General features: G+C 34.8%; 24 protein-coding genes and 1 pseudogene across 36 annotated transcripts in view; 12 read left to right on the top strand and 13 right to left on the bottom strand.

Annotated features, from left to right (window-relative positions):
• LOC140863602 (transcription factor BIM1) overlaps nt 1–1433 on the bottom strand; it is a 5053-nt gene extending 3620 nt beyond the window's left edge. The window contains exons 1-4 of one of the 2 annotated variants that reach the window (XM_073267137.1): nt 1196–1433; nt 1001–1052; nt 753–918; nt 536–619 (exon numbers count right to left, since the gene is read on the bottom strand). In XM_073267137.1, the coding sequence (XP_073123238.1) occupies nt 536–619; nt 753–789 (121 nt within the window). In that variant the 5' untranslated portion in view covers nt 790–918; nt 1001–1052; nt 1196–1433. The remainder of the gene's footprint in view (nt 1–535; nt 620–752; nt 919–1000; nt 1053–1195) is intronic. The other variant, XM_073267138.1, reaches the window with a different exon arrangement.
• Nucleotides 1434–63196: 61763 nt separating this feature from the next.
• On the bottom strand, nt 63197–64279 carry LOC140862141 (uncharacterized). Its single transcript, XM_073265142.1, has one exon. The coding sequence runs from the start codon at nt 64277–64279 to the stop codon at nt 63197–63199; it is 1083 nt and encodes a 360-aa protein (XP_073121243.1).
• Nucleotides 64280–80761: 16482 nt separating this feature from the next.
• LOC140862140 (protein ENHANCER OF LHP1 1-like) lies at nt 80762–112951 on the top strand (annotated as a pseudogene).
• A 2239-nt stretch (nt 112952–115190) lies between these two features.
• On the top strand, nt 115191–120791 carry LOC140865269 (protein ENHANCER OF LHP1 1-like). Its single transcript, XM_073269853.1, has 12 exons — nt 115191–115508; nt 116244–117349; nt 117502–117678; nt 117830–117943; nt 118046–118150; nt 118566–118700; nt 118787–118842; nt 118919–119021; nt 119108–119224; nt 119471–119597; nt 119837–119967; nt 120059–120791. Exons 1-12 carry the CDS (start codon nt 115229–115231, stop codon nt 120626–120628), a joined length of 3021 nt encoding a protein of 1006 aa, XP_073125954.1. The 5' UTR covers nt 115191–115228; the 3' UTR covers nt 120629–120791.
• Nucleotides 120792–120993: 202 nt separating this feature from the next.
• On the top strand, nt 120994–123667 carry LOC140865474 (calcium sensing receptor, chloroplastic). Its single transcript, XM_073270134.1, has 6 exons — nt 120994–121295; nt 121521–121766; nt 122041–122233; nt 122761–122902; nt 123013–123144; nt 123252–123667. The coding sequence occupies exons 1-6, from the start codon at nt 121059–121061 to the stop codon at nt 123487–123489; spliced, it is 1188 nt and encodes a 395-aa protein (XP_073126235.1). The 5' UTR covers nt 120994–121058; the 3' UTR covers nt 123490–123667.
• A 9428-nt stretch (nt 123668–133095) lies between these two features.
• LOC140864209 (probable acyl-activating enzyme 17, peroxisomal) lies at nt 133096–141540 on the top strand. Its single transcript, XM_073268215.1, has 14 exons — nt 133096–133392; nt 133827–133956; nt 134044–134294; nt 134945–135149; nt 135878–135918; nt 136628–136753; nt 137386–137459; nt 138356–138576; nt 138884–138978; nt 139793–140009; nt 140275–140400; nt 140517–140615; nt 141007–141225; nt 141299–141540. Exons 1-14 carry the CDS (start codon nt 133130–133132, stop codon nt 141407–141409), a joined length of 2178 nt encoding a protein of 725 aa, XP_073124316.1. The 5' UTR covers nt 133096–133129; the 3' UTR covers nt 141410–141540.
• An 865-nt stretch (nt 141541–142405) lies between these two features.
• Nucleotides 142406–145697, top strand: LOC140865816 (protein CHAPERONE-LIKE PROTEIN OF POR1, chloroplastic). The gene is made up of 5 exons (XM_073270589.1): nt 142406–142642; nt 142738–142823; nt 143734–144116; nt 145261–145337; nt 145425–145697. Exons 1-5 carry the CDS (start codon nt 142581–142583, stop codon nt 145573–145575), a joined length of 759 nt encoding a protein of 252 aa, XP_073126690.1. The 5' UTR covers nt 142406–142580; the 3' UTR covers nt 145576–145697.
• Nucleotides 145698–145991: 294 nt separating this feature from the next.
• LOC140867214 (tetraspanin-8) lies at nt 145992–147279 on the bottom strand. Its single transcript, XM_073272291.1, has 2 exons — nt 146621–147279; nt 145992–146471 (listed from the first exon to the last, which is right to left on the bottom strand). Exons 1-2 carry the CDS (start codon nt 147113–147115, stop codon nt 146160–146162), a joined length of 807 nt encoding a protein of 268 aa, XP_073128392.1. The 5' UTR covers nt 147116–147279; the 3' UTR covers nt 145992–146159.
• Nucleotides 147280–151098: 3819 nt separating this feature from the next.
• Nucleotides 151099–154087, top strand: LOC140860019 (enolase 1, chloroplastic). The gene is made up of 7 exons (XM_073262749.1): nt 151099–151779; nt 152253–152560; nt 152747–152901; nt 152981–153298; nt 153370–153516; nt 153616–153666; nt 153841–154087. The coding sequence occupies exons 1-7, from the start codon at nt 151361–151363 to the stop codon at nt 153904–153906; spliced, it is 1464 nt and encodes a 487-aa protein (XP_073118850.1). The 5' UTR covers nt 151099–151360; the 3' UTR covers nt 153907–154087.
• On the bottom strand, nt 153799–157071 carry LOC140860020 (plant cysteine oxidase 3). Of its 2 annotated transcripts, XM_073262751.1 has the most exons (6): nt 156886–157071; nt 155926–156077; nt 155155–155317; nt 154712–154912; nt 154429–154583; nt 153799–153927 (listed from the first exon to the last, which is right to left on the bottom strand). In XM_073262751.1, the coding sequence occupies exons 1-5, from the start codon at nt 157034–157036 to the stop codon at nt 154459–154461; spliced, it is 792 nt and encodes a 263-aa protein (XP_073118852.1). In that variant the 5' UTR covers nt 157037–157071; the 3' UTR covers nt 153799–153927; nt 154429–154458. The 2 variants fall into 2 exon arrangements, with proteins under 2 accessions (XP_073118852.1, XP_073118851.1); XM_073262750.1 differs by lacking the exon at nt 153799–153927 and having other exon boundaries at nt 154264–154583.
• A 1232-nt stretch (nt 157072–158303) lies between these two features.
• LOC140867402 (protein MIS12 homolog) lies at nt 158304–160644 on the bottom strand. Its single transcript, XM_073272467.1, has 7 exons — nt 160497–160644; nt 160344–160401; nt 160072–160191; nt 159258–159353; nt 159031–159169; nt 158582–158689; nt 158304–158482 (listed from the first exon to the last, which is right to left on the bottom strand). Exons 1-7 carry the CDS (start codon nt 160616–160618, stop codon nt 158424–158426), a joined length of 702 nt encoding a protein of 233 aa, XP_073128568.1. The 5' UTR covers nt 160619–160644; the 3' UTR covers nt 158304–158423.
• Nucleotides 160645–168999: 8355 nt separating this feature from the next.
• Nucleotides 169000–175702, bottom strand: LOC140859786 (inorganic pyrophosphatase TTM1). 5 transcript variants are annotated; one of them, XM_073262346.1, is made up of 13 exons: nt 174865–175403; nt 174621–174746; nt 174125–174517; nt 172281–172395; nt 171905–172100; nt 171679–171792; nt 171417–171590; nt 171132–171326; nt 170643–170765; nt 170449–170561; nt 170123–170246; nt 169566–169838; nt 169000–169426 (listed from the first exon to the last, which is right to left on the bottom strand). In XM_073262346.1, the coding sequence occupies exons 3-13, from the start codon at nt 174462–174464 to the stop codon at nt 169205–169207; spliced, it is 1989 nt and encodes a 662-aa protein (XP_073118447.1). In that variant the 5' UTR covers nt 174465–174517; nt 174621–174746; nt 174865–175403; the 3' UTR covers nt 169000–169204. The 5 variants fall into 5 exon arrangements, with proteins under 5 accessions (XP_073118447.1, XP_073118446.1, XP_073118444.1 ...); XM_073262345.1 differs by lacking the exons at nt 174621–174746; nt 174865–175403 and adding an exon at nt 175427–175702; XM_073262343.1 differs by lacking the exons at nt 174621–174746; nt 174865–175403 and adding an exon at nt 175533–175702.
• Nucleotides 175703–182114: 6412 nt separating this feature from the next.
• Nucleotides 182115–185310, top strand: LOC140864933 (uncharacterized). Of its 3 annotated transcripts, none has more exons than XM_073269357.1 (8): nt 182115–182203; nt 182551–182667; nt 182865–182938; nt 183501–183594; nt 183811–183950; nt 184187–184549; nt 184823–184885; nt 185025–185310. In XM_073269357.1, the coding sequence occupies exons 2-8, from the start codon at nt 182613–182615 to the stop codon at nt 185259–185261; spliced, it is 1026 nt and encodes a 341-aa protein (XP_073125458.1). In that variant the 5' UTR covers nt 182115–182203; nt 182551–182612; the 3' UTR covers nt 185262–185310. The 3 variants fall into 3 exon arrangements, with proteins under 3 accessions (XP_073125458.1, XP_073125459.1, XP_073125457.1); XM_073269356.1 differs by lacking the exon at nt 182115–182203 and adding an exon at nt 182243–182418; XM_073269358.1 differs by lacking the exon at nt 182115–182203 and having other exon boundaries at nt 182242–182667; nt 183510–183594.
• A 1254-nt stretch (nt 185311–186564) lies between these two features.
• On the top strand, nt 186565–188627 carry LOC140864096 (small ribosomal subunit protein uS8z/uS8w). Its single transcript, XM_073268020.1, has 4 exons — nt 186565–186660; nt 187107–187257; nt 187360–187520; nt 188269–188627. The coding sequence occupies exons 2-4, from the start codon at nt 187125–187127 to the stop codon at nt 188365–188367; spliced, it is 393 nt and encodes a 130-aa protein (XP_073124121.1). The 5' UTR covers nt 186565–186660; nt 187107–187124; the 3' UTR covers nt 188368–188627.
• A 130-nt stretch (nt 188628–188757) lies between these two features.
• LOC140862139 (NAC domain-containing protein 87-like) lies at nt 188758–191397 on the bottom strand. Its single transcript, XM_073265141.1, has 3 exons — nt 191241–191397; nt 190184–190455; nt 188758–189493 (listed from the first exon to the last, which is right to left on the bottom strand). Exons 1-3 carry the CDS (start codon nt 191395–191397, stop codon nt 188972–188974), a joined length of 951 nt encoding a protein of 316 aa, XP_073121242.1. The 3' UTR covers nt 188758–188971.
• Nucleotides 191398–196307: 4910 nt separating this feature from the next.
• On the bottom strand, nt 196308–198937 carry LOC140866958 (uncharacterized). The gene is made up of 6 exons (XM_073272023.1): nt 198753–198937; nt 198295–198647; nt 197865–198215; nt 197295–197669; nt 196974–197197; nt 196308–196879 (listed from the first exon to the last, which is right to left on the bottom strand). Exons 1-6 carry the CDS (start codon nt 198896–198898, stop codon nt 196631–196633), a joined length of 1698 nt encoding a protein of 565 aa, XP_073128124.1. The 5' UTR covers nt 198899–198937; the 3' UTR covers nt 196308–196630.
• Nucleotides 198938–205088: 6151 nt separating this feature from the next.
• On the top strand, nt 205089–206958 carry LOC140866959 (uncharacterized). Of its 2 annotated transcripts, none has more exons than XM_073272026.1 (4): nt 205089–205199; nt 205302–205492; nt 205592–205658; nt 206416–206958. In XM_073272026.1, the coding sequence occupies exons 2-4, from the start codon at nt 205347–205349 to the stop codon at nt 206632–206634; spliced, it is 432 nt and encodes a 143-aa protein (XP_073128127.1). In that variant the 5' UTR covers nt 205089–205199; nt 205302–205346; the 3' UTR covers nt 206635–206958. The 2 variants fall into 2 exon arrangements, with proteins under 2 accessions (XP_073128127.1, XP_073128126.1); XM_073272025.1 differs by having other exon boundaries at nt 206383–206958.
• A 275-nt stretch (nt 206959–207233) lies between these two features.
• LOC140866956 (kinesin-like protein KIN-14C) lies at nt 207234–213124 on the bottom strand. Of its 4 annotated transcripts, none has more exons than XM_073272019.1 (20): nt 213039–213124; nt 212468–212581; nt 212259–212372; nt 211993–212150; nt 211784–211894; nt 211530–211704; nt 211275–211402; nt 211104–211187; nt 210941–211018; nt 210765–210857; nt 209882–210568; nt 209702–209783; nt 209529–209624; nt 209269–209448; nt 209071–209177; nt 208816–208994; nt 208503–208667; nt 208181–208434; nt 207916–208079; nt 207234–207750 (listed from the first exon to the last, which is right to left on the bottom strand). In XM_073272019.1, exons 3-20 carry the CDS (start codon nt 212347–212349, stop codon nt 207658–207660), a joined length of 2925 nt encoding a protein of 974 aa, XP_073128120.1. In that variant the 5' UTR covers nt 212350–212372; nt 212468–212581; nt 213039–213124; the 3' UTR covers nt 207234–207657. The 4 variants fall into 4 exon arrangements, with proteins under 4 accessions (XP_073128120.1, XP_073128121.1, XP_073128122.1 ...); XM_073272020.1 differs by having other exon boundaries at nt 212468–212509; nt 213039–213077; XM_073272021.1 differs by lacking the exon at nt 213039–213124 and adding an exon at nt 212582–212630 and having other exon boundaries at nt 212468–212509.
• Nucleotides 213125–220041: 6917 nt separating this feature from the next.
• LOC140865056 (NADH dehydrogenase [ubiquinone] 1 beta subcomplex subunit 10-A-like) lies at nt 220042–222682 on the top strand. The gene is made up of 3 exons (XM_073269555.1): nt 220042–220386; nt 220466–220503; nt 222401–222682. Exons 1-2 carry the CDS (start codon nt 220098–220100, stop codon nt 220492–220494), a joined length of 318 nt encoding a protein of 105 aa, XP_073125656.1. The 5' UTR covers nt 220042–220097; the 3' UTR covers nt 220495–220503; nt 222401–222682.
• A 1049-nt stretch (nt 222683–223731) lies between these two features.
• Nucleotides 223732–225442, bottom strand: LOC140866263 (zinc finger protein CONSTANS-LIKE 16). The gene is made up of 2 exons (XM_073271215.1): nt 224396–225442; nt 223732–224093 (listed from the first exon to the last, which is right to left on the bottom strand). The coding sequence occupies exons 1-2, from the start codon at nt 225317–225319 to the stop codon at nt 223842–223844; spliced, it is 1176 nt and encodes a 391-aa protein (XP_073127316.1). The 5' UTR covers nt 225320–225442; the 3' UTR covers nt 223732–223841.
• Nucleotides 225443–227003: 1561 nt separating this feature from the next.
• On the bottom strand, nt 227004–230828 carry LOC140863160 (chaperonin 60 subunit alpha 2, chloroplastic-like). The gene is made up of 8 exons (XM_073266369.1): nt 230711–230828; nt 230444–230621; nt 230036–230157; nt 229735–229942; nt 229502–229647; nt 228747–229053; nt 228001–228452; nt 227004–227671 (listed from the first exon to the last, which is right to left on the bottom strand). The coding sequence occupies exons 1-8, from the start codon at nt 230762–230764 to the stop codon at nt 227384–227386; spliced, it is 1755 nt and encodes a 584-aa protein (XP_073122470.1). The 5' UTR covers nt 230765–230828; the 3' UTR covers nt 227004–227383.
• A 32328-nt stretch (nt 230829–263156) lies between these two features.
• On the top strand, nt 263157–263839 carry LOC140867090 (uncharacterized). The gene has a single exon (XM_073272168.1). The coding sequence runs from the start codon at nt 263254–263256 to the stop codon at nt 263560–263562; it is 309 nt and encodes a 102-aa protein (XP_073128269.1). The 5' UTR covers nt 263157–263253; the 3' UTR covers nt 263563–263839.
• A 2615-nt stretch (nt 263840–266454) lies between these two features.
• LOC140866756 (uncharacterized) lies at nt 266455–268798 on the top strand. Its single transcript, XM_073271793.1, has 2 exons — nt 266455–266931; nt 268301–268798. Exons 1-2 carry the CDS (start codon nt 266527–266529, stop codon nt 268472–268474), a joined length of 579 nt encoding a protein of 192 aa, XP_073127894.1. The 5' UTR covers nt 266455–266526; the 3' UTR covers nt 268475–268798.
• A 265-nt stretch (nt 268799–269063) lies between these two features.
• LOC140862137 (non-specific lipid transfer protein GPI-anchored 10) lies at nt 269064–270137 on the bottom strand. Its single transcript, XM_073265140.1, has 3 exons — nt 269804–270137; nt 269348–269419; nt 269064–269233 (listed from the first exon to the last, which is right to left on the bottom strand). Exons 1-3 carry the CDS (start codon nt 270135–270137, stop codon nt 269064–269066), a joined length of 576 nt encoding a protein of 191 aa, XP_073121241.1.
• Nucleotides 270138–277821: 7684 nt separating this feature from the next.
• On the bottom strand, nt 277822–281982 carry LOC140862136 (uncharacterized). Its single transcript, XM_073265139.1, has one exon. It carries the CDS (start codon nt 281980–281982, stop codon nt 277822–277824), a length of 4161 nt encoding a protein of 1386 aa, XP_073121240.1.
• Between the last annotated feature and the right edge of the window lie 6376 nt (nt 281983–288358).

Here is a 288358-nt window from a genome sequence, read left to right as displayed (position 1 = left end):
GAAGAAGAGACTAAAAAGAAATTGTCTAAAATGCCCAAAGGGAGTGGAGCAGCTCTAAGTCCTCCTAACCTCACCCTTTTTAGATTTGAAATGAAATGTACTCCAAGCCTATCAATGCAATGGCCCACCCACGTACACAAAGGGAGCCCAGATCTAACGTACGCCAATGGGGTCACGGGTACATTAACTGCGGCACTCGTGGGTTGCCATCAGACAATTTCCCCTTCCCCACCCACAATCATGCAAATTTCTACCAGTCCCCAATCTAGCAAATTGTTATCTGCGACTCAGGTTTTCTTTGTTCTTTCTTTCTTTATATTATTTCTCCTCGCACACCTCCAAATATATATATATATATATATATATATATATATATATAAATTAAAATGAATGGAAAAATAAAGATAATTTGCCTGGTCTAAAGATCAACGATTAATCTTCACAACTTCCAAGAAAAACAGTGATTTTTCTGGTGGAATAATATTTAAACAGATAAAATTCTGATGGGATTTCTGCATGAGTGGAGATCAAATACTTTTACCCTGTTGAGGTGTTGGATCTTGCTGGAGCGGTGGAGACGATGAGTACAGTGAAAGAAAATCATGGGTTGCCTTTCTACCTGTTCATAAAACACAAATCATGTTTCAATCAGCTACACAAATCCATAATAAGAATACATGAACAAAATGAAAAATACATGTACTGATTCAGATTAGAACCAGAAGTTTCTGTCGAGAGATTTATTTGTTTACCTTCGGTTTCAAGACCTCTGGGTCGAGGCAATTCCATGTGAAGTGAACCAAAATTCAGCTAAATTGCGGAGATTATCTCAACCAGATGAACGGAAATGAATTCGAAATCCTTACGAACTGGTAATTCAGAATCCAAACTCAACGATGTGAACTAAATCAGATCCGTCTGCACAGTGGAGATCGTATTAGCATTCACAGAGAAAATTTTTTGTGAACATATCGCCATGAGAATTCAGCTCAAATCTCACATCGGACAATTCAGTTTCATCACTCCATTCCTTCTCCACTTCTTCACCAAATCTGCAGGCAATAACTCAACTGATATCATCATAATTCAACTGAAAACACGTCACGCAGCCATTGAACCACGAACAAAAGATCCGAGAAAGCAGAAGTAAGATCGAGAAAAAAAAGGAAAAGCTGGAAACAAAAAAGACGCATACCCAGAATCACAATTAAGGCGAATAACGCATAATTAAGCTCCAGATTCTCCGAAATACCAGAAATGTAAGATGGAAGCGATCCCGAGCAATAACTTTCTCAGATTGCCGATAGGCCCAGTTCGAAACAACACAATTCCCGAACACCCAGAGAGGAGGAGGAAATCTTCCGCCGAAGGAGAGAGAAACAGCGAGCGAACTCTCTCACTGAAACTTCTTCCTTCCGAAGATGGCGAGAAAATTTTTCTCCATTATATATACACACACATATATACAGAGCGAACAGAGTTTTTGTTCTCCGTTTTGGAGAGGTGAGGTGGGGGGTCGCCGTTAGGAATTTAACGGCGTTAGTTAACGGCGTCACGAATATTTTATTGATATTTTGGTGATCCCGATTAATACTCCTTATTTACTGAAGCTAAATCTTGTGGGAATCCGAGCCATTTAATTTGGTTTCGGGGTTATTATTAAAATAGTTATTTACAAATTTGAACCAACCATGAAATAAACTCACGATTCTTTTTTACCGTCTCATTAAACGGGTTAAATTCATTCATATTCACAATAAAAAATTATATTTTTAATATAAAAAACAATACAATATGATGTGTGACTCAATTAATTCATCTCACAAAATTTACTTAAGAAACTCACAAGAATTTTTGTGAATTATAAAAGGGAGTAAAGCCGCATCGTCACGATTATTTGTAGAAATTTTTTTCTGTTGTCTCGGATATATGTATTGTATTTTTTTTATATTTAGAAGTAATTTCATGTTTTTTTTACTAATATGTATTTGTTATTAACTAACTAATTTTAGAACGAATTAATTAAGCATAAGATAAAATAGAGGCGACAAAATTGGGAAGATATTATAGTTTTATTGTTTGGTTTGAAATAGAGCCATAGTTTATGTTCATTAAATTTAATGTAAGGAAATTTTGAGATTATAAAATACATATTGTACAATAAAATACTGCAGATAAAAATTTTCTAACATATTTTAGATTTATTTTGTGTTTGGATGAATATTTTGGACTATAAAAATTGTGAAACTCATTATATAATTGGCCACATGCAAGCTCACAATTGTATTTAATATGATTGATAAATATTTTTTTTTTGAAAGAGATTTATAAATATATTTGACAAGGAAATAAATGATTAATAGATTGTAATTACATATTAGTAAATGGATTGGGTTAGATTAGCATATCACGTGGGGCAAGAGAAGGTACACATATGAAAGCTTACTTAACAACAGTCGAACCCGTTGACATTAACAACAAAATTTTAATACAAATACCATCATTGGATCACACATCCGCATCACGTAATTTTGCTCACTCTCCCTGTTTATTTATTTTTGTCACCATATTATTAATATTTTCATGTGAGATAGTTAAATATTTTTGTGTTTGCTTTCATGTATCAATTATCATGTCCACGTTAAACGTTAAGTAACCACTTTCGGAAGCCAAGGTTTTCAGCATAGTCGAGATGAGATATTCACGGGTTCTCTGCGACGGAATCGACTGAATTCATAGGATCGAGAGTTTATCGATTTATCAGATGTTATAACTGATAGTAACCGTGCAACTACAATAATTTAAGCAACACAATATAAGAGTTACGTGTCAATCGTTCTCTAAAAAAAATATAATTTTAAATGTATTGAAATTTGTGGTGTCAAATTTTTTATATTGAAAAGTATAATATCTTTAATCATACGTGATAATAAAATTTATTAGTGTAGTTAAAAAATTTTTGATGTTGGTAGTAAAGGAAGTGGAGTCACGTGGTGCAAGCCTTTTTTTTTTTTTTTTTTTTTAATTATTATTAGTGTGAGTTGCATTGGCCATTCAGCAAAACGCGGGACCTTCCTCACCCACGTGATCTCACTTTTATCCTCTCTCTTCTATTTGATTTATTTTTTAAAAAATAAAAAATAAAACGAGATAAATCATATTTAAATTTATATTTTTTGGATTATTATACTTTTTTTAGATCAGGGCTAACTCCAGAGTGCAGAACACATATTGTCGAGTTCATACCAGATAAACCGTCGAATTCAATAAAAAAAATAGTATGCAAACTACATCAGTCCGATAAAACATTACGTTTTATATATCTGATTAGTTTTGAAGGAGGTGATGTTGCAACTTACAACCATATAATTATTTTTAAATAGAATAAATAAATTGGAAAGGGGTGGAGGAAGGCGATGAAGATTATGATAATAGAGAATTGACACTTTTGGTTGAAAATTTGCATATTTTTTTGTGAGGAGCCGATTAATTAATTATTGATGTTTAATTAATAAAGGAAAGCATGCTTATTAAATAAATAGTTGTTTGTTTATCCGACAATTAAGGTAAGCTTTCACATTAATGTCTATACCGTAGGTTAGCTCAAACAGGCTGGCTAACTAATTGCTACGATATGCATGGTTCACAACCTATTACACTAAATTAATATTAGCCCTACACTTTAAATCTCAATAGAATTAAACATGGATTTCAGATAGATTAGATTTCTAATTAGGCCCCCGTAAACGCTAAGATGCTCGAATCGAAACAAAGATTAAAGTATTCATCAAAAGTTTATTAGGTAATACATATATATTCAATATTTTTATCGGTATGAATTAGTTTTTCAGTATATAGTCTCACAAAACAATAATGTTGTATATATAATATATGTAGTGATAAGAATCGTCTTCACTTCTCTCCATGCATTTCCTTGCGTGGAAAATAAATCTATAAGTTCGTTAGTAAATCACGAGTAAAAATATATCTAATATAACATTACTAATACCGTCATTGTTTATGAAAAACCGTCGTTAAATATGTGGTTTAAAATAATAATAATAAAATAAAGTAAAATAATGTAATATTAACCATGGTTAAAGCAAAAAAGCGTCACTATGCCACGTAAAAGCGCATTAGCATCTTTAATTAATCACTCAATTATACACAAACACAGCACATGGCAGGCTTCAATGATTTGTTATGCTGCGACTTTTAATTAAATGACAAAGGTGATTAATATAAAATTAATTGTGGTGATTAGTTAATGAAATTGCAAGATACTTCCCCTCTAACATTAACATTCTTTTCTTAAGGTATCAGCTTTGGGATCAGTTAACAATTATTGTTTGCTGTGTTCTCTGTCCTTCATGGATTAGGATAATATATATAACATTAATCTCACTAATCCAGCTTTAACACTCCCCGTTAATATGCATTCAAATATTCTCCTAATATAATCGAGATCTCGAATTGTTTTTCGCCCATTAAATATAATTTTTAATCAAGAAAATTATGTTTTTAGTTCGATATATATGTTCATCGTCTGTAAGTAATTTCAACATACTCTTAAATGAAATGACGTCTAAATAGGAAAATACATCATTCAACCAACAAATTGCAAGTATATCATATTACTCAATAAGTAATGATTTTTTTTAACAACAACAACAACAATAAGAATAATAATAATAATAATAATAATAATAATAATAATAATAATAAACCTTAAAAATGTGTGTGTGCATATACTAATTTTTGTTGCTTCTATTTTCTATTCCAAATTTGTCATTTCACGCTATTCCAAAACCGAAAATATAATTATTATTATTTTCGAAAGGATTATTTTTATTTTTTCATTTCATTACAATTTGTTTGAAAAAATAATTAAAATAATAATTAGAAAGATAATAGCTCCTGAAAAAAAAAACAAGAAATTATTTTATAACATAGACAAATTCATAAAACTACCAAAGACCACTAATTTCTTTTTAAAAATTACCACAAAAATTTATATGATATAGTCTTATTAGTCAATTTTATGAGACGAATCTTAGACCTAATCCGATCGACCAATGAAAATTTATTATTATTTATGTTAATAATATTACTTTTCACTTCATGTGTGACCGTATCGATCCATCCATAAAATAGATTTGTGATATCTTCTCACGAGATAACTACTTATAAAACGTACATATATATAAATCTATAATTTTTTGAAAGACAAAATGTTTTTATACGCAACGCATGTGACCAGTGACCCAACTTTTAGTTTAAATGATATAGAGTATGTAATTATTATATATACTAGCAATTGAGGCACATCCGATGTGTGTGCGATGTAATACATGAATATTATTTATGTATATATAGGTATGAGAGCGGTCATGTCCATATAATTGAGAAGAAAAGAAAGTGAATTGAAAATGGGGAAAATTAAAAAAAAAAAGTGTAAATTAAAATAATAAAAAGAACATGGGTGAGTTGACGGGTATTTTTGGATTTAAAAAATATAGACCAAGACACAAAAACAGTTTTTCCAAGGCTCTCAGCTAGGAATGGCAACGGTCGGGTATGAATAGGATATCGTGCCTCCATCCCCATACCCATTTATTAAATCCATCCCCATACGCATACCCATACCCATCGGATATTTAATTTCATCTTCATCCCCATACCCGTCGGATGATCGGATATCCATACCCTACCCTTATACCCATTTATTGTATATACTCCATAAAAATATTTTTTTTAAAATTTTAATTATTTGATAAAATTATACTTATTTACTAGATTTTTATATCAAAATTTTTAAGATAATAAAAAAATAAAACAGCGAAGAAAATTTACAACCAAAGACTTATATAAAAAATAAAACTTCTAAAAAATAGCATTATTTTTATATTAATAATTTTCATTATTTCATCCAACTAACATAATTCAACAAAAAAAAATTAAACTAGCATTTATATAATATAAATTAATATGTGTATGTATATATATATATATATATATATAAAAAATCGGGTATCGGGTCGGATATGGGTAGGATACCACTACATCCTCCTCCATCCCCATTTACGAGATCCCCATACCCATTTACCCATTTATTTAATCAGGTCTAAAAAATGTCTCCATACCCTCCTTCGTTCAGGTCGGATATCAGGTTCCCCATTGGATTCGGAGAAAATTGTCATCCCTACTCTCAGCCTTAATAAAATAGTAAATAGTAAATATATATATATATATATATATAAAGTTACACGTGGCCAATAGTCCGTGTAACCCGGGAGAGTCACGTGATTGAAAAAAGTATGCCTACCACATCCGCCTCCCGAATCACGTGGCCAACTAATGCATTGGGACGAATGGGCCCACCACTTAGGACACGATCCACTCTTTTTTTACATTCAATTCTTTTCAATTATAAATAAATTCTTTATTTCGTCAAACAATTACGTATAATAATTAATATAGTACAACCCGATTATATATATATTTAATCAAAAATTAGTTGTATTATAATTATATTTAAAAAAATATTGGTTTTTTTTAAATCATTCCACTAGTTATAGAAGTTGCTTTTTTAAAATTAAATTATTTTTACTAACAAAAATTAAAGAGCTTTTACTAATTAAGATGCAAGCGAGCCAATTTGTAGATATGAAGGAAATAAAATAATTTTTTGTTGACATTAATAATTTTTAGATGTATATATTATAATTTTTTTACCATATATACTTATATTGTATGATAATAATTTGCTCTTTTAAAATAAATGTCTTGACCATTTTGCGGGGAAAAATACCTCTTCGCTCATTCAATATAAATATATTTTACTAAATTTTAAAATGACTAAATAATTTATCAATCACATTTAATAACTTAAAATTCTTAAAATGAATAATTATATTAAAAATTTATGTACGTGAATTTTCGGAAATAAAAGGTGTGAGCTAGTTTGAACATGACAATGGTGGAGATTGGCCCCCCACCGGCTTAGCCACTTAAAATAGGACAAATGTTTTTTAGTAAAAACAACTACAATCATCAAAATATAAACTTATGTTGACGTATTATGTGCATATATAAATAATCATTGTTGTTTTCCTTAAAAAAATAAATAAATAAATAAATAAATAAATAATCATTGTTGAAGTATGATAATTTTTTATTATTAAATTTATGATGGTTTGTGATGATCATCTCTTTTATTTCATAGATATGGTTTATTGTTTTGTGATAGTACAATAACACCACATTGATTATCGTATTACGTATACCATTATTTTATTGGTAAGTTTTTTTTTGTGATAAAATTTAATATTTTTTTCATTAACGAGGTCATAGTGGATGTCCGTCTCACATGATTAATGTTCCATGATATAGTTTTATAAGTGTTTAATTTTGTGTTAGTTTAAATACCTGAAAATTAGGTTTTGTATTCGTTTCGAACTCGATGTTTCGAGAGGTTTTGGTTAATTTGATTCCTTGTATAACGATTTGCAATTATATATGAAATAATATTCATTCACCTTAATTAAGTGTGAACTTGCTTCAACCATCTACATTTTATGTTTTGATCATTTATTGGGTGTCCTTTAAACTTTGGGAAAGTTTAGGATATATATGTAAACCCCTATGACACCCCATTAATAGTCATTGATCATTTATTAAAAAAAAAAACTCATTTAATCCATTTCACTAAATTTTTATTTGATACGAATAATAAGATATCAAGTTATTACGACATATTTGTTTTATCTAACAATTATGTCGTTCACATATTGATTTATAATCTTGTATCATATATCTTTCATCTCATCTCACGAACAAACGTTTCAGTGTCTTATGGTAGGTTATGAATGGATGATGCATGCCATTAATGTAAAAGCCTAAATATCATTGTCTGGTGTCGAGAAGATTGAAAATGACGAGTGTTTTTTTTGTCAAAAAATGAAAATGAGTGTGAGGCGAAAAATAAGGCACGTGAAGGTGGTGAATGCGTCCCTCCTCCACTTAAAGCTGCAAATAAACAAATGAACATATACAAAAGTCAAATCAAATATTTATAATTTGATTTTACATCACATATATATATAAATAATATATTAGACTTGTTTCGTCTCAAATATATAAACTTATTATTTTGTTTTTTTCATATAAATTTAAAAAAAAATATCGGGAAAATAGTATCTACAAATAAATAAATAAATAAATAAATATATGTTTTCAATGTTCAGTTATATTGGTAAAAAGCAATAAAAATATGTTATTTAACGTAAAACTGAGCTATTTATTTGGATTGATTGAAAAGTAAAAATATGCCTGACAGAAGTATCATATGAGATATAGAAGTTGTATATATTGGTGAAATTAAGGTTTATATATGTTAGTGTACTTTCTTTTTATAAAATGAAATAAAATTTTGTGTTTGACATCATTTTTGTCAATAGGAGTAGGAATTAAAGGGATATGGACAAAAAATGGTATATCTAAAAGTAGTTCTTATCTAGGTTTTATAATTATCAATAATAAAGTATAAATCTACTCTACATTATTAATATTTTTTTAGTACCAAAGTAAAAACACAAATTAAAAATTAAATAGGAAGATATGTAGTCTAAATTCTAATATATGTTTGGATAAAAACTTATAAAATATTTTTATAACAGTGTTTTTTTTAAAAAAAATTATAAAATATTTTAAACGTTGTTTTTACAATAAAGCATGTGTTTGGATAATTATTTATAAAAACGTTTTTAGAGTTAAAAGATAATAAGCTTTGATTTTCATCATCGTAATAAATTTTAAAAAAAATAAAAAACAAAACATAAACACATCTCAATTGCTCTTTAAGTATTAAACTTGGATTACACTTTTTAAAAAACTTTTTTTCAAAAATATTGTCTTAAACACATATTTTAAAATTTGAATTTTTCACTTGTAAAATTATAAATAAATTTTTTAAATAATTATCCAAATGGAACAGTAGTGTTAAATGTTCTGTGTTTTTCTAAAATAACTTCCACTCTTTATTAACTTCACTCTATTATATAAGGAAAAATAAATAATACTCTTTATTTTATTAATTTCTTTAAAATAGTTCACCAGTTCTAATTAATTTTAACTTTTTCAATAAATATAAATATTTTATTATCAATAAATTTTCTTCTTTTTAGTCGAGGGTGTTGTAAAATATTAAAATGTTAAATTATCGGGTATAAATTTAGCATTTACATATAATTCTATGCTGCCGAGGGAAGAGTCGATGCTACCCCACCAGGGTAGTGCCCGGGTGGGGTAGCAACGGCCCAGATCTTGTTGCAGGTCAAATGATTTGACCTGCAAACAAGATCCGAGCCATTGATCTGGAATCAGGGCTACTACCCTGATGCCAACATCGACTCTTCCGCTGCCGAGGGTCTTTCTTCACATATCTCGATACTAGACTATCGTACTTATTTTTACTATCTTTACTATACAGAAAAATCATATTTGATCATTTTAATGTATTTTCAAATTTATCCTTTATCATTCTTCTAATATGTTTAATAATGGAAGTCCAAAAAAGTAAATTTTTTATTCAAAAACTTTCCACATTTTGTTCCACTATCCCCATTATCCTAACCACTATCACATTATAATTAAATTCAAGTTTATAAAATAATATTTAATTTCAAATAATATATATTTTATACACATGCAATATATGTGCTCCGTATATACTCGTATAAAATATGTGTCCATCAATGATACTTGATCCGTGGATTACTTTGAAAAACGATCGGTCTGAATTTGGTTTCATTAAGAAGGATTGTCGATTGTTATTATTGCAGGAATCTTCATTTTCCATTATTTTTGTTAGTTGATTAGCAAATAGGGTTAATGATGCTTTGGCACAAAAATCCAGTTCATACGCTAATATTTGTACTTGGTCGAGTCCAACAAATCATATTAAAGATAAATTAGCGTATATTTCGCAATTCAAATCGAAGATAAAAATAAATTCATTTACATGACTGATTTTATCAAGAAAATTTTATAATAGATAGGAATTTAATATCATATGGGAAACAAGATGAGGAGGATAGAATGAGCTATTAAAATAGATTTTTTTTAAAAAAAAAATTCTATGACATGTAGCAGATGAATTATTACACAAAAATTAATCTTATACTGAGATTGACGACATAGCGAGAACACCGAGATCATTCCGTAAGAGGGTATTTCCCATTTATGAAATTAAAGCATGCCCCGGGAATACTTAGTGCTTGGAATATGATATGAGGCTTGGGCGCGAAGGCTCATTTCATATTATCTTATATGACCATAGAGCACTTGGTTGAAACCTTATACTTACAATGGATAGACCGGAGACCGATCACAGATCGCCCAAGAGTAAAAGCAGGAGTGCGCTCCCCATTCCAAAGGACGGAGAGGCTTTGTTTGCTAGAATAGACTCTTATATGGACAGAAATGCACCTTAGCCCCATATTCTATTCCATCATAGGATGCTGGAATAGTTGGGGTCTACCGAAAAAAAGCAGGACTCCCTTCATACTTAAGTATTATCGTTTCATGAATCAATTTTGTGGGACTGTAATCCTATTCAGATCACCCATAGAAAATGTTACTTTCATGTCTGTAAGGGAATGGGGGTTGCACATAAACTGTTTGAGGTGTTGTCACAAGGTGTTGACAACACCTTCAATAACACCTTGAGTAATTTGCAGCGGAATATAATTAAAGCGTAAATAAAATAAACAAGCAACCAAATAAATAGACTCAAATAAATAAGCAAGAGTATAAAATACTCTTGCAGCGTCTCAGGGCAAAACTTCACTAGAAAATAATTCAAAGAGTTTTACAAACCCTAAAATAATTATTGTAAAATTTAATTTTTCAAAACAAGTGAGAAAATAAATAGTAAACGTTCTCCTAAAAACATTCTATATGAAATAGAATAATGAAAACACAGTAAGGAGAAAAACTATGTTGAAGCCAAAATCACACGAGCAGCACACTTCTTGATCTCCAATCTTCAAGTGTTCTACACGGCTTCAAGTTGTCACAACTTCAACTAAGCTTCAGAGAGATTTTCAGCTTTTCACAATGTACGTACGAAGGTTCTCACGTTTTTCTCTCTATCAATCTCTCTCTCTTGTGTACGCCTATCTCAAAATAAATAGGCCAAGAATCTTTCTTCAATATGTTTTCTTGTAGACGTAGGATTCCTTTTATTTGATCATATCAAATCTACATAAATAAAGAAAGATAAATATTAGATATGATATGATAAAATATACTAATCAGCTTATCAATATCGCAAATAAAGATTACTTCTTGTCCAAGAAAGATAAAATATATTAAATAAAATCTTTTTTAAAATATGATGATTTTAAGGAATAAAATATTCCTTTCAATCTTCCCTTTTTTGCCTTTCTGGACAAAATACATTTAACTCACATACATATCAACTAAAACTCTCCCTTAATCAAAACTCCCCCTGAATAGATTCTTCCCCTAAGTATATCCAGAGGTGTTGTCGCGAGATGTTGGCAACATCTAGCTATGACACCTTAAATCAAAAACCATAAGAGCAAGGAGAAACACAATCAAGAAATCATATCAGAGTTAACACCACATAAAAGACAGTTTTGATTAGGATCAGAGAAAAAAAACAATACTAAACTAGTAAACAAAAAAAAATCTAAACTAGCAAAATCAACAAAAACTAAAAACGAAGATTAAAATTGATTGCTCTCAGATTCAGCTTCTTCTGCTTCACTTTCTTCTCCCCCTTTTTGTTCAGAAGGGCCAGCTCTGCTTAGTAGTGATTCATAGTGAGCCTTTAACCCTTCATAATAGGCTAGGTCAGCCTTTGCTTGAGCAATCTTCTGCTCAGCATGCACCAATTGAGCTTGTATGAATGCAGGATCAACATCATGAGCAGTAGAGGGGGTACAAAAATAGCAGTGGCAGAGAAGGTATTGGCAGCACCTGCCACAACACCTGCGGCATCAGCAAACTCAGACCAAGGAAGGTCTATCTTCCGATTTCCTTTGAGCAAAGCAGGTGCGATCTTTAGCAGCTCTCCTGGAGCAATAAGTGCTTCATCAACATCCTTCTCAATCTCTTGAGATAGCAGCATAGAATAGATGAGTGATAGATAAGGCAGCTTCAATATTGGTTGTGCACAGTCTGCAAAGGCCATGACTGTGTCAAACACAAGTCGACCATAGTTGAAATTGCTTCCTGTGCCAATGGCGTACAAGACTGAAGCCTGATGCTTGGTAACAACAGTGGAATTCCCAGATGGAGTCCATGTCTTGACAACGTTCTTGTGTAAAATAGAGTAGAAGGAGGTGAGTTTGGCAACCTGCAACTTCTTAGGGTGTGAGGGAAAAACAGTGACTTGACCACCTGTAATGATAGAGGTCATCTCATCCATAGAAGGTAGTGCAGCATCATCACTGGTAAGAGTATGGAGGAATCCATTTATCATCGCAGGACTGAAGGCAAAAATTTGTCCACGCACATATGAAAGAGTAGGTGCCCGGTGAGCCAACTTGTGGCTAAGGGCTTTGATGACTCTTTGTATAAACAATCTTTTGTTTAATATAATTTACACTTTTATTAATGACAATGACTTTATCTTTCTTCATATTGTTATATTGTGATATACTATTGTTGTTTTGATAAAGACCTTGAATATACTATAGTGTATGTAAGATGTGGTAGAACATGGAGATGTCTATCATGAAACACATCTTATAGTCACTGTGTATTCTAAACTGTTCCTAGTCGATTGAGCCGTCCGATAATAAGGATAAGGATCGCTCGAGTTTGAGACTAGCATTTGCGATGCAGAGTACCACGTTTCATTGGTAAGGAACATAGAGATGTTCGAAGCATGCAAATGGATATTCATATGATGAATGATCGAACTACCCTATCCGGACTTTCCAAGTGGTTATCACTTATCGAGTGGATAAAGTCCGCGGTTTTGGTTGTACACCATTAGTCCTTACTACTTGAAACATCATTGAGACTCTATATGCTAGTACTGTGCTTTGACTCGTTTACCGACTCGACTCTATTGGGGTCATCAGGTGTCGGGAATGGGTACAGTTACAACACATATAGGAGTCGATTCTTTGTTGTCAAGGATTCACCACATACTTGCGAGTGTGGATATCCTATGCGATCTGAGGAGATATTAGTGTGACGAATCTCTGGCCAGAGTACATGATGTGTTTTAAGAAATGGTTTCTTAGTAGCACATGCGATGTCACTATTTGATCTTCAAGATGCATTGCATAGTTATCGAATCTCGAACGACTCTCGATATACCAATGGTTGTTGATTCGATCGGGATATATGGATGAAGGGACCGTACTGTACGCTAACCAAAATCTATTGGTTCTTGCAGGCACTATCAGTGATACCTAGGAAATCATGGGGCGATGTTGCTAGGCGCTCTTACCATGATTCGATGGGCAAGTCGGAAATTGTTGTTCCGAGTCACAAGGAGTTGTGAGCCCACGGCTAGCTGTATCCCTGAACCATTGAGGGTCACACAGAGTAATGGATTTTTAATCCCCGTTGAGATAGTTAAATTTAAAGAGTTAAATTTAATGAACAAAGAAGTTGGACTTCTTATTTAAGAGTAGAGGAGTAAGATTTCCTAAAATGACATAGGGATGGGCATTTTTGGAAATCACTGAATTCGAATTCAGAAAAATTTATCTTGACTTTAAAAGGTGCAGAAATGGTTTCTGTGCACATTGGTGAAATCGGTTTATCAATCGGAGTCATGATGAATTTTATATTAATTTCTGAACATGCGGGCTTTGCTTGTCGGGCTTGAACTTATGACTAATGGGCCCTAAGCTGTTAGCGGCCTACATTATAAATAAGTTATTGCAGTACAGAAATTACAGACAACAGGTCACAAATTTTCGAAAACCCTAAGTATTTTCTCTAAAAGTGGCCGCCCCCTTCCCTCTCTACTCGGGAAAATCCAGTCTGTGAATTTTGAATTACAGTCTGGTTTAACGGATCAAATTCGTTAATTCTCTTCGTAGAAACTTCTGATAGATTTTCTAGTGCAATCTATCAGAGGGATTAATTATCCGTTCGTGGACCTGATTGAAGAACAGTTCGTCCATCAGTTCCAGGGATATACAACAAGAGCAGAGCAATCTGTTGGTGTCCATAATCTCGCTTCGAGATTGAAGGTAAAAATTTATAATTGTTATTTAATTTTTACACACACAATTTAATCGTTAAGTTTTGATACCCATTATGGAATCGTTCCATATAAAATTTTTAAACTTCCGCTGCACCGGGTATCAATTCTGATTGATCTGATCGCCGCGTTATCCAACAGTGGTATCAGAGCCAGGTTGCTCAGATCAAGCGATTAAATTAATCGATTGTACAAAAATTTTTAAGCCTCGGTTTTTGAAACAAAATAAATATTTTAAAAATAATTTTTTTTTTTCGGGCAAAACCCGGGCAGCGATTGGATCGCTGCCCGGGGGGGCAGCGATGGTCGCTGCCCGGGAGTGTCCCGGGCGGCCCGCGAAAAATTATTTTTAATTTTTAAATTAAAATTTTAATATGTTAAAATTCTATTTTTGGTCCGATCGAAAATTATTTTTGATTGGTCCACGAGGCATCGGATCGAATTGTTCGAGTTCGAAAATTTTAAAATTGATTTTTGGATAAATTTGAATTTTTGGAAAATTTAAATATTTTATCCGTTAAATCAGATTTTATGAAATTAATTATTTTTGGTACAATTGATGATAAGATATGATCTTATGGATATATTGAGTAAAATATGATTTTATGTATAAAATTGGATTTTATAGATAAAATATGATTTTATTTGATAAAAAGATAAAATATGATTTTGTATGTAAAATAAGATTTTATATATGGAATATGATTTTATCCTTTTAAATTTAAATTGTCATTGCATGTTATCCAATAAATTAATTTTGAATTAAATGTTATTGGATAAGGATGATCGATTGCCATGACCAATTTTATAGGTGTATGTTAGGAATTTACATTTGTTTTTATTGTTGTTGGATTTATTAATGGGCCTGGTTTATGGCCCAATATGAATTGTCATATGTAATAAAAGTGGGCTTGGTTTATGGCCCGTTCCCACCCCTGAAAAATGTATCCCCTACTTGTCATTGTTATTTATTGTAAATACATTAGATTTAGTGGGAGATGAAGATTTGAAGACGGAGGTGGGCCCAGCAGACAATAAATACAGAAGAAATGTAAATTGGAAGCTCAATGTAATAGGATTGCATTGCATACTGCATATTACCTAGGATTGGACTAAGACTCGTGATTGGCAACCACGGGTCGATTAGAAATGGAATCGATCATCCTATATAATATATGATATTATTGTTTGTATGCATGTTTTAGACAAAATTGTGTGAATCCGGCAAGCATACAAAATTTTAAAATGATGAGACAAATTTTCAAAATTAAAATCCCTCATTTTAAATATGATTTAAAATTAATATCAAGATAAATAAAGGAAATTTAAAATTGTTTAAATGTTCCTACCTTCCATCAACGATCAATGTATGAGATGCTACCCGCGGATACGGTCCGGCTCATATTATTGGGGGGGGCCCGTTCGTCGGAAAGCTGTACATTGGATCGACACATGTTGTAAGTTGGGTGGAACTCCCATGGGATCGGCTCATATTATTGGGGATCCACATGGCGACCGTCCATCACAACTTAATATTTATGGGTCATCTTGACATGTCACAATAAACGGCGTCATATTATTGGGCCCTTATTGGACATGAGGTAAAAACGTGGAGGTTGCTTTGGAAGCAATTGGGCTCTACCTTTTGAAAATTATGGTTGGCTGATATTATTCGGGACCATAGTTTGTCAATTGGACTCCATGTTCTCACTAAGGAAAACAGTTTCCCGTTTTCACTAGAGGGTAGTGAAATCGTTAAAATAGTGGGAGTGAGATTCATAAAATAAATTTCGCCTATTTTATGTCTTAGTAAATTAATTAAACAATCATCGATAATTGTCTGTTTCATCTCAGTATATCATTATGATGAATCTTCGTAATCCACATGTCTCAATTCTCCAACAAAACAAACTTACTGGCGCAAACAATACAGAATGATTCCATAAGTTAAAGATTGTCCTAAGTTCGGAAAAGATTTTCTAAGTGTTAGAAAAGGCTTCTCCGAAAACAGCCCTGACTGATGTAACTGCCGAAAGGTTGGCCGAACTAGAGAAATGGTTGGACCATGATCTCAAGGCCAAATGTTACATGCAAAATTGGACAAGTCTAAACAAGTTTGCCATCACTGCAAGAAACCCGGTCATTGGAAACGTAACTGCAAGGAATACCTCGAGCAGTTGCGAACTGCGAAGGGTATGTTCTATATTGAAATAAATGTTTCAATTAACACTACTTCTTGGGTATTGGATACCGGATGTGGATCTCATATTTGCAATGAGTTGCAAATGATGACAAGAAGTAATAGGCTAAGGATGGGTGAGACCCAGCTGAGGCTCAGAAATGGTTCTAGAGTTGAAGCCAAAGCTGTGGGAGACGTTTATTTAATTTTGCAGAACGGTTTTAAGTTACTTTTGAGAGATGTTTTATTTGTTCCAGATTTGATTAAAAACATTATTTCTGTTTCTATGCTTGATAGAGATAGTTATTCTTGCAATTTTGTGAATGAGATTTGCAATATTTACAAGAATGAATGTTTGATTGGAAATGGACAACTTAAAAATGATCTATATAACTTAAAACTAAAAGACGTTCCAATAAATTATGTTGATAAACCGGCAACAACAAACAAAAGGAAAATCGATAGTCAAAACCCGGCAAACATTTGGCATGCTAGGTTAGGTCATATTTCCTCAAGGAGGATGAACAAGCTAGTGGGAGAGGGCATGTTTGATATGTCTGATATTAACTCTCTACCTACTTGTGAATCCTGCCTGAAAGGAAAAATGACTAAATCTCCTTTTAAGGGAAAACCTGAGCGTAGTCAAAATCTGTTGGATTTGATCCATACAGATGTTTGTGGTCCATTTAGAGTTGGTACTCAATATGACCACACCTACTTCATTACCTTTACTGATGATTATTCTAGGTATGGGTATTTATATTTAATGAAATATAAGTCTGAAGCATTTGAAAAGTTCAAAGAATTCAAGGCTGAAGTAGAAAACAAGCTAGGTAAAAGTATTAAAGCACTTCGATCGGATCGAGGTGGAGAATACTTGAGTACCGAGTTTTTGGACTATCTGAAAGAGAATGAGATTCTCTCTCAGTGGACTCCTCCTATGAAACCTCAGCTGAATGGTGTATCGGAGCGTCGTAATCGAACTTTGTTGGACATGGTTCGATCCATGATGAGCTTCACTGAGCTTCCACCTTCGTTTTGGGGCTATGCGCTTGAAACGGCGGTATTGTTGTTGAACAACGTCCATACTAAAGCAGTGGACAAAACACCATACGAGTTATGGAATGGCAAAGCTCCTAAGTATTCGTACTTGAGGATTTGGGGATGTCCTGCTTACGTGAAGCAGACAGTGAGAGATAAGTTGGATAGTCGATCCACCTTATGTTATTTTGTAGGGTATCCAAAGAATTCAATCGGATATTATTTCTATCATCCTGCTGAAACAAAGGTGTTTGTTTCGAGGAATGCCACCTTCTTGGAGAAGGAGTTCTTATCGGATAAGAAAGGCGAGATGATGGAACTCGAAGAAATTCGAGAAGAACCCGAAATACAAAATAATGATCCTACACCTCATGAACCATTGCTGGACACGCCTATACCTAGAAGATCCGAGAGGACTTCTAGACCTCCTATTCGATATGGTCTTCTTCTTCAAGGGGATCAAGATGAACCCGATGTTGGATGTGATCCAAGAAACTTCAAGGAAGCAATTTCTGATGCGGATTCAAATTTATGGCTTGAAGCTATGCAGTCGGAAATAGATTCGATGCATACAAACCAAGTTTGGTCTTTAGTAGATCCTCCCGATGGAATTGTTCCAATAGGGTGTAAATGGATCTACAAGAGAAAGCTTGGGCCTGATAGTAAGGTATTGACCTACAAGGCGCGATTGGTGGCGAAAGGTTATACTCAAAGACAAGGAGTTGACTGTGATGAAACCTTTTCACCAGTTGCAATGTTCAAGTCCATAAGAATCCTTATTGCCATAGCTGCTTGGTATGACTATGAGATATGGCAAATGGATGTGAAGACTGCTTTTCTTAATGGAGACATTAAGGAAGAAATTTATATGACGCAGCTTGAGGGGTACACATCCATGGGAAGCGAGCATAAGGTATGCAAGCTTCAGAGATCAATTTATGGTCTAAAACAAGCATCAAGAAGTTGGAACCAGAAATTTGATGAAACAATAAAGGATTTTGGTTTCATCAAGAACCCGGAGGAACCATGCGTGTACAAGAAAGTAGTTAAGGATGCTGTGACATTCTTAGTACTTTATGTTGATGACATCCTACTCATTGGGAATGACGTAGGGATGTTGCAGTCAACAAAGATATGGTTATCAGGTAGATTCTCGATGAAGGATTTGGGTGAGGCATCCTATATTCTAGGGATACAGATCTATAGAGATAGATCTAAGAGAATGATAGGACTCACTCAATAAACCTACATCGACACCATATTGAAACGGTTTTCAATGGATGGGTCCAAGAGAGGACATCTACCCATGTGTCATGGAGTTTCTCTATCCAGGTCTATGTGTCCCAAGACTGATGAAGAGATAGAGAAAATGACACATGTACCATATGCGTCAGCCATAGGTAGTATCATGTATGGGATGATATCTACCAGACCGGATGTAGCATTTGCTCTGAGTGTCACGAGCAGATATCAAGCTAATCCCGGTCAAATGCATTGGAAAGCCGTGAAGGACATTCTTAAGTACTTACGAAGGACTAAGAATATGTTCATGGTATATGGAGGAAGAAAACTAAAATTGGAAGGCTATACCGACTCTAGCTTCCAAAGTGACGTGGATGACTCGAAGTCAACCTTTGGATTTGTTTTCATGCTCAATGGCGGTGCTGTCTCTTGGAAGAGTTCCAAGCAGGACACCACAACGGATTCCACCACTGAGGCAGAATACATTGCAGCATCAGCTGCTGCTAAAGAGGCCGTTTGGATGAGGAATTTCGTCCAAGAGTTGGGCGTCATTCCTGAAGTTGTTGGTCCAGTCCCGGTGTACTGTGACAACACGGGTGCCGTTGCTCAGGCAAAGGAACCAAGGTCTCATCAAAGATCCAAACACGTACTGAGAAAATACCACATAATCTGGGAGATTGTGGAAAGAGGAGACATCACTGTCGAAAGAGTGGCCTCTGCAGACAATATCGCTGATCCACTTACTAAGCCCTTGCCAGGACCATTATTTGACAAACATCGCGAAGCAATGGGTCTACGTAGTATGACTAGTTGGCTTTAGGGCAAGTGGGAGATTGAAAGAGTAGGTGCCCGGTGAGCCAACTTGTGGCTAAGGGCTTTGATGACTCTTTGTATAAACAATCTTTTGTTTAATATAATTTACACTTTTATTAATGGCAATGACTTTATCTTTCTTCATATTGTTATATTGTGATATACTATTGTTGTTTTGATAAAGACCTTGAATATACTATAGTGTATGTAAGATGTGGTAGAACATGGAGATGTCTATCATGAAACACATCTTATAGTCACTGTGTATTCTAAACTGTTCCTAGTCGATTGAGCCGTCCGATAATAAGGATAAGGATCGCTCGAGTTTGAGACTAGCATTTGCGATGCAGAGTACCACGTTTCATTGGTAAGGAACATAGAGATGTTCGAAGCATGCAAATGGATATTCATATGATGAATGATCGAACTACCCTATCCGGACTTTCCAAGTGGTTATCACTTATCGAGTGGATAAAGTCCACGGTTTTGGTTGTACACCATTAGTCCTTACTACTTGAAACATCATTGAGACTCTATATGCTAGTACTGTGCTTTGACTCGTTTACCGACTCTATTGGGGTCATCAGGCGTCGGGATTGGGTACAGTTACAACACATATAAGAGTCGATGCTTTGTTGTTAAGGATTCACCACATACTTGCGAGTGTGGATATCCTATGCGATCTGAGGAGATATTAGTGTGACGAATCTCTGGCCAGAGTACATGATGTGTTTTAAAAAATGGTTTCTTAGTAACACATGCGATGTCACTATTTGATCTTCAAGATGTATTGCATAGTTATCGAATCTCGAACGACTCTCGATATACCAATGGTTGTTGATTCGATCGGGATATATGGATGAAGGGACCGTACTGTACGTTAACCAAAATCTATTGGTTCTTGCAGGCACTATCAGTGATACCTAGGGAATCATGGGGCGATGTTGCTAGGCGCTCTTACCATGATTCGATGGGCAAGTCGGAAATTGTTGTTCCGAGTCACAAGGAGTTATGAGCCCACGGCTAGCTGTATCCCTGAACCATTGAGGGTCACACAGAGTAATGGATTTTTAATCCCCGTTGAGATAGTTAAATTTAAAGAGTTAAATTTAATGAACAAAGAAGTTGGACTTCTTATTTAAGAGTAGAGGAGTAAGATTTCCTAAAATGACATAGGGATGGGCATTTTTGGAAATCACTGAATTCGGATTCAGAAAAATTTATCTTGACTTTAAAAGGTGAAGAAATGGTTTCTGTGCACATTGGTGAAATCGGTTTATCAATCGGAGTCATGATGAATTTTATATTAATTTCTGAACATGCGGGCTTTGCTTGTCGGGCTTGAACTTATGACTAATGGGCCCTAAGCTGTTAGCGGCCTACATTATAAATAAGTTATTGCAGTACAGAAATTACAGACAACAGGTCACAAATTTTCGAAAACCCTAAGTATTTTCTCTAAAAGTGGCCGCCCCCTTCCCTCTCTACTCGGGAAAATCCAGTCTGTGAATTTTGAATTACAGTCTGGTTTAACGGATCAAATTCGTTAATTCTCTTCGTAGAAACTTCTGATAGATTTTCTAGTGCAATCTATCAGAGGGATTAATTATCCGTTCGTGGACCTGATTGAAGAACAGTTCGTCCATCAGTTCCAGGGATATACAACAAGAGCAGAGCAATCTGTTGGTATCCATAATCTCGCTTCGAGATTGGAGGTAAAAATTTATAATTGTTATTTAATTTTTACACACACAATTTAATTGTTAAGTTTTGATACCCATCATGGAATCGTTCCATATAAAATTTTTAAACTTCCGCTGCACCGGGTATCAATTCTGATTGATCTGATCGCCGCGTTATCCAACAACATATACCTTCCCATACTTTACATGTCGCGGATCCTTCACAGATTCAGTCAAATTACAGTAGAATTCTCGAATAATTTCCCTGCAATACGGACCAGCAGTAGAGACGGTGGCCAGCAGATTTCTCACCTCAAAGAATCTGACCAAATTTTGAGCTCCATAGCTCTCCACATCAATATTACATTCCTCAAGGAACTCACGATCAGAATACTTATCCCAGCAGTCAGCAATTTCCTTGGAATAAAAAGTAGATGAGTAGGATGAATTTACCCGATATTCTTCACCCAAGGTGTTGTTCAAGGTGTCGGCAACACTTTCCTCAGCACCTTCTTCTCCTTCTTCATCAGAGTCATCGGAAATTGACTCTTCTTCCAATTCTTTCTCAGCATCTGAACCTTCACTTAAATCAGAGCTGGAACTATCAGAGGGTTGTGGGCGGTTATCAGCGTATTCCTGAAGCATCTCTTCATCGGGTTCTTCATCCGATTCATTAGTAGGCATAACTACTTTCTTTCCTTTTGACTTCTTCATCTTTACCATGAACTGGGCTATCGACATCTCCTCATCATCGGACAGAGTAGGAGGAGCAGCAGATGATGGTTTCTCAACAATAGGTACAGATGCAGGTGCATCTGTCTCAACATCAGTAGCAGCAACAAGTGGAGTTCCTGATTCAGAGGACTCACTCTCAGAGGAATCACTTGATGATTTGCTTTCATCGGCAAAAGGAACCGGAATAGCTTCTCCAAACGGTTCCTGGGTACTTGAATTTCCCTTTTTTCGGCGTACAAGCTTGAAGTCTTCATCAGAGCTCTCATCCCCAGATGTGAATTCAGTGTCCACCAGAAATGGTATTGATGGTTGTCCTTTTCCACGGAATCGTTTGGAGGTAGTGTAATCTGGGTTGTATCTAGCTTGTCTCTTGGATCGGCGAGTTAAGGGTTTCGTGGGAAATACTTTATTCACCACGCTCATGTCTGGTAAATTCTTTACATCGATGGCATTGCCAGGCTCTCCTGGAGCGATGGAGTCCAGAGGCACAGGTTCCTTGGCAACAGGAATGATTGCTTGCTCAACCACAGGGTGTGGTGATGTAGGTGCCGTGACACCTTCCGCAGCATCTTCCGTATATCCCATCTCAGAGCGAATATCGTGTGAATCAAAACCTTTTCCTGCCATTAGAATGTGAAAGAGTGAACAGAGAAGAAATTTTAGGCAATGGAAAAACAGAGAGTACAGAGGATACAATGGTGCGAAACAAAGCAAGGAGATAATATCTTTCCTTAAACAGATAAGCATACAAACATATAAGGCACCAAATCTTTTCCTATTCTAACTCGGATTCTGAGTAGGCCCCAACGGTAACAAAATCTCCAATGGTAACTATGAGGAGAACAGTAATAAATCCGATTTAATTTCGCCCCAAATATTTCACCAAATATTTCCAAATTTAACTCCTCATCAGAATATAACACCACTGAAACAAAATCCAATCACATTCAAATTCAAAAATTCAGAGGATAGGAAAAAAATCACAAATTTTGTTCGATCAGAATTTTTAACCTTTCGGCCAAATATATTCACAAATATGCATGCCCTAATTATGTCTAAAAACAGAGTGTGACATAAGAATAAAATGCAATTTTATGCACAAATAAATGTTGACACATGAGGTGTTATCCACGATGTTGGCAACATCTCCCAGCAACACTTCAGGATTCAGAAAAGGTATTATATCCAATTCATTATTTTTGCAGAAGTGGTAGCCTGCACACTAAAGGAACGATCTTCAAATGAACCCCTTTAGGTAGCTTTTTTCATTTGCTTCTGATTATCAATCAAATTTGATGATTGATTCAATTCAAGCTTCATCATTTTTTTTTATTTTGAATTTACAAAGTCACTTTTCACTTGGGACAAGATCATGGAATACACGAACGTCCCTCCACTACTTCGTGACTCAGTCAGAATTCTTCTTCAATTTATCCGAATTAAACTGTAAAATATTTTGCAAAGAATCCTGAGTGAAAGCTAGTCAATGGTTACAAAGTATCAACCACATCACAGAACATAATGAATGCATGAATGCAGTATGCCTAAGATCCTAAAAATGCACATGCATGAAAAGGTGTTGTCACAGGTTGTTGGCAACACTCCTGACAACATCTAAGTTCTGTTTATAATGCACACATACTGAGAGACTTCCTTAGATTGGAAAATCTCTCGAAATCCAAAGCTTTTGTGAATATATCAGCTAATTGGTTATTAGTTCCAACAAACTCAATTAAGATCATGCTTTTCTCGACCAAACCTCGAATGAAATGATGTCTAATGTCAATGTGTTTGGTTCGAGAGTGTTGTACTGGATTTTTGGATATATCAATGGTACTAGAATTATCACAGTACACAATAAGAGTATCACTCTTAATACCATAATCATTTAGCATTTGATTCATCCAAAGGAGTTGTGAGCAACAACTACCAACAACAACATACTCAAACTCGGCAGTAGATAGTGAGACACAATTTTGTTTCTTACTATACCATGATACTAAGTTATTCCCCAATTAGAAACATCCTCCCGAAGTGCTCTTCCTCTTATCTAAATCTCTATCCCAATCAGCATCACTAAACCCTACCAAATTAGAATTGGTTTCTTTAGTGTACCACAAACCCAAATTCAAAGTTTCAGTCACATATTTCAGTATACGTTTTACGGCCTTCAAGTGAGTAATTTTTGGGTTAGACTGGTATCTAGCACATAGAAAAACACTATACATGATATCTGGTCTAGTAGCACTTAAATATAAAAGACTACCAATCATACTTCTGTAGAGGGTGTTGTCAACACCTTCGGCAACATCCTCCCTAAACAGTTTTTCATTAGACCCCATGGGTGTGCGCATGTGTTTAGTGTTGTCATTCAGAAACTTCTTTACAAGATTTTTAGCATACTTGCTTTGACACAAAAATATACCATCATGCATTTTTTTCAATTGCAAGCCCAAGAAATATGTTAACTCACCAACCATGCTCATCTCAAATGTAGACGACATGCACTTCACAAAATCATCAACAAGTTTATCATTTAAAGCACAAAAAATTATATCATCCACATAAATTTGGCAAATTAATATATTACCTTGAGACTTTTGCACAAACAAAGTCTTATCAACTTCACCTCTTTTGAAGCCAATATTGAGCAAGTACTCAGTAAGTCTCTCATACCATGCACGTGGTACTTGCTTCAATCCATACAATGCCTTTTTCAACTTATACACATAGTCAAGATGATTTGGATCCTCAAAACCCTTAGGTTGTTTCACAAAGACTTTTTCATTTAGGATCTCATTCAAAAAGACAGTTTTTACATCCATTTGATAAAGTTTCATTCCCATGTTATATGAAATAGCAAGCAAAAGTCGGACTGACTCAATGCGGGCTACAGGAGCAAATTTCATCAAAATCCACCCCTTCAACATGTGTGTACCCTTGAGCTACCAACCTAGATTTATTTCTAATGATGTTTCCCGACTCATCAGTTTTATTTTTAAAAATCCATTTAGTTCCTATGACATTACCATGAGCAGGACACGGTACCAAGTACCAAACATCATTCCTAACAAATTGTTCTAACTCTTCATGCATAGCATTGACCCAAAATTTATCTTTTAAAGTCTCTTCAACCTTTTTGGGTTCAATGTTTGACACGAAACAAGAGAATCTAACCTGAGAATACGTAGAACTCATGCACAATAAACCTGCCATCTTTCGATAATCTACTTTCTCTTTCCTTCGAGTTTGCAAGTCTCCATGCACATCTCCAATGACCTGTGAGGTTGGGTGATTCTTTTGAATTCTGCTTGGAACGTTCTTTCCAGCTTCATTTACCTCAATGTTCTCATCAATATTCTCATCAGTAGACTTTTCAACTTTTGATTCTGGATTTTCTATAGGAGGTGTTGTCAGAGGTGTTGGCAACACTCCTTTGACAACATCTAAATTTCCAGAATTTTCAAGTAGATCATTAACTTCATCCTTAGCTATTTTCTTCTTTAGATCTGCAAAGTCATCAAAAACAACATTAATTGACTCAAAAATAGTCCTTGTTCTCAAGTTATACATCATATAGGCTCGACTATTTGATAAATATCCCAAGAACATACACTTATCACTTTTTGCATCAAATTTAGCAAGATGGTCTCTATCATTCAAAACGTGACATACACATCCAAAAACATGAAAATATTTAAGTTTTGACCTCTTTCCCATGAGAACTTCATAGGATGTCATAGTAGTACCATTCCTTAAATAAACTCTATTTGAAATATGGCATGCAGTATTCAAGGCTTCAGCCCAAAAACGTTTTGAAATATTTTTCGAACTCAACATCACTCTTGCCATTTCTTGCAAAGTCCTATTTTTCCTTTCAGCAATTCCATTTTGTTGTGGAGTTTTAGGAGCAGAAAATTTATGAGAAATACCTTTCTTATCACACAGACTAGCAGAAAAAGAGTTTTCGAACTCCTTACCATGATCAGTGCGAATACGGATTACCTTCAGATTATGTAGATTCGAAATCTTAGTGAGCAGTTTCTTGAAGGCATCAAATATGTCCGATTTTTCTCTCAGAAAATTTATCCAAGTATATCGTGAGAAGTCATCCACACAAACAAAAGAATATTTCTTACCTCCAAAGCTTTCAACATCCATTGGACCCATCAAGTCCATATGTAAAAGCTCAAGGCAGCGTGTTGTCACAGATGTTGGCAACACCTCGTGTGACACCCTAGTCTGCTTCCCTTTCTGACACGCTTCACACACAAATGGAATACCAGATTTTAAGTTAGGCATACCTCTGACAGCATCTAACTTACTTAAGTTCTTTAAAGTCTTGAAGTTTGCATGACCCAATTTTTGATGCCATAGATCAAACTCATTCAATTTTGTGTGCCTACAATCCATCTCTTCTCCGAGTTGATATCAGTTATCCGATGACCTTGTACCTGTCATGACACACAAATTTGAATCATCAAAAATTTTGCATAATTTCTTATCAAATTGCACATGCAAATTATCATCACAAAGTTGGCTTATGCTTATTAGATTTGCGGTTAATCCTTCAACATGAAGCACATTGCGAAGCTTGGGCAGACCAGCAACATCCAGAGTTCCCTTTCCAACAATGTTTCCCTTTGAACCTCCACCATAGGTTACTTTTCCACTTTTCTGTTCAACATAGTCAGTGAGAAACTTTTTGGAACCTGTCATGTGACGAGAGCTACCGCTATCAAAGTACCATACACCTAAAATATTAGTTCTCAAAGCAGTATAAATCATATGACATTGAATATCAGCTTTTGGTACCAAAATCTTTCTTACATAAGATCTATTTCTAGGGATGTTGTGGGGAGGTTTTGGCAACACCTTAGGCAACACATTCGATGCAGATCTATACCTGTAGTCTTCCTGCAGCTTAAAACAATATGGTTTGATATGACCTGGTATATGACAGTAATGACAGATGTACTTACGTTTCCTTCTAGATTTTGAAGGGGCAGCAGGCTGTGGCTTTGGTTTTGGAGGATCACTTGGTGAGGCCTTTTTACTTGAGCTTTTTGCACTGCTACTTTCCTTGACAAACACAGGGCCTTTCGAACTTTCACCAACCTCAAATATGCTGTTTTCAAAACCTAAACCAGCCGTACCATCTCTTCCCATCATGAGTAACAAATCAAGCTTGAAAGTGCTTGAATTAAACTTGGCCAATGTAGCATTTGCTTTTCCGAGTTCTTTCTTCACTTGGCTTAGTTCCATGTCTTTCTTACTCAGCATGACTTCCAGTCTTGACACATTAGCCTTTAGATCAGAATTTTCCTTCGAAAGAATAGTATTCATCTTATTCCTTTCAACCCAATCAGTATGAAGTTCTTCAAACATCATCCGAGCTTCTTCCATGGACATTGTCTCTTCACCTGTATCATTATCACACATGTTATCAGTAATGGAGGAATTCAAACAAACTGACCTTTGGGAGATGTTGCGGCCAGGTGTGGAAACACCTGCGGCAACACCTAAAGGATTGACTTGAAACTTTTTCTTGCTCTTCAGTAGGGCAGATAAGGCAGTATGACTTTCTTCATCTTCTTGTTCTTCTTCTTCAGACTCTCCATCACTCAAGGACGTGTTCATCCCTTTCCTAAGCGTGTTGGCACACTCATTTGTATAGTGTCCAAAACCTTGACAAGCATGACATTGAACAGTGTCCAACTTCTTTGACACAAACTTCTTCTTCCCTTCCAACATCAGTCGAGGCTTAGGAGTATCAACAGGTTTCCTTGGTGATTGTTCTGGTCCAGTAATTCTTAAAGGCTTGTTAGAGAACATTGGAGCCTTAAGTTTTTGATCCGTCTTTCTTGAATCTTTCATCTTCTTCAGATAATCATTGAATTTCTTAGTCATAAGAGAGATCGAATCATCTTCCAAGTCAGATTGATGAACTTTTTGATGAAATTGAACATACTCCTCGTATGAGGGTTTCGAGGCTTGAAGGGCTATTGATTTTTCTTTATCCTTCTATTGTTCTGAATTGTTCATCTCAAAAACTTGAAGGATCCTAATCAGTTCAGTTTTCTTCATCTTTGAAGTGTCTTTAATTTCTTCAAGCGCCCAAATCTTTCCATTAAATCTTTTAGGCAAGGATCGAAGAACCTTGTTCACCATAGTTTCACTAGCAATAGGTCCTCCAAGAGCATGTGCCTCTGTAGCTATCTCCTTGAGTTTCTTATCATAATCAGCAATAGATTCATTCTCATCCATCCTGATATTCTCAAATATTGCGTTTAACAATCTCAATCTTGTTCTTCTCACGCTATCAGTTCCTTCACAATGTTCTTGAAGAGCATCCCATGCATCCTTAGCAACAGTGCAATCAGCTATGATTCCATACATCCTCATATCAACAGTTGCAAAAATTGCATTGAGTGCTTTAGCATTGTAGCTTGAACTTTGTGTTTCCTTGGCAGTCCAAGTTTCTTCTTGCTTGATGATGTAGTCTCCATCTTCATCTAGCGTCTTTGGAGGAGTCCAACCAGTTAGAATACTTTTCCAAGCACGAACATCCATAGCCTTAATAGTATATCGCATCCTATTCTTCCATAGTGCGTAATTCGTGCCATCAAGGACGGGAGGTTTCAGGAACGAGTTCGCAACAGACGATGAGTCCATCTTATTCCCTGTAATAAAATAAACAAACCAAGATCAGTTCTTAGTGTATCAAAAATATGGCTCTGATACCACTTGTAAGAGAATGGGGGTTGCACATAAACTGTTTGAGGTGTTGTCACAAGGTGTTGACAACACCTTCAATAATACCTTGAGTAATTTGCAGCGGAATATAATTAAAGCGTAAATAAAATAAACAAGCAACCAAATAAATAGATTCAGATAAATAAGCAAGAGTATAAAATACTCTTGCAGCGCCTCAGGGCAAAACTTCACTAGAAAATAATTCAAATAGTTTTACAAACTCTAAAACTAGTGATTATTGTAAAATTCAATTTTTCAAAACAAGTAAGAAAATAAATAGTAAACGTTCTCCTAAAAACATTCTATATGAAATAGAATAATGAAAACACAGTAAGGAGAAAAACTATGTTGAAGCCAAAATCACACGAGCATCACACTTCTTGATCTCCAATCTTCAAGTGTTCTACACGGCTTCAAGTTGTCACACCTTCAACTAAGCTTCAGAGAGATCTTCAGCTTTTCACAATGTACGTACGTAGGTTCTCACGTTTTTCTCTCTATCAATCTCTCTCTCTTGTGTACGCCTATCTCAAAATAAATAGGCCAAAAATCCTTCTTCAATATGTTTCCTTGTAGACGTAGGATTCCTTTTATTTGATCATATCAAATCTACACAAATAAAGAAAGATAAATATTAGATATGATATGATAAAATATACTAATCAGCTTATCAATATCGCAAATAAAGATTACTTCATGTCCAAGAAATACAAAATATATTAAATAAATTTTTTTTCAAAATAGGATGATTTTAAGGAATAAAATATTCCTTTCAATGTCAAAAGTATTAATTTTTACTGTAATTTGAACTTGTAATTGTAGACATAGTTAACTTGTCTTACAGATAAAGATTTGTGTGACCGTTTCGAAAATAACTACTCAAATATTAAGATTCTGAATCTGAAATGAATCTGGAGTTCGAAATTAAAATGTAACAAAATACTTCAATCTTCCCACTGATATTTTAAAAAAATAAAAATTGATGGTTTTTATTATTATTTATTTTATGGGGATAAATATGAAAATAAAGCAAACACAAGAACAGTAACACGTGAGGTGAGAGGAATAAGGGAAACAAGCAACAGGTCACGTGCGCCCATCCCCTGCTCACCGTCTCGCGTGCGGTGGGGTCCACCTCCCAATCCCGTCTAACTTAACGCCGTCAGATTTTTCTTCACACTTCATTCAAAAACCATAATAACCCAATTAAATGAATTTACTCTTCAATAAAAACTTTAGAATATGTTCTTTAATTTTCGAACAGATTGATATAATTTGGTCTTGAATTCAACAACCTTAAGATACAAATCGACTCAATTTTTTTATGAAAATCTTGAACTAACTGAATTGATTCTTACAAAAATTGAAATAACCAAAGCGGAAAAAAAATTCAAATGTATGTATTTATTTATTTAACAAATTCGCATGATAATTTTTCAAGCAAAATGTATTTTTACTTTGTAATATATCGTGCATATATTATAAATTACTTTAATTTCATTGCATGTGTTGCCTCATGCATGTATTTTTTTAAGTAATTAATATATTTCTACCGTCAAAAAAAAATTAATATATTTCTAACGATTAAATCCAGTATTTCATATTAGAAATATATTTTATAAATATAATACATTGCAACGATGTGTGCACCAAATAGTTAGCATAAAAAAATCATTTCATATTTTAAATATTTGTCCTTCTGTCGTTTTTTAATATATATATATATATATATATATATATATATATATTAGTTTTGTTATGCTGCCTACCAATCGTGTCAATTTCTGTACCCACCATCATGAATAATAGTTGAGTGTATTATACATGGTGGGTACAGAGGTTGACACGTTTGGTGGACAACATAACAAAACTTATATATATATATATATATATATATCATACTTCTCCTACTATTTAATAAAGTGAGAGAATGCTATAATAACTATTTTTTGATATTTTTAAGTGAATTTTCAAAATTACCCTCTATCTAATAATGCAATTTTTAAAAATCAAATGTGCAATTCAATAATTTCAAATGATTTTCAAATTTTGAAAAGTAACTTCCATCATATGTTTAACTGTTTGAGGTTGTTGTTTTTAAAATAATAATACTAATAATAATAATAACAATTATTACATATATTTTATCTTCTAAAATGGTAGTTAATAATGCAAGAATTAACTTTCCAATAATAATAATAATAATAATAATAATAAACATGCATTAACAAACACACATATTGCATGTGCAACCAAGAACAAGGTATTTGTATCCTTAAAAAAAGGTATTTGAGGGTAAAAACTATAAATACTGAAGTACCGAAAATAAAATTTTAGGTGCAATTTGAAAAAAAGGATTAAGGGCCTAAATTACATTTAGTTTTTTGAGCTAGACTATAGATTTGTATTAGTTGAGTTTCGAACCCAAATTTTCGTCTCAAATGTAAGACTTGTTATACGATGAACCTGATATATCGACTAATTACATGATTTAAGTTTTCTTTGTTGCGTATTCTTTTTGTATTTTCTAGTTTTGTTTATTTATTTACCAAATGACTCCTTTTGAGTTGCAATTATACATTTCTAAATGTTGTAATTTTATAGATTGATATATCAAAGAAGACATAAATTAAATATACAATGTTGATCAAGTGAGAAGTCTATTTCGGTAAATTGCTTGATGTTTAATACATCCTATATTTATATATAAATAATAAAAATATATCATTTTTTAAATTTAAAAGAAATATATAATTTGGAGGCGAAACCGATGAAAGCACGTGGGGGGTAAGATGGGCAGGCGGTGCGTCGCTTTCATTCTCGTGACAAAGTCACGTGGGAGTCAATGTATACAAGAAACGGACTGTTTTGGCACCTTTGTTTATGCTCCTCCGAATGCTCGAATTGTTGAAGTAGATAAACATTTAATCGATGATTATGAGTATGCTTTCTCTAATCATGACTTTATCGAACGAGTTTGTCATATATTATTTATCTAGCTTACGTAGTTTGCAAATTAGTTCTTTAGTCTAAAAATTTATCTAATCGTGCCAAAATATAGCAACTCTAACATAAAATTTGAACTAATTTAATCAATTTCGTAAATCACAGTCATCTAATTTTCGAGCTGTTTGAGAATAACGATTTCACTTACGAGCGGTTATACACACATTGGATACAAAATCATTCAAAGAGTTCAGCTACATTGTTATCAACAACTATAATTTTTGACAACAAGAGATAGATGACGTCTTACGTTTGACATTACAATTGAAGTGATGTGCTCGATTTATATCAGTTGTATATTCCACTGGTTATTGGAACTTGGAAGGGTTATTGACAAAAACAAATTGACACGGTCTCATAAATTAATTTTGTGATACATATTTTATATCTGGATTATTCATAAAAAAAATATTATTATTTTTATTAAACTAGTCTCACGAATAAATTTATGTGAAATCGTTTTACAAGAAATGTACTATCTCGTCCATATCCAACAAGGTTTACTACAAAACTTAAGTTAAATTTACTTCCGTTCCGGTACAAAAAAACATAACACGGATAGTCAATTACAGTAACTATTGTATTTATTGCTCAATTAACTAGACATACGTACTAAACAAATCGGTCAACTTCGAATTAATTTAGACTTGAATGGAGAACACATGCTTTTACTAAAAGTGATCTATTGTGAGACGATATCATATGCGTGTATCTTAGAGACATATCAACGTAACTCGATCTACATATTTGTAGTATAAAATAATATATTTGACATATAAGAATAATATTTTTTTCATTAATCGGGTCAAGAATTATTCGTCTCATAAAATTAACTCGTATTGAGACTACTTTATATATAGGAGTTTTTGTATGTGTATATGTATATATTATATTTCTTTTTTCCACTTATATATGAATGTAATGTAAACTGCATGCAGCAGCACCTTGTAAAATCTAAAAAAAGTGACGAAACCGTGCGTAAAATACTAAAATTAATTAATTGCATTTACAACATTAAATTTTTGTTTTTTTCAAAAAAAAAAAGAAGACATAAAACCTTACAAATACATTAAATGTGTTGGATTTCTTAACACGGATATTATATATGTTTGAATTACCTTTGCTAATATTGTTTTAAAAAAATTATGTTTCTCAGTTAGCCTTTCGTGTGTATCTCGAATGCTAGTGTATGTTAATTTCGATGAGTTAAATATTTAAATATTAAAATAATGGGGTGATGACGTGGCAAGTGTAGTCACGTGCTGCACGTCCCCGTGCGCTATGGGTGGTGTTAAAAGGGCCACTCCCCCACATAATTATTTCGAAAATGTGTCTCGGCCTTAGTGGGCTTTGTGAATGCGACGTTTTTCACTTGGGCTGGCCCACAATCAGGGGTAAGAGTACAATTGTAACTTGAGGGTGATTTTGTAATTGCCTCTCTTGTTTGTATATATATATATATATATATATATATATATATATATATATAGAGCTGTGAGACCCCTGTCCCACATGAAAAAATTGAAAGGTTTAAAATAAGTTTAAAATGGGATACAATGGACTTCTATAACAACTTGGGTTAATCATTTTCGTAAATCGAGGACTAATACGAAGTAGTTGCTATAGGGGCCCATTGTGCAGTCACGCTATCGCGGACCTGGGCCCGGGGGGTGACAGAATGGTATCAGAGAACGGTCACCAGCTGGCAGACCCCGGGAAATAAGTGCTATGCGGGACAAAGTGCTACGTGCGTGGGAGCCATCTCTGGAACCTGCGGGGCAAAGTGCTACATGACATCGGGAATCGAGAGGTTAGACCGCGACGAGGACGTCGCGTTCTGAAGGAGGGCTGATTGTGAGACCCCTGTCTCACATGGAAAAATTGAAAGGTTTAAAATGAGTTTAAAATGAGCTACAATGGACTTCTATAGCAACTCGGGTTAATCATTTTCGTAAAGCGATGACGAATACGAAGTAGTTGTTATAGGGACCCATTGTGCAGTCGCGCTTGCGCGGGCCTGGGCCTGGGGCGTGACAGAGCACTCTCTTGTTTGTATATTGATGAACTTAAAGACAAACTTTGAAGCATCCGAATTTCTCCTTTAGATTATGATCATGAAGAGTGTATATCAAAGTTTCTGGCTCTTAAGCTTATAGTTTATACACCCGGCGGGTCCGATGGGAGTCGGGGTACTTGAGGGCGATTATTATTCATCTTTTAAAATAAGTTGTAAATATATATATATATATATATATATATATATATATATATTACATTATATATTTGACTTGTTAAAGAGAATGAGTCTCGAAATCGAATCAAATTTGAAATCTCGGTGGTAGATGAACTATAGAGTTCATTTCAACCTACCTTTACAGACATTACCCTCATGATAGATCTAATAGTCCTCATTTATCGATACATGCGAGGTCCACTAAAAAATAATTAAGCCCACATTTATTGGTAAATGTACACCGTTAAATCTATGTCAAAACAGTGTCTGTATAGGTAGGATATAACTTATTTATAGATAATCGACATATGTAAATATATATTGAATCATGACAAGATGTGTAAAGTCTAATGGACGGGCTTTACTACTTTACTAGGATGGTGCGTACGTAGCCTTGGAAAGAGTTGAGAGAAACTGCGTTGGGCCCAATAAACAAAATGCTATTATTCACCCATGGGACCAAGATGTTGCTAAGCAAAATATTTAATATTTTTGGGTAAAAGTTTAAAAATAATGTGATGCTTTGATTGAGGAAATTTAAGTTTTTTGAAACAACATTGAAGTTTAGAGTACTCACAACTCAAAATCTAATATATTATTTCATTTATTTTCAAAAAAAGAAAATGTTCAATGACCGAATTTAATTAATCAGTCACTAAAACCCGATTTTTACTCCGGTCACTAATTTCATTATAAAATCGCGTATTCTTTGCCATCGTTGAATCCGCACTCCATATAGTTGGAACTAATTGGAGGGGTAAAATTGATGAAATTAAACCGATGATGTGTAACTCATTTTGCATTAAAATCTCAAGTATGGGAAACGAAGTCTCGAGTTAATCTTGACAATCCCTATGTCAAAATAAAAAAAATGATGAAATTAATAAATATAACGTATCTATATATACATCTATATATGTGTGTGTGTAGGTACACTGAGAAATAAACTCTGCGAAGGCCGAGGACAGTCAACTAAATTTTAACAATTTCCAACGTTACAAGGTTAGGTTATGTAGGTTGTCTTAGGTCTAGCTGAACTATATATAATTGCATTTAGCTGTTTGCTAATTAATTAAATATGTCTATTTATTTTAAATCTTATTGCAAACATCTATAGATCCACCATGCGAGTCTGTGACATAACTAAAGTCTTAAACATACTATGGTAGTGTTTGAGATAGTTTCTAGGAAGCACTTCTCAACTTTTCGATAATAAAATTTTGCAAAATTTTAAATTTTTGTTAACGAAAAAATTGAGAAGTGTTTTTAAAAAGCTCTCTCAAACATTATTTATATAAGTCGAAAAATGTGATATATTTTTCGAAATATATGAACAATAAAAATATCAAAGAAAATATAATCGAGCCCGTCAGTGTTACCCAAATGTTTGGGAATGGTTGTTTGAGCACATATACTATATTGTCACTATCACAAGTCTGACCTAATTCGAGGTCAACACACGCGATCGCATAATAAGATCATTATTTAGCAATTATTCCAAAATTTGTCAACCCTTTGACCTCATAGTGACCTATTGATCTTGCTAATACCAAGGTATCGTTTGGTACATGAGATAGTAGTGGGATGAAACACAAATTTTTACTCATCTCATGTTTTTCTCATTTTTTTGTTAACCCAATGATATCTCATGGCCCAGTATAACATTAGATATAGGCTTGATGACAAATACCTCTTAACCCATGATATTAGTGGAGGATGAGTGTTATATAAGTGAAATTGTGTGAAATTAACAATGGTGATTAAGAGAATAAACACAATAATCCTACAAAATAAAAAACATACAAAACAACATATTATTCATATCTATATCTTGTTTATCAACATCTTATCATGTTTTTATTCATCTATCGCACATCACATCCATGATACCAAACGATATCCAAGAATATATGTAACATCGAATTTTTTCAATTATGACGGATATGTGTCGATTAATTTTGTATACAAGTTGGGAATACAATTCGTAGCATGTTTTTGACTGTTTAGGCTCTCGCACATGGAGAATTTACCCGAAGATAAAACACAAAATGAACAAAGGTTAAAAAATACTAATAAAATCGACCCAATTACCAAAGGGGGCATGCAACCCATATTATGCCATATTAAAGTCCAAAAACAAGGCCTCGTGCTCTGTAATTTCTGACCGTAAATTTGACAAAAAAAAAAAAATTTAAAGTTGCGAATGTCTGTGTTTGTTATAGTAAGTCATATGATGGGTTAGCAATTCGATGAGACCACGTCCCCATTTTGCCCCCCATGTTCTTCAATTCCCATTAGATTTGGAATGCTTTTCATACTGGCCCTCACATGTCTTAATTTATTATATATTGTGACTTCTCGACCTTCGATCCGATCGAAAGTGCATGTTGTTTTATCAAAAAATATAGTGGACGATAATAATATGTTTGGTATTTCGAGCTGTTTAGATCCAAATATTCTGTTTCACTCCATTAGGATCATAGTGATATGTAATAGATTTTCAATTCAGGAGGGTTTGATTATTTTGAAGTGATTATTTTAGATATAATAAAGAAGGGAAAAAGTGTTTAAAAATAAAAATTTGTTTCCGAACTTAATTTTCAGTAAAATGATAATAATATTCTTAACTTGTATATCAGTGATATATTTTGATTATATAAATCTTAGTATTCACACCATCAACAATATATTTATATAGTTATTAATTTATTATTGCATTTTACTGATTTTGTATCAAAGTTATTTTATCTTTTTATAAAGTGAACGTTCGAAAGTTTATATAAGATTAATTAAAAAAATGGACAAGTTTGTATAAATACATAAAATATGTTTAAAAAATATGAAAATTAATATTGTAAAAAAATGAAATTTTTTTTTAAAAAAAAGGAGGCGTGAAACTGAGAGAAAAGTGGGTAAAAATAATCAAGGGTGAGTGATCGTGGAATATGATAAGCTTTTTTAAGTATATAAATGTCGTCAAATTATAATTTTAAACCATTAACAAAAAAGAAAAATCATACAAAAACATATCAATCTTGCTTCTATTTTTGGGTTAAAAATTATATAAGTTGAAGCAAATTAAAGTTGCATGTTATTCACAACAACCCAAAATATTTCGATTCAACCAAATCTAAGAAGTATTTTTCAGAAACTCTTACAAACAAATCCTTATGTAATATCTCAAATTAACCAATTATTCCCACGATTGTAGTTATGTAAATGTAATATCTCAAAATAAGGCGATAACATTAATGCATTTATCTTAAAATTGTAGTAATTATATCGTATCCTGTTGTAATCAAATCCGGAAAATAATAATTAAAATTAAGGATGATAAAATTTTCTTCGGATTTTTTTTCCCCAAAATTCGGAAATGCACTTGCTATTAATAGTACGTACTACTCGTAGGTTTCTTGTGATCGATCAAAAGTTGGTTTTGTTCATAATTATTAATAAAAATTTTCCCCACAAAACAATAAGCTTTGTGTGATTTTTATATATATTTTTAGGAAGTGTGGTGTTAATTACGTGATTTGCGATGACTACTTCAATGATTTATTCCTTGAATACTATATAAGTAACCTTTTGTTCATAAATTTTTTAATATATCAACTTTTTTCAAATGTATGCATACTACAATATATTTGTTTTTCCATGATTGTGGTAATTTATGTTGTTAAATTCAGTCTTGACATGCTTTCCTCGGCTCCAATGTTGCGCCGATGTGTGTAATATCATATCAGCACTTTCGACAAAAAAAGTAAAATTTTCAAAAATTAAAAGCACATGACCAAAGTTTGAAAAAAAATTAACTTCCCTTCCTATGCATGCATTTTTATGATTTATTTGGTTGAAAATCAGATTCTGAAAACTGAAAAAACGTTTGGATTTGGAAAAGTAATATAATAATTAGCCTCTGAAAATAAAATATTAGGAATAAATAAATAATATAATGTTCCCTATAACATGCATGGCGGCAGACATACCAAAAACAACCATATTTGCCTTTTCCCTAACATTGTGAACTAACCAAGAAAATTCATCTCCTTTCCTTTATCACAAACTAAATATTATTATATTAACACATTGAATATTATTATTTTTTTTGAATTTGATTTCTCCCAAAGTATTGCTTGTACTATAAAACATATATTATGTGTTTGAATTTACCAAGATTTGACTTGATTTTATACTTTCCACACTCTATACAGACACCTATATAATTCCATAATGTATATCTGCACAAGGAAAACTTAACCTAAAAGAAAAAAAAAAAGTGAGCAGAAATGGTTTGCAGAAGGGTTACTAGCTTTCCCCGATTGCTAGCAATTTTGACTCTCATTTTGCTTACATTTGGGATGTCCTTTTCGCATGCTCGTCGAGGTATACGTGGTCGTTCATCGTGTTCTTCTAATGATCTTGATTGATTTTATGTGAATGCTTTCGGACACAAGATTTGCTCAGTGCGTTTAATTTCAACGTGCATTCAAAAATCAAATCGCTATAATATTGATTTCCCCTTTTAATGTTCAGTAGTATTGGAAGTTAGCACTGTGGTTGCCACGGATAAAGAATTTGTAGTCCATGGAGACAGTAGCTTCAGTTCACAGAAGGTAATGTTTGTGTATATTTATAAATTTTTATGAGATAATTATGTTTGAAATAATTTTTCCCTAAAGTTTGAAAATTATATTTTGTGTTTATTCATTCCTAATAAGGGAATTTATCTTCGAAAAGTAACATATATACATCAAATTAATAAAATAATTAGAGTACTCCATATATATATATATATATATATATATATATCATATATGCATGTAATATGTTCGAAGTATATATTTTCTTCAGGGAAAATTGCAACTTTTATCTTGTATGTTCGAGCATTTGTGATTTTTGTCGTTTATACTATTAAATTTCAGTTTCAGTTTTTTTTTTAGTATCACGTGGTGCTGATGTATGTGATGCCACGTTACCATTCATGTGAAAAAAAAGACTAAAACTATCAAAAATTGCAGAGGAATAAAACTGTAACTTGTCTACATGTCTACAATTTTCCTCCTTTTCTCCCTTTGTGGCCATGTTCCATATGTGGTCTTAAAAAGACTAAACCCCCTGTAGTTATTAGCTAAAACATTGATTTCCAACTCGAAGAATCTAAACTGTGAAACAAAATTTGAAGTTCTGTCATAACAAAATGGTACTCGAACCCGAGGACTTAACATCGCTCCGCACGATGAATCTGTGTTTGCAGGAGAATGTTATTGTTGGTGGCGATGTTCCAAGCGCAGCAACAGAAGTTAAAACACATAAAATGGTAGGAAGAAGATCAATGAGTGACAATAGTAGTGCTGATCACAAAGTGCGAAACACCGACGAAGCTTCTTTGTCTGCTGGGGAAGAAAAAGAAGAGCAATGGAAAGAAGTTTCAGTGGTTTTTGCTGTAGATTATACTCCTCCAAGGGCACATCCACCCGTTCATAACTGAAGAAATATTCCACATGTATAATATATATGTTGATTATTAATGAGTGAGATCACAACAATTTTCCCCCATGATCTCTGGCTATATAAATATATATATATGGAGTAACAAATTTAATTTATTCCATTGTATAAGTTTGGAGTCAAATGGATCAGGCTATATATCTACATATTTATATTGTAAGCCTCAGATTCAACGATTGTTCTTAATGTATTAAAACATGTTTTTTTGTTAGCGTGCTTACGTCCTCACTGACATCGGATCGGGAGAGATCGACTCTGACACCAACTATAATAGCCTAGATATATAAGCATTTTTCCATCCATGCATGTTACATATTAGTATTCTATTTTGCGTTTATCGATTTGATACTCCATTTTTTTACAGCAATTTATTTATACAAAACATAATCATAACCATACATATTGTCCCTTTGAAATGCTGCCATAAATATTGTCCAGAACAAAAAAAATCATTCATCACAATCAATTAGAGGATATCAAGATCCCTCATGTGGAGCACTTGAAGATTTGGGAGTGAGCCAATTACAGTCATGTTTTCCCAAGGCAAAGGCACTCCTTTTAGCCTCAACTTAATTCTTAAGACTGATTGGGAAAGCACAGTTCCATATCATCTGCGGATCGCGCACAACGTGCGCATAGACTTGTAGTTCTTCAAGGTTTTGTAGATGGAAAAGATTCTCAATATCAAAATCATCCCCATCATCAACCAGTGTAGCGAAATACGCTTCCAGTTTCCTTAGGTTCACGAGTATTTTAAGTTTTAACCACCTCTCCGGTGAATCTGAAGTCGATAACCGTCTTGAGAGTTTGTATATCACTTTCTTGAATGATTGATCCTATGTTGGAGGGACTGGACATAACGAAAGGGATGTTCATGCTGAAATGCATTAACTTAGGCATCTCCCAGATTTTGTCGGGTACTCGCAATGGAAGGTCCAGTCCAGGGGTTTGCACTTGAGCCATTATAGTCTTGAGATTGGGTAGTTTAAATACCGAGACAGGGAATCCATGGTGGCAACATGTAATATCTAGGCCAAAAGCAATGTACTTTAAATCGACCCACTTTGAGATTACATCTGGGAAATTCGGTCAAGTCGCATGCGGCGCCCCCAAGATACTAAGGCGCCTAAAGTTCAAAGATAACATTGATCCCAATTAACATTCTGAGAGAAACAGAACAGAACAGGACGTACTTCTGAATCTTGTATTTCCCAACCCTCAAAGTTCTTGGTGCAATGAATAGAGATGCGGCGACTTTGGTCCTTCGCGGCCGCTTTCGAGACATTGCTTTTGATGTTATGAAGAAATCCCTTTTCCCCAGCTTTTTTTACACAAACATCCCTCAACAGATCATGGATTCCAACACTTTTGAGTTTGATCTTATTCCCCTTTGGCTCACTATGATCAAACTTCGATTCGCAAGATCCTCCAAGTACCTTTTCTCCCACGTCTTCCAAGCACATAGACCGATCATTCGGTTTGATAAATCCCTCTGCAATCCACAATTTGATTAGCTCAGAAACATGGATCACAGAATCCTCTGGAAACGCCGCGATGTAGAGGTAACACGGCTTTAGTCGAAGAGGCAACCAAGGATAACTCAAATGTAGTATCTTTGAACATTGCAAGGCTATTGTGGGTTCCGTTGAGTTTATCTTTTTCTGAAATACTTTCCCACAGCTCTTCTTTCACCACATTGTCCAAAGAAAGGATTAGTACCTTTGAACATTGCAAGGCAATTTCTCGCGATCTTTCTTCCCAATTTCCAAGAGGTGCCGGAGGGCAAGATTCTTGTCCAAAAATCCTTTCTTGAAGCAGTTTCCATCTTCGATCTTCCTCCAATAACTTCATTTGATGAAGGGAAGCACTAGAAGAGTCGGCATGAACCGCGACATCCGACAGTCGATATCTCATCGATCACAATGAGATATCGACTACCGATGAGATTTCGGTACACTAGTGTCGCCAATTGAGCTTTGCTGATCTCTTCTCTTCATTGCTCAGATAGAATCTGCCTCCTTCAGTCCTTTGATACTCCCACAACCATGTTTTTTGGCAGCATATATATATATATATATCTATCTATCTTATATCTTATATATAAATATGCAGCTTTGATTTGTGAAAAGTCTTATTTGTTCCTATTAAATTTATTGATGTGTCATCACTATTTGCATTCTTCTTGATTGTTTTGTATCTTGCTTGCCCTTAACCGTCTGTTTGTCTTATAACATGTGTTAGTCTCTTGACTTTCTACATGTCTGTTTTAATGAAGTGTTTTGAATGCTACTTCTATGCTCCTCTATATAACTTTCTCCATTTATCTCTCGTTGTCACTAATCATCATCATGAATTGTTTTTCCTTCCATCACAATTGTTCCTGCTCCCCGATTTGTTACATGCGCATCTTCATCGTTTGCATATTTAAGGATGCCTATCGTTTGTGCTATTTTCTGCAGCAATTCCCCTTCAACGGTTTGATTCGAACTTCTATTCGTCCCACGACCAATGGGCTTGGGCATGGCTACTGTGTGTTGTCATGCCGGTTTTTTTGTGCATCCATCTATGTATCTAGCTCTTTCTCCGGCTGAAAACGAAGGGTACCCATTCCAATTCAAACGGAATCAAAAATTTTAAATCTCAAGGTCAGACGATTCCAGTAGTTGGGATTTACTTGCCAAAACCTGTTTTCTCATATGACCAACTATATATATGTTGCTCTTTCCAGAGGATCTCAATGAAGAATACTCGAGTGCTGATCAAACCAGATCTTTCCAATGGTGGCCCGAACGAAAAACGTTGTTTACAAATATCTGTTTGATACTGTTCTAATCTAGCCACAGTTGTCATATACTGTTTTTACTCATTGTTGAATTTGGCTTATATTTTATCATACTTTTTTTGTCTTTCTGTATCTTATTTTTTGGTTTTTATTGGGTCAAGTTGTTATGTCATTTAAGCCTCCATCTATATTCCTATATTGTTGGAAACTTACACGTATACCAATAATTAGAAGTCATCTTATTTAATGGGATACCGAACTTTTCTAGGCTCAGCACTTTTCATGGCTGCCCAAACTGTGGCAAAATCCAATGTATCAGATATAAATCAACGTAACCCGTGTCGAAATTTCTACAAATTTCACTACACCAAGTTGGATGCCTTCGAAGTGATGAATAACTCTTCCCGCGCCTGATCAGACCGCTGTTCACGATTTCAACTACAGCTTCTCCTACTGGTTTCTCTGAATTATACGTGAAGCAGTGGAAAAATGCCTATAACTAAGTTGGATGGTTTCTAAAACAACTCTCTTCGTGGTTTCCGAATCCACGGGAGGATCAGAGGTTTTTCCAAATCCAAGAACATGCATCTTTTCGGTGCCTGAATGCAGATTGATTTCTGGGATAGTGGGATATCTAAGTGGATTCAATTGATGATATCCATTTTTTGGAGACTGTTTGAATGGTGAGCATGTCACTTTAGTTATATAGTTGACAAGTTTTGTTTTACTTTTTCATTTTTAATTCTGCCTTGTGGTTATAAAACACATGCAAATACAATTAACAAGACAAATAATGTTTATACATCGTATCGTAAAAATATAAAAATAATATATTGAGATTTGCTATTCGCAAATAGCAGAGTCAAGATTATTAATTTACTTGAGTTAATATTTTAAATATATCTTTATATATATAATTAACACATAAGTTGTGTTGCTAAATTTCTTAAATAAACTTCACGATATATTATTTTTTCAAAATATATACATTTTTTATGAGATGTAACATCTAACTATTTTTAAGACGGATTGTCCTAAAAAGTTGAAATTTGAATTGTGTTTTTGCCTTCCAAAAAAATATTGTCGTCACGATATTATATTTAAGTACTTCTTTATTAATGATGTGAGAATTCAAATGTTTGTTACAACGTAAAAGAATTATCATCTCTTTGAATTAATATTCACTTTCATGTTTGATGTTATGAGTTATGGCAAAAGGAGAGAGCAAACAAACTCACACAGTTAGGTGCGAGACGTCCAAGACGATGCGGCCGGGCGATACAACGTAACCTTTCGATTGTGATCTTTTCTGCATGCACTCTAACTTATCGATATCCAGGATATTGGATACAAATTGTCTAAACTACCTCAAATACTACTATGAACTCTTCTATCACCTTTTCTAATATTTAACATTTTTTTATTAAACATCAGTGCATTAACTAATATTTACAATTAAGTCTATTTATACAATAATTGCTTTAATTAATTTTGATATTATTTTTAAAAATAAATTATTAAACTTATTACTGACTTTAATAATATAATTTGCTTTTAAATTATATTTCACATATAATGACTAATATCAAAATAAAATAGTCATATATAATTTTCATATGTATTTAATTAACAATATATTATATATTTTTAAAAAAATTAATATATAATTATAAAATAAAATTAATTTAATTATTTATTTAACTAGGGACAATTTCGTGATTTTATTTTTATTTGACTGCTATACAAATTTAGAAACATGGAGGGTTTTTAGGAATGTTCTAAAAAAGGCAAAGCGGGACGAAGCATCACAAAAAACCGTGGATCTTCACAAACTTAGGCAACTTTAAAACAACATGAGTTATTAAAAATATTATAATGAGCTGAGTTGAATGGAACTCATAAATATGAGTATCTCGCTTCGCATAAGTTGTGAACACGTCTTATGTTTTATCGTTGCATAAAATGAATGCTCGTACTATCTTAGGTCACACACAAAATGAAAAGTGATCGTTTTTAATTAAATTATTATTCGATTACCGAAATATTTGCATTGGTGCTAGCTAGGATGCCCTGTCGAACGTTTATAGAAAATGCAAATGGACAACACTTTTAATTGACTATTCAAACTTTCACAAAGAGTTATCAGTAAACCCGATATTTCATAAGAGTGATATATATGAAATTTCTCCAAAAATTTACACACCTCATATACAATTCGACCTTATAAGTGAAATATTTCATACATATATAAAATACACAAAATTTAAGCACAAATACAACAGAGTAATTTTATTTAAAATTATTTTTAATATTCTATATAAATTCTTGTCAAACTCAACGATTATGAATCCATCATCTACTAAATCAGTAAGCTAAATGACATCTCGGTCAAAAAATCAGTTACCACATATTTTAAAATTTCTAGAGTGGTTTTTGTTTTTATAATTTGTTTTGTTTGATATTTTAAATATTAATTGAATACTGTTATTGGAACTAAAAACATATAAAATTTCCAACAAATATCGCATGAGGATTCAAATGGGGTGGCGAAAAATACCTGTACGGTATCATTCTCGGTATCGATCTTGGCATACGATTTACAAAATTTTGGTATTTTAGTATATATCAAAATACCGAAAAATAATTATAATAAAATATATTTTAATTATATATAAGAAAAATTTATAATAAAATATATTTTAATTATAGATTTTTTTAAAAAATTGTCGGTATAGACGGTATCATACCGACATCGTAACGAATTTTGGTATACCGAAATTTTTCGGTAAGAACGGTGTTAGGATCGAAATATGTGTGTAGAGGGGGGGGGGGGTGAATACACACTTAAAAAATATTTTAGAGCTACAATAGCTCGTTCTTGAAATGTTAAAAAAATAAACCGAGCATCGATGAATTATATCGAGTTTGGTTTTCAAACCAAGCGAAATACACTCGAAATAATCCTTCGTAGAAACCGAATAAACATTTTATAAATCATTTGAAAGAATGCAAGTTGAAATAATAAAAACAGTTTGGTTGAAGCATTTTATCAAATACTTTGTGTGCAATATTTTGGTGTATGAAGAACACATAAAATGTTTCAACAATGCATCTTAAAACAGTGGCAATAATAATGTAAATGCGATAAACAAATAGACACGAATTTGTTTATGGATGTTCGGAGCTCAATCTCCTACGTCACCCCTTCTTCCACCTCGGAAGGATCCACTAGAAGACTTTGATTTATACAAACCCATTTGTACAAACCTAATCCAATTTAGGACTTATCCAATGCCTAAACAAGAACTCCTAGCCACTCTCGATCGTAGGCCTCAACCTCACAATCCGCATATTGTTTTACGTCTTTATGCCAAGACTACAAACACAATGTTTAATGTCTTTGTGCTAAGACTTTCACTCAACTAATCTTTCAAAGCATGCCTCTCGTATGTGTGTGAGTGAGCTCTCTTCAACTCATATACAAAGATATTGAACATGGAAGAGTGTTCTATAAAGTGGGTTTGGTGTAGAGGATTTAACGTTGAAAGCTCATCTTTTCATCTTCTTCCTCACACCTTGGGCTTGCTCTCATTCTAGCTTATTTTTCTTCTATAATCTGCCTATGCTTTTAATCCCCATCAAAAGCTTGTGTTTGATCTTCAAAGTGTTGTATTTATAAGCTCCAAGAATGATTTGAACGTTAGATTCAATAATATGACCGTTGGGGAAGTTTCTGGACACTTTCTAAATGTTGAAACGATCATATTTGAGTTGCTGGAATTTTTCTCAACTTGAGCTGAATTTATTGTTCATCGGATTGGTTTGACCGATTCGATCTGGTCAAACTCATCTGGTCTTGTCAAGCTTTGATCTGTTCTGGTCCGACTTTGATCTGGTCGAACTTTGATCTTGTTTTGGTCAAGCTTCATCTAATCTCGTAGTTGATCTGCATCATTCCAATTGATCTGGTTTGTTCCAGATTCGAGCTGATCTGTTCATTTGCTTGTAGCTCTTGATTCACTGATTTCTGGGCAAAGTGATAAACATAAAAGTTGTAGCCCTTTCTCTTGGCTTTCCACGGAATCAATAATCGCTTGATTTCGAGTTCGTATGTGAGAGATATACTCGAAATACTAAGCTATGTGAGAAATTCTGTTCTGCAGAATTTTTGTGCAGATTTCGAAACTTCATCCTGCTTTATCTGCTTCTTACACTCCGATTCAGATTGAGCTTCTTGAAGATGATTTGTAGATCATTGTCGTATATTCGTAACTCATACTGAATCATCCCGTTTGAATAAGCGAGTTGTAAGTTATGGCCAAAATACCAGAGCTGGTCTGTTTGATCTGGTTGCTGTAACTTTGATCTGGTTCGCATCCAGATCGATGTTTCGACCACTTTTTCACCTTGATAACGTCCGAATTAACTCATCTGGCATGAGATATTACTTGTAGATATTTAAGTAAGTTTTACAACCGTTTTGGCCTCAAGTCATTTGGATCACCGAGCTATGAGATATGATTGATTTACTGAACTACGCCAGATTGACTTATTTGATTTCCAGCTCAAACACTTTCATCTTTGATTTACTAACTTCAACACTTGATGAAATATGTTAGAAACACAATAACAAGTTTTGTTACATCAAAATCAAGATTGATTGTGTTTCACAACCCAACAATCTCCCCCTTTTTGATGATCCCAAAACTTGGATAAAAATATGAACGTTATTTTTATCTAACATATTTCTCCCCCTTTTTGTGTGAATCAAATAGGTGTATTTTAAGAAAAACATTTTCTCCCCTTTAAAAATTATAAATAGCTCTCCCCCTATATTTTTGAAACTTTAAAATTGATAAAAGTAGAGGGATAACTAAACGACATTTTTTTTTTGAAAATATGCAATGCACACAAATTTTCAACATAAATAAAACAAGTTGACAATTAGCTAGCTTCATCAAGATTGAAACAAATTATCTCAAACTAGCAAGCATCACAAAATCAAGATTGATATGCCAACTGAAATATTCATGAAGCATTTAAGTGTCCCTTTAGTCACTAAGCACAATCCTATTTGTAAGGGAAATGACTAGACATTCTTAATTCAAGATATGCTAGCACAAGTAGAACAACATATTGGCAATCAACATCAAACGCTCTCTAAAAGCTAATATAAAAACGAGTGTACCGAGTTTTCTTGACAATGTGTAGCTCTGATTCAAGGTAATAAGTCCCTTTAATTGATGAGTGCAACATCCTTGAGCTTTTTGACAAAAACACCAACTCTATGTCCATTTCAAGTTTCTGCCGCAGCGCACATGATCTGTCTTCAACGAATAAACTGCATTCTTTGGCACATGAACAGGCTGCAAATTTTACTCCTCTGAGATCCTCTACGAGTCTAGTTTGCAACGCAAAAAGCGGTTTGTCGTTTGGACACTCGAGCAAAGAGTTATGCCATTTTTCCCAAAGTCGCTGCAAGCTGTCAAAAATTATCAACTATGCATATATGTGTTAGAAAATCTTAAAAACGAAATTTTGAAGATCAAAATCAGTTTCAAATGCTTTTTCAAGAACAACCGCTCTGATACCAATTGTTAGGATCGAAATATGTGTGTAGAGGGGGGGGTGAATACACACTTAAAAAATATTTTAGAGCTACAATAGCTCGTTCTTGAAATGTTAAAAAAATAAACCGAGCATCGATGAATTATATCGAGTTTGGTTTTCAAACCAAGCGAAATACACTCGAAATAATCCTTCGTAGAAACCGAATAAACATTTTATAAATCATTTGAAAGAATGCAAGTTGAAATAATAAAAACAGTTTGGTTGAAGCATTTTATCAAACACTTTGTGTGCAATATTTTGGTGTATGAAGAACACATAAAATGTTTCAACAATGCATCTTAAAACAGTGGCAATAATAATGTAAATGCGATAAACAAATAGACACGAATTTGTTTATGGATGTTCGGAGCTCAATCTCCTACGTCACCCCTTCTTCCACCTCGGAAGGATCCACTAGAAGACTTTGATTTATACAAACCCATTTGTACAAACCTAATCCAATTTAGGACTTATCCAATGCCTAAACAAGAACTCCTAGCCACTCTCGATCGTAGGTCTCAACCTCATAATCCGCATATTGTTTTACGTCTTTATGCCAAGACTACAAACACAATGTTTAATGTCTTTGTGCTAAGACTTTCACTCAACTAATCTTTCAAAGCATGCCTCTCGTATGTGTGTGAGTGAGCTCTTTTCAACTCATATACAAAGATATTGAACATGGAAGAGTGTTCTATAAAGTGGGTTTGGTGTAGAGGATTTAACGTTGAAAGCTCATCTTTTCATCTTCTTCCTCACACCTTGGGCTTGCTCTCATTCTAGCTTATTTTTCTTCTATAATCTGCCCATGCTTTTAATCCCCATCAAAAGCTTGTGTTTGATCTTCAAAGTGTTGTATTTATAAGCTCCAAGAATGATTTAAACGTTAGATTCAATAATATGACCGTTGGGGAAGTTTCTGGACACTTTCTAAATGTTGAAACGATCATATTTGAGTTGCTGGAATTTTTCTCAACTTGAGCTGAATTTACTATTCATCGGACTGGTTTGACCGATTCGATCTGGTCAAACTCATCTGGTCTTGTCAAGCTTTGATCTGTTCTGGTCCGACTTTGATCTGGTCGAACTTTGATCTTGTTTTGGTCAAGCTTCATCTAATCTCGTAGTTGATCTGCATCATTCCAATTGATCTGGTTTGTTCCAGATTCGAGCTGATCTGTTAATTTGCTTCTAGCTCTTGATTCACTGATTTATGGGCAAAGTGATAAACATAAAAGTTGTAGCCCTTTCTCTTGGATTTCCACGGAATCAAGAATCGCTTAATTTCGAGTTCGTATGTGAGAGATATACTCAAAATACTAAGCTGTGTCAGAAATTCTGTTCTGCAGAATTTCTGTGCAGATCTCGAAACTTCATCCTGCTTTATCTGCTTCTTACACTCCGATTCAGATTGAGCTTCTTGAAGATGATTTGTAGATTATCTTCGTAACTCATACTGAATCATCCCATTTGAATAAGCGAGTTGTAAGTTATGGCCAAAATACCAGAGCTGGTCTGTTTGATCTGGTTGCTTTAACTTTGATCTGGTTCGCATCCAGATCGATGTTTCGACCACTTTTTCACCTTGCTAACGTCCGAATTAACTCATCTGGCCTGAGATATGACTTGTAGATATTTGAGTAAGCTTACTAACCGTTTTGGCCTCAAGTCATTTGGATCACCGAGTTGTGAGATATGATTGATTTACTGAACTGCGCCAGATTGACTTATTTGATTTCCAGCTCAAACACTTTCATCTTTGATCTACTAATTTCAACACTTGATGAAATATGTTAGAAACACAATAATAAGTTTTGTTATCATCAAAATCAAGATTGATTGTTTTTCACAACACAACAAACGGTATGGATTTATGTCATACCAAAATTTCGGTACGGTATCGGTATCGATTTTTTCGGTACCAAAATTTTCGATACGGTATGCGGTATGCCGGTATTCGTTGAAAAAATCGGTATACCGTATCGAACCACACCTAGATTCAATCATTAACTCATGCGGGAAAAAAATGATATCAGTTAACATGATACATTGAAAATTTCCTAATTAATTAACAATATTTGTTAAAAATTTTTTCTATTTAATTATATAAATTCTTTTACAATAATAATGTGTACTCTTTTGAACAAAAAACATTTGTTTCTTAATATATTCATCGCATTTGGTGAAAATTATCAAAATTTAATATTTTAAATAGCCACATATGATAACTGCCCCATTGCAAAATTAATAGAGTGAATAAAAAAATGACAAAATAAGTTAATAAAAATATTATAATGGCCTAAGCTAAATACAATTCATATATAGAAGTATCCCACTTCGTATAAGTGATCAACTCGTCCTCTGTTTTGCTTTCAATTCGCCTCTGACCATCAAATGTATGACCATCAAAAGAAATTTGAATAACCCGTCCTCGTCTCTTTGTTTGAAATAAGAGGCGCTTCCGGTTCTGTCGATGCTTGAAACAATTTTGTTTTCTCCATATTACTATATCACTAAAGTCAATAATTTGATATGAGGAACTACTGAACTGATTACTTGTTGTTGTTACTTTTCAGTTTTCTATTGAGATCTATCCTGTAGAAGCACTCAAATTGAATCAGTGATCGATTTCTAAGTTTCATCGTAAATCTAATTGATTATTTTCAATTATGTAAATCAATAGGTCAGATCTACCGCACTCAAGGTAGGGCATTTCCCATTTTAATAGAAACTTATGTACTAGAAACAATGGTATATCCAATTACAGCCCCTCTGAGATGTAAAATATATCTCGTCTCACCATCCTCATAGTGTATGATACAAATGTATGCATTTTGATTAGGATCTTATTCCGTGGTTACGTTCTACCATATATGTATTTTTTATTCCGTCGAAAATCGATTTTACGATATAGACGTTTATGACCTCCCTCTCTATGTCTTACGGTAATGATTCCTCTGGCATTAAGACATTTACCACAATGATGATATCCATAGATCAAATTATTTCGTGAATTGGATTTCACTTGATTGTCTACTATTCCATTGCGTGTGCTCGGAGTAGAAGTTTTGTACAAATGTATCGACATGCTACTGCTATTAAGTATTTTTATTTAAGTTCTTTTCTTTCTAAGAGGTGGAATAAAATATTATTATCCACAGATATCCAATATGACAGTACTAATTAATTAATTTATTCTAATTATGCTTATGAGCTAATATGAGATATTAAAATAGGTGTATTGAGTATTCAGAGAAATATTATTAACTTATTGCCCAAAATTATATTATTCTAAATTACGATTAGATGATAACATTCAATCAAGACTTTTTTAAAATCAACAGGACAATACTTTTATATGCTGGTAGTTTATTATAATAAGATATCATTTTTCAAAAAAACCGTTTATCAACTTGTGTGTGGTTTTATGTGTCTATTTTTAAATATCCTTTTAAAGCCTATATGTACATTTGACTAATTAAAACCATGCGCACGAGCTTTACTTAAATTCAAGTTTTTTCATGCATTGAGCGCTTCAGTCTACTTAGAGGTGTCAAAATGAGTTTAGTCAGTCGAGTTGTCACACGTCATTGACAATTTTGTGATTTTATTTTTTATTTTACGAAAGCATGAGATAGGGTGCAGTGGGCTATACAAATCAAGACTTACAAGGGATTATTAGCAATGTTCAAAAACCGTGGAGCATGACGAAGCATTACAAAAAAACTTCAAGTTTCGCAAGCTTAGGCGAGTTTAGAATAACATGAGTTCACTACAAGAAAAAAAGGCTAAAGACAATGTTTTTTTAACCGTTGTCATAGGGGGTTTAAAAATTGTTGAAGACCCTATTGTTAAAAGTTTCGCTCAAAGACAATGCAGAAAAAAGAAAATTTAATACACAATTTTTTTTTTTGGTGGTGGAACAGGGTTTCTGTAACGTGAATAAGGATGGGGAAAGAGACCAAATTATTATCATGTCAAATCAATTTTAATTTTTTTAAAAAAAAATTGGAAAGACGACGGTTTTTACAAAAATTTTTATCTTTCCACCCTTAAAAAAAATTCACATTTACAACGGTTTACTAAAACCGTTGTAGTAGTCCTAAAAACCTGCTCATAGACAATAGTTTTGAAAAATTATTGTCTTAGACCAATAAAAGACAACGGTTTTCACTAAAACCATAGATAAAAGGAAAAAGTCAACTGTTTTTCGAAAAACCGTTGTCTTTTGAGTGTGGTTGAAACTTAAATCCATATTTTATTGTAGTGGTTGATAAAGGAATTATAATGGGCTGAGATGAATGAAACTCATATTTATAGGTGATCCTACTTTGTACGACTGTTAACCCACCTTATGTTTCATCGCTAAAATGAGAGTTAGAATTGTTTGGGTCACACAAAAAATTGAAATGGGTCTTTATTCACAGGAAAGGATAAACAATGCCAACAATGAATTTATAAAAAAAATTCAAGGGGGGCAGTGTCCCTATGTGGAGCCGCCCCTGAACTGAAGCACGTAACACATCTACAGAAATAGAAGACAAGGAGTTTCTTGCAGACTATACAAAATAATTAAAATTACTGCATCATGCAACAACAAACCCACTGCTACTCGCACAATCACACAACGGAAATGTTAACACATATCTTAATAAAAACTCGTGTCATTTTTTTCCAATTATTTCTCATCTTTTTGGCCTAAATTCAACTCTGGTCTTTTTCATCTACATTCAACATAGAGTTGAAAGCTTTTATTTTCTCTCTCTTTAATGTGTAATCCATTTACTAACATGAAATCACTTTCATTCTTTTGCCATGTGCAACGCACGTGCCTTTTGCTAGTATATATATATATATATATATATATATATATATATATATATATATACTTTTTACTACGGATTAATATTATTCGATCGGAGACGAAGAAGAGATGGTTCGGAGATCTGCTGTTCTTGATTTTGATCATCACCTCGTGTCGTATGAAATTAATGCATTCAGATGCCATGCATGTTCAAGTCTTGATACGAATCCACGAAATCTTGCGCTTCAATGCGCAGCTTTTCTGATTCCGTTTCCCATGAAATGAAGTGTTCCCCGATGCTTGTCTGAATAATCTTCGAGGAAACCGATGATGAAATCGACCTTTTCTCAGCATAAACTCAAGCAAAAAATAAAAATCATTTAAATTATTAATTTCTATTTGCTTTACAGATGGGTGTTTATTATAAACTAGGAAGGCGTACGCATGCGTTGCAAGTGGGTGAGTTAATAAATAGCAGTTCTATCTATCAATATGTATGGTCTTGGACCGTCGATAATGATTTTTTTTAGAATTTGGATACTTTATCGATCCACTTACTTCTATTATGTCAATGTTAATCACTATTGTTGGCATTATGGTTCTTATTTATAGTGACAATTATATAGCTTACGATCAAGGATATTTGAGATTTTTTGCTTATGGGGGGGGGGGGGGGGGGATTTAGATTCTATTGGCAACTTTAGCAATTTAAATCGATTATGCAAATACGCAAGCGGAAGACTTAAGCAATCAAAAATAAATGCGGTAAATAAATGTGTAAAAGAAATAAAGCGATAAATGAGATAGTATATGTTTATGAAAGTTCGACGATAAATTATCTATGTCTCCCCTTCTTGGTTAAGATCGATTAACCAAGGATCCACTAGCACTTCAATGCCTTGGCCTTGATGGCTCCAAGGATAGCCGTAAACCTTGACACGATCACCGCGCCGATACAACTAGATACTCTTGGCCTTAAGGGCTCCAAGGATAGCCTCAACACAAACACTTGGCTTCACACTCAAGTGGTTACAATGATAGAACAACACACTTGGCTTCACACTCAAGTATTTACAACAATAGCACAACTAAATCACAAACTATTTTTACAAACACTCTCAAATATATCACACAAACACTTTGATAGTGAGAAATTGCTTGCAAAGGAGAGAAGAGATGAGTTGGGATGTCTCCAAATGACCTTGGATGGCCTCTATTTATAGTTGGAAAAGATTTGAATCTGATTTGAGTGCATGAGGCGTGTGTTGAGAAGTCAAGGAGTGACAAAAAGTGTTCGGCGCCGCTGCCTACTTTTTCCCAGAACTGAGCGGATTTTGTGGAAAAATCATATCTCACAATCTAACCGTTGGATTGATCTGAAATTTAAACCAAAGTTTTAAAACATCTGTATCTTCATTCTGAACGGTGAATTTGAACGAATAAATCATTCCCAATATTTTTCGAAAGTTGCTTCATCATGTTTTCGAACTTGTTCTGTGCAACAAATTTGAAAAATTCATATCTCCCAATCCATCCGTTGGATTGACCTGAAATTTGGACAGAAGATTTATAACATCATAAGATTGTATCTGATCGGTGAAGATTGGATTTAGATTTCTGAAACATTCCCAGTTATTTTCTGAAGTCGAATCTTCATGGTTTCGTTCCTTGCAGAAGTGGGTACTGTGCAGCATATATGAAAAAATTCATATCTCTCATTCTAGCCGTTGATTGCTCTCAAATTTGGACAGTACATGTAACCTTTTTTATCTAGATTATGAACAGTGGAGATCCGATTTGGAGTCATAAAAAATTTCCAGTAATTTTCGGAAGTTGCTGCTCCATACTTTGGCTTCTTCTTGTCTTTTTCTAAATATCTCTTAACAACCACATAACATTGTGTCCATTATATGAGCAAATTGAGACTTCATAAATACATTAATAGCTTCAAAATAACTTCCAATAATTTATTTTTTAATAAATCTAATCTGCAAAATCTCACTTTAAATGGTTAGTAACAATTAACCGAGTTTTGTAATCATCAAAACATAATATTATGAGACTTGTTAATGCATTAAAAACATTAATCTCATCACACGAGATTTGTATGCGTTTAAGGCGTAACAATCTTCCCCTTTTTGATGATCACAAAACTTGGTTAAATAGGAGAAATAAATGTACAATATTAAATAAACAATTTAAATTTGCACAATATAATTGCATGAATAAAAATCCCCCTAAATTAAACAATTAGCTAAGAAGAGAATGTTTATCTAATAACAAATTTTATTCTCCATGCATTTAATCGAACTAACTCTCTCCCTTAGTTAAAATATTTAACCAAACTAATTCTCCCCCTTTTTGTGATAATCAAAAAGACTGGAAAAGTAAATGGAAAACAAGAGAATTGAAATATAATTTCTAAAAAGCAACACATAAATTTCACATAAAATGTGAGCTTTATAACTTTGAATAAATACAATTAATTTGTATTATCCAACATTAAATTGCTCGAATTTAATATTAAGCTCCCCCTTAGTATGACATTAAATTTAAACTTATGTCTACAAGCGATTACAACTCAATCATGCCAAGTTCACCACGCAAACGAATAAAAGTATTTTCATCTAGTGGTTTTGTAAAAATATCAGCAATTTGATTAGTTGTGTCAACATATTGAAGTTCAACTTCATTTCGTTCGATGTGGTCACGAATAAAATGATGACGAATGTCAATATGTTTGGTGCGCGAATGTTGAATCGGATTCTTTGTAAGACATATGGCGCTTGTGTTGTCACAGAAAATAGGAATTTTTGAAAAAGATACACCATAGTCGAGCAATTGATGCTTCATCCAAAGAATTTGCGCACAACAACTACCGGCAGCCATATATTCGGCTTCGGTCGTTGACAACGCAACACAATTTTGTTTCTTTGAAAACCAAAAAACTAAACAATTTCCTAAAAAGAAACAAGTTTCACTAGTGTTTTTACGGTCCACCTTATATCCACCAAAGTCTGCATCACAGTAAGCTTTTAAATCAAAGAAAGAATTTTTCGAATACCACAAGCCGAGATTTGGAGTATTTGAAAGATATTTGAAAATGCGTTTTAAGGCGAACACATGTGATTCCTTTGGACATGATTGAAATCGTGCACACAAGCAAACACTAAACATAATGTCCGGTCTACTAGCAGTAGCATAAAGTAAGGAGCCAATCATACTACGAAAGGAAGATTGATCTACAGTTTTACCATTTTCATCCTTGTCGAGTCTGATTGCTGTGCTCATTGGTGTGGATGATGATTTTGTGTTTTCCATCCTAAACTTCTTTAGAATTTCCTTGATGTATTTGCTTTGGTTCACAAAGAACCCATCCTTGCACTGTTTGATTTGCAATCCGAGGAAATAGTTAAGTTCCCCCATCATGCTCATCTCAAAGTGTTCCTGCATAAACTTAGAGAATTCTTGACAAAGAGTTTCATTAGTAGAACCAAAAATTATATCATCAACATAGATTTGCACAATTAATAAATCATCTTTGACATTCTTGGTGAATAAAGTAATGTCGATCTTTCCTCTTGAAAAACCATTTGAAAGCAAGAAAGTAGACAATTTATCATACCAAGCTCTAGGAGCTTGTTTCAATCCATACAAGGCTTTGTTAAGTCTAAACACATGATCAGGCAAAGCAGTATCAACAAAGCCATCAGGTTGTTCAATGTAAACTTTCTCTTTTAATTCACCATTAAGAAATGCACTTTTGACATCCATTTGAAATAACTTAAAATTTCTAGAGCAAACAAAATCAAGTAGCATGCGAATAGATTCTAGTCTAGCAACATGCGCATAAGTTTCATCATAATCTATGCCTTCTTCTTGACTATATCCTTTAGCTACAAGTCTAGCTTTATTTCTTGTGATAGTACCATGCTCATCAAGTTTATTCCTAAAGACCCATTTAGTACCAATAATAGATCTATCATGCGGCCTAGGAACAAGATAACAAACATCATTACGCTTGAATTCATTCAATTCATCTTGCATAACAATAATCCAGGAATCATCTAATAAAGCATCATCAATGCACTTAGGTTCAACATGCGAAACAAAAGCAAAATGATTGCAGATATTATTAAGTGAAGAGCGAGTGGTTACTCCCTTCGAAGGACTTCCAATGATAAGATCTATAGGATGATCTTTTTGAAGCGTCCAATCCTTCGGAAGTGGTGTTTCCTCAACAGAAACATCTATTTCTTTTAAGCTTGAGGAGGCCATTTCTTCTTCGAGTAATTCTACATCATCATTAGTATTACGAGGAACTATAGACATAGATTCATCAAATACAACATGCATTAATTCTTCAACAAGTAAGGTGCGTTTATTAAATACTTTAAAAGCCTTACTTGAGGTAGAATACCCAAGAAAAATACCTATGTCGGATTTGGCATCAAATTTGCCAAGGTTGTCCTTACCATTATTGTGAATGAAGCATTTTGATCCAAAAGCCCGAAAGTATGAAATGTTAGGCTTTCTCCCTCTCCATAATTCATATGGAGTTTTCTTGAGAATTGACCTTATTGATACACGATTGATAATGTAGCAGGCAGTGTTCATTGCTTCAGCCCAAAAATATTTTGGTAGATAATGCTCACATATCATGGTACTCGCAATCTCCACAAGTGTCCTATTTTTCCTCTCAACGACCCCGTTTTGTTAAGGAGTCCTAGGACAAGAAAAATTGTGACCGATGCCTTTCTTTTCACAAAAGTTTGAAAAACTCTCATTTTGAAATTCAGTTCCGTGGTCACTACGGATCTGTTTTATAGAAAGATTTTTCTCATTCTCAACTCGTTTGACAAAAGTTTTAAAATAATCAAAGACATCATTTTTGTGGGCTAAAAACAATGTCCACGTGTAACGTGAAAAATCATCCACAATAACAAATGCATAAAGCTTCCCTCCTAGGCTAGCGTTCCTCGAGGGACCACATAGATCTAGGTGGAGAAGTTCAAGGGGCATAGAAATTGATACAAAATTTTTGCTTTTAAAAGATTCTCTTGTATGTTTGCCAAGTTGACATGCATCACAAACAGAATCTAATTTTAAATTGAGTTTTGGCATACCAACAACTAAATCAAGTTTAAAAAGTTTTTCTATGGTACTAGGACCGACATGACCTAGTCGTCTATGCCAAAGAATGTTGTCATCAACATTCAAGGATACAAGGCTTTTAATATTTGATAAAGATAAATTATTTAAAGAAACCTTGTATACATTTTCACTTCTATATCCTTTGAAATTTATGGATTTCTCAGTCATGAGTGATATAGTACAGTGTTGGGGAGTGAATTTGACTTCATAACCTCTATCGCACAATTGACTTGTGACGACCTAAAATTCTTAACTTAAAATGATAAATTAATTAAAATAACTGACTATAATTTTTTTTTTTAAAAAAATAATACATAATAGAAGGGGTAGGGGATATCACACACGAACATAAACATTTAATTAAAAACGACTGGCAGGAAAATAGTAATTTTTTCCAAACTCAAACAATAGAGGTTGCATAAATTAAAATGAAGTTCTCATGACCATTTAACTAAAATCTGGCACACAGGAAAAGTACTGGCAAATAATAAAAATATTTAACCTGTTTCAAAAAACTCAACAATAAAAATAAATAAACTGTTTCATCAAAAACATCATGTTGCGGAAGCTGCATGGTCATGATTTGCGCCGCCAGACAGCACCACCCTACTCCTCATCATTATCTGCATCGATAAAGTCTAGTGAGTCTAATGGCTCAGCAAGAAATATCCGAAAGTAGCAAAAATACATAACTCTATAAACTTTAAACTTGTACTTTCAAACATCAATTTTAATACTTTTAAACCCTTAAAAATTTAAGCATGCACACACACAAGCACACAATCCTCAAACTTTACCTTTAAACTTTCAAACTCGTCGCAAAAAAGACGTCTCAACCTTTACTTTACCTCAACATAAGACAAACACTTCGCAAAGAAAAATAACTCGACACATAACAAACACATCACGATTGAATACACCTCACCTTAACCTCATAAAAATAATTCTTTTCTTTCGACCTGTGGCTCAGAAACTTTTTTCAACTTTCATTATAGTCGCCTGATCAAGCATTATACAAGGAAATCCAGGGTGGAGGTGCATCATGACTCAAAGAGCCTACATCCACACTCCGTCAAACTTCAAGTGGAGGGGCATCATGACTCAATGGCCTACATCCATACTTCGTCTTCCTCTTGGGAGGGACATCATGACTAAGGAGCCTACATCCACACTCCGCTACATCCATACTCCGTCTTCCTCTTGGAAGGGGCATCATGACCAAGGAGCCTACATCCACACTCCGCCAACCTCAATCTCAATCGTAACTTTACCACAAGCCATAAAAAATATTTTTCCTCACCTCTCATCTTTATACCTCAGCCTCAACTCATGATCATACACGACAAAGAAATAAACACACACACAAGAAAAGTCACACACACGAAACACACACACAAATACACACACCACAACTCACGCACACACTAAACCCACACACAACCCCACGCACATGACCCACTTCAACAACAACAAAAAAAAACACAAAATATAATAATATAATAACATGAACCATCCAACCAAACAATAATTATATTATATTATATTACATACTAAATATATATGTACAGTATACACACAGAAAGCAAAAACACACACAAAACACATTCTGCACACACACACTATCATACGCACACACATACACCCCAAATACGTGTACTGTTCACGTATACAGTACGTATACGTGAACAGTAACGTATTTTACTGTTTATAAATATGAATTTTTAAAAAAATTTAATTTAAAACACTCATCCAATCCTTTTATTCTTTTATGCACATGAACATCTATCAAGAATACTTATATTTTTCATCAAAACACATCAAATACTCTTTGAAAAATATATGACAATATCGATGAGTCAAAGAACGGATTAAAACTTACCTCTATTCGTAGAACGGTTTATCTGGAATGCATTTCTGGGATCGAAGATAAGCCGAAACACGATCGAAAGTTGGATATTAGCCCTAGCCGCCCTCTCTTCTCACGACTGGAAGCTCTCGACTTTTTTTTTTACCCTTACGTTATTCTTTCTTTTTGGTTTTAATAATTTGCTAACTCACTAATTAAAACCCTTAATACTAATTAATTCACTTAAATACTATTATATATATATTTATATATATAACTATGCACACACGCACAATATATATATATATTCACGAAAAACCTAAATATACACATTTAAATACGTACTAAAAATACATATATATATATATATCCAAAAATTCATTTAATAAATCTCAATATTTAATAATTAGTAAAATACACTACCCAGTCCAAAAAAAAAAAAAAAATCCTCCTACAACTTAATTCTTAATTTAATTAGTGACCGATCTATTTCTAAATACATTAAAAATAAGTCATACTAATTAAAACCCAAATTACTAAAATACTACCCTTTTACCTTAAATCGTGTCCGGGTATCTCTTCACCTGAAAGCCACCAATCGTCGTCCTTTATAACTTTAAAAATCTCAAAATTTTTCAGACGTTAGAAATGAATATAATTTACTACTAACACATAAAATAACTTAAAAATATCTCAAATAATTTCAAACAACACATTTAATATCATGCATGTGGTCTGGTCGGTCAGTGGATTTTCTGGTCGTTACAATTCTACCCCCCTTAAAAGAATTTCGTCCCCGAAATTCGGCTTACCAAATAATTCTGGATATCTGGCTAGCAAATCACACTCTGTATCCCATGTAGCCTCCTCCACTGAATGGTTCTGCCACTGAACTTTAACCATGGGAATCACTCGGTTCCTCAGCTTCCTCTCTTGCCTCTCGAGGATACGTATCGGTCTCTCCTCGAAAGACAAGTCTCCTGCTAAATGTAAGGGTTCAAGCTCTAGTACATGCGTGGGATTAGCCATGTATTTCTTAAGCATCGAAACATGAAAGACGTTGTGCACTGCAGAAAAATGGGGCGGTAATGCCAATCTATAGGCTAATGTTCCTACTCGCTCCAGAATCTCAAACGGTCCGATGTAACGAGGGCTCAGTTTTCCTTTCTTCCCGAATCTCAGCACTCCTTTCATCGGAGCCACCTTCAAGAACACGTGATCTCCCACTGCAAACTCTAGATCACGCCTACGTCTGTCAGCGTAGCTCTTCTGGCGACTCTGAGCGGTTCTCATGCGTTGACGAATCTGCACAACCATCTCAGCAGTCTGTCTCACGATTTCTGGTCCCATCTCTACCCTCTCACCCACATCATCCCAGTGAATCGGAGTCCTGCACTTCCTCCCATACAATGCTTCGTAGGGAGCCATCTGAATGGAAGCCTGATAGCTGTTATTATATGTAAACTCTATCAATGGCAACTTCACATCCCAACTCCCTCGGAAGTCTAGTACACACGCCCTCAGCAAGTCTTCCAATGTCTGAATCACTCTTTCAGACTGTCCATCTGTCTGTGGGTGAAAAGCTGTGCTGAAGTTCAGCCTAGTCCCCAACGCATGATGCAAACTCCTCCAGAAGCCAGACGTGAACCGCGGATCTCTGTCAGAGACAATCGATACTGGAATACCATGCAACCTGACAATTTCTTTCAAATACAGTTCAGCATACTTACTCATGTTGTAGGTCGTCTTAACTGGCAAGAAGTGGGCTGATTTGGTAAGACGATCCACAATCACCCAAATCGAGTTAAAACCCTGCAAAGTCCTTGGCAAACCCACAACAAAATCCATGCAGATATGCTCCCATTTCCACTCCGGGATAGGAAGCGGTTTCAACATCCCAGCTGGACTCTGGTGCTCTGCCTTCACCTGTTGACATGTGAGACACTCGCTCACAAATCTGAAGATATCTCGCTTCATACCTGGCCACCAGTACAATCACTGTAAATCCTTGTACATCTTCGTACTCCCTGGATGGATAGAGTACGGAGATCGGTGGGCTTCAGTCATAACCTCTTGTCTCAGTGAATCATCAGCTGGAACCCAAAGTCTGCCTCGATATCGCACAATACCGTCCTCTACTGTATATAAACAACTATCCCTCTCAACGTCTCTCTGCCTCCACGTGAGCAACTGTGCATCAGACTATTGTCCCTCACGAATTCTGTCTCTCAAGGTCGACTGTAAAGTTAAGGCTGCTAACTTAACTGATACCTCTCGAGTTACAAACTCCAAGTCGAACCTCTGCATCTCCAACAAAAGTGGTCTCTTGGCTGTCAAGTGTGCCAACCCTGCTGACTTCCTGCTCAGTGCATCAGCAACCACATTGGCCTTCCCTGGATGGTAATTAATCACACAGTCGTAGTCTTTCACTAACTCCAACCAACGACGTTGCCTCATGTTCAGCTCCTTCTGCGTGAAGAAGTACTTGAGGCTTTTATGATCTGTGAAGATATCATATCTCTCACCATAAAGATAGTGCCTCCAGATCTTTAGTGCAAAGACTACTGCTGCTAACTCCAAATCGTGGGTGGGATAGTTTCTCTCATGGGTCTTTAATTGTCTGGATGCATAGGCAATTACTTTCCCATCCTGCATTAACACTGCTCCCAAACCTGACGTAGAAGCATCGGTGTACATCACATAACTTCCCTGCCCAGATGGAATCGCTAACACTGGAGCCTCAATCAAAGCTTGCTTCAGCCCCTCAAATCCCTTGTGACAATCTGAACACCACACATTCGTCAAATATGTCAAAGGTAGAACCATCTTCGAGAATCCCTTAATAAAACGCCTGTAGTAACCTGCCAATCCCAAAAAACTGTGTATCTCACTGACTGTCTTGGGCACTGGCCAAGTCCTCACTGCTTCCACCTTAGCTGGGTCCACCTCGACTCCTTCTTGGGAGATAATATGCCCCAAAAATGCCACCTTCTCTAGCCAGAAGTCACATTTACTGAATTTTGCGAACAGCTGTCTATCTCTCAAAATCTGCAATACTGTCCTCAAATGTATGGCATGCTCCTCTCGACTCTTGGAATAAATCAAGATGTCGTAAATGAAAACAATCACGAACTGATCCAAGTATGGCTTGAAGACTCGGTTCATCATGTCCATGAAAACTGAAGGAGCATTCGTTAGTCCGAAAGGCATAACCAGGAACTCATAGTGGCCATATCGAGTTCTGAAAGCTGTCTTATGGATGTCTGCCTCTCTAATCCTCAACTGGTGGTACCCTGAACGTAGATCTATCTTTGAAAACACTACTGCCCTCTGGAGCTGGTCAAACAAGTCCTCAATTCTCGGCAACGGGTATTTATTTTTCACTGTCAGCTTGTTAAATTCCCTGTAATCAATACACAACCGCATACTGCCATCCTTTTTCTTTACGAACAGCACTGGTGCGCCCCAAGGTGATGAACTAGGGCGTATGAATCCCTTGTCCAGTAACTCCTGAATCTGATCTTTCAACTCCTTCATCTCTGTAGGAGCTAATCTGTAGGGAGCCTTGGATGCTGGTACTGCACTTGGTACAAGATCAATGGAAATTCGATCTCCCTGTCTGGTGGTAGTCCAGAAATATCATCAGGAAACACTTCTGGAAACTCATTAACCACTTCAACATCCGATAAATTATGTGTTTTCAGAGAAGCCACTGATCGAACCTGTCTGTCACTCTGCACTACCTGGAACGACAACTGGCCTCCTTGTGCTAGTCTAACTGTCACCAGTCTGCTCTTGAAATCGACCAATACTCCATATTTACTCAACCAGTCAATCCCCAGAATAATATCAAAGTCTGGCATCGGTAGCACTATCAGATCCGCCGTCAGTGCATTACCCTGCAACTCTAGAATAATCCCTCTGAACACCCGATTAGTAAGTAGCTCTTCCCCTGATGGGACAGATACACTGTAGCCTACCTCTGTCTCCTCAGGAAATACTGACAGCCGCCTCATGCATGACTCAGATACAAAAGAATGGGATGCCCCTGAGTCTAACAATGCAACAGTAGAAATTCCATCTAATGAAATCATACCTGTGATAACTATGGTGTCTGGATCAGCCTGCTCTGCTGTCATCACGAACGCTCTGCCTCTGACTGGCTGCTTCAACTGCGGACAGTCCCTAGCAAAATGTCCGAGAGCTCCACACTTGAAGCATACATTTTGTCCCCACTTGCACTCTCCAAGGTGATTACGTGAGCATTTAGGACACAACGGCTTATCCTTGTTGTTGGCTGGTGCTGGGAGCGCCAACTGCCGCTGCTGTTGTGCTGGTGGTCGAGCTGTGCCAGTATTTCTCTTCTTGGACGGTCCCTGCTGGTCACGTTGCTGAAAAGCTTGATGTTTTCCCTGCCTCTCTGCCTCAATCTCCTTCCAACTACGCTCCGCTTTTAGTGCTTTAGCCACGGCTGCCTTGTAATCCGCTGGCTCAGTAAGCATTACATCCCTCTTAATTATAGGCCTCAAGCCATCCATGAAGTGCCTCAGTCTCTCAGCAGCATTCTCCCCAATCAGAGTAACAAAATGACATCCCCTTTCAAACTTCTTCACATAATCACCAAATTCCATGTCCCCCTTGCTTCAATGACATGAACTCCCTGACTAACACAGAACGAACATCAGCAGTGAAATAATTATCATAGAATACCTGCTTGAAGTTGTTCCATGTCAATGTTCCCATGTTCACTGTCAGCTTAGCTCCTTCCCACCACAAACGAGCATCACCCCTGAGCATAAAAACAGCACACCTTACCCTGTCAGCATCCCCCAGCTGCATATACTCGAAAATGTCCTCCAGATTCTTTACCCACTCCTCTGCCTCCATAGGATCGGTACAGCCAGAAAATTCCTTTGGACCATTGCGTCTGAAACACTCCTGTACATCACTGGTCTGGCCGACCCACTCTCCTGCACCACGTCCCTGGCCCAACTGGTTGGGTAACTGCTGAAACAATTGAGCCATGCCCTGCAAAATATGCTCAGCTGCCGAGCGCTCATCTGTCCCTCCTCCTCTACGCGGACGTCCTCTACCTGCCATCTATCTCATACAGTCCAACAGACCACCATAACCATACATACATGATACCTCAATGCAAAAATGCAACTAACTTTACTAAATCATCACACTCTAACTTTACCTCGATGCATAAATCATTAAAACATCATTATAAATTAAAATAACTTGCAAACTTACAACTATGCGATGAATCTAAACGAGTTTAGCGTGGCGTGAGTGGCGCAAATCCCCTGGACCATGCTCTGATACCAAGTTGTGACGACCTCAAATTCTTAACTTAAAATGATGAATTAATTAAAATAATTGACTATAATTTTTTTTTTAAAAAAATAATACATAATAGAAGGGGTAGGGGATATCACACATGAACATAAACATTTAATTAAAAACGACTGGCAGGAAAATAGTAATTTTTTCCAAACTCGAACAATAGAGGTTGCATAAATTAAAATGAAGTTCTCATGACCATTTAACTAAAATCTGGCACACAGGAAAAGTACTGGCAAATAATAAAAATATTTAAGCTGTTTCAAACAACTCAACAATAAAAATAAATAAACTGTTTCATCAAAAACATCATGTTGCGGAAGCTGCATGGTCATGATTTGCGCCGCCACACGACCATCGCACCCGCCAGACAGCACCACCCTATTCCTCATCATTACCTGCATCGATAAAGTCTAGTGAGTCTAATGGCTCAGCAAGAAATATCCGAAAGTAGCAAAAATACATTACTCTATAAACTTTAAACTTGTACTTTCAAACATCAACTTTAATACTTTTAAACCCTTAAAAATTTAAGCATGCACACACACAAGCACACAATCCTCAAACTTTACCTTTAAACTTTCAAACTCGTCGCAAAAAAGACGCCTCAACCTTTACTTTACCTCAACATAAGACAAACACTTCGCAAAGAAAAATAACTCGACACATAACAAACACATCACGATTGAATACACCTCATCCAATCCTTTTATTCTTTTATGCACATGAACATCTATCAAGAATATTTATACTTTTCATCAAAACACATCAAATACTCTTTGAAAAATATATGACAATATCGATGAGTCAAAGAACGGATTAAAACTTGCCTCTATTCGTAGAACGGTTGATCTGGAATGCATTTCTGGGATCGGAGATAAGCCGGAACACGATCGGAAGTTGGATATTAGCCCTAGCCGCCCTCTCTTCTCACGACTGGAAGCTCTCGACTTTTTTTTTTACCCTTACGTTATTCTTTCTTTTTGGTTTTAATAATTTGCTAACTCACTAATTAAAACCCTTAATACTAATTAATTCACTTAAATACTATTATATATATATTTATATATATAACTAAGCACACACGCACAATATATATATATTCACGAAAAACCTAAATATACACATTTAAATACGTACTAAAAATACATATATATATATATATATATCCAAAAATTCATTTAATAAATCTCAATATTTAATAATTAGTAAAATACACTACCCAGTCCAAAAAAAAAAATAATAAAAATCCTCCTACAACTTAATTCTTAATTTAATTAGTGACCGATCTATTTCTAAATACATTAAAAATAAGTCATACTAATTAAAACCCAAATTACTAAAATACTACCCTTTTACCTTAAATCGTGTCCGGGTATCTCTTCACCTGAAAGCCTCCAATCGTCGTCCTTTATAACTTTAAAAATCTCAAAATTTTTTAGACGTTAGAAATGAATATAATTTACTACTAACACATAAAATAACTTAAAAATATCTCAAATAATTTCAAACAACACATTTAATATCATGCATGTGGTCTTGTTGGTCAGTGGATTTCCTGATCGTTACATGACTTATGCTTAGTAGATTATGTTTAAGCCCTTTCACTAGGAGTACATCATCAATCAAACAGGATTTAGAAATACCTATTGAGCCGATTCCTTCGATAACTCCTTTGCTGTTGTCTCCAAAGGTGACAGATCCCTTCTCCTTTGGTTTGACCGATTGGAGTAGCTCCTTGTTCCCAGTTATATGTCTAGAGCATCCATTGTCTAGATACCATATGCTAGGGAGAACAGTTTTCCTATTTTCCTGCAAGAATTGATTTTGGTACCCTTTAGTTCTTTTGGGTCCACAGTGTTAGAAAAGAGAAATACAAAATAGATTTCTAAGAGTTCAGTCTCTCATAGCGACATCATCGCCACTTTCCAAGAGTGCTCCCAGTAGTAGGTAGGGCTATGGCCTCTTTAAAAACCTATTTCCTTGGACAGAGCAGCGTTCATCAAGAAGACCAGTCGCAAGTCAAGGCAGTTTAAACCGGTCTATGATGAACTTCCTTAGATCATGATCTCATAATGCTGACTGATGAGTTGTTAAGTACTCTTAGGCCTCCATTTCATATAGCTCTTTTGATCATATTGATATCTTAAAGATCTACATTTATATCTAACATGACCTATTTTACAACAATAAGAGCATGTAGGGGATAATCTCATTTTTGCCTTAGCAATTAGGCTAGTAAAGTCAATTGATTTCTTACCATACCCTATTCCACCCTTATCAAAACTGCATTTTTGCATGCTAAGTAAATTATTCAACTTGTTACTACTAACATTGAATTTATAAAATAATTTTTCTAAAGTAGCTATGTCATCCTTTAATCTTAGGTTTTCATGCTCCTTAGATTCTAATTCATTTTTGAGGTTTCTATTTTCTTTTCTAAGTGATTCAGCCATGTCAAACATAAACTTATAAGCTTGTAGTAATTCATCGTAAGATGGTACCTCATCATCATCGTCGGAGGCGATGTCATCATCCTTGGCCATGAGACATATGTTGGCTTCCTCTTCATCGCTATCTTCATAGGCTTCCATCTCAAATGTCTCATGTTTGAGCTCTAGGAGGTCAATCTTTGTTTCCTTGACCTGGTTGGTTCCCTCGTGGCATATCTCCAATTTATCCCATATTTCTTTAGCGGAGGAGCACATTGATATTTGGTTGTACTCGTTCATATCTAAAGAACAATGCAAAATATTAATAGCTTTAGCATTTTGAGAAATTAATCGCATGTCCTCCTTGGTAAAGTCATCCATTCCCTTAAGAATTTTAATCCCTTCAACCTCTTTCATTGGTTTGTAGGGACCTTTTACCGTAACTTTCCAAAGATCATAATCTACGGATTGAATATATAGGGACATTCGATTTTTCCAATATCCGTAGTTTATGCCGTTGAAAAGAGAAGGATGATTGATTGATTGCCCTTGAGCATAATCGCTCGCTAGATTTGCCATAGAGCCTTTTTAAAATATTTTTCAAAAGTATGGCTCTGATACCACTTGTTAGAACCTAATGGGGGGGATTTAGGTTCTATTGGAAACTTTAGAAATATAAAGCGATTATGCAAATACGCAAGCGGAAGACTTAAGCAATCAAAAATAAATGCGGTAAATAAATGCGTAAAAAAAAATAAAACGATAAATGAGATAGTATATGTTTATGGAAGTTCGACGATAAATCGTCTACGTCTTGAAAGAGTAGGTGCCCGGTGAGCCAACTTGTGGCTAAGGGCTTTGATGACTCTTTGTATAAACAATCTTTTGTTTAATATAATTTACACTTTTATTAATGGCAATGACTTTATCTTTCTTCATATTGTTATATTGTGATATACTATTGTTGTTTTGATAAAGACCTTGAATATACTATAGTGTATGTAAGATGTGGTAGAACATGGAGATGTCTATCATGAAACACATCTTATAGTCACTGTATATTCTAAACTGTTCCTAGTCGATTGAGCCGTCCGATAATAAGGATAAGGATCGCTCGAGTTTGAGACTAGCATTTGCGATGCAGAGTACCACGTTTCATTGGTAAGGAACATAGAGATGTTCGAAGCATGCAAATGGATATTCATACGATGAATGATCGAACTACTCTATCCGGACTTTCCAAGTGGTTATCACTTATCGAGTGGATAAAGTCCGCGGTTTTGGTTGTACACCATTAGTCCTTACTACTTGAAACATCATTGAGACTCTATATGCTAGTACTGTGCTTTGACTCGTTTACCGACTCTATTGGGGTCATCAGGTGTCGGGATTGGGTACAGTTACAACACATATAGGAGTCGATGCTTTGTTGTCAAGGATTCACCACATACTTGCGAGTGTGGATATCCTATGCGATCTGAGGAGATATTAGTGTGACGAATCTCTGGCCAGAGTACATGATGTGTTTTAAGAAATGGTTTCTTAGTAGCACATGCGATGTCACTATTTGATCTTCAAGATGTATTGCATAGTTATCGAATCTCGAACGACTCTCGATTTACCAATGGTTGTTGATTCGATCGGGATATATGGATGAAGGGACCGTACTGTACGCTAACCAAAATCTATTGGTTCTTGCAGGCACTATCAGTGATACCTAGAGAATCATGGGGCGATGTTGCTAGGCGCTCTTACCATGATTCGATGGGCAAGTCGGAAATTGTTGTTCCGAGTCACAAGGATTTGTGAGCCCACGGCTAGCTGTATCCCTGAACCATTGAGGGTCACACAGAGTAATGGATTTTTAATCCCCGTTGAGATAGTTAAATTTAAAGAGTTAAATTTAATGAACAAAGAAGTTGGACTTCTTATTTAAGAGTAGAGGAGTAAGATTTCCTAAAATGACATAGGGATGGACATTTTTGGAAACCACTGAATTCGGATTCAGAAAAATTTATCTTGACTTTAAAAGGTGCAGAAATGGTTTCTGTGCACATTGGTGAAATCGGTTTATCAATCGGAGTCATGATGAATTTTATATTAATTTCTGAAAATGCGGGCTTTGCTTGTCGGGCTTGAACTTATGACTAATGGGCCCTAAGCTGTTAGCGGCCTACATTATAAATAAGTTATTGCAGTACAGAAATTAGATATAACAGGTCACAAATTTTCGAAAACCCTAAGTATTTTCTCTAATAGTGGCCGCCCCCCTCCCCTCTGCTCAAGAAAATCCAGCCTGTGAATTTTGAATTACAGTCTGGTTTAACGGATCAAATTCGTTAATTCTCTTCGTAGAAACTTCTGATAGATTTTCTAGTGCAATCTATCAGAGGGATTAAATATCCGTTCGTGGACCTGATTGAAGAACAGTTCGTCCATCAGTTCCAGGGATATACAACAAGAGCAGAGCAATCTGTTGGTGTCCATAATCTCGATTCGAGATTGGAGGTAAAAATTTATAATTGTTATTTAATTTTTACACACACAATTTAATCGTAAGGTTTTGATACCCATTATGGAATCGTTCCATATAAAATTTTTAAACTTCCGCTGCACCGGGTATCAATCCTGATTGATCTGATCGCCGGGTTCTCCAACACGTCTCCCCTTCTTGGTTAAGATCGATTAACCAAGGATTCACTAGCACTTCAACGTCTTGGCCTTGATGGCTCCAAGGATAGCCGTAAAACTTGACACGATCACCGCGCCGATACAACTAGATACTGTTGGCCTTAAGGGCTCCAAGGATAGCCTCAACACAAACACTTGGCTTCACACTCAAGTGCTTACAATGATAGCACAACACACTTGGCTTCACACTCAAGCGTTTACAACAATAGCACAACCAAATCACAAACTATTTTTACAAATACTCTCAAATATATCACACAAACACTTTGATAGTGAGAAATTGCTTGCAAAGGAGAGAAGAGATGAGTTGGGATGTCTTCAAATGACCTTGGATGGCCTCTATTTATAGTTGGCAAAGATTTGAATCTGATTTGAGTGCATGAGGCGTGTGTTGAGAAGTCAAGGAGTGACAAAAAGTGTTCGGCGCCGCTGCCTACTTTTTCCCAGCACTGAGCGGATTTTGTGGAAAAATCATATCTCGCAATCTAACCGTGGGATTAATCTGAAATTTAAACCAAAGCTTTAAAACATCTGGATCTTTATTCTGAACGGTGAAGATTTGATTTTAATGAATACATCATTCCCAGTATTTTTTGGAATTCGCTTCATCATGTTTTCAAACTTGTTCTGTGCAACAAATTTGAAAAATTCATATCTCCCAATCCATCCGTTGGATTGACCTGAAATTTGGACAGAAGCTTTATAACATCATAAGATTGTATCTGATCGGTGAATATTGGACTTAGATTTCTGAAACATTCCCAGTTATTTTCTGAATTCGAATCTTCATGGTATCGTTCCTTGCAGAAGTGGGTACTGTGCAGCATATATGAAAAAATTCATATATCTCATTCTAGCCGTTGGATTTCTCTCAAATTTGGACAATACATGTAACACTTTTTTATCTAGATTATGAACGGTAGAGATCCGATTTGGTGTCATAGAAAATTTCCAGTAATTTTCGAAAGTTGCTGCTCCATACTTTGGCTTCTTCTTGTCTTTTTTTAAATATCTCTTAACAATGTTCCATGACATCCACATAACATTGTGTCCATTATATGAGCAAATTGAGACTTCATAAATACATTGATAGCTTCAAAATAACTTCCAATAATTTATTTGTTAATAAATCTAATCTGCAAAATCTCACTTTAAATGGTTAGTAACAATTAACCTAGTTTTGTAATCATCAAAACATAATATTATGAGACTTGTTAATGCATTAAAAATATTAATCTCATCACACTAGATTTGTATGCGTTTAAGGCATAACATTTATATTTTTTTGGGAATTGGTTGGAATGTGTTCCTATCTATTAATAGGATTTTGGTTTACACGACCTCTTGCGGCAAATGCTTGTCAAAAAGCGCATGATTATGAATATGTTAAAATAAAAGCACTAAAAATGTTATTGAATTCAATATCAATTATGTTTGTGCTAAATTTATAACCTTATATGGATTTTGTTTATCTTTATTTATTTGTGTTTTAGAATTATATATATTCTATATAGTTAATTTTGTATAAAAATATTTTTTTTGTAAATTAATATTGACGAATATTAATTTCCATATATTGAACATGGTATGAATCGAATAAATAAGTGTACTAAAACACATATTTATAAAAGACTAGGAAGGTGCACGTGATAAACCTAGAATTATATATATGGTTATGAATTAACATCCAATAAATTTTGATGTTGGTCATAGACATTATTTTCAAACTAAACAAATAACTTCTAATTTTTTGTCCTTTTTTGCCTGAAACATCTAAATATATAGAATATGATTTATATGAAATCGGTGGTTTTTTTACATAGCACGTGTGCTAAAATAAATTTTATATTACACATTAAAATTCATCGAAATTAAAAAATAAAAAGAAAATAAAGCAATATTATCCTCAAAACATCAAAATAAGAGGGAAAAGTTTGTTGCTTTCCCTATTTTTGTTTGGGAAAATTGCATGCTAGCATATACAATGTAACACCATTTCAACGACAATGAACTAAAATAGCTAAAAATCTTAGCATACTAAAATAAACTGAAATATGATAATATGAAGGAGTACCAAAATCACAAAGTAAATAAATTAATTAACTTTAGGTAAATTTTTGGAAAAAATACATTTTTAGTCCTTATACTTTCATATCAAAACACTTTTGATCCCTAAACATTTCAACACAACACTTTTAGTTCTTAAACTTTAAAAATGGTAACAAAATTAGTCCTTGCCATTTATTTTATAGTTAAATATATTTGTGAGGACTAATTTATGATATTATTAAATTTTAGGGTCTAAAAATGAATAAAATTAATAATAAAATATTATGAAAAGAAAAAAAACATAAAAATAGTAAATGAAACTATATATATTTTTTAAAATGTTATATCTTTATTTTAAAATTTTAAAAAAATTAAAAACTAAAATTAATATCATAATTATATATATTACATATTTATATTTGATATTTTAAGAAAATTAAAATTTATCTAGTTTGTATCTTATTATTAAATAAAAGTAAATACTTAATTAAATTTTATATCAAATCAGTTAGTTAGTATCAAAGATATTAAATATTTTTTATTTTAAAAAATTATTATAAAATACATTAAGAAATGTGCTTATTAAAATATTTATAAGATATTTAATTTTAAAAACATATTCGATTATTTTTATGAAAAAAATCTATATTCTAAAGTAGATATTTTATGTTTAATAAAAAAATCGTAATAAATTTTATTTACATATAATAACATCATAAAAAAGAATAAATATGTTACTCAAAAAAAATGTTTGTGTTGTAGATATTATGATCTTTATTTTTCATGTATTTTTATTTATTTAGGTCTCTATAATTTAAAAATATAATAAATTAGTCCCCAAAAATATATTTAACCATAAAAAACTATAAGGACTAATTGTGTTGCAATTTGTAAAGTTTAAGGACTAAAAGTGTTGCTTTGAAATGTTTAAGGACCAAAAATATTTTGATGTGAAAGTATAAGGACTAAAACTGTACTTTTCCCTAAATTTTTTAATGTAAAACATAAGCTTCATTTTTATCACATTAAAAATGTAAGATAACATCGGTGTCAAATAAACATTCTCTAATGTATTTAATGATTTCAAGTAACAAAAAAGCAAAAAAAAAAAAAACAATTTATAGGATGAAATTCAAACTTTAACAAGTTATATAAAAAAATCAAAACAATCCAACTGATAGGAAAATAACACTTTTCCCTAAAATATATTATGTTAATATAATAAATATGTAGGATAATAAAAAAAATTTAAAAAAATGTACTCTCTAGTCTAAAGTTCTTAATCCATTTTAATTATATAACGTAGATAATGCCAAAAAATTTTATTTTAATTAAAACACTTGAAAAAATAATGTAATTAAAATAAATGTACATAATAATTTCAAAATTATGTATATAAGTGTTTAACACAAAAATTAAGTGAATCTAAATAACAATTCAAAATCGATTAATTAATATATTAGAAAAACTATTGTGATAAAATGAAGTAGATAGGCATTAATTGAGAGTAGACAATAATATTCAAAGAATTTATAATTGAGAAAGTTCAATAAAATAAGTGTAATTTCTCCTTTAAAAAAATTACTCTGACACATAATAATCATTTGATTCACGCTGTTAGGAACTCAAATATATGAGTTTCGGCGTTTGACAAACAACTTTGCACATCAACAAATTGGAAAGCAGAACAAGAGCAGAGTAGGAGAAGCAGAAGAGAGAGGAGATTAGAAGTTGCTCACCAAGTAACCAGTCGAAGTCTTTAACCTTTGGAAAAAGACTTCCGTACCATGCTACACTCAGACTGAGAAACTGCATTACAATGTACTTTCATTTTAGAGACAAGACAACGACTACAATCCAACGGATACATATTTGAATCAACATAACTATTGTCTTACTCCTATAAATAGAGACCATTGGCTGCAAAAAAAGAAGAATCTGGCAAAATCAAGAACTTGCAAACACTTACAGTATACAATTTCTATGACGCCCGGGGCTGAGGAGGCAGGGAGTGATCGCCGGTGCCAAGAGGTTACACGGACAATGAGCGGCTCCTGGTAGGCTTCTAGGCGGAGGGAGACATGAATGAACCGATCCCGTTCCGGAATGAGAGGGGATTCTGAGACTGTGTAGGTATGAGACTCTACATAGTTGAGGAGGGATTAAAAGATTTCATATGTACTGCTCATATCAAAAAGGTGCATCTTTTTTTCGGGAGCTCATCATATAAGAACTCCAAAGTTAAGCGTGCTTGACTTGGCCCAATTTTAGGATGGGCGACCTCCTGGGAAGTTTCTCAGGATGCGTGTGAGTGAGTAAATAAGCACGCTGAAAAAGATCCGTCTTGATATAGTGGGTCGTTACAAATGGTATCAGAGCCATGGTCCTTGGAGGGTGACCAGCCTGCTTCACGGAGCTCAAAAGCCCTACTGCAAGTCTGTAAGTTTTAAATAATTTAAATTATGTTTTGCGCATGGAACACATGACTTATGTTTTAATGATTTATGAAATGAGAATTTCAAGTTATAACAGTCTTAAAGTTAAAAACACTTAGTTATGCAATGCGATTACGTGGGGGAATTTATGGAAATTACATTATGCTTCTGAGACGTGTTACACACGAGGATGAATAGAATGATATACGTTTAGAAAACTAAGTTTGATAATTATGAGATGTAAGTTTGACATTTAGATTTGTAGATTAAGTTATGATTTTCATATTTAAGTTTGAAAAGTTAGAATTTTTTAGATTTAAGTTGAATTTAGATATGTAAATTAATTTATGTTTTGATTTTTAAGTTTGAAAATTAGTTTTGAAAAATTTTAGTCATGTGTTATTAGACGACTAGGTTAAATCAAATTTCGAGGACGAAATTTCATTTAAGGGGGAGAGAATTGTAATGCCCAGAAATTCGTCACGTAAATTCGCATGCATAACTAGAGGATTTTATAATTTTATAATAATGTGAAAATGTGTTAAATTGTTTTTATGAGTGATTATTTATATTAATTAATTTATTTGCATGTTTTAAATATTGTTTCGGCATTTAAATCTGTATGATGTGATTTATGAATTTATTTGAGAAAGTTTATTTTATGATCGCGTAGGCAGGACCGTGGACGGACGAGATGTTGTTTTCACCCAAAATGTTTTATGAGATTTTTAAGAGCCTTAAAATATTATTTTAAGGTTAGATTTTAAGAAAATTATGATATTTATATATATGTATATTTATGTGTCCATTTTTATCCAAAATAAATCATTTTAATGACTTTTAATAACTTTTAAAATTACATTTAATTATTATTACGGGATTTTCATTATGTTACCTAATCTATATTTTTATTTATGAGTTTTAAATATATTTTATGGTATAATTATCTACTTAGCTTAATTAGTGTAATTTAATTTATTCTAACCTAAAAACCCACCCTATCTCACGCCAAAACTCTCTTAGCCACCTCCATAAATCTTTCGAAAATTTTCCATCATCAAGAACGCATCACACACAATTTTCTTGAGGTTTTTGGGCAAGGATTTTCAAGCCGTTCGTCCCGGCGAGCCCGATACGCGTTGATTTCTTTGTTTTGGTCTAAATCTTCAACAAGGCACGTTTAGATTCCCTTCTTGAACACCATTTGAATCATATACATTGATTTTTACATGAAAGATTTGTTAATGCATGAGTTTTATGGATTTGCAAGGAATTTCTTCAAAGGTCACGCATAACTCACGTTTTTATTGCTTCATGGCATGGTTTGGCTCGATTTTTCTTGCATGGCTCTTCGAGGGGCTGACCAAGGGCTAGAGGGTCGATTTAGGGTCCCTTAGGGTCAGTTTGAGTTGGAGGTTTGGCCTCGGGAGAGGCTGGATCAAGGGCTGGATCAGGGTGTGCCCAGGGGGGGTGCTCCGCGAGGTTGCAAGGAAATTTCAGGGCTGTGGCCGAGCCATGCAAGGCATGGCTCGAGCCAGGCCTTGTCCATGAGTTGAACCTAGACCCTGGGGTGGTCCAGGTGTCAGAGCTCCGGCCGGTAGTGGCCGGAGCTGGTCAGAAAGTCCACGGATTATGGACTGCACAGGCTGCGCGGCAGTTTCGGGATTCCCGGAAACGTGGTTCGCTAGGGCTGTATAGGTATCGGTTCAAAGCGAGGCATGGCTCTTTGGAACCGCCCAGACGTGGGCTACGTCTGGGCGGTGGAGATCTGGCCGGTTGGTGGCCGGAGCTGGTCGGCAGCAGGCCATAAAGCCTGCTGCTACATGGCCGAGAGTAAAGAATTCATGGGGGGAGTCTGTACGTGTGATGGGTTTTGGAAATTGGGTTCTTTTTTTATTTTGGGTTATGGGTTTTTTTGGTGGGCCGGCATGGGTCTTGGGTCCGGGTCCGGTCACGTCTTGATGAGTCAAATTAATTTTAGTATGGGTCTAGATTTTTAATAATTAAACTTGGGTATTTTATTTTAATTAATTAAGAGTTTAAGCAGTTAATTAATCGGTTGGGCTTGTTGAATTAATTAATTAGACTAATTTAATGGGCTTTAATAATTATGGAAGTGAACCCATTAATTTGTCATGGGTCGTGTGATCCATGAGAATTATTGGGCCGAGTTGTGTTGGGTTTAGTAATTTTATCAGTCTAAATTATAAGTTACCGGTTAGTTAATAACTTTATTAATTTAATTTTAATTTAATTAGTTAATTGACCTACATTATGTTTTAAGCGAGCCCATTAGTTTCCATGGGCCTGGGGATCATGAAACTTAATGGGTCAGGTCAGGTTTGGGCTTTTGAGTTTTTGAGTCAGTCTAAGAATTTTTGGGTTTAAGTGAAGTGGTCATCAGCTCGAACAAGTCCTTGGAAAAATAAATGTCCGTAAATATATATTTAATTCATGCATGCATTTTTATTAGATATATAAGTATGATTTTTTTAAGAAAATAAATTAAATATATATTTACGGGCGAATTTTCATGAAAATAAAAAAATATGTGAGAATTATCAAGTTCATGCATCATGTAAGAATTTTTATGATAAGTTTAAATGTATGTTAAGAAAAATATATTTTTTATGGAAGTTGAAGTGAAGGTGGAAAGTGATGTGGTTGGAGGCCGGGATACCTGGGCTCGGTGACCTTCCTAATGATGTATAAGTATGATGAGCTTATGGATCCAGCTGAGAAGGCTGGTGAAGTGGCAGCACAGAGGTGGAAACCCCACCGCCGCGTACGTTGGTTTATAGATTGATCAATCGCTTAGTATGATGTCACCGACATGGATACGACCTATTGAGAACTAAGAAATCATGATAAGTTATTTTATGAGATTTATTAAGTATGATTATATATGTTTAGGATTATGATAAATCAGTGTAATTATTTTATTTCATGTTTATATGCATATAATTTTAAGATCATGCACGTATAATTATTATTCACGTATTTTATATGATGTGTGCTTGTGTGTGGTTTCATTTTGTTATGTAAGGATATAACGTGCTGAGCCTCTAGGCTCACTAGATTTAAATGGTATCAAAGCCGACCTCTCTTAGTACGGTATGGTTCGGGTACGAACCAAGCGGAAGCTGGTGGGAATGTGGCGCCCGGGGCTGAGGAGGCAGGGAGTGATCGCCGGTGCCAAGAGGTTGCATGGACAATGAGCGGCTCCTGGTAGGATTCTAGGCGGAGGGAGACATGAATGAACCGATCCCGTGCCGAATAAGAGGGGACTCTGAGACTGTGTCGGTATGGGACTCTACATAGTTGAGGAGGGCTTAAAAGATTTCATATGTACTGCTCATATCAAGAAGATGCATCTTCTTTTCGGGAGCTCATCATATAAGAACTCCAAAGTTAAGCGTGCTTGACTTGGAGCAATTTTAGGATGGGTGACCTCTTGAAAAGTTTCTCAGGATGCGTGTGAGTGAAGACATAAGCACGCTGAAAAAGACCCGTCTCGATATAGTGAGTCGTTACAATTTCAGTATAAGAGTTCAAAGCTCACATTGAAGATTATATCAGGAGCCGAAAAACACCAGCACATGCATCAAGCATATCAGATCAAGTGAGAATTATGTGGTGCGAAGTGTTGAGTTGTACAAATATTGTAAACATATCAGTTGAGTGTGCTGACCAAAATACTATTGTAGAATCAATTGAGGGCTGATTTGTTCTGAGTTGAGTCTAGGAGTCTCAGTTGTAGGAGTGAGGTAAGTACTAACTGACGTGGGGGTGTTGAAAAGGATTGTAATACTCAAAGACTTTTAGAGTGATATCTTCTGGTAGAACCGGAAGAAGGGATGACGTAAGAGACTTTAGTTTAGAACACCTAGAAACAAATTGTTGTGTTGATTACTTTTTGTTGAACACACATACAAAAACTAGTAGCCATTTGATGACCGTACTCACTCTGTTAGTTGACTTACTTCCGCACAAGTACATTTGTTGGTCAATTAGCAAAGAGACGCGAGAAAAACCCGATCTCAGTAGCTAACACTACTGAACTCACCATTGAAGATTCCAGCAATAGTCTACACCAGTAAACATATGCAATCAATCAAAAATAAGCAATCTTGAAAAGTGGGTTTATTTCTCGCCTCTGTATATGATTCAAATGGTTGTATTCAGTGAAATTTCAAAGAGCTTTTGGTACAACACATTGGACAACTGTATTGCCGAAACCATCGAGACATGTTCTACTGAAAAGAACATTTGGCAGCAGTTGATCAAGCTAGGCGACGATGAGGAGACTGAGCAGATCAAGAGTTCACTGAGTGAAGATATTGAAAAACTCTGCTGCTAATACATTTACAGGCTAGAAGATGAGGAGAGCACGAGTCAACAAATCTTGCCTCTTGACTCACTCAAAGATTGTTGAACTGAATTGATTGATTTCGTTGAAGAATCTTGTTGTTCAGTTAGCTCATCCAGATCTTCTGTTGAAGATGAAGATAGTTGTCTCATGGCCAATGATGATCAAACATCTACCAATGAAAAAACATCTGAACAATTTTCTTCAAGTGGACAGGTATATGACTACACAAAATGACCAATGAGTACCAAAGATTGTGCTTAACATTTGAGAAAGCAAAGCAAAGCAAAATGATCTGCCACACACCATGACTTAAAATTCAGTAGATATACTAAAATCTTAAGGCATAGGTTGTTAAGATCAAAACTGAAAATGTTGAGATACAAGTGGAAAGTTAATAGTTAAAATTAGAAAATCTGAAGCTGACTAAACTGATAAACACTTGGAATAAGTCCTCAGCCATGCTAACTGAGATGCAGTGTAGTAGACTGTACCCGAAATTGGTGATTAAGTGTTAATCACTCTAATTTTATCATGTTAGTTGAGTTAAACATGATTAAGGAAACTTCAAATGGATAAACGGAGTCCGGAAATAGACCCAGAATGATCAGAAATGGTTCGGAGGGTCAGGAGGAACGGACGAAACGTCAGAGGATCGGACGCAACGTTCGTGCCATCAGAATGCGTCATTGCTTACGCACTTGATGGGACATCGGAAGCAACGAAGGAGAATGGAAGCAACGTTCGTCGGACAAACGAACGCAACGATGAGGAACAGACGTTCCATTCTGTGTCTATAAATAGAGGTGCCGAGCCTCAGTTTCAGATGCACCTTTCACCTCTCTTCTCTCAATTCCTTAGTCTTCTAGATTAGATCTAGGGAATTCTAGGCGTCCCATTGGGAATCCAGAAGTGGCATAGCAATCCAGATGTCGTAGCAGAACTGTGGTCTAGTTTTGAGGCAAGCAACATCAACGGGCTGACGACAGACGCAAGTATAGCTTTTGCTTCCTAAAAATATTTAGGAGTATGCAATAGCCTAGTTAAGGATTTTAGAGCACTATAATGATATTAGTATCATTTGTCAGTGTAGTGCGGATTGTAGGCGTGAACCTAGAGCTGGTAGAGCTTGCCTAGTATTTGAGGTACGAAAGTAATGTTCGAGATATCATGACTGAGTATGCATGTATTATGTGACTGAATGATTTATATGACATGATTTTATGCTGCATAAATTTGCATATTGAGCTATCTCTTTTGAGATGTCTGTTAGTAGGGTTCTACCCTATCCTGTTAGTGGATGGACTTCCATCGATTTGGGTCTAGGCGTATCCACTAGTATTTCGGTATGTAAGCCACCTCCTGAAGCGATGGCACAACGTGCTACATACCAGGGCCCAATTTGTCTTCGTTATCTGATTCTTGACCTCTAGTCAGTAGATGGTACACTTGCATGCATGTATGCTCATACTCTCGTGCTGAGAGTTTTATGCTCACATCTCGTACTTTGTGTATCTGGACACCCTATTCCATGGGGAAGGTTTGCGTTTGGATGAGACGGGTGGATCCAAGAGGAGCTAGGCAGTGGTTGGCCAGCTGGAACTTCGCCTAGGGCTTTATTTTATTGTATTGGGTTGATACAGTATTCGATTTGGTTGTATAATTAATTGGGTATTTGAAGATTCCTTTTCTTGGGGTTGTATAATAATTATGGTTTCCGCAGCTTAGTTCTGATTACTATTTACTTAAGTTAATTTCATGCCTAAGTTTTGTTTAGTAGGTGATCTCGGTATGGGTCACAACATGCAGGAGTCCCAACAGCCTTCTGGAGACAGAACTGGTATCGAATTTGGTGACAAGGACTGCAAACCAGTTGAGACAAGTACTCAATCATGTCTGGATCGACAAGAACACTTCAAAATAAGTGAAATTTTTCAGTTCCAACATGATATATGAAAATTTAGAACTCAAGATTCATGTAAGTTCGAAAATATCTCAATCAAATAATCTTTACCATCGTAGATTGGGATATGAAGAACATGAGAGTTCTAAGTCTAGTTGGATCAAGAACAGACCCGCTTGGTCTAGATTTGGTCAAATCAGATAAGGCTCTGTGAAGGTATATCATTGACATCTTGTTTCAATAATACATCAGTTCAGAAGAGATATTGGAAGCCTAACTTGCAAATTTAGTCTAGACAGACACCTCAAATGCACACACAATCATATACATGCATATCATACACATCACCCACATATTTGTTTATGCACAACCACAGTGGAAACAAATTGTTGTGTCGATTACTTTCTATTGAACACAAATACAAAAAACCAGTATCCATTTGATAAGTACTCACTTTGTTAGTTGACCTATTTTTGCACAAGTGCATTTCTTGGTCAATTAACAGAGATACGCAAGAAAGACCATAGCTCAGTTGCTAACCTTATTGAACTCACCACTGAAGATTCCAACAGAAGTCTACACCAGTAGAAATAGAGCAGCAATCAACGATAAATGGATCCTGACATACGCATTAGTATTTCTAAAGTTAGTAAATCTTACCGTTTATATCTAAGTTGTAACATAGTAAATACATGACATAAAAGATGCATATACATTTACATAATTCAATAACTAATTACACACAGAATATATATATATATATATATATATATATATATATATATATATTAGAACATGTATAGTTTAAAAATCAAAATTACATTTTTTCATCCATGAGAAAACAATAAAAGAAATTCACATAAAAATAAAATTTTGACAAATAAATTACATTTTTCCATCCATGAGAAAACAATAAAAGAAATTCACATAAAAATAAAAATTTTGACAAATACGCTAACCACCACAATAGATAGAAATAAAATATAAACAATGACAAATGATTATCAACTAAAATTATCTAATGTAACAAAATTATCTTAGTAATTCAAAATAAAACCACGAAAATTATTCATTAAATTTGATATTTAATTATGTTTTCGTCAAATTATAACTTCTTCTGGATTTTGGGTACCTTTCCTGGTTTGCCATAGAATTACATATTATGAATAGTTAATTTTATATTGGAATGAATATTTTGTGAATTAATATTCAATTTCATGTGAGCATTAAATTTCAATTTTTAGTCTGATATCTTTGTTATTATGGTAATTTTATTCATTTTTTCGACATGCTACTTAAATGAAACAAATATACTGCTGATGAAGTGTTGGCTTGTAAAATGTTACATTATTACTACCAATGAAATAGGACGAAAGTTGCAAAATATAAAAGTTTTAGGGCTAAAACTGAAATGTGATAACATAAATGACCAAATTTACAAAAATAACATAATTATAGGATAAAAAATGCAGTTTCCTCAAAAATAATAAGTATTTAAAATTTACTGTTAAGAGAAAAATAACGCTCTTCAATTTTGTATGTGAAAATTTTAAGTTAATATAATTACTCAATATAAAAGAAGTTAATAGATTAACACAAATGCTTTGTAATTAGGGATGACATTTTTAGATAAGAGAAAAATATATTTGAAACAATCTTCATCTGAGAAAAAATATTTGTATTTTATGCAAATCACGTTTTTTCGTAATAATATTAATTATAAATATTAAAATATTTTAAAAAGACAATTTAACAAATTTTAATAATAACATGTTAACCAATAGTAATAGGTATTATTAATATAGTGTAGATCGATAATATGGTTTAAAATGTGTATTTTTTTAAGGAGTTATTTGCACCAACCACCCCTGTGAAATATTAAAAATGCACATTTCTCCCCTGTGAAATTTTAATAGGCATCTTCAACTCTAACCTTTTAAAAAATTAGCACACTCGCCCCTTCAGATTAGTGATTGTTGCGCACGCGCCCCTCATGCGACTGAGCAATTATTTTGATATTTTTTTTGCACCAAATACCCCTGTGAAATATTAAAAATGCATATTTGACCTCTTTGAAAATAATTTTAAATCTATTCAACCCATAATACACAATTTTAATAAAATCCAAGTATAAATATTTAGAAAACATTTTTTGTTTTATTAAATTTTTATTTTTTATTTTAAATGTATTATCATTAATTAATTATTTTCTAAAAAATATTATTAATTTATCAAGTTATCATTATTTTATTAAATTCATTTCATATTTCCAACTTTTTCATTAAACATGCATTCATAAACAAGTATTTAAATAATTTCAAGTTCCAAAATATTGAACTAAACTGATAAGTTCAAACATATTGTTTTTTCGATTTACGACTATATATTATTGAACCAAAATTTAAATTTTTCGAGAATATGCATTGCACAATTTGTAATAAATAATAAAAAACAACATGCTTATATAATTTTAAATCGAAAAAGTAACATTCATAAACTTATCATTTGATTCAATATTTTGGTATTTTTAGATATTTAAATCCTTATTTATGAATCATGTTTAATGAAGAAGTTGAAAATACGAAGTGATTTGATAAAATAATGATAACGAGATAAAGTAATAATTTTTTTAAAAATAAATTAATTAAAAATTAAAAATTAAAAATAAAAATAAATAAAATTAAAATTTTTTGATACTTGTCATTCACTTATCATTTTGATTTAATATTTTTGTACTTTTAGGTATTTAAATCTCGTTTATGAATGCATTTTTAATGAAAAAGTTGGAAACAAGAAGAAAATTTAATAAAATAATGATAACAAGATAAAATAATAATATTTTTTTAGAAAACAATTATATAATCATAATAAATTAAAAATTAAAAATAAAATTAATAAAACAAAAAATGTTTGCTAAATATTTTATAATTAGATTTTAATAAAAATTGTGTATTATGGGTTGAATAGATTTAAAAATTATTTTTACGGGGGTCAAATATGTATTTTTAATATTTCACAGGGGTATTTAGTAAAAAAAATATCAAAATCTTTGCCCAGTCGAATGAGGGGCGCGTGCGCAACAATCACTCATCTGAAGGGGCGAGTGTGCTAATTTTTTAAAAGTTCAGGGTTGAAAATGCCTATTAAAATTTCACAGGAGAGAAGTATGCATTTTTAATATTTCACAGGGGCGGTTGGTGCAAATAACTCTTTTTTGAAGTAATAATAGTAATAGTAAGAATATAATCAATGCAACAATGAACAATTAAATTAGCTTTATTAAATTGTGGAAAATGACTTAAAATAACCCTTTGGCTTTTCATATTACAAATGAAGCAATAATTTAAACAAGGGCAATTAAGACTATTCACAAATCAAACTCACATATTTATAGATAGTATAGACAAATTAAAAATTAAAAATAAAATTAATAAAACAAAAAATGTTTGCTAAATATTTTATAATTAGATTTTAATAAAAATTGTGTATTATGGGTTGAATAGATTTAAAAATTATTTTCACAAGGGTCAAATATCCATTTTTAATATTTGACAGGGGTATTTAGTGACAAAAAAATATCAAAATCTTTGCCCAGTCGCATGAGGGGCGCGTGCGCAACAATCACTCATCTGAAGGGGCGAGTGTGCTAATTTTTTAAAAGTTCAGGGTTGAAGATGCCTATTAAAATTTCACAGTGGAGAAGTATGCATTTTTAATATTTCACATGGGCGGTTGGTGCAAATAACTCTTTTTTAAGTAAAAATAGTAATAGTAAGAATATAATCAATGCAACAATGAACAATTAAATTAGCTTTATTAAATTTTGAAAAATGACTTAAAATACCCCCTTGGCTTTTCATATTACAAATGAAGCAATAATTTAAACAAGGGCAATTAAGACTATTCACAAATCAAACTCACATATTTATAGATAGTATAGAGGGACGGTTGGTGCAAATAACTCTTTTTTGAAGTAATAATAGTAATAGTAAGAATATAATCAATGCAACAATGAACAATTAAATTAGCTTTATTAAATTGTGGAAAATGACTTAAAATAACCCCTTGGCTTTTCATATTACAAATGAAGCAATAATTTAAACAAGGGCAATTAAGACTATTCACAAATCAAACTCACATGTTTATAGATAGCATAGATAAATTAAAAATAAAATTAATAAAACAAAAAATGTTTGCTAAATATTTTATAATTAGATTTTAATAAAAATTGTGTATTATGGGTTGAATAGATTTAAAAATTATTTTTACAGGGGTCAAATATGCATTTTTAATATTTCACAGGGGTATTTAGTGACAAAAAAAATATCAAAATCTTTGCCCAATCGCATGAGGGGCGCGTGCGCAACAATCACTCATCTGAAGGGGCGAGTGTGCTAATTTTTTAAAAGTTCAGGGTTGAAGATGCCTATTAAAATTTCACAATGGAGAAGTATGCATTTTTAATATTTCACATGGGCGGTTGGTGCAAATAACTCTTTTTTTAAGTAATAATAGTAATAGTAAGAATATAATCAATGCAACAATGAACAATTAAATTAGCTTTATTAAATTTTGGAAAATGACTTAAAATACCCCCTTGGCTTTTCCTATTACAAATGAAGCAATAATTTAAACAAGGGCAATTAAGACTATTTACAAATCAAACTCACATATTTATAGATAGTATAGATAATACACTAAATAATCTATATGTGTTTTTTAAAGATGAAATTATCATAAGTAAAAAAAATTAATCTCTAATAATGCTAATAAATTGTCTCTATAATTCATATTTATTATAAAAATTATCTCATACATTAAGTTCTAGATAGTAATATTTCATCTATTTTTAAAATGTCTCGTTAATTTCTTTTTTATGAATAAGATTGAAAGTAAATAAAAGTAATCAAATTATATAATGTAAATAAAAATTAGAAAAATTTACAAAGAGTACTTAAAATTCTTCTTCTCAATGCTCAGTTTCATTGTATATGTATTGTAAAAAAAATAGAAAATTATTTTTGATCTTATGTTTGTTTTTTTTTCGCAATTTTTTTTCTATGTTATCAAATATATGGTGTAGTTCGCTATCTTTTTTTTTTTATTATTGTTGAAATTTTAGTCTTTTTTTTTTACTGAAAAATTACATGGAACCAATACAATGATGATGTCATGCTGATGTTTACTGTGTCACCTCAACACTCCCAATGAAATTGACTAAAATTATAAGAAAAATAAAAAATTTATAATAAATCACGATGCTTCCAACACTGTTGTGACCACCACCACGACCAAGGTCAATAAATTATTATTTTTAATTAAAATTAATTTAATAGAACTAATATCATTACGTGTAAATTGAATGATTTACTTTGTACAAATAAATATATTTGATGAGAAATAGAAATAGAAATAAAATAGATTATTTTTTTGTAAATATTTTCTGGCACTAATATTTTTTTTAAACATTTCACGACATTTTTTGCAAATATTTTCAGAAAGAATAAGAAACAATTAAAAGACAAATTTGATAAAGAAAATTTTAGTTTAAGTAAAATAATATCATTATTATAATAGTATACAATAATTTTTGCTATAATATATATATGATAATTAATAAAAAAATTAGTTTAAGTAAAATAATATCATTTTTATAATAGTATACAATACTTTTTGCTATAATAGATAGATGGTAATTAATTAAAAACAATTAAGTTTTCTAACATATAACATCAGAAATAGAACGGAAAGGAATTAAGATTATTAAATAAAAAAATTAAAAACCAATTAAGTTTTTTAAAATTTAACATCAGAAATAGAATGGAAAGGAATTATGATTATTAAATAAAAAAATAATTAAACGAAATATTATTTTATACAAAAATCTTACAATTGGAAGCCAAGAAAAAAACATGAGAAATGATATTTGGGATATCTAATATTAAATATATTATTAATGACTCTTCTAAGCTAACATAGACAAGGACATAAATAACCTTATGTAGAATGAACAACTAATAGGTCAAAATAGTAAGTTCACAATTCAAACTCATATTTTAAAACCAGGTGTCCCGCGAACCCGGAGGGTCCAATCTGGGTTGAACCTGTTGGACCCGCCATAAATTAAAAAAATTTAAAATTAATAAATTTAAAATTTTAAAAGTTTAAAAAATAATAAAAATCATTAAATTAAATTTCAAATATATATTGATAATATTTAAGACAAAAAAATATTCTCACAAGTTAAAATTTATCAATTTGTAATTAATTAATAATTATTAACCAAAAAATATTATAATGATATATTTTTATACTAAACCTATCATAATAAGATAAATTTATTTCAATTAAATAATATTATACATTCCAATTATGGATAATATATTAGTTATTTAGTATAAAAATATAATTATATATTATTAATATTATATATATAAGTTTTATATTTATATATATATACTTTGGCGGGGCGGGTTCGGGGCGGGCTTGGCCAAACCCGGGACCTGCCCCGGACCCGCTTGTGAACCCATTTAGGTGGGTCTAGACCCGCCCCGCCGGGTCAAGTTTGAATTGATGAACCTGACCCATTGCCGTCCCTAGTGAAAACCGTGTGTGTGTGTACGTGTGTGTGTTAAATTAGTTTTGTTTTTATTGGTGTGACGAGTTTAATTTTATGGTCGTATATGAGGTGAGTTTTATGAGTCGGCCGAATTAGGGCTCATGATATTTTTAGGGCCTCATATTATATATATTTGATATTGAGAATTCTTATATGAATTTTTTGTTTAAGAACTTCCATTATTTTTTATGGATTATGCTCAACACATGATAATTTGTTGAAATATTGCTTTCTATTTAAAGATTACATAGATAAAGATAAAGACGTAATTTTTAGGACATGATAGTTTTTTATAAGATATAAATGAATATTTATTCGGGTTAATCATGTACATATTTATAAAAAAATAATTAAAATAGAATTTTGATATAGACATTAATAACTTTTTTGTGAATAATCCAAATAGTATATTCATATCACAAAATGACCCGTGAAATTGTCTCGTCAGAGTTTTGTGTTTACTGAAATATATATATTTTTATTAGTTTTTAGAGTATTTTTGCAATTTGGGAATGATGTTTTTTTGATTTATCAATAAATACACCGAAACACCAAAGTTAGTAACCATAAACCACCAATTTTAATAATAAAAAACAAGAAAAATGAATAATTCAAAGTTTATCCAATATGCGTCGAGATCATGAGTCTCATATAAAATCTATAATATTATATTAGATAAAGGTTGAGGGTATTTGAATAACTGTTTTTTGATACACCAAAAATATCTTTCAATTTTACCCTTTTATCCACATTTTTCTCCACATTTTTTCTCCTCTATCTTTTTTAATATAGTAGTATATTAAATTAAATTTATATAATCTTCTCAATAACTAATTTTCAACTACTAAATAATATATTATTTTATAAATAAAAAATCATAAAATATAATATATTATATCACACACGCAACTGCGTGTGCTTCTATCACTAATAAAAATAAAGGTGTACATACTCATAATATAGATATAAAAATTATCTATAAATATGTTAAGAGTACATAATTTAGTGTCAGGAAACAAACAAATAGAATCACTCATAACTCGATTAAAACGGTCTTTCAACATGCTTGTTTTGATACTTCTTATATTATCCCTAGTTCATCAATAGCATTATTTATTATGGATGAATGTACCTCCCCTCGTTGATGTTTAATAAAATCGTGGAGTTTGGAGATTCAAAAAATAAAATAATTAAGCATATAGAAAAAATAATTTAAAAAATTAAATAAAAAAATGCATAAATTTGTACTATATTTTCTTTCCTTCCGCTGGAAAAATTCTCCCGCCAATGGCTTCTGTTATTTCTTCCTTCCCCTCCATTTCCCCTCTACTTATTTCCCCTATTCAGTGAAGAGAAGCCGCACGATGATGCTCCGAGGAGCCCACAGGAATGGTGAAGATGGGGATTCCGCATTCTGCTCCATTCTCTGGGGCTCCGGACACTTAGTAACGGCGTCGTCCTCCGACAACTCCATCTGCATCCGCGATGCTGTTTCGCCGTCGAATCCGACCAAGTTTCTTGACAATCATCGTGAGGGTGTCACGGCTTTGGCGCTTAGTTGGAGTAATTCCTGGCTCGCTTCTGGTTCTCTCGACAATTCCGTTAACATATACGAATTTCTTGGTAATATTCGCTTTTTTTGGGTCTGAATTTGATGGTTGCCAATTTAAAGTTGCTTTTTTTAAGCTTATAATTATGTAGGAAGCGATCAATTGAGACTTGAGAGATATGGAAAATTGTAGATTTGAGATAGATCTTATGTTTGCTAAATGCTCTGAATTGCAGTGTTTGGATGTGCATTACTAAAGGCGACTGTTGCGTCACATATTGTTATGCTCTTTCATCTTCCCGCGTTTTCACTCTTTTTTTTGCTTGTGAGAAGATATCACATCCAGGACAAGAATCAATTTGGCCGTGGTAACTTCTATAGATACATAGGCAATCAAATGATGGCAAGATATAAGGCTATTGCAAGTGAGTAAATTGGCAAAATGAAATTCAAAATGTTGCTAAATTGCGCAACGAATGACCTGTCAGTTTAATCTCAAGATGCTTGTTGGGTACTTATCTTTGGTCTTGCTGGTAATCTGGGATGTGTATGTAGTGTTGCCCTTACATGTTATCACAAATTAGTTTAATAGCTGATTCTATTAATTCATGCCTAGAAAAAATGGGTTAATAGGACCTTAATGTTTTTTACTTTTCTCTCCCTCGCCTTTGTGTTCTCGCGATACTATTTTTTACTTTGATCAAGGAACTTTATGTTGGGAAAGATTTAATTGACTTTTATGTAGCGGAAGCTTTTGATTCTTTTTCCCTTCAGTGATACTATCGGATTAAAGTGTTTTCATGATATCAAGATCAATCAAGATAATAAGCACGAAGAAAACGACACAAGGATTTTTACGTGGAAAACCCAAATTAGGGAAAAAACCACGGGACCTAAGTCCACCAAGAAAATCTCCACTATATCAATAATGGGTACAACACATTCTTAGAATAATAGGAGATAACAACAACGCTCCCTAGAACAACTTAGGGGATACCAAGAACTTCAAGAATAAAAATTCTTGGATGACACACTCAATCTCACTTTACAAGTGGAACTCACACAAATCTAATCACATAGAAAATTCTTTCTGATGTGAAAGATCGGACATCGCCGCAACCACAGAGCATACTAAAATTTATCTAAATGACTAGGCTACAAAAAACACTATTTATTGCTTGTGTTTTTGGGATTTCTTGGGATGATTTGAAACAATGGTTTTGGGGTGTATTTATAGGCAAGATTTTGGATGTTAGATAAAGTGTGAAACATGACAATGTGAATGGTATCAAGTTTGGTAGCCATCAAATTTGAGTTGAATTGTTGAATCCAAAATGAGTTGAATTCCAACAATTCTCCCCCTCAAACTCATTTTGTGGATTCAATCAGACCCGCTGCACTTCTACAGCTTTCCAGCTTTTCTTTTGGCAATGACTTTGTGAACATATCGGAACCATTTTCATCAGTATGTATCTTCTCAAGATGTAACAACTTGTCGTTTAACACATCTCGGATCCAATGATACCTCACATCAATATGCTTCGATCTTGAGTGTAAACTGGAGTTTTTACTCAGATGGATTGCGCTCTGACTATCACAGTAGAGCGTAAACTTGTCTTGCCTTAGGCCTAACTCTTGTAGAAACTTCTTCAACCATAGAAGTTTTTTGCATGCTTCGGTCGTGGCTATGTACTCGGCTTCTGTTGTGGATAATGCCACACATTTGTGAAGTTTTGATTGTCATGAGACTGCTCCCCCTGCAAATGTCATCAAGTATCCGGATGTGGACTTTCTAGAATCAACATTACCAGCCATATCTGCATCAGTGTAGCCTTCTAACACAGGTAGGTTAGTTTCAAATCTCAAACAAAATCTAGAAATGCCTCTCAGATATCGGAATATCCATTTCACTGCTGACCAGTGATCTTTGCCCGGATTTGAGAGAAATCGACTTACCACGCCAACTGCGTGAGCGAGGTCAGGTCTCGTACACACCATTGCATACATCAGACTGCCGACTGCTGAAGCATAAGGAACACTTTCCATTTGTTTCTTTTCTTCATCACTTGTAGGACATTGGCCTGAACTTAGTTTGAAATGCCCTGCAAGTGGAGTGCCAACGGTCTTTGCCTTATCCATTTTGAATCTTTCAAGAAATTTCTCAATGTATTGTTCTTGAGATAACCACAACTTTTATTTGTTCTGTCACTGGAGATCTTCATTCCAAGAATCTGTTTCGCTGGTCCTAAGTCTTTCATTGCAAATGACTTGTCAAGCTCCCCCTTAAGCTTGTCTATCTTGGTTGAATCGTGACCAATGATCAACATATCATCAACATACAACAATAGTATGATGATATCATTGTCATCATATTTCTTAAGAAATACGCAGTGATCAGAACTGGTTCTCCTGTACCCGTGACTCATCATGAATGAATCGAACTTTTTGTACCACTGCCTTGGGGCTTGCTTCAATCCATACAAGCTTTTGTTCAACCTACACACCATTTTCTCTTTGCCTTTGACTTTGAATCCTTCTGGCTGATCCACATATATTTCTTCATCTAGATCATCATGAAGAAATGCGGTCTTGACATCAAGTTGTTCTATCTCCAAGTCCAAACTAGCAGCGAGTCCAAGAACAACTCTGATAGAAGACATCTTCACCACTGGTGAGAAAATTTCATCAAAATCAACACCTTTCTTTTGGTTGAAACCTTTTATGACTAGCCTCGCTTTGTACCTTAGTCGTGATCCATTGTCTTCAGTCTTCAACCTGTAAACCCATTTATTTTTAAGTGCTCTCTTACCTTTTGGTAGATTTACCAATCCATAGGTGTGATTGTCATGAAGCGATTGCATCTCATCCTTCATCGCTTCGATCCACTTATCTTTTTGGGCACTTGATACAGCTTCTTTAAAACTTTCTGGTTCTTCGCCATTAGTGAGCATCACATATTCATGTGGACAGTATCTTGTAGAAGGTATTCTTTGTCTGGTTGACCTTCTAATCTCTGTCTCGGAAGGTGAATCTGAAGAGTTGTCTTGAGAATCATCTGGTTCAACTAACTCTTCATGATCACTCTGCATATCTCCCCCATGATCACGAACTATGGGTGAACGAACAGGATCTAGATTAACTGGGATTTCTGAACTGGATGGTTGTGATTCTTTATTGTGTTCAACATCACAACCAATCTCATCTTCAAGAAATACAACATCTCGGCTTCTAACAATCTTTTGATTTACTGGATCCCATAGTCGATATCCGAAATCTTCATGGCCATAACCCAAAAATATGCACCTTTTGGATTTATCATCAAGCTTGAATCTTTCATCTTTTGGAATATGAACAAAGGCTCTGCATCCAAACACTCTTAAGTGTTTGTAGGAGACATCTTTCCCAAACCAAAATCTGTCAGGAACATCACCATCTAACGGAGCTGATGGAGAAAGGTTGATCAAATCAATTGCAGTTCTCATAGCTTCACCCCAAAAGGAATTGGGCAATTTGGACTGAGATAACATGTACTTTATCCTCTCACAAATTGTTTTGTTCAGTCTTTCAGCCACACCATTGTGCTGAGGTGTTTTTGGAACACTTTTCTCAAGCCTGATTCCATGAGTTGAGCAATATTGCTCAAATGGACCCCTGTATTCGCCACCATTGTCTGCGCGAACACATTTCAACTTCATTCCAGTTTCTCTTTCAACTTTTGCGTGAAAATTCTTAAAGATCTCAAGAACATGATCTTTAGATTTTAACGCAAAGCACCAGACCTTTCGGGAGAAATCATTGATAAAGGTCACGAAATATAGAGAACCGCCGAGAGTTCTATCTTTCATATAGCACAAGTCTGTGTGCACTAAATCCAAGCGTTGAGTTTTTCTAGATGGAGAAAAACTTTGCAATGCAACTCTGTGTTGTTTTCCAGCTAAACAATCAACACAAGTTTCCAAGTGCATACCAGAGATACTTCAGGTAGGAGTTTCTTTCTAACCAAAGTTTCCATTCCTTTTTGGCTTATATGGCCAAGTCTCCTGTGCCATAATTCAATGGTGGAATTCTTTGTAGACATATTAACCTCTCCACTGGATACCTTAGCCTGCATCAGATAGAGAGAGTTTTGCTTCACACCTTTAGCGATAATGAGAGAACCTTTGATGAGTTTCCATTTTCCTTCTCCAAAGTGACTGACACAACCTTCATCATCAAGCTTTCCAGCATAAATGATATTAAGTCGAATATCTGGAACATGGCGAACTTCTTTGAGAGTGAGACGAGATCCTGTATCCCATACCAATGACTTCTGTCATACCTTGATTGGTCATTCTAACTTTTCCAAAGTTTCCACTTGAGTAGGACGCAAACATATCTCTATGTGGAGTGATATGATATGAAGCTCCATAATCAATAATCCAATTAGTTTGTTGGTATGATACGTTGAAACATGCTTCATCGCCAAAAATGATAATATCTCCATCAGATGTAACTGCAGCTGTGTCTTTCTCTTTTGACTTTGTACCATTCCTTTGATCTCTCTTCTTTTTCCTGCATTCTCTTTCGTAATGGTTTGGACCTCCACAATAATGATACTTGAATTCTTTTCTGGTCTTAGACTTCCCCCTGGATTTGTCTCTTCCTTTCTGAGGACCTTTGGTGTAACTTCGTCCTCGATTATCAGCCGTTTCTGTGACCAATGCCTTGGTTTCAGAGTTATATTCTTGCTCTTTTCTTCTAGACTCTTTAGTGAGAAGGCAATCTTTGACTGTTTGTAATGTCATTTTTCCATCAAGAGCAGAATTACTGAGCGATACCACAAGAGTATCCGAACTATCTGGCAAAGAGCTCAGTAGTAACAAGGCTGTAACTTCATCATCTAGGGCAATCTTCATGGTGGTAGATTTGTTGATTAAACCCTGATAAGTATTTAGGTGCTTCGTCATATTTGCACCTTCTTTGTATCTGAGTCGTGCGATACTTCTGATAATTGAGGCTTTGTTTAAGGCATTCTTCCTCTCAAACATAGCTTCAATTTTTCTCCACAGAGCATCAGCTTTATCTTCGTTTGCAAAGTGATGGAAGATACTATGTTCGATAAAACGTCGTATGTAGCCGACAGTTTTTCGATGTAGTATAATCCATTCTTCATTTGATTGATTTTCTGGCTTGGCTTCATCACCACTCAAGGGCAAGTACAAATCTTTGCAATATAGCAGATCCAACATGCTTGCCTTCCATATGGAATAGTTTGACCCGTTGAGTTTGAATATCCCTCCAAGGGGCTCCTCCATTGGACGTGGCTTTGATACCACTTGTTGGGAAAGATAGCCAAAATTAATTGACTTTTATGTAGCGGAAGCTTTTGATTATTTTTCCCTTCAGTGATACTATCGAATCAAAGTGTTTCCATGAAATCAATATGTTGGAAAACGGTGTTCAGATCAATTAGAATTGATACCCGGTGCAGCGGAAGTTTAAAAATTTATTTTATTAATATGGAACGATTCCATATCTGGGTATCAAAACTTTACGATTAAATTTGTGTAAGTAAAACAAATAATCACTATTAAATATTTTACCTTGAAATCTCGAAGCGAGATTATGGACACCAACAGAATTTAATCTGCTCTTGTTGTATATCTCAAGAACTGATGAATGAACGTTTCTTCAATCAGGTCCACGAATAGAAAACAAAACCCTCTGATTGACTGCACTAGAAATCAATCAGAAGTTTGCGTACAGAATAAACAGATATGATCTGTTAATTCAGATTGTAATTTTTCACAAAAACACAACCCGAATTTTCTCCAAAAGGGACAGAGGATTTCGAAAATCCCCTTGAATAATATAGGCTGAAATTCGAAAATTGCAATATACAATTTTTGTGATTTTCGAACCCAACACCTCTATTTATAGATAATTTCTAGTTATAATTGTATCAGGACTCTAACTCCTTAAAGCCCACAATCCATAACTTAAGCCCAACAAGCCAAGCCTGTTGTTATAGAAATTAATATAAAATTCATCGTGACTCCGATTGATAAACTGATTTCACCAATATGCACAGAAACCATTTCTGCATATTTTAGAGTCAAGATAATTTTTCTGAATCCGAATTCAGTGATTTCCAAAAATGCCCATCCCTATGTCATTTTAGGAAATCCCACTCCCTTTAGTTAAGAAGTCCAACTTCTCTTTCATTAAATTTAACTCTTTAAATTTAACTATCTCTACGGGGTTTTAGTAATCCATTACTTGTGTAACCCTCAATGGTTCAGAAATACAGCTAGCCGTGGGCTCACAACTCCTTGTGACTCGGAACAACAATTTCTGACTTACCCATCGAATCATGGTAAGAGCGCCTAGCAACATCGCCCCATGATTTCCTAGGTATTACTGATAGTGCCTGCAAGAACCAGTAGATTTTGGTTAGCGTACAGTACGGTCCCTTCAACCAAATATCCCGATCGAATCAACAACCATTGGTGCATCGAGAGTCGTTCGAGATTCGATAACTATGCATAACATCTTGGGGATCTATTAGTGACATCGCATGTGTTACTAGGAACACCAAGTAACCTAAAACACATCATGCACTCTGGCCAGAGATTCGTCACACTAATATCTCCTCAGATCGCATAGGATATCCACACTCGCAAGTATGTGGTGAATCCTTGACAACAAAGCATCGACTCCTATATGTGTCGTAACTGTACCCAATCCCGACACCTGATGACCCCAATAGAGTCGGTAAACGAGTCAAAGTACAGTACTAGCATATAGAGTCTCAATGATGTTTCAAGTAATAATGACTAATGGTGTACAACCAAAACCACGAACTTTATCCACTCGATAAGTGATAACCACTTGGAAAGTCCGAATAGGGTAGTTCGATCATTCATCATATGAATATCCATTTGCATGCTTTGAACATCTCTATGTTCCATACCAATGAAACGTGGTACTCGGCATCGCAAATGCTAGTCTCAATCTCGAGCGATCCTTATCCTTATTTGCGAACGGCTCAATTGACTAGGAACTGTTTAGAATATACAGTGACTATAAGATGTGTTTCATGATAGTCATCCCCATGTGCTACCACATCTTACATACACTATAATATATTCAAGGTCTTTATCAAAACAACAATAGTATATCATAATATAACAATATGAAGAAATATAAAGTCAATGCCATTATAAAAGTGTAAATTATATTAAACAAAAGATTATTTTACATAGAGTCATAAAAGCCCTTAGCCACAAGTTGGCTAACCGGGCACCCACTCTTTCAATCTCCCACTTGCCCTAAAGCCAACTAGTCATACTACGTAATCTCATTGCTTCATGATGTTTGTCAAACAATGGTCCTGGCAAGGGCTTAGTAAGCGGATCAGCGATATTGTCTGTAGAGGCCACTCTTTCGACACTGATGTCTCCTCTTTCCACGATCTCCCGGATGATGTGGTATTTCCTCAGTACATGTTTGGACTTCTGATGAGACCTTGGTTCCTTTGCCTGAGCAACGGCACCCGTGTTGTCACAGTACACCGGGACTGGACCAACAGCTTCAGGAATTACACCCAATTCTTGGACGAATTTCCTTATCCAAACCGCCTCTTTAGCAGCAGCTGATGTTGCAATGTATTCTGCCTCAGTTGTGGAATCTGCTGTGGTGTCCTGCTTGGAACTCTTCCAAGAGACAGCACCGCCATTGAGCACGAATACAAATCCAGAGATTGATTTCGAGTCATCCACATCACATTGGAAGCTAGAGTCGGTATAGCCTTCCAACTTCAATTCTCTCCCTCCATAAACCATGAATAAATTCTTAGTCCTTCGCAAGTACTTAAGAATATCCTTCACGGCTTTCCAATGCATTTGACCGGGATTGGCTTGGTATCTGCTCGTGACGCTCAGAGCATAGGCCACATCCGGTCTTGTAGATATCATCCCATACATGATACTACCTATGGCTGACGCATATGGCACGTGTGTCATCTTCTCTATCTCTTCGTCAGTCTTGGGACACATAGACTTGGATAGAGAAACTCCATGACACATAGGTAGATGTCCTCTCTTGGACTCATCCATAGAAAACCTTTTCAATATGGTGTCGATGTAGGTTGATTGAGTGAGTCCTATCATTCTTTTAGATCTATCTCTATAGATCTGAATTCCTAGAATATAGGATGCCTCACCTAAATCCTTCATCGAGAATCTACCTGATAACCATATCTTTGTTGACTGCAACATCCCTACATCATTCCCCATGAGTAGGATGTCATCAACATAAAGTACTAAGAATGTTACTGCATTCTTAACTACTTTCTTGTACACGCATGGTTCCTCCGGGTTCTTGATAAAACCAAAATCCTTTATCGTTTCATCAAATTTCTGGTTCCAACTTCTTGATGCTTGTTTGAGACCATAGATTGATCTCTGAAGCTTGCATACCTTATGCTCGCTTCCCATGGATGTGTATCCCTCAGGCTGCATCATATAGATCTCTTCCTTAATGTTTCCATTAAGAAATGCAGTTTTTACATCCATTTGACATATCTCATAGTCATACCATGCTGCTATGGCAATAAGGATTTTTATGGACTTGAACATTGCGACTGGTGAAAAGGTTTCATCATAGTTAACTCCTTGTCTTTGAGTATAACCTTTTGCCACCAATCGTGCCTTGTAGGTCAATACCTTTCCATCAGGCCCAAGCTTTCTCTTGTAGATACATTTGCACCCAATTGGAACAATTCCATCGGGAGGATCTACAAAAGACCAAACTTGGTTAGAATGCATCGAGTCTATTTCCGATTGCATAGCTTCAAGCCATAAATTCGAATCCGCATCAGAAATTGCTTCCTTGAAGTTTCTTGGATCACATCCAATGTCGGGTTCACTTTGATCCCCTTCAAGAAGAAGATCATATCTAATAGGAGGCCTAGAAGTCCTCTCGGATCTCCTAGTAATAGGCATGTCTTGTGATGATTCTTGAGGTGTAGGATCACTATTTTGTATCTTGTGTTCTTCTCGAATTTCTTCGAGTTCCATCATCTTGCCTTTCTTATCCAATAAGAACTCCTTCTCCAAGAAGGTGGCATTCCTTGAAACAAACACTTTTGTTTCAGCAGGATGATAGAAATAATATCCGATTGAATTCTTCGGATACCCTACAAAATAACATAAGGTGGATCAACTATCCAACTTATCTCCCACTGTCTGCTTCACGTAAGCAGGACATCCCCAAATCCTCAAGTACGAATACTTAGGAGCTTTGCCATTCCATAACTCGTATGGTGTTTTATTTACTGCTTTAGTGTGGACGTTGTTTAACAAAAATACCGCCGTTTCAAGCGCGTAGCCCCAAAACGAAGGTGGGAGCTCAGTGAAGCTCATCATGGATCGAACCATGTCCAACAAAGTTCGATTGCGACGCTCCGAAACACCATTAAGCTGAGGTGTCATAGGAGGAGTCCACTGAGAGAGAATCCCATTCTCTTTTAGATAGTCCAAAAACTCGGTACTTAAGTATTCTCCACCTCGATCCGATCGAAGTGTCTTAATACTTTTACCTAGTTTGTTTTCTACTTCAGCCTTGAATTTTTTGAACCTTTCAAATGCTTCAGACTTATATTTCATTAAATATAAATACACATACCTAGAATGATCATCAGTAAATGTAATGAAGTAGGTGTTGCCACATTTAGTACCAATCCTAAATAGACCGCAAACATCTGTATGGATCAAATCCAACAGATTTTGACTACGCTCAGGTTTCCCTTTGAAAGGAGATTTAGTCATTTTTCCCTTTAGGCAGGGCTCACAAGTAGGTAGAGAGTTAATATCAGACATATCAAACATGCCCTCTCCCACTAGCTTGTTCATCCTCCTTGAGGAAATATGACCTAGCCTAGCATGCCAAAGGTTTGCCGGGTTTTGACTATCGTCCTTCCTTTTAATTGTTGTTACCGGTTTATCAACATAATTAATTGGAACGTCTTTTAATTTTAAGCTATATAGATCGTTTTCAAGTTGTCCATTTCCAATCAAACATTCATTCTTGTAAATATTGAAAATCTCATTCACAAAATTGCAAGAAAAACCATCTCTATCAAGCATAGAAATAGATATAATATTTTTGACCAAATCCGGAACATATAAAACATCTCTCAAAAATAACTTAAAATTGTTCTGCAAAACTAAATAAATGTCTCATATAGCTTTGGCTTCGACTCTAGAACCATTCCCGAGCCTTAGTTGGGTCTCACCCATCCTTAGCTTACGACTTCTTGTCATCACCTGCAAATCATTGCAAATGTGAAATCCACATCCGGTATCCAATACCCAAGAAGAAGTATTAAGCGAAACATTTATTTCAATGTAAAACATACCCTTTGTAGTTCGCAACTGTTCGAGGTATTCCTTGCAGTTACGTTTCCAATGACCGGGTTTCTTGCAGTAATGGCAAACGTTTTCATCTTTTATCCCAATTGAAGCCTTGGCCTTTCCCTTCTTATTTGGTACAATCTTCTTGGGCGGGGCAGAACGTTTCTTACCCTTTCCACTTGGTCCTTTCTTAGAGTTAGAAGAGGAGCCAACCAAGAGTACCGGTTTATTCTTCTTTAGTGTGGCTTCATATGTGACAAGCATATTGACCATCTCTTCAAGGGTGGCCTCTATCTTGTTCATATTGAAGTTCATCACAAAACCGTCAAACGATGAAGGAAGTGATAGAAGCAACAAGTCCGCGCTAAGTTCATGCTCCAAAGTCAAGTCGAGTATTACCAACTTTTCAATGAGCCCAATCATGCGCACCCCATGCTCACGGACCGAAGTCCCATCTCGCATGCGGCTCGTCATGAGCTCTCTGACGGTGGCATACCTCTCCAACCTTGACTGAGCTCCAAAGAGTTCCTTGAGGTTCTTGTGAATGTCAGCAGCCTTCACGGTATCCTCGAATCTCCTTTGAAGCTCATCAGACATCGAAGCCTGCATATAGCATTTGGCCTTGATATCATGGTCCCACCATAAATCAAGTTTGGCCAACTCTTCCGGACTTGTATTAGCCGGGGCTTCCTTCGGAGGCGGCTTCTCTAACACGTAGAAAGCTTTTTCCGAAGTAAGAATAATTTTCAACTTACGGAACCATTCCGTATAGTTTACGCCAGTCAATTTGTTTTGTTCGAGAATTGAAAACAGTGGATTGCGAGAAGTCATAGTATACTGAAAAGGAAACAGACAATAATCAATGATTGTTTAATTAATTTACTAAGACATAAAATATGGCGAATTTTATTTTATGAATTACACTCCCACTATTTTAACGATTTCACTACCCTCTAGTGAAAACGGAAAACTATTTTCCTTAGTGAGAACATGGAGTCCAATTGACAAATCATGATCCCGAATAATATCAGCCAACCATAATTTTCAAAAGGTAGAGCCCAATTACTTCCAAAGTAACCCCCATGTTTTTACCTCATGTCCAATAAGGGCCCAATAATATGACGCCGTTTATTGTGACATGTCAAGATAACCCATCAATATTAAGTTGTGATGGACGGTCGCCATGTGGATCCCCCAATAATATGAGCCAATCCCATGGGAGTTCCACCCAACTTACAACATGTGTCGATCCAATGTACAGCTTTCCAACGAACGGGCCCCCCAATAATATGAGCCGGACCGTATCCGCGGGTAGCATCTCATACATTGATCGTTGATGGAAGGTAGGAACATTTAAACAATATTTAAATTCTATTTTTATTAATCTTGATATCAATTTTAAATCATATTTAAAATAAGGGATTTTTAATTTTGAAAATTTGTCTCATCATGCAATTTATGTATGCTTGCGGGATTCATACAATTTAGTCTAAACATGCATACATCAATAATATCATATATTATTTAAGGATGATCGATCCCATTAACTAATCGACCCGTGGTTGCCAATCACGAGTCTAAGTCCAATCCTAGGTGATATGCAAGTATGCAATACAATCCTATTACATTGTGCTTCCAATTTACATTTCTTCGGTCTTCATTGTCTGCTGGGCCCACCATTTCTTCAAATCTTTGTCTCCCACTAAGTCTAATAAATTTACAATAAATTTCGATGACAAATATGGGATACATTTTTAGGGGTGGGAACGGGCCATAAACCAGGCCCACTTTTATTACATATGACAATCATATTGGGCTATAAACCAAGCCCATTAATAAACACCAACAACAATAAGACAAATGTAAATCACCTAACATACACCTAAAACATTGGTCATGGCAATCGATCATCCTTTATCCATTAATTAATTCAATAATTAAATAATTGGATAAACTTGCAAAGGCATCATAATTTAAAAGATAAAATCATATTTTATCTTATCCATCCATAAGATCATATCTTATCATCAATTGTACCAAAATAATTAATTTTATAAAATTTAATTTAACGGATAAAATTTATAAATTTTCCAAAAATTCAAATTTATCCAAAAATCAATTTTAAAATTTTCGGACTCGAACAATTCGATCCGATGCCTCGTGAACCAATCAAAACCAATTTTCGATCGGATCAAAAACTAGAATTTCAAAAAATTAAAATTTTAATTAAAAATTAAAAATAATTTTTCCGGGTTGCCCGGGACAATCCCGGGCAGCCCGCGCCCCAAAAAGGGGCCCGGGCTGGGCAGCGATCCAATCGCTGCCCTGGGCAGCGACGATCGCTGCCCGATTTGCCCATTAAAATTTAATTTTAAATTTTCGTTTTGTTTCAAAAAACCGAGGCTTAAAAATTTTGTACAATCGATTAATTTAATCGTTTGATCTGAGCAACCTGGCTCTGATATCACTGTTGGAAAACGGTGTTCAGATCAATTAGAATTGATACCCGGTGCAGCGGAAGTTTAAAAATTTATTTTATTAATATGGAACGATTCCATATCTGGGTATCAAAACTTTACGATTAAATTTGTGTAAGTAAAACAAATAATCACTATTAAATATTTTACCTTGAAATTTCGAAGCGAGATTATGGACACCAACAGAATTTAATCTGCTCTTGTTGTATATCCCAGGAACTGATGAATTAACGTTTCTTCAATCAGGTCCACGAATAGAAAACAAAACCCTCTGATTGACTGCACTAGAAATCAATCAGAAGTTTGCGTAGAGAATAAACAGATATGATCTGTTAATTCAGATTGTAATTTTTCACAAAAACACAACCCGAATTTTCTCCAAAAGGTACAGAGGATTTCGAAAATCCCCTTGAATAATATAGGCTGAAATTCGAAAATTGCAATATACAATGTTTGTGATTTTCGAACCCAACACCTCTATTTATAGATAATTTTTAGTTATAATTGTATCAGGACTCTAACTCCTTAAAGCCCACAATCCATAACTTAAGCCCAACAAGCCAAGCCTGTTGTTATAGAAATTAATATAAAATTCATCGTGACTCCGATTGATAAACTGATTTCACCAATATGCACAGAAACCATTTCTGCATATTTTAGAGTCAAGATAATTTTTCTGAATCCGAATTCAGTGATTTCCAAAAATGCCCATCCTTATGTCATTTTAGGAAATCTCACTCCCTTTAGTTAAGAAGTCCAATTTCTCTTTCATTAAATTTAACTCTTTAAATTTAACTATCTCTATGGGGTTTTAGTAATCCATTACTTGTGTAACCCTCAATGGTTCAGGAATACTGCTAGCCGTGGGCTCACAACTCCTTGTGACTCGGAACAACAATTTCCGACTTACCCATCGAATCATGGTAAGAGCGCCTAGCAACATCGCCCCATGATTTCCTAGGTATTACTGATAGTGCCTGCAAGAACCAGTAGATTTTGGTTAGCGTACAGTACGGTCCCTTCAACCAAATATCACGATCGAATCAACAACCATTGGTGCATCGAGAGTCGTTCGAGATTCGATAACTATGCATAACATCTTGGAGATCTATTAGTGACATCACATGTGTTACTAGGAACACCAAGTAACCTAAAACACATCATGTACTCTGGCCAGAGATTCGTCACACTAATATCTCCTCAGATCGCATAGGATATCCACACTCGCAAGTATGTGGTGAATCCTTGACAACAAAGCATCGACTCCTATATGTGTCGTAACTGTACCCAATCCCGACACCTGATGACCCCAATAGAGTCGGTAAATGAGTCAAAGTACAGTACTAGCATATAGAGTCTCAATGATGTTTCAAATAATAAGGACTAATGGTGTACAACCAAAACCGCAGACTTTATCCACTCGATAAGTGATAACCACTTGGAAAGTCCGAATAGGGTAGTTCGATCATTCATCATATGAATATCCATTTGCATGCTTTGAACATCTCTATGTTTCATACCAATGAAACGTGGTACTCGGCATCGCAAATGCTAGTCTCAATCTCAAGCGATCCTTATCCTTATTTGCGGACGGCTCAATTGACTAGGAACTGTTTAGAATATACAGTGACTATAAGATGTGTTTCATGATAGCCATCCCCATGTGCTACCACATCTTACATACACTATAATATATTCAAGGTCTTTATCAAAACAACAATAGTATATCATAATATAACAATATGAAGAAAGATAAAGTCAATGTCATTATAAAAGTGTAAATTATATTAAACAAAAAATTGTTTTACATAGAGTCATAAAAGCTCTTAGCCACAAGTTGGCTAACCGGGCACCCACTCTTTCACAATATCAATCAAGATAATAAGCACGAAGAAAACGACACAAGGAATTTTACGTGGAAAACCCAAATTAGGGAAAAACCACGGGACCTAAGTCCACCAAGAAAATCTCCAACAACTTAGGGGATACCAAGAACTTCAAGAATAATAATTCTTGGATGACACACTCAATCTCACTTTACAAGTAGAACTCACACAAATCTAATCACATAGAAAATTCTTTCTGATGTGAAAGATCGGACATCGCCGCAACCACAAAGCATACTAAAATTTATCTAAATGACTAGGCTACAAAAAACACTATTTATTGCTTGTGTTTTTGGAATTTCTTGGGATGATTTGAAACAATGGTTTTGGGATGTATTTATAGGCAAGATTTTAGATGTTAGGTAAAGTGTGAAACCATGACAATGTGAATGGTATCAAGTTTGGTAGCCATCAAATTTGAGTTGAATTGTTGAATCCAAAATGAGTTGAATTCCAACACTTTACCTACTAGGAAGGTAACGGGGTGCTTATGCTACATAATCATCTTTCTGCAGGTGGAGATTTTAAGACCAACATCATTACACTCAAATCGCCTGTTTGTGTTCTTGCGTTCAATAACAGAGGATGGTTTTTGGCTGTTGCTGGTGATGACGAGGGCATCAAACTTGTGGATGGATACATTCGATGGAAGGATTAACAGAGTTCTCAAAGGACATGAGGGATCTATCACTAGCATGGCTTTTAATCCTGAGAATGATTACTTCGCTTCACTCGATTCGACTGGGACACTCATTTACTGGAATCTTGTGCTTGGGTGTATGCGTAAAGTCCTCAAAGCTATAGCTCCTAATCATGGTTCCGATATTTCAGCAAAGAATATACTTGCCTGGAGTCCTGATGGGAAAATGCTAGCAGTACCAGGTTTGAAAAACGATGTTGTAATGTATGATAGGGACACTGCTGAGAGGTTGTTTTCTCTTCGGGGTGATCATCCACAACCTATTTGTTACTTATCTTGGTCACCTGATGGAAAATATTTAGCTACTTCTGGTTTAGACCAACAGATTCTTATCTGGGATGTTGATAAGAGGCGGGTAATTGGTAGGCAGAAATTTAGTGAGTGCATATCTTGTATGGCATGGAAGCCATATGGCAAAGCTCTTGCAGTTATTGATGTTGTGGGGAAGTATGGTGTGTGGGAGTCAGCTGCACAATCGCCTACGAAATCTTCAACTGAAGATGTTCCTGGATTGTATTTTCCAATTGACTTTCCGTTTGGCGAGGAAGAAGAGTCAGGTGATCTTAATGAAGATAGTTTTGGTGAACCAGTGCCACTCCGCAGAAAAAGGTTACGTCCACTACGTAAAAATGAGGATGAATGGAAAAAAGAAAATAATGATGAGTTGGATTACATTCTAAAGTTTAAATCTCTTGAAAAGTCCTAACATTGTAAAAAAGATAATCTTGCTAATGGGAAGAGTGGGTCAAAAAATGTGGTGCCGAAAATGCAAGAAGCTTTTCAGCCTGGAGCTACTCCTGCAAATGCTGGAAAGAGAAGCTTTCTGTGCTACAATATGCTTGGAAGTATTACCACAACGGATCATGATGGCTATTCACGTATAGAGGTGTCCTGCTACTCTTCTAAACTTTAGGGAAGCAAAAAGGAATAATGATAATCTGAATCTCCTTTTATAGATATTTAAGATTTAAGATAAGATTGAGAGATCAATGCATGGGACTTGCTTTAACTGGAGTGAGTTTTGTTAACAGATATATTTCATGATTACCTGCAGATAGATTTCCATGATACTAGCAGAGGTCCAAGTGTTCCTTGTTGAGTTTTGAAGAATAAAAATGGGCTGAAAAATAAGCTTGAGCAGAGAAGAAATTTTGCAGGCAGAGTATTTCATTCAAAGATGGAGGAAAAATTACACGTACAAAAGAAGCTATACATTTTATCTAGTGGATAGTAAAATAAAATACTATCTATAACTTTGACTACTATTCTAAGCCACAAAAGTCAAAATATTCAGTACATTAAAATAATTAAATACTACATTTCTCCCCCTTAATGTACTGATCTACAACTCCAAGAAGCTTTCTCATTTTCAGAAACTTGTCTTTGGGAAGAGCTTTGGTTAGAATGTCTGCAAGTTGATCTTCAGACCTGCAATAAGTGAGCTGAACTTCATCATCTTCAATTGCTTCTCGAATGAAATGATACTTGATAGATATATGCCTTGTTCGACTGTGAAAAACTGGATTCTTCCCCATTGCAATTGCAGATTTGTTGTCACAAAATAGTTCGGTGGCAACTTCTTGTTTCATTTCAATATCTTCAAGAATTTTTCTCAACCAAATGATTTGAGAAGTTGCAATAGCAGCTGAAACATATTCAGCTTCGGCAGAAGATTGAGCAACCGTTTGTTGTTTTTTTGATGCCCAAGAAAACACACTTGAGCCAAGAGAAAAAACATAACCTGAAGAACTCTTCATATCATTCAAGCATCCAGCCCAATCACTATCACAATATCCTTCTAACTTCAATTTGCAACCTCTCCAATATTTAACACCAAAGTTGGTTGTTCCTCTAATATATCTCAGCACCCTTTTTCCAGCTCCAAGGTGTGCTTGACTAGGATTATTCATAAATCTCGACAACAAACTTGTGGCAAACATGATATCCGGTCTCGTGGCAGTTAGATACAACAACTTTCCAACCAAACTTCTAAACAAAGTAGTATCAACCTTTTTCTCACCATCTTCTTTTTTTAGTTTCTCATTCACTACCATTGGAATGGTAGTTGGATTGCAATCACACATGCCAAACTTCTTTAAAATATTTTCAGCATATTTCTTTTGGCAAATGAACACACCATCATTTTCTTGATAAATTTCCATACCCAAAAAATGATGAAGCAACCCCATGTCACTCATTTCATATTTTCTCATCATCACATTTTTGAACTCAAAGATCATATTCTCATCATTACCACAAAACAATAAATCATCGACATATAAGGCAACAACAAGTATCAATTTACCTTGAGTTTTCACGTACAAGGTAGGCTCACTTTTGCTTTTCTTGAAACCTTGATGGTTGAAATATGAATCAATTTGGATGTACCAAGCTCTTGGAGCTTGTTTGAGTCCGTATAAAGCTTTTTTCAATCGGTATACTTCATCTTCTCTTCCTTTCACCACAAATCCTTGAGGTTGTTCCACAAAAATCTCTTCAATCAATTCTCCATTTAAAAAGGCTGATTTTATATCAAGTTGATGCAATTTCCATCCTTGTTGGGCTGCCAATGCAATAAGCATTCGAATTGTATCCAAACGAGAAACCGGTGCAAAAGTTTCTTGAAAATCAACTCCATATTGTTGAGTGTAGCCTTTGGCTACAAGTCTTGCCTTGTTTCTTTGAAAAGAACCATCCTCATTGAATTTCACCTTATAAATCCACTTCACACCAACAACTTCTTTATGGTTCGGTCTTTCAACTAATTCCCATGTCTTATTCTTCTCAATGACACATATTTCTTTTTCCATTGCCTTTTTCCAAGTATCTTGTTTGATTGCTTCATCAAAATTTTCTGGTTCAATCGTGCAGAAATTACACCTTGCATAAACATCATTTAAGTTTCTCATCTTTGGTGTATTGGGACTTGATGAAGAAGAACTTGAACTTGAAGATGAGTCACTAGAGGATGGAAAATCTGTTTCTGCCTGTGGAATGAATTCATCATTTTCATCAACTTCTCTTGCTGAATTTTGTTGGTCATTAAGAGAAAATGCAGCACCTTTCTCAACCTCATTCTTATCCCAATTCCAAACTGAATTCTCATCAAATATGACATCTATGTTGCTTATTATATTTCCATTTTTCAGATTATAGAGGCGATAACCCTTCGACATGCTGCTATAACCAACAAAAATACATTTCACACTAGTTTCATCAAGTTTTTGTCTCTTCTCTTTTGGAATCTGTGCATAACAAACTGATCCAAAAATTTTCAAGTGCTTCACCGATGGCTTTTTGCCACTCCATGCTTCAAGAGGTGTTTTGTCCATCAAAGCTTTTGTTGGACATCTATTTAACACATAAACAGCCGTGTATACCGCTTCAGCCCAAAAAGTTTTAGGCAAACCTTTAGCATGTAACATTGATTTTGCAATTTCCATCACGGTTTGATTTTTTCTTTCCGATACACCATTTTGTTGTGGGGTGTATGGGACAGTAAGCTGTCTTGCAACACCTTCTTCATCACAAAACTTATCAAATTCATTAGAATTATACTCTTTTCCATTATCTGTCCTTAGAACTTTAATGGCATATCCACTTTGTTTTTCAATGAAATTTTTGAACTTCCGAAAAATGTTAAACACCTCATATTTGGCTCTCATGAAATATATCCAAGTCATGCGGGTAAAATCATCAATGAAAAGGATGAAATACCTGTTATTTCCATGAGAGAGTGTCGACATAGGTCTGCACACATCTGAATGCACAAGTTCTAGAGGCCTCTTTGCTCTCCATGCTCCACTTTTAGGAAAAGATTGTTTATGATGCTTTCCAAGAGCACAACCTTCACAAACATGCTGAATTTCTTCAATTTTTGGAAGTCCATGTACCATATTTTTATTGTGTAACATCTTGAGACTTTGAAAATTCAAGTGGCCAAATCTCCAATGCCATAACCAAGAATCATTCATCATTTGAGCTCTCATTGCCATAATTCCTGCATACTTGAAAATAAGTGGAAAACTTCTGTTCTTCTCCATTTGTATCTTTGCCAAAATTTGTTTAGATACATTCTTGTCAAATATGGTGCAATAATTCCCTTCAAAGTGAACTTCATATCCATTTTGAGCAAGCTGTCCAACACTCAACAAATTTTGCTCCAAATCCGGCACAAGCAACACATCATGAATGTATTTATTTCCTTCCTTTGTTTCAACACAAATTGTTCCTTTTCCTTGTGCTGAAACAAGAGCACCATTTCCCATTTTTACTTCAGAATTTACAGCTGAATCAATGCTCAAAAATATCGATTTATCACCCGTCATGTGATTACTACAACCACTGTCAATATACCAAACATTATTCTTTTTCTCGGCAGCAAGATGACAAGCATAGAACATATTTTCTTCTCCTTTTTCTTTCGAAAAATTGGCTTGTTGCTGATTATTTTCAGTACAATCTTTTTGTACATGACCAATCTTATGACAAGTGCGACATTTAGGCTTGTCCTTGGACCAACAATCCTTGTATTCATGGCTTGTTCTTTCACAATGTGTGCATTTCCTTTCATTTTCATTTTGGTTTCTATGATAGAAACCTCTGCCTCTTCCTCTAAAGTTTCTTCCTCTTTCTCTTCCTCTTGCTCTACCAAATCTTCCACCTCGAAATGATTGTCCTTTATTTTGTTCACCACTTGAAGATGACTCTCCACTGCTTTTAACATTCATATTTAATTTTGATTGAAATGCACTCTCAACAGATTTTTCAGATTGTCTAACCAACCTTTCTTCATAACATTTTAATGCTCCAATCAACTCATGAATGTTCATTTTTTAAATATCCTTTGTTTGCTCAATAACAGCCACTATCGGATTAAATCTCTCCGGAAGACAATTTAAAATTTTCTCATCATTCTTTGATTTGAGATTTCTTCACCATAAGTTTTCATTTGGTTAAATAACTCCACAAACTTTGAATGAAACACATCCAAGCTTTCTTTCTCCTTCATTTTCAAATTTTCTAACTCTCTTCTAAAATTTAGAAGTTTAATGCTTCATACCTTCTCATCTCCTCCAAATTTCTTTTGAAGAATGTCTCATACTTCTTTTGATTTTTCAGCTATCATGATTCTTGGAAAAATCGAATCTGCTACAGCTTGTTGGATTTTTGACAAAGCAGCCGCATCTCTTTGTTTTGATTTCTTTAGCTCCTTTATTTGAACTACTGTAAGTTCTTCCGATTCTTCATCATTGTAACCATCTTGAACAAGATCACACAAATCTAAAAATATGAGCAGAGTCTTCATCTTCTTGCACCAAAACTCATAGTTTTCTCCCCCAAAAATTGGAAGAGCAACCTGCTGTAAATTGCTTGGGTTTGCCATGATTTTTGCTCAAGAAACCAGATTTTTTAAGCTGGCTCTGATACCAAATGTTGAGTTTTGAAGAATAAAAATGGGCTGAAAAATAAGCTTGAGCAGAGAAGAACTTTTGCAGGCAGAGTATTTCATTCAAAGATGGAGGAAAAATTACACGTACAAAAAAAGCTATACATTTTATCTAGTGGATAATAAAATAAAATACTATCTATGACTTTGACTACTATTCTAAGCCACAAAAGTCAAAATATTCAGTTCATTAAAATAATTAAATACTGCATTCCTGCTATAAATGACTATTTTGGTTTCACAATGGCCTCACTGAGTGAAAATGGCTGTGCATTTGCTAATCCATGCAAAGGAGAGAATAATACGAGCACGCTTATGTATCACCCATTCAGTACCTGGGATAATAATAGTGAGGTTAGCCCTCTTAAACAAAATCCTATTATGCATTATAGTCTCCATGGCAACCAGGATCATAGATGGTCTAATTTACTTCCCTGGTCTTGTGATTTGACAAAATTAATGTCTAGTCAACCATAGCCGACGTTAATCTCTCTGTGCAAATTTAGTGGTCTATGCGATTTGAAGGGGAAGAAGTTAGAGTAGTTGCATTAGGAGATTCATGGGTTGCTGCTGTAACCAGCATTAATCTTCTCCGTATCTTCACTCATGGTGGTTTGCAGGTCTGAAAAATGTTATCACTAGTTTCTGAATTTCGTTGATCAGTCCGACATTGTACTTGCAAATAATTCAATGGACGCTTTAATACTAGATTTTTCTTGTTGCCAGTTTCACTTGAATAATCTGACATCTTAATTTCACTTGTTAGAGGTATATACTCTCTCTTGAGGGACCAGTGGTTACAGCAGCGGGCTTCAAGGATGAGCTCGCGGTTGTCATGCACATTTCCCCTTCGCTACCTTCAGACGAGCCGGTACCACAAATATATTCTTTTGATGATTGTCTAGAATAAAACACAAGATGATATGTCGTTCTATTTTCTCGAGTTTGAGTTTATTTTTTTGTTCGATTAATAGTTCTCAAGCTGGCATACTTTTGTGTCTGGAAGCTGAAGGTAATTTCATATGTAATTTTGATAAATGATTTCTAACTCCACTCAAAAGACATGGATCCTGCCAAGAGTTGCAGTATGTATGATCCTAAACCTGGATTATGGGATCGTGGGATTGATCGATCGTAAGATCTTACAGATCAAAATACAAAAGAAAAGTGAGAAGTTATTGAAATCTTGGATTTGATGTCGAAATCCTGTATTCCTGTCCTTGGTGGCCTTTAGACAATCTACCCAGGATATCCGACATCCTCATTGCACTTTTAGTTGTTATTATTATTATTATTGCTGAGACTAGGCCTATTTCGCTCATGAATTATGTTATGAAGTTGGAAATATGTTCCAAAGAAGGTCAACTGGTTCTAAACTTAAAACGTTTCTTCTTGCAGATGTTTGAATTTAAAGTGTTCGACATTCAGAATGGGACACGGCCTCTAAGAGGAAGACTTCCATTGACTCCCGGGTCATGTTTAAAATGGTTCGGTTTTAGTGATGATGGCCAACTTAGTTCGTTTGATTCCAAGGTGCAGATCTCTGACCTCGGATGCATGACTTTGTTAGTTTTTTTTTTTTTTTTTTTTTAAATATATAAATTCATCTGAGTGTTGAAAGCAAAAATAAATGTAGGGTGTCTTGAGGGTGTACACAAATCTATATGGGGGTAGTTGGCTCCCACTCTTCAGGTACTAATATTTTTAAAGCGCACTCTTTTTGTCGGAAATTTTGATCCCTAGGTATAAAACTTGCAATTATCAGTGCCAGCAAATTAAACAAGCCTGGGGAAAATTATTGGGTCGTTGGACTGAACACAAGAAAGTTATTTTGCGTTGTTTGCAAGTCTCCTGAATCCTTCCCTCAGGTATTATGATTATTCATAAACTGCAGCCTTACTAAGTCAGCATCTTAACTACAAAGAATTATATCATTCCATTATCGTCTTTTTCAGTGCACTCCCAAGCCAGTCCTTACCTTGCTAGACTTGTCATTTCCTCTCGCTTCTTCTGGACTGGGCGCAGATAACCTCGAGAATGACTTTATGATGTACAAAATGCTTCTCTCCCAGGCAAGTTTGCACTGCACTATTTCGGTGGTGCTTTGTGTTGTTTTATAGCATCATCAGCATAAGATATTTTAATATCAGCAAATGGTTCGGCTATATTGCCAATGCTATATCAGATAACCAGACTATGAATAGTATAAATGTTAATTAGACAGCGAATAGATGGATTCACTTCATTTCCATCCGTGTGCTTTCTTCTGGAATCCGATTATTGTGTGATTGCTGATCATCAACGATGATATTTCCACAGATAAAGAAAAACATAGAAGATATGGGATTTCTCGGCCATGATACAACGTCTCTTGAAGACGAGGCTTTCGATCTGGAAACTTCCTTAGATACATGCATCTTGAGGCTCATCGTGTCCTGTTGCAATGGTGATCAGTTTTTTTCACTAGCATACACTGATTGAAGAGTATGCAGCAATCTTGATGGATTCATATCCTTTTTCCATTGTGTTCATGGTGTTTTGTACTTGTTTCAGGCGACAAACTCGTAAGAGCAACGGAACTTGTGAAACTTCTTTCACTAGAAAAATCAGTAGGAGATGCCATAGAGATTGTGACAGCATTAAAACTGCCGAATCTGGCTGATCGATTCCGCAACATGCTCGTGGTGAGACCCCAACTCGAGTTCTTGCTGGTGGCTATGTGATATGCCTCTCGCTTACTTTGAACATTCTCAAAATTTTGCAATTGTTGTAGGAAAAACTGCTTAAAGAAGCCATTGGAAACACAGTCCTCCCTCACATCAAATCCAACCGTGAAGGTTCTATCAGAATCAATAATGCTGCATCTTCTAAGTTCTTAGCTGCACCAGAGATCAGCACGATCGCATCTGGATTGAGTTCTTTGAAATCGATGATTTCGAATTTATTTTCATCGTTGAGAAGAAACTCAAATCAATATTCTACTCATTCAGTTGTGTCACGTTAGTTTAATTTTCTTATTTACATGTGCTGATAGATTGGATAATAATTTACATGTAAAAAAATATAAATAATAATTGAAATTATTTATGCTAAAATCAATTTTATATTTAACTTTAGCATATAATTTTTTTTTCTCATTGTTTCCGACAACTTTGTCTTTACTTTTTCGGGCTAATTGCATTAATCTCCACTGTTAAAAGTTTAAAAATCATAAAACCCCCTAAGAAATATTAATAGGCTAATACATCCCTTAGTTTTTTAAAATGTAGCACATTTCACCCTTATGTTATACAAACTCGGGCACATTTATACCCTCTCATAGGGGTTTTTATGCTAATTTTTTTAAAACATATGGTCTAACATGCTATTAATTTTACACAGGGTATTTTATGCCTTTTAAACTTTTCACAGGGAGTGTGAATGCAATTAGCCCGTACTTTCTCAGTATGTTTTGTTTCCACAATTACACTGAAAAATTAAAGTGACATAGAATAGTAATTGAATAAATACGAAGCGATCAAAAATCGAATTGAATGGTGATACACACTAAAATTTGATTGTCCAGATCTCACTCAAGCCCAAAGCTTCAAGTCTAGAGATGAACCTGAAATCAAACAAATAATGTTAGAGGGGGCCGAGAGGGTGTCCCGGCATAGCCCCTCGACGCTCAAGTCAGAGACGTAAACGAATAAGAGAAAGAGGAGCTTGAGAGCCCCTCAAAATGAAAGTGAATTAATTGCAAATGGAAAGAGCAAATCTGTATTTATAGGAGGCTAAGTAGGGGACCACGAGCATGTAGTTCATGCGCCTCTTCTTCAAAGCTCGCAGCTTACCACCCTAGAGCTCGTCCACCCTAGGGGTCGCCCGCCTTAGGGGGCGCCCGCCTTTGGGGTCGCCCACCCTAGGTGAGCCTCTCTTCCACTTCCTTTTTCTATGCTCTTCATACACTCTTTCACATCTCCATTCCAAATTATCTTAAGCCTTTGACTTACCTTAGAGACCTCATGTCTAATGTCCAACTTGATGGGGCTCTCCTTCACCCCTTAGAAGCCAACATACACTTTCTTCCATAATTCCCTCATGGGTTAGCCTTACCCTTAGAATGAGATTCGGACCTTAGTCTTTGGTTATGAGCTTTCATTGGACTCAAGCACATGATGAGCCCACTCATAGAGTATCAAATGGTATGATTTATTTATTTGTCTATTTTATCCGTATGGAATGAACTCTTGACTTTGATTAAAGTTCATGACACGTAATATCATTTTGACAAAGCTTGTCTATTTTTTTTTTTTTTTTGGTAAAATTAAATCCAAATTATTCCCATTTTAGTAATTTCAAAGTAATCCACAAAAATTACTACAGAAATAAACTTAGCCTAATCAAAACACAATCACTTAATTAATTTCAAACTATCGTATGAACAAAAAGTTGTTAGTTGTTGATTACATGATTAAAGACGACGTTTTTTTTTATAAAATCAATTATTTATTCTTATATTTTAAAATTTTTCGAAGTGTCAATAGACAATGATATTAAGTAGCAACTTGTACATTAGATGACATACACAAATATTTAATTAGATAAAACTTAATGATAATAATAACCATTTGACATTAAAACCTCATATAATATTAAGTTCACTTCCATTCAATTCAAAATCGCAGAATCGATATTCAATATGATTTAAGTTTTAATACATTTAAACTCGATTAAATGACAACTCTTTAGAATACAAGATTTTATTTATGTTTTTAAATGAATATGTTTTATAAATATAAATATAAATATTAATAAAGATTCTTGACCATCAATGTGACATACTAATTATCTATGAACTATTTTGTAGATTTGCAGAAAACAATTAATTATTATAACTTTAATATTATACTGTACTTTAGAATCTGAAATTTATTCATGGTAATTTTATCATTTTATTGTTTCGATGAAAATAATTATAATTATAGAAATTTGAAAACATTTTTTTTAATACTCAGATATTAAAGGGGAGAGATTTAACTAATTTTAGTTAAATAGTAAGATAATTTATATTATATTTGTAAATTAAAAAGGAATAACAAAATTATATAAAAAAAATAAATATTTTGAAAGACAGCCAAACACGCCCTAAGTAGTTGGTGAACTCAATTCCCGCGAATAGCCCAAAGCTTTCAAAGGTAATTCTCCCGCCAATGAATTCTGCTATTTGTTGCTTTACCTCCATTTCCCCCCTTGCAATGAAACCCTAGAGAAGTGACAAGATTCTAGCTAAGCAAAGAAGATGAAGATCCGGACGATGAAGCTCCGAGAAGCCCACAAGAATGGCGAAGATGGGGAGTCCTCCTTCTGCTCCATTCTCTGGGACTCCAAAGCCGAGCGCTTAGTAACGGCGTCGTCCGCCGACAACTCCATCTGCATCCACGATTCCGTCTCGCCGTCGAATCCGCCCAAGTTTCTTAATAATCATCGTGAGGGTGTCACGGTTTTGACGCTCAGTCCGAATTCTACCTGCCTCGCTTCCGGTTCTCTCGACAATTCCGTCAAGCTGTACAAATTTCCAGGTAATATTTTTTCTTCGTTTGCTACAAGAGCAGCCGGATTACGATTTTTGGAGGTCTTTTGTCTGAATTTGATGGTTGCCAATTTAAAGTTCTTTTCTTTTTAAGCTTATAATTATGTAGGTTTGCCAATTTAAAGTTCTTTGCTACAATTCCGTTATGGAAAATTGTAAATGTGTTTGTTAAAAGGTTTGGATTGCAGTGTTTGAATTTGCACCACTAAAGCTGACTGTTGCAACGTTCTGGCGGCATATTTTTTATACTTCATTTTTCAAGCATTTTCAGTATTTTTGTGCTTGTGAGAAGATACCAGATCCAGGACAGGAATTAATTTTGCAATGGAAAATTATGTAGTACTATATACTATCGAATGATGACAAGATATAGGGCCATTGCAAGTGACTAAATCGGCAAAATGAAATTTAAAAATCTGTAAATTGCACCATGATAACCTGCCGGTTTAGTTTCAAGATGCTCGTAGGGTGCTTAATCTTTGGTCTTGCTGTTAATCTGGAATGTGTATGTAGTGTTGCCCTTATATTTTATAACAAATTAGTTAAAAAGCTGGTTGTATTAACTCATTCCTGGAAAAAACTGGGTTAACAGATCCCTATAGTTTTCCTTGTCTCTCCTTTGCCTTTGTATTCTCAAGATACTATTTGTTTACTTAGATCCAGGAACTTTATGTACTAGGAAGGTAACGGTGTGCTTATGCTTCATAATCATCGTTTTCTGCAGGAGGAGATTTTGAGACCAACATCACTAGATTCACATTGCCCATTCGTACTCTTGCTTTTAACAAATCTGGAACTATTTTGGCTGCTGCTGGTGATGATGAGGGCATCAAACTTGTGAATACAATTGATGGAACAATTGCTAGAGTTCTCAAAGGACATAAAGGATCTATCACTAGCATAGCTTTTGATCCGAAGAATGAATACTTGGCTTCACTTGATTCGATTGGGACTGTCATTTACTGGGAACTTCAGTCTGGAAGTACCCTACATGTCCTGAAAGCTATAGCTCCTAATAATGGTTCTGATGTTTCAGTAATGAATATACTTGCATGGAGTCCTGATGGGGAAATGTTAGCAGTACCAGGTCTGAAAAATGATGTTGTAATGTATGATAGAGACACTGCTGAGAGGTTGTTTTCTCTTCGAGGGGATCATCTACAACCTATTTGCTTCTTATCTTGGTCACCTAATGGAAAATATTTGGCTACTTCTGGTTTAGACCAACAGATTCTTATCTGGGATGTTGATAAGAAGCAGGACATTGATAGACAGAATTTTAGTGAGTGCATATCTTGTATGGCGTGGAAGCCACATGGGAATGCTCTTGCAGTGATTGATGTTATGGGGAAGTATGGTGTGTGGGAGCCAGCCGTACCATCGCCAATGAAGTCTCCAACTGAGGATATTCCTGAATTGCACTCAAAGAATGGAAATGGCTTTCTGTTGTTTGATGAGGAAGAAGAGCCTAGTGCATCAGGTAGTTTAAGTGATCTTAATGAAGATAGCTTCGGTGAATCATTGCTGCCCAGCAGAAAACGGTTACGTCCTCAACGTAAAGTTGAGGATGAACGGAAAGAAGATAGTGATGATGAGTTTGGATCCATTCTAAAGTTTGAATCTCGTAAAAAGTCCTACCATAGTAAAAAAGATAACCTTGCTAATGGGAAGAGTGGGTCAAGACATGCAATACCAAATGTGGGGCCAAAAATGCAGGAAGCTTTTCAGCCAGGAGCTACTCCTGCAAAGGCTGGAAAGAGAAACTTTCTATGCTACAATATGCTTGGAAGTATTACCACAATGGAGCATGATGGGTATTCACATATAGAGGTACTCTGAACTTTGAGGAAGCGAAAAGGAAGATTGATAAACTGAATCTCCTTTAATAGATATTTAAGATTTAAGATGAAGAGATTGATGCATGAAACTTGCTTTAACTGGAGTGAGGTCTGTTAACGGAATTATTTCATGATTAACTGCAGATAGATTTCCACGATACTAGCAGTGGTCCACGTGTTCCTGCCATGACTGATCATTTTGGTTTCACTATGGCTTCTCTAAGTGAAAATGGCTGTGCATTTGCTAATCCATGCAAAGGAGAGAAGAATATGAGCACGCTTATGTATCGCCCATTCAGTACCTGGGCGAATAACAGCGAGGTTAGCCCTCTTCAATATAACCCTATCATGCATTATCACCTCCATGGACCCATCATTATAGATGTTCTAATTTACCTCCCTGGTCTTGTAATTTGACAAAATAGATGTCTAGTCAACCATAGCTGATGTTAATCTCTTTGTGCAACTTTAGTGGTCTATGCGATTTGAAGGGGAAGAAGTCAGAGCAGTTGCATCAGGAGATTCATGGGTTGCTGCTGTAACCAGCATTAATCTTCTCCGTATCTTCACTCATGGTGGTTTGCAGGTTTGGAAAATTCTATCTGTAGTTTCTGAATTTCGCTGATTAGTCCAACAAAAATTCCCTGCATTGTACTTGCAAATCTGACATCGTAATGTCACTTGTCAGAGGTATATACTCTCTCTTGACGGACCAGTGGTTACAGCAGCTGGCTTCAAGGATGAGCTAGCGGTTGTAATTCACAGTTCCCCTCCTCTACCTTCAGATGAGCAGGTACCACAAATATTCTTTTGATGATTGTTTAGAATAACATACAAGATGACAGATGCTAGGGCCTTGGAGGATCACCCGAAGCCCAATGTCAAATTTGTATATACTAGAAGGCATAAAAAGCCCATTTAGAAAGCACGTGGAATGGGGGGAAATAAGAGTGAGAATGAGGAGGGCATTGAGCAGTTAGTTATCAAATATTCTGATATCTAGATCGCGCCAATAGTTGCACTAAGTATGATCTTAAACCTGGATTGTGGGATCCATCAATATCATAATTCATAAGATTTTACTGATCATAATATACAAATGAAAAGAACTAAGTTACTGACATCTTGGATTTGATATTGAAAACCTATCCTTGATGGCCTTTAAAGAAGGTCAACTGGTTCTAAATTTAAAACGTTTCCTCTTGCAGATGCTTGAATTTAGAGTGTTCAACATTCGAAATGGGACACAACCTCTCAGAGGAAGACTTCCATTGACTCCTGGTTCTTGTTTAACATGGTTTGGTTTTAGTGATGTAGGTCAACTAAGTTCGTTCGATTCGAAGGTGCAAATCTCTGCTCAAATGCATGGCATTTTTTTAGTGAAAAAAAAAAAATACATCTGAGTGTTAAAGTAAAAACATAAATGTAGGGTGTCTTGAAGGTATACACAAACCTATATGGGGGTAGTTGGCTCCCACTCTTCAGGTACTAATATTTATAAAGCGTACCCCTTTTATCGCAATTTTTATCAATACATAGCTATAAAACTCGCAATTATCAGCGCCAGCAAACTAAACAAGTCTGAGGAAAATTATTGGGTTGTTGGACTGGACTCAAGCAAGTTATTTTGCATTGTTTGCAAGTCTCCGGAATCCTTCCCTCAGGTATTATGGTTATTCATAAACTGCAGTCTTGCTAAGTCAGCATCTTAACTACAAAGAGTTATATCTTCAATTATCGTCTTTTTCAGTGCACTCCCAAGCCTGTCCTCACCTTGCTGGACTTATCGTTTCCTCTCGCTTCTTCTGACCTGGGCGCAGATAGTCTCGAGAATGAATTTATGATGCACAACATGCATCTCTCCCAGGCAAGTTTACTTTATTCGGTGGATTTGCTTTTTGTTGTCAATACTCAATAGCATCATCATTATAAGATTAATAAGATATTAATATCATCAAATGGTTCAGCCATAATGCTATATTAGATAATCAGACTAAGAATTACATGATGTTTAGACAGTAAACAGATGCATTCACTTCATTTCCTTCCCCGTGCTTTCTTCTGGAATATGATTATGTATGATTGCTGATCATCAACGCTTATATTTTCACAGATTCAGAAAAGCATAGAAGAAATGGGAGCTCTTGGCCATGATACAATCTCTCTTGATGATGAGGCTTTCGATCTGGAAACTTCCTTAGATAGATGCATCTTGAGGCTCATCGCATCCTGTTGCAATGGTGAGTTTTTCACACTAGTATACACTGATTAAAATTGTTGGTCTCGTAATTTGTTCTTGGATTCGTGTGAATGTGAAATAAAGAGGAGATATTGCTTTGATGTATCATATGACTGAATCAAACTAGATTGGGAGTAAAGACTATGCAGCAATCTTGATGGTTTCATTTCCCTTTTCCCTTGTATTTTTATGTTAAAGTGAAACACCAGAATCACCGATTACGATTTGCACTTTTTTCAGGCGACAAACTTATAAGAGCTACCGAACTTGTGAAACTTCTTTCACTAGAAAAATCAGTGAGAGGTGCCATAAAGCTTGTGACAGCATTAAAACAGCCAAATCTGGCCGATCGATTCAATAACATACTGGAGGTGAGACCCCAACCGAGTTCTTGCTGGTGGCTTTATTATATACTTCTGATGTCTCACTTACTTTGAATATTCTCAAATTTTACAATTGTAGGAAAAATTGCTCAATGAAGCCGCTGGTAACACAGTCCTCCCCCACAGCAAATCCAACCGTGAAGGTTCTATCAGAGCTAATAATGCTGCATCTTCTAAGTTCTTTACAGCACCAGACATCAGTAAAACATCAGATAATGTCATTTCACCTCCAATAAACACACCGTTGTCCAAATTCTCGACAAGGAAACAAAATGTGGAGGGACCAGCCATAGATGCAAATGGAACACATGAACAGGTTACTAAAACATCAAGTAACGTCATTTCACCTCCATTAAACACACCATCGTCCGCCTTCTTCACAAGGAAACAAAATGTGGAGGGGCCAGCCAAAAACGCAACTGGAACAAAGGAACATGATCAAGCTACAGCACCAGGAAAGACTGTTGAAGCGAGGAATTCGAGGAGTTTGAAGGACAGTGTCAAAGACACGAAGTCAAGAGAGATGAATCAACAAACTCCTAGTCGCCCCTCCAACCCTTTCGCCAAGTCATCCAACAAACAAGAAACTAGCTCTTTGCTCGATTCTCTCAAGAAGATGAAGAAGGCTGACAGCAAATGTAGAGAGTGAGCTAATGCTTCATTTGCAACCTTATTGATGCACATGCTGTTGTTCATCGTTGAAAAGGCGAACAATTTGCCAATGCCAACCATTTGTAAATTGTGTGCATTGGTTAGGAAATCTGTATACTTCATAAAAATAATTTTAGTTCATGCAACATTTTTTTGTTCACTTCCTAATACGCGAGTTGATTCCTTAATCTAAACACTAGAATTATTTTATTTTATTGTCCTAACGGCTAGCAACTAAATGATCTCTAAAATCTAATCTTGAATGCCACGTGGCTTGAAATTAGCGGTCGGTTCATGGTACAACTGCCACGTATTGTTTCATCATTGATGGCCAAAATAATGGAATTTCTCAATAATCACAACTGGGTCATTTGCCTGGACCAATTCACACCAACCAAAGTGTGAGTGGTGGCAGGAGGCCTTAGGTGATGGCCCTCAGAGCAGCAGCCACCGCACGACCACCACCTGTTCCGCCGCCGTCTGTGTCGCCGCCGAAGATTTCCATTCTGACAACTAATCTCAGTATTTCAAAGCCTCAATCGAAGCCCAACTCTTTGTTACTGTCTGCTACAACTGCATTGCCCCTCTTTGCTCCCTTTGCCGGGCCTCTTGAAGCCAGGGCTGTAACACTTCCCAAGGAACAAATTGTTTCTTCCATCGATAAGGCACAATTTCCCACCTTTTTAAATTTCCTTTAAGTTTCATATTCAGTGTAATTTCTTGGTTAAAAAGTGTCGTTTTTGTGTTATGTTTTTCAATTTCACGTACATCCCAATTCTTGAAATTTCTTTAAGTTGTTGATTTTTGTGTTTAGCTCCAACTTCACTGATCTTGAATGTTAAAATAATTTGAAATCGTTTCGAACCTCATTGTTTTTCTTGGTTTTTCAGGTGGAGTCAACTATTGATCAAGTTGTAGAAGTGGGATCTAATATTTTCGGTGTTGCTGGGCAAGTGATTGGAGCTGTTGTTAAAGCTGTGAAGCCGGGTGTTGATGCGACACTACCTATTTTAAAGCAAGCTGGAGAGGAGGCGGTAAAGATAGCTTCTCCTGTGGTTTCCGAGGCTTCTAGGAAAGCCCAAGAAGCCATCGAAAGTTCCGGAATTGACACGGAGCCGGTGAAAACAGTAGCTAAGGTAAACTTGAGATTATGAGAATTGAGAAGTTACTTGTTGGTGCCATTGAACTTGATCAAATACTTTATGTAGTATTCGTGGAAATTTACATTATGCACTTGATAAGATAATTAAGTGTGTTGCATGCTACCAGACAGGATGGTTTGCTTCTCTAGAATGGAAAAACTCAAGTTTCATGTGTAGTTTTACTAAAATTCTTATGTCACCTTCAATATGTATAGCCCCCTCAACAAAATTTCTGGGTCTCGGCTCAATGATCATTTTTTTGTTGTAGACGGTAGTTGATGCGGCGCAGCAAACAACACAAGTTATTGTTAAGGCCAAACCAGTAGCTGTTTCCACCGCTGAAACCATATTATCTGCAGAGCCCAGTGTGATCTTAGGGACTGGTGGTGCGCTAGTTCTTGCGTATTTCTTACTCCCTCCAGTCTTTTCCGCCATCTCTTTCAAATTTCGCGGATACCAGGGTAACTTATCTGCTTATCCATTTGAGCATCTCAAGTTTCCTCAATATCATGGTTAATTATCAGAGGGACTAGCTATTCACTCTATTACTTGAACGAAATAAGAAATTTACGTACTTATAAAGACTGGAAAATCGAATTATTTTAAGTCCTCGAGCCTGTGGGATTGGCGTGAATACGAAATATTTTCAAATAATCGCAATATCTTGCTGACTAAGTTGATTGCAACGAATTCCATAAATCGATAGCCATTTTGCAGAGCTCCGAGGGATAATGCAGACGAGTTAATGGCGGCAGTGTTCCTAACTCCTGACAATTATGAGAATTATTTGTATAAGATTCGAACTAAAAACCACCTTAATGGTTTTGAGATGTGGGATATATAAGATATTTATCCTAGCTTTTGGTGCTCTCTGAATTTCTTTGGAATTTTTCATTCCATATCATATAGCGCTTTGCATGAAAACAACGCCGAGGACTAATGGCAATCATAGATTTAAAATTTTCATTTGTTTTGGTTTCTTCTTCAGGTGATCTGACTCCTGCTCAAACCTTGGATTTGATGTCCACAAAGAATTACATTTTGATAGATATAAGGTCAGAAAAGGATAAAAGCAAGGATGGCACTCCCCGCCTTCCCTCAAATGCGAAAAACAATTTGATCTCGATTCCGTATGTCTTACACTCTCCTATACTTATTTTCTATGCATCAATTTTTTGTTGTAAGCTGGTTCTGAGGCTGTTGATCGAAGTTAAGTTCGCTCCTTCCTCGACTATTACAGTTTAGAAGATTTACCGAGCAAGCTGCGAGGTCTGGTCAAAAGTACCAAGACAGTGGAAGCTGAACTAGTGGCACTGAAGATATCTTATCTCAAGAAGATCAGCAAAAGTTCCTACATTGTCATAATGGACTCGTGAGTGAAAACTGGACCTTAAACTTGAGATTTTTCTTGTAATTCTTGTTGTTTGTTCCTTATACAATGCCGCGGCTCATTCTCAAAACGAAACCATGGTCGTCCAGGTATACGGATTCGTCTAAAATAGTAGCTAAAGCGCTGACAAGTCTCGGGTTCAATAACTGCTGGATCATGAGTGGTGGCTTTGCTGGTGGCAAAGGCTGGTTGCAGAGCCGATTAGGGGCGGATACCACTAGCTTTGCCGTCGCTGAAGTTATATCGCCTTCAAAAGTTATCAGCGCACCAACTCGCAGATTCGGCACATCAAACTCGGCCAAGTTACTTCCTGGTGGCTCTGATTAAGTTTATTGGTTTTAAGTGAATATGTGGTTTTGTACCTTTTGAATAATACTGTAATAACACTTTTCTGCATCTTTTCTCATAGTATCCTTCTCTCACTTTGTGCTAGAATTAGGTTGAACACAAATGTGATACTCGAAATACAATGTCACACTCGAGGTTGTAGATATGTGCTTTTTCAGACAGCGGCGCATCATAAAATTTGGGACGAGGAATCAGTTGCATGGAATCTTGTGATGAATTCCAATTTCTTGAGAATTTTATATATTTAATTTTATTTTATATATAAATGTATATCTCTATCTAGTATCTATTACTATTTATTAATTTAAGCACACTAGAGATAAGTTTTGGTATCATGGATTATTTTGTTTTTATTCCTTTTAAAAAAAACAAATTGTCAATTAAAATTGCATTTTTAGTCCATGAGTAATTATTGCTGCAATTATGAAATGAGCTTTATAAAGATATAATCAATTCAAATTACAGTACAACACTTCGTTACTTTATATAACTATGATGTTAATTTTTTGAATATAAATTAAATTAACGAGGAAAAGAATGGATAAATACACATAACATACATTGGTGCATTGGTGTACTAATTATATATGTAAGCTCATACTTTGCGACTTTGCGTGTGATATTAATGTATATAATATATATACAAATAAAAAATAAAAAAACTCAATTATCCAGTAATATGGAAGAGAGACAAAGTAAATTTGAAAATGATAAAACATAATTGGCTTCCAATTGATTCAAAGAGAATGTGAGATGAAAGTTTAGTGTTTACATTCTTGCAATTCCAATTTACTTTTTCAAACAAAAAAATACAATAAAAATATTTAGATTTATTTTTTTATGACATGATAACGTGCGGACAAACAAAATTCGTGACATACTCGTTCGAGAAAGTTGTCTTGTTCGAATGCAATGATTTTGCACTTGCAGGTGGTCGTAAAAAAAATCGGTCTCTCGACCATTTACTACTTTCATTCGTTCCACCAGCTCGAACATTACCACATTTATTGCAATATTTTATTAAAGTTATATTATGACGATTTTACATTTTATATAATTATAATAATATATATCTATCTATCTATCTATCTATTATATAAATATGTGAGTTTCAATTGTGAATTTACTTGAATGCCCTTATTTATACGCTTTCATTAATTGTTTCTTTATATTTCATAAGTAATTATTTTATACTTTTTTTTTATTTTTCACCACACTTTATCTTTAAGTATATGGATTGTTTTAAAAATAAGGCTAGAAAGATACAACAACAACAACAACAACAACAACAACAATAATAATAATAATAATAATAATAATAATAATAATAATAATAATAATAATATATAGATAGATAGATATGTGAGTTTGATTTGTGAATAGTTTTAATTGTCCTTATCTGAAATTGTTGTTTGATTTAAATTGTGAAAAGTCAAGGGGTATTAAGTCATTTTCGCAAATTTTAATAAAGTTAATTTAATACTTCATTGTTGCACTAATTATGGTCTTACTATTATTATTGTTAATAAAAAAAATTAAATATGTTTAAATCATTGTTATCAAATTTAGATTAATAATAACCATTACTATTATTTAAAATATTATTAAAATATGTCTAATTGTTCTTTTAAAATTGTTTAATATTTATAGTTAATTATGTAGGAAGAATTTGATTGGCATAAATAATTTCGAGAATGGATATGAAATCATATTGATATTACCGGATTTATTTGAAATTTAATTCATTTCATATCATGTTAATTTTAACTAAATTAATGTTCATTAACAAAATATTAATATAAAATAAATTTTAAAATATTATTTTATTTTATTCAAACCCCTAAATTGTATATAATCTACTTTAGAACGGAATAATTCGAAATGTCTTATAAATTGTCTTTTGAATGCAACAACATATATTAAAAATTAGTCACATTAGCTTAATTTTGTAATATATTTTTTCCCCAAAACTTCTTTTGTAATACTTTAGTTTAAATCAGTTATTGAATTATTTTAACATATGCGTATTTATGATCTCATGGAATATATTTAAAATGTAACTTTTTGAAATAACTTTTAAATCATGAACATATGTACCATGATAAAATATTTTTAAAAGAAAATACAGTAATTTTTCAAAAATTCTCGAATGATGGATTGTTTCAAATATATTTTTCTCTCGTCATAAAAATATATTCATCCCTAATTACAAAGAGTTGTTGTTGATCTATTAAATTCTTTTTTATTGTCATGTATCTTCGCTTAATTAATTTTTATATCGAATATTTAAATTAATTTTAAATTTTTATACATATCTATTTCAATTTTAATCAATCAATTTTCAACTTTCTTCTGTTAATTTTTACTTCAAAATTGAAGAGCGCAGTCTTTATCTGAACAGTAAATTTTACGCACTTATTATTTTTGAGAAAACTGCTTTTTTTGATCCTATAATTATGTCATTTTGTAATTTTTGTCATTTTTTAATCAAATTTCAGTTTTAATCTGCAACTTTTATTTTTGGCAATTTTAGTTCTATTTCATTGGTAGTGCTAATGTAACACTGTGTGACTCCTGTCCCACATGAAAAAAATGAAAGCTTTAAAATGAGTTTAAAATGGGCTACAATAAACTGTTATTGCAATTTGGGTTAATCATTTTTGTAAACCGAGGACGAATACGAAGTAGTTGCTATAGTGGCACATTGTGCAGTCGCGCAAGCACGGGCCTGAGACCTAGGTGTGACAAAATGGTATCAAAGATGGTCATCGGCAGGAACCTCGTGAAATAAGTTTTATGCATGACAAAGTGCTACGTGCGTATGAGCCACCTTTTGAACCTGCGGGACAAAGTGTTATATGACGGGAGCCACCTCTTGAACCTGTAGGAGTCATCTCTAGATTTTCGGTGCTGGTGGATCGAAGGTCATGTCGCAATAAGAACGTTGGTTCTGAAGGGAGGGTGATTTTTAGACCTCTGTCTCACATGAAAAAAATGAAATCTTTAAAAAAATTATTTAAAATGGGCTAAAATGAACTTTTATAGCAACTTGGGTTAATCATTTTCGTAAAGCGATGACGAATACGAAGTAGTTGCTATAGGGGCCTATTGTGCAGTCGCGCAAGTGCGGGCCTGGGTCTGGGGCGTGACAAACAATGTACATGCCAACGTCACATCAGCACTGCATTTGTTTCATGTCAGTACTAAGTCGGAAAAATGGCTAAAATTGCCACACACAAAAAAAAAAAGATGGAAGACTTAAATTGAAATTTTAGTTCTCACATGAAATTGAATATTAATTTACAAAAGATCCACTTCGATATAAAATTAACTATCCATAATATGTAATTCTATAAAGCAAACCGAGAAAGGTGCCCAAAATCCAAAAGAGGTTAAAATTTAGCAAAAAACATAATTAAATATTAAATTTATTGAATAATTTTTGTGGTTTTATTTTTTATTACTAAGATAATTTTGTCACATAAGATAATTATAATTGATAATTGTTTGTCATTATCTATGCCTTATTTGAATCTATTGTGGTGGTTTGGGTATTGGTCAAATTTTTTGTTTTTATTTTAATTTTTTATTGTTTTTCCCTGGATGGACAAATGTATTTTTTGATTTTTAAATTATACATGTTCAATATACATGTTTATTTTAAAAATATACATGTATTTTGTGTGTGTATATATTCTTAATTAGTTATTAAATTATGTAAATGTATATGCATCTTTTGTCATGTATTTACTATTTTACAGCTTAAATCTGAACGGTAACTTTTTATTGACTTTAGAAATATTAATTTGTGTATCTAAGTATTATAATGTGTCACAATAATTTTTTTTTACAAGAAGAGACTACACTCATTATTGAACTTTCTAGATTATAAATTACTTCGAATATTTTTTTTATTTGCTCTCAAATAATGTCTATCTACCTCCTTTAATCACAATAGTTTTTGTTAATTTATTAATTAACCGCTCTTGAATTGTCATTTAGATTCACTTAATTTTTATATCAAGTACTTATATAAATAATTTTGAAATTATTTTGTACATTTATTTTAATTACTTCATTTTTCAAGTGTGTTTTTATTCAAATAGGAAATTTTGACATTATCTAAATTCTTTCAAATATCTGTTTTATCGTATCATTTTATTTTGTCGTATTCTTATCGTAATGATCTTTTACCATGTTTTATTAACATAATTTATAAATGTAAATCGGAAGAAAACATTGGTTGGAAAATTTATTACAAATCAAAAAATTAGAAACTAAAAAAAATCATATCAAAACGATATTTTATTGTTTTTCATTTACGTAATTTATAAATAAAAATCACAACAAAATGTTGGTTGCAAAAATTTTTAATTTAAATACATAAGTTAACATAAACGTGAGATTCTCATACCTAAATACATGCAACAGAGTTTCCTGAGTTATTCAGTCTATATTTGAGTGTTTCTAGCCATATTATCGAGGGATATCAAGGAGTCAGTGTGCTACTGAGGTCGTAACGAAACTATGTTCAGTTGTGGGGCTCTCGACTTCTATGGACTAACGACAGATGAAAGATAGTCCCGAATACTTAATAGTTATTGAGATTATCTATTGGATTAATAGAGACTTTAAGATTAAAAGAATTATTGTTATGATGTTCACTTATCTTTAGGCTGGGACTTTATAAACTTTGTGCTACTAAACCAGTTTTTTAGAGATACGTAAGTATTGACTGAGATATCTATGATATGATGCATGATTATCATGTAATGTATGTATGAACATGTGCTAATCACGTTGAGCCTGATATACCTTGAGATAGTCAGTTGAGTAGGGTCGCTCAGCTCTTGTTTTTTGTAATCGTGTGACATCCACTGGATGTATATAACATAGTGTGAGGTACTTATCTAGGACAATGTATGTCCAAGATCACGGTCAATATTTGTGGCATTCAATGGATTTTCGGAATATCGAGCTCATACTGGGGTTCTTAAAGTCTAAGCACGAGTTCCGATTTTTTAATCCTGATTAACCAAAGGAGTCCTTGCATATAAACATGTGTACTCATACATTGTGTACTTGGAAATTTCACTCACGTCCTTGATTCTATCATGGAGACCACATTCGATGGTGCAACTTGCAAGTTGTTCAGGCAGAAGGTGAATCAATGTTCAGTAAATTACCAGGACCTAGGAGCAGAGGGCACTATTGGTTTTAATTTAAGGATATTTCTATCTTTTATTGTAATTTGATTGGGTTATATAATTAATTATCAAGTTTTTTGTTATATTCAGTTATTTATATGCTAATAATTAATAATTTAATTAAATTAATTACATGTTTATCGAATGATTAGTAGTGCATCTCGAACATGAAGAACATATGTTGGAGTAATTAGAATTTGAAAGAAAATTAAAAGAACAACTCATGTAAGACAACACTAGTCAATTTTATGAGATATATTTCTTATTTAAGTTACACATGAAAAATTATTGATTTTTATGTCAAAAGTATTATTTTTATTTGTAAGTATGAACAAGATTGACTCGTCTTAAGGATAAAGATCCGTGGGACCGTCTCACAAAATATCTACTCAAAAATTAAATTAACTTAATGGAAGATAATGAAAATAACATTACATTTCAAAATTCATGTTAATTACTCATATGTGAATAATTTGAAAAAAAATATTTTTTTAAAAAAATTAAAACATTGGAATACACAAATTTTTTCTCATATCTGATTTTATGGTATCATTTTCTTTTGTCATATGTTTATCGCAATTGTATTTTACCATGTTTTATTAAAATAATTTATATATATAATCCACAAGAAAGCGTTGGTTGAAAAAATTATTGAAAATTATAAAATTAGAAACTCTAAAAAAGAATACTAAAATGATCTTTTATTTTGTTTTATTTTAGTAATTTATAAATAAAAATCATAAAAAATATTAGTTGCAAAAAACTTTGATTTAAACACATAAGTTCAAATAGACATGAGATTCTTCCTAAGTGTAACAGAGTTTTCTAAGTCATTTAGTTTATATTTAAGTGTTTCTAACCATATTATCGAGGGCTAGCAAAGAGTAGTGTGCTACCGAGTTTGTAGTGAAATTGTGCCCAGTTGAGGCGCTCTCGACTTCTACGGATTAAAAATAGATGGAATTATTGTCTCGAATCCTTATAGTTATTTGTACTATCTACTGGATTAGCAAATACTTCTAGAGTTAAAAAAAAATAGTGATATGACATTCACTTATCTTTAGGCTGGTACTTAGACTTTGTGCTCCTAAACCAGTTTTTTAGAGGTACATAACTATTGACATAGGTATCCAGCTGAATATGAATGTTTATGTATTGCATTATTATCTATCATATGATGTATTTTTATCCCGTCATATTATGGATGAACATGTGATAATCATGTTGAGTCTGATATCCCTTGAGATAGTTTAGTTGGATCGCTCAGCTCTTGTTTCTCGTAACCGTGTGACATCCATTGGATCAATAAAGCAGCGTGTGCGGTTACCTATGACAGTGTTTGTCCAAGATTACTGTCAGTATTTGAGGGCACCACATTCAAAGAGACAACTTGCAAGTTGTCCAGGAAATGAATCAATGTTCAGTGAGTTATCATGACCTAAGAGTATAGGGTATTGTTGGTTTTAATTTAAGGAAATTTCTATCTTTTATTATAATTTGAGCTTTCAGTTATCTTCAGTTATTTATGTGTTAATGTTGTAATTAAGTTAATTACATGGTTATCAGTTATTTATGTGTTAATGCTGTAATTAAGTTAATTACATGGTTATCAAGTTATTAGTAGTGGATCCCGCTAGGGTAACAAGTAAAAAATGATTAAAAAAATTTTAAACAAAAAAATATTGATTGCACTAAAATTTATTTAAGCAATAAGTTTTAACTTTATTTTTAAAATAATCAATGCACATAAAGACAAGGTATGATAAAAAACCAAACAAACAATGCCAAAAAAAATTAATGAGAAAATGAAAAAAAAAAAATTCTAGCCTTATTTTAAAAATAATCAATGGACTTGTTAAAGATAAAGTGTTATGAAAAAAAACAAACAATGCACAAAATAATTAATAAGAAATAAAAAAAATTAAATTAATTTGTAAATTTAAACTAAAAAATATTGGTTGCAAAAATTTTTTATTTGAAAACATAAGTTTTAGCTAACAAGCACAATTAAAGAGATAAAAAATAAGAATTCAAATTGAAGAAAAAAAAAAAAAGAGAAAGATAGCTGACAATAATTTTTTCACTATATTTTATGCAAGTAATGTATACACATAAATCATATAAATTAAATTAATTAGAAAGTCACAAAGAAACCCCATTAATTAAAGTCATTAAACAAACAAAGACATGTTTATAAATTTACAATGAAACTTGCATATTTATATATAAAAATTAATATTTGGAAGCATAAGTTTTAGTTACAAATCACAACTAAAGATATAAGAAATAACAATTCAAATGGAAAAAAAAATATCTCACAATAATTTTTTCTCCATGTTTCATACAAGTAATGTATAAACAAGTAAATGATAAATGTAATCCAACCAATTGTTGCAGAAATTTTTTTAAACACATTATAGTTGTAGTCGACGCCACAAAATATTGGTTGTAACAAAATTTATTTAAGCACATAAGTTCTAGCTTTATTTTTAAAATAATCAATGGACATAGACACAAAGTGTGATGAAAAACCAAACAAACAATGCCAAAAAATATTAATGAGAAAATGAAAACAAAACAATTAATTATAGCATTATTTTAAAAATAATCAATGGACTTGTTAAAGATAAAGTGTTATGAAAAAAACAAACAAACAATGCACAAAATAATTAATGAGGAAATAAAAAACAATTAAATTAATTTGTAAATTTCAACTAAAAAATATTGGTTGCAAAAAAATTTTATTTGAAAACATAATTTTTAGCTAACAACCACAACTAAAGAGATAAAAAATAAGAATACGAATGAAAAAAAACTGATAGCTAACAATAATTTTTCACCATGTTTTGTAAGAGTAAATTAAATTAAATTAATTATAAAGCCAAAAAAACCTCATTAATTAAAATCATTAAACAAACAAGGGGATATTTGTAAATTCACAATAAAACTTGCATATTTATATATAAATAATAAAAATAAAAGTAATATTTGAAAACATAAGTTTTTGTAAACAACCACTACTTATAAAGAGATAAGAAATAATAATTCAAATGGAAAAATAAATAGCTTAAAATAATTTTTTCACCATGTTTTATACAAGTAATGTTTAAACATAAATTATATAACTTAAATTTATTATAAAGTAATAAAAAAACTCATTAATTAAAGTTATTAAACACACAAGGGCAACCATGTAAATTCACAATGAAACCCACATATTTATATATGTAATAGATAATAGATAGATAAATCACTTAATTGAAGAGTAAATAAATAATTGAAAAACACACATAAGTAAATAATTGAAAAACACATTAATTATGTAGTATTAATGGTAAATAGTATCCATGTAAATTCACAAACAAATTCACATATTTATATATATAATAGATAATAGATATATAATAGATTAATGGTAAAAGATATCCATGTAAATTAACAAATAAACTCACATATTTATATATGTAATAGATAATAGAATAAATTAATTTTTTATTGAAAGAGTACGTATCAAATAAGAGAAAAATCAAATAATAAATAGTATATGTTCAAAATTTTAATTTTTTATTTGAAAGAGTGCATGATATATTTTGTAAATAAATAAATTACTTAATTTAAGAGTAAATAAATAATTGAAAAACAAACATAAATAAATAATTGAAAAACACATTAATTATGTAGTATTAATGATAAAGGGTATCCATGTAAATTCATAAATAAACTCACATATTTATATATGTAATAGAAAATTACTTAATTGAAGAGTAAATGAATAATTGAAAAACAAACATAAATAAATAATTGAAAAACACATTAATTATGTAGTATTAATGATAAAGGGTATTCGCTTTGAGCAAAAGCGTGAAAAAATCGGTCAACCAATAGCACATGATAAAACGTATTTTTCACGCTTAAGGTTGTTCTAAACTCGCTTAAACTTGTGAAGTTTGAAGTTTGATCATGACGCTTTGTCATGGTTCGCGCTTTTTATAACCTTTCAAGTCACATAAAAAGCCAAAATAGGCTAATTTGCGAGATTAAAATTGTAAATTTTTTATATCTTCAGTTTTTGAATTTATTTCTCTTATGTTTAATTTTGAAAAATTAACAAACAATTGTTATAATACCTATAATGAACATTATGATTTTTCAGTTTTAGTTTTACATCATTTTGTTTAGTTTAAAAATAATGTCATAACTATTATCGATCAGATATTTTTAATATTTATTAGATGTTAATAAATATATATAATTTTAATTAGATTTATCACGTGCATCATACGTGCATCTTTCTAGTATAAAAAAATATACTATAATATAATATTATCTGGCCTAAATAAAACAGCTTATTGTTGTTTGTTGGTTTGGTACTGGCACAGACTCAGAGCTAGCGTGGAAAGAAGATTTTGGAGATGGCGACCGAAAATTACAAGTCCCTCGACGGTGTCACCGCCGAGGATATGGCGGCGCTGGGCATCGCCGCTGATGTTGCCGATCAACTTTACCGCCAAATGGCGGGAATAATCCGTCGTTCCGGTGCTGGAACTCCCCAGACATGGCACGACATCTCCAAGCACCTTCTCACTCCGGAACTTCCATTTTCTTTGCATCAGATGATGTACTACGGCTGCTACAAATGCTTTGGACCCGACCCGCCGGCTTGGTCGCCGGACCCGTATGTATAATTTCGTTTGTTGCTTCCGATGTGATTAGGAATGACGTTTATGAAGTTATATCTCGCAGTATTCAGAACACGTGGTACATTTTTCCAACGTTGTTATTGGAAAAAAGGCGTCAAGATTCAATCTTGGCCACGTTTATATTTTCGTTTCTCTTTCTGAACTCCATGGATTAGATAAAGCATTAGTTTTTTTTTTGTTGCCGTTTTATCGCGCTAGTTTATCATATTTAGCAATGTAGGAGTAGAAAAGATTGCTTACTTATTTTGGAAATGATTGATCATTGTAAGGTTTGCGGTTATGTTAGCACACAAGAAATAGAAATTGCAAATAAGGGAAATAGGTGTACTTTAGAGGTAAAAATTCAAGATAATTATTCTAATAGTTGGGATCAGCATTTTGAACTAATCACGATGAATGTTGTACACAGTGGTAGTGCAAATGCGACTAATGTTGGGCGACTACTGGTGAAGCGTGGAAGTGAATTCTTTGGAACAAAATATGTGGATCCTATTTCAAGCTTCAGTGATTTTCAGGAATTTTCAGTCTCAAACCCCGAGGTTGGAATGAATTGATAGGTTGAGCACTTGGTTATGAAGAATGAGAGTACAATTTCCCATCTGATGTTTCTTCTTTGTGCTTGTTAGGTTTATTGGAAAACTGTACTAGGGGAGATGAATATCTCATTTTCAGTTCCTCCTGAATGCATCTTGCATGAGGGTCCTACTTACCCTGGTGGTCATTGGCTTCCCAAGGCATGCACCAATCCAGCAAAGAATATCCTGAATCCAAGTGGTGAAAGGACTCTTGATGACATTGCCTTGATATGGCGGTATGAAGGAGAAGATGAGTTACCTGTCAATAAAATGACCCTGAAGGAGCTGCGTGCTGAAGTTTGGTATGATAGTTTTGTGTCGAGTACTTGGTTGTTGACATGTGACTATTTCGTGTTTGCTGTTTCTTTTGTAAATGTTTGAATGTCTGGTAAGATAGGTGAAATGCCCTGTAAACTAGTGTCTGATGTAATCTCAATATCAACTAGTGGACATCCCAACTTTGAGACCATGATCAGGCAAACAGTAGAGCAGGGGACCACGCTTTTGAATCATTTCTGAGGTCAAATGTTTAAGATTTCATTTCATATTTATAATTGGATCCATCTCTTGATTTTGAAGCAGAAAGCATGTAGATAACACTATATATTTCATAAAATTGGCATCAGATAGGTTCTCTGAACTAAATTAGAGCTTTTAAGGCCCATTATCAGCCTTAAGAAGGCAAAAACATCTTTTCCCTAAAGCCTCGTGTCTTGTACCATTTTTACAATCTTAACCGAAAAACTAAATTTTTGTAGTGTTTTCTCAATCTCTTAGGCAGGTGAAACTCGCTTATATTTTCAATCATTTTTTTAGAGTGGGCTTCTTGAGCTTATATTTTCCTTTATCATCCACATTATCTCTGTGCTCGTTGCTGTTCATTGTCTCAAGAGATCAAAATTTATAGTTTTTGGATTATATGAAACACCCTGCTTTCTATCTTTTTTCCTAGGCATGTTGCCTCTGCAATTGAAACTCTGGATTTGGAGAAAGGATCAGCTGTTGCCATAGATATGCCCATGGATGTCAATTCTGTGGTGATCTACCTGGCCATAGTACTTGCTGGTTATATTGTTGTGTCTATTGCTGATAGTTTTGCATCAAGTGAAATATCTGCAAGGCTCAAAATATCGAAAGCCAAAGCCATTTTTACTCAGGTAATTTCCTTTATTCAATAGAGGAGCATCATGGTAGCTTACAGTGTTTCTTAAACTCCGAATATTTTCAACCTGAAACGAGTTTTGACCTATCAAAAACTTTCAACGTGTGTCTGTTCTCCCATGAAGCAGAGAAGTTCTGATGATAGTGATAGATCATTAGGCAAGTTATGGGCCTATAGTTTTCAATGGTAAAACATATGGACTTCTGAGAACCATGCTTCACACTTCCATGGTCATGACAAGAAAAACTGAATAAACTTAGTTGCTAAAGCATGCTTATTCTATGATGTTCACGAGTGTCAGTACAATTTCAAGAAGTTCATGCAATTATTATACTCCCCGTGCCAATGAACCTAATCTCCAAGATACTTGTTTATCCTTGCCTCGTATTTGAAAGCCAGCCTTAGTGGTTCTGATATGTTCTTGGGAACTAAACAAATATCTAGTTCTGTAATTGAGTTTTAGCAATACATCACACCCTATGTTCCGGGAATTATCAGTGGTCACTTGTATTTTATTACGACTGATGGAATTGATATGTTCTCCCTATTGTACTTTTTAGTTGTTTTGACATTAGTCATATTTGGATAACAAATTAGTTACAATTTTGGAATTTGTTTTGGTTGGAAACATGTTGAAGGGGCATATTCTCCTGCATTAACATATGCATCTTTGTTTCTTTCTCCTAATTTTTTGTTCTCACACATTCCTGCTATCATATCTAGGATCTTATCATTCGTGGTGATAAAAGAATTCCTTTATACAGGTAAACTCTCACTCCTTTATTTTGTCTCTACTATCTCTCTGTTTTCGCCTCCACCATCCCCAGTTTTTGTCATTCTAGCTCCACGACCTCTATAACCCATGTATATGGGAGATGATAAATTGTTAATAGTTGAAAGTAAGACTTAGGAGGAACTGGCAAACATTTTTATATTAAGATGTTAACTAACCAATTTTGATCAAGGATGCCCCAATTTGTTCAAGTTGAGAGATTCATGAAATTTGAGAGAACAATATTTTTCTCCTCTATTTGTAAAGCAGACCCCGTGACTTTGAATGAAAGGCTACCTGTGACATTATACAGCTGATCTCCATGACCTTTTTAGGTTCAAACATTTTCTTTGATGGTTTGCCCACAAAAGAGAAGTGTTAATCATGCTTTGCTACTTAATTTCCACCTCAAAATACAGCAAACTATTGTGCATTTGCCTCTACTACTTGTATTATTATATTAATGACTTTTGCTGATATTTGGCACAAAGAAAGTCAATTTTATAGGGAGGCTGCTGCTGCGCAACCCAGTTTGTGTCCTTGTTACTTTATCATGTTTACTTGTTCTTCCTAGTCAAATTTAAGCAATATCCGTTGTCAAATTACCTCAGCCACTACATCAAGATTCCTCTGATTTCCCACTATATTTTTATCTACTGTTACTTTCAACTTTTAAAACATATTTATGTTAAATACTGCAGTCGAGTTGTTGATGCTCAATCCCCGATGGCTATTGTTATTCCAACTGGAGGCTCCAACTTCAGTACGAAATTGCGTGACAAGGACATTTCGTGGCATGAATTTCTTGAAAGAGCAAATGCTTCAAAGTAAGCATGTTGATCAAAATTATTATTTATAGTTTTTGCTTGAACTCTTCTATTCTAGAAAGAAATGTCTTTGTCACGCAAATTGCGTGACAAGGACATTTCGTGGCATGAATTTCTTGAAAGAGCAAATGCTTCAAAGTAAGCATGTTGATCAAAATTATTATTTATAGTTTTTTGCTTGAACTCTTCTATTCTAGAGAGCAATGAAATTTATTTCTTCTTGTTCCACAGAAACATGATAATTTTTTTATTGGTTGTTGAAACTTCATTCTACCTGAATTTTTTGTGATATAGTGTAAGCTCCCCTACTCTGAGTTCCAGAACAGATTTAAATAGAAGTATATGTTATGGAATTTGCCAACTGCTTTCAAATAGAATATGCCCTCTATTATTCATTGCACTTTACCATCCTTGTCATTTCCAAATAAAACTTTACTATGTAAAGCAATAAATTCAATCATCGTTTGCGTACTCTTCAAATCTGGTTATACATTCTTATCATGTGAAGGAGACCTATGAATCACAAGTAGTATAAACAGTTCAGGGGTAGTGTTCGATAGTCAACTTCAAATCTTGTTAATTCGAACAACTCAAACTTTACTCTCTCGTACCAACACAATAGAAACTTGCAGAGAGATCCAGTTTGTTGCTGTTGAACAATCAGTTGACGCATTCACCAATATTCTGTTCTCATCAGGAACTACAGGTAAGTTGGGGTTCAAAGTTTCTTGCTTGTTTCAGAAATGTCTTTTTAAAACATTGATTTCATAGTCTTAAGACTCTTAACTGCACCAAGAAATACCTTACCCCTTGTCTTTCACATACTGACATGCTAATCTCCAAAATTGTCATGGTAATTTTCGGTCATATCCATACCATAATGACCTGTCATTTCATTGTCATAATTGCCACAAGAAATACCTAGCCCCTTGTCTTTCTTTCGCTGAAATGCATGTCACCAAAAATATGTATGTTAAAATTTTTGGTGATATCTGCACCACCTTTGCACTGCTTTAGATTATGTACCTTAAAAATTTTATCTTTTACTGAATTTTATGTAGCGAGATTTAAGAGTAGCATTACATTTCGATTCTCCAGGCACTCTCCATTGGACTATAATAACCAACAATTGTCAGTGATGAATAATAAATGGAGAACTTCAAAATGATTTTTAAGAAGCTCTTCTGATACCCTAACCATAAATAAAAAGTTGTTGCACATCAATTATTTGACTTATTTTGTAATGGTAGCGTTACATTTCGATTCTCCCAGCAATTTCCATTGGACTATAATAACCACAATTGTCAGTGATGAATAATGAATAGAGAACTTCAAAATTATTTCTAAAAGCGTTTCTGGAACCCTAACCATAAACATTAATTATTTGACTTCTTATGCTTCAGTAGCAGGATAGAGTACTAACATGAATTAGTCCTTGATTTTGTCCTTGTTTCTTCATTGGCCTTTTATAGGCATTCTTTATATACCTGGCTGGCAGCTTTCTAAAGTTCATTAATAATTTGGCAGGAATTGCTACGTGTCTAAGAATTTTCCTACAAATGAAAGAAACTATCAGACTAACTGTGGTTTTCTATACCCCAGGGGATCCAAAGGCAATCCCGTGGACTGTTGCTACCCCATTCAAAGCTGCTGCTGATGGTTGGTGCCATATGGACATTCGCCAAGGTGATATAGTTTCTTGGCCCACTAATCTTGGGTGGATGATGGGTCCTTGGCTTGTTTATGCTTCACTTCTAAATGGTGCTTCTATGGCCCTTTATAATGGATCTCCCCTTGGTTCTGGGTTTGCCAAATTTGTCCAGGTGAGATAGGCATTGACATTGTTTTAGTGATGATAATTTGAACTTCAATTTTTATTCAGTGTACTTGCTCTCTATGAATTGGAGGAAACAGTGATAAATAAATGAACAAATTATGATTGATGGTAAATATGAAGTGAAAGAAGAGAGATAATATTGTAAGTATTTAAACATTTATGTCAATTAGGGCATTAATTAGGTATCGTACACATAAAGGTTGGATCAGTTTGTCCTGTGGTTTGGTTTAATTTGGTCTTGCTTTTTTTTTTTTTTTTCCCGCACTGATTCAAAAAATTATTGTACTTTCTAGGATTCAAAAGTAACAATGCTAGGTGTGATCCCAAGTATCGTAAGGGCATGGAAAAGTACAAATTCAACAGCTAATTGTGATTGGTCGGCCATCCGGTAGGTGGGAATTTGTTTTGAGGTCGTGGGTTGCAATTGCACCCCCTGATACGTGATTTGCACTTCTCCTTTTCCATTGGGAGGAGGCATTTTGATATAAAAATAAAGACTAAAAACTGATATCTGATTGCTAATTGTGCAAAATTTGAAGACTTTAAGTTGCTGAAATCATTTTTAGAAATAATTTTTCATTGTACTCAAGGACTGCACAAGATTCACTGAGATCTCTGGCAAAATGATGCATACTTCCTTGAGGAATCACAAATTGTAACTCATATAACTACAAATGATGGCTAATTAAAAACGAAGCTTAAATTTTACAGTTCTAGCTTGTTCTATCCAAAGATGATTCATTAGTAAATCAGTAATCAGAAAGGAAGAGAAATGAAATAAAAGTGTTTTCTGGGACATGGAAATTAAGTTGAAGAAGCCAAATCCTAAAATCAGTGACATGACTTCAAAGAGTAAAATTAATGACATGAGTTTGACTAGTCTGTGTTACGATTGACAGAGCGTGGAAACTGACTGGTTGTGTCGGTGATATTGATTAATCCCATTGGTATGTCCTGTTGATGGTTTTGGTTTATTTGAATTTGAATTTAAAACCATCCAGTGCTGAGCCTGTTCAGCTTTTAGAGTGAGTGAAGCCTTATCATTTAAATTTTGACCTAGTTTTCTTAGAAATTATATCAGTCACTTCTGTTTGTATCACAAACCTGCTGCAGTGACTATGCACTTGACATATATGCTTTTATGCCTTTAATTATTTTACGAAATGCCCCTGATATAATTCGAATATATTGATATATGATAGCTGCTTTGCATCCACGGGCGAGGCATCGAATGTAGATGAATACCTTTGGCTTATGGGGAGGGCTCAATACAAGCCTGTAATCGAATATTGCGGTGGCACTGAAATTGGTGGTGGATTTGTCACTGGTTCATTGTTGCAGAATCAATCTCTCGCAGCATTTAGCACACCTGCGATGGGCTGTAGTCTATTCATACTTGGAGAAGATGGATTTCCAATAGTAAGAACCCCTGAACCTTGCTCCTGAAACAACAATAGTTGTGTACAGATTAGCAGTGAATGCCAATTAAATTATTCTTGGAAATAAATCTAATGTTCCAAAAGTGCATGCAGTTCATTCACAGTTAAATTGATAGAAACTATTTCACACTTCCTTATCTGATCATAAATCTGAAGTTTTAACCTTTGCACAAAAGAAAATCTTCCATTTGTTTACCCTGAGAAGTTTCTTGTGAATTCACAATTTGTATATTTATTTTATGAAGCCATCAGATGCTCCTGGAATTGGCGAATTAGCCCTTGGTCCACTTATGTTTGGAGCTTCAAGCACACTACTAAATGCAGACCACAACGATATCTACTTTAAGCATATGCCAGTATGGAATGGAAAGGTGCACTGCTGACTGTTTGTCTTGCAGTCTGACTCATATCATGAATGAACTCTTGTTTATTATATTTATTTCTTTTCACGGTATATTTTTTATTCTTTCTTTTTCTTCCCTATCAGGTTCTCAGAAGACATGGTGATGTCTTTGAGCGCACTTCAAGAGGATACTATCGTGCACATGGTCGCGCGGATGACACTATGAATCTTGGTGGTATAAAGGTATGCCATAACTTCATGAACTTATTAAATCGATCGAATATGGAAGTAAAAGGTGTTATGATACATGCTTTGAGCCCTATAATAAAATTGGGCTGCACCGCAGAAATTGTTGCCAAAGCAAACATCAGGGGTGTGCTATCAAGCCTTGGGCTTGCGGGCCCTTGTAAGCAAAACTCTAGACGATAGACTCCTTTTTCAACTACTCTTGTTCTGTTCTCATTTTATGAAAGTAATTTACTCATATTGTTAGAATGTTACATTTTATAGACATGTCCAAACTGCAAACCAATTTGTAATGGGTCTTACATTAATTACTTGAGCATTTCCCAGTTGGTTTACCGTCGTTTGATAGATGTAAACATTTGATGCTGCTCTATCCTTTTCCATTCAGGTGAGCTCAGTTGAGATTGAGCGAATCTGTAATGCAGTCGACCCTGGTATCCTAGAAACGGCAGCAGTTGGTGTGCCGCCTCCTGATGGTGGACCGGAGCGGTTAGTGGTGGTGGTTGTACTGAAAGATCCTCAGCCTCACGAGCCATCACGGGACATGAGTAATCTGGCTGCAACTTTCAATTCAGCCCTCCAGAAAAAGTTGAACCCTTTGTTCAAGGTATGACATGATTCGTTTCTGGTCGTGCACGTTTATTTCGCCAATCCATTCTCATAAAGGATAGAACTTGCAGGTTTCTGCTGTAGTCCCCCTCCCTTCTCTTCCAAGAACTGCCACAAACAAAGTTATGAGAAGAGTTTTGAGACAGCAGTTATCACAAAGTGACCATAGTTCCAAATTGTGATGAAAATTTTTAATTAATGTATATATTATTAACTGGAGAAGATAAAACTAAATGCTTGCTCCTTTCTGTTTCTTCACACACCATTAGGCTCTAACTCAAACTTTACACATTTAATTATTCACACTTTTTGACAGCCAATTTAATATGTTGTTTTAATAATAATAATAATAATAATACTAATATTTCTTTCTTTTATATCCTATAATCTATTTTGATTTGTATTTTGAAATTCAATCATATTTTATCTATATTTTTAAATTTTTTATTAAGAAAAAAATCATTAATTTGAAAATAAAACATCAAGTTATTTTATCTATGTTTTTATATTTTAAATTAAGGAAAATAATTCATTTGAAAATAAAAAACTAGTGTTTATATAATTATTTAATTATATAATTATTTTAATTATATAAACATGTAACACATGCATAAAATACGATTATTTTTTAAAAAGTTATGAACATGTCTCTCAAATATATACTTGTAATAAAATAGTAAAGACAGAAACTCTTGTGAGAGTTAATTCAATTTTGTGAGACGTGTATCATATTTGATTTTGTCGGGAATGTAATCAAAGCTTCACATTAAATGATTAAAATGATGATATCTCTATTAATATGAGGCATTTTGAGTGAAGTCCTAAAATAAAACCATGAGATTTTATGTCAAAGTAGACAATTATTGTGAAGATATCCGGGTTGCATTGCTCAACTGATTCGATTCATGAAAAAATATTTTTTTAATGTAAAAAAGTATTACGTCTTAGATATGAGTTGGGTCGAATCATCTTACCAAACAATAAGATAATTTCATGTGAAACATACTTTGTAGTGAATGATCAATAACTTATAGTTTATGTGAAGTTGAGATTAGATATCAATCGAGACCTACGATACTATTATCTTGCTCACAAAACGAAATTACATGTAGTAAAATGACAATACATATAAATGGAGGGTCCAATTGCAATTTCGAAGCAACACGAAAACAAGAAATAGTTTCTCAATTGAAATTCATCCCCTCCTTTTTCCAGCGTCCATAATCGGACGGATTTTGGGGCGGGCGGCTTTCGCGAACGATTATCCACAAAATTTTGGAATTCAGAAAACCTAGATTTAGTTGCTGAGATTGAGTTTCAAATCGTTGGAATACGAAGCAAAGAGCTAAGCTAATGGCTTCTGCTCTTCTCTCGAACCCTACCTTACTTTCCTCTTCTTTCCTCGGACAACAACTGTAAGATTGTTTTTTGGTTTTCATTTTATAAATTTTTGGCTAATTTTAGTTTATTCCTGGTATTTTTTTCGCTAACTCTTGGTTTTGTTGCACAGCTCGATAGGAGGTAATTCGAAGAAAATTGAGCCACGCTGCTTGATCTTTAGGGGGCCTAGATGCTCATTAGATGCGCCGCATGGAGGTAAATGTCTTTCATGATAAGAACTGTTGTCATTTTTTATGAAGCAATGGGTGACACCTAGTTCGAGTTATTAGCTGTGGGTTGGAAGTATAACAATGTCCACGGAATTAAGTTATATTCTCATGGTATTCTGTGTACAAATATTTTTTATCAGGTTCTTGGGCAAAATTTGGAGTAATCTTTTAGGTTATAATGTCAATGACATGTCGAATGCTAACCCAAATAATTATAACCTGAAGTGGCATCTGCTTTTGTCGTAGAATTTTATTGTTGAAGAAGTGGAAAAGTTTCTGGAGACACTGTCTTTCCTTGTATTCCAATTACTTGTGTGTAGTTTTTAGTTTTAGCCGTCTAATGCATGGTTGTAATATTGGGGTGAGGCCGAAACCCGAGGTTTGTGGTGAAACCATGATTGTTCTTATTCTTTTGGAAATTGCCAAGTTTCTAAAATTCGCTAGGCGCTAGTTGGACGCCGGACAAGCGCCTAGACGGGGACTGGGCGCCGTTAGGCGGATTCTACGGTATAACATAATAAATCATATATTATATCTCCAACACGGTAGCATCAAATTTAAAATAGCTTAAAAATTACATAACTAATAAAATTCCACAAATTTACTCTAATTATTCCTCTCCATAAATTTCTCGTGGAAGGGTAATAAAATTTTTCTTTCAGTTTTTTGCTGGGCTTATGATTTTAAAGGCAAAAAAAAAAAATTCATTTCCGCCTAGGACCGCCTAGGCGTCCTAGCTAGCACTTTTTCGTTGCGGTCGGCCGGTGCCTAGGCCGATTTTTTCGAACACTGGAAATTGCAAATATATGACGTTTCTTTTCTCAAATATATTGAAGATTTTCATGTCTTTTTTTTAAAAATAAAAAAATAAATATTTTTTTCTAAAATCTCTGTAGGAAACATTTTGAATTTTCCTCGGATGAATATCTGGAATCCTTATAAACGCCTGGGCATACCTGTTGATGCATCTGAGGAAGAAGTTTGGAGCGCTCGCAACTTTTTGTTGGACCAATATGCTGGTCATGAGAGAAGTGAAGAATCAATTGAAGCTGCATTCGAGAAACTGCTGATGGCTAGCTTCTTGAGTAGGAAAAAAACCAAGATCAACTTAAAATCTCGCCTAAAAAAGAAGGTCGAAGAATCTCCACCCTGGGTTAAGAACTTGCTCAGTTTTGTGGAGGTTCCTCCTTCTGTAATCATTTTAAGAAGGTTGTTCCTGTTTTCATTCATGGCATGCTGGAGCATGATGAACTCAGCTGAAGCTGGACCTGCTTTCCAGGTCTGATTTACTTTTGTATTTTGTTGCACAGTGATTACTTCTTAGTTTTTGTCATCTGGTATTAACTAGCATGATCTGAAGAGGCCACATTCCATGCAGGATCTTAAATTTTGAGAGCTAAGAGGTTTTATTAATAGAGTTTTGAGACTTTAGGCGAAAGCAATATTTGCATGATAACTTGTAAATTGTAATCTAATCTCATTTTGTAAAAGTATTACTTTTGACAATCACCTTCCAATGAAATTTCAACAGCATTTACTGACGAAGTCAATACAACAGGGTATAAATGGGACCCAGGGAAAGAACTTTTGTCGTGCTTCCTGGCTATTTAGAGTTTAGTTTCCGATTTTTAACTGATTATGTAAGCTGAAAGATTAACCATTTAATTCACAGATTAATATGATATCACACATTCAGGTATTCAGACTTCACTAAATATCACTCATTGATTTCTAGTATGACCACATTGGCCGTGCATTAGATGCTTACAGCACTTCTTCCCTAGGTCCATCTTCATTCTCGCTTTTCTGGTCCCCTGGTATCTTAATAGGAAAATGTATTGTCATATGGGTAATGCTACATGTACACGGAGTGTTACACGTTGGATTACACAATGCATTTGAAATTACATGATTATCCTTTTGAAAGATTTTTTCCAAATAAAATGCAGGGATAATCATGTAAGTTCAAGTGCATTGTGTAATTCAACGTGTAACACTCCGTTTACATGTAGCATTACCCTTGTGACATATTAAGGCTAGTTCTTACTATACGATGTGTATTTTAGATCGCTTTTAATATCTTGTCGAAGTTCTTTTTTTTAACACTAGCCATAGCCTCCCTTATATTTTCTTTTTTACTTTTTCAACTAAATAATTATTATAGGTCAGTGTTTTATTGCATTCTTGTAGCAGAACCCCAACTGATTATTGCAAATTGTTGTACGAACTATCAATCTTTGTCCCATTACTCCTCGAAGCTTGATATCATGGCTTACAATGTCTGACCATCTGAAAGAGTTTACAATTGACGTCGTGCTATGCATGCTATCATTTATGGAACTAGTCTTTTGTTATAAAGAAGATGCAATATTTGAAAAGTCTGCGCCGCATATAATAAATACAAAACTTATTTGCCATTACAGGTCGCATTATCTTTGGCCGCCTGCATATACTTCCTTAATGACAAGAGCAAAAGCTTGCCTAGAGCTGCCATTTTTGGGTTAGTTACGCGTGGCAAGAGCTTATTCCCCTTTCTTTACCTTATGTAATTCTCTTACTTAGAAGAGAAATTTTAACTGAATTTCAGATTCGGAGCTCTTGTGATGGGTTGGATTAGTGGTTCTTTACTGATTCCGCTCATCCCATCATCTTTGCTGCAACCGACTTGGACGCTTGAACTTCTAACATCGATGGTAGCGTATATTTTCTTGTTTCTAGCCTGTACGTTTCTCAAATGAAAACAACCTATGCTGGTGGAGTGTAGAAATTACGAAAGAGATGGCTTCTTACAAATTCCAATTTTGTTGTAGAATGCTTTGATGCTTTGGTATTTTACTATATGATGATTAAGATTGTGATAGTCGCCCTGAAATGCAAATGCCATCCACAATGTGATGTACATTTTGCCGTGTGCATTTCATCAATGAAAAGTTCATGAATTCGAAGCAGTTATTGCCAAAAATAGAGTGCTTCTTGTACCACGTTGTTGTCTCTCCAAATACCCAACCAATCGAAATACGTGATAAAGAAACAATTTGTTCCCAAATTTTTAGTTTTTGGGGCAGATAAAAATCCAAATTGGGGAAATTAAGAAAGAGTAAAAGGTTCCTATATAACAAGAAGAAGACAAACCAGGTTTCACATGCTTAATTCCTAAAACATAAATCATGTCTTAGTCAAGAAACAAATGACCAAACTTCGTTCAGACACAAACAAGAACAGAATTATCTACCAATAGTTAGTGCAAGCTACTTCGCATCAAACATAGGATGTTCATAAGCAATAATAACAGAAACCTAAAATTGCAAATTCTTATATCTGATCAAGGATTCGGCCTTTGCTTCCGATATCCATTGGACTTGTTGTTCCTAAGAGCACAGCAACCCACGGAGTAAACCGTGGTGACGAAAACGAGTATACAGAAGTTGATGATGGCCAACAACCTCCATTCCCTCTTGATGTTTTCGAGAGCGGCTCCCTTGCACGACTCGCAGTCGAAGCAAAGCTTGGTCTGGTCGTTGCTCCACGTCTTGCAGTCTGGGTCCGGTTGCGCTGGACCGGCTTTAGGCACGGTCCAGAACGTGGCATTCTGGAACTCGAAGCCACAGTAATTGGGTGGCTTGCAGCATCCGGACTGGTCATCCATGTTGAACACATTTAACATCATCAAAGAATTTTGAATTAGATTCCATTTTAATCATGTAACATGTTAAAAATTTTAAAAAATTATTACCCTATTTTCCCTAAATTCATGGGAGGGGAAAAAGCAAATGAATATAATACCTGAACAGGAGTCAAATGTTGTCTGTAAAAGTCCTCTGCTTGACCAGCCTGAATGCTTTGGCAGAGCCTCAAACCAACCAAACAACTCTTGATCTCATCCCAGTTTTCTGCATTAACCACATACTTCTGCAACCACCTGGAATAGTCTCCCAGCCTGTGATCCCCCACACCCTTGTTCGAAAGCGCTCTCCCGACGCCTTTGTTGGTGACAATGATGGCGAATATCGTGAAGGCGATGAGCCCCACGATGAGAAAGAACAGCACAAACAGATAGAACCACATGAAAGCCGAGATGCGGCAGCAAGAGCCCAACAGACCGGACAACGAGACCACGAGCAAGGCGATCCCGAGCATGAGGAGAGGCATTTTGAGGACCCTTCGGCACGCAGATTCCGAGCCCACATGGAAATAAAGAGAGAACCCTATGGCGGACAACGCCACAACAAGGGTCACCACGTTCAGCCCTGTGATGATGCCGTTGCTGATTTTCGCCATCGGTTTTTTTTCGCGGGTTTTTCGTCGAACGAACGATGATGGTTCGAGGGTGGAGGAAAAATGGTGATCAGATCCGTAGAGAAAAACCCCTATGGAAGATCTGATTATGAAACTCTTTTTTCTTCTGCCTTTTGTTTTTATGGTTTTTGGGTTGGAAAGAATGAAAGAGGGAATGTAAGAACGTAAAATGGACAGAAAAACACGGTAAGAATGGTTGGCTTGTAACGGTTTTTACACAGAGGCAAATAAAAAAAAACGGTTTTCTTTTAGGGTGATTTGACCGATTTAGCCCTGGGGGAGAAGTTATTCGGGGACTCTTAGGTTTCGGTGACTTGGCAGGTGACGTGGATGGACGTGGAGTCGCCACGTCGCGCGACCGTTATTCTTTGGATACGCACGTGGTCGCTTTTTTTATGTAAACGTGGGGACACGTTTTTTGATATTACATTGACTAATTCGATGACATTACAAATTATTTTTCTTTTCTTTTTAGTGTTTTTTCCCCCACAAAAATAATTTGTAAATAGCGGATTATGGTACTTAAGTTGCGTGTGATTCAAAACGAATAAAAATGTAATTTTTTTTGTCTATTTTTTTGAATTGAAATGATAGGAGAATAAATAGGACGCGAGAATAAATTTGGAATATGAAGTTAGATGGTTAAATTAAATAATATTCTTGAAATTATGAAAAAAAAAAATTTATACCTACGTATGAAAAGTTAATTATTATAACGAGTTTAAATTTAATTAATAATATAGATTATGTGACGCCCGGGGCTGAAGAGGCAGAGAGTGATCGCCGGTGCCAAGAGGTTGCACGGACAATGAGCGGCTCCTGGTAGGCTTCTAGGCGGAGGGAGACATGAATGAACCGATCCCGTGCCGGAATGAGAGGGATTCTGAGACTGTGTAGGTATGGGACTACATGGTTGAGGAGGGCTTAAAAGATTTCATATGTGCTACTCATATCAAGAAGGTGCATCTTCTTTTCGGAAGCTCATCACATAAGAACTCTAAAGTTAAGTGTGCTTAACTTGGGGCAATTATAGGATGGGTGATCCCCTGGGAAGTTTCTCAGGGTGCGTGTGAGTGAGGACATAAGCACGCTGAAAAGATCCGTCTTGATACAGTGGGTTGTTACAAATGGTATCAGAGCCGACCTCTCTTAGTACGGTATGGTTCGGGGACGAACCAAGCGAAAGCTGGTGGGCATGTGACGCCCGGGGCTGAAGAGGCAGAGAGTGATCGCCGGTGCCAAGAGGTTGCACGGACAATGAGCGGCTCCTGGTAGGCTTCTAGGCGGAGGCAGACATGAATGAACCGATCCCGTGCCGGAATGAGAGGGATTCTGAGACTGTGTAGGTATGGGACTACATGGTTGAGGAAGGCTTAAAAGATTTCATATGTGCTACTCATATCAAGAAGGTGCATCTTCTTTTCGGAAGCTCATCACATAAGAACTCTAAAGTTAAGCGTGCTTGACTTGGGGCAATTATAGGATGGGTGACCCTTGGAAAGTTTCTCAGGTGCGTGTGAGTGAGGACATAAGCACGCTGAAAAGATCCGTCTTGATACAGTGGGTTGTTACAGATTAACTATTTTTATCATTGTTACTAGTTACTACTACAACGATATCGTGTTGTTAAAAAGACGATAATAACAGTAGTTAATGTATTTGTTTGACAATGAAATGTCTAAATATTTATTAGAAGGGATGTGAATCATGTGACAAAAAAAACCCAACATTGAAAACGCATTGGTCGTGTTTTATGATATATCATATATACTAGCACCGAAGCACACGCGATGCATGTGAAAAACATAGATTAAATGTATTATTTCGTAATGCGTGATTATCATATAAAAAACGTAATGAGTAAGCAAACTGAAAAATAAACCAGTTATTTTCGATATTGATGTAAATTGCCAACTGCAATGTGAAAGAAAGTAGTTTTATGTAAGAGAGTATAATGTGGCTGTTATGCTAATGTGAGTGGATAGTTTTAGATAGTGTTTGAAAGAGCTTCTAGGAATCACTTCTCAGCATTTCGTTAACAAAATTTCACAAAATTTCAAAATTTTATTAACGAAAAAGCTGAGAAATGCTTTTAAGAAGCTCTCCCAAACACTACCTTAATGTTAGTGCTTTTTTTTTTCATGTTTTAAGTTTGAGTTTTTTAATTATTTTTTTATTATTGACCATAACAAGAGACCATGATATAGTCTTCTTCCATAATAAATAGTATAGATATTAGCAATAGCTAGAAATGTATATTATATTATTTGAGAAAAAATATTTATATATACTTGTAGAAAAATATATTACTATGTTGGTTGTGATTTGATTTGCTAGTGAAATTATAATATTCACCTATCACATTCCATTAGAATATAATTTGAAATTTCAATTATTATTCTTTTCCATGAAAATATATGCTCCAATTTACGAGTCCATCGGGATCAATAAGGTGATATCGACCATGGGCCATATTATGTTCCTAAGCTCATACTTGATCTAGAAGATAAAACAAGTGCGTCTTATAAGGTTGTGCTTGGATGGAAGCATGAATTTGAAATATATTTTTTTGTTGTTCAGAAAAGTACATAACACACCATAAACACTAAATCCATGCATTTTATATTTATATAATAATTCGTGTTAATTATGATGAATTTCAAGCTTCCATCCAATAATATAGTCATTTGAAATCCATTTTAATTTATATTCCTAACGTGTAAATAACTAATTTATGAATTTAAGATTTTTTTATGTTAAATTGTTAACAATAAAACTGTAATTGAAATTCATCTATTTGAAATCCTCCTATCCAAAAGCAATCTACGTTTATGAACAAACAAAAGATTTAGTCATTTAGTCCATTAATCCAACATGGTGTCTCGATCGATTTCAAGTTCACAAACAATAATCAACAAGTTACATAGTTCGTTCGAAGATATACTAATCATAATTTCATCTTTTTCGATTTAGTTTTTCGATTCAGTTTTGACCAAAAATGAACTCATTATGTCGATTAGACTAGACCGATCGATCCTTGTAATAAGTAATTTTGTTACTACAAATGGGCTTATTTGTTCATCCAGCCTCATATCGTGACAGGAAAAACCCGAATTAAGTTTATTAAACTCCATTTCGTATTGTAATTTACTAGTAATCAATTGGTAGCTGACTGTTCAATAAAAATAATAATCACACCCTTGAGCCATATATTTGCTTCGAACAAAGGTGCAATTTGCCTTTTGCCTTTTGCCTTTTGCCTTTTGGTGTGTCAAATGGCCAATGAATATATATATTATATAATTTTCATATTAAGGACTAATGTTTTGAGTATATCAAGTATAACCAGATGTTTGTACGGGCATCTTATTCGAATTTATTGAATATTGTTGTACTTATGCTAATATATTATACCGAAAATAGAATCTTGGTTCTATATTTTGATTTGACGGAAAAAAATCACGCCAATATTTTTATAATAATTCAAATTGACATTCAAATGGGGGAAGAAGAGAGTATGCATGTTCGTTTCTATAATTCTAAAGTCTACATTATTTTATAAAATAAAAAAATTTATAGAATAATCATCATTTGATCCCCACGTGTTTTTTAAACATAAATTTTAAAATCAATTATCAATTATAATCTTATCATAAATAAAATGAATTATTTTCTCTACTGATGAGATATATATATATATATATATATATAGAGTTCTTTTATGGTGCCCAACTCATATGCCCAACTCCATGCCCACCATGTACAATATGTGAGTTGACCAACACAATTGATGAGTTGACTTATCACATATTGTACATGGTGGGCATGGAGTTGGGTATATAGAGTTGGGCACAATAAAAGAACTCTATATATATATATATATATATATATATTAAATTTTAATTTTACAAATTTTATCTTTATTATTAATTCTTTCATGCACATGATATAATATATATCAACAGCCACCTTTTCCAATATTCAAACTCAAGCGGCTCACCTACCAAACACCTGCGCCGCCGTGTCGCCGCCCTCAATCCTAACGTCCATCGGACAAATTCTCCCAGCTCTGCTCTCTTCGCCCACTCTCCCCTCGGCGGAATTCCCCATAAACCCATTTCCTTCTTCCTCTTTATATTCTTTTGATTTTTCCGCCCACAAATCCACCCATTCTCTCTCCTTTTGCCTGCTTTCTGTTCGTATACATTTGACCACTCCAGCTCTCCGATGGCTTTGACTCCGATTCAGCTATCGAAACCCATTTTTTCAACCAAACCCACTTCGAGTGCGCCTTTGTTTTCGCTGCCAACGACCCAGAAGGTGAAACCTCGTCCCTTCACTGTCCGCAGCTCCGTGGTCGCCGCGCCGTCGCCGGCCGTTGCGTCGAAGGCTTCGGCTAAGGTTAAGAATGTCAAGGCCCGGCAGATCGTGGACAGCAGAGGCAATCCGACGATCGAGGTTGATCTGATCACGGAGGATAACTCGTTGTACCGATCGGCCGTCCCCAGCGGAGCTTCTACTGGGATCTACGAGGCCCTAGAGCTCAGAGATGGCGACAAGTCTGTTTATGGTGGTAAAGGGGTCCTCAATGCAGTCAAAAATGTCAATGAATATTTGGGTCCTAAGCTTATTGGTGTTGATGTCAGGTAAATAACAAAAATTCCTTTTGTATCTGTTTGCATAGTCTATGTTGGATTGTTTTGCTTTCATCTTCGAGTTCAAATTCGGATGCATTTTTGGTGATATGACGCTGAATGAATGCAATGAGGCTAGTGTACTTCAGTATATGAATGATGTAGCATCTCTGGATGCCATGTTTTGGTTCTTGGTTGCTGTTTAAAAGGATCGAGCTTTTCAAATTTTTCGAAGTTAGAATCGAGTTGGATCCATACCTGGCTTCTGGCTCGGGTCATCTTTCTCTTTTTGAGTGATTGTAGTTGGGAGAGATTGTGCATGGTGCAATGCCCAGTCTTCTGTTATGCGTTTGCTAGATTACTTAGATAGCAGTTGGTTTCTCTTCAAGAACTTGATATCCAGTCATGCCTTCAAGCTGGGAGACGTTTTTAGGCTCCGAAAGTCTAATGATTATCTGGTTACTTACTGTTGGTTCTCGTTATAGGAATCAGGCTGATGTGGACTCGGTTATGCTGGAATTTGATGGGACTCCGAACAAATCGAAACTAGGGGCCAATGCGATTTTAGGAGTTTCTCTTAGCGTGTGTAGAGCTGGTGCTGGAGCAAAGGGTGTTCCCCTTTACAAGCATATACAGGAAATATCAAACACCAAAGAGCTTGTAATGCCTGTCCCAGCATTCAATGTGATAAACGGAGGCAGCCATGCTGGTAACAATCTTGCAATGCAAGAGTTCATGATATTGCCCGTGGGAGCAACCACGTTTTCCGAGGCTCTCCGGATGGGTAGTGAAGGTAAGCAGAGATGGATATTGCTTTTCATTGCTTTAAATTTTAAAGCAACCATCTCTGTATCAATGGCAGATCCTTAGTTTTTCTTGTATTAGTTAGGTGCTACTTACTGCACATTTTAAACCGTGTGTGCGCTGAGTCATTAGATTCGGACGGAAAAACTTGTGATACTCGGTCTTCTGTGAGCAGTGTATCACATTCTTAAGGGAATTATCAAAGCTAAATATGGACAAGATGCGTGCAACGTCGGGGATGAAGGTGGATTTGCACCCAATGTGCAGGACAACAGGGAAGGGCTGGTACTACTCATGGATGCTATCGAAAAAGCCGGTTACACCGGCAAGGTATGATAGCACTTTTCTTTGTATTTCGTACTTGCATGTGCTTTTCTTGAAGCATATTCATGGGAAAGTGTTGGTTCAGATTAAAATAGGGATGGACGTTGCAGCTTCGGAGTTTTTGACTAAAGATGGTAGATACGATCTCAATTTCAAGAAACAGCCAAATGATGGTGCCCACGTGCTGAAAGCCGAGAGCCTTCGCGATCTTTACAAAGAGTTTGTCCGAGATTTTCCTATTGTTTCGATTGAGGATCCATTTGACCAAGACGACTGGAGTTCATGGTCATCACTGCAAGCTTCAGTTGATATTCAGATTGTAGGTGATGATTTGTTAGTCACCAATCCAAAAAAGATCGCTGAAGCGATTCAGAAGAAGGCCTGCAATGCTTTGCTACTGAAGGTATCAGTCGACATAATGTATACTTGTTGGTAACTTCAACTCGATGTCTAACTCGTCTGTGTATATGGCAGGTGAACCAAATTGGCACAGTCACTGAGTCCATTCAGGCAGCACTTGACTCAAAAGCTGCTGGCTGGGGAGTAATGGTCAGTCACCGTAGTGGCGAGACCGAAGACAACTTTATTGCAGATTTGTCTGTGGGCTTGGCCAGCGGACAGGTTTGTGCACTACATTATATGCATTCATACCTTTACTGCTTATATTTTCCTATGTTTTCACCAACATATTACTCTAAATCTTGATTCTTCTTTATGCAGATCAAGACCGGAGCACCATGCCGAAGTGAACGGTTAGCCAAATACAATCAGGTACAACATCGAGATTTTTATTGCACCGTCAATATGATAGATGATTTGATACCAAATATAATAGATACTTCGAAATACATAAAAAAAAAATGATAGAAAGAAATGGTAACTCAAACCATAGTGACATTCCAAAAACTTACTAGTTGATACTGTTTATTCTTGGTTTGGGTGTAGCTGCTGCGTATTGAAGAAGAACTCGGAAATGTTCGCTATGCTGGTGAAGCTTTCAGATCCCCTTAGGAAAAAAGAGTGAACCTTTATCTATTCGGGAAAAACATTAGAGTTGGTTTTGTACGTGTAACACTAAGTCGATCAAATATGCGCGAAGTTAAAAGAAATAAAAGGCAGGTTTTCACAGAGAACTGCTTCACTTCTGTGTTTTGTGTATGACATTTCTATTTCAAGCGAAAGTTCCCTTATTAGTTAGTGCTAAGCTCCTCTCTCAGGCATTCATGCACATTTATAACTGCATTCTCAAGATCCTTAGAGACTAGAGTTGACTTAAATTAGCTAATTCTTAATATGACCGAAAGCTTAGTATGACAAATTTAGGAAATGGATGCAATTAACCCAACAGAAAAGGCAGGGAACTCGAGGAAAGCATCACAAAATCAAGCATTAGCATTGTAGCTAATCAAATAAAAACATTATTAACGACTTTACTTGGTGTTAATTTTCATATAACCTCCTAAAGACTGCTATTTGTATATTGATAAAGTCCACACATGCCTTTGTAAATCAATGACCAAAAGTTGAAGAAACCTTCTCAATCCACCGTCGACCATCTGTCCATCAAATCTTGATGGCTGGACCGGTATATATTTGGGGGCGCATATACAGTTCATCTGGTGTTGAAACCTCAGCAAGCCAAGCATATTCATCTTCTTTTCCGCTCACACTCTCATCTTCCTTCACATCTGCAAAATGTAAAACCAGCTATTCATGGTTTCTGTGATTTCCATGCCAGAAATGCACTCAGTACTACTCATCAAGCAATTTCCTAAGAGTTATGCGAGAGAGTTTTGATTATGTAGAGTATACTCACAAAAGCTGGAGCGAGGGTAATCACGATAATAAGAACAGCTCCTTCCACGAGTTTCATCGTATGGAGGTGCAAGGATGTCAAGAACCGCGCAAGGAGTGACTGCCGTAAAACAATGAAGATTCCCTCCCCTCCTCGGATACAGTACCGATGTACTACATGGTGCAGTCAGAACTTCATCAACAACCAGTTTTGCCAATCTAACTGACACATAACGGAAGTTTCATCAAATTCATCAGACAGATCATGAATTTTTCAATCATCATGAATGAAAGCTCATTAAACACATATACTAAGATGACGGATTTAATTTTACATGAAACACATGGTTACTTTTAGGACTACACAAGTCCTGTGTTTCCAATGGAGGATAGTCCGAACATGAAGCGGAAAACCTGTATGCGGCAGGAAGCAAAAGATGATTCAAATTGAATATAATACCAAACCTTTAGAACGTTCAGTGCCAGCACTTTTTTGTATTTGGGCTGGCTCCACCCAGTCGTAAGATTTCACATGCAATGAGCCATACAGGACTTTGCTCAAAACAGTCATGCCAGGATGATCATGAAGTGGAATAACAGAGGAAGTTGGAAAGCAAAATATGCACATCTGCAATAAATTCATATAATAATTCAATCAGTTGATAAGAGTGTAGAGAACTCATAATATAACATAATTCCCTCAACTGGAAGCACACCAATATTACATATCGGTTGCATTTAGAATGTACTGTATGAATAACAACATTAATCAATCAAATTGGGTGAGATATAAAAGGGAAAAGAATGGTGCATGGACAGTATAAAGATTTCTTATATTGCTCAGCATTTGAATGCCATAAACAATAAACCACCAGCATTGGATAAGTGAAAGTTGTTGCTACTTCAAATTTTTTGTCATATAGCATTCCCAATGCCATTACGAGACGATTGGCAAATAATTTGATGCAAATGATCCTAGGACACTAGGCATAGAATCAGGAGGTAGTAAACAAGTATCTACTTTATAATGAAATTAGCCCAGGCCACTTTGTTTGGCAGCCAACAATATATCACCTGCAGCATGGACTACACTTTTATGGATGTCTTCAATGTAGGAGTAAAATGAGTCACGTCACAAAAGCAGACTCGATATGAAGTTAAACATATGATGAACATTTGAAATCATAATATGAAGTAAGGAGATTGAAACCTCAAGAAATGGAAATTCCGAAATACCGTGAAATTTTCTCCCTCGTGCACATCCACATAAGTTATTGGTTGAGCCCATCGATCTACTCGATTGAACAACTGAACTCCAAAATGACCATGACCTCTATCATCCTCTTTGCCAGCATCAGTAAGTCCAACATCAGAAGGACCAAGTGAATCTGAAAAAGGATGCAAGCTTTTTTACACATAAATATGCTTTGCCTCCACACTCAATAGTCAACAGTGGTTGCAGAATCTATTATAGAAAGTCAAAACTGATGTTTTGAGCTTGAATCCTTGATCAAAACAGAAAAATCGACTACTGAAAAACACCAAACAGACAACTGAGCTTACTCAAGCAAAGAATTTCAAAAGAAATCCTCGTGCATATTTCAAGAGCCCACTCCAATGAGCTAAACCACGAAAAACAACTCTCCGCACGAACATTTCATGATGAACAAGGCAATTAAGGATAGAAGGGTAAGAACATGAGGAGAATCTGATCACCAACCAACAGAAGTACAGAACAACTGAGCAGTCAAATGTAAGAAGCAAAACATGGGAGTTCCACTAAACGACCACATAACTCAATACATTTCAACCTCACACGACAATTTCATCCAAAGCAACATGAATATATGATACGCTTTTTCTTAGCAAGCGGCATAAACTCAATAAAGAGAAAAAGAATATTCCCGAGTTGTCACAGTATGACGATAATCAAAAGCTTTTCCACCCCATTAGCTCGAATTTCAAACAAAAAATTTCAACAGATGGTAGGAGGCCAAGAAACAACCGACTCTTTTAAATTCTACAGCAAGTATAGCGAATTGCACATTTGCACCACTATTTTCCAAACCCATTATCGATTCTTATTTTCATTCAAAATTATCACAATTAAACTCCTCATTCAACGCAACTGGAAGAACCCATGGTCTTTACGCCACAGTAATTGAAATCCCAAAAGCAGGAAAGATGAAAAAATACCCATTAAAGAGGAGAGGCTTCTGATGCCCTGAGAAGAAGGCGGGGACGGGGAGGACGGCGAGAAAGTCTGCTTGCAAAGGTCGTAGAGAGATTGAACAGGAGGAATCTTCTTCTTCATAGTCATCGTCAAGAACCTGCTATGAAAACACATACCGTTGCTTGGTTTTACTCTGCTGACATCTTACTATCTTGTTATCTGAATTGTGCGTGGCTCATAAAAAACTGTTTTCTTTTTTGTCAATGGTAATTTTTTTAAATTTTCTCATTATTTTTTTATATACTGCTTCTTTGAAATCATGACATTGCTAAAAATTATATATGATTATATAAATACTTTGTGTTTTCAAATTTTGTGCACAAATACCCCTAAAAATACGTACGAACTAAGGGTTATGTGCTCATATTTTGCAAACACTGATAGATATGTGGTATTAAAAAACACAAGAAGCTAGTAAATCATTATTTTTTCATTGGAGTAGCAATATCGATATTTCACAAAGATATTGTTAATGGACAAAAATCACTCTCGCATATCATCTCATAAAAGTTTAATTTTAAAATATGATTTAAATTTTTTTTTTTCAAAATTCTTTAATTGATCAATGCACGATATTAATCCACTAACTTGCTTTTTTTTAATTTAATTTTTTTTTACGTGACATCAAAAAAAATTCGATAATATCCGATTTTACGTGAGCATTTTTTGAAGACCTACATGTCCTAATTTTGGATATTACATCAGCGACAACACTCTGATGAGAAAAATTAAAATTGTAATTAGTGAAGTAACACTAAAAATAGATGGATAATATGATAAAAATGAAAAACATACATGTAAAGAAAGAAGGTCATTCACGGTCTCCTATTTGGCTATTTTATCATCCTTTTACGGTGATTGAATAAATTAATTTATTTTATTCATCCTAAAAAAATTTATAAAATCAATATTTAAAACACTATTATAACACAATTACAATTTATACAAGGATTTAATATAATTAAATTAAGTTTCCTATTTAAAATATAATGTGTACCATTCTGATTCGAACATTATGCACCAATAGATATTGAATACTATTTTTTTTAAAGAATCAGATACTACTTTTTTTTTTTTTTTATAAACAACACACACGGTACAGAGAAACTACACATCCACTTCAAAAGTCATGATAATTAAATACTACTTTTATAAATAGTACAATTGAATTCCAGCTATCCTAGTGGTGGTATAAGAGTTAACTGCTGTCAACATTAATGTTGCAATATGATGTCCCTTACTTAAAATATTCTTATAAAAAAACACATGCTGGCTTATGGATCTCAATATAGACATATATTTGGATTATGATTACTTTATTCATACTTTATAAATTAAATAAAATATTTCTTGAAAATCAGAAATAATATATGCTTTTATATCTAACTCACTTTAATTTCATTTGATTAATGAAAATGGAAAAACAACCATTCAACTACTGAAACCAATTATCCAGAATTCTTTGCATAACTAAAGAGGGCCGAACAAATGCAGAAGCTGATTATGATGCTATCTCATCCAGAAACTCCTGAAGTTCTTCAATTGGAGCATTGAACAGTCCTACAAAATCAATATACATCGAGTTGATGTTCTTTGCATTTGCATAAAATAATGGTAAGTAACTGATGACAATCCCTGCAACTTTGTAATGGTAGTTACCACTTTGATGATTTTTGTGCAACACATCACCGGATCGAAATTCTTCTCCTCTTCTCCTTTTCAGGTTTCCCAGAAGTGAGCGAAATTCTGACGCCGTGTTTATCAGCTCTGTCCAAATCAATCATGAAGGTCGTTTAGCAGGGCAACAATATCTTTATCTAGCAAATTTGTCTCCTTTCTTTTGATTACGTTATTTAAGTAATGACTATTGACGCAGTGAAATTCGAGTCAAAGGCAAAAACTATCTCATATTAAGATAGCCTATCCAACGAAATCTAGTCAGTGGACGCTAATAGGTAATATCCATGGATGAGAACCTTGCACCACATTTAAGGTCAATGAAAAATATGGTTCAAGAGTGAAAATGGAGCCTTGCAGGAAATTTGCTGGCTCACAAAGTTACAAAGTAATGCCATCTTTCTTCATGGTCAGACACTAGTTATAGCTACCTTGGAACAATTCGGTGGTATCATGTTTCTGGTACAACTCTAACGCTTCATCAATCAACCCAACAGAGTGACTGCTTGACAAAGACTGCCTCTCCAGTGTACGAAGTTCTCTGCTAAGTTCAGCAGATTCTTTTCCAACCTGAGTTTTAAATTCAAGTTTCCCGAGCAAAAATGTTAAATAACCACACTAACAAAGGAAAGTGTGCAGACAGTAAGACCGAAGGTACCAGAGCAAGTTTGTCACGCAAAGATTTCAACTGTGCGTCCAGCTCTGCGTCAGTAAGAGCATCAAGGTCTGGTAAATCATCTCCAGAGGATTCATTCTAGAATGACAGTTTCAGAAGGTATTTAGGAAATATCAAATCGTGCTATACAAGGATGGAATCATCGTGTTTGCATGAACTGCAACAGCAGCTTTGAACAAATAACGGTACAGTCTTAGTTCCACATACTAGTGAAATAAATGAACAGATGAACTCACTCATAACAGAATTTCGATACACTACCATGACCTAGTATGGTCGACTCGTTCCTTGAAATCTCAACCAAAAATCAAACGTGGGCAATCCCAGAAACTACAATCAGTGCCATTTTGTAGAAGTTGCAGAGGCAAGGCCGCAAGGCACCACTTGCCCTTAAATGTAACAGAAAGCTCAAAACAATAATCCAGAATTTCTACCATTTCAGAGTTCAGGCTACGCCAAATCAATTCAATGGAGTGCAACCTTTGAGTTGAGGACTAGAATGTTGTGTCCTAGGAGTTGATTTCTCTAAACTACTTAAACTACCTTCAAATAAAGTTTAGGTCAAATAGCTGCACCTACAGAAGTAATGCCATTTACAATATTGTTAAATTTTCATCTTGTAAAAAAAGTTCGTATCTTGTCAAGATCCTTCAACACCCACTAAATTATGGCAACATAAAAAGTCTCCACCACGAACTTTATGCTTCTAACACCTTTCAATTAATCCAGACAAGATAAAAAAAATTTCCAAAAAATGAAAATTGTAATGTTTTCAGCTAGAATGAGCAAGACATACGGCTTTTGGCAGTGAGAATTTTTCTGGCACGGTAAAACAAAAGCGAAGACTGTATTCTTCCCATTTCTGCATCCGCTGGTTGAGGGCCGATTGGGTCAGCTTCTGAATGTATGCCACCCCCTACCGATGCAAAACAAAAATTCATAGAAAAATTAAAATCCTAAGCCATAAAATTTAGAGGAAAAAAAAAAACCATTTTAAGAAAACCCAACTGCATAAAATTCAACAAACTAACAAAAAAAGAATATATATATATATATAGTCGTAAAAACCTTTGTTAGTTCCTCAGATCGATCTGTGCCCTCAGTTTTCAGCCGCGTAGAAGCTTCCCTATTGCACCAAAAATCAAAATCAAAATCAAAATGATGTAACTTCAGTTGAGTGTGTGAATCGAATCGGCAAACAGAAATTGGTGAGGGAATTACCGGAGGAAGTAATCAAAAGCCTTGTCGAAGAGATCGTCGACAATGTTAAGGACCTCGTTGATGAAGAGCTGCGGACAGAGATTGAAAGATTCGAAAATCGCCTCGCTTTCGCTTCCTTCCATTACACCCAAACCTGATATTTCTCCAATTCCCGCCAGATAAAAAAAAATTGAAAAAATAGTATCTTTTCAATTAAATTCATAATATAAGTATATAACTGTCGACTCGAGGATGATTAACGATTAAAATATATTTGTAATTTTTATAAATAAATGATTATTTTTTTTGAAATATTTGTTAAGAAAAAATTCATAATATAGTTATATTTTTGAAAGTGACTGAATAATATATTTTTTTCACAAAATTGGCAGTTATATTTTATTAGTCGAGATTTGTCTTTTGATTATAATATTGTAAAATTTTCATTTTTGAATAGATTTTATTTATATATATTTTCTTTTTATAGCCATCATTTCATAAATCTTAATTAGTGATAAAATTTTTATTTTTGAATATATTTTATTTTTATATATTTGCTTTTTATAGCGATCATTTCTTAAATCTCAGTGATTTTTAGTATACTCTGGTTAAATCAAAAAAATATAATTGATTATAGAAATATGAGTTTAATGATTGTGATTTATTAGTGTTTGATCATTAAAGTTCAATTCAAATAATACTATTGAATTTCATATGATCTTATTGATTATAGAAACATGAAATTTATCAGTGCTTCATGAAAGTTCAATTCGAAATATTAACCAAATTCGAGTAATGCATGCTACAATTGCTCAACCAACAACATTCAAGTGATCAATCTCTTCAAACATATTTCAAATTACATTCACCATTTAATAGTTTAACAATTAATTTGTAAAAAAACAAATTAGAAGGGTGCTTTTATTCATAATACTATTAATAAAAGTTGAGACTTATTTAAAAACTACTTTTGGTGGGTTTGATGACACCAACACCAAACATGCATTGTACTTTATATAAAGTAATGGGTAACATGGTAAAAATGTAGTTATATTTGTAGTGACCCTTACCTGGATCACCTGCTAAACAGAACTTAGGCATGCAATTAACTTAATTAAATGGATATCCGAATAAAACTGCAGAAACCATAAACATTATACAATCTCAAGGCAAGAAATCTGTAAATACCCAAATAATATACAATCATATCGAACATCTGTATTAATCCAAATAACAATAGAATAAAACCTAGGCGAAGCTCCAGCTGACCAACAACTGCCTAGCCCCTCTTGGATTCACCCGCCTCGTCCAATCGCAAACCTGCCCCATGGAATAGGGTGTCCAGAAACACAGAGTACGAGACGTGAGCATAAAATGCATGCAAAGTGAACTCCCTATAAACTCGAGGTCAAGGATCAGATAACAGAGACAGACCGGGCCCTGGTATGTAGCACGTTGTGCCGTCGCTTCAGGAGGTGGCTCCCATACCATAATACCAGTGGATATGTCGGACCCAAATCGATGGAAGTCTAACCACTAACAGGATAGGGAAAAACCCTACTACAGACATCTCGAAGGAGATAGCTCAGTATGCAAATGAATGCAGCATAAATCAATAACATATAAACCATGCAGTCACATAATACATGCATACTCAGTCAGGATATCTAGAACAGTACTTTCGTACCTCAAATCAGTGCAAGCTCTACCAACTCTAGGTCCACACCTATAGTCTGCTCTACACTGCCAAATGATACTACTATCATTATAGTGCTCTAAAAGCCTTAACTAAACTATTGCATACCCCTAAATATTTATAGGAAGCAAAAGCTATACCTTCGTCCGTCGTTAGCCCTTTGATGTCGAGTGCCTCAAAACTAGGGCACAGCTCCGCTACGACGTCTGGATCGCTATGCCACTTCCGGATTCCCCATGGGATGCCTAGAATTCCCTAGATCTGAGTTAAAAGGCTAAGGAATAGAGAGAGAAGAGAGGAATTGGTGCACTCAAATGTGAGCTCGGCACCCCCTATTTATAGACGACGATCGGAACCTCCGTTCCTCGATCGGAACGTCCGATCCCGACATCGAAGCTTCCGATCTCGCTTATCTGCCACGTGTCAAAATCTCACTGGTTGACTTCGGATAGAGGTGATCGGAGCTTCCGATTCTGCCACACGTCATGTCTGACGTAATTCGATCGGAGCTTCCGATCGCTCCTTCGGAGCTTCCGAACTCACCTTCGGGGCTTCCGATCTTGTTCTGAGCTTCCGATCCTGCCTTCGGAGCTTCCGAACCCTTCCCAAGTAATTATGATTAATTCCTTAATCACTATTTTGGTTACGGGCTACTACATTCTCCCCCACTAAAGATATTTCGTCCTCGAAATCAGATCTTAAGTACTGAATGTGATACAGAAATCAGAAACATTCTTTATTCAAATCAACGTTTACAGAGTTTGCAACTGAATATAACTTAAAGAATGAAATCAAAACAACTCAGCATAGTCTTCACGCATCCTGTCCTCAAGCTCCCAAGTAGCTTTTTCAGTGCCTCGGCGCTGCCACTGAACTAAAACCAGAGGAATGACTTTGTTCCGCAAAACCTTATCCTTATAATCCAGGATACGAATACGTTTCTCAACATAGGTCAAATCCTTGCTCACCTGAACCTCAAATCGCTGCAGAATATGAGACTCATCCGCCACATATCATCGCAACAGAGATACGTGGAACACGTTGTGAATATTGGAAAGATGCGGTGGCAAAGCTAGTCGATAAGCCAAATCGTCAATGCTCTCCAAGATCTCAAACGGACCGATAAACCTAGGAGACAACTTGCCTTTAAGGCCAAATCTGAGAATTTTGCGAAAAGGTGACACTCTCAGAAACACTTTCTCTCCGACATCGAACTGCAAAGGCCTACGCTTAGTGTTAGCATAGCTGGTCTGACGATCCTGTGCAGTCTTAATCCGTTTCTTGATCTGATCAACAATGTCTACCGCCTGCTGAATAAACTCCGGTCTCTCAGCCTGTCTCTCCCCCACTTCTTCCCAGAAGAGTGGAGTACGACAACGTCGTCCGGACAACGCCTCAAAAGGTGTCATCCCAATGCTAGTATGATAGCTGTTGTTTTACGCGAACTCGATCAATGACAAATGATCCTGCCAGGCTGAACCAAAATCCATGACGCACGCTCTAAGCATATCCTCCAAAGTACGGATAGTGCGCTCTGACTGACCATCAGTCTCCGGATGATAGGCAGTACTCAAACTGAGAGTAGTACTCATCGCACACTGAACACTCCCCCAGAATCTAGAAGTAAACCTGGGGTCCCGATCGCTGACAATGCAAACAGGCACTCCATGAAGTCGAACGATCTCCTGAATGTACAACCGAGTCATACGATCCACATTGTACTCTCGGCTATAGGCAATGAAATGCGCTGACTTGGTGAGTCGGTCCACCGCAACCCAGATAGCGTCACAGTTCCTCGGGGATACTGGCAAATGGGTCACAAAGTCCATTGTGATAAACTCCCATTTTCATTCAGGAATAGGCAGACTGTGAAGCAATCCTCCAGGTCGTCAGTGCTCTGCCTTGACCTGTTGACACACCAAACATCTCAAAAGAAACTGATAAACACTACGTTTCATTTCCTTCCACCAGAAACGAGTACGTAGATCCTTGTACATCTTGTTGCTCCCAGGATGAATACTCAAATTAGTGCGATGCGCCTGAGACAAAATCTCCTCTCGCAACTCTACATCCTGCGGAATCACAAGCCTACCAGACAAACACAGAAAGTCATCTGACTGATAGTAAAATCCAGACGAGCTACCCTCGTTAGCTAGACGAGCTAAACGCTAGGTCTTCGAATCAGACATCTGAGCATCTCGAATCCGCGAATACAAAGCTGGCTCAGATAATATCGCAAATATCTGGATACTCTGCATACCTTTCTTATGCTTGAAAGTATATCCCGAAGTACAACAGTCACTGATCGCACTAGACATCGAACAAGTCTGAAGTGTGGATAGTCGCACCTTGCGACTCAATGCATAGCAGTGAGATTAGCAGCTCCCGGATGGTACTTAATCTCGCAATCATAGTCCTTAAGCAAGTCCATCCAACGTCTCTGCCTCATGTTTAACTACGCCTGAGTGAACAAATACTTGAGACTCTTATGGTTGGTGAAGATCTCAAATTTCTTGCCATACAGATAATGACGCCAGATCTTCAAAGCGAACACAATGGCTGCCAATTCCAAATCATGGACTGGGTAGTTGTCCTCGTGAAAATTCAGTTGTCTAGAAGCGTATGCAATCACATGCTCATTCTGAGTCAGGACACAACCTAACCCCTGAAGAAAAGCATCAGTGTATACCACATACCCTCCAGATTCTGACGGTAATGCCAACATTGGCGTAGAAGTCAACCGTCGTCGAAGCTCACAGAAATTCTCCTCACACTCGGAGGACCACTCGAAATCAACACCCTTGCGGGTAAGTTGCGTTAACGGTCGAGCAAACTGAGAGAAGTTCAGAATGAAGCGACGATAATATCCTGCTAGACCCAGAAAGCTACGGATTTCAGCAACTGTCGTCGGTCGCGACCAATTAAGCACCGCCTCAATCTTGTTTGGATCAACAGAAATCCAATCCCTGGATATGATATGGCCAAGAAAGACCACTCGATCCATTCAGAACTCACACTTGCTCAGCTTGGCGTATAACTGCTCATCTCGAAGAGTCTGCAGTACCAACCGCAAGTGAGAAACATGCTCTTCTGTATTACGCGAATACACCAAGATGTCGTCAATGAAGACCATGACAAACTTGTCCAAATACTCCCTGAAGACACGGTTCATCAGGTCCATGAATATAGCCGGCACATTAGTCAAACCAAATGACATCACTAGAAACTCGTAATGCCCATAGCGAGTACGAAATACAGTCTTGGCTACGTCCTGATCTCGGACTCTCAACTGATGATACCCAGATCTCAATTCAATCTTGGAGTAAACTGAAGTGCCCTGCAGCTGATCAAACAAGTCATTAATACGAGGTAAAGGATACTTGTTCTTCACAGTGACTCGATTCAGCTGCCGATAGTCAATGCACAGCCGCATCGACCCATCATTCTTCTTTACAAAAAGAACAGGAGCTCCCCAAGGAGATACACTAGGACAAATGTACCCCTTGTCCAAAAGGTCATGTAGCTGATTCTTTAACTCACGCATCTCTGACGGAGCCAGACGATACGGTGCTCGAGAAATAGGTAAAGTACTCGGCATCAACTCCATGCCAAACTCGACTTCCCTAACAGGAGAAAAACCCGGAATCTCATCAGGAAATACATCTGGAAATTCATCCACAACAGGAATACTCTCTATCCCAATACTCTCAGCGGACAAATCAACTGCATAGATAAGGTAGCCTTCCCCGCCAGACTCTAGAACTCGACAGGCTCTCAAAACTGATACCAAAGGCATCGGGGTCGCGCTCCCTCTCCATAGAAAAACCAGCTATCACCCCCCTTCGGATGAAAGCGTACTAATCTCTGGTAGCAGTCCACTGAAGCTCGATAGGTAGTCAACATGTCTATTCCCAGAATGCAATCAAAGTCGTCCATCGCAAGAACCATGAGATTCGCTAACAGAATGTTCCCCTCGAACTCTAAAGGGCAACCCATCACTAGACGCTTAGTCAAAGCAGATTGGCCCGTCGGAGTAGAAACAGACATCACTACGTCTAATGCAATGCATGGTAACTTATGCCTCTTAACAAAACGTGCAGAAATGAAGGAATGAGATGCACCAGTGTCAATAAGTACAAGAGCAGGTATACCATAAAGCAGAAATGTACCTGCGATGACTTTCTCATTCTCCTCCACTGCCTGATCATGTCTCAGGGCAAACACCTGGCCAGAAGCTCGTGGCCTCAAATGAGAACTCCCAGCAGGCTGTCCCTGCGACAACAGTGGCCTGAGAACCAGATCTTGAACCAGAATCAGAACCAGAACCGTCTCCCCCAGATAGTGGACAATCCCTCCGGATATGACCAGTCTCTCCACAACAGAAACAAGCTTCAGAAGCTCTACGGCACTTGTCGGATGGATGGTTCTTCCCACAGTGATCACACTTGTCCTTTTTACCAAAACGGACAACACCAGCAGAGCCAGAGGAAGAAGAAGTAGATCCGGACTTCTTGAAAGATTGGGCACGGGGACCCAAAGAACTCGTAGGTCTCGACTGAGAGAAAGACATGTTTCGCCGAATGCTGTCCTCTGCCTGGTGACAATGGCTCACCAAACCCTCGTAGGACATGTCGTCGCCGATCGCCACACGCTCGTGGATCTCAAGGTTAAGGCCCTGAAGGAACAGATTATACTTTATCTCGGAGCTGTCGGCAATCTCGGGGCAATAGGATAGCAGATCAAAGAACTTCTGCTGATACTCGTCAATAGACATGACTCCCTGTCGCAGACTCAGTAGCTCACCTGCCTTCGACTGACGGAGTGCAGGAGGAAAATACAGTTTCTGAAAAGCTGTGCGGAACTCGGCCCAGGTGGCCACTCCTCTCGCCGCAACAAAAGGTGCAGAAGTAAACCTCCACCACCTGCGCGCACGTCCATCCAGAAGATAACCAAGGGTCTCCATCTTCTGCTCCTCGGTGCATTGGAAAGTCTGAAAAGTCGTCTCCATGCGGTCTAACCAGTTCTCTACATCCTCCGGAGACTCACCTCCAACCAAGGGCTTAGGCCCCATCCGCAAGAATCGACGTACATTGAAACGGTCCTCATCTCGATGACAATGGCGGCGTTCCCGACGAGGCTCCCGGTCGGCATCACCCCAACGCCCACCAATACTGCCATGAGAACTCTGGTCGTCACGATCTGCCATCTACAAAATTAACCTAACGGTTATCTTATGTAGAATCTAAATCCCAAGAATACTTTGCATGCTCTGATACCATAAATGTAGTGACCCATGGATCACCTACTAAACAGAACTTAGGCATGCAATTAACTTAATTAAATGAATATCAGAATAAAACTGCGGAAACCATAAACATTATACAATCCCAAGGCAAGGAATCTGTAAATACCCAAATAATATACAACCATATCGAACAGCTGTTTTAATCCAAATAACAATAGAATAAAACCTAGGCGAAGCTCCAGCTGACGAACAACTGCCTAGCCCCTCTTGGATCTACCCGCCTCGTCCAATCGCAAACATGTCCTATGGAATAGGGTGTCCAGAAACACAGAGTACGAGACGTGAGTATAAAACGCTCAGTACGAGAGTATGAGTATACATGCATGCAAAGTGAACTCCTTATAAATTCGAGGTCAAGGATCAGATAACAGAGACAGACCGGGCCCTGGTATGTAGCACGTTGTGCCGTCGCTTCAGGAGGTGGCTCCCATACCATAATACCAGTGGATATGCCGGACCCAAATCGATGGAAGTCTAACCACTAACAGGATAGGGAAAAACCCTACTACAGACATCTCGAAGGAGATAGCTCAGTATGCAAATGAATGTAGCATAAATCAATGACATATAAACCATGCAGTAACATAATACATGCATACTCAGTCAGGATATCTCGAACAGTACTTTCGTACCTCAAATCAGTGCAAGCTCTACCAACTCTAGGTCAACGCCTATAGTCTACTCTACACTGCCAAATGACACTACTATCATTATAGTGCTCTAAAAGCCTTAACTAAGCTATTGCATACCTCTAAATATTTATAGGAAGCAAAAGCTATACCTTCGTCCGTCGTTAGCCCTTTGATGTCGAGTGCCTCAAAACTAGGGCACAGCTCCGCTACGACGCCTGGATCGCTATGCCACTTCCGGATTTTCCACGGGACGCCTAGAATTCCCTAGATCTGAGTTAGAAGGCTAAGGAATAGAGAGAGAAGAGAGGAATTGGTGCACTCAAATGTGAGCTCGGCACCCCCTATTTATAGACGACGATCGGAACCTCCGTTCCTCGATCAGAACGTCCGATCCCGACATCGGAGCTTCCGATCTCGCTTATCTGCCACGTGTCAAAATCTCACTGGTTGACTTCGGATAGAGGTGATCGGAAGTTCCGATCCTGCCACACGTCATGTCTGACGTAGTTCGATCGAAGCTTCCGATCGCTCCTTCGGAGCTTCCGATCCTGTTCGGAGCTTTCGAACTCACCTTCGGAGCTTCCGATCCTGCCTTCGGAGCTTCCGAACCCTTCCCAAGTAATTATGATTAATTCCTTAATCACTGATTTCGGTTCCGGGCTACTACAACATTTCTCACTCCTACTATCAAAAACCAACCACTATTTATGTCTTGCTAAAATTAAAGATTCATTCCAATCAATTTCATTATATCAATTTCATTATATTTTTTTAATATGGACATATTATTTGCAATATTAAAATTTCATATTTATTATAATTTTAATTAGATATTAAATTATTTACGTACATGCATAAAATGTACATCGGTTGCTAGTTCATATAAATCACTTAAATCAAAGTCGAGCCCAAACATACCACAATTCCGCACAATATACCACGACTATACAGATATTACACAATATAGTGGATTTGCTTACAAAAAGCTGAGTCAAGAGAAATAAAACTAGAGTGATTTACACATCTCTCAACGCTATACTTCATTTTATGAGTGCATATTTCGAGTTCATCACATCGTTTAGGCGGAAAATGCACGCTAGTTTTGAGATGTCGCGGTTCTGAGCAGCAGGAGTCCGATGCCCCCCATTGCCAAAGAAACAAGTACAGAAACGCCGATGGATACTCCCACGTCTGTCACACCGCCGGGCTGACTTGTTCGTCCTTGATGAGATCTTTCCCCGAAATACTCATGCAGGAGATTGCTAAGATTGTCTATCTGATGCATGATTTGGCGCTGTCCGCGAGCAATAAGTAAAATCTGTTCCCAGATAAAAGTTGTCTAAGAAAACTGATGCAAACAAGTGAAACAACAAACAATATCCCAAGATCATTTGAGTTTTTGCCATCTCAGCAGAGGTTTTTATCTAGAATGAGGAGGTTTGGGATAATAAAATCACCTCTTCCGTGAAAGGAGACTCTTTCGCCAATTGCGAAGACGATAAGGAATTGGGTAGAAGGGAACCACTAAATGAGCCATTGCCTACGCCAGACACGAAAAGAGAAGCGGGTACGGAGGCATTGCATGCTTCAGCCTGCATCACCAAATTTGGTTGACTAGCAGACACTTTCCTTGCAGAAAATTTTGAATTCAGCTCTTCAATTCGAGACGTAAACTCATCCATTCGCTCATTCAGTGTTGAAATTTGTTCAGATAACTGACTGACGATTCCCTGAAAATTGGTAGGCTAATAAGCAAGAAATGCCATCATATATAGATACTTGAGAAGTACAAGAAAAGTCAACAATAGATACTTGAGAAGTACAAGAAAAGTCAACAACGAAAAGTGTGGTTTGAAGAGCAAGGTGTTCATCGTAATGATAAAATATTGTTTTAATCATCACCATACTCTCCCTTCTAATAAAACATTAACATGTAAAACGAGAAGATACAAAAAGCTAATCGCATAAAGCATTAAAGAACAATGTTAACAGAAATATATGCCTGCGAGGTCACCTGATTGGCAAGGGCTGCTGGTGAATCTGGGGTTCGTCCATCATACCTCCTACTGTTAACAGCAAGTTTTGTTAGCTTTGGTAGATTTTTATCACGCTGCGTAGAGTATGAGTGTGGGATACCACTGCGAGCAAGGACAAAAATAAATTACATATTGAACTCCTCAAGAAATCTGCACCATAATATTAGGGACATGAAAAAAACATGGAAAGAACAACTGAGAAAATGATTACCAAATTGGGTACGAGACAAGAAAGTAAAAACTAGTTTCATCTGTCAAAATTTTCTACGTCCTATCAGAGGCTAATGGCAAAAAGCAGCTATACCGATTGAGGAACTTTACTCTCCTATCTGCAGAGGCTCGGGATAGAGCTTCTTTAGGACTGGAAACCAAATCATCATCTATACTGAGCTTTGTCTTCAAATCATCAGGTAGTGCCTATGAATTTTGAATTGAGATTAAAGATTCTGATGAATGAAATAAACATGAATAATCACGACAATTTCTAAGGGATCGAACCATAACGTCATTTATAAGTTTTTCCAATTGAATTTGCTCTATGTAAGTGCGTGGAATAAATGAGCCATCCAAACCCAACTCCTCGGCCACATATTTCACATACAACCGATCTCTTCCTTGTACCTGTACACAAAATCATCCATGTGATTAAAAAAAGAGGGCTGCTCAGGCAAGAATGACAGCCAAGAGATAACATAATATTATCATAGAGGAGACAGCCTCAAACAAAGAAAATAACAAATACACTTTTGACATCTTTTATCGTTAAAAGTATAAAAATGAAAATGTTGGGCTCGATTTTCCATTTACAATAACCTTACGTCCTACTCTCAACTCCAGCTAGATCACATGACCTGATTCAAAATTTCATAAAAAAAACTCCATGCAAGGAGAACATCAGAAATGGAATAACTTTGCATTGATCCTGGAGTCAACCACCATAACATTAAACAAGATAATACACAGAAAACAATTAGACTGATATCGTACCTGGACATACTTGCGATTTAGTTGCTCTAGCCAATCAGTTTTTACACAGATTTTATCATCGGAGAAAACATGGCTTCTTCTTTTAAGGATAGAAGCTATTGTATAACCCAGTGCCATCAGCCCACCAAGAAGGCGCACACTAACTTCAAATGTAATTCGTGGTGATATAATGAAGGGGCTATCTGTGACCCATTCCTAAAAGTTACGACGTTATCAAATAGCATGTCAGGAGGATTGTAACAAGGATAAATGTAAGTAGGAACCTTTAGTCTCAAACAGTCAAACCTCAAACATGAGATTGTATTTGCCATCCCTGTTCCTCATCCTCAAATAAGACTGGCATGCCTCAGGGTCTTCACCAGGTGGAAGAAGATATATATCATAAGTTTCTTCAGTAGTTTCTTTATAATCTCCAGAAAAGACAGCCTTAATTTGTTCCACTGTAACTGCCCTTGTTGACTATAACAAGACCAAAGTCAAACTCAAACTTGATTACAGATACGTGCAAAATATGTAGTTGCATGGTAGCCAGAAACCGAAGACTCACCTTTAAAATATACATCGGATTCTGAAATCCAGAGAATGGATTAAATTTATTAATGATTTTTATATGTGCTGTTCGCAGATCTGGCTCAATATAAACCTTGTACATGGGATATACCTGCAGCAAAGGATACATAAGACTTCCGTGGTGCATCACCAGTAAACAAAGATTTAGCATAGTAATTGAGCTACATATGTCATGGAGACAGTTCTGTAGGAAAGAGAAATACTGTTTCTGATATCTGGTGAATTATCTCTTCAGGTTCTTGTCCAGCCCGTTGGATATCCCGCAGAACACGTTTTACAAGATCAAAGTGCACTCCACCAGTAACAGAGACACGGAGGTCTAGCAGAGGCCTTAATTTTTCACTCAATGCATATATCCCTTCTATAATAACAACGCGGGAGCTGGGAACTTCCAGGGTCCTGTTTGATGCAGAAGTTACTAAAAAAAAAATTCTGAGTTGAAACCAGCCACTAGAAGTTAAGATAAAATACAGGTAAATAGTTAGGCAACAAGGTAAAAACACAAGTTTCAAATTAAAGATAAATACAAGAAACAGATATGGCAATAACAAGCGATGAGCCTAAAAGTTGCAGGTGAACCTGTAGCCTATGCGAGAGCTAGAGACAAAATCATAGATGGGAATTTGAACAGGCTTTCCTGCCTTCAGATCACGGATATTCTCAAGTAGAGTGTCATAGTCTGTTAAGCGCGGATCTGTTCAGAAAACATTAAGCATTAATTATTCTGAGAACCATCCTGCATGATAATCAATCAATCATTAAAGATCACAATTTTTTCCAGAAATAGTTTAAACATAAAAACAGGAGGGAATGGAAATTGTCAAACTAATTTTGTTCATATATGATCAGAATATAATCCACTCAACCAAATATTCTGCTACCACATCCCACCACATTCAACAAGTCATGTTCTCAAAGAATATTTAATCAATTTTTTTATATAAGGACAAGTAAAAGTATAATTTGAACTTTCAAAGAATGGTTGGGAAAGAAAGGATAGGAACAGAGAAAGTAAAAATGCTCCAAGTTCATAGTTCTGTCCGATTTATCCCTAAACCGTGCTACCACAAATACTAACCATGAAGTTAAAGCAAAATATACTTTTAGCTAAAACGACGATAAAAGAAAAAAATAGGCAAGATGATTGTTTTCGAACTCCAGCTTAAATGGTTTGATATTTGCCCAGCACTACCCATCATCTCCCTAAAAACGGGATTAGGAAAACAATTATGTTTTAAGAGGGTTAGGGTTGATCAAAGTTTGAAACAGGATACGTAACTTGTGCAGTAAGGAAACCCAAATCATCAAGTTCTTTAAAACTTTTAATTTCAAAAACTTCTTAAAACGCTAAAATGTTTCGGACTGTAGAGCTAACTGAATGACTAGGATAAAAGACAGCATGGATAAAGGTTTTTATTCACAGTCACTAAAGCAAATGACTTACAATTGAATATAACAAAAAATGCCTCAAGAATGACACCATCAGTTTTACAGCAAATTGCTGATCATTTAGTTCTTCAGAGGTTCCAGTAACTACCCATAACAAAACGAAAGCCACAAAATGTTTACAAAGACAAAAAGAGAAAAACATTATGTTTATCAAAATTTATAGAACAAAGGCGGGATATTCATGAATCATGAAATATATTCAATTAAAGATAACGGTTATGACTGTGGCTACAAATCTTCATACAATAGCTATAGGCTGCAGCACTTATCAGTTCTATGCATCTTGTTTGCTGCATTAAACTGTAATCTAGAACTCGTAATCCGCTGAATCAGCTTGATTATGCATTTTGAGATGCTGTTTTAGGTCGATGATATCTTTATATCTTATTTTTCTAATACAATTATGTTCATGCATGCAATCCACCTTTTTTTGACCAAGGGGTGGGGATTTGTGGGCTTAGAACTCATGACCTCTCCCAAATCTGGGAGAGGGGAGAGGGGAGAGGTGATGCCACTTGACCAAGTGTTCATTGGCTTCAACCCACCTATTTAAAACACATAGCAGGGATTAAAGATCTGCAGAACCCATTGTCGTAAAAAATTCAATATAAATTTTTTAAATAAAAAAATTAAGAGAGATTAGTCATAAAGAAGTTTTCCATATATATCAAGCAGGAGAGAGAATCTTTAGGACTGCAAACTTTCAACTTATTTTTCAGAAATTTGATTTTCAAGGACTTCTGAAACACTAAAAGAAATACAACAAAAATATCTTAAATCCCAACACACAGGAATTAGAGCGTTTCAATAAAAGTTAGCCCACGTGCACTGGATTTATCAAGGAAAAACCAACAAATAAACAAGGATATGATGCTATAAAACCAATAAGACGATAACACGCATCCGAGATGTAAATAAAATTGATAACCAGAAACAAAAAAAGTAGCAATCAGAAAATTGTTCACAAGAATTACCATCAAAGTTTCCATCAATTATACGGCTTGCATCATTATAGTTATCCATATTTATGATAGCAATGCTTGGCATAAAGTTGAGGATCTTCTCGGTCATCACTGTCTTTCCAGCTCCAGATGGACCAGCCACCCCCACTAATACCATCCCTTCATTCTTTTGAGCCAATAACTGGCATGCACGAACAGTTACAAAAAAACCCTTCTCAAATGACAAAGGATCGTGGATTGGAACAATCTCAAATCGATCAGAATCTTTACTTTTAACTAATTGCACTTGATCTCTCAACAGGCCCGAGCGCCTCCTAGGAGATTCAGCACCCGGAAGAGCTTCCGGAACCATATCAAAACTTCAAACTTGGACGATTCTTCTAGTCAAAGACGTGAAAAAGTGAACTGCATTTCACATCAAACTACAGAAAGTAAAGGTAGAGAAATTGCTATCATACTTTTGAGTCAGTATACAAAACACCAAATTAGAGCGTAGTTGAACACATACATGCTATATTCTCCAAAAGAGTGAGAATAAGGAGATAAGCAAACAAAATAGAGAGGATTTAAGACACCAAAAGGCCAAGAATCAAGCAGTAATGGCCCACGGCCTTGGTGAACAAGCTGCACAGTGCTAATACACAATCCATAAAGAAACATATCAACTGAAATCTTAATGCACTTAAACACATAACTGAGCATAATTAAATCAGAATAATACACTTTCTAAACTTGAAAATATATCCACCTACTTGTATCTTCCCATTGTGCCTGGCTCCTCACGTAGTCTGAACATAAAAGTAAAAACACAGGCCAACAAAAAACATACAGCTTTAAAGTATGACAATTCATTGATTTCCTTCAAATGAGAGGCCCAATCACGGGGTCCTTAAAAGTCCATATTTATTTATATAACTACTCAAAGCAAATATCTAGCTCACCTTAGCTTGGTTCTCCTCAATCCTATATGATGACTACTCAAAGCAGATATCTCGCAGAAAATCAATCATCGGACTCAACAATTATCTATTTATATCCACAACAGAGTAAACTTTTTCTTTCACAAAATCATAAACTTGTCAAGGGATTCAAAATTAAAGCAAGAGTCATAATACAACTAATAAAACTGAAAAAGTCAGTTAATGGAATACTAAAAACACCAAGACGACATAGTAAGCTTCAAACAATATCCAAAAAGAAAAAAATTCCCACTGCTAAAAATCATTTCTTGAAATTCAATGTAATCAGTTGATAAGAATCAAAGGCCGGCGGCGCATATGTAAACAAAAAAATTGCAAGTTGAAGAATCCTAACTTAGAGGGGCGTGATCTTGATGCCTCAGTCGGCGGAAATTCATGAATTATCACCAAACTTTTCAGGGAAAAAAAAACAGTCAAGAAAATACTGATCTTGATGCGACCTTTGGGTTCTGATAAAATTTTTAAGCAGCTTCCAGCTGATACCGCTTGCTCGAGAATCAGGGTAAGAAAATGGCCGATAATTCCTCTGTGAAAAAGACGGGATTCATCTCTTTCTTCGTCTTCTTGAGTTCGAAGTCTGTTGGAGCTTGCAGAGTGAACTATTTTGAACGTGGTTAATTCTTTAGAAATCGTTTAATGATATATTACCCATTTAAAAATATATAATTTTACTATAAAATTTAAATTATATTGAGAATTAAATATTTAAATTAGGTTTAAAATTATTTTGTGATGGTGATGTGATGATCTTTTATTTTTTGATTATGTAATTGATGACATATTTGTTTTTGGACAATTCTCAATTGAGAATCTATAAATAGATTTCAATATTTGAATTGAAATAAACACAAGTTTAGATAGAAGAAATCTATAAGTGTTTGGTTTGATATATTTGAATTTTAGAATTTTTACTTTTTCACAACACGTTATCAGCACGATCGCTCGAACATTTTTTATAATTTTCGACGCTTCAAAATACAAGAAGAGGTCAAAAATATTTAACAAGTAAGAATATTCATTTTTACTGTTTATATATTTTTATTGTGTATATATTAATATATAATTTCATATTATTATATAAAAGGCTGTCTATGACACCGACCTTATAATAACGTGATATGATATATATTTATTATGTATATATACTAACTATATTTGTATAATTTCATAATATTATATAAAAGGCTGTCTATGACACCGATCTTATAATAATGTGATATGATATGCTATACCTGACTTTATACTAACTATATTTGTATAATTTCATAATATTATATAAAAGGTTGTCTATGACACCGATCTTATAAAAATATGATATGATATACTATACCTGACTTTATACTAACTATATTTGTATAATTTCACAATATTATATAAAAGATTGTTTATGACACCGATCTTATAATAATGTGATATGATATACATAATTATTAATTATGATTATCATTATATGCATCGCATGATTATTACAAAATTTTATTCAACACATAATCAAATTTTTTTCTTACCCCCAACGGTCACAAACGGTAATAAACGGCTAGTTTTTGCCCTATAAATATGATCACTCAAACTCATTTTCAATCACACCAAAATTCATTCTTTCTCTCAAAATAATTTTTCCTCGTTTTTTTCAAAGATGAAGACGATGGCATTTCTAAGGCTATTTTTTATAACGATTATGATCATCATGCTCACGAGTCTTGTACTCACCAACGATTATCCACCTCGCACTCTTTATATATTTTTAAGCATGCTTGTACTCGTCGTTTATCCATTATTTTGTATTGTCATATTAATGCAAATTAAGTAATAAAACGCATTGTTATTTTTCTAGTACCACCATGTCAAATTTGGCAAAGATTATATTCGTTGTGTTCGATATCACTGGAAAGAATTATATGTCATGGACTCTCGATGTAGAGATGCATCTTGAGTCATTGGGTCTAAGTGATACCATCAAAAAAAATAATATATCATTCTCACAAGAAAAAAGTAAAGTCTATGATTTTCTTACGTAGACATCTTGATGAAGGATTGAAATGTGAGTATCTCACAGAAAAAGACCCAATGATTTTATGGAAATGACTTCAAGAAAGATTTGAGCATATAAAGGAAGTTATACTCCCGACCGCCCGTGATGAATGGAATACGTTGAGATTCCAAGACTTTAAAAAAGTCGGTGATTACAATTATGCGATGTATCGAATAGTCTCGCAATTGAAATTTTGTGGGCATGTTGTTACTGAAATGGAAATGCTTGAAAAAAATAATTTCCACATTCCACGCAATAAATATAACTCTACAACAACAATATAGAGTGCGCGTGAATTTTCGAGATATTCTGAACTAATCGCATGTCTTCTTGTGGCGAAAAAGAACAACGAATTGTTAGTAAGAAATCATCAATCTCGACCCACTGGATCAACGGCATTTTCAGAAGCAAATATCGTAATTAAAAATGAAAGCCAAAATCAAAGGCATAGACAAAATTTTGGTCGTGTAAGAGGTCGAGGACGTGGGCGTGGACGTGAACGTAAAAATGATCGCGGCCGTGGATATGAAAATAATCGAGATAGTTATTTTAATAACACATCTCAAAAGAACGTCACGAACCACCCACAAAAAAGACAGCATAGAAACACGAGTGAAAATGAAAATCACTCAAAAAGATCTGAGAGTGTTTGTTATAGATGTGGCACTCCAGGACATTGGTCACATATTTTTCGAACCTCTGAGTACCTATGTAAGCTATATAAAGAATCGACAAAAGGAAAAGAAAAAAAGACCAATTTTGTTGAAAACAGTAACCATTCAAGTGGTTCAACTCATTTCAATGTTGCTGATTTTTTAAATGATTTGGAAGACATTGATTAATATATTGGTGGGAATAGAATGTAACATACTGTATTTTTCATGTATTTTTGTATTATGAAACATGTTATATTTTTCATATAATGTCATTAATTTTTTTTATTGCATATTTTCTTTTGAAGCTCAAAATGGAAAACGGTATGAGCAAAGCTAAACAAGAAAATAATCTCATGAAAGTTTGCATATCCGATAGTGGTACAACGCACACTATTCACAGAGATAAAAGATATTTTTTGGAATTAAAACCAACAAAAATAATGGTGAATACAATATCATGTCCTGTAGACTTGATTGAAGGTTGTGGAAAAGCACAATTTTTGTTACCTAATGGTACAAAATTTTTTATAAATGATGCTTTATATTCACCAGAATCAAAAAGAAATTTGTTGAGTTTTAATGACATATATTCTCATGGGTATGATACTGAGACGATAACTGATGGAAATCAGAAATATATGTGTCTTACCACATATAAATCAGGAAAGAAATATGTGGTTGAAAAATTATCAATGCTTCCTACTGGATTGCATTATACACATATAAGGTCAATCGAATCAAATATGGTGGTTAATAATTCTTCAATATCAACCAATTGGCATGATCGATTGGGACATCTTGGTTCAATAATGATGCGAATAATTATTGAAAATACACATGGTCATCCATTGAAAGACCATAAGATATTTCAGAATAATAAGTTTCAATGTAAAGCATGTTCTCTTGGAAAACTTATTATAAGATCATCGCCAGCTAAAATCCAAACAGAATCACTCATATTTTTTGAACGTATTCAAGGTGATATTTGTGGGCCAATTCATCCACCATGTGGACCATTTCGATATTTTATGGTATTGATCGATGACTCTAGCAGATGGTCACATGTATGCTTATTGTCAACTCGAAATGTGGCATTTGCAAGATTAATGACTCAAATAATAAAATTGCGGAATCAATTTCCCGATTGTACAATCAAAAAAATAAGACTTGATGATGCTGGAGAATTTACTTTTCAAACTTTCAATGACTATTGTATGTCAATGGGAATTACTGTTGAACATCATGTTGCTCATGTTCATACACATAATGGATTAGCTGAATCATTGATTAAACGTCTACAACTGATTGCTAGACCAATGATTATGAAAACAAAACTTCCTATTTCTATATGGGGACATGCAATTTTACATGTTGCGGCATTAATTCGCATCAGACCAAGTGCATATCATAAATTCTCCTCATTGCAGCTTGCATTTGGTAAAGAACCAAATATTTCTCATCTGAGAATTTTTGAATGTATGATGTATGTGCCTATTGCACCACCTCAACGATAAAAAATGGGTCCTCAAAGAAAAATCGGTATTTATATCGGTTATGATAGCCCATCAATCATTCGATATCTTGAGCCTCAGACAGGCGATATGTTTACAGCACGCTCTGCTGATTGTTATTTTAATGAAGAAATATTCCCAATGTTAGGGGGAGAAAAGAAACACGTCGAAAAAGAAATCACATGGTATGTACCATCATTGTTACATTTGGATTCAAGGACCAAACAATGTGAGAAAGATGTACAACAAATTGTGCACTTGAAAAGAATTGCAAATCAAATGCCAGATGCATTTGCAGACACAAAAGAGGTAACAAAATCATATATACATGCTGTAAATGCCTCTGCTCGAATTGAAATTCCAAAAAAACAAATTGAAGACACTCATGATGTCATAAAACACTTGAAGCGTGGAAGGCCAGTCGGTTTCAAGGATAAAAATCCTCGAAAAAAAAGGCATAGAGAAACACGATGATCATAAAATAGAAAATGGTGTTCTAGAAGAAACACCTGATGATAAAAATGTTCTGTCAGAACCACAGAGTGACGAGAATCGTGAAATCTCTATCAATTATATTAATACTGAAAAAATATGAAACCAAAAAGATATAGAAGATATTGATGAGATATTTTCTTATAATGTGGCTTGTGACATCATAAATGAAAATGAGGATCATGAACCAAAATCTTTTGGTGAATGTAAAACTCGTCATGATTGAGCCAAATGGAAAGATGTCATCCAGGTTGAATTGGATTCGCTAAATAAATGTAATGTTTTTGGACCTATAGTCCTCACACCTAAAGGTATAAAACATGTTGGATACAAACGAGTTTTTATTCGAAAGAGAAATGAGAAAAATGAAATAAACAGATATAAAGATAGACTTGTTGCACAAGATTTTTCTCAAAGGCCTGAAATTGATTATGAATAAACGTATTCTCCTGTTATGGATGCAATTACGTTTCGATATTTGATTAGTTTGGCAGTATCTGAAAATTTGGATATGTGTCTTATGAATGTTGTTACAGCTTACTTATACGGATCACTTGATAGTGATATATACATAAAAATCCTTGAAGGATTTAAGATGTCTGAAGCACAAAGTTCAAAACCCAGAGAATTTTATTATGTAAAATTGCAAAGATCATTATATGGGTTGAAGCAATCCGGCCGAATGTGGTATAATCGGCCAAGTGAGCACTTGATGAAAAAGGAATATGTAAATGATCCAATATGCCATTGTATTTTTATCAAGAAAACAACATCCGGATGTGTAATTATTGCTGTATATGTTGATAATTTAAACATCATTGGAACGAATAAATAAATTCAAAAAGTTATGACGTACTTGAAGGAAGAATTCGAAATGAAGGATCTTGAAAAACCAAGTACTGTATGGGTTTGCAAATTGAACAAAAAGAATGTGAAATTTTTGTTCACCAGACAAATTATACAGAAAATATCCTTAAATATTTTAATATGGATAAATCAAATCCATTACGTACTCAAATGGTTGTAAGATCATTAAACATAGAAAAGGATCCATTCCGTCCATGTGAAGATGATGAAGTTATTCTTGGTCCAGAAGTACCATATCTAAGTGTCATTGGTGCCCTTATGTATCTTGCAAATTGCACAAGACCTGATATATCTTTTGCTGTAAATTTATTGGCAAGATTCAGTTCATATCCAACAAAGAGGAACTGAAATGAAATTAAACATATATTCCGTTATCTACGAGGAACGATAGATTTGTGATTTTTGTACTCAAAAGACACCAATCAAAGTATCATTGGTTATGCTGATGCTGGATATTTATCTAATCCACATAAGACACGTTCCCAAACCGGATATGTATTTACTCGTGGAGGCACAGTAATTTCTTGGCGTTCACAGAAACAACACTCGTAATAACTTCATCAAATCACGCCGAGATTATTGCGCTACATGAAGTAAGTCGTGAATGTGTTTGACTAAAATCAATAACACAACATATCCAAACTTCTTGTGGATTATCAGTATACAAGAATCTTGTGACGTTGTATGAAGATAATGCTGCATGTATTGCTCAAATGAAAGAAGAATACATCAAAAATGACAGAACCAAACATATCCCCCAAAGTTCTTTGCCTACACTCAAGAGCTTGAGAAGAATAAAGATATTGATATCTGTTACATTCAATCAAGTGAGAACTCATTAGATCTCTTCACAAAGACGCTTCCTACGGCAATATTCAGAAAACATATATATAATATTGAGATGCGAAATCTACTACATATGTGAAGAATCGATCGTATTAACATGAGGGGAGTTTACGTGGCTGCACTCTTTTTTCCTTGCTATGATTTTTATCCCACTGAGTTTTTCCTAGTAAGGTTTTTAACGAGACAGTATAAAAAACACGTACTATCACGATCATCATCACAAGGGGGAGTATTGAGAATTAAATATTTAAATTAGGTTGAAAATTATTTTGTGATGGTGATGTGATGATATTTTAATTTTTGATTATGTAATTGATGACATATTTGTTTTTGGACAATTCTCAATTGATGATCTATAAATTAACCTCAATATTTGAATTGAAATACACACAAGTTTAGAGAGAAGAAATTTATTAGTGTTTGGTTTGATATATTTGAGTTTTAAAATTTTTACTTTTTCACAATAAATTAAATATTTTTTTTGAGAGGATTTAAATTAAATATTTAATAATACAAGTTAATGATAATAATAGTATCGGTTATGGATCTGGTTTCAAAAAAATAAAAATAGTATCGGTTATGTTATGTAAGGAAAAAAGTCAAATAAACAAGAAAATAAATGGATAAAAGATTCTACCCTCGCAGCCGCCGTTACCTCCCGATTCATAAAAAGGCCAGCCACCTACTACGCCGTGTGCCAAGCCAAGGTAGAGTCTTTCTCTAATTAATATTACACCAACTTTATACAGATAATAATAAAAAAAAAAACATGAACCCGATTGCTTTAGTTTGAACTTTGGTTTTTGAAATGTCTTGAAATTTGATTTTTGTCCGGAATTTGAGCTGTTCCATTCTTGGGTTTGCTTTGTGATTCTTTCATCTTTCCTTCCATTATATGTTATACTTTGCTCGAGCCCTTAAAGTCGGTTCTCTTTTTCCTGTTGGATGGAGTAACATCCAAATTTCCACCTCTAGGCTCTAGTATTCTCATTTTACTGATTTTAGCTTCCGTTGTATAAATAATTGTAATGATTGAGTTTGTTCTTGCTTTTAGTTTCAGATTTCTAAGTTTGGTTTCTGTTGTGAGGCGTTAAGGAGTGAGTCTGCAGAAGATAGATGCTACAACAGATACCAGCCTTTTCTTTCTCTCCATGGATCCCACTAAACAAGGGTAAACCATTCACCATATTTCTAAGTTTTTGGTTACTGAATTGGATTTCAAACTTGTCTGTACTTTGATGTGCATCTCTGTATATAAGAATGTGTGTAAAAATGGGCGTGTGCGTATGTCCAAGTGAATTGTTTACAGAAATCGAGCTTTTAAACGAATGTGACTCCTGCTCAATTGATGTTATCTTTTTCTTTCAGGTTCTTCACTTAGGTTGGTGAAATTTAAGTTGTCTCAGTTTCCTGTACCAATGTCATGTTTCCATGGGCTAAAGGTGATTGCATACATTCAAGTCACGTTCTTCGATTTGTTTTTATGCATATAAAGTGCATTCTTGATTGGTAACTGAAGAACAAATTTTGCTCGGCTTGTTGGTGTGCTTTCGAGAATCATAGGTTGAGTAGTGTAGAAAACTTAAGCCGCAGGTGATTTTGAATGTGGAATGCCAAGATTTCACAGTTTAGCACCATTATTTGCAATTTGCTCCTGCTCTTCTCATAGTGATATTCAAGGAGTAGAATGCTTCATCCAAGTACGAGGTTCGAGTTCCTGTTCAATCCCTTATACCTCTTGCTGGTTAAAAACTCCGTACTTGAAGCATTTTGACTGAAATTACATTTAGAATTCCATAACCATTCGAGATCGCCAGATTCATGCGAAATTAAGATTAGAACATGATAGTACTGGATAAATGGGCAGTTAGAGAAAACAAGGGAGGTCATTGAACTTACCACTTGCCACACCCCCTCTCTTTTTTTTTTTTCTTATAATTGCTGCCTGTGTACTGTTTTGCTCAATTAGTTGTTTCTGCTGTTATAATAATATTTTGCTAGCAGGATTTGCAGACTGATGGGCAGAATACGGAAATGCTCCCAGTTCGAGGTTTCAAGTGGCGATTGGTTATTGCTTATGATGGCACCCGTTTTTCAGGTTTGTGCTTATGTTGTTTTCCTCATCTCTGTTTAAAATATTTTTCCAAATTCTGCTGAATATGGGTGTTTGATACAATATTGTTTTCTAACTTGCATTCTTATCATGTTCCTCCCTAAAGATTTATCAAGTTTTGCGGTTCACAAACTTTTGAATTTTAGTCTGTTAAGTTGATTCCAGTATGTAATTATATTTGAGGGTGCCGATTGTATGTAGGGTGGCAATACCAGCAATCAACGCCGACGGTTCAATGTATTGTTGAAGAAGCTTTGACTCAAATTACAACATTAGGACGGGAAGAACTTCAGTTAGTTGGTGCGAGTCGAACAGATGCAGGAGTTCATGCCTGGTGCCAGGTATGTTTATTTACATCGGCACTCATGAGTCATGAGTTTTGAAATAATTATAGAAGCCCACAAAGAAATTATTATTTACCAAGAAACGCAATCTTAAAATTTGGCTATCCAGTGTTCCTTGAAATAAGCCAAACATCGAAAGTGTTGATGTGAAATACTGATTTTGAGCTCTAACAAATATGTGACTGTGGAATCACTGGAAAAAGATAAATTTCATGAAAAATGTTGTATTTTAGGTGGCGCACTTCATTACGCCATTCAACTATGACGAGTTGGAAAGCGTTCACAGAGCACTAAATGGTCTTCTTCCCTCTGATATCAGAATCAGAGAGATCAGCTCCGCGGTGCAAGAATTTCATGCTCGTTTTTCAGTTAAGAGCAAGATTTATCATTACAAAATTTACAATGACACCATCATGGACCCATTTCTCAGGCACTATGCTTACCATAGTGTTTATAAACTCGATACAGCTGCCATGAGGGATGCTGCAAAGCATTTTGTGGGAACTCACGACTTCTCTGCATTTTCCAATACATCACACAATGATAGGACGCCGAATCCAGTGAAGAATATCTTCTGTTTTAATGTGAATGAAATGGTACTTCTTAAATAGAATAAAATTTAATTCCCTTTTTCTTTACGATTATGAAGCTCTGATTTTGATACAAATGAAGACTATCAAACTCAATGTAATGATTTATTTAGCTCAATACTTTACTGTCTTTGTGTCCAGCTTTGGAGACGGGGCTCTCATCTTTTATAACATATATAAATGCTTTTATAAACCGGATGAACTTATGCAATACCATGAAATCTTCTGTGTTTTATTAAGAATCACTAAACTTGAATTTAACAAATCTCTCTTGTGTAGGGACCTCTTTTGCAAGCAGAAATTGAAGGATCTGGTTTTTTATATAGGCAAGTTCGGAATATGGTATGTATTTGACCTTTCATCCCTATTTTCCTCTCTAGAATTCATCTCAAAACCAATGGACGAATTTCATCATGAACCTGTGACTCCGTTCGATTTTTCGTGTAAGTGGTAATGCTCGTTTTTGCACCTATGTTCATAGGTTGCATTGTTGCTTCAAGTTGGGAGAGAAGCCGCTTCCCCTGACATAGTTCCCAAGATTTTGGCATCCCGTGACCGAAAAGAACTTGCGAAGCACGCGTTTTTCGTTCCTCCTCATGGTCTGCGTCTCATGGATATCAAGTACAATGAAGAACATCTCCATCTTCCCCCGGATGGCCCCCCAACAAGTTTTGGCAGGCATCATAGTATCAGGAAATGTAAGCTCTCATGTTATTGATCATTTCATTTGGATTTTATTTGATATATACAGGGAAAAGGTTAGCTTATCTCCGGTTGTTTCTTCTGTCGTCCATTAATTTAATTTAATTTAATTAAATTATTGTTATTTTTAGAGAATCTAATGTGATTTATGAAAAATATTTGAATTCTTTTTTCTGATTAAAGCACACATATGTAACCAATTACAAACAAATATTTTAATATAGACTAATGTCCATATTTTTTGTTGTTGTATGTAAGTATAAAAAGTGGAATGTAAATAACTTACGTAATGTTTCAATATATGGAATCTTTAATTGTCGTGGAATGTGTTTTATATAATAAAAAATGGAGCATAAATTTTGTGTCAATCATCTCTCATAAGATTATAAATCACAGCGGAAGAAAATTTAAATTTTGTGGGTCGATTCGGTTAATACATGTAGTAGAATGCAACATTTTAATTCAAACTATAATATATTACACAATATGTTTTTGAAATAAAAAAAGTAATATTTTTTATCCAAATAAGCATAACACAATATTTTTTGCAATAAAAAATAATAATTTAAACATGTAAAATAGCGCATTTAGAAAGTTTATTTTTGTAATTTTTAAAAAGTTTTATTTGATGATACCTGTCCATAGATAGATCGTGTGTAAAACAATAGCAAGTAGCAACTATTATTTTTCATTTTGATAATTATACATATTTCGGTTTCGTACACATGGCAAACAACTCAAGTCTAAACTGAATTTAAATATGACCCCAAATGAAAAAAAAAAAAAGAAGAAGAAATAATTTGGGTGGGTCGGGTTGCAAATGAATTGAGTTTGTTTGTGGGTATTTCGAGCCGCTCAATAAATATTTTGTTGGTATTTAAAATTACCAAGTTTGAAAATGAATTTTAGTCTAAATTATTTTGTTCCATAATTTGTAAGTCGTTTACAAAACTAAATTTGATATTTTATTTTATTTTTGTAGAAAATTTTTTACAAAACGTAATATTACATTTTCAAGTAGTTTGGAAATACACTTGAATATTTTGAATCAAATTCAAACGTATATCTTTGATTGAACCTGATTCGAACAAAACGAATTAAAAATTTTAAACTTCAAATTACACTCGAGCTCGAATATGTATAATTTGAGTCGAATTTGAACCTTGAGATTTTTTTTTTACATTCGATTTGACTCGATTCGTTTTGACCTGAGTAAGAACATTAGCTTATTAATTCATAATTAGGTATAATATATTAAATGAAAAATAAAATGAAATATTATATTTAATCGAAGGGTAATTCCGTAAATGAATACCCGGGTACCATAAAACCTAGGTTTTATTTATTTGCCTCCCCCATAAGAGAAGTGAGGAACCCTTGCCCTGCGCCAGCCTCTGCAGATCAATTGGCATCTGGTAACATGAATTCTTCCATTTTTCGCTTCAAGACATGAATTCGATTCATTTTTTCTTAGATACTTTTGTCTGGATTGTTGGAGCTTGCTGACCAGATTTCTGATTTTTTTAAATTCTTTTTATGCATATATTTCTGTTTTATTTGATTTATTCTGTTGGATACTTTTGATTCTTGATATGTTAGTGTAATGGATTTGAAGCTTTCTTTTCTGTTTGTTGATTGATGTCAGTGGGATGGTGAATATCATAACCAGGATGCGCAAGTCGTTTTTTTTTGTTTAAGTTTTCCCTGTCTTTTTATTTTCTGGGCTTTAGTGGGTTTGAAATGTTTGATCTATTTTGTTAATCTGAAACATTAGACGTTGAGGTTTTGAGTGAGTTTGATCTAAACGACGTCTTAGTGGTTGTAAGGATCTATGCTGATGAATCATTTGAACGTTTTACAGACTTGTTGATAAGCTAAGATGGTGAGAGTTAGCGTGCTGAATGATGCCCTTAAGAGCATGTACAATGCGGAGAAGCTTGGGAAGCGCCAAGTGATGATAAGGCCGTCCTCTAAAGTTATCATCAAGTTTCTTCTGGTGATGCATAGGCATGGTACGCCGGATATTGTATTGACACGTGTTTTCAACGATGACTTGATGTTTTTGAGTGATATCTTCATGTTCTTTTTTTAATCTTTTTGATGGGTCTACACAGGATACATTGGGGAGTTTGAATATGTGGATGATCACCGCTCTGGTAAAATTGTGGTTGAACTCAACGGAAGGTTGAATAAATGTGGTGTGATCAGTCCTCGCTTTGACGTTGGTGTCAAGGAAATTGAGGGGTGGACTGCAAGGTTGCTTCCTTCCAGACAGGTAAATCTTGAAGCGCTAGTTTTTTTTTTTTTTTTTTTTTTCTAACTACTGGGAATTGAATAACCAGTTGAGTCACCTACAATGCAAATCAATCTGACTTGTTAGTTGCAAATTTTATATGGCTGGTACTCAGCCATTTCTATCTGTGGTGGCTTGCCTGGTTTTGTTGATGTTGACATTTTATAGTCCTGGAATATATGTGCCTGCATTTTATGGTCTAATATTGAAAGTTCAACCTGTCGATTTAATTTTTGCATGCTGAATATTGGACAGAGAAGTTGTAATTGATATGGTCTTCCATCTCCTTAGTATTATCCTCACGAACAAATGGGAAACAGATATTTAACTATTTACTCCATGTAGTACGGGGTCTGTAACGTAGACATGATCCTATAACACCTTTTGACAAGGGACATAAAGACAGCTTTGCATTCATGCCTGTTTTGATTTGAGTCTTTCTCTCATGTTTCTTGCATTACGTTGAATTGGAGGTTTTACCTGTTTCAGAATATTTATGAGTACAAATTAAATGCCATACATTGGTTCCAGGCATATATTTGCTACACAAGCTATACCTTTGGGGTGAAAAAGTTTGCATAAAAATCTTTTCACACTTGTGAGCTTGGCTATGTGGTCATTACATCCTTCTTTAGGAGTTAGGACTCTTGATGAAAGGTGTTAGGGCAAAGATTTTCTGATTTCAGTCTTTGCCACAACATAAATATGTTTGCTTCTCATGCACTTGCAGTTCGGCTATATCGTGCTGACCACATCTGCTGGCATCATGGACCACGAAGAGGCCAGGAGGAAAAACGTCGGTGGGAAAGTTCTTGGCTTCTTTTATTAAGCTTAGCTTCTTTAGAGATCAAGCTTGATTCCTTTTTTCTATGAGATTTTGATGTGATTTTGAACTTATTTGGTGTTGAGATGTTCTTATGCTTGATATTGTGGTTTTGTTAAAGTGCAATTAGAGATTGTATCCTTTGGGATCTCATCATCATAGTAGCTGTTTGTTTCGCAGTACGGGGCTAGTTATTCGGTATATCTATATTGGTTGCGGAGCCCTACTTGGAAAAATGAATGAAGGTGATTTAAGAGTTTATTATATATCTTTTCGTTTATATCATGCGACCTGTATATTTATGGCCTATATATGTACGTGTGGTTGCTCACATGACACGTATATATAGATGACTAAAGACTCGAAACAATGATTTACACAACAAAAGTTTACCTGGATAATTACATACACGAATTCTGAGCTTCATGTACCCTATAAATATAAGATATTACATACTAGGCACTTTTCCAGATTGGCATGTATATGACACTTGATTCAATTAATTACTCATGCAATAATGGACTTCGCCCATTGCTTTGCAATACTTCATTGCAATTTATAGTACTCAGTTGAGTCTCAGTTAATTAGTATCATGGATTTTCCCGAACAATTATAACCAAATGTTGGAGTCCATGTTAAAGGATTGCTCCGGCGGTGGCTGGTCATCACCAAGTACCCTAGATGAAGATGAACCCATGCCAAAGTTGACCCCGAAATCATTCCCAAACGGAGAACTCGACCCTTGTGGCATGAGAGTGTAGCCATCCGTAGCACCCGTGGCAGCTCCTATGGTGTGGCCGTGGCCGGCCCTGAGTTGTAATGCAGTGAGAAGCAAAGAATTCATGGAAAGATTAGTGCTCAACAATGGCCAATTGGTTAGTGATTGCAAAGAATTTGCAGCAGCTCCCCAGTTGGTGATACTGTCGTCGTAGTTTCGCGGGGCGAAATTTGTTGATGCAGAAACGATAGGCATAGTGTTACTGAAACTTTGGAAATATTCCAAGTCTTGTAGCTCGTTCACCATTGCGTTGGTGTCGGAGGGGGATTCTTGGGACTGTGGTGAAGAAGCTGTTTGCTGAGGTTTCTTCACTATCAAACTCTTTTGGAAAACTCTACAAACCACCCACTCCTCCTGTTTAATACAACAAATAAACACATTCACGTATGTGTGTGTGTATATATATTTACTATTATAATAATATATATAATTATATAATTCACCTATATTAAAGTATGCTAAAAATTCTTGAATGAGTTAAATAAAGATCAAATAAATTTTTATAAAAAAAAATTGCTCTTTCAATCTGTACGGAAAAACAAACGTACACACACGCATATATAATATATATATATATATATAGATGGATGAAGTATAACTATGTATCTCTTATATGGTCAAAAGAAAGAAAAAGAATAAGCATATGTCTCTTATATAACTAAAGTTGGTATCATTATATATTTTTTGAGAATGTCTCATTTGAGGCAATGTCACGAATCTATGTCCGTAAGAATCAACTCATATCTATAATAAAAAAAATATTTCTTTTGACATAAAAAAAATATTTTTTCATAAACATAGACTTATTTTTATTTAATATTAGATTTTAAATATTATAAAAAAACTCCAACATGGCAAATTCACTGATATCATATCTATCTCGTTGCTTGTCCCATTTTATCCAAGTCCGAATAACCATATCACAGTATATAATTTTGAAATTTAAAATATTTAAAACAATTTTACACAAAAATTACTTTAAAAAAAAAACAATCACTGATTTGTGCATGTGAAAGAGGTACTAATTAAATAAATATAATTTACCTTGGTTGGTTTGAGGGCATGCTTGGATTCAAGGCGATATTCATGCATAACCCAATTGGTTTTCTCACCCTTTGGAGCTCTGCCTCTGTAGAAAACTAGGGTTTTCTTCATGCCGACCAACGCCCCGTCCCCGCCCCGGAAAATCTCCTTATCTTTACCTGTTGTTTTCCAGTATCCAGCTTCTGTTGCTCGGTTCGTCCTCAGACCGGTTGGGTATTTTCGGTCTCTTAGGCTGAAGAAATACCATTCCTTCTCTCCCATGGAAGCTTTGGCTGCAGACATTTTTCACTCACATTATAAATTAGTTATCTCAAGCCTAAAATATAGTTTTATAAATTTGTACATTATAAAATGTTACAATTTGGTATGATATTTAATAAATTTAATGATAAATTGTCTTTTAATAATTGAACATTACTAGAATAACAAATTCTTTTTTTTTTTTGGGAAAAATAACTGCATATATATGTTAAGAATTTCCAATGTTCAAACTTTTATATATAGACAATAAAAAAAAGTTCAGAAAAAGTTTAAATGATATGAAAACATACAATCTTTAAATATATGAATATAATATATTGTAAAGAAAATTTGTAGAGGAAATAAACATAGTGTAATTTTATGTTTGAAAAAAAAAAGGATTTAATTTAATTCCTATATATTTTTCCAGGAAAATAACAAAATATAATATCCGAAAAAAATTATATTTGGATACTCAAAATACATTTAATTTTTTTATGACGTGGGTACTGTGTGACACTGGGTAAAGGACTAATGCAATAGTTGAACGAACTTCACCTACCCTACCAACTCGATCGCCACCGTACTTAAATCATATCTTTTTTATAATTTAAGAATTTTTTTTCTTAATGTTAGATTACCATAATATACTCATACTCAGAAACATATATCCTCCTTTTTCATACGCTGTTAATTTACGATTATCATTGTTATTATCGACTTTATTTCATTAAACTTCAATCAAGGAAACAAGAAATTAATCAATAAATTCCCATATGTTCATTAAAAAGCTAAGATATACTATAACAGTACGTACCTGGGAGATCCCATGGCTCACACTTGTTAAAATCAACATCAGCAATAGCCCTGGTGGCGAAATCGAAATCGGAGACCTTGTTGCTCAGATAATATGTGATGAGTTCTTCGTCCGTTGGATGGAACCGGAATCCCGGAGGAAGATTTTTTTCCTCCATTGATCCTTTCTCAGTTCGTGGGATTTAAATGAATTTGGATGGGGTATTAATGGAGACTCCATTGCTTCCAATCTTTCATGCTTGAACAAGAAGCTGCCATATATGCCTCTTAGTCTTTGTCTTTAAATAAATAAATATATATTTATATATTTGTGTGCATGTGTGTTTGTGTGCGCGCGTGTGTGATGTTACATGTACATCAATATTTGTATATCAATTCTCACGTTCCAAAAAATTCAATACAAATATTTCATCAGTCAAACTCGATCTAATGATACATTAAATACAAAATCTCAAGATATAATAGATTAAATATCAATTTATGATATATTAGATGCGCCTTTAGCATTATATATATGTGTATCTATCTAGCTATCAAGATTTTGTACTTGAACAATTAAGAAGCTGTCATGGCTTAGTCTTTGTTTTTTTATAATTAATTACATCTAACACTTTGACTTACATGCATATGTTATATATAGATAGATATGTAGATACATTATTAATTATGAGCTAAATACGTATGCAAATTGTCTAACCCGAATACTTTTCTTGAAAACATGTTAGTGTGTGTGTGTGTGTGTGTCCACACACACATATATACATGAATATTTATTGCACCTATTTTGTTTCGAAAGTTTTTATTAAATACTCTACAAAATTAAATATTTCATGACATTTATTTATATATAATACATATGAATTTAATATCATAATTATTCATAAAACAGGTGTTTAAATATTGTGAAAAAATGTGAGAATTACACGTACCAAAGTGTAATTTAGCGGTGGTAACGGAGGGGCAAAGAGTAATTTAGCAAGAAGGCTGTGGAGTGAGCGTTACAAGTGAAATATAGATTGTGTATATTAGCTTGGTCTAACCACCTTCACCCAATTTCCCACCAAAGTTTTTGGGCAACCTCACTCTATAAACTAATAATTTCTATATATATATATATATATATATATTGTATGTAAGTAGTATTAAATTAATTCAAATAATGTCGCTTTCTTTCCCTTTTGACCAATTAGTTTACACGTGTGCCTTTTAAGACCCTTTAATTATATATATATATATATATATATATATATATATATATATAAACACTTGTATATATATAATATATTTGGTTTCCAATTTGTTCTAAATCATGATTCAAAATACATTTAATTTATACATAGTTAGATTCGTAAGATGAGATTCTGAAACATGAATAACATAGGAATGATACTTACAAAATATATATATATATATATATATATATTTGATATTGACACCTTAATTAATGACTAAACATTTTCTTGGAGCTTATATGAAGAAGGTATAAAATAAAATCACCCAATTTCATACAATAGGTTATTCTAGGGTGGTTACATGCATGCTCACCAAACCATAAGACTCTTATCTCTCTAAATGTTTTTATTTTAAAAAAAAATGAAATAGCCTCGTTTTCAAATCTTACTTTTCACACCTTCTTTGTGTCATTTAGAGCCTACACTTTTTCAATCCTAACCACAAACTTTTTATGTGATTCGTACTCTCTAGCCTCTAGGGACTAGAATTGCGTGCATGCATGTGTATGAGATTAATCCACGATATATATACATACATATATATATATATATATATATATATATATATATATATATATATATATATATATAATTTCAGTGTACTTGAAATTTGTTACTTGAGTCAAATTTTAAAAATTGGGTCTCGAGACAATAATGTGTGTTTATTTATTTATAAATTTTTTTGATTAAAGAGGATTTTTTTAAAATTAAATTTATATAACGCGTAGACTTGGTTTAAAAAATCAATAATTCAGTGAAATTGTTTACTTAATATATATAAGCCTGACAAAATGTTATATGTTTATGTACATGTATGTATTATTTCATGAAAATCATTGTAAGTAAATTTTTTTAACATACTTGAAATGATTTTTTTAAGATGTCGATCCATGAAAGTTGAGGAGAAGTAACAAGCATGCAGTACCCAACATCCAAAAAAACATGAGTCCTTTTTTAAATCTGAGTCTGAGACGATAGACTCACTCGACTTATATCAGCTCAGGCTATGTATAAGTTAATATATATTTCAAATAAGTGTGTGCAGTGTGTATAGTATAGGTCGGCTCAAATTAAAATGCATGCATGTAAAGGAAGAAATTTGTTGACTTTATAAAATTTAATAAGAATTTGGGACTTTTCGAGCCTAGTACTTTTACATGCAATAATCAAAATTGGATTGTAAAGGATATAGGTGCAAGTTTCACAGCCCAAACACCACAAGTCCACAATCCTCGATCAACTTCCAAGATTTTCTCAGGACACATTTTATTAGGTTGCGTGAGCATTTTTCAGCTCTAGGTAAGCATCCCCACAAAAAGAAAAGAAAAATTAAAAATCAAAATACATCCTAAATTATAGGAGTAAAGCATAAATGAACAAACTTAAACGATCATTTTGTTTATTTCCACCATTTTATTATATTTAAAAATTTTAAATCAGGTACATTTATCCTCGAAATATACTTCCATGTAAATTAATCATTTTCATGTCATATGTCCTACATATAGAATGAATATTATTTTTTTTTTGAGTAGGGAGAAGGTTAATGTGGATCATCATAATTGAATCTTGAATTTGAGACCTTGTCCCATACCAAAGATCGTTTAGTCATTATTATAGTAAAAATTATAGACCAAATAAATATTAGCAAGAGAGTACGACTAAAAATTAACATAAATAGATTTTTTTAAAGGGAAAGAAAAAAGCAACACACACAACAATTAAAGAAAAATAAGTTTTTAATTGGTTAATTAATCTATTCCATTTTTGTTTTGGTCCACTGATATTTACAGTGGTGTATTCATTGCTGATTTGATGGGGTTTTTTTTTTTTTAAATAATAGACTTCTTGGATTTGATTGATTTTTATTGATTTTTACATAATTTTACAGAGTTGTAAAAGATTTTCATTGACTCATGTGGATTTACTTTTGGAAGATTTTCAATGAGTTCTACAGAATTTCACGGAGTTGTAAAATATTTTTAAAATGATATATATTTAATTAATATCATTTTATTATAATTTTCAATTCTATGGATAATAAAATGTTATGAGTTTTCAATATATAGCATAATAATTTTATTAAATAATTTCATAAATATAATTTCAGACTTGATAGATTTTCAAAATTAGAAATTATAAAATAAAGAGAATAATATTTAATATATTTAAAAAACAAGATCTTTTATCAGTTATATCATAAAATGTTATTTTAAAAAAATTCTGTTGTCATGTTTGCTATTTTTCTTAACCATTTCGTGACATTAATTTTCAAGATTTTAAAATTAAACAATGTTCTAGTTTTCTATAGTATCTTTTGATGTAATTAATATTAAAATTAATGGTATAATTTATGTATTAAAAATAAAAGCATTAATTCCAAAATTCCAACCGCTAAAATTCAAAAAAAAAAATGAAATTTATGGCGTACGTTTTTTAAATTTTTTTTATTCAAATCATAAAAATTAATTAATCAACCATTTAGAAATATTTCTTAAATCGGCTAAAAACGAGAAATGAAGAGAAAATGTGTTTATAGAAATGTGATTTGAAAAAGAAAAAAGAGAAATATGTAGAAATATTATTTGAAAGAGGAGAGAGAAGAGACGGAAGAAATGAATAATTAAAAGTTCATCTAAACCTTGCCTCAAAGATTAATTTTGACATCTTAGCATTGTACATTATGTTTTCATGTTTGTACTTTAATGACTTTCATGGAGTCATTAAAAATCCGTTGAAAATTTGAATACCTTTATACTTTTATGATGCTTTTAAAAGTCAATAATGTTAAATACCACATTATTTTTTAAAACTCTACGAAAGTCTATTTTGGATACCTCTGGATTTTCGTAGAGTTTATAAAAGTATAGATTATACCTATTGACTTTTAAACTCCACCAAACTCTTTGGAAGTAATTAAAATCTCTAAGTTTGAATACACCCACCTTAAACTTTGATACATTAACTTTTAATTTTCGACTATTTTAGTCTATTTGCTGATATGGAATAAGACAAATCATCAATTTTCAATATCATACAATATATTTCGATATTACATCAATAATATCCCATATCTTTGAAAAAAAATGATTTCCCAAAGTTTAATTTAATCCAAGTCTATCCTTGGAGCATGTGTGCCACCTTTTTATTCCCCTCTTTTTGCAGTCTTGCTTTGCTTAAGTTGAATTCAATATTTTTCTCAATGTATAATCCTTATTTTAATATATATATATATATAAAGTGACTAAAGCTAAACTTGTCACCATCCCCTTCTTCCTAGCAAGCTCCTTCACCAAAATCAGTGACCAACCCATCTTTAATCACACCTTCAAAGTAAAAAAATTCGAATCACCAAAATGATCTACATATGTCACCCCACCACATTTATCAACTTTTGACCTTTTTCTTAATATACATTATGTACGTGTTTGTTTACTTTTACACGTTCGTCTATACTTCTACCTTAAGTTATATATACCCAGATTATCATTAATTAATTTTCCGGTAATTTTGATATACGTTAAAATTGTTTTTTTTATGTTGTTCTATTTCGGTCTTAGTTCTATATTAATCTTTTTTTTTTTTGCAATTTTACTTATTTTTATTCAAAAATACTGATGTGGCATTGCATACATCAGCGTAGCCACTTAAACGTCGCTGTCGTCGCATAGGTGTCACATCATCTTATGTCAGAAAATGACTAAAATTACAAAAATAACAAAGATAGTAGACTGATATTAAAATTTGATAATATACCAGATTTAAATCACAGAAACATTATTACATTAGACTAATATTATTGTAGATTTCCATCAAAATCTACATCAATGCTACGTACTAAAATACTACAAATTATTGCATCCCCACCACTAATTAGTAATTTAGATATATGTTAGGAACACTACACCTCATGGCCATGTGGAAGAATTAGAAGGAAGCCCTAAAAAGAAACCATATATATATTGAGCCAAGATATATCATTAACTAGAGGACATGCATGCTACTTTTATTATTGTTGATAGATAATATAATTAACACATCATTATTATTATTTTTGTTTTGTATTTACAAAAGGGAATGAAGCAATGTGGATATTCATCTCAAATTCAGCATCTAGTCATGCATCTTTTTCAGCTTTTGCAAAAGCTTGCATGGGCAGTCACTCATGAGCAGGAAAGAAAAGTGGGGAGGAATCTCTTTGTAATTTCCTATCAGACACCCTCACTTTGCTCATCTTGTTCTCACACCAATTCAGATGTTCGCCACTCAAATCACCCATTCTCAAAACTCTTGACACCACTTTGAGGTCTATCAAAGCCATCAAAATCTCCAGCTCTTCCTCCTCGCGTAGCCGCCTTCTCCGCAAGCATTTCCCGGACCGTTTAAGATCATTCAACTTGGCCTTTTTCTGAATTTGAATTGGATATATGTTAGTTAACATGAAATGAAAGTGATCAATCAAGTTATATATATATGTAGATGATTGCATGTGTTTTTTGCACCTTTTTGTTTACTCTTTTTAGCAAGTGGAGTAGTGTTGCATCAGCCGAGCCACTTCTTTTTCTGCTAAAGAAGGCTGCTAATATTTGGCAGTGACTCCTCTTGTCTTGTTTCATGAAATTCATGAATGTCCTTATTGATTCTTTCATGATGTGAAGAAATGAATCTGAAGGGATTCTTGATCCGTTGCTTTCGGCTTGATCTCTTTTATCGTCTTGATCCGAATCTATCCATACAACAAAATCAATGAACAATGAGTGCTTAATTATTGAGGAACAAACTTATATGATTATGATGCATTAGAAGGCACAAGATTAATTCACCTCTGTATTCCGGGACCTGAAGCAATTTTGGTGCTAAACTCCTTATCCTAGCATAGATTTCTGGCCTTCTCCCATGCTCATATGGCTCATTTTCGACATACCTCTGCAGAAGAACTTGAAACTGTTGGAACTGTTGCGCGATATAAGCAGGGCACCCCGGATCATGCTCGCGACGAGTGGCTCTTAGACGTTGGAAGTACTTGTAGTTCCAGTTGAGGGCTTCCCATGTCAAACAAATCTGCGCTACATAAGCAGCCTCCAGTTCTTGATACGGATTGTTGCGAAATTTTGATGACTTTTTGTTTATTGTTCCTAGTTTATGAACAATCCTTTCTGATATGGATCTTGGACATGCTTGTATGGATCTCAATGATTCTGCAAAAAGTTTTTCAGTGTTAGCAAGAGCTGCTTGTTTTCAACTCGAGTCGTTTCTTGAAAACTCATGTGAAATATCGAAAAAAACAAGACCTTTTTCAGCACTAAGAACCATTTTTCCTTCCAAGAAATGGGATTGAAGTCTCACTTTCAAAAGGGTAAACACAAGATGGGGGAGTTCTAGACTTTTAGTACCTGTTTCGTGGAGTTTTTGCGCGCTGATTCGATCTAAAAACAGCATTTCTTCGTCGTATTTCTGGAACAAGGTGTATGATTCCCACTTGGGGCAGCTTCTACGCGAAGAAGACGAAAAGGGATCATCAGTACCAGAGTCCCTGCAGTTGATGGAGCTTCTCCATTCCGACGAATCTTTCGAAGTCGATCCAATAGTAAAAGTGTCTCCAAATATTTCACCCTCATCATCATGTTCCTGCACCAGCTTCTTGCCTTCTGCTTTTGATGGTTGAAACACAAGAAAATCCTCTTCTTGTCTGAAATTCAATTCCTCTGCCTGCTGATTCTTGTTGCCATTCTCATGAATCTCATCTGAAAAATATGACAAAAACTCCATTAGCCATTTTTATTACAAGCAAAGTATATTCTAGTACCAAATTAAATACTTAACCTGGTGTACAAGTGTCATCCCTCGAGCTGGAGCCATAATTTGAAGTGGGGTCAGTTTCGACTTCATCAGAATCAAAACAAGAATCAGAATCTCTCACCACATGATCCTCTTCAACAACCTCTTCGTCACCGGATTCGACGTCATCCATCGAGCCATAACATGTTGCCTCACTACTATCCAAACTCTGTCTTCCCAACTCGTCTTCCGGATTCCGAATGATGAATGGTCCATGATCTCCATAACTTAGGTTCGCGTCGCGTTTCCCTCCCTCCACCGGCTTGTGGCACGAGTACTCGTCCCCTTCCTCCGTTTCCTCGTCGGATAAACCGTTGAAAACATATCCATCTTGGTTCCTACAAGAGATCAGAAACAAGAAAATGAACAACACTGAGAATATATTGTATAATTTAGACCACCGTCGTCGTCGCGACGACATGTATATAAATGCATGTATAGACCTTTGGTGGAATGGATTGCCTCCAAAGAAGATGAACAATTTGGCAAGAAATATGGAAGTGAAATGGAAGAAGATGTGGAGAAGCAAGAAAGAGCTGGAGACGTTGTAGAAAAGCCTAGCAATTGTTTCTTTGTGACATTGCAGCATTTTCCTAATTGTTTTTATCCAATAATGGATTTCTCCACTTATCTATCCCTTTAACACAAAGCAATTCCAAGGATGAAAACTACAAAAGTGAGTGCTTTAATTGCTTTGATAATCTTTTTTCTTTGCCAAGATTGGCCTCACCTTTCCTTTTACAATTTTTTTCCCTAAAAGACTGATATGCCCTTATATATGCTAGAGGCAGATCCTCATGAGAATGACGTGTATGGTCGAATCCAAAATTTCATTATGAATTTAAGATATTAATGTCAGACGTGCTATAAATCATAAGACTACTTTGTTTTTTTGATTAATCTATATATCCATATCATTTAATGAGTTAGTTTAGTACATAAATGGTCATTTTATGTTAAATTAATTAAACTTATGCAACATTTAGGCAGTTTTATTTTGATTGGAACACAATTAAGAGGAGATTCTGATATCCCTTAGATTTAAAATACTTATCAAGAACATTTAATAGATTAATAAATGTTAATATATAATTTGATTTTAAAATTGAAATTCCTTGATGACAATAAAAGCAACGTGTAAAAAAAATTTCACTTGAGATGGAAACAAAACAAAAAAGAAGAGACAGCACGCATCTTTAAATTTATAATATTAATTACGGGTCTGGTTCTTTACAAAAGAGAGCTACTAGTACAATAGTATCTTATCAAAGCTTATTTTAAGTTTTTTTTAGCGGTCCGAGGTTTATTACAACAAATCTCGAATTTGAGATCTCGTTATAAATTTGGAATTTTGATTTTAATAAGTTATAATATTATCTATATCTATATATATATATATAAAAGAAAGTATGCTAAAAAAGAAAAAACAAGCATTTTTTCACCTAAATTTTATTCTAAAATTAGTAAAAATATTGCATAGATAAAAATAAAGATATTGTTAAATTTAAACTAGGTAAAGATAAATTCAAAATAAAACAAATATTATATTATAACTCATAAAATATGATATCCAAAAATTTTAAATCTATATCTATATATATATATATAGAAACAAGAAAGTATGCTAAAAAAGAAAAAAACAAGCATTTTCCCGCCTAAAGTTTATTCTAAAATTAGTAAAAATATTGCATAAATAAAAATAAAGATATTGTTGAATTTAAACTAGGTGAAGATAATATTCAAAATAAAAAAATATTATATTATAAGTAATAAAATATGTTATTCAAAAATTTTAAAATATAGTTAAAATACGAGTGATTTTTTTTTAAAAATTAAAATATTATTTTTCTTGATTCAACAAAATTGAATTTTTTTTCTAATAGCTGGTGTTTTGACTATCAATTATGTATATACACGACAAAGATTAAAAATAATATAATTAATCTATATCTATATCTATATAAAAGTAGAAAAGTCTGCTAAAAATAGTTTTTCGTCCAAAAGTAATTTATAAAAATAGTAAAAACATTATCATTAATCATTAAATTTGAAAATAAAATATGGTTCAATTTAAAATTATAGATGGAGATAATCTTGAAGATTAAAAAAATAATATTATGAGTGATAAAATATTTGATTTAAAAATTTTAAAATATATAAAAATCTGATTTAATTTAAAAAAATTAAAGTACTATTTATAGTGATCAAAAAAATTTAATTTTTGTTTTTAATAATGTGGTTGTTTTGTATCTATATATATATAGATAAACAAAAAGACCACATAAATATAAATAAAACAAATTTTCACGCCCAAAAGATATTTTCAAAAATAATAAAAATATCATAAAATTAAAAAATAAAAATAATATATTATTTAATTTAAAATTATAGATAGAGAAAATATTGAATATTCAAAAAATAAGATGATATTATAAATGATAAAATATTTGATCTAAAAATTTTAAAATATAGATAAAAATACAATTTAATTTTAAAAAATAAAAATATATTTTATCTTGATCAAACAAAATTTAATTTTTGCTTTTAGCGTTGGTTGTTTTGCCCAATAAAACGAAATTTGTACACTAAATTTTACAACACAAAAAATTATACAGAAATTTAATATATAAAAATATCATGATAAATTAGATACAAAATATCGCGATAAAATAGCAAAATTTCAAAATATTAATATTTTAGATATCATTGTACATGATATTTGTTATACTTTTAGCAATTTTTATATATAAAAACATAAAACTCATATGCAAATATTTAAACTAAAATTTTTAAAATATAAGTGAAAAATATGATTGAATTAAAAACAAAAATCAAAATAGCCTTTCTACAAAATTTAACTTTTTTCTCTTTTTATAAAAATCGACATATTTTTTTTTTAAAAAAATAATTTTCATTATTAAACAAAATTTAATAAAAGTTTGATAAAAAAAATTCATTATTAAACAAAATTTAATAAAAATTAGTGATATTCTATTTAATCTAGAAATTATAAATGTACATAAAAATACGATTGAAAAAATTTAAAATATTCTTTTTTTATCAAATAAAATTTAATATTATTTTTAATAGGATGATTGGTTTGTCTATATGCATATGTAGATATACACAACAAAAATAATCAAAAAAATATGATGTTATGAGCAATATATTATTTAATATAAAATTTTAGAATATAGATAAAAATATTCTTGAAGTTAAACTAAATTAAAAATAAATTTTTTTGTGATAAAAAAAGTAATTTTTGTTTATATATATAAGATGAAAATATTTTTAAAATAGAAACTATAGTATTTTCAACCGAAAAATTATTTTTGAAAATAGTGAAGACATTATCATCAAATTTAAAAATTCAAATAAGATATGATTGAATTTAAAACTATAGATAGAGATTATATAGGATATTCAAAAAAATATTATTTTGATTTGAGTGATATATTATTTGATTAAATTTTTTTAAAATATAGATAAATATACGATTTAATTTTAAATTGTTTTCATTATAATACTTATAATTTTTTTGTTTATTTAATTTTATATAATTTATATATTAATTTTTTGTTAATATTAAAAACATTTTATACTAATTGTAAAAAGTTTAATGTAACTTATAATTATTAAAATATTATGTATCTATATTTTATTATATTTATTTTTATATTTTATATGTTTATATTTCAACATTGAAATTTTAAAATTTATTTTCAAATTTTAAAAATTATATTTTTCTTTTGTATAGAATACAAATATTGCATGCATCAAATTTATAATTATTGGGTAAACAAATTCTTTAGAAAATAACAAAATTTTAATACAAATATAATATGAAAAATTAAAATATTAAAATAAGACATTTATAAAAAAAATAGGGGTGGACAACTTTATATATATATATATATATATATATATATTATATATATATAAACATATTAAAAGATGTCAAATAACTTATTTCAATTGCTTAAAATTGTTTTCTAAAAAATTTTCCAAAGATATTTACAAAAGTTTTAAACTCTGTCAAACACGGACACTCCAACCACAATGAATTTAAATTGATTCCAATAATCTAATGATTTGAAATCCGTTGTGATGACCTCAATTATGGCGTAATAAATATCAATTTGAATTTTTTTTAAAAGTTATCTAAGTAATGAAGATATATTTATATATTATATCCGTAGATTTCAAATCCTTTAATCCAATTCAAACTTAATTTATTTATATTTTAATTATTTATTCAAACATTCACAGTTACTAATTTTGTCAATAATTACATAAAAATAAGCAATAGACTAGACTATAGAGTAAGCAAAACAGTTTTTAATTTTCTTTTTTTTTTAAAAAAAATAATATTTATAAAAACTTAAAACTTGGTGATGTTCCTATTTCCAAATTAAAAGACGGAGAGAAGTTGTTAGCAAATATTTTATTTAGAAAATTTTATTAAAGTAGTATTTATTTTATTTAAAAATACTACTTATTTTATTTTTGTTGGTTTCATGCGTGCATGTCGATAGATTTTGTGTAAATATATTTATACTGTGAAATTAAAATTTTTGAGCATATAATTTAACATACATAATTTAATTATATATATATACTTATCTTAATCTAAACTCTTTATGAATATTTAATTCATCATGTTAATTTTGAAAATAACATTTAAATTTTTTAATTAATAAATATTATTTTATTTTAATATAAATTTTTGAATATTTAATTCATCATGTCTTAAAAAAAGATAAAATTAATTAGCATAAAAAAATTTACGTATTAAAAAACAATTACGTATATGTACGCATCGCGTATAAAAGACTCTAGTTTTATATCATATCTTGTATTAGTTTTGAATAATTTACTCATATAATCATTAAAAGAATCTATCAAAAATCATGTATTTATCTGCGTGCCTCATTAATGATCAGTATTAATAAATTAATAATACATCTACACTAAATAATTGAGGTTGACTATAATATTATTGTCTGGCTAATTTGATGTAATGATTCATCAATTTTTTAAACACCCCTAGTAGAACAATTATTTAACCTAGCAATAATAACTCACAAAATAATTACACAGCATAATACCAAAATACCATATTTCGAAAATATCCAACGTATACCAAATTATTATTCTTAAAATATCCAACATACTTAATTCTATTACTACAATTATTCTAAGTCATGGTAATTTATAAATAATGACAATCAAAATAATTTTATAAAAAATCCCTAAACATTGTTAATATTAATATAAATTCTCAATAATTTATTATATTAATTAATTTAACTCCAAATATATTATATACTAAGTAGTGTTAGCAACCTCTAAAAATAAGTAATTATGGATTTTTTTTCTTAACATTTTCATAACCACTTATTTTTAAAGGTTGCAAACACTATTAGCAACATGCAACGAGAAGTCCTTGTTTAAAAAAAATTTGTAATCACTTATTTTTAGAGATTGCAAACAATATTAGCAACATGCAACGAGAAGCCATTGTTAACACACAATATTTGCATAAGATTATTGTTTTATAATATATATATATATATATATATATATATAGCACTATTCTATTGGATGTGATAAAAATGTGGTCCAATAGAATAGTGCCACATCATTGGTGAGCATAGTAGTGGGCATGATAAGTGGACACTTGAAAGAAACTCTATATATATATATATATATATATATTATTCGACCCAATGACCATCAAAAATAATTATTTTTTATGAAAAAAATATTATTTTTTATTTTAATGTGATTTATAAATTGGGTCAATCTGTCTCACAGATATCGATCCGTAAAATCGTTTCATACGACACCTCCTCGTACGAAAAATTTAAACAATTTATCACGATAGTTTGACCGATCGAAGAACAAGCAATATAAATTATTTAGAAGTTATTCTTTCGTGGACATGCATGCATGTTAATTACTTAATTAAGTTTGTACAATAATTGATGTCCTAATTATTGTATAAAATTTCCAAAAAATAAAAATGACTCAACATGTTCTACCCAATGACGGCTGAACAAGGGACCTCCCACGCTGACCAAAATCAATTTCGATATGGTTACGTTGGATGGAAAGATATTTGAACTTTGAAGTTTATTTGATTGTTAGGATTATTTTATATCAGGTGAATTTAAAACTCATTATTTGATAATTATTAATGTATATAATGTCATATCATTATTTTTTGTTAAATAAATTATTTTTTTAAAAAAAAAACCCGTATCAATTTTCTCATTTATAAATTTATCATTCGTTGCAATATTTAGGGAAATAATATTTCTAACTGTTGATAATATTACAAATATTTCAAAACATGAAGACTAAAAAGATCAATTGCAATATAATTATTCTGCAATGCTTAATGACTACTTGATCATAATATTCATATTTTTTATCGGTTAATTACAGTAATTGTTATCTATTTTTGCTCATAAATGCAACGATGATTATAATGAACTTGAAATATACTCAAAATGAAATTAATTTGATGTCAATGAGACACTGATGTGTAAAATGTAGTATCATATTTAAAATAAGTAAAAAATTTTTTTAAAAAGATGGGAAGATACAATACTAACCAAACTACAATTTTACCATTTATAAATTTTTTTTTTTTTATTATTATTATTATTATTATTATTATTATTATTATTTAGTTGCAGTATCACGTGCGCAAAAAATGGGAGAAAATGAGCGCACGTGCGGCACAACATCCCCTATGAATACCTCGAACCCCATCATCTTATCCCTCTCTTCCGCTCCCCAAAATCTCTCAGTAACATTTCTCTTCTTTCCCACTTCGGAAGAAGAGAAGATCCAGCGATCCCATTACTCTCAATCTGTTCACCGTAATTTTTTTTAAAGTTTCCTACATGCTTGTGATTGTTATTCGATGTGTTGATTTTAGCGTCTGAATTTTTTTTTCCTCTGATTTGTTCTTCGTTTCGCAGGCTTTTGGATTGATTTGTTGGATTTGTAGTGAAGAAAGCGGGAAAATGAACAGATTGGTGTACCAGCAGAAGGCTTTGGTTGGGGGTTGTGTCACCGACGGTGTCATTTGCCCGAAGCCTCGTAGAATCGGCGGCCTACCCCTTCACTTTCACGACCCGGTCAAAGCTCACTCTCGCCTGCTGCTAATCAAGTATGCTACGTTTTTTTTTTAATTTCCTTATCTTTTCGGGTTTTGAAAAGTCAGTGCTTTTGTTGAATTTTGTTTGTTTGTATGTTTTTTTTATGACAGGAATCCTCCCGGAGATGTGTATGATGCTAAAGCGGGGACGGTGCTTCTTGATATGCTTCAATCGAAGGTAACTTTTTATATTTTTATTTTTCCCTTTTCATGATATTTGATAAGCACTTGAGTTTTTTTGATTGGTTGGTCGTATATGTGTATTAATGCTTCCTGTGGATTGTAGGCTCTTAATTGATTTCCAATGGGTGGGATATGGAATGTTTGGATTTGATTCTAGGAAGCCACCCAAAAATTGATTGGATTCCATTATGAAGAACACGGCAAATTTGTTTATCCGTGCTTGCTGTCTGATTCTAGAGTTTCCATAGGGGATTTTCGAACCATTTCTAAGCTTTTTTCTCTTAAATTAAATGCAGTACCCATCGGATTTCGTATTTCTTTTGCTTACAGTATAATACTATAAGCTGGAGCCCACCAGTGATGTATGTAGCAAATAGATTGCGCGATCGACTGAGGATTTCAATCCGACCTTACAAGTATATAGGCCATCTAATTACTTAAAGCAGTATATGTGTATAAAACGCATGAAACTATCGAAATGGAGCAGAAGTTATCTCCTGAAGTCAGAATGGCTGTCCTTGACAATAGTTATGTGCTTGCATTTTGTGCTATTTGTTTACTTGTAGATATCATCGTTTGCTTATGCAAAAAGTCTGAATGTGTGCCACAATACACAGTCGTTATAATCCTTTAACAACTTTTGCTTAACGGCTGCGTGAGATTAAGAGCAAGTTGTTTACTCACTCTTCTCTAAAACTTGATTCGTTTATCTTGGTCAGGGGAGTTCTGGTTCTGAGTGGTCTAATTTTCAGGTGGCTTCATCTCCACCATTTTTTACTGGTTCGCCACCAAGCAGGGCCTCAAACCCTGTTATCCTAGATGAGCAGTTTGGCAATGATGATGCCAACCCTTTATCCCCTGCACTCACGAGTGGAGGTTGTGCTCAGGGGAGTTATGATCGCAAGCCAGCTCCAGTGAGGATAGAAGGGTTCAATTGTCGTGAAAGTTGTAGCATTTCTGCAGTCGCGTAGGCATCTATCTGATCATGACGAACCTATATTGTAGCGGTACTGAGTAACACAAATAACAAACTAACTGGAGAGTTTTGGGAGGAACCGTATGTTTATAAATGTATATGCTGAGTGCTAAGAAAATAGTTATGTAGTTCCGAGTCAATCTTTTACTTTTTTCTGTGTATATGTAATGAGGTCGAGTCCATCTATAATAAGAAACAGGAAGAGATACAATCTTTCTGACTTTTGAGTTGTAGGGTGAGGTCTTTTTGTATTCCAAGTTTGTAAACTTCTTTGTAATTTTAGTCAGAAGGCAGAAAGGAAAAATTATGTGCTTTTATAGCTTTTGTGCATTTTCATGAATCTTACTTTAGATGTCACATCGCTACACTTGGGTAGTGTTTGCACACGCTTAAAAAAAAGTGATTATGAACTATTCTTTACAAAATTTTGAAAACTCTATCATCACATCTTCCTTTTCTTTCTTTTTTTTAACATTTACAAACCAACCCTAATGTCGTTTTTAGGGCTCAAATGGGGCCACGGGCTTTGTGAAATTTCTGTCAAATGTTAGAATAACCAACGAAATAGAATATGAATCCATAAGTAAACTCAAATAGATGAACATATTGTTTCTATTTCTTGCGGCGGAATTTACAATTGTTAAGGAACAATTACAAAGCACTTAATGAATTTCTAGGGAAAAAAAATCATGAAGACCATTGGCCATGTGTTTTAATATGGTTTATCTATCTGTCACTACAGTTTCTATTTCTATACAGCACGAATTTTTTTAGAAAAAAATCAGCAAACTTGTGTCATGAAGGTGGGGTGTACTAAGAGAGATCCTCCGTAAGTGGAGTAAAATGTGGCTCAAAGATGACTGCTTCGGTAGATATGGTTATATTATATTGCCATGGAACACTATAAGCTTGCATATATATCGTTAACGCTACATTCGGATCTCTGAAGTACGTACTGTGGAAAATATTGCCCCGTGTTGGAGTATATATACCTTCATGGTTAGTTTGTACAAAGCTGTTAGCCAGTCGACATGTTTTTGAGATCTTTAAGCCGCTGCAGCCTCTCAATCTCCTCGTCTTTCTCGGCTATAGTGTCTTTCAAAGATGATACCTATTATTTCATCACCAAAAAGTTCTATTCAGTTAGCAGTATATGTTATCTTACGTTTGCTTTGGATTACAAGTTGGGAAAGAACCCATGCTGGAGACAATGTGTATTCCACGGAGAAATATAACGATGTATAACTTAAACTCACATGGAGACCAAGATACTTGCCTGTTCCATCAAATCCCTGACATCCCTCACATCTTTGCTGCTTTTTGCTGCACCGAGCTCGACTCCGGACACCCTCTCAGCAAATTTTAAGGTACTTATTGATTCAGTGGCGGAACCGATGTCAGGATTAAGTTGAACAAACATAAGTGTCTTCGCTTGGCCACCTGTGTTAAATAAGCAAAATTTTTTCATTTCGTGTTTCTTGTTTTTGCTCATACTGTTCATCAAAATAAAGTTTAATTTATATAAAACAGCTTATATGTACCTAATGAGCTCTGAAGCACTTGAGTGAGCTTGCTGTTACGGTAGGGGACATGAGCACTCTTTTGTGCCAAAGCAAATATGACATCCCCAAGAGCAGATAAAGATTTGTTTATATGTTGAGCTTCTTTCAGTCTGTCTCCTGTTACCTCTGAACGGTCTACTCTTTCACTTCCTGCTAGATCTACTAAATGTAGGCTGCTTCTTATAGTTGAATTACCCTTCAAATCCGTTCCTCGGGCATGAATGGAGACGACACTGGATAAATGCAGCATAAATTTTTACAATAAGTAACAGGAGAAGATTGAGTTTTTCAAGACCAATACCTGTGTGATCGACTGCTTCTTTCATTTAAAGCTGTGGCACCTCTGGCTCTGTTCTTTAGTCCACTACTCATAAGATCTAATACATCTGAAGTTTTGCTGACAGGGTGAATGCTAGCATCTGGGACAGCTAGCCCGTTGGGTTGAGTGGTAGCTAAAATCCCAAGTGTAGGAAAGTTAAAGAAAACAAGTGTGTAATGCAAAAAGCTCAAATCCAAACACACTCTGCACTAAAAGTTTAGAAAAGGACAAAAGTCCCGAGCCACAAATGAAGCCAAAAGGTAAATTTATAAAATGATTATCATGAGAAGGATATCTTTTTTGTGTGCCATCATTGGAGAGTAAATCGCGGACTTGTTCATTATATATTTCCACCATCTGAACAGAAATTTCATATGTATAGCTATTCTTTCTACTTTGTGAAATGCGGAACAGATCGTTTAAAGCTCGGTAATTGACTCCCCATTCTGCTTCAGTAGCTCCATCAGGGCCAGTCTGCATTACTTTACCGTTCACTTCTATGCTGTAAGTTAAAAACATGTTATCTGCTTTATAATTTTTACTGTCTTACCATGGTATATGTTTTCCCAGAACCAGTCTGACCATAGGCAAGTATGCATACATTATATCCATCCAAAACAGACTGTATTAACGGCTGCGTATCTGCAAATACTTCAGCTGCGTACATTTGAAAAGTCGTATCAAATCAAGGACGACAATTTATGTATATAAATACACACTTCTCTAGCACAAACATGAATATCAAAACCTTGTGTTGCTGTTGGACTGTATACTTTATTGAACTTAAATGAACGTCGCGCTTCTTTCCCTTGTTTAGATGGATTTGAAACAACTATCTCTCCATTTTCACCAATGTATTCGACAGTTGATTGTTTCTGCTTCTGACCCGGAAGAAAGGGCCTTACACGGCAATACACCCGAATATTCCCTAATTGAATCAAACAAGAAGTAAATTTTTTGCTTTGCAGCCATTCATATTCCGAAGACCATGTAACAACTAGGATTCACCTTTAAGCTCTTGTAGTTCATTATGCATCTTTCGATTTTCAGCTAGGAGAGAATGATAGTTCTTTGCAGCTTCATCCATAGCCTTGATTCTTGTTCCTGTAATCACAAGTTAATTCTTATTCATCTTCATTCTCTTTAAACAACTAAAACAGTTCCTCAAAAACTTATTCAACCTAAAATACTGAAGTCTTCTGAATAGCTTTTCTGTGTTCCAGCAATTTCTTGCCGGATCGACTCAGATGCAAACCTTAGTTCCTGTACAAATGCATTAATTGCTACATAAGATAATTTGGGTACTTTTTCCTTTCAAGGTAAATGATAAGTAGAGATATGATGATCATTTCTTAGCGCACCCGCAAAGCACCAAGCTGAGCTTCCGTGAATGTATAGTAAACGCGCTCTTTTTTGTTCCAACTTTGAGATTTTGATTCGGAAAATGCTTCAAGCTCCTTCACTTTATTCATCGACTCTGTTAGATGGCTTACTGCTTCTTTTAGTTTATTCTCAAGCTCCTTCACTTTATTCCTCGACTCTGTTAGCTGGCTTACTGCTTCTTTTAGTCTATTCTCAAGCTCCTGTTGAGATCCTGTTGCTTCGGATTTCCATAGTAAGGATTGCTCTTCATATTTTCTTTTAGCTACTTCGAGTTCTTGTTTCAAATTCGTGCATTGGTCTTCATGTTTTCTTTTAGCTACTTCGAGTTCTTGTTTCAAATCCCTGGATTGGTCTTCATGTTTTCCTTTAACTACTTCGAGTTCTTGTTTCAAATCCCTGGATTGCTCTTCATATTTTCTTCTAGCTACTTCGAGTTCTTGTTTCAAATCCCTGGATTGCTCTTCATATTTTCTTGTAACTACTTCGAGTTCTTGTTTTAAATCCGTGGCCCCTTGACTATAATCCTTTTCATGTTTTCTCCGAGCTATTTCGAGTTCTTCTTTTAAATTTGCGATCTCTTGATTGTAGCTCTCTTTTTCTTTCATCAGTCTCTCTACATACTGCTCCTCTATTTTCTTTTTCACTTCTATACTGTTCTTCTCACACTGCATTTAAAATTAGGTTGGGTTTTGATAAAGATTGGAATGAGCTAAAATGTACAAAGGAAAGCTTAAGCATCATCCACAACCTTGTGCAACGACGAATTCATATAGTAAAATTGTATTATTGTACTAATATACATGAACATCATCAGCATGCAGGTTAACACAGAATTCGTTAAAATGGGAAGCGCCACTATACCTGTATCTCTTCACTAGTTCCCGCGGCAAGCACCTCAAGAACTCTGATTCTTGACTGGTATTTCTCCTCGCGAGCCTTGAAAAGATTATTTTGCTGCAGATCAAGATGCAGAAGTAGATGAGGATTCTGTGTTAGTATGATTAATCAGCAACAGACTCATCTTCTTAGATTAGTACCGTGCGCAAATGTTCTGCTTGAGTGGATATCCGTCGCTCTATCTCCTGCGCGACTTTTCTCAATAGGCAGGCAACACGCTGAGAAGTTGAAGGAAAATTTGTTAAAGGTTATTTTTTACCCTTCGCTATGTGCTCTCTAAAATGAGCTTCTTGAATATCTTACATGAGGTATTTCTCCATTCTTCCGTTCGATACTTTCATCTAGAATACCATTTACTACGCACAACAGCGATTGTGTTGGGGCATTCTGCATCACAGACAAGTTTCAAGTCGGCTGACAGAATTCATAATACAGTTGAAAGAAACCGAGAACAAGATCGGTCGATAGGCTCACATCTAAGCTATTGGATTTCATCATTTCCGAAATCTTTGCAGCCGGAATATCAGTATAAGATCCTTGTTTAAGCTGAAACACTTCGTGAAACTTGTGTCCAACATGATTAATAAGGGCAGCTGATGGCTCTGCATGGAATCAAGATTGAATATAAATGAATTCATTGTCATTTGACTCATTTGTCAACAAAGTTGCATAAACTGTGTTTCTGTGTATACATAGACTGACAAAAAGAAGGAAGCAAACGAGAGATACCGGCCCTTATGGGGCTGCGTAAGACACGTTGAAATTTCGAGTCTGATGTAGAAGTTGGGGAAGTGAGCATTCGAAAGGGTTCATCCCTTTGAGAACTTGCGTTGTACCTTCCAAGATTTGGGAGAAAATGAGTTTGTAGTGTCAGAAGGCAGTCCAAGACAATCTTCATAGATCCCTGCACAAAGTAAGCACACAAAAGGTCAAAAGCTAAGGTTAGTTATAGAGTAACAGGGGAAGCAAAAAATCTATGCTACCTTTTCCAGATCTGCTGCTTGAAACCTTGGCAAGCCCAATTTATCCATTGCTGACAGAAATCTTTCCACATTTTCGGACCGGGATTGTGAAGAACTTACAGGAGCACCAAACTTGAGCAAATATTCAGAAATAAACCATGTCATGTCATAATTTGTAATAACATCTGAATTCCGAAACTCCAAGGCAACTCATGTAAAGTTCCAACTACCTCAGATATAGAACCAGGTTTTAGTTTGTTCAGTACTCTGCACAAAACAGAACCATCCACCAAGAACGCGCGAAGTTCTTCGTCTGCAGCATTTATTGGCAAATTCAAATCTGGAAGAACACAGTTTAACCATTCTACCAAAGTCACCCGCTGCTTAGCTGTAGAAGAAACAGAGTGAGGGAGAGTAAGCTAACATCTTAGGTTCAATAATCTTACACAGTTATAAGATGGGGATTGCAAAATTTTTGCGTCGTCACTGGCCTTACCGTTGTTACTCGAAGAGGGTTCAAAAACATCACCATTTGTAGAGACTGTTGCTCTGTTGATTCTAGGATAATCTTTTGGTACTGAATCCATAGCCAGATTCTTGATAGCTCGCTCTGCTTCGTCACAAAAATGCTTACTGAGAACAAGAATTGAATGCTAACTAAAACACTTTGTGCATACTTTTAGCAGTTAAAACACATCTACAAACCTCAAACTCAACCATCCACGCTAACGACTGAGAAAAAGGAACCTGAAAAGGCACAAAAGATTATGAACACGAGAATCAAACGGGCCGAGCTCGAATTTCCGCCTTGATTCACACCTAAAGGAAAGAATCCATTATCAAGATACTGTTGTTGGGGATGAAGAAGCCCTTTAGCCTCTATTACACCAAATTTCAACAACAAAAGTAGACCATGTTTCCGCGTTTCCTCCTAAGTTTGAATTCAACAACTTCTCTGAGAAGAAATGATGCATGCAACAATTTGATTAATATAAATATAAATCAACTTGTTCAACCAAAGAAACGCGGTTAAATGAGCACAAAAAAAAACCCAAAAGATTTGAGACAAGAATTTAACCCCAAGCTCACTAGTCACCCACCCTCCATGCATATCATACTCAAAACAACAATCTGTCCCATGCAAATTCCGACAAATCAAGAACAGCCCGGATACTAAATTTAGACGAAATGATCAGAAAACATAAAAAAATAATTCACGAATTGGTCGAGAAAAATCGGATCTTTTTCAATGATTTCAACAGCCAACACAACAAACCTGAGACTACAGGCCATTATCAGCAATCTTTCAGCTATCTGAATTATGTTTTCAGTGTGTGAATTGGTTATTTTCTTAGTAAAAATATGTAATTTACTATATTTACTATCTTGGTTTGGTTGGTCTTCCGTGTACGGTTGGAGTTCCATGGAAACCATGGGAGGTCAAAAATACGTCAGTTTTCCGTTAACTTAGGCCAATTGTGGCGCATTGTATTCTAGTCATATTAATACTGTATTATTATTGCATATATATATATATATATATATATATATATATTTCAATGAGGAATTTTATACGAAGAATCATGTAATTTATTATTTGGAGTCGATTAATAATAGTAATAGGTCTGTTGTGAAACGTTTTATTGATTTTTTTCCATGATATATATTAGTCAATTTTAATCATATTTACAATAAAAAAATAATATTTTTGACATAAAACATAATATGTTTTCATGGGCAACCTAGATAGGATATTTGTTTCACAAAATTGACATGCGACACCATATCACGTATGTTTTTTTAGTAATAACAAACCAATGAAAAAAGTGTTGGGTCATCAATCATTTTTTTTAAAAAAAAAAATTACATTAAGGTGTGGAGTTTTTGCATTGTCACCTGAATCGTCTCCCTATTAGTAGACATTTACATCGCTCCACCACAAGTGAGGTAGTAGTCAGTCACTATTAAAGAAAGGATTCTAATTGATTGCCACAATCAAATATGATCTCTTGAATATATTTTATGTAATTAGCTATGATATAGTTTCCATACATGGTGTAATTTTTTGTAAAATAGATAGCAGATTTCCTGGTGAAATAGTTGTATATATACTTGTAATTTATTATGTATGGAATACACAATAATCACAAAGCTTTTCTCCCGTATACTTTCATATTCTTACATGGTATCAGAGAATTAAAGATTCTAATATCAACACAATTCCGCTGCAACAATGGGAGACGAAAGCTCGAAGAAGGAGAAGGGAGCCAGCCAATCGGACCCCTCTCGTTTTGCATCATTCCGACCACCCTGATCTGGTTCTCGTCTCCAAACCACTCGAAGGAAATAATTATGGGCAATGGAGCCGCGCGATGCGCATAGCCCTAAGCGCGAAATACAAAATTGGTTTTATCAACGGGACAATCAAGAAGCCGGAAGAAAACCATGACACATTTCAAACATGGGAGCGCTGCAACCACATGGTGCTTTCATGGATTCTTAATTTTGTAGATTCCAACATTGCAAGTAGTATTATCTACACAGAATCTGCAAATGATGTATGGAATGATCTAAAAGACAGATTCTCGCAAGGGATGACACTCGGATTTTTTAAATCCGTCAAGAAATTACAGAACTGCGTCAAGGACATCAATCTGCTTCAATCTACTATACCAAGATGAAAGCTCTTTGGGATGAACTTTCTTCGTACCGCGATCCAATCACTTGTACTTGTGGCGGTTTCAAAGGCCTCACTGAAAGAGAAAAGAAAGAACGAGTCATGCAATTCCTTATGGGATTGAATGATTCTTTTTCCACAATTCTCGGATCCATATTTTTAATGAATCCTCTTCCGGATACTCGGAAGGTTCATGGACTTATTTTACAACACGAGAGACAAAGTGAAGTGGCGGCCAACAGAGATAATTCTGGACATGTTGTGAATTTTTCACAACCCAAGACTCAAAACCGGATGACTGCCAGACGAATCACCGAGGCAGAATCTCACCGGCCGTCCGGCAGCAAAAAGCTCTACTGTACAAACTGTGAAATAGATGGACATACCATCGATCGTTGCTTCTATATTCATGGTTTTTCTCCAGGCCTGTAGTAACCCGTATCCAAAATTAGCGATTAATGAGTATATTAATCGAGTAATCATGTTTAAATTAAGTAAAACATGATTAAGAAAATTCCAAATGGGTAAACGGAGTCCAGAAATGGATTCAGAACACTCGAAAGTAGCCGGAAAGGTCCCAAAGGTCCGGAGGGTTCGGAAGCTCCGAACCAAGTCAGGAGGCTCCGAACTGGATCGGAGGATCCAAACTCAGGATCGGAGGCTCCGATCGAGATCGAAAGCTCCGTCGGCAAGATCGGACGTTCCGATCGGGACCAGGGCACACGTCATCGCTTACGTCAGCAAGGTGACATCATGGCTGACGTAATATTGGGCGATCGGACGCTCCGAAGGTGGGATCGGAGGTTCCGATCATGTTCGGACGTTCCGAACCGGGTTCGGAGGCTCCGAACTCCGTCTATAAATAGGGGGCCGAGATTTCATTTCAAAGTGCACATTTTCCTCTCTTCTCTCAGATTCCTAAGCCTTCTAACTCAAATCTAGGGAGTTCTAGGCATCCTATTGGGAATCCGGAAGTGGCATAGCGATCCAGGCATCGAGGCGGAGCTGTGGCCTAGTTTTGAGGCAATTGTCATCAGCGGGTTGACGACTGATTCAAGTATAGCTATGGTCTCCTTAAATTATTTAGGAGTATGCAATAGCTTAGTTAAGACTTTTAGAGTTTAATTATTGATGCATGGGTATTTGCATTGTAGAGATGATATAGGCTTGGAACCTAGAGTGGGACTGCTAGGAACTGCCTGTAGTAAGATACGTAAGTACAGACTGAGATTGCCAGCGGGTTTTGCATGCTTATATGTTGCATTTTATATGTCATTTATTATGTAGCATGTGCATATCATATTGTATCTGTCCATCTTATGAGATGAGCCACGTAGGTCGCTCAGCCCTGTCTGGGCGGTTGATGTCTAGGGCCTATTGACTGACGGTTATGGGTGGCTAGCATCGGGGGACACAGTCCACGTCCTGTAGGAATGAGCAGTGTACGCAGGGTTTGCTCCCCGGGTTGTACCACTCATATCCTAGGCGCCATTACTGAGCAGTTATATACAGTTATCCCAGATATGGATACCCTATCATTTGCATGCATCATATTTGTATGTTTTACCCAGTGCTTTCATATTGAGCTTAGAGCTCACGTCCATTCTTTTCTGTGTATCTGGACACCCCATTCGACGGGGCAGGTGTAAGTGCAGGATTGAGCGCCAGGATCTTGGAGTAGCCAGCGACCAGTGAAGACAGCAAGATTAGCTGTAGGTTTTGCCCTTAGGGTTTATTTATTCGATTTGGTTGTATTAATCAAATTGGTTTAACCGGTTGTATTCTGCCGGTCTGTTTTTATTTAAGTCTTCCGCAGCAATTTATTTAATGCATGTTTAATTATGCTCTTAACTCTGATTAGGTAGCGGATCCGGGTAGGGTCGCTACATTTATTGGTATCAGAGCGCATATGCATGCAAGAAACTTGGGATATAGTAATAAGAATTTGGGTTATACTTATAGGATGGATGAAACCTTGGAAGAGGTGATGATGCGACAATTAATTTACCCAGAGATTATCATCATCGGCAGGATTTCTGAAGATTTGGTTTATGGGATTCCAGCAAGTGCGGATAGGAGTGATGGATCGTGTCCGAGTTTTCAAGATTTCTACTCATGTGGATCCTAGATTTGGATCGAGTACCGGATGCCAGAGGCAGTGGCAGAGCATTGGATGGGACGCACTTGGTGCTTGTATCTGTACAGTCCATACCATGATGACACTACTCTGAAGATTCTCCACTAGTAGTGGGAGAGATTGTCAGATAGACCTTCACCAAAGAATATCTCGAGTGCCTAAAGCATGACAGGTTTCGAGAGTGAGGTCTTTAACCTCATGCAGAACATGGTTTTGCCGGTATGCCGATATCGATACGTTCGGTAGGCACACGGGAAACTTAATGTTCAAAAGCATGGTATGAATACAAGAAGAACGCTGATGGTAGATCGTGAGCAGGAGGGGTCGACTGACATGCACTGACGCAGAGCATAGCTGATTAGCTATCACGAGCTATTTCTCTGGAGTTCTTCGTAGGAGGACATGTAGAGAGACTTGGTCGGGAGTATGCTTGTATCGATGCGTGTGTCGATCAGAAGCTTCATGCTCAAGAAACGAAGACTAGTACGATGATTTAAATACTGTATCGTTGTAGTTGTAAACAGTATTTTAGTTGTAATGAATCATCATACTTTGGTTGTATTATTTCAAGTTTGGTTGTACATTTCATTGTATTTTGAATACTGTATGTATTACATGAGATTGTAATAAAGAGAATTGTACATAACTTGAAATAAGTGATACATATTTTATTTATCCAGCAATTCATGGATGATTGCATGATTGTGCGGAAATTTGGATTGAGTTTAGTTGATTAGCGTTCAACTATTTCAACTCATAGGATTTGAGTGAGCCGACTGTGACAGTGTGATTTGTGGTTAGTCTGGGCGTTTTCCTAGGATTGACCTAGTTGGTCGGTGGACTATGTTAGTGCCAGCAATGAGTGGACTCATCTAGAGACATTAAGGGTATTGTTCGGTTTAGAACATTTGGGCTTTGTTTTAGGTTGTTTCTTGAAACAGTAGGTTATCTGACCTTTGCTAGGTTGAGGCTTGTGATGATGAGTTTTCATCAGGGATACCAGGTCCAGTATATGCCGAGAGTTGTGGACTATGACCATGACCAGACGTGATGGGACGGGACCCTATGCTAGTGTTACTCTGGGAGTCCTTGTACTTCAGAGGTTATCTGGGAGCCTTGGTGCTTCAAGATTGGCGGTGGGAAGGCTACTCAGTCTAGGGATTTGGTAGCAGTCACGACAGGGTATGACCTTGGATGCCACCCTTCGCTGCATCCTCGCTATTGCTTCTGTTCGTGGCTGGACTCTCCACCAAATGGATGTCCAGAATGCATTCTTACATGATGACCTTACTGAAGAAGTCTATATGCAACCACCCCAGGTTTTCGTCGACAAGGGGAGCCACTTGTATGTCGACTTCACAAATCTTTATATAGATTAAAACAAGCCTCACGATCATGGTTTCAAAAGTTTCTTTCGGCTATTACCCAGTTTGGTTTCCAACAATCACGGGCAGATTATTCACTATTCACACATGTGTGTGGAACCTCCTTTACAATCATCCTATTATATGTTGATGACATGATTATAGCAGGGAATGATCAAAAGGCCATCACCAACGTTAAGACTTTCCTTGCATCTTGCTTCAAATTGAAGGACCTTGGAATGTTAAAATATTTCCTTGGAATCGAAGTAGCTCGTTCTAAAATGGGCATTTCCATCAACCAACGCAAATACACACTCAATCTTCTTCAAGACGCAAGCTTACTTGGTGCGAAACCTGCTAAGTTTCCGATGGAACAATCATTGAAACTCACCTCAAGTAATGGAAACTTGCTCAAAGATCCGACACATTATCGACGGTTGATAGGAAAATTGATCTACTTAACCATTACAAGACCAGAAATCTCTTTTTCGGTTAATACTCTTAGTCAGTTTATGCAAGAACCTAGACAGCCTCACCTTGATGCAGCTCATCGATTGCTTCGATACCTAAAAGGTACACCAGGACAAGGATTATTTTTCCCTTCTAAAGGTGATCTAAGTTTAGTTGGGTTCTGTGACGCAGATTGGGGTGGAGACATCACTACACGACGATCAGTTACTGGTCATTGCGTTTTTTTTTGGAAAAGCTCTTATCTCATGGAAAAGCAAGAAACAAACCACTGTGTCTAAGTCTTCAGCTGAGGCAGAATATAGATCGATGGCTTCCACCACTGTGAAGTAACTTGGCTAAGATATTTACTACGAGATTTGGGCATTGATCATCAACAACCAGTAATTTTACATTGTGACAATCAAGCAGCCATGCACATCGCTGCCAATCCGGTTTTTTATGAAAGAACAAAACACATTGAAATAGATTGCCACATTATCCGCGAGCGAATCGAAAAAGGAGAAATTAAGACTGCTTATGTGTCAAGTGAAAACCAGATTGCAGTCATATCACCAAAGCACTGGGCCAATCTTCATTTCGTGCACTCATTCACAAGCTGGGCGTTCTTGACATCCACGCTCCAACTTGAGGGGGAGTATTAAAGAAATGATTCTAATTGATTGCCACAATCAAATATGATCTCTTGAATATATTTTATGTAATTAGCTATGATTTAGTTTCCATACATCGTGTAATCTTTTGTAAAATAGATAGCAGATTTCCTGGTGAAATAGTTGTATATATACTTGTAATTTATTATTGATGGAATACACAATAATCACAAAGCTTTTCTCCTGTATATTTCATATTCTTACAGTCACTTTAGACACCAAAAGCTCTATTTTTTTTTTATAATGAGAAAATGTAATCATCAACCTTATAAAGCATCTAGTAGACTTATGTTATATACACAAAATTAGGAAGATATACCATTATTTGGGAAATAATAAAAGTATTTTAAAAACACTTTAATTGAATTTTTTTTATTCTGATAATTTTGTGATTTTATTTTAAATACACTTTACTTGAATTTTTTTATTCTGATAATTTTGTGATTTTAAATATAATTTGTAATTGAGTGTAACATTCACAATATATAAAAGCATATTTCATATCGTCATATCGAAAAAGCATAAAATATTGTAAAGTTAAATTAAATGTCTTTTACAACCTCGTGTTTTCCAAACTCGGGTATTTTCTTCATTTGTATTGGTTTTTATGTTAGCTTTTTTTTTAAAAAAAAAACTAGATTTTAAAAGGTCCTTTGGATGGAATTATTTGAGCGTGGTTGATTTCAGATGGTCATCTTAAATCTATTTGCCTGTGAATTACAATGAAGTTGAAATCTCTTGATACATACAACTTTGTTAGTTGAAATAATTATCTCACAAATCCAAATACATTAATCCAAACGCAACTTATTGTATAGTGGGTATTGGTTTATTCACTTTATTGATAAAAAAAAATCATATTTGTTGAGAGGCTTCGTGGGCCACTGGGCTACTCTTCAGAATTGGGCCGTTTCTATTATTTATGGGCCCATTGGTTGTTAACAAAGTCCACAAAGAACCGAGAGGATGCATCCCATTTTCATCAGTGTATCAGTGTAAAGCTGAATCATTGTTGCCTGAAACCTAATTGAAGAAAATGGGGAGGAAGAAGGGGGTGATGTTCACGGATGATGGGGCTCCGGATGACTTCGACTCGGATAACCCGTACAAGGATCCGGTGGCGATGCTGGAGATGAGGGAGCATCTGGTGAGGGAGAAGTGGATCGACATCGAGAAGGCCAAGATTCTGCGGGAGAAGGTCAAGTGGTGCTACCGCGTGGAGGGTGTCAACCACCTCCAGAAATGCCGCCACCTGGTGCACCAGTATCTCGACGCCACCCGCGGCGTCGGCTGGGGGAAGGATCATCGCCCCCACTCCTTCCACGGTTGGTTCTAATTACTGTTTTTTTTTTTTTTTTTTGGTTTATTGATTTGATGTTTATACTTGTTGGTTTGTTTGTGTAGGTCCTAAGGTGGAGGAAGCTGTGGAATGACCGATTGAGGTATTGTTTATTTGAATTGTCGAATGTTTTGATCATATTTAAATGGTTAGCTGCTGTGATTTCTTTGATATCGTGAATTTTTGTATTGGCAAGAGTGGGCGATGATCTTTGTGTTTTTTGCGTTTCTTCTGTCTTAATTGAGGATGGACTGGCTTCACATGAATAGAAAATTGGCTGGATTATCATATTTATTCTGTTGATTGAAAGAGCGTAATTCTTATTATGCACAAGTCCTTTGGAATTCAGAATTTTTTAATCTAATTAATTTGCAAATAGAAATAGAAGCTTTGTCCACAGCTCTCCAAGTTGCAGAATATGATCCTCTCTAAGTTTGTAGTTATAGCAACCAAAAAAATAAAATCTTGCAACTTCAGTTCTTTGAGTTTGAGCTCAACTCATCCTGCGTGCTGTCTTTCTTCCTTCCATTTGTTTTGACGGAATGATATCGTAATTCTTGAATATCTACGGCATACACAAATATTGGATTGGCTGACCTTTTTTGGCAGTAAAATTTCTATACATGCCGAGTTGAAAATATTAAGTAGAGCTAAAAAGTTGCAAATATCTCTCAAATAACTTATTTTTAGATCTTTGTGACACTTTAAGTCAGGTAAACGACAAGCTTGTGTTCTTTCTAAAATATATATGTTGGCTCCTCAAACTCATTTTGTTGAAACACGTGAGGAAACTAAAATGTTGAATGATTTATGTTACTAATCCTCTAAAACTTTTGAAATATAGCTTTGATAAATGACTTGAAATTATCCGGTAGTAAGTCTGAAACCATGTCTACTTTCTAAATAAAACTTAACTCTCTGTGCAATCATCTCGGATCAGATCCAGTTCTTTATGTTAACTGTACATGGTTTCATATTTTAAGCGTTCATTGGATCTAGAGTTATTTCTTCTAATGGCCCAGTCCAGGCTTGAACAGACCTTTTATTTTTGTACTTTTCTAATTTCTTTGTGGACCTTTTCTTTTGACTTTTTCTTAGTATTTTTTATCATCCCTTTTAATAATCTCAGCAATGTTGAGTTGGTAATACTAGTTTTATATTTCTCTCATGACTGTCAAAGACTCAAACATGTATTGCGGACCTGGCTTGGTTTTAAGCAGAATCTGTGAAGAGTCAATTTTATTTATTTTTTTGTTTTAATTCAGTAAACAACAGTTTGGGACTTTCGACTTTCGACTTTCTCCGGATAAAAAATAGATCACGAAATGTTCCTTTTTTTCCCAGTTGTTCAAACGAAATATTGAAGTTCCTTTTGTAGAACTGTGGCCTTATTTGTTTGGGCTCAAGAATGTTTTGCCATTTATTTACTGTACTTAATTTCTTTGTTTTAAAATAACATTCCCCACTTTCATTTATTTTCTATGTTGACCGATGATGTAGTAGCTCTTCATTTTGAAGAGATATTTATCGTGGTTTCTGACTTGTGAGGCTTTGCTGATCAAATTCATGGAAAAAGCATAATCCTTGCCCCTCAGGACCTTTTACTGAGAAGAAAGCTCTAATGTGTGTAATTTTTTGAATTTAGTTGATACTGATGGAGTTCATGAGGTTCTTTAACGTTTTGGCTCACCTCGAGCAAAAAACATGATATGCACTCATTTTTAGCGATGCTTATGCTTTATCACCGTTTAAAAGTTAGTGCTTGAACTTAAAAATTCACATATACCATACTTTTGCCCACTGATATAAAAGAGTAATGAAGGCATGAAACTATGTTAGGCTTCCTTGTCACTTGTAGTTAGTAACATGAACAGTTGCCCACTAATATAAAAGAGTAATGAAGGCATGAAACTATGTTAGGCTTCCTTGTCACGTGTAGTTAGTAACACGAACTGTTCTATGCGAAGTTTTTTACAGCATACACATTTCTTCCTCTGCAGGTAATGAAGTCTGTGCAGCATAGCCATCGAGTTTGCTGTTAGGCAATCTACCTTTTTTCTCCGTTGAACTATAATCTCGTATTGACAGAATGTATGTGAGTTTATTGTGTAGTTTTGGCTGATTATTCGCAATCTCTTCGATTTTCTTTGTGGAAGTTAAGGAAGATTCATGATAATACGAAGCTGTAATAAATCACAGATATATTTTCTCTGTCGTGAAAGCAAAAAACTTGTGTCGGGAGAAAAGCCAATTTTGTTGAGCTGAAATTGTGCATAGATAAATGGTTTTTTTTTTTCCCCTTTTATTATAGCGTGATTTTGTTTCTTTGTTATATGCTAAGGTGCTCGCCGGTAAAGTATCCGTACCAACTAGTAAGAAAATTATCATATCAGTGTTTAATTTTTCTTTTGTTGATATGCATATTATCTTACTAAATAATCAGAGGTTATAATGTTGGTGCAATATTATATATATGAAAACATTTGCATTCTAAGTCAATAGAACCATAACCCAGCTAGGCTGGCCCCGTTCGTCTCGTCTAAACGGTTTGGGTCGATAATTTTCCAACTACGAGCTGACTTGGTCTGTAATGGACGGTTTTAAACAGAACCTTAAGTTTGCAATCCATTGAAATGTTTATAAAATCTTAAATAAATTTTGATTGTTGAAAACAAAATTACTCCATATTCACAAACATTATAAGTTCCTGTTTTTTCAATTACAAATTATGAATTTTCTCTCTCTAAATAATAGCAAAATATATTAAAATTTTAATTTCCCCGCGTTGATAATAGTGTACTCTCCTGTTCAACCTTGTAATAACTAATACGTCTTCATATGGGAGTTGTCTTAAAATTAAAATTCATTTTCTCTTAATCTTCCTCTGTCCCTTATTCTGTTTCTCCCTATTGCAATTAATCAGTCAACTTTTATCTGAAGGTTAATATGTACTGGACCAACCATTCAAAATCATTATCACCTGAAAACTCATCAAATAACTGATCGATCAAATTAGCAAAATAATAAAAATGCTTAAATTTTGCCTCATTGTAAGGTAATTTTGTGGCAGGTGTGGACAAATAGCATCCTTACCCAGCAAAAATGACACATAAAGGGACGTGAGTTTCCTGTATTCAGAAAGTATTTTTCTCGATTTAGCTTAGTATTCAAGAATGAAAACTGAAAACATTCCCGAATTGGCAAGGAAAACTCCAGTACGCAGTATCCAAAATCTGAACGTGACTATTTTTCTCGATGTAGCATAGTATTTAAGACTCGATCGATCAGCGAGGCAATATCCACTAAATAGTACCAAACTTTTATATTCATGATTTATTGCATAAAGAACCATGTTACAACCCTAGTTGCTAAGCAAGCAAAGTAGAAGTTGGATACATAGAAATTATAACTATATATATATAGTCTTTTATTGTCATTTATTTATTTATTCATGAGGTAAGGTGGCACTGGTGGGAAAGAATTAGACCCTAAAAAGCTTGTCCTCTTCACAAATCTACCTTTCATTCTTGGTCTCTTCTCTGCATTTATCTTCCTAACTTGGTACCTAATCTTCTTGGCGAACAGCCTCGTTCTTCTCTTCTCCCTGTATCTCGACACTCTCGCTTCTCTTTCCGCGATTTCATGTGCACTTCCCCATCTCCCTCCATGTGAAGCTCCATCCAAGCTTGTAATCTGATCAGGTTAAATATTACAACAAAGGTTATAACATTTCATGCATGCATGCCCGTGCAATATATATATATATATATATATATATAGATTTTTGTTATGCTGCCCAACAACTGTGTCCAACTCCGTGTCCACCATGTACAATAAGTGAGTTGACCAGTACAATAAGTGAGTTGACTTGTACATGGTGAACACAGCGTTGGAGATAGTTGTTGGGCAACATAACAAAACTATATATATATATATATATATATATATATTGCTTCTAGTGAAAATTCAAGATTTGATGGTTTGGTGGTTGGTACCGTGATTTCGTCGAGGTTGAGCTCGTCGGGTCGGCCTCCGGTCGTCCATGGAGAACCTCGAGTTGCCCATTCTGTCATTACTGCTTCATAGTTGAGGCTCAGTAGCATCATCTTCTTTACTTGTGTTTCGGTTTCGATGGAATTAGCTTCTTTTTTCATCATCTCTTCTCCATCTTCTGCAGCAATATTGGAAGAAGCATAATCGAAATCCCAGTTCATTTCCATGTCTAGAGCTGGATCAAAGTGGCATGCTATCACTGCTTGAGTTTCTTCATCCACATCTTCATCTTCATGATTTTCAACTTTCAATATCGATTTCGAATCCAAATCATTAATGTTTCCACCAGCAGAATGATCTTCTTCGCCTCCTTCTCCTAGTAAGCTCTCTACGTTTGCAGCTAACTCCTCAAGCTCAATATCACAATTCAGCAGCTCCGCAAGATTCAAGTCACATGACTCATGATGATCTTCTGATCCGTTCCTCGTTTCTTCACTACAAAACTCGTCGAAAAAAGGGTCGAAAACCGGTACCCTACAAAGCAGCTGCTCTTCATTCTCCTCAGCAAAAGGGTCTTCTCCATTCATCTCCGGCACCAGCGGAAGAGGGTTGTTTTGCGGCGGCTGCTTCGACTTCCCATATTGCCGCGGGGTCCTGGCCTTCCGAGTGAACCCTTGATGCCAAGCTGGTGCTGGACAAGAATCCATCGCTTGGTCACTCTTGAAAGAAGATGTTGCGAGCCGAACCCTTTCGTGCCGACTCGCCAACTGGTTAGCCGAATGCACCGTAGCATCACAGGCTTGGCATAGGAATGCATCATCTGCAGCACAAAACCATCGAGCCCTCCTCCTCAAACAGCTCTCACAAGCTCTTGCAGTCTTGCTTCCGATGGCGTTTGCAGCTTTGAATTCATCAACATAGTTCATAGCTCTAGTTGTACTAATACTTTATGTTAATTTCAATCAAACAGAAGTTGATTCACAGGCAGATCTTTCCCCTTTTTTCTTGATTTTTGAGCTTAAAATGCAGCTGAATGACCCACAAAGAGCGCTTTTTTAGTCATGCAACTAGGTTTTCTTGAATCCCTTTTAAATATTTTTTATCATTTCCTACAGTGGATGATTAACTGTATGCACACAAGGGGACCCCACAGGCCGTTTCTTATCTGGTTCCTGATTGGCTGAAATATTGTAATAATCTTAAATCTTGCATTCTCATTGGGCAAGCTTCATTGTTTAGGGATTTCTTGTGGAGCCAACAGATTGTGAAGGGGCGAGAAATGACAGTTTCCCTCTCATTCTCATTCACAAATGTGAGAAAGACCTTTAGGTTTGATGTTTGTATTTTGTGGTTCAATTATTTGATTTGTTTAAAATAACATTCTCATTGTGGTCCTGTGTGTGGTGTTGCCTTCATGCTAACTTGTGAATCCTTTCAATGCTTCTTTTAGCCATTTTCCCCACCACTTGTGCCACTAGACACGCTTTGGGTCAGCCAGGGTCCCTTTTGCTCGCCGAAAAAACGTCGAGAGATTAAATATCTTCTGTAACATTTTTTTTAGTAAAGATCTCTCGGATGTATTGATTATACGAAGTTAAAGAAGAAGTTGTTTACACATAATTAGTAATGTTATTGAAGATTTGGACTCGTCCCATGAAAAAGAAAAGAAAGAAAAGTTGATGATAGTTATTTTTCAAGTGCATCACATCTCCCTCAACTGACTCTGTTTCTTCTGGTTATAAATTGTTTTTCTGTCACGAGTACTTGAATGGTAAATGTCGATTCTAATAAAAATGACAGCAACCGAACAAGAACCATGCTATCAACAGTACAAACGGCAAAGATTCTCTCTCAAACATTTCTTCTAATTTTTACTATAGCACAATATATATGGCAAGAAGGGTTTAGTACATGCCGCCCGTAGTACACTACCTTGCGGGTGACGTGTAACCCCTGATTGGTAAAAAATAGTGGGTCCCACGTGGGGCCCACTGATTTTAACTAATCATGAACTACCACGTCACCCACAGAGCACTACCCTGCGAGTAGTGTCGACTCCACCGGCAAGAAGTGAATCACTCTTGAGAAAAAGAAAAATACACACAAACAAACTAAACAAAGTGATTCTCTGTCACGGAGAAAATATCCATGCACTTTTTATGCGAGATGTTTGGACGACCATCTCACTTTAAAAGAAACATCTGGAGCTCCTTCGTGGTTTTTTTGTTTCAATTTAGATGAATTTTTTGTTTTCAAGTAAGATGTCTCGTATGTTTGTTTTCAAATAAGATCTTATTCCAAACGTCTCGTATAAATACACCGAATTTTTTTTCTCAATCTAGCATAGAATCAACCCTAAAAAGACTTTGTGTTTCAAAAGGGAGGCCTGAAGCCACAGCGTACACAATTTTCTTCTTCTAGTTTGGCGGTTTTGTAAATCAATCTGTGGCTTCTAATGCTCATTTGAGTGAGTGATTCTTGTTGATTTTACTTTCTTAACCACTTGACTTGCACATATTAAAGACAAACGGTTTTTTCTGTCACGAGATTACTTTATTGGGGAAATAGAAACAGAGACAGAACCGTACTTATCTCAATTAGAAGCAAAGATTTAGAGTTTGCATCATTTAATTAACAGAAAGTCGAGCAGAGTAGCTAAGGTGTCTGCAAATACAGAGAATTAAATGATAAAACAGAATAAAAAATTTTGCTGATACCAAGACTTTCATAATTATCTAAAAAACAGAATCTGTATTATCCTCAACTATCAACTACAAGTAAAGCCGAGAACACAAGCAGAACTAGTCATCCCTTCAACAAAATCCAAATGATGTTCTCACAAACCACAAGTGTGCTGAAACTCAGTTTGTTTGGGTCTCGAAAACGTGCTACATGGCGACATTTCATTTAGTTGAACCTATGTTATTAGCGCTAGCAAAAATGCGTTTGTTTGCCTTCAATTTACTCTTGCAGATCGCCTATTTTTGGTTTTAAGGTGATATTCCAGGTACATGAGGGAGAACTGGCTTTGTTTTCCTAGTTTTCTCCACCAGAATGGCTTGAGTGGTAAGGATCATACCAGCAATTGAGACAGCATTCTGAAGAGCACATCTTGAAACACGGCAAGGATCAATGACCCCAGCAGCTATGAGATCTTCATATCTCCCGTTCATCGCATTATACCCAACTCCCGAGTCAGAAGATAAAATTTTCTCTACGACTACATCTCCATCAACCCCTGCATTTGCTGCAATGAATTTTGCAGGTGCGAGAAGGGCCTGAAATTTATCGGGAATAATTCTAGATGAAAGAACCAGAAGAATGAAGTCTCGAATTAAAATTTATCCAGAAACAAAATGACACAATAGCGAAGGTGCAATGATAAGACACATAATAAGTGGGAATCCTGCAGATTTCTAGTCATACAGGCAATAAAATATAAAACTCAATTATGTTTCCCATCGCCTTTATGCTTGGTCCATGTGATCCAAAAAATAACATGCAACTCTAAGTCTCTAACCCCTAAATGAAGTTATGAGTAAAAAATGTGATGCAAGGACACACAAGAAGACTTGTATAAAACATCCAAGAATAACAAGCAACATACCATTCCAACAATGTCTGCACCAATTTTCTCATCTGGATCTTGAAAAACCTTCTTTAGTAAAGGTATTTTTCTAGAGAGATGTACATAGGTTGCTCCACCACCAGGCACCACGCCTTCAGCCATGGCAGCAAAAGTGGCACTTCTTGCATCCTCAATTCTTAGTTTCCGATCTTCAAGTTCCATCTCCGTATGAGCTCCTACCTTAATTATTGCGACCCCACCACAGAGCTTTGCAATTCTTGCAGACAGCTTTTCTGCCAGATATTTGCTATCAGTCTCAGCCAGATCCTTCTTTATCTGTAAAATTCTTGCCTGTATTTCAGCTTTGGTAGACGGGTCAGCAATTATAGTAGTGCTATTGCTCGTTATGGTTACTTTTTGTGCGATACCAAGCTGATCGGAAGTTGCACCTTCAAGAGTCAGGCCCAAATCTCCAGAGATAAAATCAGCTCCTGATTATAATAAAGTGATAAACTGAGAAAATTTGATGAACAGGAGCCAAATATACATTATTTACAATTGAAAAACCAAAAACAAAGAAAAGGTGATGCAACTAAATACAAAGATTTCCCATCAGAGAATGGACAGCATACAGTAAAATTTCAATTTTAGTAGTAAATTGAGAGATTAAATAGAAAATCAAAATGGATGTGAGCATCACAATAATCATCGCAGTTGATATTTTTTTATTCCCTGCCTCTTCTTGGATAAAAGCAAAGTTTTGTGACACCGGAGACCAATATTACCTGTCATAAGCGCGATATCTTGCAAAATAGCTTTTTTAGCTTCTCCAAAACCAGGACATTTTACCGCAGCAGCATTAAGCACGCCTTGCATTTTATTGACAACTAGAATTTCCAGCACTTGTCGAGAAATGTCTTCAGCAATTATCAGCAAAGGGATACTCAACTGTATGGCCTTTTCCAGCAAAGGAACAATCTCTCTCACTTCGGATATCTTCAGATCAGTCACAAGAATTTTGGCATTTTCAAACTCAACTATAGATTTGTCCTTGTTGGTGATGAAATGAGGAGACATGTACCCTTTGTCTATCTGTAAGAAAATAATGCCTGGAGAAATCAAGAAAACAATGAAAACTCGAAGGAGAAGAAAATTAGTAAATAAGAGCAAAAAATTACAGAAAGCCAAATAGGGTTGAAAAGGAACAGCCTTAAACCAAGAACGTGAACCCTAGAAGAGCTCAAATTTAAATTTTGGTACACATTTGTTTAAAGGAAACAATGATAACAACCATTAGATTGATACTTTGTCAATCAAAGTTCCATGTTTGTCCATGAATTTAGAAGATAATGTTGAATCTTTTGATATCATGCTGGTAATGATCAGCCAAGATCACCTTTTGTTCAGCCACTATAATAAAAAAAAACAGAATCTCTAGGATAAAGGAGGCCATATTTTGTAACATGCAGAAGCCTATGAAATGCTGCAGGAAAATGGTTGCAGGGGACTAGCTTATGGGCTACATTATTTGTACCATTACCTTCATTCCTTCTTCAACTATCACTGATGTGTCGGATGATGAAGAAGATTCAACAGATATCAATCCATCGGGACCAATTTTATCCATCGCTTCAGCAATTAACTTCCCAATAACCTCATCATTTCCCGCAGATATTGAAGCTACAGCTGCATATAGAGAAACAAAATTGTTGCATAGCTCAAATCCAAACATATTTCATCAAACCGGATGGAAAGACTCGGAAGAAATCATGCCTTCAATGTCTTCGCTTCGTCTTACAGCATAACTATTTTCCTTCAAACTTTTGACCAATTCTTTCACTGTTTTCTCCATTCCTTTTCTCAAAGCTACAGGGTTGGCACCAGAAGTGATAGCCAGAAGCCCAGATTGAATCATTTCTCGAGCCAGTATAATTGAAGTTGTTGTACCGTCCCCAGAAGACCCGTTTGTTTTGATAGCAACCTGAAAGAGCGACCTTGATCAACACAGTTTTAACAGAGATCAAATGCTGCGGACTCAAGAGAAAATTAAATAGAAACACATAGGGTATTCAACCTCTCGGATTAGCAATGCTCCTATATTTTCAATTGGGTCAGGGAGCTCTATGGCTTTGGCAATAGTAACACCGTCATTAACCACTTTAAGTGACTCAGATTCCGAAAGAACCACATTTCGCCCTGCGAAATCAATACAAAGCCAGTATCTCTTAGCAGTAACTCGGTGCAGAATAATTGAACGCCTCAACGAGTAACTCATTTACTGGAGCCTACTAAATTATAAGTTGAACATCTCAACGAGCTGCACTTGCAAGACACCGTGACTCTAATTCCCAGCACCACGGGGTACTAAGAGACAATTATTTCAAATTTTCAATACTCAAGCAACAAAAGTAACAGACAAAAATCCAAGCTAACAAAGAAAAAAAACGAAGAAAAATAAGAGAAGTAACATGATGGTAAAAACCTTTAGGTCCCAGGGTCACCGATACAGCATCAGCAAGTTTATTGATTCCCGAAAGCAACGCTTCTCTACACTTTCTGTCGAAAGCTACTCTCTTTGGACCTGCCTTCACCACCAAAGACTTCTGCTTCACATTGTGCCTGCTCCACAGCCAGCAAGAATTTGATTTTCCATCGATTCCCTAAACAAAAGGAAAAGCCAAAATCAACAAAGCAAAAAACTTCGTAAACCTAACTGAATCGAAGATGAAAACGAGAAACCGCGAATTACCGTAAACGAAAGATAATTGTGGAAGACTAGCTGCGAAGAAAACGGAAGCAACATTTCCCGGGCCGCGAATAATAACGTAAATTAGGGCTTTGGAGGGTCTTTTGAAGTTAACCTTGTTATTATTATTATTATTATTAATTTTTGTGATGGCGTTTTAAAGTTAATTGACGCTTTTGTTTTTGTTTTTGTTTTTGTTTTTGTTTTTGTTTCGTTTTGTTATTGTTATTGTTATTAGAATAATGCTATAGCTACATACTGTTGTGAAAAAGTAAAAATTTACGGTAAAAAGTAAAAACTCAAAAACTCAAAATTTATCAAATTTTACACTTTATAAAATTTTTCTCTCTTCACAATTGTGTTTTTCTACACAAATGGAGAGACCTATTTATAGATCTCAATTGGAGATTAGTCAAAAATTAATACATCATTAATTACATCATCACACACTAATTTTCAATATTTTACAACTCAATTTTCAACTTTCAACCTTCAACATTCAACAATAAATAATAATATATATTTATATATATTTTCAACACTCCCCCTTGTGATGATGATCATGATAGAATGACTATCTTCATTACGTGTTGTATACTGCCTCGTTAAAAACCTTACTAGGAAAAACCCATTGGGATAAAAACCATAGTAAGGAAAAAAGAGTGCAGCCACGTAAACTCCCCCTGATGTCAACATGAATGATTCTTCACATATTTCGTAGATTGCGCATCCCAATATTATAAATGTGTTTTCTGAATATCGCCGTGGGAAGTGCCTTTGTGAAGAGATCGGATGAGTTCTCACTTGATTGAATGTAACAGATATCAATATCTTTATTCTTCTCTAGCTCTTGAGTGTATGCAAAGAACTTAGGAGGAATATGTTTAGTTCTGTCACTTTTGATGTATCCTTCTTTCATTTGGGCAACACATGCGGCATTATCTTCGTATAGTGTGACCGGATTCTTGTCAACTGATAATCCGCACGAAATTTGGATATGTCGGGTCATTGATTTAAGCCAGACACATTCACGACTTGCTTCATGTAATGCAATAATCTCGGCATGATTTGATGAAGTTGTAACAAGTGTTTGTTTCTGTGATCGCCAAGAGATTGCAGTGCCTCCACGAATAAATACATATCCGGTTTGGGAACGTGCCTTATGTGGATCAGATAAGTATCCAGCATCAGCATAACCAATTATTCTTTGATTTGTATCTTTTGGATACAAAAGTCCCAAATCCGTCGTTCCTCGTAAATAACGGAATATATGTTTAATTCCGTTCCAGTGCCTCTTCGTTGGACATGAACTGAATCTTGCCAATAAATTTACTGCAAAAGATATGTCTGGTCTAGTGCAATTTGCAAGATACATAAGGGCACCAATGACACTTAGATATGGTACTTCAGGACCAAGAACAACTTCATCATCTTCACATGGACGAAATGGATCCTTTTCTATATTCAATGATCTGACAACCATTGGAGTATTAAAGGATTTGATTGATCCATATTGAAACGTTTAAGGACCTTCTCTGTATAATTAGACTGGTGAACAAAAATTCCACATTCTTTTTGTTCAATTTGTGAACCAAGACAATACTTGGTTTTTTCAAGGTCTTTCATTTCAAATTCTTCCTTCAAGTATAACATCACTTCTTGAATTTCTTTATTCGTTCCAATGATGTTTAAATCATCAACATATACAGCAATAATCACGCATCCCGATGTTGTTTTCTTGATGAAAACACAAGGGCATATTGGATCATTTACATATCCCTTTTTCATCAAGTGTTCACTTAGCCGATTATACCACATTTGGCCTGATTGCTTCAACCCATATAATGATCTTTGCAATTTTACAGAATAAAATTCTCTGGGTTTTGAACTTTGTGCTTCAGGCATCTTAAATCCTTCAGGGATTTTCATGTATATATCACTATCAAGTGATCCGTATAAGTAAGCTGTAACAACATTCATTAGACGCATGTCCAAGTTTTCAGACACTGCTAAACTGATCAAATACCGAAACGTAATTGCATCCATAACGGGAGAATATGTTTCTTCATAATCAATTCCAGGTCTTTGAGAAAAACCTTGTGCAACAAGTCGAGCTTTATATCTCACTATTTCATTTTTCTCATTTCGCTTTCGAATAAAAACCCATTTGTACCCAACAGGTTTAACACCTTTAGGTGTAAGGACTATAGGTCCAAAAACATTACGTTTATTTAGTGAATATAATTCAACCTGGATGGCATCTTTCCATTTTGACCAATCCTTTCGAGTTTTGCATTCATCAAAAGATTTTGGTTCATTATCTTCATTTACGATGTCACATGCCACATTGTACGAAAATATCTCATCAATATCTTGTACATTCTTTCGGTTCCATATTTTTCCAGTATTAATATAATTGATAGAGATTTCATGATTCTTGTCAGTTTGTGGTTCTGACAGAATATTTTCATCATCGTGTGTTTCTTCTGGAACACCATTTTCTATTTTCTGATCATCATTTTTCTCTATGTATTTTTTTTTCCGAGGATTTTTATCCTTGGAACCGACTGGCCTTCCACGCTTCAAGCGTTTTATGACATCATGAATGTCTTCATTTTGTTTCTTTGGAATTTCAACTCGAGCAGGGGCATTTACAGCAGGTATATATGATTTTGTTACCCCTTTTGTGTCTGCAAAAGCATCTGGCATTTGATTTGCTATTCTTTGCAAATGCACAATTTGCTGTACATCTTTATCACATTGTTTAGTTCTAGGATCCAAATGTAATAATGATGGTACATACCATGTGATTTCTTTTTCTGTGTTTCTTTTCTCCCCCTAACATTGGGAAGTTATTTTCATCAAAATGACAATCAGCAAACCGTGCTGTAAACACATCGCCTGTCTGAGCCTCAAGATATCTAATGATTGATGGACTATCATAGCCGATATAAATACCATTCTTTCTTTGAGGTCCCATTTTTGTTCTTTGAGGTGGTGCAATAGGCACATACACCATACATCCAAAAATTCTCAAATGAGAAATATCTGGTTCTTTGCCAAATACAAGCTGCAATGGGGAGTGTTTATGATATGCACTTGGTCTGATGCGAATCAATGCGGCAGCATGTAAAATTGCATGTCCCCATATAGAAATAGGGAGTTTCGTTCTCATAATCATTGGTCTAGCAATCAATTGCAGACGTTTAATCAATGATTCAGCTAATCCATTTTGTGTATGAACATGAGCTACAGGATGTTCAACAGTAATTCCCATCGACATACAATAGTCGTTAAAAGTCTGGGAAGTAAATTCTCCAGCATTATCAAGTCTTATTTTCTTGATCGTATATTCGGGAAATTGATTCCGCAATTTTATTATTTGAGCCATCAATTTTGCAAATGCCACATTCCGAGTGGACAATAAACATACATGTGACCATCTGCTAGAGGCATCGATCAATACCATAAAGTATCGAAATGGTCCACATGGTGGATGAATTGGCCCACAAATATCACCTTGAATACGTTCAAGAAATATGGGTGATTCCTTTTGGATTTTAGCTGGTGATGGTCTTATAATAAGTTTCCCCAGAGAACATGCTTTACACTGAAACTTATTATTCTGAAAGATCTTCTGGTCTTTTAGTGGATGACCACTTGTATTTTCTATAATCCTTCGCATCATTATTGAACCAGGATGTCCCAATCGATCATGCCAATTTGTTAGTATTGAAGAATTTCCAATAACCATATTTGATTCGATTGGACTTATATGTGTATAATGCAATCCAGTAGGGAGCATTGATAATTTCTCAACTACATATTTCTTTCCTGATTTATATGTAGTAAGACACATATATTTCTCATTTCCTTCGGTTATTGTTTCCGTATCATAACCATGAGAATATATATCATTAAAACTCAACAAATTTCTTTGTGATCGTGGTGAATATAAAGCACTATTTATCAAAAATTTTGTACCATTAGGTAACAAAAATTGTGCTTTGCCACATCCTTCAATCAAGTCTACAGGACCTGATATTGTATTCACCATTGTTTTTGTTGGTTTTAATTCCAAGAAATATTTTTCATTTCTGAGGATAGTGTGCGTTGTACCACTATCTGGTATGCAAACTTCCAGTGCATTATTTCCATCTTTGATCATAGCATTTTCCATAATGATCTTCAAAAACAATATGCAATAAAATGAATTAAGAAAGATACATGCAAATTATAATATGTTACAATTTAATTGCAGAATAAAACAATACATGCAAAATATAATATGTTTTACAATATAAAAATTACATTGTTACATCATTTTTCCACCAGTACATTTAATCAATATCTTCGAAATCATTCAAAAAGTAGGCAGCATCTAAATTCATTGAACCACTTGCATGGTCAATGTTTTCAGTAAAATTGGTCTCTTTTTCTTTTCCCTTTATTGAATCTTTATAGAGCTTACACAGATGCTCAGGGGCTCGACAAGTTCTTGACCAATGTCCTGGAGTGCCACATCTATAACAAACACTCTCAGTTTTTTTTGGATGATTTTCATTTTCACCCGTATTATCATGCTACCTCTTTTGTGGGTGGTTCGTGACGTGCCTTTGAGATGAGTTATTGAAATAACTATCTCTTTTATTTTCAAATCCACGGCCTCGACCACGACCACGATCATTTCTACGCCCACGTCCACGCCCACGTCCTCGTCCACGACCTCGACCAAAATCTTGTCTATATCTTTGATTTTGGTTTTCATTTTTACTTACGACATTTGCTTTAGGAAATGCCGTTGAACCAGTAGGTCTGGACTGATGATTTCTCATGAGCAATTCATTATTCTTTTCCGCCACGAGTAAACATGCGATGAGTTCTGAGTATCTTGAAAATCCACGCACTCTATATTGTTGTTGTAGAGTTATATTTGATGCGTGGAATGTGGAAAATGTCTTTTCAAGCATTTCCATCTCAGTAATATTATGCCCACAAAATTTCAGCTGTGAGACAATTCGATACATCGCAGAATTATAATCACTCACCTTTTTAAAATTTTGGAATCTTGAAGTATTCCATTCATCTCGTGCGGTCGGAAGTATAACTTCCCGTATATGCTCAAAATGTTCTTTTAACCCTTTTCACAAAATCATTGGGTCTTTTTCGGTCAAATATTCACATTTCAACCCCTCATCAAGATGTCTGCGTAAAAATATCATCGCTTTTGCTTTATCTTGTGAGGATGATGTGTTATTTTCTTTGATAGTTTCGTTAAGACCCAATGACTCAAGATGCATTTCTACATCGAGGGTCCATGGCATATAATTCTTTCCGGTTATATCGAGTGCAATGAATTCGAGTTTCGCCAAGTTCGACATGATGGTACTAAAAAAATAACAATGCATTTTATTAGTTAATTTCTATTAATATGACAATACAAAATAATGGAAAAATAAAAATTACAAGTGCGTATATAAATAGATAAAAAATCTGTGGTGGAAAATCGCCGGTGAATACAAAACTCGTGAGCATGTGGATCATAGTCGTTATGAAAAATATCCTTATGAATGCCATCATCTCCATCTTCGAAAATCGAGTAAAAATATTTTGAGAGAAATAGTGAATTTTGGTGTGATTGAAAATAAGTTTGAGTGAACATATTTATAGGCCAAAAACTAGCCGTTTGTGACCGTTGGGGGTAAAGAAAAAATCGAGTATGTTTTGAATAAAAATTTGTGATAATGATGCAATGCATATAATGATAATCATAATTAAATAATTATGTATATCATATCACATTATTATAAGGTCAGTGTCGTAGACAGCCTTTTATATAATAACATGAGATTATACAAATATGGTTAGTATATAAATACACAATAATATATATCATATCACGTTATTATAAGGTCAGTGTCATAGACAACCTTTTATATAATAACATGAAATTATATATTAATGTAGTTAATATATATACATAATAAATATATATCACGTTATTGTTTAAAAACCTTAGAGGCTTTTATACTTGTCGTATCCCTTACCGGGAGTGTGGGATGTCGTCTTAACATCCTCCCAGGATTTATAACAAGTTTTGAAAAAAAAACTTATTTTTTCATAACATGATATTATATATTAATATATACACAATAAAAATATATAAACAGTAAAATAAAAATTCTTACTTGTTGAATATTTTTGACTTCTTCTTGTATTTTGGAGCGTCGGAAATTGTAGAGCACCTTCGAGCGATCGTGCTGATAACATGTTGTGAAAAAGTAAAAATTTACGGTAAAAAGTAAAAACTCAAAAACTCAAAATTTATCAAATTCTACACTTTATAAAATTTTTCTCTCTTCACAATTGTGTTTTTCTACACAAATGGAGAGACCTATTTATAGATCTCAATTGGAGATTAGTCAAAAATTAATACATCATTAATTACATCATCACACACTAATTTTCAATATTTTACAACTCAATTTTCAACTTTCAACCTTCAACATTCAACAATAAATAATAATATATATTTATATATATTTTCAACACATACAACATATATCGTGTACAACGATATTTATAATAAATATGCCGTGAGATTTTTCTATTATAGTGCGATATTTTACATTCAATTTATCATGAGATTTTGATAAATGAAATTTTTGTATTGATTTTTTGTGTTGTACAAATTATTACTGCAAAAATTCATAATCAACACGAGCGAGTGTCGTACAATACTTAAATATTATATATAATTTATAGAGTATATTTTTTAATTAATATGATTTGTTTTTCTCTAGTGCAACATGAGTGGTTAAAAAAAAAACATGAAGAAATATTCAAGAAAATGGGTTAGTGATTTTCAAATTTTTCCCTTTATGTGTTTTTAATTTCAGTAAAAACAGTAGAATATCTTCGTACAACCATTAAAATGACTAAAACGATTTTTACGTGACCCTCGTATATTATTATATAGTATAGATTATTACTATTACCGTTGATACATAGTGTCGGGTTCTTTATAAGACGTTGGTATGATACATCGAAAATTTTCGTTCAAAAGGAATATTTTTTTTAATTACTTACTATAGGAGGTTGGTGTGGATTCTCCATCACCATAGAAAAATTTCTGTTACAAATTGGTATAACATTGTCTGTTACACCAATCATTTCTTGACAAGTGTATGTTATTCCACTACATTAAATTTCAATTTCTCTCTCTACCAAACACATGGCAAAAAGTGATTGATATAATATATAATGTTAAATCAATTTGTAACAGAAGATTTTTTTCCACAAATAGGAAATTTATTAAATGTTATTTAAAATTTGTAAACATATGATGAGATAGATTCCTAAAAACATAAAGGTATACATAATTATTTTTATGTCTTTTAAAGCTCATAATTATATTCATAATAATAAAGGAGTACGTTTTTAACTTTAAAACTTTTGACCGTATTGTTCTTCGATATAAATTCTTATTTGTTTAACATATTAAAAAATACATCAAAATACATTATAATACTCATAAAATTCATCAATTATCATAATTGTGAATACTTCATTCCAAGTTCAAGAACCTAATATATAATAAATATATAATAAAATCTAATTAAAATAATAATTAAATATTAATAATAACAAAAAAAATGTATTATATAAAATTATAATATAATATATTATAAGATTTTAATTAATTAAAGTTTAATCATAAAAATTAAAAATAAAATTATTGGACAATTTTTTATCATCCTATTGGTATTCTATTCTATTAATACTCATAGTTCGAAAAAAAAAATACCCTTAAAACTTATCAGATTAAACCATGAAAAATTCGAAAAAGGAGTGAGAAATAAGGAATACGGAAATGGAGGAAAGATAGAAAAATAATGAAAAATAGAAAAAAAAAATGATCAAAAAATTACAAAATTTTTCTACAACACACATATTATACGCAGAAAACATTAATATCATAAAATTCGAAATTCAAGCCAAAATCTGTTGTCAAGGCAAAACAAAAAAACCGATCGAAGGTTAAGTTCTAGCCCTATTTCTTATGCTATTTGATATTGTATTGAGTTGGTTGTAACAAAAAAAATGTCCATCTAGTAGTAGAGAATAGGTACATGTCGACCATTGGTCCGAAACATGGCCGGTAGTACTTATTTTTTTATCCAAATTTGACTGATTATCACAACAATTATTAATCTATGTATAACTTATCTCAATTAATTACGTCTTATTTTCGTCATATTATTTATCTATTTATTAATTAATAATTTTACATTAATCAAATCAAATAAATTATAATCTATCCATCAAATCAAATAATGTATTAACTATTTTTTCTTATTTATTTTAATTTACATTATATTATTTATCAATGAATTACTTATCCTATCACTCAAACCAAATGGTGTCTAAATTCTGGTGTTTCTTGAAGAATGTATTAATTAATTATATTTGCACTAACGGTGTTTCCTGTGATTAATGGTAAAAGGAGATGACGAAAGATAGGATTAGTGAATTGTCAGATGATCTAATCTGTTCGATTATTTCACGATTATCTACCGTAGAGTCCGTTAGGACTAGCGTTCTGTCGCGGAGATGGAGGCATGCTTACACTTTTACAAAAAAATTTGGGTTTTTTTGGTCGAAAATGTTCGGTAAATCCTCTTGTGAGTGGGAATTTCTACAAGAGAAGTTCGTCCATGTGGTGGATACCTTTATGCAACATCATTATTCTGGCTCCAATATAATGTCTTTGGAGTTGTTTTGTCATTTTGAAGGACTAATAATCCCGGACAGTTTCCCAAGATGGATCGAGTCCGTCGAACATCTTATCCTCGTACATTGTCGTCGTCACGCGATGACAGAAAGCAAACGGCCTCGTTCTTTCCCTAGCGATTTTCTTCGCGAAGCATCGTCCCTGAAACGGTTCTGTTTGTACGGCATCTCGTTCCAAGCACAAACCCGAAACTTCGGTCTCAAAGAAGTCGAGTTGTACCACGTTCATTTGACTCCCAAGGAAGTAGATTGCATTTTGTCGAATTGTTACAGCCTCGAGTATTTGAAACTGAGTGGCTGTCGTCTCCCTTCCAAATTAAGTATTCGGGGTAGTCCTCATCTCCGGCTAAGGAGGCTCAAAGTGTTTGACTGTTCGAAGGTGGCCGAAATCGATTTGTCCGCCATAAATCTAATCACTTTCGAATTTTGCAACATCATTTTGGTGACATTAAGGTTTTCTCATGTACCTATGCTACAAAATGTGTTCTTGGAAATTTGGGGCCGCAACCAGATGATTCCTTGTGCATTCGGAGAGGTTTTGGAAGATCTGCCGCCTCATCTCAAGTGTGTGTTTTTCACGTATTCAGCCAACTTCTCTCAGGTAATTAATCTCTTTCACTTGCTAATTAATTAATTCCTATAGCTACTTATAAAATTGAGTAATATTATTTAATTTGATTTAATATATCTTGCATGCATTTGTCTCAGAGATTTGAAACGTTTGAAGCTAGCAATCTCAGCAGTCTCACACGATTGGCTCTGTTTTTGAAACAATACAACAAGCTCGATCTGCTACAGTCGTCCTAGACTCGTGCCCCATTCTCCGCAAGTTCCATCTGTCATTGGTATTTAATCAATCACGAACAATATTGAACTTGATTGCTCGTTATTATAATAAATTCATTCGTGATATTTTGAGATCGTTGTATGTAGGATCAATCGACGGCATCCGGAGGAGGAAAGCATGAAAGATCAGCGGCGGAGGCCAGGCGTCACACGGAGTTGAAGGAATTGGAATTCAGCGGATTTATTGAAATGAGGAACGAGTGGGATTTTATTTTATACATGCTTGAAAATGTGGTCTCCCTCCAACGATTCTCAATCTTCACGCATTTTAAATCCTACGATTTAAATCATGGACGTTGGTCGCACACATACGTTGGTCCAAGGTATGACGAGAAGAAACAAGGAATTATACGCACCTTTTTGCGAGGGCATGCCATTTCTAACAATCTTGACATCATTATTCATTGACTCATTTAAAATAAACATTCTTTTGCCATTTGCTTTATATTTAACATCATATCTTGTCTTCTTTTTTTAAAAAAAAAAATTAAATAGAAACTTGCGTGGTAGTGCCTTGATGTTTTATAGAGAATAGTTTTTTATTTCATCTAATTTTTCTTGAACTTTTATAATCACAATTATATGTGTTGAAAGCATAAACTATAGATCTAAAATTAATATATTTCAAAATATTAATATTTTAAGTGTCGAACTAAATGTATTGAATCGTTGTTTAAGAACTATGTAGAAACTAAAATATATATCATAGTTAAGATTTAAAGATTAAGATATTGATATAGAATTGTGATGGAAATCTTAAGAAACAAATAGTGTAAAGTATGTGTTTGGGTATAATAATTGTCTTTGTTGGCAGAGTAATTCGAATAATGACGCTTGGATATTTATTATACGGTTTAAAAGATTTGGGTTGCACCATTACCATCAGCGGTAACTTTTGGTACTTAAGAGGCAAACGCTTGGTTGTACAATTGGTATCAGAGTCAAGGTCAAGGTTCGATTCGCATTGACTGCATATTGTTGGGTTGCAATAATTGTCCCTACTAGTAGAGCGATCGAATCATGACATTTGAGTTGTTGTATAATTTAAAAGATTTGAGTTCCAACCATTTACCATCAGCTATAACTTTTGAAAAAATAGCAAACACTCGGTCGTACAGTATGAATTTTATGAATAACATCTGCCTAATTAGTTAGAAAATTTTCAATATATGTGCTTAATTAATTAGAAAATTTTCATTATAGTATGTTGATATTTTTTTTTCCGTATAAGTTAATGATCGCCTTATGAGCATATTTTTTCTCTACCTTAAGTTCTAGTGATATGATAGTGTGAGTTAAATACCAAATTAAATAAATTATCAAAATAAAAACTAATAATGTTAGTTTTCTAATATAAGAAATATGAAACTCATATTCGATGAGTTGACAAGAAGTCGCGTATAAGAAAATATACTTTCTGTAAAACTGCTTGATCTTAGAAGAAAACATGTGCGTTGCAAGTGGACGTAGTTCTATTTAAAAAAAATTAGATAATTTGGACAAAATTTAAAATAAAAAATATACATTTTTTAATTCATATTTGTTAGAACCTTATGGCGGAAAAATTAGGTTATATTGGCCTATCTAGTAATTTAAAATGATTTTACAAAAACGCAAACGGAAGACTTAAGGAAAATAAAAAATAAATCCAATAATAAATAAAGTAAATGACTGAAAGTAAATAAAGTAGTAAATAAGAGATGATATGTTTATAAAAGTTCGACGATAAATCGTCTAGGTCTCATCTTCTTGGTTAATGTCGATTAACCAAGATATCACTATAACTCCGTTTTGATCTTGATGGCTCCAAGTTACCTTTTTTCATTTTATAGTACAAATTATTGCGATTCTTCTCACAAAATAAAAGTTATAGTACAAAATTAAATACCATAAGAAACTACCCACTATTGATTTGAAAATTTCCCACGTTCTACATTTTCGATCAAAATTTGAATGTATAATAACTGTGAATCCTAACATTTGGCGATAACAAAACAATATATCATTGTTAGAAGACTGCCACCATTTCAATATAGCAGCAGGTATATATCGACCGACCGAATCATAAAGAACTCAACCGACGTATAGATATCAACCGATTTGACTATGTTATATTAACATGCCCCAAGGTGTCAACCGCTCTAAAGCTTATATCTACTGATCTCACATTCGTCGAGCTGCCTTTAGTGATAACAACCGAGCACTAAATTCAAAAGACATTGATTAGCGGATCTTTGACAAGACAACTTAAATGCAAAGGTACAAGCTTCTAAGGAATCCGTTTGATGCAGTTAATGAGTCATACACAACATTTATGATGAAGACAAGTTGAATGGACAAAATGACAACTTAAAGGGCAGATATTCAAACTTCAACAACCATTGCTCCACCTAAAGAGAAAAGTGTCTCAATTGGAGCATTCATCAGATAAGACCTGTCATACAAACGTTAATCAGATAACACGAACACATCTTTTGAAGAACTTAAAGACGTTGAATAAGAAGTTTATATATTGTAAAGAAAAAGAAAGCTTGAAGAAAAGACAACAAACAAAGCATTATCGAAACATCTTCCCAAGCTATATTCCCGAGCACTCTAAATATTCAGATATTTAAATTGCTCGTCCTAACCCTCGCAAAGCAGAATCATATCGATCTTCAAGAGATCAACAAGGGTTACTCAAGTCCAGTTGCTGATTGAAGAAGCACTGATCAAGTTTCACGGATTTGGAAAAGTGAGTCTACTTGTTCAGTAACAAACACTACTGTTGAAAGAAGTTTGAAAAGAACTTAGAATCTTATATGTGAAAATCTAGGAGTTCCTTATTAGGCATTGATAAGTCCTAATTCGGAGTTGGTGCATTGTAAGACGTTGTAATAACCAAAGTCTTCTAGTGAATTCCTTCATGTATGAAAGAAGAGGGTACATAGAAAGAGTTTGTCTTCGAACTTTCATAACATCTTGTGTTATTTACATTATGAATGTTATTTACTTTCGGTAGATATTAACCAAGTTGTGTGAGCTTTTTCCGCACTATCTATAGTTGCTCATACAAGTTGGAAAATTGAGAAAAAATGTTGAGTGGGTTAACAGTCTGTAGTGACCCTGCATGGTATCACCTACTAACTGGCAACTAATAGCATGCGTTAAACTTAATACAACAAAATAACTTAACAGAGTAAAACGTGCGGAAATATAACCATAAATTACATATCAGCTTAGTATAAAAGTGTCAAGCTTATTTATCAGTAGTGATACAACCATATAAAAATACTTAAAAGTAAACATTATACAGCTATATCGAATCATGTTGTATAATTAACTCCTCAAGGCCTGCTCCCTAATCCTGCCTTGAACCACCAGCTCTGTCCATCCTGCGACCTGCCCCATGGAATAGGGTGTCCAAGATAACAACTAGGACGTGAGCGCTAACGCCCAGTACATAAACATGAGTAAACATATGTATATAATGCATGCAACATGATGACTGATAAAGGGTCATCTGAAAAGTCATACTCAGTACCGGTGCCACATGAGTGCTGCCACCGCACGGATCAACCTCTGGGTGCAACCACACTCGTCTAGTACACCAGAGTAGACAGACATAAATGCCCCCGCCGTCGCGGTACTCTCAGTGACAGACTATCGAGTATAGAGCTGAGCGGCTCTATAGTCAGGTATAACAAGGTTTAGGCTCAACGTGTATATGCACATAACATATGAATATAGAAAGCGGTAAATCATATATCATGCCATATAATAATGCCAAATAAATGCAACATATAAACATGTATACTCGCTGGCAATCTCAGTCAATGTTTACGTACCTCTAGGTTAGTTCAAGTATAGTAGGATCCTAGGTTCCAAGCCTATATTCAAAAGTTCACCGTATCACTACATAAATTCTATAAGCCTTAACTAAGCTAATAAGTACTCCCAAAACATAAATAGATTCCCGGACCATACCTTCGTCCGTAGATAGCCCTTTGGAGTCGCTAGTCCCAGATGATTATAACCACTCCTTGGTTATTCCAGAACCTTTATTATAACTGATAGGGCCCTCAAGTATATAACTCACACTATATAACTGAACACTCGGAATACTTGATTTATATCTAATTTCTCGTCCGAATGGACCTATTTATAGGCAAAATATGCCGGAGTTCGGAGCCTCCGAACTGGGGTTCGGGCCCTCCGAACCTGCATGCCCGACACTTGTCAAAAATTGCGGATTAGTCATCTAGCATTGCTGTCTGGGGGAGTTCAGAGCCTCCGAACTGGCTGAGTTCGGATGGTCCGAACTTGGTCTTTGAGTTCGGATGGTCCGAACTCATTTCGGTGCCTCCGAACTGTCCGAGACCCCCGAGACCCTTTCTACCATTTTCGGACGTTCCGGAGCTGATTTTCCACTTATTTTTACCAAATAAGGACTCCTTAATCATGTTTTGCCACTTTTAAAATTATACGACATATCATAGCACGAAAAATGGAACTTGGCTACTACCTTTATATGTAGCGATCCATCTGGTAATTTTGAAGTCTGATTAAGCCCTGAAATTGGTTAATTACCAACCCTTAATCATGTTTAACATATCATTATATTAAAATGAAGTCCGGGTTACTACATTCTCCCCACCTTTAGATATTTCGTTCGCGAAATAAAATCTAAAGACAAATTAAGATAACAATATGAAACAGAAAACCATGTTTTATTACAACAACTACATGGTAATCAATTACAAAGCAAAAAACTCAGGATATTCTGCTTGCAACGACTCTCAGTTTCCCAAGTTGCTTCTTCAATGCCTCGGCGCTGCCACTGTACCATCACAAGTGGTATAGTCTTGTTCCGAAGAACTTTCTCCTTTCTGTCTAAGATACGGATTGGTCGTTCAACAAAAGACAGATCTGGCTCTAGCTGAATATCAGTAGACTGAATCACATGAGATTCATCAGCTATATACTGTCGAAGTAACGACACATGAAAAACATTATGTATACTGTAAAGAGCGGTAAAGCCAAACGATATGCAACATCTCCGATCTTCTCCAGTATCTGGAAAGGTCCAATAAAACGAGGAGACAACTTGCCTTTCATGCCAAATCTCATCACCTTCCTGAAAGGTGATACTCGTAGAAACACATTTTCACCAGGCTCAAACTGAAGTGGCCTGCGACGAATATTAGCATAACTAGCTTGTCTATCTTGAGCAACTTTGATCCTATTCTTGATCAAATCTACCTTGTCTATAATCTGCTGCACCAATTCAGGACCCTCGACTTGTCGTTCCCCGACTTCATCCCAGAATAATGGAGTACGACACCGTCGACCGTACAATGCCTCGAAAGGTGTCATATCAATACTACGATGATAACTGTTATTGTAGGCAAATTCGATCAAAGATAACTGATCCTGCCAAGATAAGCCAAAATCCATGACAGAAGAACGTAGCATATCCTCCAAAGTACGAATCGTCCGCTCTGACTGCCCGTCAGTCTTCGGATGATATGCAGTGCTCAAACTCAGAGTGGTACCCAACGCCTCCTGAAAACTACCCCAGAAACGTGAGGTAAATCGCGGGTCTCTATCACTGACTATGCTCACTGGAATTCCATGTAATCGCACTATCTCCTGGACATATAAGAGTGTCATGCGATCATAAGAATACTCCCGGTTGTAAAGAATAAAGTGAGCTGATTTCTTCAAACGGTCAACAAAGACCCAGATAGCATCACACTGACGTGAAGTCATAGGTAAGTGGGTAACAAAATCCATAGTCACGTGCTCCCACTTCCATTCGGGAATCTCAAGATTCTGCAATAATCCACCTAGTCGTCGATGTTCAGCCTTGACCTGTTGACAAACCAAACATCTCGAAACAAATTGATACACTCTCCTCTTCATCCCTTTCCACCAGAATCTAGTTCGCAAGTCCTTATACATTTTCATGCTTCCAGGATGAACTGATAATCGACTCCTGTGAGCTTGAGATAGAATATCGTTCCTGAGCTCCGCAACATTAGGTACAACCACTCGATTAGATAAGCACAATAAACCATTTGCCTGAAAATGAAATCCAGATGTATTAACTCAATTGGCTAAACGTGTCAAACGCTGATTCTTAACATCAGATATCTGAGCATCTCTGATCCGAGAATACAATGCTGGCTCAGAAAAAATAGTATACAACCGAATCTCATTTCTCTCTTTATTGTGCTTGAGCGTAAAACTCAATGAACAGCACTCTTGAATCATATGAGATACTTGACTAGTCTGTAGTGCAGAAAGTCTCACCTGCCGACTTAAGGCATCAGCAGTAAGATTAACAAAACCTGGATGATATTTGATTTCACAATCATAATCCTTCAGAAGATCCATCCAGCGTCTCTTCGCATATTCAACTCCGCCTGAGTGAATAAATATTTCAGACTCTTGTGATCCATGAATATCTCAAATTTCTTGCCATAAAGATAATGCCTCCAGATCTTGAGTGCAAATACAATGGCGGCTAACTCAAGATCATGTACTGGATAATTACTCTCATGCGTCTTCAACTGTCGAGAAGCATAGGCAATAACAAGTCCATGCTGTGTCAGAACACATCCTAACCCCTGACCAGAGGCATCAGTATAGACAACATACCCTCCTGATCCAGAAGGTAGAGCTAGCACAGGTGCAGTAGTAAAACGTCCACGTAGCTCGTGAAATGACTCTTCACAATCCGAGGACCATATGAAGGCAACATCTTTCCGTGTAAGCTGTGTCAAAGGTCTGGCCAACTGTGCAAAATTCTCGATGAACTGACGGTAATATCCAGCTAGACCCAAGAAACTACGAATCTCAGCAACCGTCGTCGGACGAGACCAGTTCAGCACTGCCTCTATCTTACTAGGATCAACAGATATCCCTTCATTAGAAATCACATGACCGAGAAACACTACCCGATCAAGCCAGAATTCACATTTGCTCAATTTCGCATACAGCTGCTTATCTCGTAACGTCTGTAAAACAATTCTCAGATGTTGTGCATGCTCATCCTTGTCATGAGAATATAGACAAGAATATCATCAATGAAGACGATGACAAATCTATCTAGATATTCTCGAAATACCTGATTCATCAGATTCATAAAGACTGTCGGTGCATTCGTCAAACCGAATGGCATCACCAGTAATTCATAATGCCCGTATCTGGTCCTGAAAGCAGTCGTAGAAATATCTGAGTCTCGTACCCGCATCTGGTGGTATCCAGATCTCAGATCTATCTTGGAGTAAACAGAAGTACCCTGTAGTTGATCGAACAGATCATCAATCCGCGGCAAAGGATACTTATTCTTGATGGTGACACGATTCAACTGCCTGTAATCAATACACAATCGCATCGATCCATCTTTTTTTTTATGAACAAAACAGGTGCTCCCCACGGAGAAACACTTGGACGAATATATCCCTTATCAAGCAGATCCTGTAACTGCTGTTTCAATTTTCTCATCTCTGATGGTGCTAGACGATAAGGCGCTCGGGATATAGGCGTAGTTCCTGGTACTAAATCAATACCAAATTCAACCTCTCGCACCGGAGGAAGACCAGGAATCTCATCAGGGAATACTTCAGGAAACTCACTGACTACCGGTAACTGATCAATACCTGTACTACTCATGGACATATCAACTGCATAGATAAGGTAGCCCTCCCCACCTGACTCCAAGACATGACATGCCTTCAGAGTCGAAACAAGTGGCATCAGAGGTCGCGCACCCTCACCATAAAAATACCAGCTATCACCCTCAGCAGGATGAAACTGTACCAGACGCTGATAACAATTCACAGTAGCATGATACAAAGTCAGCATATCTATTCCCAAAATACAGTCAAAATCTGTCATCGCTAATATCATCAAATTAGCCGATAACGTATTACCCTCAAACTCTAGAAGGCAACCCATCACTAGACGCTTAGTTACTATCTCCTGCTCCAGCGGAGTAGAGACAACTAAATCCATATCTAATGATACATAAGGTAATCTATGTCTCTTAACAAAGCGACTAGAAATAAAGGAATGTGATGCTCCAGTATCAATTAAAACAAGTGCAGGAATACCACATAACAAAAAGGTACCTGCCAACATGCGATCGCTTCCTTCAGTAGCCTGTTCTTGAGACAGAGCAAATACCTGGCCTTGAGACTGGGGACGGTAACCAGAAGAACTCTGTGGTGCTCGCTACTGTCGTGGAAAAGTAGATGCCTGAAATCCAACCTGTGATCCCGATCCACTAGCAGAACCCATGCGCTGAGGACAATCTCTCCGCAGATGTTCCTGCTGACCGCAAATATAACAAGCACCAGTAGCTCTCCGACATGAAGTTGCAGGATGCTTCCCTCCACAGTGACTACAAAACTCCTCCTTCTTCTTCTTCTTCCCAAAATGGAACATACCTCGTGAACCACGAGATCCAGATGAAGTAGTAGGAGTAGAAGAAGACGTAGGTCCAGATTGCACAACAGATTGAGCTCGAGGCTCAAAAGATTCACTAGGCTATGCTGGCATCATCAACTGTACCCGCCTATTGCTGGTCTCCACAAGACGGCAACGGTTCACCAAAGTCTCATAAGATACTGGGTCATCACAGACAACAACCTGTGAGTATATATCTTGGTTCAGACCTTGTAGAAAGAGATCATACTTCGATGCATCACTCTCATTAATATGAGGACTGAAAGGTAGCAGATCAAGAAATCGTTGCTGATATTGATCAATAGTCATTGATCCTTGCCTCAAAGTAAGCAACTCATCAATCGTGCTTGGCAAACAGCTGGAGGAAAATACAGTTTCTGGAACTGCTGACAGAAATCTCCCCAAGTCACCTGTCCTCTCTCAGTACGTGCCTGAGCAGCTTTGGCATCCCACCAAAAACGTGCTCGATCCTCTAGAACAAATTCTAGAACTTCCAATTTCTGATCCCAATCAAAAGCACGAAAAGTACTCTCGAGTTTAGACATCCAACTTCTTGCTTGTTCAGGATTCTCGCCTCCCACCAAAGGTTTCGGTCCTACTTGCATGAATTTATTAATAGAGTAGCGACGTCTACCCTCATGATGACGATGTTGATCATCATGATGGCGGTGATGACGATGATGATGACCACTTCCCTGTCCAACACTACCGTGACTCTCGTCAGCCATATCCTGAAAAGAATTGCACATTAAAATCCCAAATGCGCAAGAATTACTCAAAACTAATTTTAAATCTCAAGTACTAATCCCAAAATCTAAGCATTCTCTGATACCAAAAATGTAGTGACCCTGCATGGTATCACCTACTAACTGGCAACTAATAGCATGCATTAAACTTAATACAACAAAATAACTTAACATAGTAAAACGTGCGGAAACATAACCATAAATTACATATCAGCTTAGTATAAAAGTGTCAAGCTTATTTATCAGTAGTGATACAACCATATCAAAATACTTAAAAGTAAACATTATACAGCTATATCGAATCATGTTGTATAATTAACTCCTCAAGGCCTGCTCCCTAATCCTGCCTTGAACCATCAGCTCCGTCCATCCTGCGACCTGCCCCATGGAATAGGGTGTCCAAGATAACAACTAGGACGTGAGCGCTAACGCCGAGTACATAAACATGAGTAAACATATGTATATAATGCATGCAACATGATGACTGATAAAGGGTCATCTGAAAAGTCATGCTCAGTACCGGCGCCACATGAGTGCTGCCACCGCACGGATCAACCTCTGGGTGCAACCACACTCGTCTAGTACACCAGAGTAGACAGACATAAATGCCCCCGCCGTCGCGGTACTCTCAGTGACAGACTATCGAGTATAGAGCTGAGCGGCTCTATAGTCAGGTATAACAAGGTATAGGCTCAACGTGTATATGCACATGATATATGAATATAGAAAGCGGTAAATCATATATCATGCCATATAATAATGCCAAATAAATGCAACATATAAACATGTATACTCGCTGGCAATCTCAGTCAATGTGTACGTACATCTAGGCTAGTTTAAGTATAGTAGGATCCTAGGTTCCAAGCCTATATTCAAAAGTTCATCATATCACTACATAAATTCTATAAGTCTTAACTAAGCTAATAAATACTCCCAAAACTTAAATAGATTCCCGGACCATACCTTCGTCCGTAGATTGCCCTTTGGAGTCGCTAGTCCCGGATGACTATAACCACTCCTTGGTTATTCCAGAACCTCTATTATAACCGATAGAGCCCTCAAGTGTATAACTCACACTATATAACTGAACACTCGAAATACTTGATTTATATCTAATTTCTCGTCCGAATGGCCCTATTTATAGGCAAAATATGCCGGAGTTCGGAGCCTCCGAACTGGGGTTCGGGCCCTCCGAACCGCATGCCCGACACTTGTCGAAAATCGCGGATTAGTCATCTAGCATTGCTGTCTGGGTGAGTTCGGAGCCACCGAACTGGCTGAGTTCGGAGCCTCCTAAGTGCTGGGTTCGGATGGTCCGAACTTGGTCTTTGAGTTCGGATGGTCCGAACTTATTTCGGTGTCTCCGAACTGTCCGAGACCCCCGGGACCCTTTCTACCATTTTCGGACCTTTCGGAGCTGATTTTCCACTTATTTTTACCAAATAAGGACTCCTTAATCATGTTTTGCCACTTTTAAAATTATATGACATATCATAGCACGGAAAGTGAAACTTGGCTACTACCTTTATATGTAGCGATCCATCTGGTAATTTTGAAGTCTGATTAAGCCCTGGAATTGGTTAATTATCAACCCTTAATCATGTTTAACATATCATTATCTTAAAATAAAGTCCGGGTTACTACACAATCACTCAACAAATCGCTTTTAAAGTAAAATTCTAAAAGAGTATGTATCGCTCTCCTACACATACCCGATCCTCAACAATAAATTTTAAAAAATTATAAAAAAAATTGTTTGGTAATAAAAAATATATATTTAAATAATACAATACATCATATACACGTATCGTGTATTTGCAATAATCAATTTTAATTATTCAAGGGTCGGGTTTTCAAATCCTAGCTCCTTATATTGTTTTAATATTTTAATACTACTAAACTACTAGTGGATGCACACGTCTGCGTGTTTAAAATAAAGTTTTTTTTATGTGTGATTTTTTAAAGCAAAATATGGAGTGTGTAAAAGGTTTTTAGTGGGATAATGAATGAAAGTGTATGAAATAAGATAGGGATAATAGCCAAAATAGTCTTTTAAGTTTGCCTGTTTTGTGATTTGGTCCTGTAAGTATTTAATTTTGGGTTTTGGTCTTGTAAGTTTAGTTATATTTTGGTTTTTAGTCCTTTTTTATTTTAGCAAAATTTTTTAATTTATAACCGAACCGATGATTAAAACGATCTAACTTAAAAAAACGATCCAACTGATTGGAATGTTTTAACCAGACAGTCGGATTGGAAAATCGTTTATATAATATAAGTAATAATATATTTTAAATTATAAAAACCTAAAAAATTTATATAAATATAAAAATATATATATTTATCGTAGTTTGAAAACTAATTAACTATCTAAATATATTCCAAAAAAATTATAAACTTTAATATTTATAAATAATATTTGTAAAGAAGAAAATATTTTAAATAATCATGTATATATATAATAAAATATTAAATTAAGGTTTTAAAAAATAAAAAACTAATTTTTCCAAAAAAATCAAAAAACCAATTTTTCGGTTTTTGACCAGTTCTGCCTATTCAATCATTAAAACGATTTTTGGGAGTGTTTCGGATCAAATCAGTGACCGATTTCGGATCGAACCGGTTAAACCAGTCAGTACAGTCTGATTTTGAAAACATAACATTTAATTGTTGATACCACAAGAGACACCTCATCGTTTCTCAATGTCACTTAAGCATTTTTAGCTGTTACGTCAGCATTTTCTGATGTCACGTCAACACTCTATGAAAAAAGGACTAAAAACCAATTATAACTTAACTTATAGGACCAAAATCCAAAATTAAATACTTACAGAATCAAAACACAAAATGGGCAAACTTACAGAACCATTTTGACTATATTTTCAAATAAGATATTTAGTGTTCACAAAGGTAATTATAATATACTCATCTATTATATAATAAAATAGATTACTATTATTTACAAAAAATTATAATGATATTGATGAAGAAATAATAATGAATAATATGAAATAAATCAACAATAATCCATCCAGCTAGGACTGATCGATGCAACATTTTAGAAAATACTCGTGACTACATTAAAGTAATATATAATAAGTCGTAGCAGTCATTATCTTGCTTGAAATTAAGAGATGAAAATAATTGTAAAAAATTAAATGTGATAATCTAATAAGTTAATTTTATAAGATATATATCTTATTTAACTTTACTCATGAAAACAATTAATTTTTATGTCAAATATTTCTTTACTAATAATATAGATAAAATCGACACATTGATGGATTTAATTCATATAAATTTATGTGCATGTGATGAAAATAATTGTAAAAAATTATATATTTTGTAAGATGGATATGATCTCATTTAACTCTACTCATGAAAACAATTATCCAATTTTATTTTATTTTTTTATTAAAAATATAGAACGAATCGATAAACATAATGCATATAAATTTCATGTAAATTTTTAAAACCATGTCACGAAAGATCACTCAAAAGTCGAAACTACCTGTAGAAATCGAGGGGAAAAAATGATAAAGTCCAAAGAGTAGGCCAACTCAGTGGAGCCACTCAACCACTCCACAAAACAAAAAATTAAAAATTAAAAAAATAAAAAGCATCAATTATAGTAAGGGCAATTTGCTCAAAAATCCCCAAATGTAAATATGTTTTGCTTTGGGATCCCTAGTTATAAAATGTGATACAAAATAATATAATATGTGGTACAAAACCATACAAGATGTGATACAAATTAACAAAAAATGTGGTACAAAAAAGTGGCTAGGGGGTGCAGAGCAAAACATATTTGCATTAGAAATTTTTGAGCAATTTAAACTTATAATAATTGATTATTTATTGCAAGGAAACAAACAGTAGCTAACATGCAGTAGGTCCATTATTTGTTGCTATCACAATAATTTGTATTATTTTCTAAATACAATAATTTCTATTTTGTATGTTTATAAGGAAAATTCGATCCTACGATATGGGTAATTTTATCTATTAAAACTCTTACTATGAGGTTGAATTTATCGTGTGTTTATTTTATCTATTATAATTTATAACTCTTATTGTAAGGTCGAATTTATCGTATGTATAGATATTCGTTTTCGAGTGAACATTATTTTTATTATTTATTATGTCTTCCACAAATTCGTTAATTTTTTATTATCATCATTATTTTTTCCGCGTCACATTGGGAAGTTGCATAGAATTTGAGATCTTAATTAAATGTGTGTATTGTTTTACTGAAATAAAATAAGTTGACCATAAATAATAGAGGTTTTAGTCTCTGAGAAATTATGATGCTTACACATACAACTACACGACGTCATATGCTCACACACCCCACCTAATCTTAAAATTTCCAGTCATGGATTAAGATGGTGCATGTTTGCGAATGCTTAAAAATGATCCTCAAATTTTCCTCAAAATAAGATGTGCAACATTATGAAAGAAAAGTCAATTGTCATTTTTTCAAAGTATTTGCAAACACTATATGAACATTGGAGTATTCAACTATCCAATTGCTTGTGTTTAATGAAAAATGTTGATGCGACATCGCGTAAAACTGATTTTTCGAATATTAAGTTAGGTTAAGTTAACAATTAAACTAAAATATTCGAATTTAGTACAATAAAATCAAACTTTAAAAATTTGATGGGCCAAAACTCAAAACTGAATAAATTAATTAATTGAATTTTTTTTGTCCTGATTAAAATAACAAATACATTATACATCATCACATGATTCACATCTTAATATATATATTTTTAAATACACATTTTTCAAATATAATTACACCACTCATTTTCAAATATATTTTTAAATCAAAAGTTCTCGGTGACGTGGGTAAATCTGACTCATATTTATAATGAATATAATAATATTTACATATTTTTATGTTTCGAATTAGATTTTTTTTTAAAAAAAAACTCAATCTCATAAAATTGACCTGCAAAATCATCTAGTTATAACTTTTACACTCATCTAGTTATAACTTTTACACCACATTAAAAGAAGGGCAACTTGTAGATAACTTTCTAAATCAAACATAAGTTTCAATTTACTACCTATATTTGTCTTTTCGAAAATGCCCTTGTCTTTATTTTAATCATTATTATTTCTTGAATTATCAAATGTGGAATCGGATTCAAAATCTGATTTACTTGATTCATCAAGATAATAAATATTTTTATCGTCGAATAAAAATTAAATTGTTTCTACTGGATAGAATCCAATAGTATATATTTCTTCAAGAAGTTTAACTTTTTTTTTTGTTTCGTTTTGGACATTCATTTGCATAATGACCTTCTTCATTGCACAACCAACATGTGCATTTTTTTCCTTTACCTTTTGGGCAAGGTGGTTTTTAATTATCAAATTTTTTATAAAATTTTCTTTATAAGGCTGAAGAAATTCCTTCTAAATTTCTTTTTCTTATAGGGAATAAATTTTCTATTAAAATATTTATAAGGTTTATTTAATTTATTATGTTTCTATCGTTTTAAATGTTTGTGTGAAATGTTTGTTTTACAACCGTATTCTTTTACTGTGAATTTCATTTTGTCACAACAAAGTTTATTGTTTTGTTTGTAAGATTTGGATATTCTTTTATTTAATGTTACTTCATGACATTTTTTTGTTATAACGTCTTTAATAAATTTAATAGCTCCTCCTAGTGTTTTGGCATAAGCACTAGTTAAGAATTCATCTTTACTATTTATTGGTATATTAGGTATTTTATTAAAAATACTTAATTTATAATGCTCTTTTTTATCAGCATCTATTAACTGATAATAGTTTGTTTCATAATCACATATAAATTCTTCTAGATAACATAGATTACATAATTTTATATTATCCAGAATAAAAATTGCTCTATTTTGTTATATATTTTTGGCTACTAAATTAGCGTCATTATTAGAAACTCCTAAAAATTATTGGTACAAGGCATCAACAAATAGTTCGAAATATCGATGTCCTGTCATTTCTTGTGGTAGATTAGTAATTATTAGGTTTTCAGCCCAAGTTCTTACTGATCCTACCAGTGTCATTTTTATCATCCCATGAGTTAAAACTTGAATATTCTCACTTTTGTCTAATAATGGTGTTAATTGAATTTGCACTGATAGTTCATTTGCCCAATGATCTATCTTTGATTTTCTTTCTTTGGTTGTTAAACAACCTAAATCTAAGATATTATGTTTCACAAATCCTGATGTTTTTGATTCTCTAAGAATATCTCTAACATCTTTATAAGATCCAGAGTATTGGTCTCTGTTATATTTAAATTCTTCATCATCTCTTCCACCACTACCTTCTACATTCGTTCGTAGATTTAATTGTGGTCTAGAATCATCTTCAGATTCTGATTCTGAAATATCCATATCTCTGTATTGTTCTGAGTCCTGATGTGAATGATATAATTCTTCTGTATTTACTCCTATTTGTTCAAAATCAGATGAGTCGGTTTCACTAAACATCTTCATACTTATGTTTGTCATAACTAAGGGGATTTCTATACCATTATTCGATTTTGAATGGTGGTTCTTCTTCCATTTTCTTTTTTCCTTTATCTATTGGAAGAACTTCTTTAAGATAGTTTAATATTTCATTACTATGTCTTTCCTGTTCAATTATTAATCTAGTCGTTGCTAAATCAATATATTCTTTGAAATTTTTCTCTAATTCTTGTATTGATAGATTGATCTTATTGATATTATTTTCTAAATCTCCTAGATCTTTTTTTAATTTTATTAAGGACGTCATTGCAATGAGGTTGATTCATTAACAATAGCTTGTTTAATTTTAAGAATATTTTGATTCATGGTTCTAATCTTTTCAAGAATATCTTCATCATTTCTAGCAAATGATAATGATCTTCTTGGTACAGACTGTTTTGTGATTTGGAGGTCATCTGAACTCCATCTTTTATAGGGATTTATTTCTTCAATAAATGCTTTTCGAGGGTGTTCAATTCTTGTAATATTTTCAAATATTCTTTCAACAGAAATAGTTGGTTTTGTTGAAATTATTCCTGTTTGAGAATTATTACTTATTGCTAAACCGACAACATAATTTATATTGATCGGATGATTTTCTGTTAACATAAGATTATTTATATAAAAGTAATAATCTAATGTTAAAACGTCATTTATGTTTTTATCAAAAAGAGATATATTGTATTGTTGATAAATATAAAATTTCATCTTTTTGTAACATAAGTTTCCTTCAATTTTTCCAAGGATAGAATCCTCAAGATTACGTATCCTTTTATCACGAACTGTGATTTCAATTGGTGTATCTATTCCTTCTCGATAGTGAGCTGATACTATTATTTTGATTCCTCCAATGTGAATATATTTCAGTTCAGATCGTTCTTTTTCACTGGCTTTTGCCATGATGGTATCAATATCTTGAGTTGTTAATAACTTCATAGTATTAGACCTTGATTCGTTATTTATTTTACAAGGTCGTTCTTTTGTACGAATCGAATAATAAATTAAATTTTTTCTATGATTAATAAAATTTGAAATCTTTCTTAATATTCCTGGTTGGTCTATTAGATTTGTTTTTGAATTAGAAAACCCTGTTTTCTGTATCTCAGCAAACTTATTCTGATTAAATATAATATTCAAATTATACTCTTGGTTCTCTTCAGATTCATCAATCTGATTATTTTGATTTGGAATTGTTACTTCTGTCATTTTAACAGATGATAGAACTTCTTAATTTTCTTAAGGCTATTAAAAGCCCTTTTGTTGAATCTATCTGTTCTAATAAATTCTGAAAATCTTCGAAACTATCAATTGAAGATTGACAATTTTTAAGATGTTTCAAATTGTTTTCACAATTTTCTATATCAAAATTTATATTTTGAGAATAAAAATTAAAGATATTCATTTTTGTATTTTCATACATTTTTCATTTAGTAAAAATTGTTACTTTTATTATTTTGTTTTTGTTAATCGGATTTCGATAACAAAGTTTATTTTTATTCATAACATATTGTTATGTCTTCAATTTCATCGTTTTCAGAAATTTGAATTATCATTTTTCAGTTGCTTGAAAAATGTTCTTTTTTATGATTTTTGAAATAAAAGGTTTGGAGATCTTTTATTTTATTTTATAATTGATCTATTTGACGTAAATCTTTTAGTAAGATTATTTTATCAAATAAATTTTTAATCTCAATATCTAAAGTTAATCCAGACATTAATAATCTGCTCTGATACCAGGTTGCGGAATTCTTCAAATTCTTATTAATTTTCTCATTCATGGCTTTACATATCTGATTCATTTATAACAGATAAATGTTTTCAGATTAGTTTGGTTCCATTCATAGGTTATAATTACAAATTTTAGTTGATAAATTGATTCGAATATGGTTAAATCAGAAGTATTTAAATGATATTCATGAAATGTATCATATTCATGATCATCTTCTATTTCAAACCAGTTTTTTATTATCAATCTTCCATTTTTTATAAAGGATGATGACATAATTAATGTATTTTGACTATTTCTTTAAATTAAGGGCTGCAGGAGATTTAGGAAGGTTACCTTGTTTGAATGAATCTTGGTTTTGAGCAGAGGCCAAATCCTTGTTTTCCCTTAACGATCACTTGATCAACTAGTACTTGCTCTATGGATCTCCAGGTTTACTCTAACCATGAATCTTCAATGGTTGGTTTCCAACCTTATCCTCCTTACGCCCTGCTTGTTTAGTTATTAGCCGTAAGACTTATTTTTGTTTCTGATTTTATGTTTCTTAGTTTCTGATAGTTTTCATACGTCTTGTATGAACCAGACTATAAGAAACTTGAGAAGAGAGAGATACTCAAATTTCATTTTTTCATTTACAACACAAACATCTCCTTTTATAGGCGTGGAGAAACGCATACAGTAGTAAAAATAAAGAAAGAGGGGGACCATACTACATAATGGAAAACAGCTCATTTTACATCTGAGTGGATGTCTTTCACATGTGGTGTGGTTCACGATTTCATTTGTTTTTACATTGTGTCACTTTCTGAATCACTGGTACATTCGGACCATTTCTTTATTGGTTTGTCTTCTTTGACAGCTGGTTTGTCCTCTTTGACAGATGCTTCTTCTGTCTGAATGGGTTGGCAATGCCCACATTTGTGAGTGAAAATCATTGTTCTTAGTCTTTGACATAACATTTGTTGGGTTTCTCGAGTCATGTCAACTCTTGCTTCATAGATTGGAGCTTTGAATTGAGCTAACATGGCTTGTTCTTTCTTTTGGATTGTCTCCTTGTGTCCAGTGGTTAATAAAATTTTACTGGTTGCAAAATTTATTTTAACCTTTGAGTTTCCATCAATCTTTTCCGTCTTTGAGATCATGTCAATCAATGTCTTTATTCTTATCTCAGGAAGTGTTGAGATATTCATTACTGGTTTCTCTTCATTTGATCCTTCAAATAAAAACTTGTCTTTATTTTTTCGACATTGAATGTATATCATCGGCTGATAGAATTTGTCATTTTCCCAATCTGGAAGGGTTGAATGAATACTTAATGTTAACACTGGTTCGTCCTTGAATACTGATTTCTTGAACTGGATAATACTATTTATCAGTTGATATGGAAATAGTTCTATGTCTTGATTGTTGGGACTGACTTCTAATCTGCTTAATAATCCATTTGAAAAGAATCTTGCGACTTCATGCGCTGGAGCACCTTGTAGTGTTCTTGCTCTTGATATGCTCTGTGTGTCACAAGTTTGTAGCCAAGATCCTGCAGATGGTTTGGCTATTCTCAAATAGTTTAGTGTTTCAAAGAATTCATTTTTGAGTTTTTCTGGAAAATTTATTTTTTCAAAAATTGGTTTTTGTGGTCGCAGATTGACCATCTTTCTTTCTCTTGTTTCAAGGGCGCTTTTAAACGTCCTTTCTTCTTTTTCATTTTTCTCGGTGTTGGCTGTGACCACCGATTCTTTCTTCTTTTCTTTTTATTTTCTTTTTTCTTTTTTTTTGTTAACAGTGTTGGCTGTGACCACTGATTATTTTTCATTCATATCCATTATTTTGTCAAATGGAGTTGCTAACTTGATTGGTGTTCTTGGTGAGGAAGATGATGACGAGGTTGTCATCTTTTATTTTATCCTCTGAATTTTTCGATTTATATTCTTTTTCCTTTGTTGAAGAATCTGAATTTCTTCGTCTATGTCAATCAATTGTTCTTTTAATTGATCTAATTGCTCCATCCTGCACAAGAAACATATATATATATATATATATATATATATATATATAATGGTTAGAAATTTAACTCTTTATCGTGAGTAATTCGGATAGTTTTATTATGCGTATCATTGCATTTATGAATTCTTTTGCAAGAATTGAACCAATCTTCATGAGATTGATTATTTTACTCATAGAGTAATTCATGTTTCTGAATATAAATCTCATTTCATCAATTTATATTCCCCATGCTTTCTAAGGCATGTTCAGATGACTTGAAGTCATAAAATAATTCATGTTTTTGAATATAAATCTCATTTCATCAATTTATATTTCTCATGCTTTCTAAGGCATGTTCGGATGACTCACAGTCATTTTCTGGATCACTTAGGATTTCTTTTGTTATTCTGGTACTACGGATAGTATAATTTGGATGAAGTTCTCTAGTTAATGCGTCGGGTAATGAATTGTCCGTTCCTTTGACATGCTGGATCTCGAACTGATAATGGTTCAATTCCAATTGCCATCTAATTAACCTTGCTGCATTTCTTGATATTTTTCTTGTCTTGAAATATGTTAAATTCATATTATCCGTTCTTACTAAAAACGGTTTAGAAATAAGATAAATCTCATAATTTTTAATTGTATATATTAAAGCTAATAATTTTTTTTCATTTGAATGATAATTTAGTTGTGCACCTTGAAAAGTTCCTGATGTATAATTACATAATTCTTCATTATTCCTAGTAGCTGTTTTAGTAAGTTCTTCTAAATTTCTTTCTCCTGTATAAGCTTTTAAACATGCTCCCCAGTATTCATCCGAGACGTCTGTTTCAATTATTATTATGTCTTTATTTGAAGGAAAATATAATTCGAAAAGATTACTAATTATCTTCTTTTTAATAGTGTCAATATAATTAGTATTTTCTTTAGACCATTTCCATTTATAGTCTTGTTTAAGTTTTGTCTGAAGAGGTTTTCTGATTTCTGCAAGTTTCTTAATGTAATTTCCAGAATAAGTTAATAATCCTAAAAATCTTCTTAATTGATCTTTATCCTTGATTTCACTAGGAAAATCGTGAACTTTCTTAAGTATATGCTGTTGTAAACAATGTTTTTCATCTTCTATTTGTAATCCTAAATAATTTATTTTTGTTTTAAACAATTGTGCTTTCTTTTCAGAAAGTATAATTCCATATTTATGACAAATATCTAATACTGTCATGAGGTCTTTATAATGTTGATCTAGTGTTTTTGAATAAATTAATATGTCATCTATATAAACACAACAAAAATCTACATATGATTTAAAAGATTCATCCATATATCTTTGAAAGATACCTGGTGCTTGTTTAAGTCTGAAAGGTAATACAGTCCATTGATACTATCCTTTTGGACAACTGAATGATGTAAGTAATTATGTTTGTGGTTCTAGCTGAATTTGCCAGAATCCTGATTTACAATCTAAACTGGAGAAATATTTCATTCCTCCTATATAAGATAATAAATCATTCTTGTTTGGGATGTAATATCCATCCATAATTGTTGCATTATTCATTTTTCGATAATAAATTACCATTCTTTTCTTATCAGTGTCTTTCTTACTAACATAAAAGGCTGGTGAAGAGTGTGAACTCTTGCTTGGGATGATTATCTTAAGTTTTAGTAATTCTTAAACCTCTTTTTCGAATATTTTTACATCATCCATGTTGCATCTTCTTGGTGCTTCACGGATTGTGATATTAGGGTCTTTAAGTTTTATTGAAGCAATGAATTGTTTTCTTTTCTTAATTTTGTCCTGAGGATTTTCAGAACAAATATCATGAAATTTCTTCATGATTTTTTTTTCATGATTAATTGTTAAAATATTTTCTATTTTTAGTTCTATTGGATTTGTATTTTGTTTATGAAAATTTTTTGTAAATCCTTCATTTCCTACACGAAATGCTGTTCGTATTTTAGGAATATAAATCATTGATGATCATTTGTTTAAAGTTATGTGATTTTCAAATTGTGTAAAAGGAAGATATTCTCTTAAAAAGTTATTTCCTATTATAATGTCCATTCCTGATTTTAATTGGTATATAATGGGTATTACAAATTTTGTTTCCTCAATTTCTATTTTTAATTTTTCTGCTACTGTATCAAGCATGATTATTGATCCATCTCCTATTCGAACTTTTAATCCTTTATCATATTTCTTCCAATAATGATTTGAAAGTATATGTTTGCTTCCTAAACACATACTTGCTCCTGTATCAACATAAGCATGTATATGATATGGTTTATGTTTTTTGATTTTAATTTGAATTTTTATATATATACTATTTGGATTGGTTTTGTTTTTATTATTATCCATTCTCTCATTTTTTTTATGAATTTTAAGAGATAAGAGTATAATTGGTATTTATAAACAAAAGTTCTTCTCTCCAGGAAGTTGAAAATAAGTTTTATTTATGTAAAAATTTATAAATAAGTTAAAAATTGATTTAGGAAGTGATTGATAATTAACCCTTAAAAGAATCATCATTCATCACTAAATCTCTACGTCTTGATTTTTACACATTCAGCGTATATAATGATGGCTAGTTTAAAATTATCATTGAGACATTGACTCAGGGAATCAAAAGTCCGGACTAAATTATTAACTATTAGACGACTATATAAAAATAATAAAATAACCGATTCAACTCTGTTATTCAAGTTCGATTTCCGCTGATTGTGGGTAGTTTTCCTAATTTATTTAGGTACTTTCTTAGCTCGATATAAACACGTTTCGAGTCCATGCTCAAGTCCCGTCGATTGTGCGAGCAATTTCACTCTTGAGCGTTGCAATATGATGTAATTTCGATATTCGATGCAATTTGTACTAAAAAAAAGAATTAAAATTAAATTTTAAGGAGGACTGCGAACTACGTCGCTTATTTTCTTGATTCTCATGGTTTATATTATGTGACAATTTTAGATTTTAAAGAGTCGTGTCTTTTGTTTATGAGTTCTTCTGTAACTTATGACTTATTAATCGATTTCATCGTTTAAAAAAACACAAAAAATTGAATTAAATTTGTTCTCCAAAAAAAAAAAAAGAATCAGAATAAGATTATTTTAATATGAGATTTAACTTTCTTGCTTGGGTACCACCAGAAGGGTGATGTATAGAGAATGCGTCACCTTTTCTACGCCACCATAGAATCCCAATGCTCGAAAAATGTCGTTATTCCTGTAATAAAATAACAAATTTAATTAAAAAGTTTATCATTATATTATTGTATTGTATTCACAAAATGAATAAAATTTTAAATTAAATTTAATTTAATTTCCCCAGCTACCTGTAGCAAAATTATAATAATTTCATTTAATTATAGCCAAGAAATATGGAGCCAAGAATATATACCATACCAAAAGTCTTTTTAAGTCTTCCTTCTTTATTACATCCCCTTTACTATATACATATATAGAGAGAGGCTGAGCCAGAGGGAAGAGGAAGGAGAGAAGGGAATGGAACGGCCGGCGGCGAGGAAGAGGAAAAGGGTGTCCAAGGAGGAGATCGCGGAGGAGCCGCCGCAGCCGACGGAGGAGGAAGTGGACGAGTTCTTCACCATCCTGAGGAGGATGCGTGTGGCTGTCAAGTATTTCAAGGATGGCGGCGCCGCCGGGGCTTCCTCCATCGGCAACGTGGCAGGCGGCGGAGAAGGTGCGGCGGTGCTGGCGGCGGCGACTGAGGCCGGCGTTGGTGTCGGTGGGAGGAGGCCGGAGAGGAGAGGGATTGATCTGAACTCGGTTCCGGATTCGGAAAGTAATTCATAAATAAGTCTGCTTTGACTTTAGTGAACCCCTTGTAATATATATGTGGTCCACGGTTTTTTGAGAATTATTATCGTTTTTTTTTTAAAACGACGATGGATCTCGAACTCTCGAATTGTTATCTTTTGGTACGCATCGATAACTCACGCTAACCATGTAATATGATACTTCATACTATGACTTCTGATGTAAATTATTATATTATCATATGAATTTGAATCTTATTGAGTTCAAAGTGTATTTAAGTCAATTCATATGAAATAAAATATATTTTTTTTAATTTTCTGATTATATTGTGTGTTTTCAGGAAAGCTAAGAAGTCATGTGACTCTGTGTGAGGAACGCATCATAACGTATGGTTAATGTATGAATTTATTTTTGACATCATCAAACTACAATGAAGGGTGCAGCCATTACAATTTACGAACCATGTATCATTGGTATTGATGTATATTGAGTAAATTCTTGAACTAACGTATTAACATGTAAATTACGCTAGTTAAATAAACAACACTAGCTATCCAAGGTCTATAAGATAGGTTTGTCCGATGAGGTATTAACAGAAAAAATTAAATTTATAATTAACTAATAAACAAATATTCACTTATTGCATCAACTCAAACCGTCTATTTAAAACATGAAAGGTAGTTTAATCCCACGGAGTTGCTGAAACTAGATGACATTTATTATCAAAAGTCCGACAAGAATGCGTGGACGTCTTGAATATCAATTATATGCATATCAGTGTACCTTGTTTTTCAATAATTGTATTGTATACTTGCTAATTACAATGTCAAATTGACTGTTTTTATCTTATCAAAAACCAATCTCGTATACATGAAAATGGATAGATCTTTTAAGACGATCGATCAAATCCATATCTGTAGTTAAAATTCATATTTTTCGTGAGCTGAATCAGATCAAAAATTTGTCTAACAAAATTGACTCGTGAGACGGATTTACAGAAGTTTTTGTTATGAACTTAGACAAAGAAAACAGAAGAGAAGAGAAGAGAAAGGAGAGAACTAGACTCTCAAATATGCGAAGTCACCACATTAATAGTATTAATCCTAATTAACTCCACCGTTTGGCTCGTGTATATGATGATGCATGATTCATAATATAAGGATAATAAATCAACGTACTTGGATAATATATTGGTGCATTACACTAATCCTTTATAATACTTGAAACAAGTTTTAGACCAAGCAATATGATTAATCCATCAATGTCTTATCATCCGCACCAAGCGAATAATCATTCGTAAGCACCTGCACAATAACAATGCGTCAATTTTTTAAACTACATGAATATTCTAAAACATGGTAGCAAACAAATGAGTACTGATAAAAGTTTTAAATTTTATGAAACCGATTAACAAAGACCTAGTAGGAGATTAAGTCCTTGATGCGATTGAAAGTGTCAAAATGAAATTAAGATGATTTTCTCTATGCGAATGTTTTCAATTAAATTGGAGATGAATGGGGGTTGTGTACAAATATTGGTTGGTGTCTTGGTGAGGTATATTTTATTTTTTCGAGAAGGTGTGAAATGTTAAAATTACAAATAGATGGGAATAAATAATGCATGTTGAACTAATATATACATTATATGCACCACTTGGTGTGAAAGATAACACATAAATTGATTAATCATCATTGTTTTGTCCAATGTTTGGCTCAAGTTCTTCCAAGGATTAGTATCATGTATCATTAATTCATTATCTAATCAAAGTATATTGATTTAAAATCTTTATATTATTCATCCATCAGATGATGATGAGATGATGATGAGATCAGATTATTATTATACATTATGGGCACCACTTGGTTCATGGATTGGATGATGATAGATGAATAATATAAAGATTTTAAATCAATATACTTGGATTAGATAATGATACATGACACTAATCCTTGGAAGAACTTGAGCCAAACATTGAACAAAACAATGATGATTAATCAATCTATGTGTTATTTTTTACACCAAGTGGTGCCTAAATATATATATAATAATAATCCGATCATCATCATCGTCATTGAAGATCTGAATCGAGCCAGACCATTTATCTCACGGATATAGATTCTAACTATCTTACAATAGACATATAGTATATCGATCATTAATCTTTTGTAGAACTTAAATCATACATTGAATTTCTGAAATATAAATAATCAATCAATATTTTATCATTCATATTTTGTTGAATAAATATTTATTTTATTTATTAAGATTGAAAGACACGTAGTAACTAATTTTGATATAACTATTGATATTCAAAAAATCCGACAACAACACTTACTCTGACTCTACTTTAAAATTGATCACGCACTAATATAACCCAAACAATCATTCTAAAAATAAAATAAAATCATTATAACCATCCTTATAAAATCCTCCCTAAAAGTTTATTGAATCAATATAATTTCTAAACAATTCATATTACAATTTTTTAAATTAAAAAATATTATATTTTAACGATGAACATAAAAATCGACCGTGAAATCATACGATACTCGCAAGCACAAGGACATATAAAATAAAATGCATTGGTATTGAGAGAAAAAAAATCAAGAACAATACAAAAATCACAAAAACTCTCATAAAACCTTTTCATGGATCAATTTTATGAAAATATAAAAATCTCTAGACTCATGAAAACATATTATTATTTTATGCTAAAAATATTACATCTCACTCCAAATATAAACAAAATCGACTCATATAATATAAATTAATCAATGAGCTCGTCTAACAAACATACTCTGAAAAAATAATGTAATGTTCATCTTATATTCTATGTTGTCTAGATTATATCATGGTTTCAAAATGAAAAATATTATAAAGTGATTAAATAAAATATTATAAAGTAATTATTATAGTCATAATTAAGTTCCGTTATCTAAACCCGCCAGATATCTGAATCTGAACACTGAAGTTATCTTCTCATCCACACACTCTTCACCAATGGCGCTTCCCGGTGGTAGCAGCCGGATACTCTGCAACGCCGCCACCAGAATCCCCGTTCGATTTCCCTTCCTGAACCAATCTTCCGTTTCGTGGTCACACAGCTCCAGAACCACGCCTTTCACGGTGTCCGCAAGTCCCAAGAAGCCGTCTTCATCTTCCAGAACGGGGAAATTCGACAGCAAGAACCGTAAAACAAGCTCCGTAACGACCAAAGAGCAAGAGGATGCAGTAGAAGACACCCAAATGGATGAGATTGCGGGAGACGAAACCATCTCCGCCGTTGATGATGGATTCGTGATGCCGGAGCTACCTGGGGAAAAGCCTGATTTTTGGGAGGGCCCTCAGTGGGATAATTTTGGGTTCTTCGTGCAGTACATGTGGGCTTTTGGCATTGTTTTTGCGGTAATTTTGTGAACTTGGTATTCTGTCAATTTTGTTCTTGAAATTTGTGTTGGTTATATATTCACCAGCTCTTACTTGTTTCATTTTGGGGGGTTTCTCGGAGAATTAACAGCTCTAGAAGCGTTTATTCATTGCTAAAGATTTTGGTCATGTTGATAATTTGAGCTGTGCACCTAATGCGATTTTATCAGAGTTCTAATGCTTAAGTCGAATTCGAGAAATGAATTTTGTTGAAGGCTGATTAAAATGTAAAAACTAATCGTAATTGCTTGGAGTGCCAAACTAGTTTACATCAATATGATCAGTGTAGTCTTGTAGATACAATAGGACAGAAAGGTTTCATATCCTATGGCCGGCTATGGTCATCGAAGTCGATATATGTCAAGGACTTGTGTAGCAATTCTCATGCTTATTTCCAAAATGAGTTTCTATCAGTGGTAGAGCTCTTGATGCAGCAGAAGGTGGTGAAATCCAGTTTTATTCTTTGATGGGTCGCCCAGCACGGGGGCTGGCCTTCGTGCCCATAGATAGATTTTCTGGGCTTTCCTGTGATTGGGGATTACATGTATATACAGTATTGTGTGAAAATACTATGAACATGTCCAGTTAGCTCCATCTGCCACTGCTTTCTGTAACTTTCACAGCCAGCCTAGTAACTTTACCTCATGCAATTTTCATTGAATTTTGAAGATTCATGAACACCTATTGTGGGAGTCGCTACATTGCCTAAGCCACATCGTCTCAAGCATTGATCCAGGATCGTTCTTATCCTCTCTATACCCTGTAGACTATTTATTTCCAGCTAGTATCTTTAATGAAACGAAGATGTTCAGTTGTTGGAAAGAGAAGAACCAAGAACTGTTTACCTTTTTTGGATAGGTTTTATGTGATATTTTATTATGAAGGCATCAAACCAGGCAAAATACTTACTGAAGGATCGTTTTGAATTGCTTAATGAGCACTATGTATTTTGAGGAAGTGGCATGAATGACTCCTGACAGAGATCTGCTTCTACATAGTTACCACTTACCAGTTGATGGGAGTAGCTGAAGGGAAATTTGGAGTGGTATATCCTATTACCTATTGGGGTTCTGGATCATTTGAAGGAATTTGACTAAAAAATTGGAACTGACAAATTTTTTATCAAATTTGAACATTAATATATGAGATTTTGATTTGAAGCTTCAATTCCGTTCTGCATAATGCCATTATATTCTTAAGTGAAGTTGGTGATATACAACCCTTTGCTTGCCTTGATGGGTTTGAATTATTTTGTTCTACTTACACGTTTTCTTCGATGTCATATATTGTATATCCATGTTTCTTTCGTCCAGCACGTGTTAATGATTTTTGAATTTGATTATTGCAGTTAATAGCCTGTGGCATTGCTGTGGCCTCATATAATGAAGGAGCATCAGATTTCAAGGAAACTCCTGCATACAAAGAATCAATCCAATCTCAAGAGCTTCTGGAAGGACCCGATGCATCTAACTCAGACGTGTTCGAGTCAAATCCTACTGAAGAGGCTCCTAGTTTGGAGTAATAATCGGCATTTTGGGCAAGACTTTGTGAGGCCTGCGTGACGAAAAGAGGTGTGAATTTAAAGCGATGTATCTATCTGGATGGTGGTCTTTGGAATATATTGTGTGCTTTTTTATGACTTATCATAGGAATTTAGCTAGATTATGTTTGAAAATTGTGCTTATCTTTTATGTCTTTTCAATTCACAGTATGTGGAAAAAGGGTATACTTTAGAACTAAGGGAGGAAATAATGAAAGTTTTACTATTTGGGACTGCTATGATGCATGAACATGGAGACTGTACTACGGATATGGGAATAATGGGATGCGACAATTCATAATTTTACTAGCTCCTCTTGACAAGCGATACGTGCATGAATATTAAATTTTTTTTGCATTAAATTTTTTAATTTTGTAAAATCCGATGTTAAGATATAATCATTGACTATAACAGACAAAGGTAAAAAAAAATGGAATGATCATAAAACTATTCGATATATATCCATCAAATTTTCCTCAAGTATTTTGGTGTTAGAATCAAATTTCTGCATATGAAAAAAAATCATTCAGATACTAGAAACAATTTATCCGATCAAAGTTCAATGGACATTCTACAAATTCAACTGCCTAAATTCAAATACTAGTTCTAGTTTGAAACTGAAATAAATTGCAGCCATTAGCAGAACCAACAATGGGCTTTTCGCCTTCAGCCTCACTTCTGCATTGCGAATTCCAAATCCCATAATGCTCGGTCGAGGCGCCACTGTTACTGCCGGAGAAGCTGGATAAACGCACATATGTAAAGGCAGAGTAAAGAGTAAGATAATAAAATTATGAATCTGAGTAAGTTGAGGGGGAGTTTCCTCTTATCGCGAAGTTAGAAAAATTTGCATACCTGCAACTGTTGAATTCGGTCTTGCGCCGAGGGAAACTTGAGCACCAGGGGAAGTAGATGGCAATGAAGCCCCTTGAAACAGAAAAAAAACAAAAACAAAAACAAATTTGTTGAGTATCGAAATAAATCTTATAAAAGTCGCTTTCTATTTTTCTTGCTTCATTCTTTACTTTTTTTCATTCTAATACTGTATGTCACCTTTTCAATGCATCTATTATTTATTTTCTTTCTTAAGTTTAGGAAAGGAATGTTGTATTTAGATGCTTGGTTTTCTATTGCATTCGCGAAAAAAAGCAAAAAGATTGGAGTAAACTGATTTTGATTATGGTGTGGGCAATGAAAAGCAGTCCAAAACTTAGATTTCCAGAAGGTATTGCATCTTCTTTCCTGTAAATGGGAATGGAGTACTGTATGGTCCTTCATTTATGGGATTTCATAATAACATAACACACTCACCTCCGCAAATAGAAGGGTCAATTTGAAGATTGCACAGCTGAGGTAACTGAAGAGCGAGGGTGGTGTTGATAGGGAACGAGCTTAAGGCAGACGGGTCGTTGAGGAATGGACAAAGGCAAGTAGGCTTCTGGCCGTAGAGTTGATTAAGGCTATCACAGCATGTCTGCACCGGTGAAGCTGCCACGCCTTGCACGAACGGCGCACATGGGGCTAAAGTTAGCAAATTTGGCCCACACTCAGCAATTGTGTTCTGAGCAATGGCCTTGAGTGAAACCCAATTCAGAAACAAAAGAAAGAGTGATATTGTGGGGAGAAGAGGGAGAGGAATAGGCATTTCGCGAATTAGGTTTGCAATGCAAGTTTTGCTTCTGAGTTTCGAGATGAATTCGCCATTGATTTTCATGTTAGCTAAATAGATGAAGAGGGCATTGATCAGGCATGAGCTGCAAAGCCATGCATTAGGTGTGTGATCCCCTGAGTCTCACTTTTGTGTGACCTATTTCAACAAGCTGGTGTTTAGCTTTCCACTGTGGACATTTTGTTCATTTTTCTAGTCTGTTATTCATATTTTCAGGTCAAAAAATTGTTTTGTGACATGAAGTTTATAAGAATCAGACAACTCATATAGAGCATAAGTAGTAATCTTCCCTGACATTTTGAACAACAATTTGAGTATCACGAAGAATGATTTGAGAAGCATATTGTATTGATTATGAAAAGATATATATACATATTTTTAAAAGAGTTACATCTCATTAAATTTGATGCAACCTATACATAATCGAGTAACTCTCAATGAGACGGACTTACTAGTCTACATCTGTTAAACGGATTAATCCGGGCTATTGATGTAGTAAAACGTACGTATAAAACAATAATTTTTCATAGGTCGGGTTGAGTTAAAGATTTGTCTCCCTAAATTGACACATGAAATAGTTTTATAGAATTTTGTAACACGGATCTTGGACCCGACACAACCAATAAAAAAATTATATATTAATTTTCAAAACAAAAAAATCTCACGAGACAATCTCCCAAATTAGTTTTGCGAGATGAATCTCGAAGAACCCATAAAAACGTATTTTTTATGTCAAAAGTGTTAATTTATTGCAAATATGAGTCAAATCGACACGTCTCACAACTATAGTTTCTTGAGACGAGACCTATTAATTATTTTTTTAATCCAAAATATTATTTTTCATCACGGATATGAAATGAGTTATAAGTCTGTGTAACAAATATTTACCAGTTACACCGTCACAAAAGACCTATTAAATGCTAATATATATCGAGTACAATCTCTACGATAAATTAATAACTTTTTTAAAATAAATTTTTTTCTTGGTCCTGACTTGGGACAATGTGCTAATTAAAAATTTCAATAAATTAATAAAATAACAATTTTCAGGATATTTTTGTATAAACCTACCATCAACATCATGTATTAATAATTCACTAAAATTACAAAAATAACCGGTCCAATTTAGTAAAGTTTGATTTTATTGTTACTTGTTTTTGATGAAATTTAATTCTAATATTCATTTTGTTTGGATTGTGTTTTTAATTTGAATAATTAGTGCTGTCAATATTATTTAATAGCAATAGTTTAACATCAATCGAACAAAACTTGATAATCAATCCAATTTATGAATAAAAAATACAAATACAAATTCAAATTCAAATCATAACGTGTGATGAATAATAAAAAAATCTCAAATCAATTAAAGTAATGCAGAAACAAAACAACATATTCCTCAAGAAAATAATTAAAAAAAACGAAAGTAGCATATTATCCAAAAAAAAATAATAAATACAAAAAAACGAAAGAAAATCGAATTTCAAAACACAAAAAATAAAAGACATGACACATACAAATTTGGAGAAATAGATTTAGAGTTTACGTAAAAAAAAAAAAAAGAGAGAAATTTGTTAAACTTGTTAGGTCTTTTTATTCCGTATATTTTAACAGTTACTTAGACGGAATGACCGATTTGAAAAGCGTTTGAAAATTGGAGGAACAAACTGAGTCAAATAAAAAAGATGGACAAAATCAAGACCGCGGGAATTATCCCTAAAAAAATAAAAAATGAGATATGGTTAAACATATATGTTAGGTTTTTCCATTCCGTCTATTTTAACAAATAATTGGTCGAACGGACCGATTTCGAAAAGCGTTCGAAATTGGAGGATGAAATTGAGTCAATTAAAAAATAAGGGACGAAATCGGGATAACGTCACAAAACAAGGGACTAAGTTAAGAATTATCCAGATCATCTATGCTTATATTTTTAGTACATTTATATCGAATCGCTAATTAATAGTATGCTTCTAAAATAAATATTGTCGGGGTTTTTTTTTTTCACATATTAACTTCTGATGATGTTGGAATTTTACCTCGGGTTCGGTCTGGTAGAATGGATCCTCCAATTCTTTTATATAGCAGGTCGGGTCGGGTATGACGGAACTGCACAAGCAACAGCTAGGTCAAAGGGACGCCGAAGGTGTTTTCGGCGTGACCCCTCCGATGCCTAAGTCAGTATCTTGAAGGCAGAGGGTATGATTAATGCGAAAACTGAGAGATATGAGTGTGTGAATGTAAAAGTGAGTAGTGAATAAAACCATAGCAGCCCCTGTATTTATAGGAGAAAATAGAATAAGTTACCTAGTAGAATTATAACACATCTTGGACCAGGACTCTTCATCTATTGGACCCTTCATAAGTTTATCTCTATCTTGTGAATATTTGAAAAGATCCAGACTTATCCCATATGTATCAGAGTCTCACTCAAATTATAAAAGAGATGCGTACAGCATACCGGGCCCAGCACTGGTCGGCCCATTGAAACATAACCTAGCTCGGCCCCTTATGACCAGCCCAGGTCATGACGAAGCCCAACATAGCTTTGGACTGGACTGGACCCTACCACCTTGGGCTATGCTAGATAAACCCATTATAAACGGGCTCAGGTAGAAATATTTTATCGGGGTAACAATAGTACCTCCCTGACTGGTCTAAAAGAAGAATGAGTTTAGACCAATTACTCAGTCATGACCCCGTGCTATACAGGCTTTGTACAGACAGCCCGGAATTGAATCCACGAGATGTGTTTCTTTGAATGGTCCAGATCAAGATCCGCGTGATGTGCTTTTAATGGACGACTCAGATGTCGTAGGATGGTTCATCTCCCGAAGCCTTAGTGGCTCTGACCTGTCCCGTCCCGAACCGTAGATCAAGAGACTAATCGACGGCTTAGATCATCTCACCTCCTCTATAAATAGGTCAGTAAAAATTTTACTTTTTACTTTTCACTTTTGTACTGTCATGCTGCCAAAATTTCAAGAGCTTCCCCGACCCGGACTACTTGCTCCCGACCTGCTTATTTTCTTACCGAGCTTCAACTTTTCCACCTGTAAGTCTTCCTTTCACTAGGTTGGTTAACATGTCTTCCCCAGATGAGACCTCTATTAGAGAAATAGTAGAATTTGTTGACGCACCCAGTTCTCCCCTTAACAACCCCGAGTCCTCCGACTCGGATAATCCAAGCTCAGACCTGGATCTGTCGGAGACTCGTATAGAAAAATTAAAACGATTACACAAACTCAGGTCGGATGAGGCCCGATTATCTGCCAAAGGGAAACAATGGTATGAAGTCCTGGCCTCCCATCTAAGTCCAGACCTAGGTCCCCTCATTAGAGAGAGATCGGGCATGCCCGATACCTACGATCTTATAATCCCGGGCCGTAAAGACCGGGCTCACAGACCCCCTCCTAATTTCTTGAGCTTCAGCCTAGATCAAATCAAGATGGGTTTAAGATTTCCAGTCCCGACCTGCATTTCCTACTTATGTCAATATTTTTGTGTGTGCCCAAGTCAATTATCCCCGAACTCGTTTAGTTCAATTCTATCATTAGGTGTACTTTTCTGCTTCTTCCGAATTCCCTTAGACATAGGAAATTTCACTTACTTCTTGCAAATTAAGAAAACCGCCCCGGGCCGCTTCTATATTTCCATGCGACCCGAATACCCCTTTTTGAAGGGTAAGCCGAGCTCCCACAAAGGCTGGACAAACAGATACTTTTTTGTCAACCCCAACCAACCATGGGAATGCCGGTCTAACTGGGCTATGAACTTTACCAGTCCTGAACTGCCAGCTTTACCTACTCATAATTTTACCAATTTTATCAATACCATGTCTGCGCAAACCTTTGATATTGAGAGCCTGATTGAAGAGGATCTGCTCTGTCATTATGGCTTCAGTGGGAAGGGAGTAGAGATCCAAGGGGATATAGGTAGTACCCCTATACCCGTGCTATCCTTATCTTAGACTGATTCCCCCTATTCCTTTGATTTACCGTATTTTTATCTATGTATACATTTTTCATTTTCAGACGACAGGATCAAATCTGCCGCTATGCCTGCCAACTTCAGAGCTGCACTGAAGAACTTGAAGAGGAAGAAAACAGAGGACAGTGAGGCCAGAACTCATCCCGAACCTCCTCCCCCTGAACAGTAAAAAAAGAAAGCTTCCAAAACCAAGGAAAAGCCCAGCGCCAATCTTCCCGAGCTTGAGCAGCCGTCCATTGTTTCCTCGTCCAGAGCCCGTGGCAAAGAACCCATAGTCGAGTTCGGGTCCTTACCTGACGCTGAACCTCAAGGAATGCCAGATCAGCCCGGGGTCCCAGAGATGTCATTTTTCTCAAAGCCCGACCCCCAAGGGTGCCTCGGAATTATGCAGAACCTGATTTCTCGTTCTGATTTAAAAATCCTTCAAGGAGTGCCTACCTTGGAGGCTGAACAGAACTTCGCCCTTGCATCCCTGCAGGTATATTGCATTTTTTGATCTTACCTTATATTTGAGCTATCATGTACCGAGCTGGGTTTTAACCTTCATGTTTTCACAGGCTCTAGCTTGGGGAGGGGAGATCACCAGCCGAGCTTTCAAAGACCGGGAGGAACACAACCTGAACCAGGAGGCCTTCGTTGCTCGGATTTCTGAGCTCACAAGAAAAACCCGGGAAATGAAGGCTGATCATGATGAAAAGGTGACCGAGATGAGGGTGGAGACTGAATCCATACGGGATGCTCTGGAGGCTGCTCATAAAAAGACTGCCGAGCTGGAAGTGGACAAGATTGAATTAAAAAACCAAGTACGGGCCCTGACTCGGGAACTTGAGACTGCGAAGGAGGTCGGGAAAAGAGAATTCTTGAATTCCGTTGATTTTGCGAACGCCGTAGCTGAGAAGGCAGCTACTTTTTTTGACGAGGGTTTTAAGGGGTGCTTAGCCCAGTTCAGGGCTAACGGGTATTCAGAGACCGAGCACCCCGCTCTTTTCCTGGACTGTTCCAAGGCCCTAGATGACATGCCCGATGAGGATTCTGAGGAGGCCGAGCCGGAGAGAACAACAAGTCCCGGCCAGAGCTCGAGGCCACAGGATGCCCCCACCCCTTGATTATTTCTTCTTCTTGTCTAAAAACATGATATGAATGATACCCTGCGTGGTCATCAATTTTTGTTATTGCCCAGGTCGGGCTGATACATTGTTGCTATGAATGAACGTTTATTTCTTATTCTCTTTTTAGTTCGGGTTTCTTTACAAAATGCAAGAAATTTTACCAAGTCCGACTGTTTTAAGGCCCCGATCTGCGTGTGCCCGGACTGTTTTAATAACTGAAACCAAACTTATCATGAAAGTTTATAAGGTCCCGACCTATATATGCCCGAACTGACTTAATAACTGAGCAAACTTACGCAAATTTATGAAATCCCGGCCTATATATGCCCGAACTGACTTAATTACGGCAGGGCGATAATGAATTTGTTCAACCTTAATTCAGCCCTTGAGATCGATTCCTATTTAAACTTTTAAGTTCTAAGTACCGTTAATGGAAATTGTTTTGATGCTAGACCTGCTTACTACCGAAGTAGTTGATGTGCTGGATCTGCTCAGCTATTAGGCTCTAATACTGATATGGGTTTTAAGTGCCAGACCTGCCTGGGCTTTGAGAACACTGATGTGGATTTTAAGTGCCAGACCTGTCTGGGCTTTGGGACCACTGATGTGGATTTTGAGTGCCAGATCTACCTGGGCTTTGAGACCACTGATGTGGATTTTGAGTGCCAGACCTGCCTGGGCTTTGAGACCACTGATGTGGATTTTAAGTGCCAGACCTGTCTGGGCTTTGGGACCACTGATGTGGATTTTGAGTGCCAGACCTGCCTGAGCTTTGAGACCACTGATGTGGATTTTGAGTGCCAGACCTGCCTGGGCTTTGAGACCACTGATGTGGATTTTGAGTGCCAGACCTGCCTGGGCTTTGAGACCACTGATGTGGATTTTAAGTGCCACTGACGTGGGCTTTGAGTGCCGGACCTGCCCGGGCTTTGAGACCACTGTTGTGGATTTTTGATGCCACTGACGTGGGCTTTGAGTGCCGGACCTGCCCGGGCTTTGAGACCACTGTTGTGGATTTTTGATTCCACTGACGTGGGCTTTGAGTGCCGGACCTGCCCGGGCTTTGAGACCACTGTTGTGGATTTTTGATGCCACTGACGTGGGCTTTGAGTGCCGGACCTGCCCGGGCTTTGAGACCACTGTTGTGGATTTTTGATGCCACTGACGTGGGCTTTGAGTGCCGGACCTGCCCGGGCTTTGAGACCACTGTTGTGGATTTTTGATGCCACTGACGTGGGCTTTGAGTGCCGGACCTGCCCGGGCTTTGAGACCACTGTTGTGGATTTTTGATGCCACTGACGTGGGCTTTGAGACCACTGATGTGGATTTTGATGCCACTGACGTGGGCTTTGAGACCACTGATGTGGATTTTGAGTGCCAGACCTGCCTGGGCTTTGAGACCACTGATGTGGATTTTGAGTGCCAGACCTGCCTGGGCTTTGCAAGGTATGTTTCAAAAAATTGTTTTATAAAAAACAGACCAAAACTTTTTAGCGCCATATTTCCAAAATAAAATTGACACTAGACAGGAATGATCCTAATGTAAACAAGAAAACTTCAAAAATATAAATAACTGGTTAAGTTCCAGTTTAGTGAAAAATAGATAACATGATGAGGCCCGAACTGCGCTGTTAGGGATAATATTTTTTCAAGTGCTGCGCGTTCCATGGCCTTTTTCCCTTTTTACCTTGAGCATCTTCCAAGTAATATGCGGCTACTCCGGCTTTTCCTATCACTTTGAATGGACCTTCATACTTAGCTTCTAACTTTCCTCGTTCCCCTTGATGTTGTATTTTTCGCATAACTAGGTCTCCCTCTTGGAAAACCTTGGGGTATACTCTTTTGTTGTATGCTTGGGTCATTCGTTTGCGATAGGCCGCTAGCCTAATTGCAGCTCGGGACCTGTTTTCTTCGAGTAAATCTAGATCCATTGCTCGTAATTCTTGATTGTTTTCCCCATACGCCATGATTCTTGCACTCTCTTGCCCTATCTCTGCTGGGAGCACAGCTTCAGTCCTGTATACCATGCTGAAAGGGGTTTCACCTGTACCGGACCGAGTTGTAGTTCGGTAGGACCACAATACGGAAGGGAGCTCATCTGCCCACTTGCCCTTAGCCGCATCCAGTCGTGTCTTGAGAGCTTGGACTATCGTTCTATTGGTAACTTCGACCTGTCCATTCCCCTGTGGATACGCGACAGAGGTGAAAACCTGTTCAATCTTCATTTTTTGACACCATGCTCGGACTTTAGATCCACAGAACTGTCGCCCATTGTCTGATACTAGCCTGCGAGGGATCCCAAAGCGACATACTATATTTTTCCATAAAAAATTGAGCACTTCATTCTCCGTAATCTTCGCAAGGGGCTCGGCCTCCACCCATTTGGAAAAGTAATCGACTGCGACCAACAAGAATTTCCTTTGTCCTGTGCTAACAGGGAATGGCCCTACTATGTCCATCCCCCATTGGTCAAAAGGGCAAGCAGCCACCACTGCCTTCATGTATTCTGCAGGTCTCCACTGTAAGTTAGCGTGTCTTTGGCAATTATAGCACGAATGAACCAGCTATGAGGAGTCTTTGCGCATAGTAGGCCAGAAGAAACCAGCAAGAAGAGCTTTGCGAGCTAGGGCCAGACTGCCCAGGTGACTTCCGCAAGATTCCTCATGAATTTCTCGTAATACGTAATTTGCCTCGTCAGGTCCTAAACACTTTAACAAGGGCTGAGAGAAAGATCTCTTGAACAAAATTTGATCGATCATGACGAAGCGAAGAGCCCTTCTTTTTACTTCCTTGGCCTTTTTGTTATCATTTGGTAATTCCTTCTTAGTCAGATATGTGTGTATGTCATATCTCCAATCCCCTTCTGGTACTTGAGTTAGCATATCATCCAGAGTCTCCAACTGAGACACAAGTTCCCGACCTGCAACAATGGGATTAGGTCGATCATTCAATGCACTAGCTAGGCGAGCCAAATGGTCTGCCTTGATGTTCTCCGCTCGGGAGATCAGCTCTAAATTCAGCTCGGTGAATCCTTCCTTAGCTGTGTCTAATGCCTTAGCATATTTCCTCATTTTATCATCTTTGATTTCAAACTTTCCGTTGCTCTGCTGAATAGCTAGTTGGGAATCGGAATATAGAGTAGCCCGGGAGATACCCAAATTCCGTGCTGCCTTAAGTCCGAGTATCAATGCCTCATATTCTGCTTCATTGTTAGAGGCTCTGAAGTCCAATCTGATTGATATATTAGTTTCTTCACCCCAAGGTGAGATGATCACGATTCCAGCTCCGCTCCCTGACTGACATGATGACCCATCTACAAAAATCTTCCATAGCTCTTCTTGTTCTAGCTGGACTGTCTCTGCCAAGAAGTCAGCCAGGGCTTGAGATTTTATAGCTGTTCGAGGCTCAAACTTGAGATCGTACTCACTCAATTCTGTGATCCATCTGACCAGTCTACCTGATGCATCTGGATTAGTTGCAATTTTTCCCAGGACGCTATTGGTGAGCACGGTGATGGGATGCGACAGGAAGTAAGGCCGTAATTTTCTTGCGGTGATTACCAGAGCTAAGGCAAGTTTTTCTTGGGTTAAATAATTGAGCTCGGCTCCCTTCAAGACATGACTCACAAAATAAACAGGCTGATGATTTGCCCCGTCCTTCTTGACCAAGACTGAACTGGCTGCTCGGGGTGTGACTGCCAGATATAGAAACAACTCTTCCCCTGGAATAGGCTTATTCAGCACGGGCAATTGTTTTAAATAGGTCTTCAAATCCTGGAAGGCCTTCTCACTTTCCTCATTCCATTCGAAATTTTTGGTCTTTCGCAATGCCTTGAAGAAGGATAAGCTTTTATCTGCTGATCTGCTTATAAACCGGGCTAATGCGGTAATTCTTCCTGTTAGCCTTTGTACTTCCTGTACATTTCTGGGCGAGCTCATAGAAATGATAGCTTGGACTTTTTCAGGATTTGCCTCAATTCCTCTTCTCATAACCATATAACCTAGGAATTTACCAGCCCGGACTCCAAAAGTACACTTGCTAGGATTTAGCTTCAATTGATAATTTCTCAATGTCTGGAATGTCTGATCCAGGTCGGTGATGAACTGGCCTGCCGTTCGGGTTTTGATCAGGATATCATCAACGTATACCTCAATGTTTTTCCCAATTTGTTGCTCGAACACTTTGTCCATTAATCTCTGATATGTTGCCCCGGCATTTTTGAGTCCAAACGGCATGACCACATAGCAATAAGTTCCAGTCGATGTGACAAAACTCACTTTGTCTTTGTCCTCTTTTGCCAAGGGAATTTGGTGATATCCCTGATAAGCATCCAAAAAACTGAGTAATTCATGCCCTGCAGTCGAATCAACCAGCTGATCGATTCTAGGTAGGGGGTAACAATCTTTAGGGCATGCTTTATTCAAATCTCGAAAATCTACACACATGCGCCATTTTCCCGTAAACTTTGGAACTAGGACTATGTTGGACAACCAAGTCGGAAAGTGAATTTCTTCAATGTGCCCCGCCTTGAGTAACTCATCCACCTGCTCCTTTATTACTGCATCCTTTTCAGGACCGAAGTGTTGCTTCTTTTGAATAATAGGGCGATAACCCTTTATCACATTGAGCTTGTGTTCTGATATTTCCCGATGGACCCCTACCAGGTCTGAAACTGACCATGCAAAGACGTCTTTATTTTTTTGTAAGCATTCCAACAGTGTTCGCTTCAACTCTGTTTCCAGGGTTCGAGCAATTTTTACTACCCCGAAAGGAGGGGAGATTATTACTTCTTCAGTTTCTTCTCCAGTGGCGACAGATGTATCTTCTATCAAGTTGATTTTTTCCATGCCAGAAATTCCAGGTCGGTCGACGTTATCAGTCCTGGCTACTTTTTGCTCTATTCTGACCTCCTCCACATAACACTTGCGCGAAATAACTTGATCACCTTGCACCTCCCCAACCTCATTACCCACTGGGAATTTAATTTTCTGATGCAGAGCTGATGCCACAGCCATGAAAGTGGTCATGGCAGGTCTGCCTAGTATAGCATTATAAGCGGATGGGGCGTCCACTATAATGAAACTTACAATTCGGGTTTTGCGAGTGTTGTTTTTTCCAAGAGTTAAGGGTAGGTGGACTAATCCAACAGGTCGGATGGCATGACCCGTGAAACCAAAGAGTGATGTTACCACAGGCTCCATCTTGTACTGTCCCAAATCCATTTGATTTATTGCTTCTTGGAATAAAACATTGACTGAACTGCCTGAATCCACGAATATCCGAGCTACGTCATAGTTTGCGACTGTGGCCCTTATTACCAGCGCATCGTTATGGTTGCTGGAAACCCCTTTCAAATCTTCTGGACCAAAGGAGAGGGTCGGGCCAGTATGGAAGATTTGATTCCCAATCTCCATATTTATCAATTTTCTACTGCTAGTTTTCCTAGCTCGATTGGAATCTCCGTCAGTAGGGCCTCCAGAAATCATGTTTATAATTCCTCTAGCCGGCGGAGCTGGTCTTTGATGAGCTCGGTCATCGTCGGGCTGGCCCTGATTCGGGTGATTGAAATCTTCATGGGGAGGAGCAGTCCTGGCTCTTGGCCTCGGTCTTTCTTGCTGTCTCTTGTTCGGGCGATATCCCTCTTGCCGGGTCAATATATTTTTTAATTCAGCATGTTGTTGTATTATTCTTTCAATCTCTTGATCTAATTGACGACAGTTCTCAATAATATGCCCATACTCATTATGAAAGAGACAATATTTATCTGACTCCCTGTTCCGAGGTCCCTTCTCAGTCCATGGAGGCCTTTGTGTGAGCTTCCGATCATCACAAATTTGGAGGGCTCGGACTTTACTCATGCGCAAGGGAGTGAAAGAGCTGAATTCTCCCAACAGAGCAGGTCGGAATGGTTGTCCCATTCCTGTCCCATTGCTCGGAACCCTATTGCCCTTTGGACTTTTTGGTCGCTCCCTCTTCACAGCTGCTCGCGAGACCTGAATCTCTTCCATGTTGACATATTTCTCAGCTCGGGCAAGTAATTCCTCATACGTCTCCGGCGGCCTTTTTATTAAAGATTTAAGAAAATCTTTTGTATCCAGCCCTTGCATGAATGCGCTGATGAGCAGGTCTGGGGTAGCCATGGGTACCTCGAGAGCCAAGGCACTAAACCTTCGAATATATGCCCTCAAATTTTCATGTTCCCGTTGTTTGATTGCAAAGAGACTGAAAGTAGTGGTAGGATGCTTTTTGCTACTAGCAAAGTGATGCAAAAAGGATTTGCTAAAATCCTTGAATTCCTTGATCTCCCCAGCGCGTAACGTATTGAACCATTGCTGGGCTGGTCCTATGAGAGTAGTAAGGAAAGCCCTACACTTGATCGGATCCGAATATTTATGCAGCAGAGCTGCATTCTCGAAGCGTGCTAAATGTTTCTCTGGATCGCTTTTACCATCGTACTCCCCGACGTGGGGCAATTTAAATTGTTTGGGAAGGTCAGCGTCCAATATCTCCTGAGTAAAAGGAATGTTTCTGATTGTGGTAGCTAGGTACCCGGCCTGCTTCTTCCTGAGCTGCTCCATTTCTTCCTTTAATTTTTTGATCTCCTCGAGGTGGGTATTATGATCGGGGTGCGGAATATTTGCCTCATCCCTCTCTGCCAAAGCCCTCTGAACAGCCTGAGCTATTAACAACTCTAAATTAGGATGATTTCCATTCTGATCAGCCATCGAAACTCTTTTTCTTCAAATTCCCACAGACGGCGCCAATTGATGATGTTGGAATTTTACCTCGGGTTCGGTCTGGTAGAATGGATCCTCCAATTCTTTTATATAGCAGGTCGGGTCGGGTATGACGGAACTGCACAAGCAACAGCTAGGTCAAAGGGACGCCGAAGGTGTTTTCGGCGTGACCCCTCCGATGCCTAAGTCAGTATCTTGAAGGCAGAGGGTATGATTAATGCGAAAACTGAGAGATATGAGTGTGTGAATGTAAAAGTGAGTAGTGAATAAAACCATAGCAGCCCCTGTATTTATAGGAGAAAATAGAATAAGTTACCTAGTAGAATTATAACACATCCTGGACCAGGACTCTTCATCTATTGGACCCTTCATAAGTTTATCTCTATCTTGTGAATATTTGAAAAGATCCAGACTTATCCCATATGTATCAGAGTCTCACTCAAATTATAAAAGAGATGCGTACAGCATATCGGGCCCAGCACTGGTCGGCCCATTGAAACATAACCTAGCTCGGCCCCTTATGACCAGCCCAGGTCATGACGAAGCCCAACATAGCTTTGGACTGGACTGGACCCTACCACCTTGGGCTATGCTAGATAAACCCATTATAAACGGGCTCAGGTAGAAATATTTTATCGGGGTAACAACTTCCATGATGTTGCGCAAATATATGGATCTAAGTCCAACACATACAGTCAGGGATGAAGCTAAGATTTTCACATTGAGGGGTGAATTTGTATATTGTGAAATATATTTAGATACTAAAAAGTAAAAATATAAATATTTAATGAAAAATAAATAATTTTTTACTCATATTATAAAAAAATGTGATTCTAATAAAAAAATATATACAATTTTGTCTAATGAAATGTTAAATTTTAAACTATTTTTAAAATAATAAATTACTTAAAATTTATAAATAACTATGTCAAAAATTTCAATATTTAAATAATGAAATAAATTAAAACTGACACCACGAATATTGAAATAAATTAAAACTGACACCACAAAAAGATTATATATACTAGTAAAAAATGCAAAGTGTGTAGAAGAAAAGTTTTTTTTTTTTTTTAAAGCAAATCATGGAGTTAGTGTGGGAAGTTTTTAGTGAAATATTATGTATAAAAGGGTAATTTTGGAATAAATAAATTTGGTGTCCTGAAGGCAGTTATTATAATAGGAAGATCTTTTATATAATAGTGTATATATATATATATATATATATATATATATATATATATATATATATATATATATATATAACTAACTTATCATAATAATCCTCTCAAAAAAAAAACTTATCATAATAATTAAAGAAATGTTTTGAAGGGTTACATATTATTTATATATATATTTTCTTATATATATAGAATTTTTCTCTTAGACACCATCTTTTCATTTGTCGAAATTGTCCTTATGTGATTTAAATATTACACTTTTATTTTTATTTGTTTTTTTTTTCATGTTTCGATATTTCAAATTTCCAAATTTTTCTCAACTATTATTGATAAATAAATTTTAAATTTATTTTTATATTATTTTATAAATAAAAAAAATAAATTTAAATATTATCAAAAAATAATATTTATACATAATATACAATATTAAATATATTATATGATTTTATTGTGTGTGTGCGATTATGCTAATTTTTATTATCTTTTAATATCTTATAAAGGAGTTTTGCTATGCTGCCCACCAACCATATCAACTTCTGTGGCCACCATGTACAATAGTTGACTGTTTTATACATGATGGACACAGAGGTTGGCACGATTGATGGACAACATAACAAAACTACTTATAAAGACTGAGAACCTTATAAAAACTACTTTGGTATGTCCTAACACACCAAAAATTTATTTCAATTCTACTCCAAAATCTTTTTGTGGTGTCGGTGTTAATTTATTTCGTTATCTAATGATTTTGGTAAATATATTGTACCCCTCTCATCTCCCACATTTTCCTCAACTTCTTCAACTTTTTTTTTCAACCACTTTTTATGTGATTATTTCCAATCAATTCGGTTTCTAAATCAGTTTTTACAGGTTTTCTACAGGTTTCAATTATTTTCTACAGGTTTCAATTATTTTTTGAATTTGGATATGAATAACTGATTTTTTTGTGTACACATTGTAAGTACTAGAAAAAGTGAGACTAGAAGATTGAGGCATGTTTATGGTTTTCGATTTTGTTTAGTTTTATGGTTTTAGATTTTGTTTGATTAGTTTTCATGGTAACTTTTCTTCTTTTATTTTTTTTTTTTAAAAAAAAAAGGGTTTTCAATAAATATGTTGCATAATTAGTAATTACTATAATTCAAGAACCAAGTAATTTTTTTTTAAAACAGTTTTCAGATCTTCTCAAATGGCAATGACTTTGCATTATGTCTCCAACGTTTTTCCATCGTTTTCGATTCTATTTCATATGAATTTATTTATCATCTCTTTCTGTTCTCTTTTTATTTTATAACGAAAGAGGTAACATAAAAACTGATTAGTAAGTTGGTGGGGAAATTTTTTTTAAAACAAAATGGATAAAAATAATAGTTTCACTCTCTCACTCTTCATCTGAGTGCATATAGACAAAGAAAAATAAAACCAATCATATAGTTTTCATCTTCTATTTTCAAGAACCATTTGTCCTTTCTGTGAAATATTATTTTATTGTTTTACATTATTCAATTCATTGGAAGTCTTCGATTTTTTTCCTAACCTGAATTCATTTTCGATATCTACGATTTCCACCACGATTCATTACCCAAGTATTCAATAAGTACTGTTAACTTCATTTTTGAAGTGTCTTTCACTTTTTCAAGAACCCAATTTTTTCCTGAAAGAAATATTAATTCCTTGATATTCTTTTCCTTAAGTGTGTTAATTATAAATATTGAATTTTGCCTTCTAGACAGAAGATTTAATTTGATATGGTTAAATATTTTATGATCTCGATAATATTTTTAGGATAGATATTTAACTTAATCAAAATATATCTTGATATCGAATTGAAGTGTTTTATGTTTATACAATAATATCAAGATATGCATTAATATGATAGGCCAAATATTTATGTGATATTATCAAAAATATATGGATAGATATTTACCTAGATTAATTATTATCTTGATAAGGTATTATTGTTATCAAATATTATCAAGATAGTGTTAATTATATTTAAAAGAGTTTTATTTCTAACAAAGACTAATTTTCTTATTTGTGTAGGACTCTACAAGGAAATTTTTCGATGCTTGGACTCTCATCTATAAGTAAAGGATTTCTGCGCACAAACAAACGTACACTTCAAAGGAGAATTCATAAGAGCTTTCAGAGAAAATCACATAGAAGAATTCGAAGATTCTGAAGAATTTTTGCAACCATCGTTGTTGCTTGTCCCCGTGCTGCCGTTCGTGTTGAAGACACCAGAGACAACACTGTGGGAATAGTGTTGTTCGAAAATATTTTGTGTCTCTTTAAATTTAGGCTACGGGAGTTGCATCTATTGTTTTTACTCTGATTTATTTATGATGCAAGTTTGATTTCTCAACTTGTTGAGAAATTTAGGATTTAATGATTTTTCGAAAATCACTAGGATTATCTTTGTAAGACTGATCTTACGTTTACTAGTGATATTTAGCCCTAAGGCACCCGCACGAGTTTTTATACTCGTGCGAAATTAATTTTTTGTGTTATTTATTTTTGTTTATTTTCCGATGCACTGTGTTGTCGTTGATGTTGTGACACCGCGGACAACACTGACTCTTTATTTTAACCTACAATTACAATACGATTTCTGTCAAGTGGTATCAGAGCCAACTCTTGACCTTACTAAGAGAGATTCAGGTTATTTTTGTTTTGTAGGTTTATCATGGACGTGCCGGTTGTTGACGTCAGATTCCGACCACCGGAAGTCAATAAGTCAGATTTATGTGATGATTCAATTTCCTTGATCTCACAGAAGTTTGAAGATTATTTGAAGAGAAAAGACAAACAGAAAGTTGGACAACAATTTAAGCACCCTAGTTTTCCTGCTCCTGAGAATCTGTTGAGGGTGTCACCTAATCGAGAACCATCTCGACCAAGATATGTTGTTAATTATGAATCTAATACCAAGAATTTTGATTATGTGCAATGCAGGGAATGCAATGGATATGAACACTATGAAACTGAATGTGCAAATTGATTTCACAAAGGTATGACTGTTTTCTTGAGAGATGATGACTATGACAGAGATCAAGAATAGAATTATGAAGAAAATCATACCTCTCTGGCTGCATTGCTGAAAGAAAAGAGATGTTTTCAAGTCAACCCATTAGGTGTTGCCTTCGGTGTTGCAACACCAAGTCGCAACACCAGTGAAAAATCAGTTTGCTTGAATACATCTACTCTTGGTAATTTTGGTGATCAGGAAGCTGTCAATGATGATATAACTCTAGAGTATGTACAGAAACTTTATGAGGAGTCGTATGCTGATCGGATCAACCAGAACAATTTGAACACAACTCTCTCTAAAGAAAATTCTGATTTGAAGTTTTTCATGGCCAAGCTTGAAGTGATTCTAGGTAAGAAAAATCTTGAATTCTGCAAGGATAAGGGGGAGCTTGAAAAGATAACTCTAAATCTTGCTAAGTATATTTCAAGTACATCTAAGCTTGATTTTATAATGGGTAAAGATGGTAAGGCTGGTCTAGGGTTAGTAAACAGAGTGTTTGAAGTTGGAGAATCATCAAAACCAACTGTGTTTGTGAAAGAAGATAGCAATACTTCTAGCACATTCATTGTTGCTCCGTTGTTCAAGAATTCTCCATCAAAAGAGTGAGTTCCTCCTCAAAAGCCAAAGCAATGGAAGCGCCATTTTATGTCTCACTACTGTTTCAAGCCAGATCACATCAGGTCCTTTTGTTTTAAGCTTAGGTATGACTGGATGTATTGGGAGTCAAAGCTGATGTTGCCCCCTGTGTTGCACAACACCAGGCGCAACACCACCAAAAACAGACCTACAACAAAGAAAATCTGGGTACCAAAGTTTAATTTTCAGTGTTTTGATGTTTATACTTCCTTGAAAACTAACTTTGCAGGTTACTGGTACTTTTATAGAGGAAGCTCACACCACATTGCAGGTTCGAAAGAACATCTCATGGACTGCATTGAACAAGAATGTGGTAAAGTGACTTACGGAGGTGGTGCAAAAGGAAGGTTTGTTGGCAAAGGAACACTGAATATGGAAGGACTTCTAAAGCTTCACAATGTGATACATGTCAAGGGACTAAACTTAAACTTGATTTTCATTAGTCAATTGTGTGATGATGATTTTCATGTCAAGTTTGATAAGAATACTTGTGAGGTTTTTGATAATGCTAACATATTTGTTTTGATAGGTACAAGATCAGCAGATTACTACCAACTTGGAGAGGAACGTGTCTGCAACCACATGAAAGTGGATGATCTTGATTTATGGCACCAAAATATGTGTCATGTAATTTTGAAGACATTGAAAATTCTGTGTAAGTATGAAGCTATCCAAGGTATGTCTATTTTGGATTCTGGAGTTCCATATGTTTGTGGTGCATGCCAAATAGGTAAGAAAACTCTCGTGTTGCACCTCGTGTTACAACACTTTGGAACAACACGGTGCCTTGAACTTTTGCATTTGGATTTAATGGATCATATGGAACTGGAAAGCTATGGAGATATCGAAGGAAAAATTACTAAGGATGATCTGCTGGAAATTTTCAGTCCATTGAAAGATCCAAGTGTTGTCTTTGATGTTGCAACATCAAGCACAACACCGGGTCTAATAGTGACTGAAACTGAGGATAATCAACCAAGAAATGATTATGTTGTTTTGATAAATGATGGTAAGGACATTTCAAGCAAAATACAGAAGAACCATCTATCATCACAGACTTTTGAAGATGCTTCTGGAACAATGCAAACTCGGATGAAGGACAAAGTGGACTACCTCAAGGTGATTGGGTTAGTATGCATGAGTTTCATGTCCACAAACGAGGTAAGGTTGATTGAATATCTTCTTGAAATTGGCTTCAAACGAGGTAAGGTTGATAAAATCTTTTTTATTGAAAAGTCCAAAGGTGAAATACCTGTTTGCCAAGTTTTTGTGGATGACATAATTTTTTGTGCTTCTTCTCAAAAGCATGTTGATGATTTTGTTGAATGCATGTCTTTCATCTTTGAATTAAGCATGATAGTTGATTGAGTTATTTTCTTGGTTTTGATGTTAAGAAAATGCATGATGGTATTTTCTATCCCAAAGAAAGTATGTCAAAATTTTGGTGAAAAATTTCTGTAATGAGAACACTAATAGCATGAAAACACCAATAGGATCTAGTGAAAAGTTGAGTAAGAAT

Source organism: Henckelia pumila, chromosome 4, assembly GCF_033568475.1.
Source record: "Henckelia pumila isolate YLH828 chromosome 4, ASM3356847v2, whole genome shotgun sequence".
Lineage (NCBI taxonomy): Eukaryota > Viridiplantae > Streptophyta > Magnoliopsida > Lamiales > Gesneriaceae > Henckelia > Henckelia pumila.
The sequence above is the reverse complement of the archived record's forward strand: the minus strand, read 5'-3'. Positions and strand labels throughout refer to the sequence as shown.

What these genes read in the sequence shown, in the direction of transcription:
- LOC140862139 (XM_073265141.1), bottom strand. Translation starts at nt 191,397, where the DNA reads ATGGAGGAAAAAAATCTTCCTCCGGGATTCCGGTTCCATCCAACGGAC. An exon ending in TGAGCCATGGGATCTCCCAG is followed by an intron (nt 190,456 to 191,240) that starts GTACGTACTGTT and finishes AAATGTCTGCAG; the next exon opens with CCAAAGCTTCCATGGGAGAG. An exon ending in ATGCCCTCAAACCAACCAAG is followed by an intron (nt 189,494 to 190,183) that starts GTAAATTATATT and finishes TGTATTAAACAG; the next exon opens with GAGGAGTGGGTGGTTTGTAG.
- LOC140859786 (XM_073262345.1), bottom strand. Translation starts at nt 174,464, where the DNA reads ATGGTTCCGGAAGCTCTTCCGGGTGCTGAATCTCCTAGGAGGCGCTCG. An exon ending in AGCTCTCGCATAGGCTACAG is followed by an intron (nt 172,101 to 172,280) that starts GTTCACCTGCAA and finishes TGCATCAAACAG; the next exon opens with GACCCTGGAAGTTCCCAGCT. An exon ending in AGTCTCCTTTCACGGAAGAG is followed by an intron (nt 169,427 to 169,565) that starts GTGATTTTATTA and finishes ATCTGGGAACAG; the next exon opens with ATTTTACTTATTGCTCGCGG.
- LOC140860020 (XM_073262751.1), bottom strand. Translation starts at nt 157,036, where the DNA reads ATGTGTTTTCATAGCAGGTTCTTGACGATGACTATGAAGAAGAAGATT. An exon ending in ACGAGGGAGAAAATTTCACG is followed by an intron (nt 155,318 to 155,925) that starts GTATTTCGGAAT and finishes AATTTATTGCAG; the next exon opens with ATGTGCATATTTTGCTTTCC. An exon ending in TGGCACTGAACGTTCTAAAG is followed by an intron (nt 154,913 to 155,154) that starts GTTTGGTATTAT and finishes GTTATGTGTCAG; the next exon opens with TTAGATTGGCAAAACTGGTT.
- LOC140866958 (XM_073272023.1), bottom strand. Translation starts at nt 198,898, where the DNA reads ATGCTGCAATGTCACAAAGAAACAATTGCTAGGCTTTTCTACAACGTC. An exon ending in GGATGACACTTGTACACCAG is followed by an intron (nt 198,216 to 198,294) that starts GTTAAGTATTTA and finishes CATATTTTTCAG; the next exon opens with ATGAGATTCATGAGAATGGC. An exon ending in TAAAAAGAGTAAACAAAAAG is followed by an intron (nt 196,880 to 196,973) that starts GTGCAAAAAACA and finishes ATTCAAATTCAG; the next exon opens with AAAAAGGCCAAGTTGAATGA.
- LOC140863160 (XM_073266369.1), bottom strand. Translation starts at nt 230,764, where the DNA reads ATGTTGCTTCCGTTTTCTTCGCAGCTAGTCTTCCACAATTATCTTTCG. An exon ending in ACAATTATCTTTCGTTTACG is followed by an intron (nt 230,622 to 230,710) that starts GTAATTCGCGGT and finishes CCTTTTGTTTAG; the next exon opens with GGAATCGATGGAAAATCAAA. An exon ending in GGTGACCCTGGGACCTAAAG is followed by an intron (nt 230,158 to 230,443) that starts GTTTTTACCATC and finishes TTGATTTCGCAG; the next exon opens with GGCGAAATGTGGTTCTTTCG.
- LOC140866956 (XM_073272019.1), bottom strand. Translation starts at nt 212,349, where the DNA reads ATGGATTCAGTACCAAAAGATTATCCTAGAATCAACAGAGCAACAGTC. An exon ending in GAACTAGTGAAGAGATACAG is followed by an intron (nt 210,569 to 210,764) that starts GTATAGTGGCGC and finishes TTTTAAATGCAG; the next exon opens with TGTGAGAAGAACAGTATAGA. An exon ending in CAGTCCAACAGCAACACAAG is followed by an intron (nt 209,178 to 209,268) that starts GTTTTGATATTC and finishes AAATGTACGCAG; the next exon opens with CTGAAGTATTTGCAGATACG.
- LOC140866959 (XM_073272025.1), top strand. Translation starts at nt 205,347, where the DNA reads ATGAACAGATTGGTGTACCAGCAGAAGGCTTTGGTTGGGGGTTGTGTC. An exon ending in TCTCGCCTGCTGCTAATCAA is followed by an intron (nt 205,493 to 205,591) that starts GTATGCTACGTT and finishes TTTTTATGACAG; the next exon opens with GAATCCTCCCGGAGATGTGT. An exon ending in TTGATATGCTTCAATCGAAG is followed by an intron (nt 205,659 to 206,382) that starts GTAACTTTTTAT and finishes TATCTTGGTCAG; the next exon opens with GGGAGTTCTGGTTCTGAGTG.
- LOC140867402 (XM_073272467.1), bottom strand. Translation starts at nt 160,618, where the DNA reads ATGGAAGGAAGCGAAAGCGAGGCGATTTTCGAATCTTTCAATCTCTGT. An exon ending in GCTTTTGATTACTTCCTCCG is followed by an intron (nt 160,402 to 160,496) that starts GTAATTCCCTCA and finishes TTGGTGCAATAG; the next exon opens with GGAAGCTTCTACGCGGCTGA. An exon ending in GATCTGAGGAACTAACAAAG is followed by an intron (nt 160,192 to 160,343) that starts GTTTTTACGACT and finishes TTGCATCGGTAG; the next exon opens with GGGGTGGCATACATTCAGAA.
- LOC140867214 (XM_073272291.1), bottom strand. Translation starts at nt 147,115, where the DNA reads ATGGCGAAAATCAGCAACGGCATCATCACAGGGCTGAACGTGGTGACC. An exon ending in AACATTTGACTCCTGTTCAG is followed by an intron (nt 146,472 to 146,620) that starts GTATTATATTCA and finishes ATGGATGACCAG; the next exon opens with TCCGGATGCTGCAAGCCACC.
- LOC140862137 (XM_073265140.1), bottom strand. Translation starts at nt 270,137, where the DNA reads ATGCCTATTCCTCTCCCTCTTCTCCCCACAATATCACTCTTTCTTTTG. An exon ending in TGACCCTTCTATTTGCGGAG is followed by an intron (nt 269,420 to 269,803) that starts GTGAGTGTGTTA and finishes TTCTGTTTCAAG; the next exon opens with GGGCTTCATTGCCATCTACT. An exon ending in ACCGAATTCAACAGTTGCAG is followed by an intron (nt 269,234 to 269,347) that starts GTATGCAAATTT and finishes GCGTTTATCCAG; the next exon opens with CTTCTCCGGCAGTAACAGTG.
- LOC140860019 (XM_073262749.1), top strand. Translation starts at nt 151,361, where the DNA reads ATGGCTTTGACTCCGATTCAGCTATCGAAACCCATTTTTTCAACCAAA. An exon ending in TCTCCGGATGGGTAGTGAAG is followed by an intron (nt 152,561 to 152,746) that starts GTAAGCAGAGAT and finishes TTCTGTGAGCAG; the next exon opens with TGTATCACATTCTTAAGGGA. An exon ending in GGTTAGCCAAATACAATCAG is followed by an intron (nt 153,667 to 153,840) that starts GTACAACATCGA and finishes GTTTGGGTGTAG; the next exon opens with CTGCTGCGTATTGAAGAAGA.
- LOC140864096 (XM_073268020.1), top strand. Translation starts at nt 187,125, where the DNA reads ATGGTGAGAGTTAGCGTGCTGAATGATGCCCTTAAGAGCATGTACAAT. An exon ending in TCTGGTGATGCATAGGCATG is followed by an intron (nt 187,258 to 187,359) that starts GTACGCCGGATA and finishes GGGTCTACACAG; the next exon opens with GATACATTGGGGAGTTTGAA. An exon ending in GGTTGCTTCCTTCCAGACAG is followed by an intron (nt 187,521 to 188,268) that starts GTAAATCTTGAA and finishes ATGCACTTGCAG; the next exon opens with TTCGGCTATATCGTGCTGAC.
- LOC140862141 (XM_073265142.1), bottom strand. Translation starts at nt 64,279, where the DNA reads ATGGAATTTGGTGATTATGTGAAGAAGTTTGAAAGGGGATGTCATTTT.
- LOC140864933 (XM_073269357.1), top strand. Translation starts at nt 182,613, where the DNA reads ATGCTACAACAGATACCAGCCTTTTCTTTCTCTCCATGGATCCCACTA. An exon ending in CATGTTTCCATGGGCTAAAG is followed by an intron (nt 182,939 to 183,500) that starts GTGATTGCATAC and finishes TTTTGCTAGCAG; the next exon opens with GATTTGCAGACTGATGGGCA. An exon ending in GTTTTAATGTGAATGAAATG is followed by an intron (nt 184,550 to 184,822) that starts GTACTTCTTAAA and finishes TCTCTTGTGTAG; the next exon opens with GGACCTCTTTTGCAAGCAGA.
- LOC140867090 (XM_073272168.1), top strand. Translation starts at nt 263,254, where the DNA reads ATGGAACGGCCGGCGGCGAGGAAGAGGAAAAGGGTGTCCAAGGAGGAG.
- LOC140864209 (XM_073268215.1), top strand. Translation starts at nt 133,130, where the DNA reads ATGGCGACCGAAAATTACAAGTCCCTCGACGGTGTCACCGCCGAGGAT. An exon ending in GAAAGAGCAAATGCTTCAAA is followed by an intron (nt 136,754 to 137,385) that starts GTAAGCATGTTG and finishes AGAAACTTGCAG; the next exon opens with AGAGATCCAGTTTGTTGCTG. An exon ending in TGTGATTGGTCGGCCATCCG is followed by an intron (nt 138,979 to 139,792) that starts GTAGGTGGGAAT and finishes GATATATGATAG; the next exon opens with CTGCTTTGCATCCACGGGCG.
- LOC140865816 (XM_073270589.1), top strand. Translation starts at nt 142,581, where the DNA reads ATGGCTTCTGCTCTTCTCTCGAACCCTACCTTACTTTCCTCTTCTTTC. An exon ending in ATTAGATGCGCCGCATGGAG is followed by an intron (nt 142,824 to 143,733) that starts GTAAATGTCTTT and finishes AAATCTCTGTAG; the next exon opens with GAAACATTTTGAATTTTCCT. An exon ending in CCTAGAGCTGCCATTTTTGG is followed by an intron (nt 145,338 to 145,424) that starts GTTAGTTACGCG and finishes ACTGAATTTCAG; the next exon opens with ATTCGGAGCTCTTGTGATGG.
- LOC140865269 (XM_073269853.1), top strand. Translation starts at nt 115,229, where the DNA reads ATGAAGATCCGGACGATGAAGCTCCGAGAAGCCCACAAGAATGGCGAA. An exon ending in CTCTACCTTCAGATGAGCAG is followed by an intron (nt 118,151 to 118,565) that starts GTACCACAAATA and finishes TTCCTCTTGCAG; the next exon opens with ATGCTTGAATTTAGAGTGTT. An exon ending in ACAACATGCATCTCTCCCAG is followed by an intron (nt 119,225 to 119,470) that starts GCAAGTTTACTT and finishes ATATTTTCACAG; the next exon opens with ATTCAGAAAAGCATAGAAGA.
- LOC140866263 (XM_073271215.1), bottom strand. Translation starts at nt 225,319, where the DNA reads ATGAACTATGTTGATGAATTCAAAGCTGCAAACGCCATCGGAAGCAAG. An exon ending in TCAACCTCGACGAAATCACG is followed by an intron (nt 224,094 to 224,395) that starts GTACCAACCACC and finishes TAACCTGATCAG; the next exon opens with ATTACAAGCTTGGATGGAGC.
- LOC140865056 (XM_073269555.1), top strand. Translation starts at nt 220,098, where the DNA reads ATGGGGAGGAAGAAGGGGGTGATGTTCACGGATGATGGGGCTCCGGAT. An exon ending in TCGCCCCCACTCCTTCCACG is followed by an intron (nt 220,387 to 220,465) that starts GTTGGTTCTAAT and finishes TTGTTTGTGTAG; the next exon opens with GTCCTAAGGTGGAGGAAGCT.
- LOC140866756 (XM_073271793.1), top strand. Translation starts at nt 266,527, where the DNA reads ATGGCGCTTCCCGGTGGTAGCAGCCGGATACTCTGCAACGCCGCCACC. An exon ending in CTTTTGGCATTGTTTTTGCG is followed by an intron (nt 266,932 to 268,300) that starts GTAATTTTGTGA and finishes TGATTATTGCAG; the next exon opens with TTAATAGCCTGTGGCATTGC.
- LOC140862136 (XM_073265139.1), bottom strand. Translation starts at nt 281,982, where the DNA reads ATGGCTGATCAGAATGGAAATCATCCTAATTTAGAGTTGTTAATAGCT.
- LOC140865474 (XM_073270134.1), top strand. Translation starts at nt 121,059, where the DNA reads ATGGCCCTCAGAGCAGCAGCCACCGCACGACCACCACCTGTTCCGCCG. An exon ending in TTGTTTCTTCCATCGATAAG is followed by an intron (nt 121,296 to 121,520) that starts GCACAATTTCCC and finishes TTGGTTTTTCAG; the next exon opens with GTGGAGTCAACTATTGATCA. An exon ending in CAAATTTCGCGGATACCAGG is followed by an intron (nt 122,234 to 122,760) that starts GTAACTTATCTG and finishes TTTCTTCTTCAG; the next exon opens with GTGATCTGACTCCTGCTCAA.